We start from the raw sequence: 205,291 nt of genomic DNA, 5'->3' as shown, positions 1-205,291 counted from the left end.
AACATGGACGGGACTGGAAGAGATTATGCTGAGTGAAATAAGTCAAGCAGAGAGAGTCAAGTATCATATGGTTTCACTTATTTGTGGAGCATAACAAATAATATGGAGAACAAGGGTAGATGGAGAGGAGAAGGGAGTTGAGGGAAATTGGAAGGGGAGGTGAACCATGAGAGACTATGGACTCTGAAAAACAACCTGAGGGTTTTGAAGGGGCGGGGGGGGGGAGGTTGGGGGAACCAGGTGGTGGGTATTAGGAAGGGCATGGATTGCATGGAGCACTGGGTGTGGTGAAAAAACAATGAATACTGTTACGCTGAAAAGAAATAAAAAATTAAAAAAAAAAAGGCTGGTACAAAAATGTTCATAACAGCTTTTAACAAAATACAGAAAACAACCCGAATGGCCATCGACAGGTACAGAACAAATCACACAATACAATAATACAATAGAATGCTATTGAGCACTAGAAAAGGTTGAACTACTGATACACATCACAACATGGGATGAACATAAAAGACAAAATTATACCAACCAAAGGAAGCACATATAAAAGGGTACATTCTGTATGGTTTCATATATATTAAGTCCAGGAGCAGGAAAAGCCAACTATAGTGATAAAAATCTGACCAACGCTTGCCCTTGGGAGTTGGAGAGTGACAGGAACAAGACATTCCTAAGAGAACCTGGGGCTTTCGGAAATGTTTCATATCTTGTCTTGGATGGTGATTATATGAGTGTTTAGAGGTGTCAAAACTTGCTTGTAATATCTGTGCTTTTATTGTGTAAAATTGTACCTTGATACATATTATAGATTTATCTTTAAAAAAGAAAATACAGGGCGCCTGGGTGGTTCAGTCCTTAAGCATCTGCCTTTGGCTCAGGTCATGATCCCAGCATCCTAAGATCGAGCCCCATATCGGGCTCCCTGCTCAGTGGGGACCCTGCTTCTCCCTCTCTCCAGCTCCCCTGTGCTTGTGTTTCTTGTCTCGCTATCTTTATCATTAATAAACAAAATCTTAAAAAGATAAAAGAAAGTACAATGACCATTAAAAGTATGGAGTAATTTGCTCAGTGTTCTGTACCCTCTTCCCCACTCCCTCCACCTTCTTGCTAGACAGTAAGCTTCAGGAGGGTAGAAGCTGTACCTGGTTTGATCTCTACTGTATCCCCAGCACCAAGTATAGCATCTGGGACCTTTTGAATGCTCAAGTCACATTTGTTAATATCGTAAGTTTTTAAGAGCCTCTGTGCATTGTGCTGTGGCTTTCTCATATCTCCCTTTGCAGACATGATTTGTTCTTGGCAGACGCTGGTGGCCCCAGAAGCTCAAGCACAGGTGCATTGTCTAGGAAGGGAGCTTGCAGGTGGGAACCCAGCAGGGCCCCGGGTGTCCTTGGGCACTGACAGGGTCCCAACTGTGAGCACCATCTGTTCCTGTGAAGGGTGTCTGACAGCATCCACAGTCCTGGACCTGGAAGGTGAGCGCCTCTGAGACCGAATGTCAGGCTCCCATTCCCATCCTCCTGCCTACAGGGAGCCCATTGAAAGTCTCTTTAACCCTGTGATTAGAAAGCACCAACATGTGTACCGCTTTGTAACTGACCAAGTATTTTCCCTCATATGGTCTTATTTTATCTTTCCTCTGGCCCTTTAAGATGGGTATTTGCTAACCCTATTTTACAGAGATGTTAAGTGACTTCCCCAAGGTCACATGGCTGGCATAGTGGTGGAACTGGGACTCACACCAAGTTTCTAACTATTTACTACTATATTAAATGCCCTAGTGCTGTGTCATTTAAGGACCTTCAGAAGCAGTTTCTGAAATCTGAAATGGAACAATGAGTAACATTAATCCTCTGCCTTGAATGCAGTTTGTTCTGTATGCCTCTGAAAGATTAACCTGCCTAGACCACCATTATAACAGTATCACTCCCCTACACACATTTTCCATGCTCCTTATCACCTACCAAGTAAAATTCACTCTCCTTAGCTGCTGTTCTTTGCTCTTTTGCCCCTGAGGCCTCGTCTTCCTTGAAACACCTTCCACTCTGCCTGGTTGTGTCACTATCTCCATCTCTGAAACTTCGTTCCTCAACGTGTCCTCCATATGGAATACTGGTTTCTTCTATTTTCCCTTGGGGAACTTTTTCTCACCCTTCAAGTTCGCACTGAAATGCCACCACCACTCTTCATCTGAATTCTTGGAGCACATGGTTTGTACCCTTTACGTGGCAGTAACTATCAGGTATCATGGGTACCTCTCATTGTCTTCCTTATAAGCCTAGGAGATCCTTATAAGATCCTAGGAGGCTAGACGCATGAGCTCCTAGAAAGCTAGATATATGCCTTACCCATTTCTGTAACCCCTGTATTGACCAGTGTAATTACACACTGTGGATATTTAATCAGTGCTTTGTAGAATGAATAAACTACCACCTCTCTAAACATTGTCTATGCATTTACTATCCTTTGACATTTAGTTTTAAAAATTATTTGCAGGGGTTCCTGGGTGGCTCAGTGGGTTGAGCCTCTGCCTTCCGCTCAGGTCATGATCCCAGGGTCCTGGGATCGAGCCCCGCGTTGGGCTCTCTGCTCGGCAGGCAGCCTGCTTCCTCCTCTCTCTCTGCCTGCCTCTCTGCCTGCTTGTGATCTGGGTCTGTCAAATAAATAAATAAAAATCTTAAGAAAAATAAAAATTATTTGCATTATAACTTTATTTTATGTGTTTGGTTAACATAGTCTCCATCCTCCGTATACTCTGCATCTGGTTTGACACAGACCCAATGAATACCTAAATTCTTTGTGAGTGGGGCAGATGCTTGGAGAGACTATGGAGACCACACTTTTGCCCTGGCTGTGTAACCTTGGACAAACCACTTTAACCCTCAGGACCTTATTTTGCCTCCCATTTATTCAATGGGGGCAGTAATATCTGTTTTGCTTCTTTAATTCACAAGGTTGTTGGGAGGACAAATGAAATAACAGATGTAGAAGTGCTTTGTCGACTATAAATCACCCAGACCTGTCATTTAGTTGCACCTGCTGCTTGACTAGGGCATACCTTTTATAGCCGTCAGCATCCCTCCCACCCAATTGCTTCTCTCTTTGGGTAAGAACTTGACAGTCTGGAGTATGTCCAGAGGGCCACAGGATGAGGAGAAAATAGCCTTATTTCCTGAATGGCAGGTGGAATTGATGCAGTGTTGTGATGGGTTTGGGGTGGGCCATTTGAAAGGCTGCTGTTAAGGAAAACACATTTGTCCACGCAGCCTCGGAGAGCCAGCCTAGTCCCAGCGCGCAGAACTTAGTTTTCAGAAATGTCCCAGTCAGAGCGTTTGGACCAGCTGGACCGTGACTTGAGCTGCCGGAGGGCCTCAGGGCAGCAGAGGCGAGGCCCACCACCATCTACAAGCGTCACAGCTCCGCTTCCAGGTGGAAGTTACTTTCTCCACTTTGCCCACCAACAGGATAAGGAGCACGAGGTCCCGAGTGACGCCCACAATCCCAGCAGCCCCCTTCACGTGTCTTCGGGGCCTGCCCATTGGCTTCCACTTGCGGGGAAGGTGGGCCTTGGGCCATCTCGCTTCCTGATTGGTTGGCTGCGCGGATTGGCATGGGCCCGCTGGCTGCGCACGTCCCGAAGCCCGACATGGCGGAGGCGGGAAAAGAGCCCGCGGACCTCGGGTTCCCAGGAGTAGGCGCGGCTCAGTGGCCTCTGCAGCGCTATGGCCGCTTCATGCCATCGGGTACCGGAGAGACGCCTGGGCTTGGTCAGGACGTTGGGGCAGCGTCTTCCCCCACATGGAAGGTGAGGCCTGTGGGCAGGAAAGGCCGCGCGTGCTCAATTCCTGGGGAGAGAGGGAAGACCGGGGCCAGCAGCCACACTGGGCCTAGTCTGCCGCCCAGGCGGGAGGAGGGGACACCGCGGGACTGACACGACTGGCTAGCGAGGAGCTAACAGGAAACGTCTGTATGTAATCTCATAATTGGAGCCAGTACAATCTCAAGATAATTACGCAAGGCAGTAGTCCTATGTTCAACAGATTAACGAGCGGCAGTTGTGTGTGAGACTTGATTCAGGGGCCGGGGATATGTCAGTGAACAAGATAGTAATGGTCCCTACCCTCATTTATGTTTTCAGCCTAGTGGGGGACACAGTATTACCCAAATAACTTCCTAATTATTTAATCCAGTTCCATACCCTTATGTGGAAGGAAGGGTTGAGTAGTCCATGACCAAGTTATGCCAGGGGTGGTCAAGCACTCCCACAGAAGAAGAACTAAATTTGAATCCTTGCTTTGCCGCTGAGTTTCTCTGACCTTGGTTGAGTTGTCGATCCTCTCTGTACCTTATTTAACTTACCTCAAAATGGAGATAATAATAGTATCCCCTTCATAGCATCGTTGTGAGCCGTGAATAAGTTAATATATGTAAATTACTTCAAACAGTCCTGGTAAAATTATAGAAGCGTTTGCTGTTACTATTTTTTGTTGTAGTGGTGGTATGTTTTAATGCCAGGAGTTGCTAGTCATTCAGTTCCTTTTGGTCAGCTTTCACTGTTGGTTGTGGACCCTGAAGTTTTGGATTATGCCTGTGCGTGCGTATGTTAGTGTGATTTGGGTAGAAGAGTAAAAGAACAAATGTTTCAGTTAGCATTTGCAGCATATGCAAAGGCCTTACACCTGGAAAACCTCAGCACGTGTAATGTATAGAGGAAAAGAATAAGGCTGGTACTTAGAGAACAAAGAGAGTGAGAGCATAAGGTGGCGAGACAGGTGCCTTGTGAACATTATCCTAAAGCTAGTTGGAAGCCACTGAAGGTTTTAAGTAGAAGAATTTTCATATTGGAAAGATCACTTTGGCTGAAGTCTGAAGACGGAGTTGAAGGGAAATATGAGAAGATTCAGGAAGATCCCTTAGAATGCTGTTGCTGCAGGCAAGTGATGATAATGACTTCGACTAGAGTGGGGCTGCTTTGGAGAGGATGGCAGTAGGGATAGGGAAATGGGACATATTAAAATTATATTTTGGAGGCCAAATGACAGCATGTGGAGGTTGATAGGATATAGGTGGTGGGAGTAAAGGACTTCTGAGCTTCTAGCAGGAGCAACTGGGTAGATGGTTGAGGAATGGAAAGTACTGGAGGAGGAACAGTCAAAGAAAGATCCAAGGCTTCAGTTTTGGGTGTACTGAGTTTAAATGTGTTTGAAGCATTCAAGTAGAGATGTTGAGGTAGTTGGGTATACTGGTGTAGAAGAAAGATGTGGGCTGGAGATGAATGTGTCATCAGCATGAAGGTGGAATTTATAGTTATGAGGTTACATGAGATTTCAGGACCAACTCCCAAGATGGCCCAACATTTGTAGGTTAGGTAGAGGGGACAGAGTCCCTAAAGAAGATTGACAGGGGACAGGGAGTTGGGGAGGCACCCAGGAGAAAGTATCAAAGCTACAGGAAGTTATTTTAAGAGGGAGAGAACAATGAACTTTGTTGAATGATGCTGCAGAGTGGAGAAAAAATGATGGCTAAGGGGTGTCCGTTGGATTTGGCAACATGAAGATCCTTACATGTTTACCAAGGGAAGTTTCAGTGGAGTGAAATGGTGGAAGCCAGATGAGATGGGCTGTTGGGTGACTGGTAGGTGAGTGAGCGGAGCCACCATGCCTAGACAATTCTTCTGAGAGGCTTGGCTGTGGATGAGAGTAGAGATGGGGCATAATGAACTGTTCACCAAATCCTCAAATATAAGATGTAGGGCACCACTTAAAGCTTGAAATCAATATATCTAGAACCATAAAAAAGGCATTCAGTGCCTCCTTGTATTCTTATAGAATGGTATATCCAGAGAAATTATATAGGCTGCAAACACAAAAAAGGATGAATAAAGTTAAATTGAAGGATGACTGATCTATTAATTGTGTTTTATTAAAAAAAAACAGGGAAGTTTGAAGAATATGTAAATTCTGAGACTGCCCAACACTTTCCTTCATACCTTCTCTTAACACCCCTTCAAACCGTTTCTCCTAAGGCTCCTGCATTGGGTGCATTGGCTCAGATGCCTATGGATAACTCTCAGATTCTTATCCTGCAACCAGAGGCCATGGACATTTGGCTATTGTAAGGAGTTCATTGTTATTACAGTTATTTTCCCCTTCTTTTTGCAAAGCTTTTCATAATTGCTTATGAGGAATGACACTTTTCAACAGTTTTCAAATGTTTGGCATAAAGCCACAGCTACAGTGACAAGAGATGAAGTTGGCTTTTGCAGTGCTTTTGAAAACGGAACATTTGTACCTTCCTTTGAATCTGTGCTGAAGCATCCTACCTGCTGTGATCAGTTTCAGCCTAGGTCTGTCATTTTTCTTTTTGGAAAAACGAAAGAGAAAACAAGATTTGTTCTATTTTATGTGCACTGTGACTATTGTGCAATAGTAATAATAAAAGATGAGCCATCTAAAGAACTGTACTAAGTCCCATGTGAATTTCTGATTTTAAAAATATGTGGTACCTGCAGTAAAAAAAATATGTGTTAGGTAAAGCATAAAAATATATTATTGTGGAGGATTGAGTCATTCTGGTCGTTTTTTTCCTAGGGAACTTTCAAGTTGAACCTTGGTTTAAACTACTTTGAGTTTTTTATTTTTTATTTTTTTCTGAAGGTATAGCAAGAACTGATCTGGTATTTTTCTGTATAGTTATTTAATTACAGAGACTTTGTCACAATGGCCGCATGCTAGGGGCCACAAAAATGTTGACTCAAGAGAAAATATGGATAGTACAACAAGTCTTCTAAGACTTGAAATCCTGGTTGAGGGGGAGGTCAAATCTGAGACAAATATGTACAGAACATCTAATATATGTATATCTGTTTGATTTATTTGTCTGAATTGAATTATTATGAAAAGTAACTCTGGAGATAACAGTTTGGAAGCAAATAAGCTTTTTATAATACTGTAAAAAAAAGTGTGAAAAAAAATCGATGTTTAGAACTATGCTACTCAGGCTTCATTGTGCACAGAAATCACATGGGGATTCTTTTTTAATGCAAATTCTGACTCAGTAGGTCTAGTATGAGGAATAAAATTCTGTAGTTCCAGCAAGTTCTCAGGTGATGCTGATGCTGCTGGTTCTAGGACCACACTTGGAGAGGCAAGGGTTTAGACCTCACATGAAATGGGCAGCCATACAGTAAAATTAATAAAATGAATTCATGGAGTTATGAAGTAAGGCAATGAGATTCATAATGAATATGCAAATGTCTTGTTAATAGGGTTAATATTTAAGCCATCTGTCATTTAAGTGGAATGAGCAAATGAAATACAAACTTGAACTTGGTTTTAATTCCTTACATCTGTTCGCCCAAGCCTTTCTGAAAAGATTATCATAATAACAGATTGGTCCATTTTGTGTATTTTATATCTGAATATAATTTAGCTTACTAATTTGAGAATAATTTTGAAAGGTGATGTTAAATTGTAGGTTGCTTTTAAGTTAAAGTTTTACCATGTTTTTCAGATTCCAGGATTTCTTAGACATGCCCTAATTGGTTGAACCTGACAATTTCTTATTTTTTCCTTTCAAAGGGAAAAAAAATCAACCTTTAATTTTTATAGGAGGAACTTAAAATAATTGCCCTACTTAGAAATTAAGAAATAGAATATGAAGGAGGTGAACTTCTAAATGCAGATTCAACATAAGATACACTTCAGGTCCTCTCTACAGTGTCCTTTTCTTCATTGTATTCTTAGTGCCTGCATATTAATACTTAATATGTAGCATATGATTGCTTGTTCCTCAGTGAATGTTTGAGTGTGAAATAACTTTTCTAAACTTTCCTTATGGTAATGTGATAATTATGGCATGATAGTTACTATTTATTAAGGTGTTTACTTTGATTTATTTCTGACGGAAGTCCTACGGAGCAAATATCACACCATTTTATAGATAGGTAAACTAACACTCAGGTTCGGTGGCTTGCCAAGGAACACTGGGATAAGTTAAGAATAAAGAATTTATTCAGAGCCTGGTTTAACTGCCTCTAAATGTTGTGCTTTTAACCACTATGCTGTTTGCCTCTGAAGTGTCAACATTTCATATACAGAATAGCATTTCAGTTATGTAGATGAGGGATTTTGAGATTAACACACAGAGTGCAAATGATAAAAATGACAGGTTGTTTGTTTTGTTTTTAAGGAAAATTTAAGATTCAGTAAAACCCCAAGAAAATGATTTTTAAAATAGTGAAATAGTAGTTCTTCTTTACATGTCTGGTAATTTTTAATTGGTGACTGATGTGAATTTTGCCCTGTTGGATGCAGGATATTTTTGTATTCCTATAAATATTCTTGAATTTTCTGGGATAAGTTATCTGGAAACAGTCTGATCCTTTCAAGTCTTGCTTTTAAGCTTTGTCAGGTGGGACCAGAGCAGCATTTGACCTAGGGCTAATTTTTTTCTCACTCCCGAGGCAAAACTCTTCAGGGTGCTCTACCCAATGCTCTGTAAATTATGAGGGTTTTCACCCTAGCTGATGAGAACAGGCACTATTCCCTGCCCTATGTGAGGTCTTGGGATTGTTCCCTTAAATCTTTCCAAGTGGTTCTTTGCCCTGCCTCACATATGTATATGTGGAAGAGTTGAGGAATCTCTGCAGGCTCGAGAGTTTTCTCTCTGGTAAACTGTAGTCACACTGTCCTCCCTGGACTCACATCTCTAGCCCCTCAGCTCAGGGAAGCCTCACCCTGTTCTGCCTGGGCTCCTCCTCTCAGTGCTTTGGCCTGGAGACTTTCTCCAAGAAGCAATCTAGGGCAGTCGTAAGACTCACCTCCTTTGTTTTCCATTATAGCTCAGGAATCATGGTTTTCATTACCTGATATCCAGTGTCTTGAAAACTGTTGTTTCCTCTAATTTGTTCTGTTTTTTAGTTGTTTGAGGCAGGAGGGTATATTTGGTCCCTATTACTTTGTTGGCCAGAAATGCAAGTCCATAGTGGGTCATTTGATTGAGTTCCACTTTGTCATTTTCCATGTCAGTTCATCAGTTCAACAAAATGTTATTAAATTGTCTACTGGCTACTTAGCATATAGTTAGGCACTGGAGAGGCTTTGGAACTGTCCTTGTGCTTCATCACAAGGACCCTGTAAGAACATGTAGAGGGCCTGATCATAGAGCAGTGTTTCTCAAGGTGTAATGGGCTGACTGCTTTCAACAGTCTCTTGGGGTGCTTGTTGAAAATGCAGTTTCATGGTTCCTGCACCGGACCTAATGAATTAGAATCTCTGGGGGTGATACTCTAGTTATATTTACGTACTGTAGGCCATCCTCATGCCCCAATTCTGAAGGAAAGATGGGGAAGAGGGAATAATTGACAAAGTAATACTGATATTCTTACAATTTGTATTTTCATCAGCCTCTTCCAATTTAATTGTCACTACTCTTTAGATATATCTTACTACCATTTTATAGAAGCTGAGGCCTGCCTAGGCTAACTGGCTTGCCAAAGGTTTACATAGGAAGTAGAACTAATTCTAAAACTCGAGTTTTCCTCAAGCCAGTCCTCACTGTGCTGTATACGTCCTACAGTGGTATTTTCTCTTTTGTAGATGTAGGAGTCTCCTTGAGAGTTATTTTTCACGCAGCTTATTTTTTCTGAAGAGTTAGCAAGTTATATTTTGTATTAATTACAATTGATATTGACTCTGAGTAACAAAATATAAAATAACAGTGGATTATATAAGGTGAAAGTTTATTATTCTCCATACAAAAGTGCAGGGCTGGTATGACACTCCACAGTGTCAGGAATTGAGGAGCTTTCCGTTTTATTCCTCTGCCACGCTTGGCCATGGTCTAATAGTCCAAGATAGAAGTGATATCTAGACAGCTTGGTGGAGGAAGGGATCAAGAAGTAACAAAAGGATATATACCTGCTGTCTCTTACGGAAGACTTCCCATAAGCTGCCACATGATACTACCTCTTACAGCACAGTGGCCAGAACTTAGAGCTGTGGCCCCATCTTAACTGCATAGACAGCTGGCATATGTAGTCTGTATTCCTCAAGATCATGTGTCCAGCTAAAACCTAGCGGTTGGAGAACAGCTAGAAGTCTGCCACATACTTTTTATCTTCTGACTCTGGAGACTGCCAAGAAATGAAGGCTTATTCCTGGGGTCCCTGGCTAGAACTCAAGGGCATTTTCTTTTTCTTTCTTTCTTTCTTTCTTTTTTTTTTTTTTTAAGATTTCATTTATTTATTTGAGAGAGAGTGAGTGAGAGAGAGAACATAAGTAGGGGGAGGGGCATGGGGAGAGGGAGGAGCAGACTCCCTTCTGAGCAGGGAGCCTGATGCAGGGGTCAATCCCAGGGCCATGGGATCATGACCTGAGCTGAAAGCAGACACTTAACCATCTGAGCCACCCAGGCACCCTCAAGGGCATTTTCTAATAATAATACCAATAACCAAAATATCGTGTTATTTAGTGCATTATTACAATATGGCCATAGATGTATACATTACTTTTGGGGTTTTTGCTTTTTTTTTTTTTTTTTGGTCTGAGTATTATGCACTTGTAATTGCGTTTGTTATTGTTACTGTTAACATTTAGCCTTTCTATGAAACAACAGAAACAAAATACTGAATTTTACAGTTTGGTAATGGATATAGAGCAGAATCACTTTCATTAGCATATATCTTCTACTAGTTTGTTGAAATAATTTATGAGTCACTTTAGTTACCAAGAGGGAAGCAGCTGATAGCCTACTTAACAGTCTTCCATGTTTTTCATAATTTGTGATGCATAAATCCCTTAGGGCCAATATTTATAGACCTGTGATACTTTCTGAGGGGTCTTAAAAGCAAGGAGGGGAGCCCTTAATTGAGTACATAATTTGTCACATCTGAAGAGTAACACTATTTTAACCTTTCATTTAAGATAGAAATACATTTGAAATACTTTTCTGTATTTTCATATATTTAACTTTTTTCTGTTTAACTTTATTTTTTATTTTATTTTTTTAGAGAGGGAGATGGGAGGGTGGGACAGAGGGAGACGGGAGGATGGGACAGAGGGAGATGGGGAGAAAGAGAATCTTAAGCAGGTTCTATCCCCAGCAAAGAGCCCAATATGGGGCTCTGTACAGCAGCCCATGAGATCATAACCTGAGCTGAAATCAAGAATCAGTCACTTAACTGACTGAGCCACACAGTCACCCCCTTTTCTTTTCTTTTTTTAACTTTAGATTAGTGTTATAGTACAGTCTTGCCCAAATATATGCATGTAAAAAATGAGAAGACCGATTTAATCAGTGTATAAGCTGTGCCTGAAAAGCCAACTTGTAATATAGGCAAGTTCTGTATTTCAGTGTGTCCTATCATATTGATGTTGAAATACCACAATAGAGGTCAGGTTGATGTAAATCTTTTTCACCCCATTTTATTGTGATATAATTGACATACAACATTAAGTTTTAGATGTATGACATAATGATTTCAAATATGTATATTTGTGAAATGATTACCATAGTAAGTTTAGTTAATATCCATAACCTTACATAGTCACAAATTTTTTTCCTTGTGATGAGAGCTTTTTTTAAAAAACATTTTATGTATTTATTTGAGAGCGAGAGCGAGAGAGAGAGAGAGAGAGAGAGAGAGCGCATGAGCAGGGGGAGGGGCAGAGGGAGAGGGATTAGCAGACCATCCTCTGAAAATGGAGCTTTTCATAGAGGCAAGGGGAGGTTGGATCCCAGGACCCTGAGATCATGACCTGAGTGGACTGAACCACCCAGGTGCTCTAGTGATAAAAACTTTAAAGATCTATCCCCAGCAATTTTCAAATATACAGTACAGTATCGTTAGCTATGGTCATTATATTGTATATTAACATCCCCAGAACTTATAAGTGGAAGCTTGTACCTTTTGATCAAGTTCAGGTATTCTGCCCGCCCACCTCTGTTCTCCACCAATCTGTTCTCTGTTTCTATGACTTTGGGTTTTTTTTAGGTTTCACATGTAGGTAAGATCATCCAGTATTTGTCTTTCTGTGTCTGGCTTATTTCACTTAGTATAATGCCCTCAAGGTCCATCCACATTGTCACAAATGGCAGGATTTCCTTCTTTTTATGGATGAATAAACTCTATCATGTGTATATATGTCTCAAATTATCTTTAGTCTTTCATTTCCCAGTCTTGGCTATTATAAACAGTGTGGCAGTGAACAAGGAGGTTCATGTATCTCTTCAAGATAGCGATTTCATTTCCTTCAGATCTATCCCTAGAAGTGAATTTGCTGGATCATGTGGTATTTCTTTAATTTTTGTTTTTCGAGGAACACCTATGATGTTTTTCTTTGTGGTTGTACCAATTTATATTCTCACCAACAGCATGCAAGTGTTCCCTTTTCTTCATATCCTTGCCAGCATGTGTTACCTCTTGTCTTTTTGATAACAGCCATTCTAACACATGTGAGGTAATAGCTCGTGATTTTTCATTTATATTTCCTTGAGGATTAGTGATACTGAGTACCATAATATGTACCTTTTAAACATCTTTGGGAAAATGTCTTTTCAGGTCCTTTGCCCATTAAAAAATTGTAGTATTTGCTTTTTTTGCTATTGAGTTATATGAGTTGCTTATGTATTTTGGATGTTAATCCCTTGTTAGATATGTGGTTTGCAAATATTTTCTCCCATTCTGTGGTTGTCCTTTCATTTATTTAATCCTTTCTTTTGCTGTGCAGGAACTTGTTAGTTTGATATAGTCCACTTATTTATTTTTGCCTTTGTTGCTTGTACTTTAAGTGTCATATCCAAAAAAATCATTACCTAGACTAGTACCAAAGAGCTTTTCCCCTGTGTTTTCCTCTAGAAGTTTTGTAGTTTCAGATCCTGCATCTTTCTTCAATCCCCTTTGAGTTAATTCTTGTGAGTAATGTAAGATGGGGGACTAGTTTCATTTTTTTGCATGTGAATATCCAGTTTTCCCAACACTGTTTATTGAAGAGACTGTCTCTTTTCCTTTGAGTATTCTTGACTCCCTTGTCAATTAGTTGACTGTAGATGCATGGGTTTATTTCTGGGTTCTCTATTCCGTTCCATTGGTCTGTGTGTCTGTTTTTATGCCAATACCATACATACTTTTTTTTATGACCTAAATCTTATGCCACATTTAGGTTAGGAACTAGAATAAAGAGAAGATACAAATATGATAAATGTTTTCTCTGACACCTTGAAATTAATATCTTTTTCTGTGATGACTTGGTCATTAGAGATAACATTTTTCTTTGAGCTTTCCATATTGTGCCAATGTGAACATTCCAGTAAAATGCTAAATCATCACTCATTAAAAATATTTCCCAAGAACCAGAAGTAAGTGATTTTTTTCTCAAATGCCTAGATTATATTAGGCATTATGACATTTGGAATTTCTGGAGTTAGGGCACTGCGTGTGGTGTCCTTGTCCTTTGCAGTAAGCTGAATACCTTTACTTAGTCAAGCTTAGACCTAGTCAACAAAGAAAATGGAAGCCTCTTGTAAAACTTTTTGTTTTAAAGAAATTAAAACCTAATCAAAGATACATAATGCAGTAAGTCCACATGTATGTGTCACCAGCTTCAACAGTCATCAGCTCATGACCAGTCTGGTTTCATCTGTATCCTATCCATGTCCATTGTGTTATTTTGAAGGAAATCTCTGATATCATATCATTTTATCAATTATTTCAGTTATCTCTAAAAGGTAGGGACTTTAAAAGAAATCATAATACCACTTTTGCCCTAAAAAGTTCCTTAAATTACCAAATCTTCAGTGTTCACTTCTGAAGTGTCATGATTCTCTTTCAGTCATTCTCTTTCATCCATTATGATTGGTATATCTCTTAATCTGTACGTTTTCTTTGATCTGTTTCCCTGACCCACCTTTCTCCCTTCCTTGCAATTTGTTGAAACAAACAAACAAACAAACAGGTTCTACAGAGTTTCTGACAGTGTGGATTTTGCTGACTGCTTCTTTGTGGTGCAGTTGATCTGATCCTTAGGCCTCCCTAATTCTTGTCAATTGCTAGTTGAAGCTAGAAGTGGGATCATGTTCAGGTTGGGTTTTTTAAATTTTGTTTTTATGGCAAGGGTACTTAAAGGGGGTTGGTTTTCTTCCTGTTGGAAGTATGTAGTACCTGTTTATTTCTCTTCGTGATGTTGCAGCTAGAGCCTAGAGCTCTAGAGCCATTAATTAGGAGTTGCAAAAGGTGATATCCTAATTTTGTCATTTTTTCTTCATTTATTATTTGGAACATAAAAGTATTTCATATTCTTTATGGAAGTAAAGAAAAAGTTCTTCATGTCGGCTACTGTTTACATGGTGATTGGTTTGTATAGGAGAGATATGATATATGTTTAATTATTTTCCTTCATTTACCACTGAAAAAGTTTTTTTTTAGAATCCTCTGGTGCTGGAGAGTGACTTTTATTTTTAAGATTGGTAGCTTTTAAGGTCTTCTTCTATCCTTTCAATTCAGAATTTTTATCGGGTTGTATCTAGTGTGTTGTTTCCCTACCCCCGCCATCAGTGCCTGGAACTTGAATCCCTTGTATCTCATGCCTTTCTGCAATCATGGGATAGTTCCTGTTTGTTGAATCATTGCGTTTCCTCAGTCTCTTTCTACCCCTCCACTTTAGCTGTTATCATTAACACTTGTTCTGCAATTGATTCTTTGTTCCACATTACCTTATCTTACACACATGAGTTCTTCCTCTTTGTAATTTTGCTCTGTGTTTCTAAATATTTCTTCTACTTGCTTTTTCAGACCATTAATTTGGTTTCAACAATGTCCATCCAATTCTTCAGTTAAGTTATTGAGTTTTTTCCTTAGTTTTTATAAGGCATAATTTAGCTCTAAGACTCTGTTTAAATGTTCTTAATTATATATATTATTATAATTATGTATGTATGTGTATATATATGTATGTATGTATGTGTAATATATATATGTGTGTGTGTGTGTGTGTGTGTATGTGTTGTAGTTGAGGCTGTTGTCCATCTCCTTTGACAGTTTTGTTCCACTAGGAGCCACCTATTCTGGGTTTTCTGTTTGTTCTTCATTACTTTAGCCTACTAGGTATATTGTTATTTTCCTTTGTCTAACTTACACTTCTTTTCACCCTTGTGGCTCAAGTTCAACAGTGAATATATATCTTAAGTGGTAAATGTTGGGAGGTATATGAGTCTTAGCTTCTGGGCCTTCCTAAAGGGGTAGGAAGGACTCAGCTCAGTAAGTTGTCCATCTCCATTGTGAATTCTTAGAGGCTGGGAGACCCGTAGGAATTTCAGAATACACAGGCTGGTATTGCTCTTTTTCTTGGTTGGCCGGGGTGGAAGGGTTGTCTACCAGTTTCTGCTGGTAAGGTTCTTTCCCAAGAACTGGGACATTCCTATCTTTGTCCTAGGGTTCTTTGGTCAGAGGAGGGCCTCCTTTCTCTTGGGGGTGGAGAAAGTATGCCACCTCTTTTTATCTGAATTCTAAGACCTGAAGCCCTCCTTCTGGCCCATTTGGATGCTGATTTTTAGTAACTGCTCAAGGAGAGGTAGTTGGTATTTGGTTTGGATTTGGGAAGGGAAGACTGCAAGGATGCAAACTACCATTTTTCCTAACCTCCTTGGAAATCTCTAATTAGACATTTTCAGAGTGTATGAATATACTATAAAAATCTTTTAGGTGAAGGATTGCAACAAATACCTGAAAAATAGAAAGTATTGAATTCCCAGATAGCTGGTTAACCCTCTAATGCCTTCAAGTCTTTGCTCAAGCCTCACCTTCTCAGTATGGCTACCCTGACCACCCTATTTATATTGTAATTTTCATGCCCTATCTTTATACTACTGTTCCCCTTACCCGCTTTATTGTTTCCCTACCTTCTGTACTTTCCTATATATATACTAGATAATTTACTAATTGTGTTTACTTATTACTTATTTACTTATTATTATGTTAAATGATGTGCCTAGAGCATTTGACACCCAGAATGGATAACTTTTTAGCACTCTACTGCCTAAATGACGACATTATTTTCATAAAATTTCCACGAATGAAATCGTTCATTTATTATATAGATAGTAAACTCTTTTGTAGAGCTTCATTATTATAATCATGGCAGTAAAATAAATAAGAAGAGGGAAATACACTCTACAGTACAAGACAGGAAAAAAGCACAACTCTTTAGCTAATTGTTTTTACATCTTGTTAACTTCTGAACTTTGATTCTTTGCTTAGAGGCTGATATTTTATGTAATTAATCACCCACAAACTAACAAGTGATTAAAAAACCTGAATCTCTCAATGGTATAATTTAGGCAACTAATGATAAAATTACTGTTTTATTCCCTTTTTTGTTATTTAGTTTGAAACATTAAATAATTTTAAAATAATGTTAAGGATACTGTTCAAGTTTAGCAAAATATTTTGAGTGTGAACTAAAATTTGCACTTAAACAAAAATGTTCCATCTTGTGCTTGCACTCTTGTTTCATTTAAATTTAAGTTTTAAATTTAAATCTAATTTAAATCTAAAATTAAATTTAAATCTAAAATTAAATTTAAAATTAAATTTAATTTAGGGCGCCTGGGAGGCTCAGTTGGTTAAGTAACTGCCTTCAGCTCAGGTCATGATCCCAGAGTCCCAGAATCAAGTCTCAAATCGGGATCCCAGCTCCAAGGGGAGTCTGCTTCGCCCTCTGACCTCCCCCTCTCATGCTTTCTCTGTCTCTCTCTCAAATAAATAAATAAAATCTTTAAAAAAATAAATAAATAAAATTTTAAACGCGAATATAAATACCAACAGGTCCCAGCATTGGACAAATGACAGCATTGGAGTAACTCCAGTGTGTTTGCGTTTATAATCCCTATGCTATCATTGTTTATTTTGAATCTAGTTTAAATGCAGAAGAATTTAGTACTTCAGGGTTGAAGTGAACTTCATCCTAAGAAAGGGTTGGAGACAAGAATTTTGCATTAAGCAAACTTGAAGTATGTCAAATCCTTGTGAGCTATTCTTTGTATGTGGTTAAGTGTGCATATATGTGGGCCAACATTATAATTGGGAATTTCCCAAATGAATGTGTGAAAAGCAAAGTTTATTAAAGAATAAATACTAAAAATCCGATAATTTGAAGCTTACATATGTTTTATTCAAACTTAGCAGTAACTGTAGTGGTTGTTTAGAACTTTTTCAGGGAGGGATAGTTCATCAGTGACATTGGTTAGAATTGTGGGCACATGGTGGTGGTAAAAATCAGGTTGCTTGTTAGTCTGTTTGACTATTGTATATAAATTCTTGACACAGCATTCCCTTATTGCCTGAACCAGGGTTCACTGCTTTCAACATCCCACCATTAGAATGCCACTAATTATATTTGTTTACTGTAGTCTTTACTGTACCCTTGCCCTGCATCCCATCCCCCATTAGCTCCATGAGGCGTGAGGGCAGCTAATAATTTTGTTCAGTTGTTTCCCATCTAAAAAAATGCTTGGAGTCCAGTAGGTGCTTAATAAATATTTGTTGAATGAATGAAGCTCAAGGTCAGGGACATTCCTTTCTATGTTTTTTTTTCTCCTTTCCCAAATATTTATAAAATAAATCACTATATAGTGGATTTATTAATGTTAGCTGACTGAAATGCTTGATATGTGGTGTCTTTAATCTCTACAGAAGAATTTAAAATTTTGATTATTGCTACTGTAACAAATTGCTACAAACTTAGTGGCTTAAAACAACTCAAATTTACTAGCTTATAGTTCTGCAGTCAGAAGCCTGAAATACATCTTAATAAGGCTAAAATCAAGGTGTCAGTAGGGATTCTTTCCTTCTGGAGGCTCTAGGGGAGTATGTTTCTGCCTGTTCCAGCCTCTAGAGGCTGCTTGATTTCCTAGCCTTGTACTAATACCATCCATCTTCAAAGCAGTCAGATTTCCTACTCTGATTCTTCTGCTTCCCTCTTTCCCTTGTAAGAACCTTGTGATTATACTGGGCTTACCTGAATAATCCAGGCTACTCTCCCATCTCAAGGTCCTTAACCTGAATTACTCTGCAAAGTTCCCTTTGCCATGTAAGATATATCCACGTGTTCCAGGGATTAGGACATGGAAATCTTTGAGGGACCATTATTCTGCCTGCCTCAGTATCTTGCCAATACTAAATGTTCCTATCCATGAACAAAATATCTTTCTCCATATATTTATGTGTTTGTAAATTTCTGCCAATTTTCAGTGTGCACATCTTTCACTTTTTTGTAATATCCCTAAATATTTCATATTTTTGATGCTGTTATAAATGTTGATATTTTTAAAATTTCAAACTCTAATTGTTTTTTTCTAGTTTGTATAAATTTAGTTTTATTCTAAGAAAATCAATTAGATTTTCTACATAAATGATCATGTTGTCTGAATTAAGACTGTTTTAATTTATTCTTTCTCTTATTTCTTTTTCTTGCCTGATTACAACAGTTAGAACCTCCAGGATAATGTTGATAGGAGTGGTAAGAGCTAACATTATTGTCTTATTCTTTATCTTAGAGAGAAAGCTTTCCATCTTTCCTGCTAACTGTAGGTTTTTCATAGATGCCCTTCATCAGCTCAAGGAAGTTCCTTCTATTCCTGGTTTGCTGAGTTTGTAAATGAGGAATGGATGTTGGTTTGTATCAAATGCTTTTTCTATATATTTCTCACTATTGAGGTGATTATGTGGTTTTTCTTTTTAGTTTATTAAGATGGTGAATTATATTCAGTTCAAAATACTTCTAATTTCTCTTTTAATTTCTATTTACCCATAGGTTATTTAGAAGTGTGTTACTTAGTTTCAAAATACTTGGGGAGGTTTTTTTTTTTTTTTCCCAGAGATCTGTCTGTTACTGATTTCTTTTTCTTTTCTTTTTTTTTTTTTTAAGATTTTATTTATTTATTTGACAGACAGAGATCACAAGTAGGCAGAGAGGCAGGCAGAGAGAGAGGAGGAAGCAGGCTCCCTGCGGAGCAGAGAGCCTGATGTGGGGCTAGATCCCAGGACTCTGGGATCACGACCCGAGGTGAAGGCAGAGGCTTTAACCCACTGAGCCACCCAGGCGCCCCCTGTTACTGATTTCTAATTTAATTTTAGTTTTGAGAGAACATACTTAACATTTACTAAGACTTGTTTTATGGTCCAGAATTTTGTCTGTCTTGGTAAATGCTCTGTACATACTAGAGGAGAATGTGTGTTTTGCTGGTATTGGGTGAAGTGTTATATAAATGTCTGTGAGATTATGTTGGTTGATACTGTTCTTCAAATCTACTATTATTTACTGATTTTCCATGTACTTGTTCTATCAATTATTGAGAGAGGGGTATTGACAGCTCTGACTATAATTGTGGATTTGTATATTTCCTCCTGTTCTATCAGTTATTGCTTCATGTATTTTTAAGCTCTGTCATTGGGGACATAAATGTTTAGGATAATTATGTCTCTTGATTAACCTACCCCTTTATCACTATGAAATGACCATCTTTATATCTTTTGATATTTTTGCCTAATGTTAATATACATACTCCAACATTCTTTGACTAGTATCCTCATAGTATATGTTTTTCCCACTCTTTTGTTTTTAACCTGTTTATATTTTTATATTTAAAATGCATTTCTTGGGGTGCCTGGGTGGCTCAGTGGGTTAAAGCCTCTGCCTTCGGCTCAGGTCATGATCCCAGGGTCCTGGAATGGAGCCCCGCATCGGGCTCTCTGCTCAGCAGGGAGCCTGCTTCCCTTCCTCTCTCTCCCTGCCTGCCTCTCTGCCTACTTGTGATCTCTGTCTATCAAATAAATAAATAAAATCTTTAAAAAAAAAAAAAGAATTTTAAAATACCATTTGGGTTTTTTTTTTTTTTTAACCAACTGAGCCACCAGGCGTCCCTCTGGTTTTTTTTTTTTTTTTAAGGTTGGAATTTAAAGTGAATTAAAGAAATCTCAGTAGGAACTCCTTAAGTTTAAATATAGCTTTAAAGCTGTATTCCCCGCATATGAAACTATGAAAACATTATTTCTCAAAAGAATGTAGTAACCTTATAAAGATAGACTTCAGTTAGGTATGTATTCATTGTTTTGAGCTTTGAGCATTGAGATAAATCCATAATTTCATTTTAATATTTATACAAGGATGTTTATCTTTCAGTATATTAAAGCCACCTATATATACAGGGTAGTCACTTAAGACCCAAATCCCAGTCTTCTATATCTATGACTCATGTCCTCTTTGATATTTTGATTTCATTGCCTCAACTCCCCTCTATCTAGTGAGAAAAATATAATGAGAATACATGCAAGATCTTACATTTAGGTTTGGATTAAGAATGTGAAGGAATGATTTACCAACATAAGTGAAAAAGTTTCAAGAGGTTTTAATGATACCAGATCATTCTTCAAATGGGACTACCCCCTCAAAAGGTTAATGTCATTGTAGGCTGTATGACGTAATGGGAGATAGACCACACCCAGCACATTACAGTCAGTTTGGGGCACCATATTTTAAGAGTGACATTGACAAATTAAACTCATCCAAAGGAAAGCACCGGGTTTTGAGATGTTGTAAAAATGGATTTATATGACTGAAGAAACTAGTACTCTGAAGTCTCACAGCAACCCTGTAAGGCATTATCCCCATTTTAAGAAAGGAAACAGGCTCAAAGATAACTAATGACTTATTAAAATGTTACTGAAAAGTGGTTAGCTCAGGGCCCACATCTCTTCATTTTTAAACTAGTATCCTTTTCATTTCAAAATACTTGATTTAGTAATATTTTTTAAAAGCTGGCTGTTAGCCCCTATAGAGGAGAAACGTGAAACTGTAAGTGAATGATTACAGATTAAATGGAAGGAAAGGGAACATTCTGAGTAGGAAGATCAGTGTGAAAAGATATACATTTACCAGTATTACAGAAATGTATTGTCTTACCCACATTTCTCTCACTCTCTTCTTTTCCAAGGTTTTTGACTCCAGTGAAGAATCTGGGTATCTTGTTCTCACCATCGTTATATCAGGTCATTTCTTCATTTCCCAAGGACAGACACTGCTGGTAGGTTTTATGCATACAGTTTTATATGCAAATATATTTCTTTATCTTTGTAGCTTTACATTAATTTTCGTACCCTCAAGCTTCTTCAGGGCCGCAGAAATTCATCATGTTCAACAAATTAAGCATTTATCAATGTTCTGTAGCAGGGGGAAATACAAAAATATGCTGAATATTGCCTGGCCAAAAGGAGTTTATGGTTCTGTTTTGGGAGCCAAAGTGGATCAAAGGGTTGAGATTAACCAGTATTATAAAGGATTCTTAACTGGGGAAATTGGGTTGAGACAGGCTAAATTTGTGGAGAAATGTGTGGAGTGTTTTTCAGAAAGGGTAAAGAACATAAGCAGAGGGATAGATCTGAGGAAGTAGCTAGAAGAAAACTTGAAGCGTGCTATTAACTTCCATAGCCCTCTATAAAACTAATTTTATAAAGGTCCATTTGTCCTTTAATCTGAGCATATACACACACGTATTGTAGGAAATTTTTGAAGTAAAGAAGTAAATAAAGGAGAAAATAACAGTCATTTTGCTTGAAAGTTTAGGTTTGAATTGGTATTTAGAAACAAAATGAAAAAACAATGCAACTTCCAGTCAAAGAATTGTAAAAGAAAGAAATGGAAGGGAAGAGTATTATATCCTTTGCCTGTGAATGATATCTGTATAGACATAATAAATTCATACAAATATTTACTGAATATCAACATAGGCATAATTTATTCACGTAACAGATATTTATTGAACAACTATTATGTGCTAGGCGTCCTAGATGCTAGGGATATAACAGTAAACAGCAGAGACATAAATCTATCATTGTGGAATGTCATTCTTGTGGGGAACAACATCATGAACAAATAGGTCAAATATATTTAAAAGATACGAATTTTTGGTGAATCCCTTACACATTCTGTTAGGATGGCAGCATCCTGTAGTTGTACATTGCGATGATTCATCTCTCCACGGAGTGACTTGCAAGGTCCTCTTGTGGTTTTTAAAACTGCAGCAATGATTGTATCATTTTTGCTTTATTTGCCCAGTTAGGGCTTGTATTAGTTGCAGAGGATAAGATGTCTTCTTCAGCTTCAAATGAAGAATATTCCAGATGGTGGACTGGGGATGCCTAGCCCACAGCTAGTTCTCCTCTGTCAGTATTGTGAGTCTTTGCTGAATGATGACATTAAGGCAATTTGGCTTCCTTACACAGGGGGCCACCTTGTGCTTTGTCTGCTTCATCTGTTTGTACCAGTGGTAAATGTTGTTACAAACTGATAGAGGTTTCTTCGTATCATACATGAAATGATTTTTACAATGCAGTTACAAAACTAAGTTTATCAAATTCCACAGACCCACTACTGAGAAATACAATGGTAACTCTACAATTTGTTGCCTGTTGCATATACATATATACCTTATATATTGGATAATACATTAAAAAAAATTCTAAGTAGGGTCCATACCCAGTATGGGGTTTAAACTCATGACCCTGAGATCAAGAGTCCTGTGTTGTACTGACTGAACCAGCAAGGCGCCCCTACTGGATAATACTTTTAAAAAAATCTTTATTAAATGCTTTTTAAAACTCAGTTTTATTGAGGTATAATTTACATAAACTCAGTAATTTTTAGTGTTCAATTTGATGTGTTTTTGTTTTTGAGAGAGGGAGTGCCCACATGCACTCAAGCGGGGAGGGGAGGGGCAGAGAGAGAGAGAGAGAGAGAGAGAGAATTTTAAGCAGGCTCCACAACCAGCACGGAGTCTGCTCAATTTCACAATCCTGAGGTCATGACCTGAGCTAGAATTAAGAGTTGGATGCTTAACCAACTGAGCTAGCTACCCAGGCACCCCTGATGTGTTTTGATAAATGAATATAGTTGTGTTACCATTGCTAAAATCATGATGTAGAACATTCCAATTAACCCTGATAGTTTCCTTGTACCACTATGTAGTCAGTCTCCTCTGTCTACTCTTGGAGATCTGCTTTTTCTTGCCATTGTTTTCCTTTTCTAAAATTTCATGTAAATGAAAACCTAGGATATGTAGTCTTTTTTTTTTTTTTTTTTTTTTTTTTTTTTAAAGATTTTATTTATTTATTTGACAGACAGAGATCACAAGTAGGCAGAGAGGCAGGCAGAGAGAGAGGAGGAAGCAGGCTCCCCGCTGAGCAGAGAGCCCGATGCGGGACTCGATCCCAGGACCCTGGAATCACGACCCGAGCCGAAGGCAGAGGCTTTAACCCACTGAGCCACCCAGGCGCCCCATATGTAGTCTTTTGTATCTGGCTTTTCCACTTAGCAAAATGCTTTTGAATTCATCCATATTGTTTGTTCCTTTTCATTACTGAATAGTATTCACTTATCTGTGTAAACCACATTAGCTTATCCATTCACCTTTTAATAGACATTTGGGTTTTTCCTTTTTTTGTTGTTGTTACAATGAGTGATGCTGGAATAACCATTTGTATAAAGCCTTTGTATGAATGTATGTTTTCATTTTTCTTTGATAAATTCCCAAGAGAGGAACTGTCACTGAGTCACACGGTACATCTGTGTTATAAGAAACTGCACAGCTGGTTTTCAAAGTGGCATTCCCACACTGGGTGTGAGGGATCCAGTTGTTCCATGTCCTTACCAACACTTGGTATTGTCCTTCTTAAGTTTAACTGTCCTAATGGGTGTCTAGTGACATCTCATGGTAGTTTTAACTTGCATTCCCATAGTGATTAGTGACATTGAACAATTTTCTGTGTGTTGACAGGTATACCTTAGAGGTATTGCAGGTTAAAACCTTCAATATGTTATTAAGCTATATAATAAAATGAATATCACAGTGTGGTGAATCAAATGCATGTTTTGGTTCCCAGTGTATGTATAAGTTAAGTTTACCCTACATTGTAGTCTATCAAGTGTGCAGTAGTGTTATGTTTTAAAAAACAGTGCACATACCTTAATTAAGCAGTACTCTATGGTTAAAAAAATGCTTACTACCATCTGAGTCTTCAGTGAGTCATAATCTTTTTGCTGTTTGGGGGCGTGGTCCTTGCCTTGACGATGCTGCCTGCTGACACATCCGGGTGGTAATTGCTGAAGCTTGGGGTGGCTGTGGCAATTTCTTAAAATAAGATAGCAGTGAGGGGCACCTAGGTGGTTCAGTCGGTTAAGTGGCTGCCTTCAGCTCAGGTCATGATCCCAGGATCCTGGGTTCGAGTCCCGCATCAGGCTCCCTGCTCAGTGGACAGCCTCCTTCTCCCTTTCCCCTTGCCTGCCGCTCTGCCTACTTGTGCTCTTTCTCTCTGTCAAATAAATAAAATCTTAAAAAAAAAAAAGACAGCAGTGAACTTCACTGCATTGATGGACTCTTCCTTTTACCAACAACTTCTCTGCAGCATGTGATGCTGCCAAGATTGCCACAATTCAGTCCCATCTTCAGGCTCCACTTCTAATTCTAGTTTTCTTGCTATTTCTACCACAGCTACAGTTACTTCCTCCACTCAAGTCTGGAACCCCTCAAAGTCCTCCATGTTGACTGGAATCCACTTCTTCCAAACTCCTGTTAATGCTGATGTTTTGATCTCTTCCCCTGAATCAGAAACATCTGAATGATACCTAGGGTGGTTAATTCTTTCCAGAAGGTTTTTAATTTACTTTTCCCAGATCCATCAGAAGAATCTCTAGCTAAGGGAGCTCTGGCCTTATGCAGTGTATTTCTTAAACAAAACTTGAAACTCAGAATGACTTCTTGATCCATGGGCTACAGAATGGCCATTGTGTTTGCAGGCATGAAAACAACGTTCATCTCGTTATACGTCTCCATCAGAGCTCTTGAGTGACCAGGTGCATTGTCAGTGAGCAGTAATATTTTGAAAGGAATCTCTCAGAGCAGTAGGTCTCAATAATGAGCTTAAAATATTTAGCAAACCATGTTGTAAAAAGATGTGCTGTCATCCAGACTTTGTTGTTCCATTTATAGAACCAGGCAAAGTAGCTTTACCAGAATTCTGAAGGGCCCTAGGATTTTTGGAATGGTAAATGAGCATTGACTGCAGCTTCAACTCATCAGGTGCATTAGCCTCTAACAGGAGAGCCAGCCTATCCTTGGAAGCTTTGAGACCAGGTGTGCACTTCTCCTCTCTACGTGTGGAAGTCTAACATGGCATCTTCTAATATAAGGCTGTTTTATCTACCCTGAAAATCTGTTGTTCAGTGTAGCCACCTTCATTATGATCTGCTTCATTATTGTCTGTTATAACTTGCTGCTTCACCTTGCACTTTCATGTTATGGAGACGGCTTCTTCCCTTACCCCTCCTGAGCCACCCTGTGCTGGCTTCAGACTTCTCTTCAGCAGCTTCCTCACCTCTCACAGCCTTCACAGAATTGGAGAGAGTTAGGGCCTTGCTCTAGATTAGGCTTTGGCTTAAGGGAATGTCATGGTTGGTTTGATCTTCTATCCAGAGTGCTAAAACTTTCTCCATATCAGTAAGAAGACTGGTTTGCTTTTGAATCATTCATGTGTTCACTGGAGTAGGAATAGCACTGTTAATTTCTTTCAAGAACTTTTCCTTTGCGTTCACGACCTGGCTGACTTGTTTGGTGCAAGAGGCCTAGCTTTCAGCCTATCCCATCTTTCAGTGTGCCTTCCTCACTAAGCTTGTAATCAGTTCTAGCTTTTGATTCAGAGTTAGAGACATGTGATTCTTTCACGTTGAACACTTGCAGGCCATTTCTTTCTTTCTTTCTTTCTTTCTTTCTTTCTTTCTTTCTTTTTTTTAAAAGATTTTATTTATTTGTCAGAGAGAGAGAGAGAGAGAAACAGAGTGAGCACCTGCAACACACACAAGCATGGGGAGCAGCAGGCAGAGGGAGAAGCATGCTCCCCGCTGAGCAAGGAGCCCGATGTGGAACTCAGTTCTAGGACCCTGGGATCATGACCTAAGCCGAAGGCAGATGCTTAACCGACTGAGCCACCCAGGTGTCCCTAGAGGCCATTTCACTGTGGGGTTATTACTTGGCCTAATTTTGATATTGTTATGTGTCAGGGAATACGGAGACGCAAGGAGAGAGGGAGAGAGCTGGGGGAACTGCTGGTTAGCGGAGTAGTCAGACCACACAACATTTATTAGTTTGCTGTCTTAGATGGGTGTGGCTCATGACTCCCCGGAACAATTAGAGTAGTAATATCAAAGATGACTGATCACAGATCACCCTAACAAATACAGTAATAATGAAATAATTTGAAATATTGTGAGAATTACCAAAACATGACACAAAGACATGAAGTGAGCAAATGCTGTTGGAAAAATGGCACCAATAGATTTGCTTTGTACAGGATTGTCACTAAACTTCTATTTGTAAAAACAACAGTATATGAGAAGCACAGAAGCTAAGTATTGCACAAAACAAAGTGTGATAAAATGACATATTCTTGTGTTTTCCTGTATTTGCTCTTCATATGTCTTATTAGTGTAGTGCCTGTTTATGTCTTTTAATCATTTTTAATTGGAGTTGTCTTTTTATATTTGAATTTTAAGAGATCTTCTGATTACAACTCTTTTATCAGTACTATGTTCTATAAATTTATCTCTCAGTCTGTGGCTTACCTTTTTGCTTCTTATCAGTCTTTTAAAGAGCAGAAGCCTAAAATTTTGACGAAGTACCTTCTTTTTCTTTATGACTCATGCTTTTATATGCTGTTTTAGAAATTATTGTCAACTCCCAGATTGAAAAAATATTTTTTCTGTTTTCTTCTGGAAATTTTGAAGTTTTAGCTCTTATATGTAGGCCTATGGTCCATTTATGAATTTTTAGTATTATTTAATAACACTAATATTTATTATTTTGCATAGAGCCCCTTCTTCCCTTTGATTAAGGCAATGTGTTATTGAGAAAAATGACTATATTATGAAATATCCTGGATCTTAAGGAATCTACTTCTGGAACCACTGAGTTATTTTTTAATGTATGGTAAGAGTTAAGGGTCAGGGTTAGTTTTTGTCAGGTAGAATGATCCAGCACCATTTGTTGAAAACTCTAGCCTTTTCTCATTGACTTACCTTGGTACCTTTGTGAAAATCAATTTGGTATGTATGTGTGGGTGTATTTCTGGACTCTCTCTTCTGTTCTATTGACCTATACGTCTATCCTTAATCCAGGAAGAGACCATCATGATTACTTCAGCTGTATTGTAATTTTTGAAGCAGGTAATATAATTACTCCGAATTTGTTTTCTCAACGATGTTCTGGCTGTTTTAGGTTATTTGCATTTCTGTAGAGACGTTAAAAATCAGCTTTCCTACCCAAAAAAACCCTGCTGGGGTTTTGACTATGATTTCTTCGAATCTGTAAATCATTTAGGTAAAAATTGACGTCTTAATGTTGAGTCTTCTGACCCGTGAACATGTTATAATTATTTATATTCATCATTCCATTTGCTTATATACTTTTCCTCAGCAGTGTTTTGCAGTTTCCACAATAGATCTTGCACATATTTAACTTAATTTATTCACAAATACTTCATAATTCTTATGTTATTGTAATAAGAATTTTATAAATCTCAATGTCTAATAGTTTGTTGCTAGTGTGTAGAAACACAACTGACCTTTTTTCACATTGACTTTATAGCCTGTGATGTTGATGTACTCATTAGTTCTATAGTTTTTGTAGATGTTTTTATAGAATTTTCCATATAGATGATCTGTTGTCTGTGAATACAGTTTTACATTTTTTTCAATCTATCTACTCTCCCCTGCCTCCCTTCCTTCTTTTCCCCCAGATGACACTGGCTAGGACATCCTTTACAATGTTGAATAGAAATGGTGAAAGTTGATATCGTTGCCTGATCCTGATCTTAGGGAAAAGCAGTCTCTTCACCAATAAGTATAATGTGAGCACTGAGGTTTTTGTAGATACCCTTTTGTAGATCCCCAAGACTGGGGATGTTCCCTTCTATTCTAGTTTGCTGAGAATTTTAATCATGAACAGGAGTTGAATTTTGTTGAATGCTTTTTCTCCATCTACTGAGATGAATTTCCTTTTTTATTTCCAGTTATGTTGATGTAATACATTTTTTAAGATATTCAGTTCTTATTGAATCTACCTTTATTGCAGGAGTATTTGATTTTTAAAATGATGTACATGTGATTAAAAATGATTAAAAATAAGAATGTGTATTAAAAAATGTACCCCCTAAATTAAAGAACAATTTTTTTCAGTTCATACAATTTATTCACAGTATTTTCTAGGTTCCACAAGAACCAGCATACAGAAGAGCAAACACATTTGGAATCATAACACATTTTAATTACAATTTTATGTTGGTATTACATTTACACACCCTCCCCTCTCATGTTAATCTGGGTTGTGATATATTTTTAGAATTTTTCCCATAAAAGGTAGGGAAAGGACAGCTATGGAAAGTTTTAGCCACTTCCGTTTTTGTAAGAGAATCCAATTGTTGGCATGGATTAAAATGTGCTATATTTGTACTATCAAATCTTTGTGGAAGCTGCACAAACCCCTAAAAAAGTCATTTATTTCAGAGAAACTGATGGCTAGGGCCTAGTAACAGTTCCCTCTGTGATATGTTTTTGTAGAAATCCAAACAGGTCAATTAGGCTTTGGGCTTTTTGCTTGGACCTCGCAGCTATTTCAACATAATTCCTCTTAAACTTCGTATTTCTCTGATTGTTTTCTCCTGTTGAGGCCCATGGGAACTTAATGTTTCAGACTATATTTAGCTTGGGGTCCAGTAATACCATGGGTTTCCATTTTGCTTGTTCAGTTAGCACGCGCACTCACGTGATGACGTCACTGCCAGAGGGTTCCACACGTACCCACCACTGGGCCATTCTCTTGCTATTTCTTGTGGAAGGTTAGTATGGCAAGAAGGCAGGAGACCTTTGCTCCATCCTCAGTCTACCTTGGACTTGAGTGCAGCTGGTTTCTCTTTTCTGGACTTGGCATTTTAAGCAGAGTCTCCCTTGTCTATTTTGGGCTTTTATTTTATTTTTATTTTTAATTTTTACGTATTTTTTTTCTTTTGGGCTTTTAAAATTTGTTTTTAATTGTGGTAAAATACACATACCATAAAACTTACCATTTTAACTCTTTTTAAGTATATAGTCTACTGATATTAAGTACATTCATCTTATTGTGCAGCCAACACTACTATCCATCTCCAAGGTCTTTTCACTTGCAGAACTGAAACTCTATACCCATTATACCCATTAAACAGTAGATCCCCACTTCCAGCCCCAGCACCTGGCAACAACCATTCTACTTTCTGTCTCTGAACGTAACTACTGTAGGCACTGCATTCAAGCGGAATCATACAGTATTTGTCTTTCTGTGACTGGTTAATTTCACTCAAGGTTTATCCATTGAAACAGGTATCAGAATTTCCTTCCTTTTTAAACAGAGTTTAAAGAGTTAAAATGGTAAGTTTTATGGTATGTGTATTTTACCACAATTAAAAACAAATTTTAAAAGCCCAGTAATAGTCCATTGTATGTATTTACCACATTTTGTTTATTCATTTATCTGTCACTAGACAAGGGTTGTTTTCAATTTTTGTTCCCTGTGAGTAATAGTGCTTATGAACGTGACCCTGCTTTCAGTTTTCAGAGGTATATACCCAGAAGTGGGATTATTGGGTCCTATAATTCTATCTCAATTTTTTGAGGAACTGCTGTACTTTTCCTCACAGTGGATGCACTATTTTATACTCCCACTACTAACACTGCACAAGGGTTCCAGTTTCTCCACTAATGCTTGTTAGTTTGTTGTTGTTTCTTTAGTTAAGGTATCACGGACATAACATTATGTTAGTTTTAGGTATATAACATAATCATTTGATATTTGTATACATCACTAAATGATCACTACAACCATCTACTTAATATGGCACCTTATATATATGTTGCAAAAAAACTTTTTCTTGTGATGAGAAACAAAATTTACTCTTAGCAACTACCAGATATGCAATACAGTATTATTAACTGTAGTTACCATGGTATACATCTCTGTGACTTATTTTTTAAAATATTTAATTAATTTATTTATTTGACAGAGAGAGAGAGCGGGAGTGCTATCACAAGTAGGCCGAGAGGTAGGCAGAGAGAGGGGGAAGCAGGCTCCCTGATGAGCAGAGAGCCTGATGCCAGCCTTGATCCCAGGACCCTGAGATCATGATCTGAGTCAAAGGCAGAGTCTTAACCCACTGGAGCTACCCAGGTGCCCCTCCAGGACTTATTTATTTTACTAGAATTTTGTACGTTTTACGGTCTTCACATCTCCTCCTCCCTCACCCTGGCCACTCCCAACGGTATCTACTTCTGGCAACCACCAGTCTGTTCTCTGTGTCAAATGAACTTGTTTTTTTGGTTTTGGTTTTTAGATTCCACATATAAGTGAGGTCACATGGTATTTGTCTTTGTCAGATTTATTTCACTTAGCATAATGTCCTCTAGGTACATGCATGTTATTGCAAATGATGAGATTCTTTTTTATGGTTGAATAATAGCCCATTGTGTGTGTGTGTGTGTGAGAGAGAGAGAGAGAGAGAGAGAGAGAGAAAGAAAGGAGAGAGAGAGAGAGACATCTTCTTCATCCATTCATCTGCTGAATAGACACTTAGGGTGTTTCCATATGTTGGCTATTGTAAATAATGATGCAGTAAATATGAGTGCATGTATCTTTTCATTTTCCTCAGATCAAATAGCTAGAAGTAGAATTGCTGGATCACGTGGTAGGTCTAGTTTTAATTTTTTGAGGATCCTCCACAGTGTTTTCCATAGAGACTGTCAGTTTACATTCCCACCAGTAGTGCACAAAGGTTCTCTTTTCTTCTTATGATTGCCAACACTGATAATTTCTTGTCTTTTTGTTAATTGCCATTTTAACAGGTATAAGGTGATATTTCACTGTGATTTTCATTTGCATGGTATATGATTCTTTTAATGTGTTGTTGAATTTGGTTTGCTAATATTTTGTTGAAGATTTTTGCATATGTTTTTTTAATCATAGATGTGTTATTGGCTGATAATTTTCTTTTCTTGCGGTATCCTTGTCTGATTTTGGTATCAGGGTAATGCTGGCCTCATAAAATGAGTTTAGAAGCATTCTCTCCTCTTCTGTTTTTTGGTTTTATTTTTTGTTTTTTGGAAGAACTTGAGAAGGATTGGTAGTAATTATTCTTTGAATGTTTGGTAGAATTCACCAGAGAAGGTGACTGCTCCTGGACTTTCCTCTTTGGGGAGGTTTTGTTTATTGATTCAGTCTCTTTCCTAGTAGTTGATCTGTTCAGATTTTCTCTTTCTTCATGATTCAGTCTTAGTAGGTTGCATGTTTCTAAAAATTTATCCGTTTCTTCTAGGTTGTCAAATTTGGTGGCATATAATTGTTCATAGCAGGCTCGTGATTTTGTATTTCTCTGGTTTCAGTCATAAAGTCTCCTCTATTATTTCTGATTTTATTTATTTGAGTCCTCTCTTTTTTTCTTGGTGAATCTAGCTAAATGTTTGTCAGTTTTGTACAACTTTTCAAAGAACCAGCTCTTAGTTTCATTGATCTTTTCTGTTATTTTACCTTCTGTTTCTTTTTTTTTTTTCATAGTAGCCATCACAATGGTTTTGAGGTTGTATCTCAGTGTGGGTTGATTTGCATTTACTAATTATTAGGGATGTTGAACATCTTTTCATGTGCTTTTTGACAATTTATCTTCTTAGAGAAATATCTATTCAAGTCTTTGCATATTTTCTGATTAGGTTTTCTTGTTGTTGAGTTGTAGGATTGAGAGCTTGTTGTTGTTGTTACTGAAGTATAACATCTCTCCAAACATGTTAACACACACACACACACACACACACACACACACACACACACACAGCAGCTGATGAATTCAGCTTCTTTTTTATTAGGTCTCATGTGATTTCCTTTTTCTCTCTTGTTTCTTTCAGCATGAGTAGGTATAGGCTGATATAGACTGAGCACTGTCAGCCCTTCTTAGAGTGGGGACATGGAAGAATGGCTTCTGTGAGGGACAGCATTCTGCACCTTGCTGTACCCTCACCCAGTCACCATTAAGTGTAAGATTGCTCCTGCCTCTGCTCAGCCCTACTTGCCTCCTCCCCTCCTGGTGCTGGAGTTCCTGATCAGAGTGCATTTATCCTTCACTGAGACATTGTCTGCTTTCTCTTTCTCAAACCCATTTTAAAATGTAGAGATCATAACTCCTTTTGAGATACTGTCTCTAAAGTTAAAAAACATTCTATATGTAATTCTATATGTAATTGTAAATGTATAAAAATCCACCTTTTATCAGCATCTCCCTTCTCAAGCTAGAAGTTGCAGAAACCAAAATGTTAAAGATATCCAAATGGGGGAAATTATTTCCTAAGACTTTAGCCTCTCCTTTTTATTTCACTTCGTTCTGATCCAGCATGAGGGTCTTCACCTAAATAAAACTATTTCTGAAACATAGGAGCTAAATGGTCTTGAGACCCTTTTAATTCTGTCTTCTTGGGAAACATCCTGGAAATGATGGAGTTCGTTTTGTTTTGTTTTCCTTTTAACTTTTCATGCCCAGCCCAAATACTCTTCAAAAAGAAATTGTCTTACTATTTACCAGTGGAAATACATTCCTATTTAAGTGAACTCTGGAAACTGCAAACACTAACTTTAACCCTGTTAGTTTAAAAAATATTTGTTCAAATCACAGTCTCAGCTAAAGAATCTTCTGAGAGGAAAGTCTTAGGACAGAGTTTTAAAATCAAGCTATTCACCCAGTTAAATTCTTTATATTAGAACCAGTCTTTTTCTTTGGCCACCTTTTCAAGAAGAATCAAGGAAGACAGAATTCTTCATAAGTATATTATCACCCCCTTCCCACATTAAAAACCTTCAGATCAATTCTATCACTTTTTTGGTCTTGTATCTCCCCTCCAGAGAATTGGGTTAGCAAGAGTTAAAGCATTTCCCTGCTCTATTTTTATACTTTCCCATATCTAAGTAAACTTCAGCGCCTATGCAGTACTGGCTTGAAAAGTTGCTGACTACCCATCTAAGAGGCATGTGAAGGCCATCCTCCACCATGCCTCCCCCATCTCCCTGTGCTGCCTTTAGGAACCTAAGACCATCCCCACCTTCATTAGTGAGACATCCATGACTTACGCACTGGACTCTCTTGCCTTTCTTCTCTTAAATTATCCATTGGACTCAACTTGTCAGTAGGTAAGAGAACAGTCTGTGAACTCCATTCTTATGACTACTCCAGAAAAAAACAACTCACACAGCAGCTGCAGTGTCATCTCCTCCCAGACTTCCTCAGGCAGCATTCCCTCACTTGCCTTCCCAACACTCCTTCCAGTTCCAAACTCGTTTAACAAGGGTAGTGGTGAGTCTGTGCCAATCTCACTTCTTATGCCAACGGATGCATTTCAGGTGGGTGGAAGGAGAACGCATACTCATACACAGTGGAGTTACAGTTCTTGCTTAATTAGCAACGGGAATAGAATCTTATTAGAAGTGAGGTGACCACACATGACTGCAGTGGATACAGTGAGTCTCAGTAGCACCTCCCTTTCTCTCTTGTCTGATGACACTGGTTTTTTCCAGGCTCTAAAAAAAAGTCACTTTTTGCTAAGCCACAGCCTTTTATATGTGAGACTTAACCTTGCCATTCCAGAAAAATGTATCAGTTTCTAATTAAGGGAATGTTAACAAGCATTGGATTCACCTCTCCATCTTTTCTAAGATTGAAAGCTGTCAGTGCTCAGGTGTTTCTGCAGGCTTTTCAGCATTCTAGAACAGTGTCTTTCACATTTTCTGTTGGGAGACTGGGTTTTGTTGTTGGTAGTAATGGCATTATCTTTCTAGAGTAAGAATATTGAATCTTTGAATGCATGTTGAAATCTTTTTTTCTTGATTTGTCATTGGCTTTTTTGAAAGTAATTTTAATTGGTGTATAACTTACAATAAAATGTACTCATTGAATTCATGGAGTTTTGATAAATATATACAACTGTATAAAGCACCATCACAATCATGATATCGAACTTTTACCCCTCCAAATTCCCCCATGCCCACCCATCCCCAGGCAACCACTCTTCCTCTCTGCTTTCTGTCACTGCAGATTAGTTTTGCCTTTGCTAACCACTGATATAAATGGAATTCTGTAGTATGTACTCTTTCTTGTCTGGTTTCTTTTACACAGCTTAATGTTTTCGAGACTTGTCCCTGTTGTTCTGTGTGTCATGTTCTCTTTTATTGCTGATTAGAATTTCATTTTATGAATGTGTCTCAATTTGCTTATCCATTCATCTGTTGATGGATATTTGGATTATTTCCACTCTGGGTCCATTATAACTGAAGCTGCTATGAACATTTGTATACAGGTGTTTATGTGAACGTAATGTAAACACTTGTTTATGTTTTAATATCTCTTGGGTAATACCTAGGAGTAGAATTGCTGGGTTGCATGGTAAATGAATATTTAGGTTTATAAGAAACTATTAATTACACTGTTTTTCAAAGTAGTCATATGATTTTGCTTTCCTACCAGCTCTGTTTGATAGTCCATGTTGCTCTACATTCTTGCTAACATTGGTATTGTGCCTTTTTTATAATTTTAGGTATTTTAGTGTCTGTGTAATGGTATGTCATTGTAGTTCATTTCTCATTCCTAAATTACTAATAAAGCACAAATGCTTATTGTCCAGGTTAAGAAACAACATTTTGGGGCACCTGGATGGCTCAGTCAGAAGAGCACATGACTCTTGATCTTGTGGTTGTGAGTTTGAGTCCCATGTTGGATGTAGAGATTGAATAAATAAATAAGTAGATAGATAGGGGCACCTGGGTGGCTCAGTCATTAAGTGTCTGCCTTCAGCTCAGGTTATGATCTGGGGTCCTGGGATTGGGTCTCACATCAGGCTCCCTGCTTGGCAAGGAGTCTGCTTCTCCCTCTGCCTCTCCCTCCTGCCTGCTCATTCTCTCTCTCTATGTCAAATAAATAAATAAAATCTTTAAAAATATAAATAAAATATATTTAAATTTATATATAGAGTTATATATTTAAATTTATGTAAAATCTATTTATCCTATTATATACAATATAATAAATATAAAATATATATAAAATAAAAAATAAATCTTTTTTTAAAAAGGAAAACATTTTTGATGTATAATTGACATATATACTATATTAGTTTCAGGTGTAGAATAAAATGATTCAGTATTTGTATGTATTGTACAATATATAATCCCCAAATTAGTCTGGTTGACATTCATTACTATGCATAATTACAAAGATTTTTTTCTCTTGTGATAAGGACTTAAGATCTACTCTTTAAGCAACTTTCAAATATGCAGTACTGTATTATTAACTATAGTTCCCATGCTGTACCTTTCATCCCTGAGATTAATTTATTTTATAACTGAAAATTTGTGCCTAGGAAATAGAACATTTTGAAGCCCCCAAAACCTCTCATGTTCCCCTCCAGTCACTATTATGTATCACTACCCTCCTGAAAGTTAACCACCATTCTGACTCCTAACAGTATAGATTAATTTTGCTTGTTTTTACACTTTATATAAAATGAATAAATACAAGACTCTTCTGTGCCTGGCTTCTTTCACTCATAATTATATTTATGAGGCTTGACCATGTTGTGTGCAATTACAGATTATCCATTCTTATTTTGTGAATATATGACAATTTACTTAATTTACTGTATTGTTTGATATTTGGGTATTTGGGTAATTTCCAAATTTTAGCTATTACAAATAGTGCTGCTGTGAACATTCTAGTACATATTTTTGGGTGAACACTTGTATATATTTTGTTGGGCATATAGATAGGAGTGGAATATGTGAGTTATAAGACAGCACTTCTCAAACATTAGTGTACCTATGCTACATTATATGTACCATATATGTACCAATGTACCTATAACCTTGGCTCTTAGTAAATTGCTGATTGTGAATCAGCAGATTTTGGATGTGGTCCGAGATTTTATGTTTCTAACAAACTCCTAGGTTTGCTGTTGCAACTAATGATGCTGTTGTTACTGATCCCTGGACATACTCTGAGAGACATGTCTATGTTCAGCTTTGGTAGATACTGCCAAAGAGTTTTCCAGAGTGATTATGCCCAATTTATACTCTCGTTAATAATGTATGAGAGTGCTCCACATGCTTGACAATGCTTGGCATCTTCTCTTTATTTTGGCAATTTTGGTAGGTACGTAGTAATGTCTTATTGTGGTTTTAATTTCTATTTTTCTACTTAGTAATGAAATTATATATTTTTCCTTATATTTATTGGTGGTCTGGATATCCTCTTTTGTGAATTGTATGTTGAAATCTCATTTTTTTACTGGATTTTCATTGATGTTGTTTTTCCTTATGCTATTACAGTTCTTATTCTATTACATCTGTTTGTCTCCTTATCCTTAATTTTTTTTTCTTTGAACTCCCTACTTATTTCTACCTTACTCTTAGCCAAACTTTAGTCTGCTACACAATATCTGATCTGTCATCTCGGTTTCAAAGAACATGTTTTGGTTTTTTTTTTTAATTTTATTGAATTTCATACAAAGAAATTTTAATTAAAATTTACTTCTGTTTCCAGGGTTTTTTCAAAACTGTATGCCCTTTTCTGTATCTTGAGTGTTGTTTTTTTCCTTTTCCTTTTTTGCTGCAGAATGGTTTCATAGGCCCCGTACGTGTTTTTTTCCTCCTCCTCCCTCTATCCATTCCCCTCTTCCCATTCTTTTTTTTTTTTTTTTTTAAAGATTTTACTTATTTATTTCACAGACAGAGATTACAAGTAGGCAGAGAAGCTGGCAGAGAGAGAGGGGGAAGCAGGCTCCCCGCTGAGCAGAGAGCCCGATGCGGCGCTCGATCCCAGGACCCTGGGATCATGACCTGAGCCGAAGGCAGAGGCTTTAACCCACTGAGCCACCCAGGTGCCCCCCCCTTTTCCCATTCTTTTTCTCTTCTTCTTCCTCTTCCTCCTCCTCTTCCTCTTTCTCCTCCTTTTTTCTATTTTATTCATCCTTATGCTGGGAGAAGTCTCATCTAGGGCCTGTGGATGGATTCATTTGCAATAACCTTACTGTCCTTGGATACTAATAGGTTTTCCTTTCAAATATTACAGAAGTGACTTGGTTGATAGAAATTTACATTTCTGTTCATATACCTGGAAGCCTGAGAGGAGTGGCTTGGAAGCCTGTCCTAGCAGGAGTGATGTCTGTAATTTCTTCTATGAGGAGTGAGACTCATTCAGAGGTATGAGGCTAGCTTTTGGTAGCCACAAGGCCAGTTATATACTATAGTTATTCATCCACCTTTCTAGTACCTCTGTCCACTGTTTCTGGGTGAAATTGCTAGATTTCCTAGACCATCATTTAGTACATTTCAGTGCATATCCTGCGGTACAGCTGTTTCCAGTGCTCTTGATTGGTAGTGGTAAAACGTATTTCACATGAAAGATTTATTTTTTTCCTATGGTGCGCCCTTCCCCTAGCTCTTGCCCTTCTTTTTTTTTTTTTTTAAATTAACATATAATGTATTATTTGTTTCAGGGGTACAGGTCTATGAATCATCAGTCTTATAACAGCACTCACCATCACAATACCCTCCCCAATGTCCATCACCCAGCCACCCTATCCCTTCCACCCCAGTCCCCTCCTGCAACCCTCAGTTTGTTTCTTGAGATTAAAAGTCTCTTATGGTTTGTCTCTCTCCCCAGTCCCATCTTGTTTCATTTTTCCCTCCCTTCCCCCCCCCCCACAACCCCCTCCTCAGATTCCTCATATCAGAGAGATCATATGATAATGATTGACTTATTTTGCTTAGCATAACACCTTCTAGTTCCATCCCCTTAGTTGCAGATTTGCCCTTCTTATTAATGGCTATTTTTGCCAGTATCTCCTCTGCGTTCTCTCCAGCTCACAGCACTCCTCTCTCAGGAAGATAAGTCACTAGTTGGCTCTTGACATCCTTCTTCCATCCCAGATTTATCTTTCCATGTCTTTCAGAAAGTCTTCAACAGTTTTGTCATAGGAATGGCATCCATTCCTAGTTTCTAGGATTGGTGTAGTTGTGTCTTATTTTAGATTTGTTTTGGAATTTTAATTGTGATGGCATGAAGATGTTGAGTGTAATGTCTCACCTATAAGTATAAAAACCTTTTAGATAATTTTTAATTTTTTTTCCCACTAAAATACCTTGTTCCACCAAAATGTACATTTTTTCACCATAGAGTAACAAACATAGAGTTAAAGCCTTGCTACTTTCTGTCGGGTTTGGTTGTTCATGTATCTCAGATGAGGTTATGTTAGCAATTAATTGGGTGATAGTCTATCAGTAGACTGGAATATCCAAGTATAAATCAAGAACATTTCTGTACCCGAAAATACTTCACTGACTTTAGTGGATCAGACAAATGAGGCCCTCTAAATGGGTGATTGTTGACCTAGTGCTGTGCAACTTTGTTATGCTAAGTGTTTTGTGATGAGTGAGTGTATATATCTAGCTTTACGATAAGGTAATGACTCTGATAGAGAATGTAAGGGCTTATCTAGCCTGCTTTGCTTTCAGGACTATAATTATACTTTTGTTCTGTTGGACTTCAGTGGGATCGTTGTATGTATTTCTTGTCCTTTCTTAGGGGCCAATTCTTGACAATAATTTGTAAGAAAACTTCTATTTTGTGTTTAGTCTGAAAAAATCTTAGGCATATGAAGCCAGTAATACTGATCATTTCCTTTCTTCCTTTATCTTTTTTTTTTTTCTTTAAAGTGAGTCATAGGGGCGCCTGGGTGGCTCAGTGGGTTAAAGCCTCTGTCTTCAGCTCAGGTCATGGTCTCGGGGTCCTGGGATCGAGCCCCACATCGGGCTCTCTGCTCAGCAGGGAGCCTACTTCCTCCTCTCTCTCTCTGCCTGCCTCTCTGACTACTTGTGATCTGTCAAATAAATAAATAAAAATCTTTTTAAAAAATAAAATAAAATAAAGTGAGTCATAACTTTGGAATGATGCTTTTGAAAAGAGATAGTAGCTACTCACAAAGAGTAACTTGACACTGGAAACCCAAATGCGTCCCCCCCCACTTCATTTCTAAACATCTCGTAGTCACATATATTTGCCAGATTTTATAGATTGTGTCTTTATTCTTAAAGCTCCCATTTAATTTATCAGACTTGTAGTTTGGAAGAGGAAGTGCCTCTTTGGGGCTGAATTCTGATTCTTATTTCGTATAGTGAAAGTTATCTCACCAGTTATCTGTGATATGTTTTATCATCAATGTCATGACTCAAAAAAAACCATTGTGAATACCCTCGTCTTAAAATGTTTTTAAAGAGCAAATAGGGGCACCTGGGTGGCAGAGTGGGTTGAAGCCTCTGCCTTTGGCTTGGGTCATGGTCTCAGGGTCCTGGGATTGAGCCCCACATCGGGCTCTCTGCTTGGCGGGGAGCCTGCTTCCCCTGTTCTCTCTGCCTGCCTCTCTGCCTACTTGTGCTCTCTCTCTTTCTGTCAAATAGATAAAGTCTTAAAAAAAAAAAAAGTAAACAGGAGAAAACCTCTAAAAAAAAATAGCAAATATAAAAAAAAGTTTTCCTCTCTTCCTATTTTTGACTGCAACAAATTAATTCTTGGTTTAATTTACATTCCTCTTGGGAACCTGGGTGGCTCAGTGGGTTAAAGCCTCTGCTTTCGGCTCAGGTCATGATCTCAGGGTCCTGGGATCGAGTCCCGCATCAGGCCCTCTGCTCAGCAGGGAGCCTGCTTCCTCCTCTCTCTCTTGGCCTGCCTCTCTGCCTACTTGTGATCTCTGTCTGTCAAATAAATAAATAAAATCTTAAAAAAAATAAATTAAAAAAAATTTACATTCCTCTTTACTGTCTTATCAAATGATGTGGCATGAGTTCAGTCACATGGCACTCAACCGGCTTCTAGATTCCTTCTCTGGTTACAAGGTTACAGAATTTAGAGTCTTTCTGAAAACACATTGTTGGTGTAAGACTTTTTCCCCCTGCAGTATTCAAGCCTGCATGGATTTTGATTGGATCAGCTTTACTTGGGTTGTTTTAAAATAGTAAATCTTTTATTATTATTAGAGAAAGACCATTTTTTTTGTATCACTAATCATTAGCAAAGAGGAAATGAGCAATTTTGCTTTGATTGTTACTTCTTAAACTCTTCTTTTTAAACCTTTAATTTAATTCTTGTGAATATTTAGTTCTTCAATGGAGCTTACTGAGGAGACAAAATTTATATATTTGTAACAAAGAAAGTGCAATTCCAAGTGATGTGGTTTAGATTATAAGCACCAGCACCATTATTTCTTTTAAACTTGTTATTTGGAAATAATTTCAGACTTAACTTACAAGGAATACCTTGTACCACATACCTTTCACTCACCTTCTGCAATGATCAAAACTGGGAATTCTGGTCTGACACAATACCATCGACTTATCTGCACACTTTATTCTTATTTTACCAGTTGTTCACTGTCTTTTTGCTGGCCCAGAATCTAATCTAGGATTCCACACTGCGTTTAGTTGTCTCCTTGAGCTTCTTCAGTCTGGGACACCTCCTCAGTCTTTGTTTTTCATGTGTGTCTTTGATGCATTAAGAGTATTGGCCAGTTATTTTGTAGAATGTCCTAGAAGAGAAAGATGTTCGGCCTTTCTCAGTTCATCGTCTCAGGAGGTACGCTCTGCTGCTGTGTCTCATTACTGGTGATGATTATCTTGATCACTTACCTAAGGTGATATCTGCCAGCTTTCTCCATTGCAAAGTTACAGTTTTTCTTTTTATAATTGGTATTTTTGGGGAGATATTCTGACGTATACAAGTTTCTGTTTCTCATTATACTCTTGTACACTAATTTTAGCATCCATCGATGACTCTTGCCAGCAACAATTATTGCTCTAGTGTTTGCCAAATGGTGATTTTCTATTTCAGTGATTCTTTGCACATTTATTAATTGGAAGGGTTGTCTCTTTCCCCATGTTTATTTATTTATTCAATTATTTGATTACATAGGTATAGACTCATGGATATTTACTTTATTTTGTAGATCACAATCCACAACTATTATTTATTTTGGTACTAACACCATTTTTATGTTAGAATATCATGGTTCTTTTTTTTTTTTTTTTAAAGATTTTATTTATTTATTTGACAGACAGAGATCACAAGTAGGCAGAGAGGCAGGCAGAGAGAGGAGGAAGCAGGCTCCATGCTGAGCAGAGAGCCCGATGTGGGGCTCGATCCCAGGACCCTGGGATCATGACCTGAGCTGAAGGCAGAGGCTTTAACCCACTGAGCCTCCCGGGCACCCCTGAATATCATGATTCTTAAACTTTCTGGTGTGCCATGAAATTTGATATTGGGCAAAATATTCAGCTATTTTTACCTTCAGTGTGCTCAGTGTAAAATGGAAAGAATATCTGCTCTGCTATATATAAAATAGATTTGCAAACTCTAAAATGTGATACAAATGGTAACATTGTCGTTAGTTTGTTTTAAATGCCTGTGGCTGTTCAGAGAACAAAAGCTGTTTTCAAGGGAAGACTTGAGAGTTAATTGTTTTAGACTGTTCACTTATTTCAGTAGGGAGGACCAGGAATGAATGTGGAGAGAAATGGCTGATGAGATTAGAGGCAAAAGAAAGACAAAAGTAAATCATATAAATACAGAGCAGTACACCTTCTCACATTCTGCTGTGTACAATAAATACTTTCTGAATCCCCTAGAATATTATGCAATAGTAAATGTATTTGACTGTTAGTTCTGAAAACTACCTTGTTTCATGTAGCAAAAATATGTTGCCAAATTAAATGTGGCTTACAAAAACAACATTAACTTAATTTTTTCTGTTGTTTGGTTTGGCAACATCTCTGGTGTATTTTATTAAAGGTGTGTGAAACACACAAAACCATAAGGTGTTGTGGATGTTACTGCTCTTGGCATTCTTTCCAGTTTGCTTTGTGAGTCTTTTTTGGTACCTATGATAATACCGTGCGCAGAAGTCCTTGATATGACTTCCTCTTACTACGTTTCTGAATCAATACGTATATATCCTGCCCAGGAGCTATACCTTCATGCTGTTCGCTGTGTATATTTGGAAGATACATTGAATGTTCAATTTATGACTTAAGATTTGTCTTTTTCCCTTTTTTTTTTTTTGTCTTTGGGGATGAAGGTTTTATTTCTTCATGTCATCACAATCAGGCAAAAAATAGTAGACTAAACTGCTAAGTAGGTCGACCTGCCTGAGCATGGTGAGGTGGCGAATTCTAATGAGATTTCCTGACTTCAGCAGTTACTAGTGCTGGGAACAGCGAGTGGAAATAGCAATACTTGAACTGCGAATAGTCAAAGAAGAATAAATGAGTTTCCACTTTGTTCAACATTTGTAACTGAGGAAACAGAAGACTTCACACCACAGCCCATTTTTTCTGTTTCATGTTAAAGAATATGGCCAAATAAAGGCATGAAATCAGAATGAAATAAAGAAGAGATCAGAGTAAGTGATTGTATTAATGGATGTGGGCTATTTCATTTGGCATCTTCTGTGTTCTCTTATACAGTAAAAGATTAGAAATAGACTTGCCTCATTGTTGTATATGTTTATAAAAGCTCACATGAGGCTTTGAAGCTATCAAAGGTTGATGTTTTGTGCCATTTATTTCAGAGATGGATGTTTTATAAAATTCAGAGACCTCAAAATCAACAGTAAATGCAATAAACCTCAAACTTTGGGTTTAGCTTAGCTTTTGATTTCAGCTTGGAATTTCACCCTTCTTTGTTGGCACAATGACACTCAGCTGAACTTTCCCCCCTGTCACTGCTGCTGTGGCTTGGTCTACCAAGTAATTAAAATTTTCCAACTGACAAAGGGAGAACATTGGGCACTCCCAAGGAACACCTGCCAAGGTATTAGTACTTGTAAGTCAGTATGATTCCTTTTATTTAGTTGAAGTGAAGCCCATTTTGAAGGGGGAAAGTATTATGGAAGAATGTTTAATTGCTGTAAGGCTGTGTGGAGAATTTTTAAAGAAAAATTAAGTATTCACCAGAACTCATTTTGACCATGTGCTATCTAATGCAGCCTTTTGTGCTTAAATCTTTCAGGTTGGTACAGAAAGAACAAAAGGCTAATGCAAAAAATTTTTAATGGAAGTATAATTAACATACAGTGTTATATTAGTTGTAGGTATAGATTCCACAATTCTTTTCGATTATTACTTATTTATTTAATCTCCACATCCAATGTGGAACCAAAACCCATGACCCCGAGATCAGGGGTTGTGCACTCCTCCAACGGAGCCAGCCAGACACCCATATATTACGGTATGCTCACCACAATAAATGTAGCCACCGCCTGTCATCATACAACGTCGTTACAATACCTTTGACTATTCCTTGTGTTGTAGTTTTCATCTTTATGATTATTTATTTATAACTGGAAGTTGATAACCTCTTAATCCCCTTTATCTATTTCTCCCATCCTTCCACCACTGACATATTTTTTATAGCTGAGTAATAATATTCCATCATATATATATTACCATATCTTTCTCCATTTGTCTGTCAATGGCCTAACATGTGATCTATCCTGGAGAACCTGCCATATGTACTTGTAAAGAATGTGTTTTCTGCTGTTTTTGGGTGGACAGTTCTGTATATATTTGTTAGGTACATCGGGTCTCGTGTTGTTCAAAGCCACCATTTGCTTATCGATATTCTCTCTGGATGACCTATCCATTGATGTAAGGGAGGTGTTAAAATCCCTTACTATTATTGTATTACTGTCCAGTTTCTCCCTTTTGTCTGCTAATGTTTGCTTTAGATATATAGGTGCTTTTGTGTTGGGTGCAAAGATATTTACAGTTGTCATGTCCTCTTGTTGGGTTGATCATTATTATTATGTAGTGCTCTTCTTTGTCTCTTGCTACAGTCTTTGTGTTAAAGTCTACTTTGTCTGTCCTTCTATTTGCATGGTATGTTTTTCCATCCCTTTACTTTCAGTCTATAAGCATCTTTAGGTCTGAAGTGAACCTCTTACAGGCAGCATATAGATGAGTCCTATTTCTTTATTCATTCAGTCACCCTGTGTATTTTGAGTGTTTGAGTGTTTAGGCCATTTACATTTAAAGTTATTATTAATATGTATGTACTTGTTGCCATTTTGGTAATTGTTTTCTGGTTGTTTTTTTAGTTTTTCTTTGTTCTTTTATTTCTCTCTTCCTTTCTTCCCTTGTGCTTTGTTGGCTTTCTTTAGTGTCATGCTTGGATTCCGTTCTTTTTATTTTTTGTGCATCTATTTTAGGTTTTTGTTTTGTGGTTACCATTGGGTTCATATATAACATCTTATATGTATAGCAGTTTATATTCAGTTGATTGTCACTTAAGTCCAAACTCATTCTAGAAGCACCAAATTTTTACTCTCCCCTCCACATTTGATATATATGATGTCATACTTTGTGTCTTTTTATTTTGTATATCCTTGACTAATTTTTGTAGATTTAATGGATTTTACTATATGTTTAACCACCATACTACTGGATTTTTAATTAATTTAATTTTTAATTAAATTAATTTAAAAATTTTTTAATTTAAATTTAAATTTTTAATTTTAAAAATTAAATTTAATTTTAAATTTTTAATTTTAAAAATTAAATTTAATTTTTAATTAATAATTAATCTACTTCCTTTACTATTTGCTTTTATCTGTGAAATTCTGTCTTTTTATAATTTTCTTCTACTTAGGGCATTTTCTTTCCCATTTAAAAAGTCTCTTTGGGGTGCCTGTGTGGCTCAGTCAGTTAAGCGGCTGCATTTGGCTCAGGTCATGATCCTGAGGACCTGGGATTGAACCCCACGTCAGGCCCCCTGCTCAGCAGAGAGCCTGCTTCTCCCTCTCCCTCTGCCTGCTGCTTTGCCTACTCATGCTCTCTCTCTATTGTTCTCTCAAATAAATAAATAAAATCTTAAAAAAAAAAAAAGTCTCTTTAACATTTCTTGTAGAGTATTGGCTTAATGGTGATGAATTCCTTTAACTTTTTTTTGGGAAACTGTCTCTCCTTCAGTCTGAATAATTGCCAGGTAGAATATTCTTGGCTATAGGTGTTTTCCTTTCAACATTTTGAATATATCATGTCACTCTGCAGAGTTTCTGCTGAAAAATCAGCTGATAGCCTTTTGGGGTTTCCCTTGTATGTAACTGTTTTCTTTTGCTCCTTTTAAAATTCTCTCTTTATTCATGCCATTTTAATTACATGTCTTGGTATGGACCTCCTTGAGTTAATTTTGCTGGGAGCCATCTGTGCTTCCTGGACTTTGATATCTATTTCCTTCCCCAGATTAAGGAAGTTTTCAGCTATTCTTCAGATAAGACTTCTGTCCCTTTCCCTCTCTCTTCCCCATCAGGGATTCCTAGAATGTGAATGTTATTATACTTGATGTTGCTCAGTTCCCTTAACCTATTCTCTATTCTCATTTTTTATTTTTCCTTTTTACTACAACATACTAATTTTTATTTAATCAGATTAAAAACAAAATATTCTTAACAGTCATATTCTCTTCATCTTTATCACCATTACCTCAGTTTAGGCCATCATTATTGCTCTACTTTTTATCTTTTTTTTTTTTAAAGATTTTGTTCATTTATTTGACAGAGAGACACAGTGAGAGAGGGAACACAAGTCAGGGGAAGAGGGAGAAGGAGAAGCACACTCCCTAGTGAGCAGGGAGCCTCATGCAGGGCTCGATCCCAGGACCCAGAAATCACAACCTGAGCCGAAGGCAGACGCTTAATGACTGATCCACCCAGGTGCCCCTGCTCCCCCTCCCCCTCCCCCTCCCCCTCCCCCTCCCCCTCCCCCCCCCTCCTCCTCCCCCTCCTCCTCCCCCTCCTCCTCCCCCTCCTCCTCCCCCTCCTCCTCCTCCTCCTCCTCCTTCTTCTTCTTCTTCTTCTTCTTCTTCTTCTTCTTCTTCTTCTTCTTCTTTTCAAGATTTTATTTATTCATGAGAGAGAGCAAGAGAGAGAAACATGAGCACGGGGGAGAGGCAGAGGGAAAAGCAGACTCCCTGATGAGCAGGAAGCCAGAATCTAGGCCTGATCCCAGGACCCTAAGATCATGACCTGAGCCGAAGACAGCCATTTAACCAACTGAGCCACCCAGGCAACACTGCATTTCTTTTTTTTTAATTAAAAATTTATTCTGAAATAATTATAGATTTTGGGTCCTCCTTCTCTCCTATCAGGGTTACTTCAGTAACCTCCCACTGATCAGTTTAATTTTTGTCTCTTATTTAGTGTCTCTTATTTAGTACTGATGCGTGAACAGTTATTTTAAAATACAAGTCTAATCAGATCATTCTCTTGCTTATGGTTGCTTCAGTGGCTCACATTGCCTTAGGATAAAGCATAAGGTGCAAGTACCTTAATGATCTGGCCTGTGCCTGGCTCTACTGCCTTATCACCTACACTTCCCTAAACAACTTGTGATTCCCTGAAAACTCAACAGTTTGCCTTCTCATCTTGGCTTTTTTTTTTTTTTTTTAAAGTAAGCTCCATGTCCAGTATGGAGCCCAATGCAGGGCTTGAACTCATGATGCTGAGATGAAGACCTAAACAGACTGAGCCACCTAGGCATTCCTCCACTTTTGCTTTTAATATTTCTCTAGCTAGCATGCTCTTGTCTCATCTTGCTAATTATCTCCTATTCATGCTTCAGGACAATTTAAACTTTTTATTATAGATATTGTCAAACATACGCTAGAGAAAATAATGTAATGAATGCTATGCATCTATCACCCAAATGCAGATTATTAACAGCAGATCTTTCAACTTGGTTTTTTTCCCCAGCTCAGTCTTTATTGTTGTTTTCTATGACCTCTTTAGGCAAAGCGAGCTGCTTCTTCCTTCTCTTGTCCTTAGCACCATGGCCATTCTTCTCTTAGAATGATTATAAGTTGATGTAATTACTCATTTACTTGTCTCTACTTCTAGATTGTAAGTCCTTTAAGAGAAGGAACCAAGTTCTTTTTACCTGGTGTTTTCTGTGCCTAATGTAGAGATTGACACATGATAGGTATTTAGTAAATATGAAAAGTAATAATCAACCTCATATCTTCCCTTCCATTTGGCTATTACCCCATTCTCCCATTTCCCACAAATAAGTACATTAAAAAAAAAAAGCTCTGCCCCCCCCCGCCAAGAGGCCAGATACAAAAGAGTATCGTATATTAAAGGAAAGATAAAAGTGGGCTGTGGTGATAGAAGCCAGAATAGTGGTGGTCTTTGGCAGCAGGTGATATGTGGACATTGCTAACCAGGAGAGATCATATATGAGGGAGTCTTCTTGGTCCTGGGTATGTTCTCTTCTGATCTGGATGATGCTTAGATATAATAATGTATAAAATAAAATCAATCTAAACTTACTTGTGCATTTTGTTGAATGTAAATCCTACACCAATTTAAAAAAAAGAAAAAAGAAAAACTTGCTTTCTTCCATTATTTTTTTCTTGCTGCTACCACCATTTTCTTGATTACTCTGATTGGAAAACTGGGAGTTTCTCTAGACTCCCTCCTTCTTCTTCTGAATAGTAACTCTTGACTCCTTCCCTCCTGTTCAGCCTCAGCACCTCTGTTCATAGAATGCAGACCAGGCTGTAGATGGGCCCAGTCTGGTCAGGTTCCCCCTCCAAGCCTTTTGGGTTGAGGGATGGAGTCATTGGACTTAACTACCCATTTAACCAGAGTTGTAGTTTGGGGAGGCAGTGATTCACTCACCAACACAGATTACATGAGAATTTAAGGCATGTTCATGAAGCCATTTGCAGTACCTAGGTATGATATTTGAGTATGATATTTGGAGTAAAAAAGAGATGCCAAAACACTGCTTTTACTAAGAATATTTCTTATGGCACATCCATGAGAGTATAACATTTAGTCTAGTTGAATAAATGTTAAGTAATGATTGAAAGAAACAACTTTTTATTACATGTAGTTTATAGGAGATTTTAAGGAAAGATGCATTTTATGCAAGTATTGCTTATCATTTTTCTTTCTTACTGGAAGGGTAGTAAAAGTAAAAATCTGGACGCTCCTGGGTGGCTCAGTCATTAAGCATCTGCCTTCGGGTTCAGGTCATGATCCCTAAGTCCTGGGATTGAGCCCTGCATTGGGCTCCCTGCTCAGCGGAGAGCCTGCTTCTCCCTCTCCCGCTCCCCCTGCTTGTGTTCCTTCTCTCACTGTATCTCTCTCTCTGTCAAATAAATAAATAAATAAAATCTTAAAAAAAAAAAGTAAAAATCTGTAAGAGGGTTCAGAATAAATGATGAGAGTTTTTATTCTGTGGGGTTTTTTTTGCCAGTTTTATTCTTGAGGAAGGACAGAATTGATTCACTTTTTTTTTTTTTTTAAGATTTTATTTATTTATTTGACAGAGATCACAAGTAGGCAGAGAGGCAGGCAGAGAGAGAGAGGAGGAAGCAGGCTCCCCACTGAGCAGAGAGCCCAATGCAGGGCTCGATCCCAGGACCCTGGGATCATGCCCTGAGCTGAAGGCAGAGGCTTTTAACCCACTGAGCCACTCAGGCGCCCCCAGAATTGATTCACTTTTAAAGCATGCTGATTTTATGTTTTATTTTTCAGAATAAATGTTTTATCAGATAATCAGCAGGTGCAAGGAATGCAGTGCAATGATCATTGCAGTAAATACTTAAATATATATACAGCTCAGGAATAGAAGTCATTTTCTTGTGAAATGAATTTTATTAAGATCATATTCTTTATGTTCAGGATTTAAGAGAGTTCTGTTGTGAAAGGTACAATTCCAAAAATGGTCTTAGTAAGGAGGGAAAGTAATTTTGGTTTCTATAGAATATGACACTTGTGTAATTTATGTTCTCCATATCTATTAAATAACAAATCTTAGAAAAGATAATGAAAATAAAATATCAAGCTGAAGACTACAATTTCCATGGTAACATTATCTATCACACTAACTGAGAAAGATTAGATTGCATTTAAGGACATTTTGGTACTAAACATTTGTCAGGGTATAAAAGATTAAGTTTTGTGTTTTTATTTTAAAGATTTTATTTATTTGAGTTAGTGAATGAGAGAGTGAGAGGGTGTGAGTGTGGGTGGGGGGAGGGCAGAGAGAGAGTGAGAGGGAGTAGCAGGCTCTCCACTGAGCAGGAAGCCTGATGCAGCTTCCATCCCGGGACCCTGGGATCATGACCTGAGTCAAAGGCAGATGCTTAACCCACTGAGTCACCCAGGCGCCCTTTGTGTTGATTTTCAAAATGAAATTCTAGCCCATTCTTTAGATTACCTCCCCACCGAAAGCTACTCGTAGGCTATTATTTGCAAAAAGGATGATCTCTTCAAGGTATGTAGTGATACTAAAGTTAAATAATTTTGTTTGGGCAATTTATAAGAAATCATAAAGGAAGATGTATAAAAGAAATAAGAAATAAAGGTACTTTTTTATATAATATTTCAAACAGAATTAAAAAATCACCATTGCTTCTACCACTCAGCTTTAGCCAGTCTTTTATATCTTTGTATCAATTCTTACTGAGTTGATTGCATTGATTAAAGAACTGCAAATTAAAACCCCAAGGAGATACCACTACATATTGTTAGAATGGCCAAGACTTAACAACAAGAACTACAATGCTTTTTGCAAGGATGCAGAGTAAATGGAGCTCTCACACTTTGCTGTTGGAAATGCAAAATGATACAATCACATAGAGAAAGAGTTTGGCAGTTTCTTTTATAAATACAAGCTTATCATATGATCCAGTAATAAAGATGAAATGAAAACCTATTTTCACATAAAAATTGGTTCACAAATGCTTATAGCAACTTTATTCATTATCACTCCAAACTGGAAACAGCCCATTGTCTTTCAGTTAGTGAATGTATAAACAGAACTATGGTGTATCAGTGTAATATGCCTCAGCAATACAAATTTCTGACTACTGGCACACAGCAACGTGGATGAATCTTAAATGCATTTTCCAAGCAAAAGAAGTTTATTCAGAAGAGTATATGTCTTATCATTCCATTTACCTGATATTCTGGAAAAGACAGAAAAAAAATCCGTGATTGCCAAGGGCTGGGTATAGGAATTGGGGTTGACTACAGACAGAAGACTGTTTTTTGGGTTGATGAAAATATTATTTATCTGGATCATGGTGGGTACACAACTGTGGTTATTAAATCCATAGAACTGTATACCCAGAAGGGTGGATTTTACTGTGTGTAAATTATATCTCAATAAACCTGACTAAAAAATTTCCCCATTTTTTTTTAAGGCTATAGCTAAAATGTTTACAGAAAAAAAATGCCATGACACCTGGAATTTGCTTCAAAATTATCTTGCAGTTGAGGTATAGATGAACTAAGATTGACTATGAATGAATGGTTGTTGGATTGGGAGGGGGGTACATGGATGTCATTTTACTGTTATCTATTTTCATATATGCTTGAAATGCCCTATTATAATAAAAATTTTCTTATGTTGCTATCTGGTGGTTATGAAATAGGATTTCATGTTTTTAAATTTTGTTTTTCCTGATTTTAATGAACTTTTGCATCATTTCCTATTGGTAACTCAGGTTTCCTTATGCATGAATTGGATTTTTTCCCCCATGGCTGTTTTCCTATTAGTTTGTGATCTTTATATATTCTGGATGCTAGTCCTTTGCCATGGACTAGTACCTAAGTTGCAGATATTTTTTCCCAGTCTGTCATTGGCTTTTTCTGGTGAGTTTGTTGTGACTTTTATAGTACATAGGTTTCTAATTTTTATGTAGATGGGTTTATCAATCTATTTTTTTGTGTTTTGTGCCTTATTTATATCTTGTTTAATAAATTCTTCTATAGAGGGGCCTGAGTGGCTCAGTCAGAGTGTCCGACTCTTGGCTTCAGTCCAGGTGGTGATTCCAGGGTCATGAGGTCAAGCCCACATCAGGCTCCATGCCCAGTGAAGAGCCTGCTTGGGATTCTCTCTCTCCCTCTCTACCTTTCCCCCCATTCACATGCCCTCGCATGCTCTCACTCTCTCTCAAAGAAATAAATCTTAAAAAAAATTCTTCCATAGAAATATTTTCATATTTCTTTGTTTTTTGCATTTATGTCTGCAGTCCTCCTAGAATTTATCTTTGTGTTTAGTGTGATCAGTATTATTTTTTTCCCATGTGGATACCCAATTATTCTAACACTGTCCTTTTTCTACTGATTTGGAGCAGAACCTGCAGTTAGTTTGTCACTGGGCCGTCTGCCCATCCTGGGCCTTGGTCCTGTTTGGCAAAAAGAATCCTAGCCCTTCCTTCCTGCCCACAACCAGCATTTGTTTCCTCTCCTCTTGAGTTTCTTCAGATACGTGAGATTTATGCTCTTGGGCTTTGCCTCCCCTCCAGGTTTAGATATGAATCATCTTTAATTTTTTCCTCAGGAATATACTTGGGGGAGGAGAACAGGGAGGAACAGTCAACTGATTTTACAAGTTTGGCTGAGTTTTCTAATTTTTTTTATTAAAGCATTTTTTTGTTATTTATTAAAACATTGGTTACATACATATTATATGCTGCATGGGAAATCTTGAGTTTTGTTTTAACGGATTAGAGAATATAGACTCTAATGGATTCCATTTTAATTTGGATTACAAAACCCTGGACTTGGGTTGCCTACATTTCTACAACAATAAAATTACTTCCTGTTCTCTAACCAAACCACATTACATTCTGTTCCTTGCTCATATCATTTTCCTCTACTCCTCTGTTTGTATTTGCTCTCCTCACTTCCTAGAATGACTTTTTCTTTTTGTGCCTGGAATACTTCTACATGTTTATCTTCCTCACTAACCTGTGACTCTCACTATGTTCTCTTTATCTTTTAAACCCTTGTACCTTGCATCGCTTCTCCAGTGTAGTAGGAGCCCTATAAATGTTCATGAGCTTATTCATCATGTTTGTGGTATTCTTCATGTGTCAAAGTGTGTAAATTTCTCTATAATTTGGTTGGATATTTGGTCAGGGTAAGTTGTAAGTTTATCAATTAAATATATGTGTTGTTATTGGTCATGTGTACTCATCCTGTTTGTCTCAAATTTGCTAGATCCACAAAGATGCTTATGAAAATAGTTTTTTGTTCCATTGCTGCATATTAAATTTTCTGACCATCTGTTTGCAAGCAAATTAGACGCCTTTTATTCGTAGCACTTTTTTAAAAACCACATCCTTTGCACTAAATAGGACCTGTTCTTATCCAACATTCAGCTCCAGTCCTTCTTAACCTGGTTATTGTTCATAGAAAAGCTGCTTGTTTGTTGTTTGGTAACATTGTACTTTTTGTTTGTTGTTTCAAGTCTTTATTTCAATTCTAGTTAGTTAACATACAGGGTAATACTGATTTCAGGAGTAGAATTTAGTGATTCATCACTTACATCTAGTGCTCATCACAAGTGCCCTCCTAATACCCATTATCCATTTTAATTTGAAACGGCTTTCTTTCTTTTTTTTTTTTTTTTAATTCCTATGGATGGAACATTTGAGGAGAGTATGGCTGAGAAAAGTGATTTGGAGCACATCCTTTCTGAATTGACAGAGAATTAACATTCTATTACTTTCTTTTTTCTTTTTGTAAACGCATGTTTTCATATTGATTTGGTCATCTTATGCAGAAAACTTATAGTAGGCTCCATAGATTAAAGGTAAGGAAAGTTTTGGTATTTCTTAGAAGCTAAAAGCTTTGCTTTTTGCATTTGGTCTTTTGTCACACATATTTTCTAATAATGGAAGATAGTGGGAGCTGAGAAATAGGACTCTGAATTGTGACCCTTCTCTTTTTAAAAGAGCTTTGCCAGGTTGTCTTGGTTGTACTTTTAATGTCACTTAATATTGTTTGAGTTGTACTGAAATAGCAAGAGGTGGCATTATACCTAGGCTCAGCTGGTTCACTGCACTGTTATAATTACTACTACTTGTGAAATCTAAAAATTAAAAGTTTAAAAAGATGCCTGTGGTGCTGATACAACATGGCTGAAGTGCCACTAGAAATGAATGCAAGCAGAAGTGCTGTATTTAGTATCTCAGGAATTAGATCAGAAATTGGTAACTGTGAACAATGTATATATGCTTGGTTTGATAAAGATTACAGTTTAATTCAGCTATACGTATTTCTTTATCAAAACTAAATTCAACCAATGTAGAATCATTGTTACAATTGTAAATTTAGGGGGGATAAATGTAAACTAATGAAAGGGTTTTATAAATCCTATCTTACATGCCTGAGAAGCCAATGACCACATCAAACTTAGAGTGCCCCTGAAAGATCAAAAGAAATATAGGTCTGAAAGAAGGTGGTTACAACAATTTGTGTACTAATTCCATTACTCTGTGACCTTAGAAAGGATTTTCTAAATCACCAAGGAAAAGATCAAAAGATACTAACTACATAAAACTGGAAAACTTTGCTATGTCCAATAAAATCCATAACCAAACTAGAAAAATGTTAAAAGTGGAGTGAGGAAGGCCATCTTAAAGATGTGAAAACCCAGAATCTATAAAAGTTGATAAAGTGGGGCACCTGGGTGGCTCAGTGGGTTAAAGCCTCTGCCTTAGGCTCAGGTCATGATCATAGAGTGCTGGGATCGAGCCCTACATAGGGCTCTCTGCTCAGCAGGGGGCCTGCTTCCTCCTCTCTCTCTGCCTGCCTCTCTGTCTACTTGTGATCTTTGTCTGTCAAATAAATAAATAAAATCTTAAAAAAAACAACAACAAAGTTGATAAAGTTTGCTAATAAAAAAGAAATCAATACTTCTACATGGAGAAAATACCATAAAGTTAAAAAAAAAAGATGAAATTTCATTTCAAGACAAAGTGTTCATTTCTTGGGTATATGAAGAATATCTATAATTAATAAAGCTGTAACTCAATTAAAAATAGGCAGAGAACATAAAGAGAAATATCCACAGAGTATCTATATCTGCCGAAATAGAAAAAGCTTATGTATATAACTTGGACAAAAATGATCATATATATATCTGCTTGTATGTGCATCGAGTATATCAAGAGGCTTTATAAGAACTTGGTTTCAGTGTTTGCGGCAGGGAGGGAAACTGGATGGCTGAAGGACAGAGATGGGAAGAGGAATTACTCCTTACTTTTAAATCTTTGTCTTTTTTTCTATTTTTTATCTATATTTTTCTATTACGTATTAAATAGATACCATATATGGATAAACACATATGTGTAATTTTTTTGTTAAAAGCCTAAAAAGAATATTTAAAGCACAAAATGACAATATTTTTATTGTAACAAAGAGCTCACACATGTTAACAAAAACAAGACTGTTATCAAATTAAGTAAGCAAACATACATTAGCAAACAGTTCACAAAAAAGGAAAACAGAATGAATAAATAAACATGTAGAAATATGTTCAATCTCAGTAGTAATCAGAATGGAACTTAGTTATAACCTCTTAGTAAGTCATTCCCAAGCACCTAAAATTAAGGTAAGCACCATTTCTGTGTGTTTCTGGCACTTGGCCTCATGGTTCTTATCCATGAAATTACTAGGTGATGGATGTGTTGATGATGTTTTCTGTCTCTACTTCTGCAAGCTCTTTGAGGTTAGAGATTGTGTTTTTTGTCATTTTCCCTTGAGTATGCCAGTGTCTAGCACAGAGGACTGTTTCTTGAATGAATTAAGGAACAGAGTAAATAGCTAGTAATCAGAGATAAAGATACTAAAACAATGTTTAGGTTTCTTTAATAAGGAGAAATTAAATTTAATATACAGTGTGTTATTAAGAAGATGAAACTATTATGCTCCTCATACTCCTGGTGACATAGCACATTGTTTTTCTAAAATATTTTCATCATTTGCCAATATTATCAAGACACCCCCCCCCGCACAATTGTTAACCTTTAATCCAGTTCCATTTTCAGAATCTGTACTAGGCTAATAATCTAATATATTTTTAAAATATGCATCCAAAGATGTTCATCATGGTGTTATTCATAATAGGGATACAATGGAAGTATCCATAATAGCCAACACTGAATAGCAATTTTAAAAATTGTTGAATCCATATGGTAGGCAGCAAAAATTATCCTTACAAAAATATAACAGCATGAAAAATGCGTGTGACATAATAATGTTAAGTGAAGAAGGCAGAATTCAGAGTATATCTTAATAATGCCAAATATGAAGATTAGAAGGAGATACTTTAAAATGAGAAAACCTTTGTTGTAATTAGAATAATTTTAAGTACTGTGGCTAAAACTCCCTTTCTTGAAAATGTTGGATGGGAACTACAAATATTTGCCTCTGACATTCTATATCCTTTAGATACATTAATATATTCAAACAACTTATTGTATTATATTCTATTATTTTTGGTATAATAAGTCTGGGAGTTACGAGATTTGGTATAAGTCAGTGAATCTGGGAGATTTCTTTTGCAACAGATCTATAGTATGATTATGTGATTTTTGAATTTAAAAATGTTTATATATCTTAGCAAATATAATAAGATCTGTATTCCTTTTTCTTTAAAGATTCTACTTGTTTTAGAAAGAGAGTGCCCGTGCATGGGTGGGGTAGGGGCAAAGAGAGAGGGAGATAAAGAATCTCAAGGAGAATCTCAAAAAGAGAGTCTGTGCTGAGCACTGAGCTGGTCTTAGGCCTCCATCCGGAGATCAAGACTGGAGCAGAAACCAAGAGTCAGATGGCCTAACTGAGCCACCCAGGTGCCCCTAAGATCTGTATTTTTACCCAGTTGGCTATAGTTATTAATATAGTCATAGTGATGTTGTTTACGAATTCTGAGGGTATTTTGCCATGACTTACATGGGCTGTTACTGACTCAGTTCTTTCCCTTCTAAAGTTAAAGTCATTATAAACCAGTATAATGGTATTTGGAGTGGGGCCTTGTGGATGTAATTAGATTTAGATTAGCTCCTGAGGATGGGCAGCTCATGATGGGATTAGTACCCTTACAAGAAAAAGAGAGCATATACTCTTATCTTCTCTCCCGATGAGAAAAGGCTGAGAAAAGGCGGTGTGAGCACACAGCAAGAAGGTGGCTATCTACAGTCCAGGAAGCAGTTTCTCACCAGACACTGAACCTGCCAGTATCTTGATCTCAAGCTTCCTAGTCTCCAGAGCTAGGAGAAATAAATGTCTTGTTTAAGCCACTTGGTCTGTGGTATTTTGTTGTAGCAAACTGAATTGACATGGGCTAACCCTTTGTGAATATGGTAACTGTTGAAGGCATGTAATAGCTACCTTTTAATTTTGCTTACAATCTATTTTATTCACAAGGAACTGAATATAAAGACCAATTTCTGTAGTTTTTAGATAGACTTCTATTTACAAAGTAGATATGCAGATGTTTACATACAACACCCTTCCCATTTACTCCTTTGCAGACCATATAAAAGATTTGGTTTTTTATCCTTAGAGAAATAGGATGCTATTGAAGGATTCTAAATAGGGGAGTGACAGGACCAGTGGTGTTTTTAGATAAAAATGACATCTCTCACAGTGGGGCAGAGAAGGGGGTGGGCAAAAGGTTACAGGAAGCCTACTTTAGGAAGCTATTTAGTAAATCAGGAAAGAAGAGGGCAGCTTAAACTAGAATGGACAGGAATGGATTGATAGAAGAGATACTTGAAAGTGAAGAAAATCAATGACTAGTGGTGATTTGGAAATGGCAGTAGGGGAGAGAGACATGTGAAAGAAAACTTCCCTGTTTCTAGCTTATGCAGCTCAACTGAAGGTATCCTCACTCACTGTGGTTAGGGAACTCAGAGAAGAGGGTGTGTGTGTGTCTGTGTCTGTGTGTTTGTGAGAGAGAGAGAGAGAGAGAGAGAGTGAGATGGCTGTGGCCCTGGTTTTGGACAGTTTGAATTTGAGGTGTCTTTGAGATACTCCAGCAGAAACGATGGTTCCACATATCCTTGTTTACAGTTTAACAGTTAACCTCCTTGTTCTTTGAAGGTGGGATAGAGGCCTGCACTAGTGATAAGATTCAGGAGTCATAGGTATTTAAACAGTAATTGAGACTGTGAATGTGGTGAAGATTGCCTGGGGAGAGGGTAGCAAAATGAACAAGAGAAGAGAACGTCTAGGAGAATAAATTAGCAAAGGAGGCAGGGAAGGAGCTGTTGGCTAGGAAGAAAACGGTAGGAGTGTTGGGGTCATAGCAGCCAGGGCAGACATGTTTCATGAAGGAAAAAGTGGTCGGCTGTGTTGGATACTGATAAGACATTGAGCAAAAGGAAGATAAAATTAATGTGTTAATTAGTATATTGTTAAATGAGAAGATGTGGGGTTTTGAAAATGGTATGGCAGTTGGACAGGGAAATTTGGATATATAATTGAAGTGCTAAAAAGTGAGTTATGTTTGCGTTATGTTGTATGTTAATTAAATTCTTTGGATTGGAAATAACAGCAACCCAACTCAATTTCCTTTAAACAAAATAAATAACTTATTGCCACAGAGAATTAAAATGTCCAGAAAAAGTGCCTCGTTAGCATAGTAGGTAGCGCGTCAGTCTCATAAAATGTCCAGATAGGAGTGGCCTCTGGCACAAGTGAATCAGGTACTCAAACAATATCATTAGCTATGTCTTTATCATCTCTCTCAGCTCTGCTTTCCTCTGAGGAAGGATCTTTCCTGGTGGTCCCCTAGGCTTTTCTTATCCTTACAGTCCTAATGGAAAGAGTGTTCTTCCTTCCCAGTTTTAGCAAAAATCTCAGGACTTACTTGGTTTTTACCAGTTTGTATCACATGCTTGTGCATAAACGAATCACTTTGGTCAAAGCAATTAGAAATGCTGCCAAGCCAGGCCTGAGTCACCTGCTCAGCCCTGGATCTAGGCCAGGTAAAGAAGTAGTCTAATCTGAATCACATGGGCTGTGAATAAGGGAGGAGTGATTTCCCAAAGGAAAATCAAGATATGTTCCCAGAATAAGGACAAATGTATGCTAGGCAGGCAGAAACAGCAGACGTCTATTTCAACTGTGAAAGAAGCCTTGGCCCAATATATTTGAACACCTGCTTTTGTCACATACTTTGTAGGTAATCTTTTGGCTTAAAGGATGATTGAGTCTATATGTTATTGTAACTTGTAGAAGGAGCCCCTGGGCCTGATTTTTATGGCTAGAGGAAGGTTGGAATTATTCTTGCTGCATGTGCTACTCTTGGTTTGGGGAGCTTGAATAACTAATCTTGAAAACACACTGGGACCAACAAACACATGAAAAGATGCTCAACATCACTAATTACTAGAGAAATGCAGATCAAACCACAGTGAGCTATCACCTCATCAGATGGCTACTATAAAACACCACCACCACAAACAGAAAATAATAGATTTTACTGAGGATGTGGAGAAATTGGAACCCATGTGCCTTATTGGTGCATTGATTTATAAAATGGTGTTAACTGCTATGGAAAACAATATGATTCCTCAAAAAATTAAATGTAGAACAATCGTATGATCCAGCAATCCCACTTCTGGGTATATATCCAAAGCAATTAAAAGCAGGATCTCAAAGAGATATTTATACATCATGTTCATAGCACCATTATTCCCAATAGGCAGAAGGTGGAAGAACTCATGTATCACTGATGGATGGATAAATAAAATATGGTATACACATACAATAGAATATTATCCATCCCTATAAAGGAAGAAATTCTGATGTAAATGACAGCATGGATGAACCTTGAGGATATTATGCTAAACAAGATAAGCCAGTCAGAAAAAGATAAATACTGCATGATTCCAGGTACAAGGTACGTAGAATAGTCAAAATGATAAGAGACAGAAAGGAGAATGGTGGTTGCCAGGGGCTGGGTGGGGATGCGGGGAATGAGGAATTGTTGTTTAATGGGTGCAGAGTTTCAGTTTTAGAAGATGTTAAAGTTCTGGGAGATCTGTTGCACAACAATGTGAATGTATTCAAACCACTGAACTGTACATTTAAAAATGGTTAAGATGGTAAATTTATGTTACGTATTTTTATTATAATTTCAAAAATTTTTTAAAGACACATTGACTAATGAACAAATTATAAATGTTCCTTAAGGAGTAACTTGTATTACATTTTGTAATAAAGACTGATGTACCTGGCCAAAGGCAAAGGGATTTTAGGGGTTGAATTTACCAAAACTGTCCCTAGCAGCACCATTACCACCACTCCTGCTTCATTCTGCCTGGATATGCCTCTGAAATCTGTTACTGGCAATGGCATTAATAGATTTGTATGATCCATTAATGTTCTTTCCCCCAGTCTTCTTTCAAATAATCCACCTCTGTTTTGTGTTATCAGTACCTAACTCTTAAAAGAGTACTTTTAGGGGCACCTGGGTGGCTCAGTCGATTAAGCATCTGCCTCTGGCTCAGGTCATGATCCCAGGGTCCTGGAATCAAGTCCCCCATCAGGCTCCCTGCTCATCAGGGAGGCTGCTTCTCCCTCTGCCTCTCCTCCCTGCTTGTGCATGCTTGCTCGCGCGCTCTCTCTCTCTCTCTCATGAATAAATGAAATCGTTTAAAAAAAAAGAGTACTTTTAATCTAGTTTCTAGAAATCTGTAATTCATCATTATATTTGTTTATGAGAAACAAACCTACACTCTTTTATGCCAGTGGACATTTTTTCATTCATTCACTCAACAAACATGTACTCCATTGAATATCATTTTTTTAAATTAAAGTTGGCATACAATATTATGTTAATATCAGATATACAACATAGTGCTTCAACAGTTATATACATTATGAAATGCTCACCACAGTAAGTGCAGTTACCATCTGTCACCATACAAAGTGATTACAATGTTATTGACTCTGTTTCCTGTGTTGTACTTATCATCCCTGTGACTTATTTATTTTATAACTGGAAGTTTGTACCTCTTAATCCTCTTCACCAATTTTGTTTATACCCCAAAAACTCCTCTCCAGTGGCAGCCAATTTGTTCTCTGTACCTATAGTGTTGTTTCTGTGTTTTGTTGATTTAGAGTCCCCATATAAGCAAAATCATATAGTATGCATCTTTCTGTATTGACTAATTTCACTTGACATAATACCCTCTAGGTCTGTCCATGTTGTGACAAATGGCAAGATCTCATTCTTTTTTATGGCTGAGTAATATTCCATCGTGTGTGTACCACATCTTTCTCTATTCATCTATTGATGGATACTTAGGTTGCTTCCCCATCTTGGCTATTGTAACTAATACTGCACTAAACATTGAATATATCTTTTTGAATTAGTATTTTTGTATTCTTTAGGTAAACAACCAGTAGAAAAATTACTGGATCATATGGCAGGTCTATGTTTAATTTTTTAAGAAACCTCCATACTGTTACCCACAGTTGCTACATCAATTTACAATCCCACCAACCATGTACAAGGGTTCCTTTTTCTCCATATTCTTACCAACACTTGTTATTTCTTGTATTTTTTGTTCTAGCCATTCTGACAGATGTGAGGTGATATCTCGTGGTTTTGATTTGCATTCCTAATAGTGAATGATGTTGAACATCTATTTGTGTGTCCGTTGGCCATCTTCTTTAGAAAAATGTCTACTCAGTTCCTCTGCCCATTTTTAAATTGGATTATTTGGTTTTTTTGGTGTTGAGTTATGTAAGTTCTTTATATATTTTGGATATTAATCCCTTATTGGATATACCATTTGCAAGTATTTTCATTCAGTATGTTGCCATTTCATTTTTTTTTTAATGACAAAAGCATTTTAGTTTGATGTAGTCCCAGTTATTTATTTTTGCTTGTATTTCCCTTGCTTGCAGAGATACATTCAGAAAAATATTTCTAAGACTGTTGTCCAGAAGATTACTACCTATGTTTTCTTTTAGGAGTTTTGTGGATTCTGGTCTCACTTTTAGGTCTTTAATCCATTTTGAATTTATTTTTGTATATGGCATAAGAAGGTAGTCCAGCTTCATTCTTGTTCATGTTGCTGGGCAGTTTTTCCAGCACCATTTATTGAAGAGACTGTCCTTTCCCATTGCATATTCTTGCCTCCTTTGATCATAGATTAATTGACTATAAAAACGTGAGTTTATTTTTGGGCTCTTCCATTCCATTGATCTCTGTGTCTGTTTTTGTGCCTGTTTCATACTGTTTAGATTACTACAGCTTTGTAGTATATCTTGAAATCTGAGATTGTATTACCTCCAGCTTTTGTTCTTCTTTCTGAAGATTGCTTTGCCTCTTGAAGGTCTTTTGTCGTTACATACAAATTTTATGGTTATTTGCTCTAGTTCTGTGAAAAATGCTGTGATGTTTTGATAAGGATTGCATTGAATGTATAGATTGCTCTAGGTACCATAGACATTTTAACAATATTTTTTTTCCAGTCCATGAACATGGGTTATCATTCTATTTGTTTGTATCATCTTTAATTTTTTTCATTGGTATTCTGTAGTTTTCAGCATATAGGTCTTTCACCTCCTAGATTAAGTTTATTCCTAGGTATTTTATTGGCTTTGGTACAATTATAGAGGGGATTGTTTTCTTAATTTCTCTTTCTGCTATTTCATTTTTAGTGTATAGAAGTGCAACTGATTTCTTTGAACTAATTTTATATACTGCAATTTTACCGAATTCATGTATTACTTCCAGTAGTTTTTTGGTAGAGTCTTTAGGGTTTTCTACGTACAGTATCATATTATCTCTAAATAGTAGCAGTTTACTTCTTTCTTACCAATTTGTATGACTTTTTTTTTTCTTGTCTGATTGATGTGGCTAGGACTTCCAGTACTATGTTGAATGAAAGTGGCAAGAGTGGGCCTCCTTGCCTTATTTCTGATCTTAAAGGAAAAACTTTCAGCTTTTCATCATTGAATGTTATATTAGCCATGGGTTTGTCATATACAGCCTTTGTCATGTTGAGGTGTGTTCCCACATTACTGAGAGTTTTTGTCATGAATGGTTGTTGAATTTTGTGAAATGATTTTTCTGCATCTATTGAGATGATTGTGATATTTTTTATTTTGATGTGGTGTGTCATCTTGACTGATTTGCAAATGTTGAACCATCCTTGCATCCCCAGAATAATTCCCACTTGATTGTGGTGAATAATCCTTTTAGGTAGTTTGCTAATATTTTGTTAAGGATTTTTGCATCTCTTTTCATGAAGGATGTTGCCCAGTAGTGTTTTGGGTTTTTTGGGTTTTGTTTTGCTTCTGTAGTTTGGATGGTGTATCTTTTTTCCATCCTTTCACTTGGAGTTTATGTCTTTATTTATTTATTTTAAAATTTTTTGGCTCCATGCCCAACATGAGACTTGAACTCACAACCCTGAGATCAAGATATGCATTCTTGGGACGTGTAGGTGGCTCATTCAGTTAAATGCCTTCAGCTCAGGTCATGATCTTGGGGTCCTCAGATCGAGCCCCACATTGGGCTCCTTGCTCAGCAGGGAGCCCGCTTCTCCCTCTCCTTGCCTCCCTCTCCCCTTGCTTGTGTGCGTGTTCTCTCTCTCTGTCTCTCTGTCAAATAAATAAATAAAAATCTTTAAAAATTTTTTTTTAAAAGTTGCATTCTCTGCGAACTGAGCCAGCCTGGAGCCCCTCATATATGTCTTTAGGTCTGAAGTGAGTCTCTTAGGTGCAGCATATAGATGTCTTGTCTTGTTTTGTTTTGTTTTATTTAAGCCATTTAGTTACCCTTTTGATTAGAGTATTTAGACCATTTACATTTAAAGTAATTACTGCTAGCGGGGTGCCTCGGTGGCTCAGTCAGGTAAGGGGCTGTCTTCAGCTCAGGTCATGATCTCAGGGTCCTGGGATCTAGCCCTGGGCTCTCCGTTCAGTCAACAGGGAGTCTGCTTCTTCCTCTTCCTCTGATCTTTCTTGCTTTCTCTCTCTCAAATAAAAAAAATCTTAGAAGAAAAAAGTACTTACTGCTAAGTATGTACTTATTGCCATTTTATTGTTTTCTGGTTGTTTTTGTAGTTCTTCTCTGTTCCTTTCTTCTGTTGCTCTCTTGCCTTGTAATTGTGGCTTTCTGTAGTGTTCTGCTTAGCTTATTATTCTTTTGTGTATCTATTAGGTTTTGGGTTTGTGGTTACCATGAGTTTGAGGTATAGGATCCTAAGTATATAGCAGTTTATATTAAGTTGACAGTCATTTAAGTTTGAACATATTCTGAAAGAACTTCTTTACTCTCTCCTTCACATTTTATATGTGTTGTCATATTTTCATCTTTTAATTCATAATTTTCTTACTTCTAATTATGACCTTTTCTTTTCCATTTAAATGAAGTCCCTTTAGCATTTCTGGTAAGGCCAATTTAATAGTAACGAATTCCTCTTACTCTGTGTGGGAAACTCTTTATCTCTCCTTCCATTCTGAATGATAACCTTACCAAGTAGACTATTCTTGGTTGTAAGGTTTTTTCCTTTCAGCTCTTTAAATACTATGCTAAGCAATATAAGTCAGTCAGAGAAAGACAATTATCATATCAACTCACTGAAATGTAGAATTTAAGAAACAAGGTAAAGGATCATAGGAGAAGAGAGGAAAAAATGAAATAAGATGAAACCAGGGAGGGAGATAAACCATAAGATAATCTTAGGAAACAAACTGAGGGTTGCTGGAGGGGAGAGGGCTGGGAGGATAGGGTAACTTGGTGGTGGACATTGGGGAGGGTATGGCCATTGGGAGGATGGGGAGGGTAGCACTGGGTGTTATATAAGACTGATGAGTCACAGATCTGTACTCCTGAAACAAATAATACATTGTATGGTAATTTTCAAAAATTAAAAAAAAATAAATATGCCAGCTACCTTCTGGCCTGGTGTATTTCTGTTGAAAAATCAACTGATAACCTTATAGTGTTTCCCTTTTACTTAATTTTTTGTTTCTTGCTTAAAATTCTCTGTCTTTAAACTTTAACACTCTGATTTTTATGTGTCATGGTCGGGACCTCCTTGAGTTCATCTTGCTTGGAACTCTCTGTGTGTCCTGAATGTAGATCTGATTTCTTCCTTTGGTTAAGGACATTTTCAGCTGTCATTTCTTCAAATAAGTTTTTTGCCCCCTTTTCTCTCTTTCTTCTCCTTCTGGGACCCCTATAATGCAAATGTTTATTCACTTGATGTTATACAAGAGATCCCTTAGCCTATCCTCATTTTTAAAAATTATCTTTTTTTTTTTTTTTTTTCTGTTTAGCTTAGATTCTTTCTGTTGCCGTTCTGGATTGCTGATCCATTCTTCGGTATCCTTTAATCTGTTGATTCCCTCTAGTATATTTTTCATTTCTGTTTTTGTGTTCTATAACTGATTGGTTCTTTTAAATATTTTCTCTTTGTTGAAGTTCTCACCAAGTTCTTCCACTCTTCTCTCCAGTGTTATGAGCATCTTTATGATCATTAAACTCTTAATCAGGCATATTATCTCTCTTTCATTTAGTTATTTTTCTGTGGTTTTGTCTCGTTCTTTCACATGGGGAATATTCCTCTGTCTCCCCATTTTGTTCTGCTTTCTGTGTTTGTTTCTTTCTGAAGGAGGTAAAACAGCTATTTCTTCTAAACTTGATGGAACAGTCTTGTGTATAGTCAACCCCCATGTAGACTGTGCATGCCTGGTAACTTTGGCTGGTTGGCTAGGACTGTGTCTGGTGTGGGCTGGGGTTCTAGGGCTCTCCATATTGGGCCACCCTGGTGAGATGGCCAGAAGTGAAGTGGGTGTGGCCTGGGGTGGTCTTAGGGTTCTTTGAGCAGAGGTCACCCTGGCAGCACAGCTGAAGCTGAAGTAGATAAGCTAGAGTGTCCTGGGGTTCTCCACATAAGAGGGTTTCCTGAAAAGATAGCTAGAGACAGGGCAGGATGGTTCAGGGGATCCCGGGGTGTTCCACACAAGGAGTATCCTCACAGGACAGCTGTAGGTGAAGTGGGTACAAGTTGAGGTGTCCTGGGGTTCTCAGTGCAGGGGGTGCCCTGGTGGGGAAGCTGGCCAGGGGTCCCAGAGCTCTCCACAGAGGGGCTTCCCTGGTGGAGTAGCCAAAACCAATGCAGGCACAGGCTGAATGTTCCTAAGAACACCCTTCCAGGGTGGATGGAGTAAAACTAGGTGTGAGCCAGGAGGTCACAGAGTGCTGTGCTCCAAGGATGCCCTAGCAAGCTGTCTGGAGCTGGCATGGTGTGGACTGGTGTGTTTTGGAGTTTGTGCCTATGTCGCCTTGGCACATCAGCTGGAAATGTAGTGAGTGCTGACCAGGGGTGTCCTGGTGTGTGCTACACTGGGGCCACCTTTGTGGAACAGCTGGGGCTGGTGTGGGCTAGGAGCCTGGGTCTCACTGAGGTATTAGGCCTGGACCTTGCTCTTGTCCATGCTCTCAGGGTGGAGGAGGGAGCATAAACCATGGTGCTCACCAGCCCCTCTGACTCGGAGAGTGTTCCAGGAGCTCTTCTGCTGTTTGGCAGAGTTCTAGGGCTGGATCTTTTGTATCTATTTGTTCTTTTAAACTGTGGCTCTTTTTCTATGCCCCAGGGCAAACATCCGCTTATGGCTCCTCAATACTATCCTTCCAATGGTAGTTTTTAGCAATGGAGGAGGTGGGGGTGATGTAGGTTCCCCTTTGTTACCACGTCTCCATCTCTCTTGCTGTTTTCCTTGTGATCTACCTCAGAAGCTGTTCAGTCAGCTCTCAGTTCCTTAGGAGGAATTGCTCTATAAATAGGTATAGATTTGGTGTGTCTGTGGAGGAGGTGAGTTTAGGGTTTTCCCATGTTCTCATCCTTGACCAAAACCTCTAGTTGAATTCTTTTGTATGTGGCTGTCCAGTTTTCCCAACAGCATTTATTGAAGAGACTGTCTTTTCCCCATTTTTATTCTTCCCTACTTTTTATTAGATTCATTGACCATATAAGCATGAGTTTATTTTGGGGCTCTCTGTTCTGTTCCATTGATCTATATATCTGTTTTTGTGCCAGTACCACACTGTTTTGATTTATTGTAGCTTTGTAGTATATCTTGAAATCTGAGATTGTGATACCACCAGCCGTGTTCTTCATTCTCAAGATTTCTTTGGCCATTCAGTCTTCTGTGGTTTCATACAAATATAAGTATTATTTTTTATAGTTTTGTGAAAATGCTATTAGTTTTTTATAGCGATTGCATTGAATCTGTAGATTGCTTTGGATATTATGGACATTTTAACATTATTCTTCGAATGCATGAGCATGGGATATCTTTCCATTTGTTTGTCACCTTTTATTACTCAGCCATAAAAAAGGATGAAATGCTGCCTTTGCAACAACACATATTGACCTAGAGCTTATTATGCTAAGTGAAATAAGTCAGAAAGAGAAAGACAGATACCATGATTTCACTTATATGTGGAATTTAAAAATGTAGAATAAATGAATAAACAAACAAAAAGTAGAATTAGACCTATAAATAAAGAATGCAAACTGATTGTTGCCAGAGGGGAGGTGGTGGGGGTTGGGTAAAATGGGTGAAGGGGAGTTCCAGATACAGGCTACTAGTTATGGAATAAATAAGACACAGGAATAAAAGTCACAGTATAAGGAATGTTGTGAATGATATTGTAATAGTGTTGTATGGTGACAGATAGTAGCTATACTTGTAGTGAGGAAAGCATAACTAGAGATGTTGAATCACTATGTTGAACACCTAAAATTAATGTAACATTTTATGTTGACTATATTCAGATTTTTTAAAATAGAGAAAACATAATATTATGAATGAAAAGAGGGATATTACTGTAGAGCCTACAGACATTAAAGAGATAAAAGGATATTTTATTTTATTTTTAGATTTTATTTATTTATTTGACAGAGAGAGATCACAAGTAGACAGAGAGGCAGGCAGAGAACGGGGCGGGAAGCAGGCTCCCCGCCGAGCAGGGAGCCCAATGTGGGGCTCGATCCCAGGACCCTGAAATCATGACCTGAGCCAAAGGCAGAGGCTTAACCCACTGAGCCACCCAGGCGCCCCGAGGATATTTTTAAATATCTTTATTTCATGCCATTTGATTGTTTGGATAAAATGCACAAATTCCTTGAAAAAATACAACTTACCAAAGCTAACAGAAGAAGGGATAGAAAATCTACATAATGCATTGTCTATTAAGGAAATGGATTCCATTATTTAAAATGTTCCCACAAAGAAAACCTCAAGTTATAGAACTTATCTGGTGAATTCTTGCAGATGTTTAAGGAAGAAGAACAACCAATCTTGAATAAACTTCTCCAGACAACAGAGAAAGAGGGTTATAGTCCCTACCTCTTCTTACAAGAAAGGAGTTACAGAATAATTTGCAAGAAAAGAAATTACAGGCTGGTCTCTCTTAATGATCATATTTATGGATAGAAAAGTCCTTAACACAATATTAGCAAATTATATGCATAAAAAAGGCAGTATGTTACAATAAATTAGATTTATTTCAAGTATGCAAAGGTAGCTTAATATTTAAGAATCAGCATATTTCACCACATTGACAGAACATTGAAAAATTATATGACTGTTTTGATACATACAGACTTTTTAGCTTAGCAAAAGAGAACCTTTTCAAAGAATCTACCTCTCTCTCCAGCCTCTTCTCTTGCACTGCCATATATGCACAAATTTCTTCCACCATATATGGAATAGTTTGCACTTCCTGGATCATGTCCTGTTATTTCTTGCTTCTCTGCCTTCACATGTGTTGTACCACCTGGTTCTTTCCCCAATAACTTAAACTTGTTCCTTAGAAGTCTGTCTAGGATTCTGGGAAGGTTTTGGCAGCACAGTCTCCCCACCCCTCATATACAGTAAAAGACATTTGGGTAACTTCCCCCACTACAGTCAATGTGTAAACTCTATTTATTACTCTCAAAATAATGCCCCTTCCCTATAAATATCCCCCCATGTCTAACCCTAGACAGCTCCAGCTATCTGCTTTCTGTTAGTATAGATTACATTTGCATTTTCCAGATTTTCATATAATTGGAATCATACAGTATGAAGTCTTACATGTTTAGTTTTTTCACTCAGTATGCTTTTGAGATTCACCCATGTTATTGCTTGCACCTGTAGCTCATTCTCTCTTGTTTCTGAGTTGTATTCCAGTGCATGAAAATTCCACAAATTGCTCATCCAATTACATGTTCATGGACGTGGAAGTTGTTTGTAATTTGAGGTTATTGTGATTAAAGCTGTTATGAACATTAGTGTACAGGTTTTTGTAGAGATGTATTTTCATTTCCCTTGGGTAAATTCCTGAGAGTGAAATCTCCAGGTAGTATGCTAAGTGGTATAAGCACTTGATAACTTGATAAGACACTGCCAAACTGTTGCCAGCGGAGTTGTACTATTTACATTGACCAGCATGAGTATTCCAGTTGCTCCATATCCTTGGGAACACTCGGTATTTGCCAGCCTTTTTAACTTTAGCCAACCTAATGGGTATGTACTGGTATCTTGTGGTTTTAATTTACATTTCTCTGATAATGATGTCGAGTATCTTTTAATGTATTTGTTGGTCATTACTATATCTTCCTTTGCGAAGTGTCTGTTCAAATCTATGTGTTCAAATCTTTTGCCTATTGAGTTGTCTGTAAGAGGTTGATATATATATATATATATATATATGTATACATATATTGATTTATATGTGAAAGCTGCTATATATGTTTATATATAAATATGTATATAATGTATATATATTCTGGATTTAAGTCTTTTGTCAGATGCGTGTGTTGTGAATATCTTCTCCCAGTATGGGTCTTCCTTTTTCACCTTCTTAACATTGTCTTTCAAAGAGCTAAAGATTTAAAATTTTCAAAAGTCTGATTTATGAACTATTGATTTGTCTATGATTTATACTTTTTGTGTCTGTTCTAAAAAATCTTTGCTTACCCCAAGTTTGCAAAAGATTCTCTACTGTGTTTTATTTTGGAAGTTTTATAGTTTCAGCTAGTATATTTAGGCTTCTGTTTTCTTTTTTTTTAAAGATTTTATTTATTTGACAGATATCACAAGTAGGCAGAGAGAGAGAAGGAAGCAGGCTCCCTGCTGAGCAGAGAGCCCGATGCGGGGCTTGATCCCAGGACCCCGAGATCATGACCTGAGTTGAAAGCAGAGGCTTAACCCACTGAACCACCCAGGTGCCCCTTCTGATTTATTTTCAATTAATTATTGTGTGTAGAATGAGGGTAAGGGTCAAGGTTTATTTTCCTTCCCAAATAGATAATTTTGTTGTCCCAGTATGTTCTTCATTGTGTTATTGTGGCACTTTTATTGAAACTGGTGATACAAATCTTCAAACTTTGTCTGTTTTCAAGCTTATTTTAGCTAAGCTAGGTCCTTTGCATTTCTATATGAATTGTAGAATCAGCTTGCTAGTTTCTAAAAATTTCCGCAAAATTTAAATTGGGATTTCATTATATCTATAGATCAACTTGATGACAATTGAATCTTAACAATATCATAATGCAATCTGTGTACATGTATGTCCTGCCATTTATTTAGGGTTCAGTTCATTGTTACCCTTTTACCCAGGTATCACAGTACTTATACTATCTGCTTCCCATTGTCTAAAAATAGCTATTGCTAATAAGTTTGTCCAGTTTTCTAGTTGTTTATGACAGGAGTATAATTCTTGGTCCTCTTATACCTTCTTGGCCAGAAATGGCATCCTAGCTTTTGAATCTCCTCAAATCACCCCATAAAAATAGATCAAATAGGACTCCAAAGCCAAAGACCCATGGTTAATAGCTACAACAAATCTAGGTGACTAGATGTTTCTGTGACCCTCCAGATATGAGTTGGGGAGGCTAAATCACTTAGAGCTGAAGGTCTGTGTGATACCATCATCTGTGCAGGAGGAAACAGGGAGGCAGCCTAGCTTATGATACCTTGAGAACTAAGAGTATGTCAGGATTCAGGAGTCAACTTGAAAAGGTTCTCACTAGCCAAAGAGAAATAGTTTGGAAATCAAGAACTACAGTTAATTTCAATAGAAAATATATTTAAATTTGTAAGTTTCAAATAATACTTTAAAAAACCCTCTCATTGTTATTATTGGATTAAATGAAGGAACCACCTCATTTTGAAAGCTGGCAAATAAAAGAAGCAAGTATTTATCCTTCCTTTTCTGTTTTTAATCTAGAGTAACAAAGTAGTTGATGAGGCAAATTTCTCCATGGGTTCCAGCTCATAAATGAATAAAGAATGAATGAAAAACTAACACATCACTTTGCAACTACTGATGAAATTAATGGGTCTGGGCAGTGATGGTCAATGGCTGCTAACTTCACTTTGGAAAAGATACTCATATAGAATCACATACTCCCATTTAGGAAGTAGTCTCACAAAATGTGACAACATGAATCTGATCAAGCATATTAATCTATCATTCTACCAATTATGAGAGTACATAAGAAAAGACACCATGGGGGTATGATAACAAAATTTAGTGAGGATTACTCTAGAATAGGGATTGGCAAACTGGCCCATGGGACAGATTTGGCCCATTGCTTGTTTTTCCATGGCTTACGAAGTATGAGCAGGTTTTACATTTTTAAATGGTTGAAAAAATCATGAAATGTGAAAATTACATAAAATTCAAATTTCAGGGACATCTGTGTGCCTCAGTCAGTTAATAAACCTTTGCTTTCAGCTCTGGTCATGATCCCAGGAGTCCCCCAACAGGCTCCTTGCTCAGCAGGGAGGCTGCTGCTGCTTCTGCCTGCTGCTCCCTGTTTGTGCTCTTTTTCTCTGTCTCTAACAAATAAATAAATTAAAATCTTTTTAAAAAATAAAAAATAAGTAAACAAATTTAAGTGTCCACAATTGAAGTTTTGTTGGAACACAGCTATGTTCTTTATGTGTTGTCTGCGGCTGCTTTCATGCTACAGTGGCAGACTAGAATAGTTGTAACAGAGACTATAAAATCTGCAAAACCTAAAATATTTACTCAGTGGCCCTTCACAGAAAAAAATATGCTGATCCCTGACCTAGAAGACTAATGACCTAGTTTCCTCAACAAAAAAAAATGTAAGGGAAAAGAAGAGATGAAAGGAACAACCAATAGTTTGAAAGTGACTTAAACATACCAGTTACCACAGTAAACATGAATCTTACTGGAATCCCTGTTCAAAAAAATGGGGAGCACCTGGCTGGCTCAGTTGGCAGAGCATGCAACTCTTGATCTCGGAATTGTGAGTTTCAGCCCCATGTTGGGTATAGAGATTACCTAAAAATAAAATCTTTAAAAAAATGAAACAATGTAAAAAACAGAGAAATGTGAACATTGACAAAGATATTTGATATTAAAGAATTTTCATTTTAAAAGGCATGATAATGGTTTTGTGGTTATGTTTTCAGAAGAGTCCTTAGCTTTTAGAGATACATTCTGAAATATTTACAATGTCCAGAGTTGTCTCAGTAATCTGAGGAGTGGGGGTTATTGGGTGTGGGTACAAAAAATAGTAAGATTGGCCATGGTATGAAAATTTTAACTGGAATATGGGTACATATGATTCATCATACTATTTTACTGTTTCTTCCTCTTTTGTGAATGTCTGAAAATCTACATTATAGACTTAAATCAGTTATTTAAAAATAAAAGTATTTATTTTTAAAATTATTTATTTTTATTATGTTTAGTTAGCCAACATATAGTATATCATAACTTTTAATGCAGTGTTCAGTTTTTTAAAAATTGATTCAAGGGCCATGTCCTCTGAGCCTTGTAATCTAATGCCTCTTTTCTGTGCTTGTGCAGAAACATGGAATTTACTACATTGGTTGTTACTGCTAAATGATTGTTTGATTTCCCCTCAACTATGCGTCCCTGAGGGCTAAGGCCATGTATTATTTGACTTTGGTCCCTAATACTAATAATCATAGGACCTGGCACATAACCTGGTACATGATAGCTCTTTCGTAAATATGTTTGGAACAAATTGTGACTCTCATAGCATATCTGATTTGTAGACATTAAGGATTTCAAACTATAGTAATCCCTATTTTATTGACATTATTCATTAATTTTTACCATATGCCTTCCAAACAGCCTGTGTTTCAGCATGAAAGGAAACTGTTTATATCTCTTATAAATCAGGAAAAATATAACTCTAAAGTAAATTATAGAATGGGCATGTTCATTTGAGTTATTTGTTTATCTTCATGTGGTTTATCTTCATGCTAAATGTGGAGTAGTTCCTTCCAAATAAGACAGTTATTTCTTCTGCAGGCACAATATTGTGTATTTCTGAAGGTAGGGGAAATATCCACAAAATCTAAGATAAAAATACTAATCATAATGGAATATGAATCGGTGCAGCCACTTAGGAAAACAGTATGAGTTTCCTCAAACAGTTGAGGATAGAGGGATTTCCAGGAGTAGGATGTGTAGGGCAGAGTAGGAGGATCCTAAGCTTACCTCATCCCATGGCTGTACTTATGTAACACCCATATCCTGTAAATAACCCAGAAAGCAACCCAGAGATTGGCAGAATAGACTCTCCACAACTAAATGTAGAGAAAGAGGCCACATTGAAAAGGGTAGGAAGGGTGGAGGAGATGCAGTTGGGAACAAAACTGACCTGTGAGACTGTCTGTAGGAGGAAGGAATGCCGCTGGCACAGAGAGAGGAAAGGAGGACCCCAGATCAGGCACCCTAGGCACAAGGACTTTAACTGGGAAGATGAATTCCCATAACATTTGGCTTTGAAATCCAGAGGGGCTTAACTTTGTGAGTTCTGACTATAGGTGGGGCTTAACACCTGGAACTTTAAAAATCAGCGGGATTGGCTCTTGGAGAGCCCGAGGGCAGAAAGAAACTGAATCCCCACCATTAAAGAGAAAGCACGACAAACCGCTCTGCTGAGATACAGCATAGAAGCAGCAGTTTGAAAAACACCTGGGGTGTAGGGAAGAGAGATTTATTTACTAATCTCAGAACTGTGCTGGAGGGACAGGGATCTTTAGGAGACTTCTCTAAGAACAAAAGAGCTGGTGGTGCTATTTCTCTCCTGTGTCCCTTAGTCTAGATACATGGATGTATGTGGGAACCAGTGCAGCATGAATGTTGTCCATGTAGTTTGCTAAAAGCATGCCCTGCCCCCTTGCTCTTTTGCAGGCCTGCCTCCTCCATCCCGTGCTTGGCAAAAGTCCATCCAGTGTGGTACCACAAACAGGGCAGTGTGCAAGCAGCCCTGACAGGGGCTAACACCACTCCAAAGTGACTCCTGCCCTGGGGAGAGAGGGACATAACCACACGCACCTGTTTAACTCTGGCTCAAGCAATGTGCTGGGGGCAGACATGCAGTCTGACTACAGGCTCTGCCCACAATGAAAGCTTCTCAGGGGACAACATAGGGAGAGCACCCTGCAGTCTGGAGTAACCGCGGCTCTGAAAAATGTCTGACCTAACTCAAGCCTAAGGCATCTCCAGACAGGCCCACTAACAACACAGAGACCAAACCTGCCCACACAGGCAAAGAGGGCCATTGCAGATGACTGGACTGAAGTCAAAAGCAGCAGCTCAGCCATTACAGTAGGGCACATGCAGCACACATAGGAGAAACCCCTGAAGTGCCAGGTTCTGGTAAACAAGAAACATGGCACTGCAGGACACTATAGGATCTCTGCTTCCTGAGGCCACTACTTTTTTCTTTAAATTTTTTTTTTTTATTTTTAAGTAATATCCACACCCAGCATGGGGCTCAAACTCATAACCCCAAGATTAAGGGATGCACACTACATGACTGAGACAGCCAGGTCCCCAGGGCCACTACTTTCAAGAGCAGAAAACATAGCTGACTTTCCTAACACATAGAAATAGAAATATGCAAAATGAGGAGACAGAGGAATATGTCCCAAATGAAAGAATAGGACAAAATCACAGCAAGAGAGCAAAACAAAATGGAGATAAGTAATATGCCTGATAGAGAATTTAATGGCCATACTCACTGGACTTGAGAAAAGAGTGGTGGACCTCAGTGAGATCCACAACAAAGATAGAAAACACAAAAAAGAACCAGTCAGAGATGAAGAACTCAATAACTGAAATTAAAACTACACAAGTGGAAGGCGCCTGGGTGGCTCAGTTGGTTGAGCGACTGCCTTCGGCTCAGGTCATGATCCTGGACTTCCAGGATCAAGTCCCGCATCGGGCTCCCAGCTCTTTGGGGAGTCTGCTTCTCCCTCTGATCTTCTCCTCTCTCATGCTCTCTCTCACTCATTCTCTCTCAAATAAATAAATAAAATAAAATAAAAAAGCTACACAAGTGGAAATAAATAAGGGAAACAGAATGGGTCAGGAACATGGAGGACAGAGTAATGGAAAGCAGTCAAGTTGAACAAGAGAAAGAAAATATAATAAATTGTTATTTTTATATAATATACATTTATATATATATTAAAAATATAATAAATAAAATAATAATTTAAAAATAAGACATTGGGTGCCTGGGTGGCTCAGTGGGTTAAGCTGCTGCCTTTGGCTCAGGTCATGATCTCAGGGTCCTGGGATCGAGCCCCGCATTGGGCTCTCTGCTCAGCAGGGAGCCTGCTTCCCCTCTCTCTCTGCCTATTTGTGATCTCTGCCTGTCAAATAAATAAAATCTTTAAAAAAAGAGAGATTAAGAGAACTCAGTGACACCATCAAGCCTAAGAACATTTACATTATAGGGATCCCATAAGGAGAAGAGAGAGAAAATGGGGCAGAAAATTTATTTGAAGAAATAGTAGCTGAAAACATCTCAAATCTGGGGAAGGAAACAGAACTCCAGATCCAGGAGACATAGAAAGCCCCCAACAAAATCAATGGAGGGAGGTCTGCACTAAGACATACGATAATTAAAATGGCAACAAGTAGTAATAGAGAATTTTATTTACTTTTTTTAAAGAGGTATTATTTTTTTTTTAAGATTATTTATTTATTTATTTATTTGACAGAGATCACAAGTAGGCAGAGAGGCAGGCGGGGTGGGGGGGGAAGCAGGCTCCCTGCTGAGCAGAGAGCTTGATGCGGGACTTGATCCCAGGACCGTGGGATCATGACCTGAGCTGAAGGCAGAGGCTTTAACCCACTGAGCCACCCAGGCGCCCAGTGATAGAGAATTTTAAAAGCAGCAAGAGAAAAGAAGATAGTTACATACAGGGGCTAACTCCATAAAGCTACCAGCTGATTTTTCAGCAGCAAATTTGCAGGCCAGAAGGGAGTGGCATGATCGATTCAAAGTGCTGAAAGAAAAAAACAAAAACAAACATGCAACCAAGAATCTCTATCCAGCAATGCTATCATTTAGAATAGGAGATATCAGGAGTTTCCCAGATAAATAAAAGTTAGAGGACTTCATCACCACTAAACCAGCCTTACAAGATATGGTAAAGGGATTCTTTGAGTGGAAAGGAAAGACCATAAGCAGGAGTAAGAAAAGTAGGATGCACAAAAGCAGTAAAATTAAGTATGTCAATAAAAATTAGGGAATTCACAAAATAAAAAGAAATAAAGTGTGACACCATATACTTAAAATGTTGGGATTGAGGGAGAGGAATGAAAATTTAGTGCTTTTAGAATGGGTTCAAACGTAACTATCAATTTAATATAGACTGCTATATGCATAAGATGTTATGTCTAAATCTAATGGTAACCAAAAATCAAAAACCGGTAATAGGCAAAAAATACAGAGAAAGGAATATAAATATATCACTAAAGAAAAGCAGTGACCTGTGAGAGAAGAGAGCAAAAGAAGAAAGGAACAGAGAAAAATTACAAAAACAACTATAAAACAAGTAATAGAATGGCAATAAATATATACCTATCAATAATTACTTAGAATGTAAATGAATTCAGTGCTCCAATCAAAAGATATAGGGTAATGGAACAAATGTAAAAGCATGACCCATCTATATGCTGTCTGTAAAAGACTTATTTCAGGGTGCCTGGGTGGCTCAGTGGGTTAAGCCTCTGCCTTCGGCTCAGGTCATGATCTCAGGGTCCTGGGATCGAGTCCCACATCGGGCTCTCTGCTCAGCAGGGAGCCCGCTTCCTCCTCTCTCTCTGCCTGCCTCTCTGCCTACTTGTTATCTCTCTCTCTCTCTCAAATAAATAAATAAAATCTTAAAAAAAAAAAAGACTTATTTCAGCCTTAAAGATAACTCCAGATTGAAAGTGAAAGTGGGATTTATTCCTAGAATGCAAGGGAAATATCAACAAGAGAAAGGAGAAAAACCATATGATCATTTCAAAAGACAAGGAAAAGGCATTTGACAAAGTACAACATCCATTACGACAAAAGTTCTCAACAAAGTAGTTTTAGAGGGAACATACCTCAACATATAGTAAAGGCCATTTATGAAAAACCCACAGCTAACATCATACTCAGTGGTGAAAAACTGAGAGCTGTTCCTCCAAAGTCAGGAACAAGACAGGGATGTCCACTCTATTTTTATTCAACATAGTACTGGAAGTCCTGGCCACAACAGTCAGACAAGAAGAAGGAATAAAAAGCACCCACAGTGGTAAGGATGAAGTAAAACTATCACTATTTACAGATGACATGACACTATAGATAACCCTAAGGGCTCCACCAAAAAACTACTAGAACTGATGAGTGAACTCAGTAAGGTTGCAGGATACAAAAATCAATATACAAAAATTCATTGCATTTCTGTACACTAATAATGTATCAGCAGAAAGCAGAAAGAAAAAAAACTAAGAAAACAACTCCATTTACAATCGCACCAAAAATAAAAAACTACCTAGGAATAAAATTAACCAACGAGGTGAGAGACCTGTACTCTGAAAACTATAGAACATCGATGAAAGGTATTGAAGATGACACAGACAAATGGGAAGATAATTCATGCTCATGTGTTGGGAGAAAAAAAAATATTGTTAGAATGTCTATACTACCCCAAACAATATACACATTTAATGTAATCCCTATCAAGATACCAACAGCATTTTTCACAGAACTAGAACAAATGATCCTAATTTGTATGGAACCACAAAAGGCCCCAGATGGCCAAAGCAGTCTTAAAAAAGAACAAAGCTGGAGGTATCACAATTTCAGATTTCAAGATACACTACAAAAGCTATAGTAATCAAAACAGTGTGATACTGGCACAGAAATAGACATATAGATCAATGGAATAGAATAGAGAGCCCAGAAATAAACTCATGCTTTTATGGTCAGTTAATCTAGGACAAAGGCAAGAATATGCGTTGGGAAAAAGACTGTCTCTCTAACAAATGGTGTTAGGAAAACTGGAGAGCTATGTGCAAAAGAATGAAACTGAACTAATACATGCAATAAACTTGAAATGGATTAAAGGCCTGAATGTGAGACCTGAAACCATAAAAATCCTAAAAGATAACAAAGGCAGTAATTTCTCGGACATTGGCCATAACAGTGTTTTTCTGCATATGTCTCCTTTGGCCATAGAAACAAGAACAAAATTAAACTGTTGGGACTACATCAAAATAAAAAGCTTCTGCATAGTGAAGGAAACAACAAAATTAAAAGACAACCTACAGAATGGGAGAAGACATTTGCAATGATAACACGATAAGGGGTTAGTATGCAAAATATTTAGGGCACTTATACAACTCAACACCAAAAAACCCAAATAATCCAATTAAAAATGGGTAGAAGACATGAACAAACATTTCTCCAAAGAAGACATACAGATGGCCAAAGGGCACATGAAAAGATGCCCAACATCATTCATCATGAGGGAAAGGCAAGTGAAAACCACAATGAGGTATCACCTTACACTTGACAGAATGGCTAAAGTGAAAAACACAAGAAACAACAAGCGTTGGTGAGGATGTGGAGAAAAAGGAGCCCTTGTGCACTGTTGGTGGGAATGCAAACTAGTGCAGCCATTGTGGAAAACAGTGTGGAAATTTACCAAAATTAAAAATAGAATTAATATAAAACCCCCTAAGTCCTCTACTGGGTATTTACTCAAAGAAACGAAAACAGTAAGTTGAAAAGATAAATGCACTTTATGCTTAATGCAACATGATTTACAATACTCAAATTATGAAAGCCCAAATGCCCGTTGAATAATGAGTGGATAAAGAAGATGGGTGTGTATATACAATGGAGTATTATTCAGCCATAAAAAAGAATGAGTGTGATCTTGCCATTTGCAACATGCAGGGTATAATGCTAAGTGAAATAAGTAAGTCAGAGAAAGACAAATACCATATGCGTTCACTCATATGTGGAAACTAAGAAACAAAACAAAGAAAAGACGAAAATACTCTTAAGTATGGAGCAGAAACTGAAGGTCACCAGAGCGAGGTGGGTGGAAGATGGGTGAAACAGGTTAAGGGGATTAAGAGTACACTTTATCTTGATGAGCACTGAGTAATGTCTAGAAATGTTGAATCATATTGCATACCTGAAACTAATGTAACACTGTTGTGTTAATTATATTTGAATTTAAAAATAATTTTTAAAATGTAATCCTTGGGGTACCTGGGTTGCTCAGTCAGTTAAGCATCTGCCTTCAGCTCAGGTTATGATCTCAGGGTCCTGTTATCAAGCCCCACATCAGGCTCCTTGCTCAGCTGGGAGCCTACCTCTCCCTCTCCCTCTGTCTGCCCCTCTGCCTACTTGAGCTCTCTCTCTGTGTCAAATTAATAAATAAACTCTTTTAAAAAAAAAAGTCTTTTAAAAAAATGTAATCCTCAAACCAACTCTTTAAAAAAAAAAAAAAGATTGTTAATTACTTATATGAAAGAGAGAGAGCAAGAGCACAAGCAGGGGGAATGGCTGAGGGAGAGAGAAGCAGACAATCCACCGAGCGGGGAGCCCAAATGAGGGGGTGGTTTGCCCCGGGGCTTGACTCGAGGTTCAATCCCAGGACCCTGAGATCATGACCTGAGCTGAAGTCATATGCTTAACCGAGTCACCCAGGCACCCCAAACCAGCTATGTTTTTTATCTTTTTGTTCCCTTCTATTAGCTTAATAAATAACAGTTGATTATGATTATTAAAAATTTAATTTTTAAAAATCCCAGTTCTTTTGCTTGCTTTCTTTTCTGTGCACATTGTTATCTTCATATTCTGTAGCAACCCTTTTATCATGGATATTTTTTTCTTGTTTTCAGTGTAATTTGAACCTCATGAACCCTGAGCTCCAGGGAAAGTGAGTCAAAAACACAACGCTGGGGCGCCTGGGTGGCTCAGTGGGTTAAAGCCTCTGCGTTCGGCTCGAGTCATGATCCCGGGGTCCTGGGATCGAGCCCCACATCGGGCTCTCTGCTCAGCGGGAAGCCTGTTTCCTCCTCTCTCTTTGCCTGCCTCTCTGCCTACTTGTGATTTCTCTGTCTGTCAAATAAATAAATAAAATCTTTAAAAAAAACAAAAACAAAAACAAAACACAACGCTGGGGCGCCTGGGTGGCTCAGTGGGTTAAGCCTCTGTCTTCAGCTCAGGTCATGATCCCAGGGTCCTGGGATAGAGCCCCGCATTGGGCTCTCTGCTCAGCAGGCTCCCCCTCTCTCTCTGCCTGACTCTTTGCCTACTTGTGATCTCTCTCCCTGTCAAATAAATAAATAAATAAAATCTTTAAAACACACACACACACAACGCTGAAACTTAAGATAGGATCTAGTTACTAAATAAATTACTGGCACCTGAATACCTCACGTTCATCAAGAAGCCCTTTGAATGGTCTGGGCTTGGGGACTGGGTAGGTTGTCCCCAAGTGATATCCCCAAGTGATAAGTCACTGAGTTATTTTTGTAACCATATTCTCCTCTGCTGTTTTCCTCTGAATCAGGGTGTTTGTAGCAGGTGTGAGCATTTTTTAATTGTTATTTCCATAAAAGCAAAATGCTGTGTTTTCTTCACTTATCATATCCGGCATGGTTTGAAAGCTAATTTGCCTAGCTAAATGCCAACAACCCCTGTGATGGCCTCCTAGCTTGCCTGCTTGCACCTGAGAGGTGTCTGAAGCACTAAAGAAACTAGTTCAGTGATCAAATCAACAGCAAGGGAAATGGCTTGGTTTGGAGAAGGGCATTAGACATTTTTTCCCCACCACTCTTAGATACCAAATTGTCTACCTCTAATATCTGCATCCATTCATTTAGGTCCTTTTCCCCCTTCTTTTGATGGCTTTCTTTCTGGTAACTTAATTATTTATAATAACAAAGGACAAGGAGAATGTGAATAACTAAAATCTAGAAAGGAACTTTGTAATTTATAATACTTGAAAACCAAAGCTTGTGGCTGTGTGTGTATGTGTGTGTGTGGCATTTGTGCCACTGCACCTCAGGGAGACTGGAGCTGGACAGCAGGAGGGGATGGGCCACAGGGTGATCAGAGGACATGGCGGGGGTGGGGGTGGTCAGAAATTGGCACTCTATTTCAGTTAGCCAGCATATAGTACATCATTAGTTTGAGGTAGTGTTCAGCAATTCATTAGTTGCTTATAACATCCAGCACTTACCACAACATGTGCCCTCCTAAATACCCATCACCCAGTTACCCCCTTCCCTTATCCCCCTCCCTTCTGTAACCCTCAGTTTGTTTCCCAGAGTCCAGAGTGTCTCATGATTTTTCTCCCTCTCTGATTTCTTTCCATGCAGTTTTCCCTCCCTTCCCCTGTGGTCCTCTGCACTACTCCTTATGTTCCACATATGAGTGAAACCATATAATTGTCTTTCTCTGCTTGACTCATTTCACTTAGCATAATCACCTCCAGTTCCATCCATGTTGATGCAAATGGTGGGTATTCATCCTTTCTGATGGCTGAGTAATATTCCGTGTATATATGAACCACATCTTTATCCATTCATCTGTTGAAAGGCATCTTGGCTCCTTCCACAGTTTGGCTGTTATAGACATTGCTGCTATGAACATTGGGGTGCCTTTGCCCCTTCTTTTCACGTCTATATCTTTGCGGTGAATACTTAATAGTGCTGGGTCTAGGGTAGCTCTGTTTTTGATGTCTTGAGGAACCTCCATACTGTTTTCCAGAGTGGCTGTACCAGCTTGCATTCCCACCAACAGTGTGAGAGGGGTCCCCTTTCTCCCCATCCTTGCAAATACTTATTGTTTCCTGTCTTGTTAATTTTGGCCATTCTTACTGGTATAAAGTGGTATATCAGTGTGGTTTTGATTTGGTTTTCCCTAATGGCTAGTGATGTTGAACATTTTTTCATGTGTCTGTTAGCCATTCATATGTCTTCTTTGGAGAAGTGTCTGTTCATATCATCTGCCCATTTCTTGACTGGATTATTTGGTTTTTGGGTGTTGAGTTGGATAAGTTCTTTATAGATCTTGGATCTATATCTTGTCCCATTCTGTGGATTGCCTCTTGGTTTTGTTGACTATTTTCTTTGCTGTGCAAAAGCTTTTTATCTTGATGAAGTCCCAAAAGTTCCTTTTTGCTGTTGTTGCCCTTGTCTTTAGAGACGTGTCATGAAAGAAGTTGCTGTGGCACTCCGTTTTTTATTCAACAGACATGCAAAATACAAAGATGGATACACCACAGTTCTTGCTCTCATGGAGTTCGCAGTGAAGTGGGATCTAGGAGGAAACTGAGTTAGAATGACAGACGTGTACACAGACGTGATAGCGTGTAGCACCTGTACACGTGATAGCGTGTAGCACCTCCCACCTGCTGAATTCTGGGCATCTTATAGGTCTTATTTTCACTCCATCCCTGTGCATCACCTAAGACCCTCAACTGTTCACTACTTGAAAGCCTCACTCCCCTTAGCTTCCACATGCCTCTCTCTGAGACATAACTTTTTGGCTCCTGTCCTTTTAGTTGATGGTAAATTTGGTATTTTCCAGAGTATTCCACTCTCTTTCTCTTCCTACCTTGTACTGTTAATTCCCAGCCATTTTCCATCCCATCACTTTGAAGAGATATGGCAGACTCTCAGCAGCAGCAGTGACTTTGACCAGGTGAGGGAACAGTGTCCTGAGCATGAGGGGGAGAGCCCTTGGGTGACTCTAATGCATTATTCCTGCCCTTGGGTGGCTTCTGTGTCTTTTTTTAACCCATAGCACAGTGCTCATCCGTAGTAGGAGCCCAGGGATGGTGAGTGAGTCTACAGTAGCGGCTGGTACAGTTGCTGTAGGTGGACAGAACAGGGCTGCTTGTCTCTCTGAGAAAGTCAGGGGAGGCTGCTGAGAGGAGCCATCAGCTGAGCTAAACTGAATTTGCCAGATGGATAAGCCTTAGAGGAGATTCAAAGAGGTGGATTTTCAGAGACCGGGCGATGAATTATTAAAATCTCGGAATATATTAATGGCAAGTGGTTAGGTACAGAGATTTCTTTACTAAATCCCAAAGTATTAGGATGAAAAAGCTCTTTTTGAATCTTCAACAAGATTGGAATAAGTCAAATAAAAGTAAGATGTTCTGTATCATTGGACAGGTAATAAATGTATGGGCCTCATTGTTCCCAAGAAGTACTGCCTTGAAATATTCTGTTAATTTTAATAAAGAGCTTCATTCTTGCATTCACTGACAACTTATTGAAGCAGCTGCTAGGGTCAAATGCTGTAATAGGTGGTATATGTACAGTAGTGAGCAAAACGATCAGAGCCCCTGCCTGCACGGGGCTTCTAGTCGAGGGGAAAACAGACGTAAAGCAAACAAGCCCTGCAGATGCACGACTGTAAAGGATGCGGGTGGGGAGGTCTAATAGGCTGACCTAAATGAGATTAGGGATGAAATGAACAGTGATTAGAGGTTAATTAGGCAGAGAGAAGAGATATACAGAGTTCAAAGGTAAAATGGTTTGGACAAATTGATGAAGAAGAGCCCTATCATGTCTCAAATAAGATGCTGTCAGGTTTGCCTGGGGAGTTCAGTTGGTGAAGCATCTGCCTTTGGCTGGGGTCGTGATCCGAGGGGCCTGGGATGGAGCCTGCCTCGAGCTCCTTCACTGGGCTCCCTGCTCAGCAGGGAGCCTACTTCTCCCTCTGCTGCTCCCCCTGCTTGTGCTCTCTTGCTTTCTGTCAAATAAATAAATAAAATCTTAAAAAAAAAAAAAAAAGATGTTGCCAAGAAGGAGACCACACCTTTCTCCAGGTGGCCACTGCCCAGAGTCCTAAGTGGAATGGCTGCTGGGGCAGAGCCAGTAGCATTTGCTAAACATTGTGCTAGTTGCTGGGGGAGTAATAAGACACATTGGAGAACCTGCCTTGCCTGCCCAGGGGTTCTTCCTCCCTCTGTGAAATGTAGTCAGTTAGGAGGTAAGTACAAGATCCTGTGAGAGCATAGATTCTGAGAGGTCAGCCAACTTTGTCTTGTGGGGGATGTTTGGGATAAACCTGGGTTTTCAAAAATCAGTGAAAAAGGAAGCCATTTCAGGAATGGGCTGCACAACAAAATGCAGGTGTGAGGAGCATGGTACATTTGCAGAACTGCAGGGAGTTTCACATGGCTCTAATACAGCGTTTATATGAGAGTCGAAGGAAATAATCAGGCATAAAAGGCAGAGAAGCCAAATGTTAGATATTTATATGCATCAAGGAATTTGAACTCTATCCTGCAGGTGTTTCTTGCAGGGGGTGAGGGAGAGATGAGATGGTGGCAACGAAAGGGAGTGACTTCATCCAATTTTTGTTTTATAAAGGCTGCTCTGGCGGTAGCACAGATGGATGGAGAAATTAGGCCTGGAGGAAGGGGCACTAGTTCTAAGGATAGTGCAGGGATTCTGGGGACAACTGGCGGGGGTCTGATGGAGCAATGGCCGTGAACATGGGGAGAATGGTCAGGTGGAGAAGCTCTTTGGGGATGGTATCTCTGAGACTAGAAGATTTCATGGTGTTGAGGGAGGAGTGAAGAAAGGAGGAGGTGAGCGTGATGCCCGGTGATAGGCTGGGTGTCAGGCAGGTATGTGTGACACCATTCACCGAGGCAGCACCACGTAGGAGTGACAGTGTTTGTGGAGGGAGGACAGCTCTCTGGATGCAGCTGGGCATGCTTACACTGAGAGAGATCTGTGGAGCTGTCCAGTGGAGATGTCCTAGAGAGCTCTAACTGGACCAGAGACAGGAAGATGTGAGATCTGACCAGGGCCAAGAGCCATTCATTTCTTTTCTTTTTTAATCAGCTGTTTATTCTAGAGTAGTTTTTGATCTGCGGGAAGGTTATAAAGATAGTACAGCGTTCCCATGGACTTACCATCTCTTTAGGTCGCACTTCCATCTCTTCCTTGAGCTTTTGCTGTGGTGGAATGTGGGTATCTTGTTTTCACAGAGATTCCCATATATATGCGGGATAGGCTTATGTGGTTCAGAACTCAAAGCAACATAAGACAAAAAATCTTCCTCTAACCCCTGCCCCCATCTGCACTGTTCCTCCCACTCCCTACAGATAGCTATTTTTATTAGTCTCATGTTCCAGTTTCTTTTTAATATAAATGCAAGCAAATAATAAGAATATACATTGCATGTATCCTCCCTTTCTTATACAGAAGGTGGCATATTACAGGCATTGCTGTGTAGCTTGCTTTTTGCTGAACAGTATACTATGGAGATCAATACAGAACTGCCCTGAGAAGGTAGCAACAGGCTGGCCATGCATGGCTACTGGGCACTCAAAATGTGGCTGGGGGATGAAAGCCAGAAGTTTAAATTTAGTTTAAAGTTAGATTTTAAAATGGCTGCAGTGTAACTTATGTTCCCATTAAATGTTATTTTGGTGGAATGACATTCCACTTTAACCATCAAAAATAGTTTCCAAATTGAGATGCAGTATATGCATACAATACCATGGGGATCACAGACTTAGTTTACATTCTCTGTTTTGATACTACCTTAATGTTTTACAGTGTTAAATTTGAAATAACAGTTACATGTAGAAATAACGTTTCTGACATAGAAGTTAAACAAAATACTTAAATTTTACCAACTTTTATTTTTAAAATGTGGCTATTAGTAAATTAAAAATTACATGTGGCTCAAATTATATTTCTACTAAACAGCACTGATATAGAGCATTTATTATTTCTTACAGTTGGATACTGCTGTAAAGAGTACCATATTAAAAAAAAAAAAAAAAAGTGGGACGCCTGGGTGGCTCAGTTGGTTAAGCAGCTCCCTTCGGCTCAGGTCATGATCTCAGAGTCCTGGGATCGAGTCCCACATTGGGCTCCTTGCTCGGCGGGGAGCCTGCTTCTCCCTCTGCCTCTGCCTGCCACTCTGTCTGTGCTCCCTCGCACTCTCTCTCTAACAAATAAATAAATTAAAAAAAAAAAAGTACCATATTTTATTTAACCAGTCCACTGTTGATGTATACTTGACTTGTTTCTAGTCTTTTACTGTTAAAAATGCAGAAATCCATAGCCTTGTCCTTGCATCACTTCACACACGCGCAGGTGGATCTGTGAAATGAATTCCCAGGATGGCAGTTGCCGGGTTAAAGAGTATTAAATTTGTAATGTTGATCCTGACAAATTACCCTCCATAGGAATTGCACCAGTTTGGGGACACCTGGGTGGCTCAATTGGTTAAGCATCTGACTCTACTCAGGTCTTGATCTCGGGATTGTGGGTTCAAGCCCTGCATTGGGTGTGAGTTCATGCCCAGCAGGGAGCCTACTTAAAAAAAGAATTGTACCAGTTGTGCTTCTGCCAGTAATGTGTGTGAAGTGCCAGGGTCCTTGCATACTGACATTTTATGCTACACACGTTTGGGAGATCTAATAGTGAATGCATTTCTTTTTTGCTAATTCTGAGAGTTTTAAGAAGAGATCACAGATGGTTTGCCTAACTTCTCTTTTCATTTAAAAAAAAAACCTAGTATTAATGACGAAACTCTACAATCAACATTTTAGAAGTGACTCTTTTTCTTTTTTAAATGAAAATGCGGAGGAATTAACATCCAGTTTTCCCAGACTCTAAATTTCTCTGGAAGTTGTGGTTTCTCTGTATCCAGACTTAGGAAGAGAGAGGCCAGGAGGGTTTGTATTTATAAGGGACGACATTTTCTTCTGTTTTCTAATTGTTGGGTTTTTTTCCAATTCCTCCAATTCCTCCTCAGATCCCTTCAGCAGCCTCCCCTGGCTGCGGTGTGTGAACAGTATAAGGGAGACAAGGGAGATGGGCAGGGGGCAGGCAGGATTCACGTACAGCCTTACCATCTCTTTGGTTTGGTTTGGTTCCCAGGATCAGTTTTACTGAGTGCTGAACACATTCTCACTTCACGGGCTTCCTAAAACAGGAAATCCTCTGATAACATAATTGGGGCTTATGAGTGCACACAGTGGTTAAACAGCCAATTCTGTTTACTTGATTATTAATAAGCTGCAGACAGTTCATCTTTCTACCATTAGGCTCTAACTGCTGTCTCTCTTTTGAGGCTAGTGTGCCCTCTGCTGCCCTCTCTGCCTTTTTTGGTTTTTTTTCAGACTGAAATGAAGAACGAGACATTCAGCATCCAAAAACAAGTTGCTTCAATTTTTCCATTCTTAGGAATCTGAAAATAAGATTCTCATGAAGAGAACTCTGGCTGTGTGGTTAGAGATCTGTCAGACAAGCTAATAAATTAGTATATTGGAACCCTTAGCTTTCAGAAACATAAGCTCGTATTTTGGCAGATCAGAAATGTATTTTACAACAGCTATGACTGGACATTTGCTTTAGTATTTCATTGATTTTCAATATGAAAAGGTGAAGCAGTGAAAGCTGAGACTCTCACTGTGGGTCAGGTGGGCAGAGCACTGGGCTCAGGGACTTACTGGAAGGGTCATCCTTGGCAGCGGTTGAAATTGAGCCATTTCCATATTGTGCTTACTTTCAGAATGAATGTACAACTTTCTAATAGGAGGCAGCTGCTCCAGAGCTGTTCTTCATGTCCCTTTTTGCTTCTATAGCTAATTGTGCTTAATTGTTTTGTTTCAGGAAGGGTTTTCACTCATTGGTAGCAAGAACTGGTTGAAGATTGTGAGACGCATGGATTGTCTGTTATTTGGAACAACAATAAAGGCAAGAGGCCCCGTGGCCAACTGTTTTAAGCGAACAATCATACCCTTCTCATCTTCTAAGTGTGCACAGGGGAGTGAGTGGGAGCTTCTCTTTGCAGGTGAAATGGAACCGGGAAGATCACGTATGTTGAAAGACTTGCCCTCTGAGCAAAATGTGAACCCCGGGTTGCAGAAAGGCAGCAGCCCGTCAGTGAGAGGATGTTGCTGAGGACCCAGGGCTTTGACTGATCTGTCAGCACCCATCTGACGCAGTGGCGGCCCAGCCGTGCCCTATTCCCCAGGCACACGCTCGGGGGACGCGGGACACGTCATTGTTTGTCTCACTATTTTTGAGTGCTTTATTGAGAATGTCTTTTCATTTTCCCTCTTTAATAGTAAAAAAAATCCCTTTTATTTGCTTTCTGACTGCATTAAACATCAAGAATGATTCTCATCAAAGACACATACAGACTAATCACCTGGATTATTTTCTTTCAGAAATAACTATAAAAAACCAATCTGTTAACATTCACCAAGTAGGTAATATTGGAATTTAGGTGAAAGATCCTGATTTTTCATGGGCTCATAGACTGAGAGTTAGAAGAGCACCTAATAGAGCATCTAAGGGAAATGGCTTAGCCTGGGATCCACAGACCCTCCAAAGGGTCTCTCAAGAATTCAGGAGACCATGGGTTTTCACTGACCTCTAATTGGAATTTATCATTTCCTTCAATTATGAATGTAGGTGTCAGACACGGTCGTATTAGATCTTTGTATCAATAGAAATCAGCTAATTTCACCACATCATGGTTGTTTCTGAGAGCTTCAGCGTCAGCCATGCTCAGCACTGCCGCAGAATTATGGTGGTAATTAGGCCCGCTGTTAGACCTTTTATTGCCTATGTTAATGAGCATATATACTGTTAGTTCACAAATTAGTGTTTTAATATTGTGGTAGACTACTTCAGGATAATTGGTTTCCTTTACAATCTAATGTATTTTATGTGATTGCAAACGTTTTGAAAAGTGGTCCGCTGGCTTCACCAGACTGCCAAAGGGATCCACGCACATACTTGGAAACCCTATTGCACATTTTCAGGAGTTCCTGTTTTCATTTTATGTGCGAGGGAATGGAATTCAACTTCCACTACTAGTTTAGGTTATAAGTAGCTGTCAGAGAGCCGGGCCACCCACTGGCCTTCTGACTCCTGGCCCTGGCCCGTGTCACGCCAGAACAACACGAGTTTGAACTTACAGGTCTGCAGGTACACAGAATTTTTTTTTTCAATAAATACTGTACAACACTGTAAATGTATTTGCTCTTCCTAATGATTTTCTTAACATTCTCTTTTCTCTGGTTTACTTCATTTTAAGAATACAGTATATAGGGGTGCCTGGATGGCTCAGTGGGTTAAAGCCTCTGCCTTCGGCTCAGGTCATGATCCCAGGGTCCTGGGATAGAGCCCCACCATCAGGCTCTCTGCTCAGTAAGGAGCCTGTTTCCTCCTCTCTCTGCCTGTTTGTGATCTGTCTGTCAAATAAATAAATAAGATCTTTAAAAAAAAAAAAAGAATACAGTATATAATAGATGTAACATTGATCAACTGTTGATCAACTGTTCGTGTTACCGATAAGGCTTCCTGTCAACAGTAGGCTACTAGCAGCTAAGTTTTGGGGGAGTCATAAGTCATACTTGGGCTTTCAACTGCGCAGGGGTCAGCACCCCTCACTTCTCACTCTACAGTCAACTATATATGTCTTTTACACCAAGTTTTTAAGTTTTTTCCTGATATATATTACTGTTAAAAATTTGAACTATAAAGAACATCAAAGCCAAGCAACTTGACCATTCCAAAATAATTATTACTAACATTTTGAAGTTCTTACATGATACATTCTTTCAGTTAGGATAGCATTCAAATGCATGTGACAGAAAATCCAGGCATAATGGCCCCCCAAATTAAGGGTTTATTTTTTTTTTTTCTACTAGATGACAAATCCAGAAACAGGCAGTTGCTAGCATCGGCTCAGCAATTTCACAGTACTAAGGTCAACGTCTTTGCAATTCCCCTGGCCTCTCCCTCGTATTTACAAAAAGGCTGCTGTAGCTCGACCGAATTTCTATTCAAGGAAAACCAGCTTCTTCTGTCCCTTTCATAAGAAAAGCAAAAGCTTTCCTGTACGGCTTCTTTCCACTTTCCACAAAAGAATAGGTCTTCTTATGTCTCATGGACCAGAATGTAATGTGGCCAGTCTCAATTTGCTGACATTAGCAAAATGAGCGTTTGGCTTTCTCAGCCTCTCATATATATCTGCTCATGGCAGTGAACAGTGTCTACCGCACAGATCATTTATACCTTTGGGTTTGTATTACATGGATCGCTTTGTTCCTGCTGTCTTGTCATGGAACATGACATCAGGAACATGATCCTGAGTCACGACCTTCTTAGTCTTTGAAAACGTGATTCTTCAGGGCTACACAGCATTTTATTGTTTGCATTCAACATGATTCAGCTAATTCCCAAGTTTTCACTATTATAAAAATGTTTTGATTTTCATAAGGATTTATTTACAGGGCTCTTGAGATAGGAGTCCTAGAAGTATGTGTATTTATTTTGTCAATGTGTCCTCTCTATAAGTCACCCCATTTTTATAGCACTAGTGAATTTAAGAATGCTCATTTATCCAAATTCTTTCCAATAGGGGGATATAATTTAAATTTTAAAGCTAGCTTCCAGTCTGATTGGCAGAAAGGAACATCTTCCTTTAATTTGCATTTCTTCAGTAACTAATGAGAATGAACCTTTTTTGCGTATTTGTTAGCCATCTGTATTTCTTCTGTGAATCACCTCCCTACTGGTTTTATTTTCCTCTTCAAAGTGTTTAGACAATATGTATAGAGATTAGTTATATACACATATACATACAGATTACATGCTATGTAGAAATATTTATTTATGTAATTTGTGTAATTTATATATATATGTATATGTCATATAGATGTAGATTTTAGAAATATTTAAGGTTAAGATCCTTTTGCCCACTGTTACTGTGAATGCTGTTCTTTATCCCAAAGATATTTCTAGCTGCTTATTATTAGACTTTTTCTGAATTAGTTGAAATTTGGCTTCCTGACCAAACTTTCATTAACTCTGATTTGTTAATTTTTTAATTTCTAGGAAAGTGATTTTATAATCTACAATGACAATTTTATTTTTTCCAGTAGTTTATACTTATTACTTTTCTCACCTTACTGAATTACCTAGACCTTTCAGAACACAAATTCTATGGTTATACCATCATCCTTGACCTCTTGTTGACTTGAATGGACAGTTGTGTTTAGACGTTAAGAACATTTCTAGCTGTTGATCAGATATTCTTTACCATGTAAGGGAGATAGTCTTTCAGTTAAATTTTATTTACTAATACTTTTATCAGGATTACATATTAAATTGATTTATCAAAATATTTTTGATACCTTATCAAGATCATGTCTTTTTTTTTTTCTCCCTTTTTGTGATCTGTTGACTTGGTATAATAATATTGAACCAACAGATTCTTTTTTTGGCCTTACCTGGAAAAGGGTATCTTTGGTGTTTCTTGCCTTGGATAACTTTTAATTAACCAAGTGTTAGGTAACAAACACCATTAAGTTGACAAATGGAAGAAGTGTTTTGAAAATAAAGTTTTCATTCTGTTAACAGCAATTAAATATAGCTTAAATCCTGTGGGTAAATAAAAGATTATATTTCTTTTCTCTCTGGATGAAATAAGCAGATTGTTTAAGTTCTGCTTATTTGCAAATTGGGCTTCTTTTTTTCAGTAATTCTGATAAAAATGCTCCAGGTTAATCGGCTAACAGTCAACATTTAGTTACCTATCTGCAGGGAGTTTGGTTTAAAGGAGTAAACAAATCACTCTCCTCTTTACCCCCCAGGAACTCACTGAATCCTGTTTTCATGATTTTGTCTGGCCTAGGCTTGGAGTATTGCCTCTTGGTTGCAAAGTAAAGAATCAAAGAACGTGTTGAAGCCCCTTCACTCATTCAGTCCTTTTTTTTGTACTTCCCTCTCCTTCCTTTTCTATGGCAGAGGAATTCTCTACCAGTGGTGGGGAAAACTGCTTTGGTTGGGGGTCCTAGTGGTGATGGGAAACTTTATACAGACAGGTCTGGGCAAGGAATCTAAAACCGGCAGGAAAACCCAGCAGGCTGGTGAGGCCTTGTGTCTCCTTGGCTCTCCTCCCACGTGGCGCTAACCAGACCCACGTCTTACATGTGTTCTGCTACCGTATGACATCAGCCAGAGAGCCTGTATGAGAATCGCCAAACGCAGATGCTCTTCATACCTGTGAGTCAGAATTTACTGAGCACGATGCCTCCCAGAAGGTAGAGCCTGATTTTCTTGTGAGTACATGATCAGTGTCAAGAGACAAGCCCTTAGCCTTTACTTTTGTTTCCTCAAGGTGTCTATGTGAAGGGAGTTTTCTGCTTATTGTAATAACTTGAAATTAAGTGTTCTGAAGTACAGGAGAACAACCCAAAATGTAAAACCATCACTTAAAACATAGTCATTTTGAGCTAATCTCCTTAGATGATAGACTGTATATTTAGGCCAGCTCATGGCTGTTGGCATATACTTAAAAACTTTTCATTTCACCACAAGGAGCCCTTTCTCACTTTCAGTTATGGCATAAGAATAAATCTTATCAAGATTTTCAACCCGGGAGTCCTTTTTGTTAACCCGGTGGCAGCTTTTCCTTTGTGGCACCCCATGGCATTGAGGACATGGGATGGCAGTGTAGCTCATTGTCACATTTTTTCCTGATGCACCTCAGTTTTATCTCGGGTCTGCATGCACTGAGGTGATATTTCTGGCTTCAGATGATAAGCTCAAATTCTGAGAATTTTACAGAAGCAGACTTGGAGCAAGGCTTCAGTTAGGCTGTCACCCATACAGCTTACCCCGTCATTCTTGGAACTACATTCTGAAGAAACCCTAACTGTCCAGACTCCTCTTTATGCACACTCACATACGGATAGCTCTAAATCTACATGATTGGTATGAGATTGTTGCCCTGCTGATGCACTTAATAATTGTCTGTTTCTGTACACACCCTTTTGTCCAGCCCCGAGGTACAATTTTTAATGTGATTGCTTGTCAAAGATTCGATAATTACAGAGTCGGCATGGGAATAGCTAATATAGAGGTCTTCGTATAGAGTTTAAACTAGGGTAAGCTGGAAACGGCTTATTAACTGTAAACAGGAAAGCAGCTCAGTTTCACAAAAAAGACTCCTAGAATTACCAAAAATGGAACGTATAGGTCTCTTATCAGTTCTTTCTCCTTCCTCAGGGAAAATCAGCTTTCAGTTTCTCTTGACAATTTGGGGATTATTCATCCAAGAGAAAAATAGCTAAGGAAATGAATACGCAATCCAGAAAAGAAAAATACAGGGGACCAATAAGTAGAAGTATTCGACCTTATTTGTAATCAAAGAAATGAAATTCTACAATAAAAAGTCTATGTTAACCTAGTAGAGTAAAAAAAGTTTAAAAGAATAAGAATCTCCAGTGTGGAGGGCACAGTGGGCGTAAACTGATAGTATCTTGTCCGTAGCAGTTAGGCATTAGGTACCAAAATACCAAGACCTTTTGACCAGGTGAATTTGTAGGAGAATGCCTACCACAGCTCTGTGGTTTATAATAGGACAAAAGGCTGTAAATAACTTAAATGTTTGTCATTAGGGGGCCAGTTAAATAAAGGACTACTCTTCAGTCATTAAGAACAATGAACTTTTTTTTTTTTTTTTTTTAGATTTTATTTATTTGAGAACACAAGCAGGCAGAGAGGCAGGCGGGGGTGGGGGGGGAGGCTCCCTGCTGAGCAGAGAGCCCGATGTGGGGCTCGATCCCAGGACCCTGGGATCATGACCTGAGCTGAAGGCAGAGGCTTAACCCACTGAGCCACCCAGGTGCCCCTAAACTTCTAGTTTTATATTCTTAGATTACTATACAGTAGTATAGTCCAACATATCCGTGTAATACATAACCCACGATGGATAAGTGCGTGTATATGTTCTAAGATAAGTATATACTAGAGTATTCCCTTTTCGTATTTTTTCATTGTTGTAAGGGTAGTGATAATGGGTTATTTTACACTTAGGACAAAGATTAAATGAATTACAAAATGAAGAGAACCCAACAGTGGCAGTCAAGTGGAAGCAGTGTCCATTCTTCTAAACACGATGCCTCCTCATCACTTAGACATGCCCAGAGTTTTCTGTAATGTAAACATGTGGCTTTGCCTAACAGCTTTATCTAAAAAATTTAAATAGTACCAATTGGGAATAGGCAAACCAAGGGACTTTCGCCTGTGGGAACTCAAAGGATTTTGTTAGCTGTGGTTGGAAACATTCTCCCATTAGAGTGATTCATGTTTTTAATAAATAGAAAGTACTGTCACTGTGCTAAGTTAGCATCTGGATAACTTTAAAGAAGGACCTGAACAAAGGCACACCATACATACACCCCTGTCTGGTACATATTAGCCCCTCTAAGCTAGGCAGAATACTAGACTAGCAAAACAGGAAGCTACTTCTAAAATAATGGGTTTATTTTTGTTGTTACTATGACAATACAGTTCTGTTTTTAAACTTACAATCAAATAAGTTTGATGTAGTTGTCAAACTTTTACAACATTAACTGCATCTCTCCCACATTAGCTGATCTACCAAGGAATGGAACCCATACAGCCAATGAGAGGCAACACGGGATTTGTGTGTAGTCTGGCTTCGTTCTGGATCTAGAGCCCTGCAGATTACGACTGTGCGATTCACTCACTCTTCGCATCTGCCTGTCTCCTGTTCCCTGTCTTGTTGGTCAGCTTCACTGGTTTAATGTGCCATCTCCCCGGTTTGCTCTTTTATATACTTAGGTTTAGAAAAATTTTGTTGAGCCAGCACTGATTTTCCACCTAAGGAATTAGAAGCTATGAAATCTTTATTCCAAAGTAAGACAAAACACTGATCTTTTACTGCAGTCATTTGTGACTTTCCTGGTCTTCATGATATGGGCATTTCCATTCCTGCTGATGTCAGTTCCCTGAAGGAGATGAATTTAGTAGGAGTGGTTCCCCAAAGGGGGAAGAAAGGAAATTAACTGACTTTTCTCTACCCACAAGAACAATCTAGAATAATTGCTCCTTTGTCCACACCTGTCCCCTGCAAGCAAAGGGAAGCACTCCCTAGAAGACAGCACAGTAAGGAAGTATATGATGAGGGTTACTAAGGCTAACTTTGGATTTGTTCCACAGAACAAGAGCCGCATGTTCCGGGTGCAGTTTAGTGGAGGGTCCAAGGAGCAGGCGCTGGAACACTGCTGCAGCTGTGTGCAGAAGCTGGCCCAGTACGTGCCGGTGCAGGTGCCCGACCCAGTCGGCCAGGAGCTCCTGCCGAGTCCTGGCCCGCTGACGGCGGGTGAAAGCCGAGGGAAGGACTGTGTGCGGCGTGTCCCCCTGCAGCAGGGGGTAAGTAGGCGAATGTGTTGGCTTTGGGAGAAACCTGATGAGGTATTCCTTTGAGGGGTGGGGGCAAAATCACAGTGGAATTTGTTGAGTCTATCTGGTTTGTAGGTTAAAAGGTACCTAATGTTAAGTGACTTACTTAAATTGAAGGTTGATCGTTACTGTAGCTACCTAGCACCCTAGAAATTAGAGCAGCCAGGAGTCCTGGCTGTGTTCTGGGTGTCACTATAGACCATGATCCTCAACGTATGGTCCCTGGACTCTTCCCTGAGACCCTTTGCAGGGGTCCATAAAGTCATCCTTGTTTTTATAATAATATGACATTATTTGCCCTTTTCATTGTTGTATTTGCGTTACACCTGACAAAAGAATTGTGAGCAAAGCTACTGTCACCTTAGCACAGATCAAGGCAGTGACATCAGACCCTGCAGGGAGTCAGCACAGTCCTCCGCAGTCACTGGCTACGAGAACTCATGCACCCACCTTGCACTCGGAAGCCAGGTGGGGAGGCGCCTGAGCCGCCCCGCTGCGCCCTGAACCAGCCCCACTTCCGGAGCGCCCCTGGAGCGCTGTTAGCTTCGGAAACGGCGGACAGACTGCCACAGCCCATGTTCACCACCCAGGTGAACCTGGTATTCGGTGGGCATTTTCTCAAATGAAGTGAGCCTGTCATTACTGGAAAACGACTAATAGTATTTATTGACAATGATGAAATAAGCTTCCCAAGCGAAGACTGGAATCTTGGAAAAACTTGTATCTGCTGCTGGACTGTCACAGTTCCCGACCCAGCCGACTTCTCTGATAGTGCTACTTATGAACATGGGTGTGTTTCCTTTTTTTAGCTATAATTATATGACAAAAAGTTTCAACATTTTGGAAGATCTGTATAGTCCAGTGAACCAGTATTTTCCAAGTGACCAATCCACGATGCTACAAAATTATGCATGGATAGAGATCTGGTCAAAGTGTACAAAATAGTCCCGTGGTTTTAATAACAGAAAGTGTAACAAGTTCATTGCTATGATTTCAGACTCTGTTACAACTAACTTTTAAGAACCTATCTTTTGTTGAGTTTTAATGTTCTATCAAAGAATATCCATCATTATCTGAAAAGGGTGTTTTCCACCTACATAGCTGTATGAAGCCAGAGTTGCCTCATGTACCTCATCCAAAGCAACAGATTGAATGTAGAAGGAGATAGGAGAGTCCAGCTGTCTTCCATTAAGCAAGACATTCCAGAGATTTGCAAAATCATGACATTTTTGTTTTAGGAAATAGTGTTTTTTTTTTTCATAATATTTCTAAGAACATATAATGGGTTCATTTTTTTAAATGACTCAGTATTTTTAATTATTGTTTCCATTTTTAACAGATCAGAAATATATAACCAAAACAGAGGCTGTCTGAGGGCCTCAATAATTTATCTGTGTGTAAAGGGGTCTTGGGATCATAAGTTGGAGGATCACTGTTTTAGAATTTCTCCTGGAAGGACATTTTCTAGCATTTCGTTGGCCTGATCCCAAATGTTGTTCGCATAAGCATCTACCTGTGCTCTTGAGATGAAATTCCAGTTTCAAGCTGAGTTTTTAATTTTCTACTTTGAGAGATTATTTTCTAAACCTGGCTTTCTTCCCTTCATCCTGTAAGAGCCCTTAAACCACCACCAAGTTTCTGGTTCAGAATTTATGTAGGGTGAACATAAATTTACATTATTTTTCATAAGGTCTTTTTCTTTGAACAAGTGCTGACTTCCTCTTGAATGTGCTTAGTTTGCCAAGTATAATTTTGTATTAGAATTCTTTCCCTTCATTTGTTTCTGTCTGACCTTCTTTGAGAAGATGTCTTCATGCTAAAACTCCATTTCTTAGAAACCCTGGATCTAGTTTCAGGCATTTTGCCACATCAGCTCCCGCTATATTAAGAATCCCTTCCCTACAAATGGGATGGAGTGGTTTATTACTTAGTACTTTATTGCTCATGATCCTTTGCCCCCTAAATAGATTATCTTCTTTTGTAGGTTTCATTGATCCATTATGAGATTCAGATTATGGTACCCAGTGCATGGGATGGGACAGGAAGCAAATAGGCTCCTAGAATTTGGGAGGTAGTCTGGAATGCCTTATAAAGGGCAACGAAGATACATCAGGCTAGAACCTAACCAGGCTACACAATTATCTGAATAGAAGAAGATACACTGAGGCTGTAGCGTGGAGTAGCAAACACAGGCTGAGGGTTGTGAACTACAGAAGCAGATGGGAGGCTCTACCTCTCTGATTTTGAAGGCTGGTCCCAAATATCTAGGTAGAAGTATCCGCAAAGTGGCTAGAAATTTTTCATGTCTTTTCTTGATTCTGTCTTCAGTGACTTTTCCAAACTGTAGTTTGGTGTTATATGTGATGTTGTGCAAAGACCACAGGCTGCAGCATCAGAATGGATCTGGGTTTGAATCCTGACCCTATTAGTGGCTGTTTGATCTCATGGGAGTCCCTGAACCTCATCTGTAACACGGCACGATGGAAATGTTCTATGTTTATGTATGTATATGTGTATATATACACACACACACAGATGTAGCACAACACCTGGCAAACATCTAAACAATGTTACTCATGACCGTCACTGTCAGTACTGTTACCCACCCAGATTGTTCCCTTGCAGATGGACAAGTTCAGGTGCTAGTTAGTTAGCCAGGATCACAACTCCAAAGGGGCCATAATAAGATGGACTGTCTGAAGCTACAGAGCAGAAGACAAGCTAAAACCACTGGGTTAATTTGCCACAGCGCAGACATCGTGAAGCACTGCCTGGAACATTCTAGTCTTCCTAATGGCAAAACATTCCCAGGTTTGCCCATAGCTGCTGCTGTGCAAATGTGGTACCATGTTCCCTTTCTCAGAATCCATCTTAAAGAGTTGCAAGCTGTGGCCAAGTTCAAGTCATCATGCTGCTCTCTTGTATTCAGGTGTGTCATCTCCCTAATAACGACATACACACATGTATATGTATGTATACGTGTGTGTATACATATATATATGCACATACACATACATATATATTGGGGGGGTCTGAAATAGTTATCTTCTTTGCAGGTAGAGATAATTCCACGTCTTTCTACTTCAAGCTCTTGAGTCCATTTCCCAGAGAATTTTGTTTTTACTTTACCTCAGCCTTGTAATTTTGCTAACTGTGGCGTAACTAAGTGTTTCTCAACCTGAGAGTTTCTAAGCCAACCCAGTCCACCCCGAAGAGAGGGGCACAGGAAAGAGAATGGTAGTTGCTTGGTGAACTCTCCTTTGTCAGTACAAGTCTGGAAGAAGCAAACAGCAAGTTACTGTGTGCACAGAACCTTCTAAGTCTACACACTTGAGTGGAGGACAGTCTAAACCTGAGCCGCCTTACTAGCCTCAGGTGCTACCCTCACACTTGGCTACTGTTCAGTGTTTATGCGACACCACATTTGGTTGATGTCTGACCCAGTTGTCTGAGGAACATGATGTGAGCTGAGCTGGTACATATCCTAGGAAAGCATCACATACCGGAGCCAGGCATGCCACGCCAGGCATGAGAGTCATGAGAGTCTGACCTTTATTTTCACACGTGAGGAAACTGAACAGAGAAAGGGGCTTTACCTATGGACTTCTGATTCATTTGAGTCCCTTAACCTTTTTGTCATTTTTAGTATTCTTGACTAGTTTTCTCTTTTTTCCTTACTTCCTGTCACCCTACTTCTGTTTTTGATGCTTCCAGATGTACTTTTTTCTGAATACCTACTTACCAGTGATGGTCAGCTACCACATAGGAGACAAAATCTGGCACCCCCTGACTTCTGGCAGCCAGAACATACTGCTGACAGAGGCACCACCAGCTCACACCTCAGGTGGGCACGCCTGTGTGCAACAGCCACAGGTGGTCTGAGCCTAGGTGGACCTGCAGGTGTGTGACTAGGAAGGAGGGGGCAGGGCGTTAGAAACAGTGCTTTTAGGTAGAAGCAGCCTTCCAAGCCTTTCGGGCCTCGGGCCGCTTCCTACCCTGTGTGGATTTTATTTGCCTGGAACACATCCCCTGTGTTCTACCCAAACAGTCCCCTCACATTGTAGATTCTTGTGAAATGCACGGGTTCTGGAACATCTCCTAATTCCTGCCTAGCATAGAGCCTCCCTATAGCTCACCCCCCACCAAGAGCCTGAAGTCTTATACCTGCTTCCACTTCAACACCGCTTGGGTTGCATTATAATCACTGTTTCACTTGTTAGGTTCTCACTGGGCTGTAGGTTCTTGAGGGCTGGACCTCTGCCCTGTTCTCTGTGGCCCTTTCCCTTTCTCACCCTGGTGTCTAGTAGGCACAGACAGACATTGTTGAATGAAGATACCTTGTTATTTTACTCAGAAGAACACATTCTCTTAGAATATCTAAAAAGATTTTAAGTCTTATTAAAAACATATGGTTTTCTTGAAATTACACGGTGTCCCCTCCCCGCACGCGCTGCTCCCCTTGCCCCTGCCCGGTTTGCTCTTCTGCTATGATGATGTATTACTTGAGTCATAATTCTCAGAAAGGAACAAATCATTACCAGAAGCTGGGCAGGTCGCCTGCCCTGCGGGACGAGCTTGTGGGCACGAGCTAGGCCTCCAAAGCCTGGAGCGCACGGTGGTGCTGGACAGCGGGAAGTCCTAACAGCCTAGTAGTAGATACGGAGGAACACATACCAGGCACAGCGCGGGGAGCCTCAGACTGAAACTGTCTGTACTCCGTACTCCCTCGCCCAGCTTAAACCAGGCAGACTCCATGGGTGATGACTTTACGTCCTTTACTGACACTTTCTTTTTACACAAGCAGACGTGCTGCCACTCCTGTGATGGTCGGTGGCATTTGTGATTACATCCAGCTCGTCCCCTAACTGCAGCCGTGTCCTTGCAGCCACCCCAGAGGCCAGAGAAGGTGCAGCTATGTGGATCGGCCAGCACAAGCGCTTCCGGAGAAAGGACCTCAGTGAGTCGGTTAGCTCAGGTAGAGTCTATTTTCCTGTTGTTTTCCTTGGTCATGAAAACAGTGATCCTGAGGAATCTGCTTCCCCATGGTCACCCCTTGTGGAAGAGTAAGCTAAGATGCTAGTGTGGAAGCTGGTGATGACCGGGGCACTTGGGCCGATGGAAGAGCTGCCTCCGGGGAAAGGCAGGCAGGGCGGGCCGTGCCTGTGGCCGTAGCGGTTCAGTGTGGGAGATAACGGATTTAATTACCACTTCCCCAAAAGGAAGAGTAGAGGGAAGTACTTCCACTTAATTTTGGACATGAAATTTGAGAACTAGTCTAAGATAAATATCAATATGAATTTGGAATCAGATCAATGATAGTTTCTGTAGGGACAAACTTCCGGTGCTACGATCTCAGCTAAGGATGTGTGGAAACCCAGGAGGATTCAACCTTGTTCGCACAGACTAGCTTTCAGACATTCCTCCCTCCCCTTGCAGTTTGCTATTACCAAAGAATCCCACAAATCTGTTCATTCAAATTCGGGGTCACTTGATGCCTACTCTGCTGGAAGCTCCTGGAGACCTGTCTCCTCGCTGTGTTTCCCTGCTGTGCTGGACAGCACGCGGTCAGGCTAACAGCTTCTGCCTTCTATACCATTCTGCATGGAAATCATCCCAGTATGCAAGGATAATTTTTTTTTTAATTTATTTTAGAGCACGTACAAGGTAGGGGATGGGGAGAGGGGGAGAGAGAATCTCAAGCAGACTCCACCACGCTAAGTGCAGAGCCCAGTGTCAGGCTGGATCCCAGGACCCTGATATCATGACCTGATCCAAAACCAAGAGTCGAACATTTCAACTGACTAAGCCACCCAGGCACCCCTGTCTTTCTTTTTAAATGTATTTACTGAACTGTGCTAACGGTGGTATGAAACAGAAAACACTGGTGTTTTCTCCGTCTGGCTTATCACTACTAACTCAGTCATAGAACTAACCTGGACAGTCATAGAACTAAAAAACTTAAGAGGAAAGAAGACTAAGAATTCATGTCTATTCCTTTTAATAACTCAAACAACCACGACAAAACCAAAACCAAAACCAAACCAAACACAAACCTAAATGCCTCTGTCCAGCAGCAGATCAGGCTACATAGTGCCCCAGTATATAGCCTCCTATTTGCATTGTGGCTAGAGGGTAACTGAATGAGCGGCTGAGGACAGGAGAGCCACACAAAAAACCATGGAAACAGGGCACGGTGTGATATCCTTCTTCAGGAAATGTCAGTTGCTATAAAAGGTGTATCTTAGCCCAATTTATTTACATAGTAACTATACATATGTAAGTATTTGCATATTTACATAGTATGGAAGCAGGTACAAACAAGAGAGAGCACCAGGCCGGGCGCTCAGACAGGTTATTCGTTTGCTCTAAACTTCTAGACAAGTCATTCCATGAAGGTAAGTGGGTAAAACTTTTAGAAACCGATGTAGCCATACAGATCAAATTTCATGTTCTGTCTTATTACCTGTAATTCCATTTCAGCTACACAAACATGCATATAAGGATGCCCTTCACAGTGTTGATCACAGATACAAGATCGGAAACAACATAAATGTTGACTAATAGGACACTAAGTGGTTTTAAGTGTGGCATAACCGTAAGTGGGATAAAAATGCAGCCGATAAAAGTGATACATATCCCTATTGCCATGGACTAGTATTAGCAGTACAGTAAGTCTTTAAGAAGTCTTCAAAGCAGCATGGTTGATTTTCTTGTCGTGAATACAAACAAAAGTTGGAAGGAGATACACTAACCTGTTAACAGTGGCTCTCACTGGAGAGCAGGGCTCCGTGTTACTTTCACGTTCTCTCTTGAAGCAGAGTCTGAGAAGCTGGTTTGAATTTAGAAAAGTAAATGTCTATTACAGATCGTGTCTAGGGAAACATCAGTTGTATACACATACACCAAACCGTGCCATCCATAGAAAGGGTATAAAACCACTCACCTAGGAGGAGTGTTAGGAGTCAAAGCAGCAAGCGCAGAGGGAACACCACAGAGCTGGAGCCCGCAGTCTCACTTGATGCTGTGGGCTCCAGTGTCACTGCATCGTCCAGACCGCCAGGTCCAGTAGACTTTAATTTGAACTCTCATATCTAAATAGTGGCAACTTACTCACCTGGTTTTAAAACACTGCAAGTTACCAAAGACATACAGATGGCAGTCCATCAAGTGAAAAACTTGCTCGACACTGTATGACCTCATCTGTGACATTTTGGAAAAGGCAAAGCTACAAGGTATGGAGAAGAGATGAGTGGTTTGCCAGGGGTTAAATGTTTGACAACTAGAGTGGAGGTGGTATGAAGACATTTTCTGGGCTGGGGAGTGGTATAGAAAGGTCTTGTCTCTTGTGGTGACAGTTACAGGCTCCTCTCCCTGTCCAACTTCATGAGTAAGACTGGAAAGAGACATGAGAGTTAATTATGTCCTTTGGATGGTCAGTTTGTGACTTTAATTACATTCAAAACCCACTTCCCACACGGTGAACTGCTCACACCCATTCATCTATGAGGTTTGGGAAAGAGGAACAAAGCTCGTGCATTTCATTCATTGACAACTTTATCGGTCCACAAAATGTCAGCACAGTATTCTTCATTAAAACAGGATCTTAACTTTATAAATCATTTCATTAATACATTTGAAATACTCAGGGATACAAGTTGATCTCACTTCCTATGTATATTTAGAAACGTCATATAAAGGAACCCTATAAAGCTAGTAAACACTAATTTTTGGTGTATGTTTCCCTAATACTTCCTTAAAGCAAAGTTTTTCTGTGTTCTATTCAGGCTGTTGCTTTTGGCTATACTCTCTAATAAACTACTCTTCTGAAATCCCCACAGTCTCTCCTGGTGTCAGGGGAGCGGCTCCCGGTCTGCGAACAATCTGCGTGGGACGCGGAAGAGTTAGGCCCCTTTCTACGCTTGTGCCTCATGGATCAGAATTTTCCCGCGTTTGTGGAAGAGGTGGAAAAGGAACTCAAAAAGCTGACAGGGTTGAGAAATTAACACTCCAACAAAGGAAGCGGAAAGCACTGAAAAAGTGCTTTCTCCTTAGATACAAGAATAAAGAGTATTATTCCGAACACCTTTTATCAATGTTTTATTTTTAAAAACAGGTGAATCCACTTTTTTATACATCATTGCACTTCAACACAAAACACAAGTACATGCATCTATGGTTACACACCGCATGAGAACCCTGCCGGGCGAGAAAATCTACACTCAACCGTTAAAGCAATGTGAAAAATACAGTGTCAACCCCGGAGGAGAACAAGTTGCATAGAATACCATGCGAGAACATTTCAAGGTCATTGAAAACAAAAGGTAAATTATAAAAGTTTGCCTTAATTGAATGTACAATAAGGTTCAACACATCAGTGCAAAAGGATTTAAGAATTTACATGGTTTAACAAAAAAGAATCACTTAAAAAGCAATCATACATATATACTGCAATTCAATATATCCATTCAGTGGAGCGTTCCAGCTTCTTACCAAAGTCGCAGGTTAAGCCCTTAGAACTACAGATTTCAGTTTATATTACTCATCTTTATGTACCAGAACTGCACAATTTCCTCATCTGACAACATACAATAAGGAATGAATATCAGCAGCTAAAAAATGAAACAAGCATTTATTTTATTTTGGATTTCTCCCACCCCCAAAAATATAAATATATATATATATATATTTATATACTGTATATATCTGTAGGTTTTGCTGTACTTTACAAAAATGTTTTCACTAGATGGCAGCAGTGCAATTTAGAGCTTTGCCAATTTAACAGCTGCATTAAGTAAAAAATGGCGCATGCACGATCCGATCCTGAGGACCTTTTCACTTCTACTTAAATATTTTAACAAAGGGGGGAAAAAAGCAACATTCACAGCACATCAAGCCCAAAATAGTTTACACCTTCTACACTGAAGCATTGTTTAAAATGAACCTGACTAGGTCACCCTTACAGGAAAGGCTAAATAAGGCATGCTTTAGACAGTCGTTGTGGTGTTGCTCACTTGAAAGGGGAGAGAACCAAAGAGGTCCAAGCAGAAAATTTAGCAGGTCATGTTGCCACCAGTTTCAGGAACCTAAAGATCTGTAAAGAGACAGTATGTGGAAATTAAAAGGGAATATGCACCATCACTGAAGACTACACCAAGTGCCACACCAAACAAAGCTTTGGTTCAGACAGCATGCTCAGGGATGTGGTGTGAAATTCTGATCTCCATGTGCCTACGAGGAAGGCACTCCGGCCTAGCTGTGCCGGCCACCTTCCTGCCTGGCCCTCACAAGCAAAGTGGAATTAACTGGCCTCTGGGAATAATCCACATAAGGTGCCAATTTTTACCTCTATTTAAAGATATGGTTAAATAGTGGTGCAGTCTCTTTAAAACACCACACGTACTCTGAAATGGCACTTATAGAGAAATGTGGAACAACACAGCTGAAAATGTTCCTTTCCAGTGGCTGCACTGGATGGAGGACAGAGAAAGAACTTGTTCCATCAGTATTGGCTGCTCAGAAATGAACTACTAGGATCCCACAACGTGATGCCAACTACGGAAGAATCTGTAGCAAGGTCAACAGAGGCATATTCATTGGAATATAATTTTTAAAATTTCTGAAGAAGGCCATACTTACATTATAAGCAGTATTTAATTTGTGTTTCTCTGGCGCAAGTTTTTATCTTTGTGATTGTTGGTAGAGTTGGTTTTCCTTTGGAGGAAAAATTGCATTATAAAAGTTAACTCAAGTAGCAACTCTTGAAATTATAACACATGGAAATACAGGGATTCTTTCACTTACTACCATCCCTGGTGTAAGAAGAAATTTTACTGCACACTAATGCATAAAAACACTCTCTCCATAAAGTGCCTACAGATCTTCGAGTAATCCTTTTGACTCCCAAGATACAATTTTCAGGTACCTTTCCCTCTGATTTATGGACTATACTTACTATAAAAATAAAAACTGTAGTTTCTTCTTTACTGAACACCACAGTCTCTTCTCAAATGATAAAAGATGATCACATATGTGCACTGCTGTGCCCCTTGGCACTTAACCAACTTGGGCAGTTTGCCTGTTACTCCTTAGTCCACGGATTCAGAGCCCGCAGTACCGTCTCCCTCGGACACATGCAACTGGTAAGGGAGCCAGGCAGCTTACCTTTGCTACAGTTCCGCTTGAGATGAACAAGACTGGAAGTCTCTGATAAATACTGGTGATTGCCCCCTGCATTATCAGTTTGAGCATGTAGGATGCGCAAAACTATATTCCTGCATGCATTCCACTTTATATTGTTAGAAAAAAACAAAATTATACTGCCTGTCCCAGGAATCAAATGGTCGGTCAGCCCCAACGGTGCGGCTAGCGAGGTCTACGACACTCACTTCCACTCACTGGTTCCCCACAACCTTTGCTACTCCATTGGATTACACTGCAAATACAAAATAAACTACTGAATCAATGTCCAGTAAAATACTTACATTGGTCCAGCTGGTTCATCATCTGTAAGGTGTTCAGATTTTTAATAATCCATTGAGAAACAGAAGAAAGGAGAAAATCGTGAGACTCTACATGAGAATTAACAGAACAGCAAATGGCAAGTGGCAAACATGGCTATTCATAGCATTTATTCAAGGCCATTCCATCTGGAGGTGCAAAAACACTCATGGAGTTATTACTTCTAGATTCAAGTTTTTAATGGCAGGTATGTTGTTTCAATGGTTTTAGTTAACACTTTGAATGCTTGTCATGAAAAACTGCAACTGTAGCGGACAGATAGGCTGCATTATTATAATACTCATCTTGTCCCCAAGTTCCAGTGGTTCACTCTTAAATAGATGAGAAGACAAACCAACATTTCAGTTGTAAAATCCTGCTGTTTGTTTTCTTGGGGTGAATGCGTGCACAGTTTTGGCTCAATCCTGCAAGGTAGATGGATGTGTATGTTCTATACATTTAGCCACACATCCTCACTTCCCCAAAGGACACTGCTCTTGCTCTTCTGTAATCGTTAGGAGAGTCTTTCATCTGGAGAAAAGATTGAGAAGAGGAAGCCACAATAGTTCAACCTAATACTGGGTCAGCCCGGCCGGGCTATGCCCGCAACAAGTGTATGGGTACCAGATGTTCCGTGACACACCAGGGAGAGCTGAATAGTGGTGACATCCCTCTAGAAAAGACTTCAGACAGAAAGACAGGCTCAACTCTTGAGCCCTGGCCAAAACCAGAACCGAAATCCAGATGAGCCATGAGTTTTTTTTTTTTTTTTTTAACCAAAAAGCTTAGATTCTCTGAGTTTAGAAGCCTTCTTAAATTGGTATTTCATGATTGTGATTTGTTAGTTTTTCTTTCCTGTTTGTGGACTGAGGGCAAACTTGGTTCCCTTTAGGCAGGGATGTACATACATGGACTGTTTGTTTTAAAGAGGCCCACAAACGGCAGGGAACAGTAAGTGCTCTTAGTTTCTTTCTGTTTTACATAAGTCGGGTAGACTAAATGATTCAGAGCAGTTTGGTTTCACTGAAGGCTTCCAGAAAAACTCTCAGCAGGATTCCACAAGGGGACTTGGTGCACATGAAGCAGTTATGGAGGTCACAGTCTCCGTGTAGGCATCTGCAGGAGCACACGTCAGGAGTAATGTCTGTCACAGGGAGACATTGCTCCACCTGTTCCTTCGAGGCAACGGAGAGGCAAAGCCACTGCCAGCACACACAGTGACTGGAGCAAAAAAAGATTAAAAAACAAAAACAAAAACGAAAACAAACTAACCACAAACCAATGACTTGTCAGCCAGAACAACAGGCTAGCGACACACCAGTGTCCACAGGGCTCTACTACAAACAACAGTACACTCTCGACCAGGTACAGAGAACAAACTAAGACTCAAGGACACCCAAGACAGCTGTGTGCCGTGTACGCAGTGGAGATATACAGGACAAACCAAGACTGAGAAGCCCAGCCTACATCCACTGGCACCACAACACCCTACGCTCTCAGCATCCAGGCCAAGCCAGCTCAGCTACATGCCAGGAACTAAGCACTTCAGGGACTTAAAGGAAAAGACCCAGGAGCAAACTTAGAATAGTTTCAGTGCTCTGGCTGTGCACCGGAAAACAGAAAATTCTAGAGCAAGATAACTGACAAGAATAACACCAATCTACACCCAGCATGAAAAGAAAAAGCAGGGGAGGGAGAATCGCGATAGCCAAGCTAATCTCCTCAAAGCATGACACTGTCCGCACTGACCCAGGCACTTTACACGCAAGCTTTTCTTTCTTTTGGTGGCAGAGGGGTAGGCCCTGCTGCCTGCCCAGTGATGTCATCTTCCAGCCCAACAAGCTGGTACCGTGCAAAGGGCTGCATGTAGGGGTTTTAGCAACAGCGGCTCTGGTGCAGCTGCCATGCCTGCAGGTGGGAGCAGGTGCTGCTCACACTAGTGTCTGGACCTCGCATCCTCTCTCCCCCCAATGCACATTTACAAGGAACCCAGAAAACAGTCTCATGTCTCCTACTGTCCTGGACTGAGTCACTATCTGCAGCACCACTCTCCCTTCACGGGTCAGACAAAACAAAACAAAACAAAACAAAACAAAACAACCTGACCCTAACAGGGAAATCAGGAGAGAGGAAAGAACAGAACTACAGAAGAAAAGGTACGAAAATCAAAAAGTAAATGAGGATTAAACAGCAAACTGAAATCCAAATTAGTTGTGAAAGTGAATGAAGTAAACTTGAAGAAAAGTGTTAACATTATGAACTGTGCATCGTATAGACTGAAGCGGAGATTAAACAAACTCCAAAAGCATGCATATCGCTCACTTACCACCATGTTTTAAGGGTTTGATGCAATTGAGGGGGGAAAAAAAAGAAGTCATAGTAACCGACAAATATCAACATACCCCCAAACCCTCAGGCCAAAAGATAGCGGCTTAAACTGGCTCTCCTCTTCGCCTGGGATTACTCACAGCCACTGGCTAGATGGGAGGAAGAGGACTGGGGAGAAAGGGAACAAGTTGCTTCTGGAATCCATCTGAGGAGAGAGAAGTTCCTGATGGAACTGCCATCTTCCCAACTAGTTGTGCTATGGCGCTCACTCCGCCAGATCCCATCGCCTCACCGTCTGGAAGATGCTCTGCGATGCCCAGTACACAACGCATTACCTGATAGGGCACCACCTCGAAAAAGATGGCTTTTCAGTCAAAGTGACCAAGAGTTGACTATCTGGTCAAAGCTCCTTTTTCACTGCCTTCCTCTCACTGAGGGTGGGGTTTTCTAGTTTCTAAACCTGCTTAAATCTTGCCTCATCTCCATAGAGCAGCATTAAACCAGAGAGAATAACGGTCACATCCAGTTGCCTTTCATATTTGGTCCTACTGTATTCGGTCCACAAGGTAACTTGTTACTGACTCAGATGACCCCTAGTTAGGAGACGATTTTAAAAAGTCAAATTTCTTTTCCAGCATTCCCAGCCAGCTGAAAAGCTTCACACGTTCCCAACTAACAGATTTTTCAAACATAAGAAAAGCTCTTGTTTGTAAAGTGTCTAAAAGAGTTTGAATGTATCAGAGCCACTAAAAATGGTCCCCCTAAACCCCCAACTATCTTCTCCACCAGTAACTTGAGGAGGAGTCCCTTTGAATTGCTAAAAAAAATTGTCCCCGAATGTGAAAACAGAAAACTCTCTGATGCCGCCACTTCTTTTCTTAAATCAGCTCTTCTTGTTTTCATTCGAGGTCACTAAATGTCCAGTAGAACTAAAGACCCCAACAATGAGGCAGGATCGCACCGCATCTCCCCAGGTGACTGGAGAGGACAGACTTGAAGCATACTCGCGCGCACACTAATCCCTCCCTGGGTTCCGTCAGCAGAGAACCGACACGGAAGGTGTGCTCCAAGCATATGAGCTGTAGGATGGATAGAAGGCTAGGAGGATGCCGGCTCGACCTAGTCTTTTTAGGTAATTACCATTTAACATTTTCAGAGAATGTAGTCAAGAAGTGAGTAACGTGAAAAAACAAAGACTCTGATTTGACCCCATGATTCATCTGTTACTGAAAACACTGAAGATAAAAGGCGATATGCAGATAATCTACCTGTAAGACAACCTATTGGGCATCGATCCTCAAACACACCACATCAGGGGCTCAAAGGGACTTATCGTGCATTTCGCTTGTAAAATGCCCTGAGTAGAGGTGCCTGGGTGGTTCAGTCAGGTAAGTACCTGCCTTTGGCTCAGGTCATGAACCCAGGGTCCTGGGATCAAGTCCCCGCATTGGGCTCCCTGCCAGTGGGGAGTTTTGCTTCTCTCTCTGCCTGCCACTCCCCCTGCTTGTACACACTCTCTGACAAATAGATAAAATCTTTAAAAATAAAGTATCCTGGGTAGACTCTAGTAGACTAAGAGACAGAGATCTTTTGTTTTTTTTCTGCTGAAAGCCACTAAACCTTAACTCTAAGCATTTCCTATGTGAGAAATCTGAAACAGTATTTACTTTTCTGGGGAAATGTACTCAGACTAAACTAAGTTAGAATGTGTGCATGTGTACAGTTTTAAATTGTTTAAATTATTCACTTAGTGCTTTTCTGGTAAGGGGCTGAGTGTCCAAGGGCTCAGACTGCCCAAATAGGAATATTGTGAGTTTTACATGAAATTGTCTCATACAAAAGAAGTTCAGTGACTCAGAAATCATACATCTACTCTGATAGTAAAGTACCTATTTTGGCAGAGAAAGCATGTGAGGCGTATTTAAAAAAAATCCATTTTCACTATGGCATAAATAAGTCAACAGCTCCACAGACGGTTATCTGACACAAACTCATCACCTCTGCAACTCCAGTTTGTATCAGATAGGCGGTCCCTCTTCCTTCATTCCACACAGGAGTGCATGCATCTGTCTACGCGTAGGCTTGGGGAGGGCTGTGTGGGGAGAAAGCATATGAGGGGGCGGCCCGTACATGGACTGCACAGGAGTTGAGGGGAAACTAGCTAGAAAAAAGCCACAGCATAAGGAAAACTCACTGAAGAACAATTGACTTTTTTTTTTCTTTAATGATTAATTCCAGGGGGACAAGAAATGAAGGGGCATAGGAGCAGGGAGGAGTTGGACAGGAGGCAGCAGACAAGGGAGAAAACTCTGGGGCGTAAATGCTGGAGCAAGGCAGGGATGTGGAGAATGGAGCCTGGACCATGCTGGCTGTCGGGAAGGGAGCGGAGAGGAGGCAAACACTGCGATAATCCCAGTGCCCCAGGTCTGTCACCCCAATTCAACAAGAGAAAAGTAAATGCTGCTTGCATTATAGTTCCTCTAAGAGACCAGAGCAAGATTTTACTTTGCACTTACCCATGACTTTTGTGTAGGATTCATCCACTGTCTATAATAATTTCACTTAAAAGAGGGACGCTCCCTTTGGAAGCCACTCAGATCTGCTGACCACTCACGGCTCCTCCACCCAACCGGCCACCACTTGCGTTCAAGAGCTGTGCAGCTCTAGGTGGTGGTGGTGGTGGTAGTGGTGGTTGTTTTTACAATAGCTGTTCCCCATGTAGGTGTCTGTGCTTGTCAAAACCAATACTAACCATTTCTCAAATCTAACCCAAATGTCTTCCACACAGGCCGGGGGGGAGGGGAGCAACCTGGTAATAAACCAAGTGGCTTCCTAAGAGGAAGACTCAGATGGGGACATGCTGAGCCAGTGTCATTCTGCCAAGAGAGTGGCAGCCAGCCTTGTCTTAAAATAAAACATCAGGATATGAAGCCCATCTTTGCCTTCGCCTACCTCTTTGCTTCTCTACCTTTCTGAACAGAAGGCTGAGCAAGGTGCTATTCTGCAAAGCAAAGAGCATTCTGAGGGGATGAAAAGCCTTTGCAGAACCGAGGTGTAAGTGCTCCTAGGGAGCCAATGCTGGAAATACAGACAAGGTCCCTTGACTCTCGGGCCTAAATGTAAGTACTCTGCCTTGGGAATCCTAATTTGTAGCAGGAAAGAGAAAAAACTATAGGAACGATAGTACGCATGTGTGAAAATCCCAAGAAGGCAGTTCATGTCATAGAACAACAGTTCTGTGGATGTAGGAGAAGGAATGTAAAAATCCTGGGGGCGCGCTAACCCTGCAGGGAACTGGCTCATTTATTCCCACAGGCCCAGAGGCTTCCCGCAGCTCCTGCATCCAGCTCGCTGAGGAAGGAATGTGCCCTGGGAGGGGGGCCAGCCCAGCCTCCCACAGGCATAGTTAGGTTCAACAATGAACCTTTCCTCACTGTAATACTCTCTTCTGCTTAGGGCAGGCAGAGAGATTTTGGAGGTGCTGAGAAGAAAGGAAAAGAAGACCTCGCCAACGTGGCCTTCCAGAGAAGCCAAAGCCCCCAGGCCTACCTTCAGGGCTGCACACCTTCTGAGGGAGCAGGAGCCACAGGGACACAGACGACTCTGAGGGGTGGGCACAGAACTGCGGTGCACGAGCACAGGCCCAGGACTGTCGCAGCAGAGCTGGCATCCTCACCATCACCCGAGGCCGGCCTCCACTGAACTTAGGCCCACACCCTTCTTGTCTAGTCAGTGACAGCAAGTGGTGGTAATCACTGGCTGGCCAATGACTTTGACAGTGATGTTACAGGGCAGAAGGGTGGGAGCTAGTCAGGAAGCCAAAAGTACTACCGATACACATCTCCAGCAGCAGTTGCCCCCTGACTATAATCGTGGGGTTAGAAATGGAATATCCACAACAGAAGCAAAACAAAAGGAAAAAACCCCAGAGATCCCCTAAGACTTTCCTCACTGTAAGCATGTCCAAAAATCTAAGTTCCTTGTTCTTTCCAATGCTTACTAATTCACTGTTATCCTGATGCCACTATCTAGTCCCACCTCTGGCCTAAGCCAGCCTAAGGGTGTCACCTCAGGGCCTGCGCTCCAGGTGTGACTGCTTAGTAGCTCGGTCTTAAAACCAGGGGTGATAGATACATCAGACTCCACCCTTCTTGTCTGTGAGACAGCAGAAAAGTCAAACGCTTGGTGGCTGCCTCACCAAGAACCTTGAAACCTGCCAAAGGGACCAAGCAAGGGAGCCAAAGGCTGATCTTGTTCCCAAAATCTGTCAGACTGGGCTGGGACGGCTCCTGCAGGGCTACACCGGGCAACCACGGGACAACCAATGAGACACCTTAAATATGCCTGAAAGGCCAGGTGGCCTGTGATCTTGGGTGGCTTTTAGGCTTGACCTGGATTCTCCTCAAGCTCAATCTGCCTGATGATCTGTATTGGAGGAGGACAGAGCTGAACAAAGAGACTGACAGCTGCCTGTTCCCCACATGGGGCCTGTAGGGCAGATGGGACTGGGGCTTGGAGAACAGCCAAATGCAGGGATGGAGCTAATAATAGCTCGAAGGTGGCTAATCTTAAGAGCAGGGTGTGAGGAACTAGTATGAGAATTCTCCTTCTCTCCTTTTGGGACTGAACCCCAACATTCTTACAGTCCTTTTTGGGTGCTTGGAAACCATCCCAAGGATCCAACCCCAACATTACAGCTATTTTGTAGGGATGCTCTTACCGTCAGGAACTTCATCTGGCCTCTTCCTCTTCTCATACACAACAATGATCACCACAAGGATGATGATTTCAGCCAGAATTCCCAAAAAAGGCCAGAGTGGGGCCAGGTGGCTCCGTACCCTGAGGATGGTGACAACGGAGGCGGAACCGATGGAGTTGGTAGCATTACATTCATACTCGCCAGGGTCTTCTGTGATCTGGAGACCCACGATGCTCAGCTCAGTGTAATTCTCCTTGTTGATAATGAAGAAGCGGCCGGAGGTATTGACAATGTCCTGCTCAGGGGCAGAGAAAGTAAGAACACACAGAGGTCAGTGTAGGTGAATTCATGTCCAAGACAAGGCAGTAAAGTTCTCCTTTCTTAGGACTAATGGCTAAGATGAGGGAGCACTGTCTAGGACCCTCTTTGTCCAGGTAACTCATGAGCAGCTCATTACTTGCTTCCTTTCAATATCAGTAACAGATCAGCAAGCTTCTGGCACAGCCAGGTTAAGGCCTCCCCTGCCCAATGGTCCGCTAGACTTCTCCAACTTCTCTGAAGTGAATGGAAGAAGTCCTACCCTGTAAACTCAGAAAAGACCAACTCAATCTAGAAAATGCTACTTCAAATACAGATAAGAAATCATAACACAGGAAAAAGATGAAGAAAGAGGGGTGTGCCTTCCACGGTCAGGCAAATAAGCTAACTTCAGGCCTGTCTGAGGACTTCAGAATCTGCACATCTACTTCACACTTGGTGAGTTCTGAAGTCTCCTTAAACTTCCTCTAGAAACCATGCTAAGAACTTGCTCTAGTCAGAATGGAGAAATTCATTAACTTCCCTTTAAGAATTAGACGGTTAATTTATTCAATCAACAACTATTTAATAATGTATGTTACATGTCTCACAACCTACCAAGGGGAAGGCACAAGCAAACACAAGCGAACAAGGAGGCTGGCCTTTAGAGGGAACCAGACCTCCAAAAGGATGGTTACAGGAACATGGCAAGAAGCCCCAACACATGGCACGTCGGGTAAATCTTTGGAGAAGAGCCAGCTTTTGCACTAGATGGTGGGGAGGAGAGGTGATGGAGCAGACAGGAGTGCTCTGCGTCCATGTGGGAAGGCAGAGGCGAGAGTCCACAAGCAGGGGTCTAGGTGGAGCTGGACAGACTTACAGCACTGAGGTGACGGCAGGGCAAAAATGGACTTGCGTCAGCAGGCGGCAGCAACTAAAGCGTAACCAGAAATAGTAGAGAAGGGGAAGATAGCCCCGGACTAAGGTCTATCTACAGCACAGAGTGGCGCATGCAACTGAGGTTAAAGGTTAAAGTGGCAAACACAGCCTTCAGAATAAGTTATCCATGAAGCGTCACCTTGAGGACTTGGAAAGCTGCCAACTTCTCTAACCCCTATTCTCCTGGTTCACTCAGTCCATGTTTTCCACTTAGGATCAGAAGTGATGTCTTCTTTGATCCACAAGCCTTCAACACTGGTTTGTTTTTTTTTAATATCATGATATGCAAGAAACTTTAACCTTTTCAGTCAATGCATAAGAAGATACTGAGTGGGACTTGTCCTACTGCTACAGAATTGATGACTAGGGAGAAGCATCAAAAGTACCCCATACCCGTGGATGGAAGTACAGCACAGGGAACAGAGTCGATAATACTGTAGTAACGCTGTATAGTAACAGACGGGACTACACTTGATCACAGTAAGCACTGCACTCTGAGCAGAACTGTCCAGTCACTGTGCTATCCACCGGAAATGAATACGATGTTATATGTCAACTATACTTCGGTAACATTTCTAAATATATACATATTTTTTTGAAGGACAGCTTTTCAAACACCATTAATCTAACTTGTACTGAGGAAGTGTTCATATACATTTATAACTAACAGTGATTGATATTTAGGTTTCAGTATTAAGACTGTGTTATATGTTCAAATCTTCCACAGTGTTGTTGATTTTCCCTCCATCTCATCTGTCAAAGACAAAAAATAATATATGTAAGTCTGCCACCATATAACTGTGCGTCTGGCTATATTTCCTTATTTTTCCAGTTTTTGCTTCATTCATTTTGAAACTACTATGTAGCATAATAGACCATGACAGCGTTGTCTTTATTGTGGATTATACCTCTTACCATGATAAAAAGGAACTCTTTTGGTTTCATGTTTTCTATTTGAACCTTTCTATAATGTTAATATTTCCATTGTTCTATTTATATACCTTCACCATATATATCTTTATTCATTTTTGTTTCAACACTTCTGAACTATTTTGTTATATGCAGATCATCTTTAAGCAACATATTGTTATAGTTTCTTAGATCTCTGCCTTTCAGTGAGGATATTTAAAACTTTGTATTTAATACTGCTGTAATTTTTATGTTTATTGTCATAGATTATGGCTTACTTAAAAAAAAGTACCCCAGAATTCTTAAAAAAAATAAAGTTCATACAAATCGGGCAGACAGTCCTTCCAGGGCTTATTAAAAGGGAGCCCCACAAACTCTCTTATGCCCAAGTCATTACCAGAATACCGCTCACCAGTCTACCAAAGAGAAGACAGGTTGAGACTTGGCATTGCACGCAGCCTTCCACCCTGCAGCTGAGTGGAACAGGCACCAAGAAAATCACTCAAAGATTGTGGGCGGCAAGAAGAAAATATCTTTTTCCAGTGGTTATCCATTTAGGTAGGAGACTGGCTGGTAAGCTATATACCTCTCAACCTTGGATAAAGGCTATTTGGAGATAAGAAGGCAGAAGAGCCTATACTCCCACCATTTGAAGAGCCATGAAGTTCAAGTTTCCTCTACCTAAGAGGTTTGCCTTCTGGGTGAGCAGACCCCAGCATCTGTGGCTGGAGCTAAATAGGAAACAGAAAGGTTCAGTAAGAGGAGATCTCTCATATCTGAGAACTGGTCCTGTAAAGAACTTACACAGATTCTTACAAGATCCAGGATCTGGATACCTGCCACACAGAGGCCCCAGAAGCAGCAAAAACCAACAGTAGACTCTTGACTATAGCAAAAGTCAGATGAGCGGTATCTGTCCCCCTTCCTGCCTCATACTAAAGAAAGAAAAACCCAGAAGATAGAGTGAGGACAATCCCCTACTCCCCTCAGGCTAGGGAGAGGGGACAGGAGGTAAAACTGGGAATTTGGGATTGGACTGGACTCAACTCTTTAACAAAAGAGGTCCAAGAAAGCTATGGGGTCTTCCTAGAAAAGGGATCTGTGAAATTAATGTCTAGAAAAAAACTGAAAGCATTTTATCTTCACCCTCAACCAAGTTTAGGCTGTTCAGCAAACTGATTTTCAAAGGCATCAACCTAGAAATTTTTTTCTTTTCCCTATCCTTCTTTCATTAAAGTTTTGTTTCCCAATTGATTCATAGCTTGAAAGCAAGAGGAAATACTACTTGATTTTAAAGGTTTTTCACAATATAACAGATAATTAAGAGTTCATGAGCATGAGAATAGGAGATCAAAATATCCACTGATGGGGAGCCTGGGTGGCTCAGTAGGTTAAGCTACTGTCTTCACGGCTCAGGTCATGATCCAGGGTCCTGGGCTCGAGCCCTGCATGGGGCTCCCTGCCCAGTGGGGAGCCTGCTTCTTCTCCCTCTGCTGCTCCCCCTGCTTGTGCTCTCTGGCTCTGTCAAATAAACAAAATCTTTTTTTTTTTTTTAAGACTTTATTTGACAAAAAAGAGAGACAGCGAGAGAGAAAACACAAGGACCCCAAGAACATAACCTGAGCCGAAGGCAGACGCTTAACAACTAAGCCACCCAGGTACCAGGAAAGGAAGGGAAAGGGCAAAGGGAAAGGGCCATTGAAGAATCAAGGGCTCTTCTACCCAGAGACCAGAAGAGAGAAATGGGCATTTGTTTGCCATCACAACTAAGTATTTTATTGACTTTTCAGGGCCTGCTCCAAAAATACTCAACCTCTCCCTTCCTCATCATCCCCCTTATTAATGGGTTTCTGAAATCTAGTCATTGTTGTTAATGTTAGAGTCCTTTTCACCACTTGACATATCATTATTGAGAGGTCATGGAGTGGGAAGAACCATGGACTTGAAATAAAAAACCGGACTTGACCCTTCCTTGGTTCTGTCACTAATCCACTTTGGTTAATATGTAATCTTTCTGAAGAAGCAGACTAGATTATCTCCTTGGTCCCTTCTGATTCTGACTATTGACAATCAGAGAGGATGCCTGAGAAGTACAGTGCTGGGCATGCAAGGCCTGGGGACAGGAGGAATGGATGACACCCTCTCTGACAGAAAGAGAGACTGGCCAAACATCATGAATCAGAGAGTAAGAGTCTAAAACTTGGACTCCCTCTGCACTACCAAGAATCATCCCACAGACTGGAAAAGATGTTTTCTTTGACCTTTTTGGGAGCAGATACTGTCAGATTTCCAATGTCCAATGCTGCCCTGTACCTCACCATGTTGCTTCAATCCCTAATCAATACTCCCTGTGTTCTGGAATATACTAGTAATTGCCCTGGCCGCCATGTCTTCTTCCAAAACCAGAAAGGTATACTGAGACTACTTCAAGAGCAGTGTTTTCTTTTGGACAAATGGACTAGAAAAATAAAAAAAGTTTAAGATTGGGGTTATCCTGAGTGCCTGGGTGGCTCAGTTGTTAAGTGTTTGCCTTTGGCCCAGGTCACGATCCCAGGGTCCTGGAATCGAGCCCCATGTCAGAGTCCCTGCTCTCTGCTCAGTGGGAAGCCTGCTTCTCCCTCTCCCACTCACCTTGCCTGTGTTCCCTCTCGCTGTCTCCTTGTCAAATAAACAAAATTAACAAAATCTTTAAAAAAAAAAAAAGATTGGGGTTAGCTATTTCAACTTCCCATCTTGAAGGCAAACCAGTCAAATCCCTTCGCAGACAGCCACCTTTAACTAATCATGTAGGGATTCCATGCTGGACAGAGACTGTCAGTGACCTCCACATTCAAAATGTAACCGTCTGTGACTAGAACGGGTGACCTAAGCCATGCCAGTATAGCAGGTTACAGCAACTAGTCCAGATGTCTGGACCTCCCAGGAGAAACTCTAGCACAGAAACCCAGGCAGAGACAATCAGGGCTGCCTCCTACTCACCATAGGCAAACCATTCTTCTTCTTGCGCCATATCCAGTCTGGATGCGGGTAGCCAACTGACTTGCAATACATCATGGCATCTTGCCCTTCATTCTTATTCTCACTCCGTTTATGGCCAGTGATGTCAGGAGCAGCTGTGAGAGAGTGTTGAACAGTTACCACAGGAGCCTACAGGATACAAAGGCCTTACCTATGAACTCGGAGCTCTGCTTCTAATACAGCCAGTCTCTAGGCTGTCCTCATAGTCATCTTTGATAACATGCATTTCAGGTCAGAACAAAGCAATGGAACCAATCCATCCCCTACCTCCCACCCACTGAAGCAATCACGCAGATACCAGGATTACTATACATGAAGTTCTGCTAACAATGCAGGTGGTTCTCTAACCCCCTAGAAGAGGGGACACAGGCTCAACTACCCTACATGAAAACATCCTTTAAAAAAATGCACAAAGGAACTATTATCATCTCCTCTTCTGGTTATGGTTTTGTTTTTGTTTTTGTTTTTGTTTTTTCTTAAAATGTCTGCACTAATAACAATTACAGATTGTATCAAATGTCATATACTCCTTTAAGGAAATGAGAGATCCCGAAGATCAAATACCTAAAATCAAGTTCTACTACAAGATACGTGAAAACAATGAATGCCCAGAGAAGCAATCTGATGAACATCAATGGGCAAGGTTCTCCCAGGAAAGAAGTAATCCAGCAAACTGGTCTTCACAAAGGGTAAGAAAGGAATAAACATGAAATTCAACCAGTGTCCCAAGAGACTTTACTAACAGTTTAAGAATCTGACCTGTACATCTGATTTGCAGTAATCTCAATAAATCCAAACTTGGAATTTCTAGATATATTAGACATTGCTAGTATTCTTTGCTTTAAGGGATCACTTATGAAGAAATAGACAGCATCTGTGGTTTAAAAATCAGGTAAGTTTCGTTGCGCCTGGGTGGCTCAGTGGGTTAAAGGCTCTGCCTTCAGCTCAGGTCATGATCCCAGGGTCCTGGGATTGAACCCCGCATCGGACTCTCTGCTCTGCGGGGAGCCTGCTTTCTCCTCTCTCTCTGCCTGCCTCTCTGCCTACTTGTGATCTCTGTCAAATAAATAAATAATATCTTTTTAAAAAATTAGATAAGTTTCAAGGATCCAAGAAATCAGAGATGGGGGCTAATTCTCTGAATTTAGTCGCCTTTGATCTTTTTTTTTTTTTTTAAAGATTTTATTTATTTGCCAGAGAGAGAGAGAGAGAGAGTACACACAAGCAGGCAGAGAGGCAGGTAGAGACAGCGAGAGAAGCAGGCTCCCTGCCGAGCAAGGAACCCAATGCGGGACTCGATCCCAGGACCCTGGGATCATGACCTGAGCCGAAGGCAGCGGCTTAACCAACTGAGCCACCCAGGCGTCCCTAGTCGCCTTTGATCTTAACTAAATTTTCCACCATACCTCCTCCTCATCAGTTACAGTAATGTGAAAGCAATAAAACTCAAAGTAGGCCAGATGTCACTTTGTTGGCCAAGATAGGAAAGAGAATCAATAAGCCTAGTCCAAATTCCAGTTTTGCTTGTTCTTTAATTATTCTGTGCTTCAGTTCTACACCTGCTATCAAATGGAGGTAATTCTAGCCCCCACCTACATCCAGTGTCCTTGGACAAGTAAGATTTAAAACATTCACCCTGAGACTATAAAAGCCTGCACCATTATATTATGTCATAGGCTCGTCCCATGTTCCCCCCCTAAATAGCTTGGTTTTTCTTGGCTTAAAAAAATGATCCAAAGTCCTGCTACTTCTCAAACTGTGCTTCCCAGCCCACTTCTAGAGGCACCTGGACAGAAATGGAATGAACAAGGCCCCAAGGTGTCTCTATAGCCACTGCCTGCCCAACTGAAGCCAGCTCAGTACTAGTCAGTGTGAGGTCTTTTCTAAAAAGGATGTTATAAAAGGAAACATCGTTAACCCCCCCAGGCAAACTTCCTCACTGCAGAAGGGAGTGGGCCAGCAGGGTCAAATCTTGTTCCAACCAGACCAGATTTCCCCCAAAGCCACTTGGTCACTGCTCAGACCTACTGTTCCACCTGCTCACCCCTCCTCAGAGCTTTCTTCAGTCAATAAATAGTAAAGACCATCTTAAGTACTCCAAGAAGCAAGCTCCACGGCAATACACTAACAAAAACACCATCGGGGAAGACACAACAAACAGAGGAGCTACCATGTTTCATGTGTTTGACTAACATTTGTTGAGCACCTACCATATGCCAAATCCATCAGAATGGTAGGGGGAAGGCCTTTCTGTTGAGGTGAATTTTAGCACAGTCATGAAGAAAATAAGGGAGTAGTGCACTTCTATATCCATGGGAAGAACACTCCAAATAAAAGACAAAAAAGCCTTAAGGCAGAGGTGCACTTGTTATGGACAAGGAACAGCATGGAGGAGTTCGGTTGGAGCTCAGTAAGCAAGGCAAATGGTAGAAGAGGACATCAGAGTGAATGGAGCCCAGATCAAAGAGGACTTTGCAAGCCACTGCAATGAGTTTGGCATTTACTCTGAGTCAGCTAGGAAGCCACTGGTAAATACCAAGCGGGGGTATGGAATGATCTGCCTGTTTAACAGGCTCCCTCTGGCTCCTATGTAGACAACTGTGTTGAGCAACATCTGTGGAAGCAAGACCATTTAGGAAGCTGTTAAGAGTAATCCAGGCAAGGGAGAAGGTGACTTGGATGAGGGTAGTAGCAGTAAAAGTTGAGGAAATTCTGATATATTTTATAGGCTGAGTTAATGTGTTTATCAATGGACTGGATGGATGTGGGATGTGAGAGAAAAGAGCCAGGGATGACTCCAAAGTTTCTGGCTTGAATAATTTTAAAAGGGAGCTGCCAGTTACTAAGATAAGGAAAACTATAGAAGAATCAGGCTGTGTTTTGTTGTTGTTGTTGTTGTTGTTGTTGTTTTGTTTTGTTTAGGGACAGAGCAATGGTGGTAGTAAAAACCAGGAGTTCAAAGTTTAGGACATATTAAGTTTAAGATACTTCTTTAATATCCAAGTGAAGTTGTCAAGTAGACAGCTGAAATGTCCAGTCTGAAGCTCAGGACAGTAGTCTAGGATGGAGATGGAAATTTTAGAAATCAGCGTATGTGTGGCATATTTTTCCATTTTCATTCTCCTTTGCCCCACAGAGAATACCCACTCTGGCCCAGTTCTCTAACTAATACCATCAGCTTTTACCTTGGGGACTCATCCCAATATTGCACATTAGAACCACCTAGAAGGCTAAAAGTTGAGTTGGCTTATGATGCCATGGCCTCTAAGAAGTTGCTATTCTGAAAGGAGGCAGACCAGAAGGCCAAGACCTGAGGAGAAGGATGGGGATGGTCTTCACTCCTACCGTGGTGTTTAGGGAAACACCACTTCCCCTTTTCACTGATCTATTTTGGTATTCTATAGAGGTGTCTATTTACCCATGTGAACATGGCCTTAAAGCCTACTATACACAAAGACTATCTAGGAACTTAGCCACCCTCATCACACTTTGTTGGCCATATTTACATAGTGTAAACCTATAGGAAAGAGTCTTCAATGGTTAGATCTATTACTGCTTTCTCCTCAGCTTAGCAAAGAATACCAAGTGATGCTCTGATTAGTCACCCCTGGGATGGTGGAAGTGTCACTCGTGTTGTGGGCAGAGAGAAAATTAACCCAAGCCACATCACTCTATCCCTAAGGGAAGGATTATAACAACTATTACCTTAGCCTTTGAGTCAAAGAAAAATCTTTTCACTTCTCTCTATCCTTTATGGTAGCAGCTCAATCAGACAGCCTGCATGCACCTCAGATGGCAGCCACATCTGTGGTGAACATCGCATGACGCATAAACTTACCAAATGACAGAGCTGTATACCTGAAACTAATGTAACACTATCAGTCAACCACACACAAATAGCGGGTAAAAAAAGAAAGAAAAGTGGGGGGAGGTGGAGAAAGAAAAGCTGAGCAGGACAGTGAACCCACAGCAAGAAAGATCACCAGACTCTCAGAGCACATGTAAGCACTGGGAAGAGAGCAAGGGGTGTTCCTTAGGGCTCAGAGTCCTCTCATGGTGGTTTTTAAATAGTCACTGAAGTCTTTGATATTCTTCCCTTTAAGAAGTGAAGCATAATTGCTCCCTCCCCAAGTGTGGCCTAGTGACAGTATTCCAATGAATGAATGAATGAATGAATGAAATAAAGCAGAAGTAAAGGTATGTGACTTGGGATAGTTCACAAATGACCATGTGGCTTTCTCCTTGCTCTCTTTTGGATCACACGTTCTGGGGAAGCTTAGCTGTCATACCTGGAGGACACTGAAACAGCCTATGGAAAAGGCCCACGTAGTGCGGAACTAAGGCCTTCTGTCAACAGCAGCCATGTGAGGCAGCCACCTAGGAAACAGATCCTCCAGCCCCCATCAAGCTTTCAGAAGACTGCATGCAGCCTGACAGACCCTGAGCCACCCCACTAACCAGCTCCCTAATTCCTGACCCACAGAACCTACGAGGTAATAAGGGGGGGTTTTTTGTTTTGCTTTTGTTTTAAGTCTCTAAGTTTGGTGGCAATTTAACCACCCAATGAAGAAGACATTACCCCATTTACATAGACTGGAAAACTCAAGTTTGGAAGTTATTGAACTTCTAAAAGTACATTGCCAGTAAATGGTAAAGCTAGAGACCAAATTCAGGACTGATTCCAGAGGTCATGCTTTTTTACTTTATCACATAGAAGAGAAAATAAACCAAACTCGAATGGAGTCCATAAAAAATAAAAATATACAATATGCATTACAACTGCATAGAAAACTGCCTAAAGGTTATCTTTGCTTGTAGAGGTACCAGAACACTCTAGACCTGAGGTGGATTGATTTAGCTGTCAGAGTTTACTCTGTATATACCATAACATAAATAAAAGGAGCTTTGGACTTTAAGTCAAAGAAATTTAGGCTCCACTGAAACTACTCACCAACTGAGTAACCTAAGGTGGGTCATTTAAAATCCTTTGAGTTGGGGCACCTGGGTGGCTCAGTGGGTTAAAGCCTCTGCCTCCGGCTCAGGTCATAATCCCAGAGTCCTGGGATCAAGCCCCGCATCTGGCTCTCTGCTCGCTGGGGAGCCTGCTTCCCCCTCTCTCTCTGCCTGCCTCTCTGCCTACTTGTGATCTCTGTCTGTCAAATAAATAAATAAAATATTTTTTAATAAATAAATAAATAAATAAAATCCTTTGAGTTTCACTACTCACTTTTGTAAAACGGGAGTAATACTCACATAATTCACAGCGGTCTTATGAGGATTAACTTACATCTCTGTACCAATCTAGCACATGATTGGAGCTCAGGGTCAAAAACATTTAAATTTAGTTATTAATCAGGGAAAGGAAAGGCTAGACTTAGACTCTGGCATTACAAGTTCTAAGAAATCATAGAGGTGCTGATTAACGTGTTCTCTCCCTACTGATATAAACAGGACTTCTGTTTGTAACTCTAATAAGGTTTAATCAGGTCAGATACTCACAAATTTTGATTAATGGCCTATTTACATTGATTAAGGTGTCTCACCTTCTATGGGCTTGCCATTTAATAAGGAACTACTTAGGGGCACCTAGGTGGCTCAGTGGGTTAAAGCCTCTGCCTTCAGCTCAGGTCATGATCCCAGGGTTCTGGGGTCGAGCCCCGCATCAGGCTCTCTGCTCAGCAGGAGCCTGCTTCCCCCTCTCTCTCTGCCTGCCTCTCTGCCTACTTGTGATCTCTCTCTGTCAAAGAATTAAATAAAATCTTTAAAAAAAAAAAAAATAAGGAACTACTTAACCAGGGTCAGCTGAAGGTGGGTCTGAGGCATCTGACAGAGCCAAATACTCCTTACTTCCCCCTACCCTCTCAGGGAGGCAGAGAGTAACAGAGAGACCTTTAAAAGAGATCATAGATCTACTCAGGAATTAACTTGCTCTCTGGCCTTGTTAGCCACATACTCTAATATTAGACATCAGTTAATGGATATCCTTCCAGTATCCTGATGAATGGCAACACAGGGGTTCCAAAAGAGTCTTAGTTACCCAAAAACATCTGACCCAATTTCATTATCTGGGCTCACGGCTGAGGACGAACACGTTTCTCAGCACCCTCTGTTGCCTGTCCAGCCTACACTTAAGAGCAAAGCATCCAGCTTCTCTGTCACACTGGTGGCTGCAGGAAGTGTCCACTTGGGCAATGGAGGCATGTTCAGCTGAAGCTGACATTAAATAAAGTTAAACACAACAGAGCTAAGAATGGGGTCATGGTGTGGGGTTTCATGCTTCTCAAGGCAAATTCATAACCTCACAACTCGTTTTTCATCTTTGCTGCAGGCAAACTTATAGGCTTGGCTGAAGGCGGAGAGAGAGAGAGTTAAGATTTACTTTAAGCCAAGGGCTAGCCCAAGAAGCAATATGAGACTGGTCACAATGGAAACAAAGGGGATGTTGGCTTTGTGGCTCAGTAAGCCTTCTCCACACACGGTAGATGCATCATTCATCTGAAGACTAGAGCAGTTTGGGACTTGTGCTGCCTTCTGCAGATGAGGCTCTTCCCTTTCCTGTGTGTGAGAACACTGAGTGGGTGGCATCTGAAGTCTCCTCGGAGACAGTGATTCTAGCCTGAGCCACTCTAATCACCCAGCGTGCTCTTCGTAAGCCTGATGTCCAGCCACAGTGCCCACACATTCAATCAAGTTTGAGAACCACTGCTCTCATATCTTTCCTGGCACCAGTGTTTGAGATCAGGGCAGTAGAAGGAGGAACTGTCCCTTAAGACAGGGAGATGAGTGAGTGGAGGTATGTGGAGCACTGAGGGGACACTCCCAAAGCTGAGAAGCTGACATAGCCAACTACCATGAAGAAAAGAAGCTTAGGAAAAAAAAATAATAAATTTAAAAAAAAAAAAAGAAAGAAAGAAAAGAAGCTTAGAGATCCTTTTCTTCAATAGCCCAACCTCACCTTTGGATTCTCCCTCTTCCATATAAGGGAACCACAGCCTACTGGAGCCTTACAGGAACTCTTAAAACCATCTATCTCATCCTGCTTCATCACACACTTGTGGAAGCTGAGGCCCGAGGAAAGAGAGCGAACGACAGTGAATGGTTAGGGCCATGCAAGTTTAATGGCAAGGCAGGATTAGAACCCATTTCTTCTGACTCTCAGTCTAAGATCTTCTGACTGTTATATGCTGAACACAGCAACATGGCTTAGGGCCTAGAAGCACAGGTTCTGGCACGAGAGTGCCTGGATGAGAACCCTTGTTCCATGGGTTACCTGTCACACTGGGCCAGTCATCTAATTCCCTGGATCCTCCATGTTCTCCCCTGGAAAGTGGAAATAATAATGGCATTTCCACCCAAGAGCTGTGAAGACTATAAGGGAGGACCGAACAGTAATGCACCTAGCACAGAGCCTGGCACAGAGTTAGTGTGCAATGTTAGCCATTCTTATTAAGGAAGGTCAGGGTAGCACCCTGAAGAGAGGAAAAGAAAGAACAGGTATGGTTATTTGGGCTGAGGTTGATGCTCACAATGTTCTAGCAACTTCAAGGTATTATTTTGCTTTCAAAGACTTCTCAAGTATGGGCAATTCTGAATCAGAACCAGCTTTGACATAAGTTCTGACCTAAAGGATGTCAGAACCTCTAAGCATCGTCGCCTATCAAAGTAGCTACCAAATAAATAATCACGAAAATGCTCTGTATGCTCAAAGTGCCAGAGAAATGAAGAGATGTGTATTATTACTCTTAATGATACTGTCATCACCGTACAGTCCATCTCAGCCAGTCTGAACTTTAATGTATCGATTGTAAGGCCATATTATAGAGTAGGAAACAAGGATGCAGGGTAAGGTTATAACATTTAGAAATCCTAACATTTAGCCATAACATTAAGATACAAAGAAAGCTGAGAAATATGGAGGGAAAAACAAGATCGGTCTCATGTCTGGTAGCCCCCACAAGACAAAGTCACTTGAAATGCCCAGTGAGCAGGGAGAGATAATGGTGAGCTTAATAAAATGAGTTAGACCCTCAATGCAGACCTTCCTGGGTCTGGGATGTACCTTTCACAAGAGGCGATAGCATATTTGTTGCAGAGGATTTGGTGACCACCAGAATCCTTTTCTAAAAACAGAATAAAATTCAAATTCCTTATTTCTTGGACTAATCAAAATAACTGAGTGATGAGGATAGGGTTTGGAAGTCAGGAGAGGGATTTTCTTTTTTTGTAAATTACAGACATTTTTAATGTGCTTTGTTATGAGCACATTTTGTTTTCTAATTTCAGAAAAGGAAGAAAGGGAAAGAGGAAGAGAGTAAGCGTTAGAAAGGTTGAAGAATCACAGAAATAGAAAATTCAGTACCTATCCATTCCCGAATGCTCTATAGCAAGCTATGGAGTCTCTAGAAGACATAACCTCAAGTCAAAATGCTGGGAAGAGAGATGCCTCCCCAGAGTTATCTAAGTGGATCCCAAGACAGGCTGGGCTTTGGGGCCAAGATCCCACTAAGATCTAGTCATGGCTATTTCCTCTCCCCTGGCCAGCCCTGCTCCATCTTTCACCCCCAGCATCTGCTCAGGTCACCTGGCAGATACCTAAGAAATGTAATCCTTACACAGTAATAGTATCTTCCTGTTTACACTGTGCCACATTCTTGGCCTTTAAAAAAAAGTACAAGAAAAAACCCTACTTCAGATGCAAGGCCTTCCCTACTACATGCGGACATTGCCATCCTCAAAACTCCTTCCTTGACAGGGGCTCTACAGGCTAGAGTAGAAAAACACTGCCACCTCAGGCCTGCTCCTGGCCATGTGCCCCTCCGACTCCCTTAGCCTTCTTTTCCCTTGCACACCGTAAGCAGTGCAAGACGTGATGATCTGCTCTTCCAGTGCCCAGTTCTGGTCCAGTCTAAGCCCTTCACTCCCCGCAGTGCTAAGTCCCAGCAACACCTCAATGAGGAGGAGCCGAAGGCATGCAGTACAAGCCAAATGGGGGAGAAAAGGGCTGCAGACTGTGGAATCGGTGCTAAGGCGATCTATCTGTGTGGTGTAAGTGAGACGGCCCTGAAATGCCAATTTATACTTAAACCACAAAGGAAGATTCTCAGAGACTCCTTTCAGCAGAGGTCACTTAATGTTTCTTGAATCTCGCTCAAGTACTCAGCATATTTTTCAAATCTTCATAGCTATACAAAGATAACTGTCTTTTACCTTACCATATGGACTCTGAGAAAACAAAACCAGAATTTATATGAAAATGTTTCAGGAATCAGTGCCCCTCTCTCTCTCTCTCTCTTTCAGTGCAAGGCAGTTTGCAACCCCAGCCACCTAGCTTAGAATATGATCCTGGGCTTATGGCAAATCTTTTAAAGTTAAACTAAAAAAAAGTCAAATGTTCAGTCTTTATCGGACTAAACTAATTATCCCCTAAAAGACATTAAATGTTCAGCTGTTTTCTATCCAGGTGTTAGGGAAGAGAGAGACTGGAATTCCCTGTGAATTTTCTTGACAGACTAACCTATCAGTCCAAGTTAATCACAGAATATGCTTTAGAATTCTATGAAAGAGAATTCTCTTAAGGTTTACTCCTTTAAAAGCAGAATTCACCACCTGCCTAATTTCCTCACAGAGCTCCTGGGCAGTAAAATGCAGCAGTGCACAACACACACAGTCACAGCAACAAACTACCGTGGAAGTTTTAACCTCCTCTGAAAATGCTTCTGCCTGCAGCCTCCTATTCTCTGCTCCTCCAGACCACTACCTCCTATCTGCTAAAGGGAATGTAAGGAAAAGATGTCTTAGGGGGTCACAAAAGCACAGCTCATGAGCAGCCAACCACCGGGAAACCTCCATCTCCACTCCTGAAAGCGCTGCTAGAAATCAGGAGAGCCAAGTCAGCAGGATCACAGTGAAGCCAGGACTTCCAGTTGCTTGGAATTACATTTCAGGCTTGGGGAGGACAGCTAACTACACACACCACTCTCCCTCCCTCACCCATCCTGTTACATCCTGCGCCAAAGGCTCAGCCTGGAAGGCTACAGGGCCTCCAGTCTCTCCTGGGAGAGTAAAACATCTCTCCAGGTAGTCCTGCTCACCCAGGCAAGGAAAGACACTTGGCTGGCTTAGAGAAAAGGCCTTCTCATGCCTCCCTCCCCATGTTGAACAAATGTGTTATCCTTCAAAAACAGAGATAAGGGGGGAGGTAGGAAAAGAAAAAATGAAAGAAGATGGGATCGGGAGGGAGACAAACCATAAAAGACTCAATCTCAAAAAACAGACTGAGGGTTGCTGGGGGGAGGGGGGACGGGAGAGGGTGGTGGGGATATGGACACTGGGGAGGGTATGGGCTACAATGAGTGCTGTGAAACATGTAAACCTGGCGATTCACAGACCTGTACCCCTGGGGATAAAAATACATTATATGTTTATTAAAATAAATTAATTAATTAAAAAAAAAAAAAACAGAGATAAACCCAGACCTCTCCAAGAAAAGCCCTGAAGGAATCAAATCCCAGGTTCTCTGCCCTGTGTGGACTGTAACCATGCCACTGTGACTCAACCCCTTCAGGCATTTTGAATTCAATCTGGCAGCTAAAAGAGACACTGGCTGTCCTTATGCCCACTTGTAAGTCAGGGCTGTGTCAGCAAGACACGACTTTCATTTAATAACAACATATAACTGAAACTTAGAATCTGTCTCAGCCTTTCTTTAATAATCTGAACTTCCAGTCTTCTAATTGTTTTAAGAAAGATCTGAATATTGGCTATTATGGGATCTTCCATTTCCTAAATTTGTCCTTTCAGCCACTAAAGATCACCTATGGATTTAAAGAACAAGCCTGTCTTTTCCTAAGCAAAATGAAGAAGACTGGAAAAACAAACAAACAAACAAACAAATAACCCCTCATCTCTTTAGTCTAACCTCAAACAGTAGCCCCACCTTCCCCCTGGACATTTCATAAAATGGAAAAACAGGGGACTGAGAGTCAAGACCTGGGTTCTAACCCTAGCTCTGCCACAAACCACTCTGTGACCCAGAGCTCATGGCTGCACTTTTCTGGGTCTCAGCTGCTTCTTTGAAATAACACAGGAAAGCTGGTTTCACGATGTTAGGGTAGTTCCAATCTTATAAAACTCACTTGTCCCTTCTCTTAGAGTTCCTTTCCTTTCTTGAACTTTCAGCTACATGCTCAAGACACAGCTGCATGTTGAAGATGCCATGCACCCAGATCCTATTAAAATTCCAATGAATTACCCACAAATAGTTTATGTGCACCATGCACATCGTATTTTTCCAAATCCTGTTGGCCTGTTGGAGAGACCTATGTAATAATATTTGTAAGGCACTTTGTTCTAAGGGATTTACATAGGTTGAACCATAATGAAGCTGTCAACATTCATTTTTACCACACAGAAACAGCAATTTCCTATGCTTCAAACTACCATATCAGCTTATTTATTCCTCCTTACAATTTTACAATTGAATAATTTTACAATTTATTCCTCCTTACAATTTTTACAAATGACACAGGAGCACAAAGAAGTTAATAACTTGCCACAGTCATATACATAGCTAAGAGATGATAGGGCTTGGAGTTAAACCTGGGCGCCTAAGCTCTGAGCCTGTGGTCCTACCATAATGTCATACTGCCTCCCATAATGGGAACAAGAACAGCTTGAAGACTGGAAGTCCAGACCAAGGTAGTGTGTCAGAAAGAGAGCGAGAGGCTCACACTGCAGCCTCTGTTGGGTTGTACCTTTCACTTCAATGGTGGCATTTGCTTTAGGAGCACTGACAAAGTGATATACACAGTGGTATTCGCCTGAATCCTCAGCTCTCGGCTTATTGATCCTGCAGAGATGAGAAAAAAAAAAAAAAATCAAGTGAGGAAGCTAGGAACAAATATACAACAAAATACACAACAAAAGAATCAAAAGGGCAACCAGGGACCCTGCTCTCCAAACTGTGTCCCTGAATGCAACTCACCTCCTCCTAACTAAAAGCAAAACCTCCCTCCATGTATTACAAAACATTAATGCTTCACTCCTTACTGGGTGCCTGGAATACAAATATAGAATGATACATGCTCTCTAACCTTAAACAAGCAATCAAAATAAGAGGGCTGTACAAAACAGACTCTATATAGATATAAAGTCTGATAGATATATATCAGAGGATATATATATATATATATATATATATATATATATACACACACACACACACACACATATATATATATATCTCCTCAGATATAGAGAATGGAGCTGTCAATAAAAACTTCTTGCTCACCTGGTGGTTCTAGTCAAATAAGTAAGAGCAGGGAAAAAAGCAAATCTTCTGTGCTTCCCTAAAGACCCTGTTGTGGGCTTATTCTTCCCACACTGTATTTCAGTAGCATGCCTTTCAATAAGTCTACTCACTAACAGGACCCAAGGGACATTAGGGAGAAAAAAAATCTCTGACATCAGAGAATCAGCCACAAAGATGCGACTAAACTTTTAAGACTTTTAAGTACAGGGATGCCTCGATGGCTCAGTCGGTTGGTTGTCTGCCTTTGGCTCAGGTCATGATCCCAGGATCCTGGGATCCAGCCGGGCATCGGGCTCCTTGCTCAGTGGGGAGCCTGCTTCTCCCTCTGCCTGCAGCTCCCCGCACTTGTGTACATGCTCACTCTCTCTGACAAATAATAAAATCTTAAAAAAAAAAAAAAAAGAAAGAAAGAAAGAAAGAAAAGAAAAGAAAAGACTTTTAAGCACAGCTAGAACTCTAAGGACCTGCACAAATCTGCTTCCTACCCTCATCTCAGCCACTTTCTAGCCCTCCTGGGCTCTTTCCAGTTTTTCAACGTGCCCCACTTGTTCCTTCCTCAAAACCTTGACACGAGATATTCCTTTAGAGAATGCTCTTCCCATTACCCTTACCCTAACCTAAGTCTTTCTGCATCAGTCTTGGCTCACATCACTTCCTCCTACCCTCAATCTAAGTGACATCCCTCTCCCCGACATGCTCATTATACACTCTAATTCTTCATAAGCATTCATCATATGTGATTATATACTTATTATATATGTATCATAAATATATATCACATGTTTATATAATATATATTTATAAAATATAATATAAATATACATACTTATATAATATATAAATATGTAATATATATTATATATTTATGTGATTGCTTGATGAATGTCCAGTTTCCCAAAAGACCAAGTTCTATGTGGACAGGCCCTGTTTATTTGGTGTATATGCTGCATATGATCTGACCTGGAATACAGCAGAGGGAAGGAATAAAGGAGTAAATGACTGAATGAATATAAACGGAGAGTAAACAGCTATGCAGAGATCCTGATGAAGTACATCAGAGTGACAAGAAGGACTGTAGAAAGTGTGTATGGCTAGAACAGCACTCCTCTGAATTCCACAGGGTGATCCTAAACAAGCTTTCTTGCCCCTGACAACCAGCTTCACACCAGCTCAGTACACTATAGCCTAGACACACACCCCAAAACATATGCAGACAGGCTAGTGTGTAATTACCAAAGAGAGAGAAATCCACATCAGAGGACAGCCATCATATAGCTTCTCTTTTGGCTCAGTGGTTAAAACATGACACTTGTGATGGTCAAATCTCCACCGCACTAGTTAATGTCTGAGAAAAACCCCTAACCTTGACCACTGACTAGCCTAATATATGTATCCATCTTACCGTTCATCCCAAAAAAGAAACGGGGTTAACAGAATATGGATGAGGAGAGACACAGCCTCTCCCTAGGACTGTCTCAGCATACCCATGGCAGCATAATATTCTAAGAGGAACAGCCAAGAGTCTTCTAAATTTGATACAAGTAGCTCTTCTTAAATCAATATGCTCCCAATAGGGAAAACAGACAAGTCAGCTGCTTTTAACAAATGTTCCAGAGTTTCAAGGAGGAAAAGCAGCTGTATCCTTAGGGCTCAGACTAACTCTAAAAGTTCCTTGAAAAGACTTAGAAAGATGACTCCCAAGCTTGAGCCCATGCCTAGGGCTCAAAATCGCCTCCCTAACATTCCCTTCAACTAGCTATTGGGAAGCAACTGAAGCAAATGGAAAACATCCCCTCGAGCTGAGCAGGTGCAGGGTCTGAGACCGGCTCCATAGCTGACTTGATAGGTGGTCCAAGGGACTCACAGCTGTTACTTCACAAAATGTGGGAGAACACAGATTCCCTGAAAAACTCTGACAACGCAGAACACCCTGGAGAGCTGCAAATAAGCTGACCAGAAAAAAGGAAGAAAGAAGAAGGAAGAAGAGGAGGCGGAGGCTGTATTTTATAAAGTCAAGCTCAAATTTATAAAGTGACAGTTCAAAGCCCTATAGGTGACATAGTACAAGACCTAGGAGAAACATAACTGGATGTCTGGTACCTTCAAAGAATTAATTGTAAAAATACAAACTTGTAAAACTAACAAACTGATCAAGAATATATGCCTTTCATTCCACCCAATAGTTCTATGTGATTAACCTTTTCTAAACTATGAGAATATAGCTGAGGCTGTATTTCCAACTTAATATCAGAAGAAACTACAGTAGAGACAGATTAACTTGCCACTAAAAATGGTATGTTAAAACAGGGGGGAAGAAAAGACCTAGGTTCTAGAAAGTCAGAAGAGCTGAAACCTAGCCTTGCTTCTGAAATTTACTAGCTGTAATATTTGGCCTTGAAAACAGTGAAGAGTCATTACTCTTTGAGTTTCAGTTTCTTTACTTGAAAAAAGGAGGAGGATCCTTAATGTGAGTCAGTCAAATAAGGGGTATGAAAAGATCTCAATCTTGCAAAATACTACAGAATGTCTTTGCTACTCCTGGGCACACAGGTTCTCCTGGTTTCACTCCACTGCACTCTTTCTTTGCACTGCATCAAGCTGACAAACAGGATTAGCTGATCCTTTTCCAGATTAATTTTCAACCACAAACTATTCTGAAAGGTGAGGTGCCATGTGCTCTAGCTATTCCAAAAAAGCACCAAATCTTTGGGTGCCAGGGTAGCTTCAGCCAGCAAATATATCCCTTTCATCAAATGATGTTTCCTGGTTACTGGAACTACCTTATTCCAGATCATTAAAGAGCCCTGTATCCACTGGTCTTGATCAGGTTCTGGTCCTATTTAACCATTCCTAAAAGGTAACTCACTAGGAAATCTACTCAGTGGAAAAATCTCTTAGGGTGCTCTTGCTTTAAGAGTCCTAAAGTAGATTTCAATCTGATTCCTCAAACCACAGGATTAAGAGATCTGCATTCTAATTGTGACTTTCCTACTGACTAGCACCATTCCTCTGAGCAAAGCATTCCCTATGCTCTCTGTTTCTCTATTATCACAGTGAGGGGAACATCTATGACTCTCAAACCTAGCTATTCATCAGAATCCTCTGGAAATCTTTAATAGATCCCTGGGCCTCACCCCAGATATACTGGGTTAGACTCTCAAAGAAGGGCCATATATATCTTACATGTCTCCCACATAACATAATTGTGGATTATGCATGTCCATAGTAAGTTCAGCAGTGTTCCCTCCCATCTTCTGAGGAGCTGCTGGTCCCTCTCACCTGTATTCCATGTTGCTGGCATTCTTGCGAGTGGCAGTCAGTTCAACCCCATTCTTTGTCCAGTAGCTGTATGTAAGGGTGTGAGAGTTGGAGGTGAGGTTACACTGCAGGGTGACGGGGAGAACAGGGCTGTCTCGAAGAATGACCTCTTCACTGGTGACAATCCTTGGCTCTGTAATAAGAGTGCACAGTGATAGGGTGCCATAGCCTTCCATTCTCTGTAGCCCTGGCCTGAGAATCAGATGGGGTAGGATGGGGAGACTAGAAGAAGAGGGAGGGCAGACAGGACCACATGAGGAGTTTCACTTTACCACTTTGGAGGAAGTCAAGAAAGGAAAAACAATGATTATAAGCAAATGACCACTAGCGCAGACAACAGCCTGAAGACCAGTTGGCCTAGACGTGAAAAGAATGGGAGTATTATGGGTACTTGTACTGGGAACAATCCACTTACACTTTTGAACACCACCGTTTTATGATTTAAGAACCACCAACCAATTCAGCTTCAATTAGAAAACCAGGCTCCACCTTGCAGTTCTGAAGACAAAAGCAGTATCATTTATGTAACTAATAAACTCCCTATGGAGTTACTAGGCCTTGGAACAGTAACAGCTATAATTAGATAATACATGTATGGCTTTTCCCACATTAAATTCTTATAAACCTATGGCAAACCAGCCATGGTCATTAATTATGCAGAAAAAGACAGTGTCAATCCTAACAGCAAATTTCCTGCCAGAAGTCTGTTGCATTTTTCCAAATTTTGCCAAGGAAAAATTCTTAAGGAACCATCATATTTCTTCTCTCCAGCCCATATTTATTCCCAAAATAAAACTTTTTCAGAATTACTAAGTAAAACACATTCCACTGTGCAGATAATATAACTAGAATGCAATATGTGTTGGTATCATGGCTTCCTAGCATTTTAGAGCTAAAAGGCCCTTAGAGTTCACTGAATCCCCACTCTTTAAGAGCCAGAAATGGAAAATGACTTGTGCAAGGCCATAATTATTATTAGTGGCAATGCTGGGCCTAGAACACACATCTGACTGAATTCTCTAGCTCTGTTCCCTCCCCCACTTCCAAACCCCACCCCACCCCAAATACACTTTCTGCCCTACGGCAAGTTATATACTTCATCTCCTGCTTCTCTCCTGGGCTGATAACCTGGGGTCATTATTCTAAAACCTACTTGACTCAAATATTAGAACACATTCAGCAGAAACACACTATCATTCCTGGAAGGTTCATCCTTAAAGCCCTTTGAATTCCACCATCATATTAAAGTTAAAGATGTTTGTCGTCTTTTTGTTATTGTTACTTCTCTCTAACCTTTTCCCAAGCTTAGCTGTTATTCTACTTTTGGTCGGACATTTTCAGGTCAAGTCTAAACTTTTCCCAACCACAATTCGAGGTATTTCCTTACTCTTTTTCCAATTGTTTTTCAGAAATCTTAACTAACTTCCCATTTCCCTGTACCTGGCAACTCTGTAGCAGCAATCTGACACCATACAATATAGTTCTGACTCTTAACTCTTGAGGACAGAGGTCTCTCCCTCCACTGGAGCTAAGCTTTGTTCCCGTACAAGGAGGCGGACAGAATGGAGAAGTCATGGGACACTTGAAAAATAGAATGCCCAAGGACCTCCTAATCAATGCAACATTTCTGACTATAGAGCTCATATCAAAGGAGACTGACAAATAAAGCAAATCCTCAAGTCCGTTAAATTAAATGGGTTCTCACTATTTTCCAATTCTGGCAAAGGGATAGTGGTTATCTTCCATTCAGCACTGGTCCTTACTGGTAACATCAAACAGGGTCTCTATGTACAGATAATGGAGGCATAGCAGCCACTAAGACAGAAGCAGATGCATGTAAACACGTTAGCGCAGTGGTGTCCCAAGGTTTCCAAAACACACTGGACAGAAGCCAAATCCCTGGGCCTTAAGTCGAGTGGAACGGCTGCGAACCCTGCAATGGAAGGCGCACACACACCATCAGCAGAAAGCACCACAATTCCAAGAAAAATCAAAACCAAGCAAAAACGAAAGAGAGAACCAGTACTCCACAGAAATTAAAAATATAAAGGCAACATTAAAACCCAAACATACTTTTAGGTTTTTACTAAATTTTTATTATCCAATTTTCTTTTCTGACCCATACGGGATTCTCCTTCTGGTTCTTCTCAGATTGCACTGAGAAAGGGTAAACTCGGAGGATGAGGCCAAGAGCTTTCAGATGTTTCAACACAAGGAGGCCAAAGTAAGTGCTACTCTTACCTGTGATGATGCAAATGCCCACTGCAGCTCAGGGAGATCAAGAAGGTGATGAGAGCAACCTGCAGACTTTCTGCCAAGAATTCTTGGAAGGCAAAGGAAAGCACTTTTCCCATTATGTGTTAAAGATCCAGGAGAGAGTCAGCTGGGAGCAAGTGGATAATTTAAATAGGTTTACACAGGATTCTGCATCACAGGAGGGCTGTGGAGTAGGGTAGCCTCCCTCTGATAACTGCTGCATATGGAAACCAGTACCAAACCAAGCTCCTTGGCCAGGGTGCCACATCTGCATTCAGCACCAGGATGAAGGTGGAGCTTTTTTTCCTGTGGCTTAGCATTGCACATGAAAGTCCAGGAGAGAAGTACATTTAGGAGAAGCCCAAAAACATTTACCTGCCACTGACTCCTATTTAGAAGCAGTGGGTGGGAGACCCTTACCCTCACCATCACTCATGTATAAAAGAACATGCTATGGCCAGGGAGATTCCCTAAAAACTGGGCATATTTCTCTGCCTGCCTTACCTTACTCAAGGAGCTTTGGGGAAAGTACGGTCAAGAAGTCATCGTTAGGAGCGCCTGGGTGGCTCGGTCGATTAATGTCTGCCTTCAGCTCAGGTCATGATCTCAGGGTTCTGGGATCGAGCCCCACCTTGGGCTCCCTGCTGAGCAGGGAGTCTGCTTCTCCCTCTCTCTCCAACCCGCCTCCCCACTTGTGGCCCCCACACCCCCACCCCCGTCTGTCTCAAATTTTTTAAAATGTCATCCTTAGAAGACTTCAACCTCCTCCTGGAGGCAAATGTCCTTGGGATGTTAATACCACAAAACAATCCAATTAGAGTGAATTCAGGGTGTTTTTTAGAGGTAGCAGCAGCAGCTCGGCTCTCTAAAAGTTAATGAGGGTTAACTAATTGATGGGGAAGTCTGGGATGAGACTGAACTGGCCAGGGTTTGGTTTAACCACATGAGACACTTCTAAGTTAGGAAGTTTATTTCCAAGTAACTGGGGAAATGTTATATATTCTCAAGGATTGGTAGGTAAGTACCCCCAAAGACTCATCTTCTTCTGGCCCCAAGGCATGACCGTTGAACTCTGAGTTTATTTGAGTCAAGCTCCTGGAAGTACAAGTACCATATGCCCAGCCCAGTCCATGCCTACAAACTTCTGTAGATCTTTGTGGCCATTTGGGTAATTCTGCTTTTATAAGGAAAGGAGCAGGGGGGCAGGAGAAGGAAGCGTGCAAGGGAAAAACTGTTAAATAAAAGGAAAATTGCTGGGTTAATATTCCCCATTTTCACATAGACAGGTTTTCTTTTCCCCTTTCCAGAAGCAGGTTCTCTGATTGAACAGTGCCAGCTGCAGCAGCCTCTCCTCTCTCTCCCCTAAGGCCTCTCTCCTCTTCATAAGCATCTTCTAAGATACTATAAAGAACAAACAACTAACCTGCTATCTTCCATAAAGTATATAGATTCAGGGCCCATGTCCTATTATTTCCTGTGTTATTACTAAATTCCTCATAAATGTGTTTTTACTATTTTTACTTACTCCTTCTAAACCAATCAGTTCCTTAAGCCAGTACTGGCTGTAAGTCTGAGTTCTTGAAGAGAAGGCGAAAACCCAAAGGATCTTTCCATTAAGTAAAGTATGCTCCCTCAATTATAATCAGGTCAGATGTGGGGCTAGAACTAACTCTTCCCAGCCAGGAGCACTAGCTCACTGGAGACTTCTCCCTCCCTCTTCTTCCCACTGTACAAGTAGTAAGACAAGACACTTTTCAGAAAGAGAGGTGGCCACAAGAGCTCCTGTGTCTAATGTCTTACCTGTACCTGCTACAACAGAAGAAGAGAAGAACTCTGAGCCAGCCACTTAGCTCCCCCTCATCACTTAGTTGGAATTTAGTTTCTTCTTTTTTCAAAACACAAGAAAAGGCCAGTGTGAATGGCTTACAAACTAGTTCTGGGGTTGCCAATCTCTGGGATAAGGAGCACCATGCCAACAGTCAGTCATCAGAGTCAAACTATCTGTGAACAGGAAGCAGATGCAAATCTGACTTTGGAACAGCAAGATGGGGTTTAAAAAAAATACTTTGCAGTTTAGTGTCACCTGGTGCCTACCAGCAAGACATATGGAAAAAATATCAGGCTGCTGCTTTTAAGAGAGCAGGAGACTGGATGGGCAGGACCAGTAAGGAGTGTACTGCTGTAGTGGAGGGCTGTTATCAGAGAAGCACGTGCCACTGTTTTAGAAAAGAAAAAGAGCTGGAACTATGGAAATATCCAAGCTTACATGCCACCCAACAACCAAAACACACCACCACACCGCACCCATGGCGACATTCCCATCACAGAACAGGATGACACCAAGTCACAGTGAGGGAAGAAACTGGGCAGACACAAACTTAAAACCATAGAGGTGAAGGCAGCTACTCAGAGAGCTTCAAACAGATGAACAGAAAAAATAAAAAGTAGTTAGATTGGGGAGAGAAACAAAAATAAAAAGGCACCAGAGAACAAATCAGCAAAAGGATAGCAGGAAACCTACTACAAAATTAAAGGGGAGGGAAAGAAACAATTCAACACTACCCTGGTTTAACTGCCTGGTTTTGTGAGTTTAAGTGGTTTTTGAGCCCCCCAGTTCTCCCTCCCCACCTCTTCCCATTGCAGATGATTTGGACAGGCACGGATTTCCCCAAGTTCTTTGTTCCTGAGGAGAAAGACACAGAGAAGGGATGGGGGATGAGGGAGGTAGAGAGGATGGCAAAGGGGAAAAAAAAAAAAAATGTTGCCACAGATGTTTTCATACACTACAACCAGAAGGGTCATGGGTTTGAAAAAACGAAGACAAGGGGTGGGGTTAGCGATCATACTGGGGAAGAGGGAAAGGAAGCAGAAGGGAAGGGTCATCGGGCCACCTCTAATGACTACAGTACTACTACTGTAGGGTGCTGGACTCACTCTGAAGGACGCTTATGGTGGCCTGGGCTCGAATCCATGTTATGGAGGGGTTTTGCCTCAAGTCATTCCTCTTGGGGTCGTTGCTGGCCCTGCACTCGTAAGTCCCAGAGTCCTCCAAGGTGAGCCGGGTTATTCTCAGCACACTCACGCCGTTTGACCCGTAGGCGGTGTTTACGGTGACACGGCGCTTCCGAGCACCGTCCCACAGCTGTCTGAAAGACTCTGCCCGGTTGACTTCTGCGTACCACCACTGGATCTCTGGCGTGGGGCTCCCGACCACGTCACAGTACAGCTCAAAGGCGTCCCCAGTGAGCTTAGTTTCTGACATGGGCGACTTGACAAACCCAGCTAGAGGGAGGGGGAGCAGGAATGCAGTGACAGGCCAATCAGAAAAAAAAAAGAATCAACAGGTGTTAATAGTAATTTAAAGAAAAGAAAAGAAAAAAGCAAATGAGTTGCAAAGAACAAAAAGGATTCATTTTTAAACTATAAAGAGACAGTAAATAGCATTTCATACAAGCTTTTAGAAGAAGAACCACCCTGGGAAGCTTATGAAGCAAAGGCAGGCTAATTACAAGCTGGGGCGGCCCAGGTGCTAGCCAGGCAGAAGCAAGCCCACTGGAAAGCGTTTTAGCAATGGGCCCAGTTGGTAGGAATGAGAAAGCCTCAGGTCTCAGGGAAGAGTCTTTTTCCTTAGAGCACAAACCATTACCTTTCCAAATTCAGGCAAGTGATGAAAGATAACCGCAAGCAGCAGTAGTTCAATATGCCAAGTCAGGATCTCTCTTTTAGATGGGGGAACACTTTGTTAGAGATGGAAAGTCTTCAGTGGGCCTCAACAAGAAATACCAACTGACCTAATGACACCTTCTCTTGGGAATCAAAGTCCAAATTTCAACTGAAAAGGTAGCCTATTTCTCTCTTGTGCAGGATTCCATGCTGAGTTCAGGACGGCCTTCCCCCCACATCCTATTCTTCCCTGGGTCTCTGGCAAACAAACGGCCCAGCTAGCTGTGACTAGGTAACCTCTACCTGAATGCAGACCTTCAGGCCCAGGAAAACAAGACAGTCTGTACTTCAGAGTGCGAATTACTAAGGGTGTCAGCTCAGCAGTGGAACCAACAGTAACAGCAATCCAACTCATTGCCAATAGAGGGACTACGTCTTCCACAATTCCGTAAGTTCATACAACTGGAGAACTCTCCTGAAAAGTCAGTCTTAAAAATAACCATGGTACTTGACAGGCTCTGTCTACATAGTTTACTTGCCTAGCTCCCAGAGGCCAGCTCATAAAGAATAAGAAATATGTAATGATGAATTAAATTCTATGGTGAAGGCTAGGCCTCAACAACATTGCCAGGCATTATTCAGGAATTAAAGTTTTTGTAACCTTTAGCATACACTCCCATAAGACGAGGTGGCAATGGCAGAAAGAGAGTAGAAAATCCAGACTTAATTGAAGAACTTGGGAGTAGGGTCCATAATAAACTAAATCACAGTGCAAGCATACTCTCTCTCACCCATTTATTCCACCTAAGGTTCATCAGCATCTCTACCAATTCAGGCAGTATCCCAAGGTACAAGGCAAGAGGGGCTGGTCAGTTTCCCTGGGGACCTAGCTGGCCCCTCTGTAGTGAGCAGAGTAGGGCCAGGATCTATCAACATCAGATTTAAAATATTCCAAAGGAAAGGTATAAATTAAATGGAACAGTTTTCCTATAGTCCAGAAGCCAAGGATGTAAAGGAACTGGCTGAAAATGGAGGTTACTAAGTGGAAAACTTTCTGTTTATACCCATAGAAGTACTTGCCTTTGGAAATAAACTCCATCCCATGGACCTAAGAACTCTAAGAGAGGTACTATACTTACTTAAGTAGAGGCCAAGACCTCCAAATTCATACTAATCTTTCAATTAATAAAACACTGAGTATCTGGGGAGGATAGGAATACTATAATTAACAGCCTTAGATTAAAGTTTTGCCTGAAAATGCTATTCTAAACTACTTCTTCAGATCGGGTCAGTTCCTTGTAAGGAACTATCTATCAGAGACCCCAAGAAGCCAACAAGATGTCACTCTTAGATGCAGGGGAAGTTCCAGAATTTCAGAAAGGAGACACCAATCCCCAGCAATGAAAAGGCGATCTCAATTCCAAGTAAAGTGGTACTCAAGGAACCATGTCTTAATTTCACAAACTGCCACCCGCCCACTCATTAAAGTCAAAGCCAACTAACATAGAAGGACAGGTAAAGGAAGCTGGTCGTTCATTTTACCACTGGTTTAATCATCATGGAAAACTGGTTATCAATAAATCCCTAGGAAGCAGTAAAGAGTAGTACTCTGTTTTAATCACACTCTCAATCATTAAGTGTAAATTACAAGTGCTCTTATTTTCACATTTTCTGTGAGCTGGGGGAGTTTATGTCTTCTCAAACACTGTGATTATGCACAGACTGTCCTTGACTTATGATGGGGTTACATCCTGATAAAGCCATTGTAAGTTAAAATTTTCTAAAGTCGAAAATGCATTTAATACACCTAACCTACAGAACATCACAGCTTAGTCTAACCTACCTTAACTGTGCTCAGAACACTTACACAGGCCTACAGTTGGGCAAATCACGTAACAAAACATCTACACTTTGTAAGTGTTGAATATCTCATAATTTATTGAATGCTGCATGGAGAATGAAAAACAGAATGGCTGTATGAGTCCAGAATGGTTTTAAGTGTATCAATTGTTTACCCTCGTGACAGCATGGCTAACTGGGAGCTGCAGCTCGCTGCTGCTGTCCGCCACCATGAGGGAGTCAGGGACTGCAGACTGCTAGCCTGGGAAAAGATCAAAATTCAATACCTATTGAATAGGTATCACTTTTGCACCATCAAAAAGTTGAGAAGTTTTAAGTTGAACCACAGTAAGTCAGAGACCATCTACTTGATCATGCTCTAGAAATCTGTTGGTGGGTTTGTACTTTTCCCCCTTCTGAAACGCAGGGTGACATTTAAGCCTCTTTATCAATCTATTGATCTTGCTAATATAAAAGGAATGCCTGCAAGTATGTCCAGAACCCCCAAAACCCATCCAATTCCAGTATAATCTCTAATCCCAACACTACACAATTCAAAGGTAGCTGAGAAAAAGCCTGAACACAATTCCCACTGCACAGAACCAAGCAAGTCACTCAACCTGACACTGCCACCCCTGGGCAAGACTCACTACTAAGGAGGAAGGAATGCTGATCTGATTTAGTTTAATTTTCTACCTGCATATAGGAAAATGGGACTAAGTAAAAAAAAAAAAAAATTCTGAATTAGTAAATTATATGATGTATATTTAAACAAACTTATATGAAAACAAGATTTAAAATCCCTTAAAACACTAACAACAGACATCTATCCATGTGCTCTTTGAAAGCTGTTATTATTTATTATTAGCCATGTGCACCAACAGGTAACATTTTCTAAGTACAAATTATGTGTTAGACAATGTGATAAGCACTTTATATTACTTCATTTAATCCTCACAACAGTCCTATAAGATAGGTGCCACCATAACACCCTTAAAGATGGAAACTAAGGCCCTAAAAAGTTAAGTACTTTGCCCACAGTCACAAGCTAACAGTGAAAGACTCTGGCCTGAAATCCAGGTGTGTCCAAAGCCAAAGCATGGTCTCCTAATACTTTCCACAAGTGTGGCCAATATCCCTTACTAAAATAGAAAAAGGTTTTTGTAGTTATTTAAAAGTTAAAGATATTTTTTGTCACCACTTAAATTAATAATTACATTTTACATAATTTACATAATTACAATAATAATTGCTGACTACAAAAAGCAAGGACCTGTCCATTGGAATGTGCAGCACAGTATGATCACTAACTGCTTAAAATTATAATTCTAGTAAAGAATGGAGACAGAGAAGCACAGGATCAGAGTTCCCCAAGCAAGCGTGGGGCAGGGGGAGTGGGGTGCAGAGGGGAAAAGTGAGAAAACAAAAGAAAAGATGGTTCAGAAGCAAGACTGCCCCCTAGTTCTGATGACTTCATCACCTGCTCTTGAGAAGGCTGGCTTCATAAGAGGGAAGAGTTTAAAGACATTAGATGCATTTCTCTGATACTGTGGTCAGTGGGAAAATTAATAAAGGGCAGTACCTAAAGTTTTTATAAGACCTAAAAGTTTACAAAGTGCTTCCACATGCATCATATTGCCCTTTCATTCACATAGTTTCACAAAGTCTACGGGCAGGCGCAGGGAGTTGTTCATGACTGCGTAGGTAGCTAACTAATCCTGAGCAGAGATGGGACCAGAACGCAGGTCTTCAGCACTTAGTCTACTGTTCTTTCCATTAAGCTGTACTGCCTCTAACGAAACCAAGCACAGGATTCCTTGACAGCTGAACATGCATCAAAAATCCATGAAAACAGATCTATTTCCCCTCCTGGCAGCAGGGAAAAGAAAAAAACAAAAACCTCTCTACACAGTATCGTGAAATCACAATTAGCAAAGGAAAGTTATTAGCAACCATCTACCTCATTATCCATCCCAAATTAGCTCCAATTCAGGAGAAGAGAAGAACCAGCTTGCAGCAGCAGCAGCAGGAGGAGGCAGACAGCTCAGAGCCTGACTCACTCTGCCCTGCCTTTCACCACCGAGGGCTTTCAATCTAGTATGTGCGCTCAACATTAAAGGACACAACCGCCTGAAGTTAGGAGGGCAGCAGAAGCATCTGTTTGATCTCCAGGTCAAAGCCCATCCAGTATTTTGGAAAAAGCCAAAATTTCTGAAAAACCTCTTCCCCACCATCATCTCTTCCCACTGTAACATATAATGGGGCTCAGATCTCAAACAAGTTTGAGGAAGGACTAACAAAGCGCATTCAGTTCAACACTGATAAAGGAAGCTGAGAGGTGGTCACAGGTTTGGGGGAAGGGAGAGACTAGACACTGGGGTTGGAGGAGGACAGCAAGCACAGTATAAAAAAATAAAGACAGTAAAACCAGGAAAGCAGTAATGTAAAATTGCATAACTGGGGATGGGGGATGGGAAGCAAAGATGACAGCTGGGGCTAGCAGCCGGAGAAAAGGAGGAGCTCTCTGGCAGAAAAACTGGATGTGTAGATATGTAGCAGCGGGTGAGAAGAAAAAGGGAACACAGAAGAGCAAGTTGAGCCCAATCCCAAGAAAACTGCTTTTACATATGCCCTAAGGAAGCAAAAAAGCTAACTTAGTCCCACGTAGGACCCGAGATCACCACTGATTTTTACAGCTAAAATTCTCACTTACCTCCAGGGCAATCTCTGAACAGGTAATAAGACTAACTTCTCTCCCTCTCTCTCTCTCTCTCAGCTGACTACTGCCAAGGCCAGGCTTTTAAATCTAACCTGCTTTTGTCACCTCTTATTTTTTTTAAACAGCTGTTCCCTTCAAGCCCCTGTTTACTACTAATTCCCTGTGGGTGGCTCATGCTGCTGTCTCCTTCATGCCACATAATAAAGAGAAAATAAAATGACAGCCAAGAAGAAAAGAGCATTTCTCTCCCCCCATCTTACCCTCAAACACACTCTCATATGATATACATCAAAAAGAAGAAAGACTGAGCAAGACAAGCTGACCTCTAACTGTGGTTATAGGCATAGTATTTCAAATATGTTTAAACAACTATGAACTGCTATAAGGCTGTATATACAGGTTGTATGTACACATCTTGCCTACCTTTTTTTTTTTTTTTAGAAGATTTTTATTTATTTATTTGACAGAGAGTGAGCACGAGCGGGGGAGAGGCAGAGGGAAAGAGAAAAGGAGAAGCAGATTCTCTGCTGAGCAGGGAGCCCAACTCAGGATTCAATCCCAGACCCCTGGATCATGACCTGAGCTGAAGGCAGAAGCTTAACTGATGGAGCCAACCAGTCGCCCCACATCTTGCCTATCCTTACTGTTAACTTAAGAATTATTATCGCTATTCCTTAACAACAAAGCTAGGTCATAAATCCATATGCACTTATTCTGTGTGTAACCATCAAGGGTAAGGCAGGCCCGAGGCCCTGGGAGTGGATGAAAATGGGATAACCTCATTTTCTGCAGCAGGAAGTATCTGGGTCTGATCTCACGGATTAGTCTGATCTGTAGGTAGAAATGGCAGCAATTACAAACCCATTCCTTTCACAGCTACCTCAATCAGGCAGACATGACAAAGGTTTAGGACTGCCCCCATCACTAGTTTCTATGCCAGGGCCCACCCTTTATTTAGAAAGGGTACCATCCAAATGGCTAAAGATATCTGTTCAGCATTTTAGCCCGCCTTCTGTTTTGGAGAAACAGGACAATCCAGTCTGAAGGAGACTATGTAGTTTAGTGATTAAAAGCAGCAAACTCTACAATCAGATTGTCTGGAGGTGCAATCACTAACTATATGACCTCAGGCAAGTGACCTAACCTCTCTGAGCTTCTCCTAATCTGCAGAAAGAGGCTAATAGCAGTAGCAACCTCATAGTGTTATTGCAAGAATTAAATGAAATAACACAGCTTAAAACAGTGCCTGGCACATAGTAAGCACTCAATAATGTTACCTATTATTATATGTCTCCATAGAAATAATGCTGAACAGGCCACATGCAGTAGCCTTCAGCACTGCCCCACAACAGGCTGGGAAGCAGAAATGTTACATCCAAAATGAGTTCTAAATTAGAATCCAACTTCAAGAAATAACAAAAAATTAACCTTTAAAATAAATTTAGAACCAGAATGGAAGTAGACTGCAGAACACAATGAAAAAGAAGGGAAACTAGAAAGGGGAGAATTATAGTAGCAGTGGGGACTCAAGGAATTTGAAATGTTACTAGAGTTATAAACCATCGAATCAGATAATTGTGAACACTGTGGAAAGCCCAAGAGTAATGAGAATACAAAGAGGCAGTATAAGATTCTCCTTTAAAAAAAAAAAAAAAAAAAAGAATAACCCCACAGATTACAACTCAAGCTATTTAGCAATGAAATATGGGAAGATACTGAACACTGGCCTGGCCAAACTATAAATTCACAAAATGTAAGATAAAATGGTAGTTACAGGATTTTGGACCATGTCAGATTAAGCTTAATCTCATCTAACAGTGTCAGATTTTGAGTCAGTACCTCCACACCTTAAATTCTCTTAACACTGAGCAGTTTCTTCAAACAGGAAAGATGCTATCTTCTTTATGAGATAGTTGTAAGTCACGTGGTTTATGTGGAAAAGCTCTGTAAACTGTAAAGCTCTATGCGAATGTTATTTTAGGACAGAGAAGGGATGCATCAGATGTGACTAATCTTCAACAAGGATTTTCATTCAGTCCTGTTGTCAATTACCATTGACAGGCTAAACAATCATGATCTATATAGATCCATGGGTCTAAAAGTCAGTGACAAAAAAAGAAAGAAAGAAAGTAGGTTAGAAGTATGATAAAAAGAAACCATGGGCTTCTCTCATCCCAGAAAATAAAAACAAAATTTTGCTTATAATACAGGGGTGTCCCAGGCCTCCAAGTTAGACATCTGTGTCTCAATTGTATTGCTACTGAATGAGTGGACAAATAAGGATCTTTCTAGTAAGCTGAGAGCTGCACAGCTTACAGGGAAATGAGGCACGGTTTACATCTAGGTTGAATTCTTCAACTTCTTCAACCTCAATCTCCTCATCTGAACACTGGGGATAATAATCCCTAACTCCTTCAAAAGGTCATGGTGAAATTCATATAAACAATGGTATAGAAAAATTACTTTGCAACCTATATGGCTATAATATAATAATATAGGTGGTCATTTTGTGCACGCATTCTAGTCTGTAACAAAGGATGACTTAAACCAGCTCTGGGTGTTCTAAGACTCACCCATGGGGGGAGGGGTTGTCTACTGCACTTTTTCTTCATTTTTCAATTTTCAAAAGGAATAAAAGCACTGAAAACCACTGATTCAAAGAATTTAACTATGTTTCGAATAGAAAGTGACCTTAAATAAGGTAGAGTTGCCAGCAATTAATAATAAAATTTAGAATTCTGGTCCCCTCTTACATTTTTTCATGTATATGTAACATGCTCCAGGGGGGCTCAGTAACACCAGCCTAGGACCCTGAATGTCATCAAAAGGGTTCTAACAGATTGAAAGCTCTGCTTACATGTTATTTATTAGAAAATCCTGGCCACTGAAGTCTTTTACAGACATCAAATAAATAGCTTCATTATTAAAGACACTCCTTGAGGCTAACAACATTTCCTCCTCACTCCAAGAATGAAGAGGCATTTTAATTTAATCTTGAACAAAGAAAGTGAGGCTGAATATAACTGATCAGGTCTCATTTTGACTGTGATATCAAAATGACTATAACCTTAGTGTTTAAAAACTAAGGATGTGTCCAAGGAGAAAAAACGAAATAGCCACAAACAGCTATCAAGCTAGTTTTTAAGGAAGCTTGAGGAAATCTACATAACTCCACAAATAGTACTCAAGCTGCTAGTACACAAAGGAAAAGAGCTAATTTTACTAGCCATTAAAAACCAAGGACATCTCATCCAAAGGAGATAGACAAACGCATACAAATCAGCTATATCTCAAACGGTGTTCTTAATAAAAGATCTGGTTTCAAACAGTAAAACCCTTATACATTTAATGCTCATAAAAACTCTGCTATTCTGGGGCGCCTGGGTGGCTCAGTGGGTTAAAGCCTCTGCCTTCAGCTCAGGTCATGATCCCAGGATCCTGGGATGGAGCCCAGAATCGGGCTCTCTGCTCAGCAGGGAGCCTGCTTCCTCCTCTCTCTCTGCCTGCCTACTTGTGATCTCTTGTGATCTCTGTCAAATAAATAAATGAAATCTTAAAAAAAAAATTCTGCTATTCCAATAGACGGTCAAAAATAGCTATGGGCCAGTCTAGAACTACATCCAAATGGAACTGTGAGGCCAAAACCAATTTTTTTGTGTGTGTTGGGGGTGGGGGGTGGGAAACAGTTACAGAGCATGCCTCAGTTGACCCTCCAGTTAGGATTTATTAAAAGCAAAATAGGGGTACCTGGGTGCTCAGTTGTTAAGCATCTGCCTTTGGCTCAGATCATGATCCCAGAGTCATGGGATCACGCCCTGCATTCTCTCTTCTCCCTTCTCCACTCCCTCTGCTTGTGTTCCCTCTCTCACTGTGTCTCTTTCTGTCAAATACATAAATAAAATCTTTAAAAACAATGACAACAACAAAAGGCAAAATTAATCAATATGCTAGATCAATATGAATATGATTCAAATGAATATGCAAAATCAATATGCTAGAAAAGCTGAATACTCCAATTAAAGAAACCAATCTCACAGCCATGGGTAATTACTAATGAAAAGCTGACCTTCACTAATTACTTTTTCTGTGAAATTCACTTGCCTATAGATTCAATATAACTTTTTAAAAACAAGCAGTAGGAAGGTGAGACAGAATCTCAAGGAGACTCCCCATCAAGTACACAGCCCAACATAGGGCTGGATCTCAGGGCCCTAAGATCATGACCTGAGCTGAAACCAAGAGTCAGACACTCAATGACTGAGCCATGTGAACCTAGGCACCCCTAGATTCAGTATAACTTTGATAACAAACTCACTTTCTGTCCCTGACAATAATCAAATCAGGATTTAAACATTAAACATGACATATCTCAGCTCATTCTTTAGAAGATGATACAATTCATCTCTCTCTCTCTTTTTGGTGGTGGGCAGCAAAGCAAAGTTTATTGAGCTATAGTACAAAGCTCCCAAAAGGGGAGGGGACCCAAGAGGGTTGACCTCATCTCATTCCTTCATCATCATATATCCCCCATAAGAATGACCATTAACATAAGCAGTGCAAGCTGACAGTCTGAATATAATCTAGAAGAGATTTTAACTGAAAGAGGTAGGAAACCCGCCTCCTTTTAAACAGCCATTCCCAGAAACCAGAGTCAAATAGTTTGCACATAGGGATATTCAATCTTTGAATCACATCCCAGAATGTTAGGTAATATAGTCCCAGTCTTCTCTTCTGAGGAATTATTTCCAAAGCATAAATAGCTTATAGTGGAAACCACACTAGAAACTTTGTTATTATATGTCAAAAGCAAAACTTTTCTTAGATGGCAGAATCCTAGAGCAGCTATTCTTAAATCTTATTATGCATCAGAATCATCTGTTAAAACATAGACTGCTAGGCCCCATCCCAAGATTCTGATTCAACAGGTCTGAAGCAGAGCCTGGGAATGTGCATTTCTAACAAGTTCTCAGGTGATACTGATATTGTTGGATCACAGACAACGCTTTGACAATGTCAGTGTGAAACTGATCAATTTTTTAGCTTTTTCAAATAGAAGGGAAATATGGGCGTAAGAGCCACACAGATGTTTCTGAAACCAAGTAATACTCTCCTACAAGTTGAGTCTGATTCATAATCAAAAGAGCAAATGTGGCAAAAACGGTTGCTAAAAAATTGTATCACTCACTAGGGTTTATGCTCCCTTCAAGCAGCACATATACTATGACTTCGTAATAATGGCTTTTATCTTGTCTTTGTTCTAGTTCTCAATCTATACGCTGTAAGCATGCTTCTAATTCAATTGACCATTTTTTGAGGGCCTATTTACTAAAAACTGTACACAGGGATAATTAAAATAAACTTTGTTCCTAAAGAGAGCTCAACCTTGAGGACGACACAGAAAAATAATCAAAATACAATACAAGTGACAATGGCTATTTCCACAACAGATGTATACAAAAGACAACAGGAACATATAAGAAATAGCTAATTGTGCTGTGGCTGATAGATGCATAAAAAACTTATGCATGAAATCTAAGTTTAGCCTTGTCAGTTGTGGGGAGAGAGGAGACGGTCTTGCTCTAGGCAAGAGTAAACAGTTATGAGCACAGGGTTGAGAAGTGGCAGAATGGTTCTAGATACAGCTGAAAAAAAATCCACATTTTTTTATTGCTTTTATATACCAAACACCTGCTAAGTACTCATGTTACTCAGAAAAAGGAGACACTCTATAAACTCAAGACCTCACAATTTAAGGAGAATGACAAGCATCCTGCAGGCTAAGCAGCCTGGGCTTTCTATAGAACAAGCAGTGTGACCGATCTGACTGGTGGCAGTACGAAGGACAGATCAGAAGAAAGGAGCTAAAAAACTCCTCTGATAGTCCAAATTAAAAATGAGTCTGAACTAAGTAACAGTAGATGTAGAAATGATGAAAAGGTGATGGATTTGAGAAATGTTTAAGGGAATTAATCAACTTAAATTGTTGACCACAGGTGAAGAGGGATACTGTAAATGGAATAAAGGAAGATGAACTGAGAGTTGGCTTTGAAGGCACATACAGGATAAGCTATGCTGGTAATATGTTCAGATGTAGTTAAAAATATGGATCTGTTATTCAGGAGAGAGGTGGAGGCTGGAAATATGCACATGGGAATTATCAGCTTAGATGGAAGTTGAAGCCAAGGGAGGAGATGAGATCACTCAGGGAGGATGAAAAAGGAACTGAGAATGGAACTTTCTACATAATTACACTTCTTTCCAAATGATTCACCACTGAATGCAATGCACTTTTGGTAGGATAAAATACACCAAAACAGGAATTAATTCCCTTCCTTTATCTGGACAACACTTCTAATAAGGTCAGGTAAATAATTTATTATTCTGCTTTAGAAGATTTAAAAGAAGGGTCTTCTCATGTGCTTGCTGTTAATGACTGAGATACAAGGCCCAGAATCCATACTAGAAGCTCCCAAAGCAGCATCAGACTTTGAGTACAGTGCCTAATACTATTCATCTTTACAAAAAATCCTTAACCTTTCATAAAAACAGCACCCATTTGGTTCCAAAGATTATTTTGGGAAACATTTTTTTCTTGGGAAGAAGCTTATACTTAATCCCAACCAAATTTTCTCAATTTTTGAAAAGGAAACGTATGGAATCTCAGCCTAATGCCCAAGACTAAACCAACTCTCACCCTGCAATTCCGCAGCAAAGTACTGGAAACAAATAAAACCAATATGCCACAGAACAAGTAAATGCGGGGGTGGGGGGAGGGGTAGAAAATCAACAGGAACGTAGCTCCTGTTTCCATGACGTACTGCAAAGTTTATGTTCTTTTTCTTACCTTACGGATCTCTTCAATCTTTCTATAAAGATTAACCAGATATGAATTTGGAAAATAAGGATAGTTACACATAAGCAAATGACTAAGAGAGTCTCCACTTTGACAACTGCATGGAATGGGGAATTTCCTTCCCCCATCTAGGCTTCAACAGTCTCTCAATTTAAAAACTGAGGATGTTCAATAAAACTATGAGCCTTATTCTGAATTTTTAAAATGAGTTATGAAAGGAGTTAAATTTGACTCCACCTATTAACCATATTGACAATGTACTGGAATTGCAAGCTTCCCCACTACTTAAGTCATAATGATGGCAAAATTGTTTATATGGTGGGATTAAACAACAGGATCTAAGGAATATTTGGTATTACATACTTAATGGAAATCTGTATTTCTCTCCAAATTCTCAACAATTTACACAGTTACCGTTCATTCCTGGAATTTCAGTTGCATCTCCAAAAGAGGCAATATGTTATTATGTTTAAATGGTGAAGGGGTAGCCACAGGGCAAATGATTCTTAAAGCAACACACAATTTCACCTCCATTAAATGGGAATTTAACATACATTCAATCTGCTGTTAGAAGAATGAAGAGCCTACCTGTGGAACTTACTAAGCCTATTCAGAAAGAGACTATTAAGAATACTTTCTTAAAATTAAATACACTCCAGACAATGAAATATTATTCAGTGTTAAAAAGAAATGAGCAATCAAGCCATAAAAAGACACAGAGGAAACTTAAATGTATATTACTAAATAAAAAAGCCAATCTGAAAAGCTTACATATTATGTGATTCCAACTATATGACATTCTAGCAAAGGCTAAGCTATGGAGATAGTAAAAAGTAGCTGCCAGGGGCTAAGGGGAAGGGAAAGGAAGAATGAACAGGTGGAACACAGGATTTTTAGGGCTGTGAAACTATTCTCTATGACTCTATAATGGTGGATACAGGTCATTACATGTGCCCAGACTCTTGGAATGTACAACACTGAGAAGGAACGCTAATGTAAACTACAGACTTTGGGTGATAATGTGGTATCACTGTGAGTTCACTAATTGTAACAAATGTACCACTCTGATAGAAATGGTGTTCTAGAGAAGACTATATGTGTGGGTGGGGACAGGGGATATATAGTTAATTCTCAGTACTTTTTCTTAGCTTTGCTATGAACCCAAACTGCCCTAAAAAAAAGTCCATTAAAAATAATTAAATATACCAACTGAAAAATACTTAACAATCATGTACTAAGATTTACTTGCCCTTTGCATTTAGTACTTGACTGCAGATAAATTTTTTTTAAAGATTTGAGAGAGAGAGAGAGAGCGAGCACATGCGAACACACACACACAAATGCTCAAATAGGGGGAGGGGCAGACAGACTCTGCAAGCAGACTCCCCACTGAGTGTGGAGCCTGATGCGGGGATCAATCCCACAACCCATGATGAGATCATGACCTGAGTCGAAACCAAGAGTTGGATGTTCAACTTACTGAGCCACCAACATGCCCGACTGCAGATATTTTTTTAAATGACACATTAATGCAAAACTCCTTCAGCAATGAGAATTTAGGTTAACCCAGACAAGCAAAGTGATATCCACCCATCTTGTGTTTATGATGCAGGAACAGAAAACACAGAGCTCTTTTCTAGCCTACAAATCATCTTAAACCTTGAGATCACCCACACTTCCCACGAGACTCTTTTTACCAATGCCCTCATAACTCCACTAAACATAAGTCTCTCAGCTGAAGGAAAAACACATTATCCAACATAGGAAGAAATTTCATATACCTTCATCATATTAAGTACCCAAAGGCAGATACTACACTTATGGGTAACACAACCACATAATTTATTATGTAAATCAGGACACTTTCGGGGTGCCCAGTGGCTCAGTCAGTAGAGCATCTGACTCTTGATCTCAGCTCAGGTCTTGATCTCAGGGTCGTGAGTTCAAGCCCTGTGTTGGACTCAATGCTGGGTGTGGAGTCTACTCAAAAAAAAAAAAAAAAAAAAAAAGGAAAGAAAGAAAAGAAAAAATCATCAAGTAAACCAGAACACTTTTAAGAGTGAAAGGGATGCTGTGAATAATTACGAGAGGACAATAGGCACCACGAATGGGGAACCTAGAAGTTGCACAGTGTAAAATCAAGCACTTAGAATGGAGCTATCCCAGAATAAAACTCCAGGTCAATTCACTTTCAATCCTATATACAGTATATTTGTGATTTACAAACTTTTCCCAAGAACCTTGAGCAATAATTTTCCAAACACTGTTAAAACACCATCTCAGATTCAAATAGCACCTCCAAATTTCTAGGGTTTTTTTTTTTCCTCCTCTATCAAAACTGGTAAGTCCTCAAACCTATTCTCCTATATTCAATATTATTTGGTATCTATACCACCCCTGGCTAAGATAAATTTCCCACTAATCAGAATCTCTTGCCTTACTATAAAGTGTGCATCCATATTCAAGCCCTACTGCCTTGGTTTCAAATGACAGTATACAAAGATCAGTGAACCCTAATATTTGCAAAAGGTAATTCCCTACTTGGTAGTCTGAAAGTATTATCATATCTAGCAAAATTATCAACTCTGGTACAAAACAGGCCAAGATTATGTAGGCTAGCATTAACTCTCTAAAATGTATTATCAGGTACTTTCTGATGGTGTTTCAGAAATGAATACCAAACTTCATGGTAATAAAGTGCTAGACATACCAATTTAAATTGTAATTTTTAAGGGAAGTATAATAATGTACAGAAATTTTTCCATTTAATAATATATATATATTTAATCTGAAACCTCAGTTTCCTTGTGTGTACAATCATAAGACTGGAATAGAGGATTTCTATGGCCTTTTGTGATATAACAGCTAATATTCCATAAATTTACATATAATAAACTGAAATGCAGTATTCTATGAATCCATGAAGATGCATAAGGCAGTACTGTGCTTGTGATATACAGTATATTTTAATAGACTGTGATTTTTTAAAAGATTTTATTTGACAGGGAGAGAGGCAGCAAAAAAGGGAACTCAAGCAGGGGGAGGGGCAGACTCTCTGCTGAGCAGGGAGCCTGATGAGGGGCTCGATCCCAGGACCCTGGGATCATGACCTGAGCCGAAGGCAGAGGCTTAACCAACTGAGCCACCCAGGCACCCCTAGATTGTGACTTGTTTGGAAACCAGAGCAGGCCTCTAATTTTGTATTCCCATAATGCCTTGCTGCACATATAACAGTCAATAATATCTGTTAAAAGAATGTTGAGAAATACAATTCTCATTAACTGAGGATTAATGATCAAATCCCGTCATTAATTTCAACCTATTAACAACTTAAAATGTGCTAGTAATTAGTCTGATAATGAACAGCATAATAAAAGAAACCGTATCTCTTAGATGAGTGGTTTTTCAGAATATCAGTGTGATCTTTCTGAATATCGACAGAATCATAAATTCTAGAAAACTAGACTATGGTATATTTGAATTTACCATAGATGCCCTAGAAGCTACTTTTATTTAAAAAAAATCAAATCCCTAATGTCAGTCTGTTTTCTTGCCAGTGTATTCATTAATACTAACAAGCAAGGGAATAAAAATTGAATTTAAATAGATTTTTGATTTGAAAAAATAAAAAACAGATTTTTATTTGAGATTTTACTTTACAATGGGAATGCAACTTTCCCATTCTTTTCCAAATTAGGTAATGAGGCTGCCCTTCATCCATTCCGAAAGAGAAGGAAATTCAGATTTCCCTGTAAACCTCCCAGAATCAAACACAAACAGACTAGAAGTTTCTTCTTTGAAAAGATAACATTTAAGAAAATCCTTTCTGGGGGAAGGGGCATTTTCTAACTATTTTCTAACTATTCTTTAAAAAAATAAAAATAAAAAAAACCCGAGAAAATTACTAACAGATAACTGAATGTCTCTGAAAACAAATTCATTATAACAGCACCTAACCTTTACTGGTCATTTATATGTGTCAAGCATGGTGCAAAGTATATTATATAATCTAACTCACTTCATTAAAATACAGTCTACTGCTTAAAGTCCTTGTTGCCATTCTACAGATATGCAGAAGCAGGATGCATACCTTGGCAGTTAAGATTCCAGAGTTCAAAACACTACACTATTTTGCTTTATTTTTCTACATATATTTTTCTATATACATTACATAATCCAAAAACATTTTATCTTAGAATGACTACCACACAGTGTATTCTACTTCTCCCTCGTCAATGTTCCCTGTTCAGGCCTTTATCAATTTACAACCAGCTCCAATTATCTAAGTTAACTATATGGAAATTCTATATGGGTCTATAAATTTAAAAAGCATTTGGCATTACTAACTGTAGCCTATTGTTTTAAGTTGGTGTTCCTAACTAGCAAACTGGAACTTAGTAGATTTCTAGTTCTTACTGGCAGATCCCCAAGGTGGTTGCTAAAACCACACATCCTGAAGATCTCCCTCCCACAGAAGGATGAAAACTAACAGCACTTTCAATCCTTTACCAGGCAGGGACTTAACAGCATACCTCTGCACTCTTATTCCTGTGCATATTCTCGGATTTCAAAACTCAAGGCAAGTGACAAGCAGGTCTTTCTCATGAAGAGTCTGACAAATCTTGCAATAAAAATTATTTTACCAAGTGATAGGATGATTATCTTTGCCCTATTTTATAGATTCTACCTTAAAGAGATCATGTCTTCTTCTGGTCTTATGTCAACTATGGACAAATCTATTAGTAATCACTGATTTGCAAAGTATCCACAGGACCGCTCCCAGGCAGCTATCAAGACTGAGCAAGAAGATCGTGAACCAAAGGTAAGATACCTTGTGCAAAAAAAAAAATTTTTTTTTGTTTCAGTAGTAGGTCCACAAAACAGGTCACCCATATTGATCAATTTTAAAATTGTGCTCCTCCAACCCTAAGGAGTTTTTGAAATAATTAGGAGATTCCCTCCCCTCCTAAACAGCTCTACTTTTATCTCATTAACAAACTTAGATTCTACTTAATTTTTAAATAAAAAGAAAAAATTTTTCCGCTGCTAAGAGTTGAAAACTTAAATCTAATTCTTGCCCCAGACTGACACTTAACATATACCATGGTCCAAAAAGGTTCTCTTCAGTTGCAGCGCCCTTACTAGAATCCAAATATTCTGAATCCTGTTCACTAACATTCTATCCACTAAAATCTGCTCTCTATTTGATTGCTCAGGAAATCCCAAAATCCAGTCAACAATCCAAATCTGTTTTTTTTCTCCTTTCACAATTACTTATTTGTACTCTGATCATCTTGTTTCAGGTCTTCAGTACCTCCTAAGTCCATGATTACATAGTACCCCCACCTCCACAATGAGGTGGAAGATCAGGTTATTTACTTACCTAGTCTCCCAAACACCAGCAAAATATTGCTGCTTCTCTTGAAAAGGGACAGCAAAATTGAATCCAGAATGCTTCCACTAAAAATTAGCAGAGTTGTCCCAGGAATTATCCACATGGCTACAATATTAAATGTGTGAACATTCAAGATTTCTGACAAAAAATATGTCTCAGGATAAAAATAGAGTAATATATCATTCCTTTTCATTTAACAAAGCTTTTTTCCCTGTTTGGAATGAGAAAGGCTCTCTCAGCGGACCAAGTTCAATAAAAAGAATTCAGTCATCATCAAAATAATTCCCTTCAGTGACACTGAGTAACAACAGATGTATTCTAGAGACTCCACATATACTTAAATAAATGAGAATATCTGTTACTCCAACTGCCATATTCAAAAAAGGAAAGCTATAAATACCAAGATAAATTATATCATAATTAATACTACTAGAGCTTTACAGTCTATAAATTGTCTACATAAAACAAGCTTTGAAAGGGTACACAACAGACTACTAACAGTGCTTGTTTCTGGGGAGTGGGAATCATGGCATAAAAGGAGGAACTTTAACATTTTACCTTCTACACCCAGGTATTATTTCAAACTACCATGTAAGAAAGTACTTTCATAATTTTTTTAATCCAGTAACTTCCCCTTTTTTCAAAAACAAATAATTCCATGTCAAAATGGTTAACAAACTATCCCAGGCAGGAAGATTTATCCTCCCTGTCTGCTAATATTCCCTCCTATAGTAAGTTATATCTATCCTTTGAAAATTCAACCGGATGAAAACTTCATTTTATGTACATATGGCTGACAAGTTTATGTATCCAGTTACTTCAGGCTCACCTGGTACTACTGGGCCTGTCAAAGTTTTTCCAATGGTATATTTTGAGAATTTAAGAGTTGATACAATTCTTGAGCTGTTTCAGTGACAAAAGCGATGTGGGAAGCAAAGGTAGAAGAAAAATTACCAATTTCCTTACTACCTATAGCCCACTGACAAGTCCTTGAAACAGGCAGAGTGACATCCCTCTAGAGACTCAACTGCCTCACTGTTAATACTTTGCTAAAGGCAGGCAAAAGGCAATCCTAGCCCGACCACCCACCCCCACCCCCACCACCAGGATCCTGTAAGTCTACTTCAATGTATAAAAATTCCTTTGGAAACGTCCTTTATCTCTAAACCCCCCAAGATAGGTTTTGGCAATCAACCCCCAAGCATGTGGCCCACCAATACACATCTGAAGGGTCTCATGACTAAGTTTTTACTGGTCGGTAAGAAATTACCTTTTCCCAAAAATAGCTAGCTGTCTCAAGGTCCTGGAAACCTTGCTTCCAAAATTCCTTACAGACTTATGCTATCTCTAACCACCCCCCACCACACAACTTGAAAGTGTATAATGGGCTATTCCTCATGACCTCGGTGAAGCTCTTTCTTCCCATGGGTCCTATCCCCGTGCTTTAATAAAATCACCTTTTTGCACCAAAGACGTCTCAAGAATTCTTTCTTGCCTGTCAGCTTCGAACCCTAACATCGTCTTTCCTACATCAGAAATGACAGTGTTTCATAACGGTAAGGTGACACTTTAAGACACTACTAAAAACACATTCCACTCAAATTCTTTCCCATTCTGACTTTAAAGCTACTAAAATACACATACCTGTTACTGAGATACAAATGCTAGCCATCTCATACTTCTAATGGTAATTTCTTGGCAATTTTTAATTTCTCAGCAATTTAAACTATAGTTTAATGTTGTTCCTAAAGTAAAAACTATTATTCTGTATACTCTAGTGTTATTTTTTTTCTTTAATACACATCAAAATTTACCCTTTCATCCTACAGCTGTAAAATCTGATTACCCCTAGCACCACCCCCACCCCATAATTGAATTTTAATGTCTACCTGCCACTGGGTAGCAAATTATATGCTCCATAGGCAGACATTTCAGAATGTTTCATGTGCACTCCACAGTAAGTGGTAGCTTTGCAGGGAAGCACTAAAATTTACCAGTCCACAGCCAAGTACCTTATAGTTCATAATCAATATTCATTACTAGCCACCTGCCTAGAATTCTTTCTGCCTTGATGTCCTCAGTTCTATAAGGAATAAATTTTCTTTGTGACTAGACCTCAAAGACTATCTGCGCTGTTTCTGAAAAATATGGACATTATGACCTTAAAACATTTTAAGAACATGTTAGAAAAAGCTCCATCTTACAAGAATCATTAAACAGCTATTAGGAAAAGCAAAAATACCCAGAAGTCACAATATGCAAATACTCCAGCTCAAGAACATGAGTCAACTAAACTTTGCATATGACAGGCAAAATAGAATTTGCTACCCCTCTGCCTCAAAAAGATCCAAGTAAAACAGGACAAAGAATTTAGAAGTATCAAATGTTTATCTAGAAACAATGGAAGATACCAGAAAGGACAGGCCAAGTAGGTACAGAAAAGACCAAAATTAAGACAGAAAAAATAGGGGGGAAAAAGGACTCAAAAAAACTAAATATATGCCATATATACATGGTACTTAATTATATATACACAATTAAACCATAAAGCTCTTAAAAAGGACTCAAAATCATACTGTGGAGGAAAACAGACGAACAACAGAATTCTGAGGACAGGAATAAAGCACATGCTTTCTTGTATTGCCTTAATCATTTAGGTCCCTGTCTTAATGCCTAAAGTTAAAAAGAAAAGAGTTTTCTGCTGCTAACGTATGAAGACAAGATGTAGAGCAAGACATAGATGCCTTTAAAGCATTTTACAAGAACCAAGAAAACGTGGAACTTTTAAAACCTTCACTGAACAACTGGGAGAAAAGCACACACGTGAGTTTCCTAGTAACAATCATGTTGCTAAATTTCTAGCTCAAGCAACAACTCTAAAAATATGTCACTACTATGGCATAATCTAATTTTGAAGGTGCAATAAAGTACTGTAGTAGTAGCAATATTACCCACTCTACCGTTACTTCAAAAATAAATAGCATTGCAGGGCACCTGGGTGGCAAAGTCAGTTAAGTATCCAACTCTTGGTTTTCACATAGTCATGATTTCAGAGTTGTAGAATCAGGACCAAAGTCAGGGTCTGTGCTCAGTGAAGTGTCTGCTTGGGTTTCTTTCTCCCTCTCCTTCTGCTCCTCCCCACCCCATGCACTCTTGCAAATAAATAAATAAATAAGTAAAGAGATAGATAGACAGCATTGCTAAAAACATCCTCGCTATGCTAAAGTTGAAAAAACAACCTGAAAGACTAAGGAGGTTGATCATTTGGAGTTAGCATGTTTAGTGTTTGCAACACACTCCAAAGACCTTAAATGGTTGATGGATTGCGCGTTAACCAAAAAAATTCATTTTAATTACCTCCCTGCTTCTATTAAAAATAGAAGGGGACTAATATCTCCCATATTGGATTTCAAATTTCATAATCATTTCACAATAGAAACACACAGCTACCTTTCAGATTAAAAAGTAAACCAAAATAACTGAAAGAATAATAGTGAAAGAAACTGTTATTAAACACACACGTGTGTCTGGTACCACGCTAGGTGATTTACATTTGCAATCCCATTCTAACACTACTCTATGAGGTGTGTATTCACCTAATTCACAGATAAGGAAACAGGGATTAAGAGAATTGCCAAGGGGCACATGGGAAGTCATGATCCCAAGGGACTAGGATCAAGTCCCACACTAGGCTCCCTGCTCAGTGGAGAGTCTGCTTCTCCCTTTTTTCTCCTTCTGCCTCTCTCCCTGCTCCTGCTTGCGCGCACGCTCTCGCTCTCTCGCGCGCTCTCTCTCTCAAATAAATACATCTTAAAAAAGAGAGAAAGAGAATTGCCAAAAATCAGGACTCCAAATGTCTTAGGTTTCAAAATTCATAATATAGTCTCTTTCGGTAAAGAGCATGCAAAACAGGCCTCTAGTGAGCCAGGTCCAGGGATTCTCAACATCCCACAAAACAGGAAACATCTTAAACAACAAAGAATTGTCCCTCTTCCTACACAACTTTCAAATGGCATTCAATATGAAAAACTTGTTCTGGGCCTAGAACCTAACTCTTTTTTAAATATAATACATAAAGCATTCTTACATGGTTTTAATCATCACTCAATTTTCCAGGAATGTAATTACCATGTAGAGTGAGAACAGACTGGACTTTGTTTCATTTGGAACTTTACCAAAAGTTGCTCACCTTCTCAGAAAATGACATTGTCAACGGCAGTGCCACCTGTGGTATTTGAGTCACCTTTATAGCAAGACTATGTCAGTCTGCCTTTGTAACTGTCACATTCTTGATTTTTCTATATATGGATATAAACAGCAGGCTACCTCATTGCCTTCCTGTGCAGCCATACCTGAACATTTGGACCAAACTATTTTATTATTAGTTATGTTCTCCTTTATATTACATTTAGGGCATTACATTTTTTTTTCTTAATGTGTAGGGAGGGTAAAACATCTAGGAACCTCATCCAGGATACTAAAGGAGAGTTACAAAAATGTGTTAAGAAAAAGGACACAATGGGACGCCTGGGTGGCTCAGTTGGTTAAGCGGCTGCCTTCGGCTCAGGTCATGATCCCAGCGTACTGGGATCAAGTCCCACATCGGGCTCCTTGCTCGGCAGGGAGCCTGCTTCTCCCTCTGCCTCTGCCTACCACTCTGCCTGTGCTCGCTCACTCTCTCTAACAAATAAATAAATAAATAAAATTTAAAAAAAATTTTAAGAAAAAGGACACAAAATACACTTGACTTTACTTTTTGTCATCTATCTAGGGCAAGGAGGGAATGGGGATAGGGAGGTAACAGGATGTCCCTACAACCAGATTTAACTTGAAATGACAGCAGGACTGAGAAGCATATTTCAAAGATTACAGAAATTCAGTATCAGCCTCCCCCAGGAGAGGGAGGATAATTCAGTGAAACACATCATCATCATCATCATCATCATGCACCTGGGTGGCTCAGTAAGTTAAGTGTACAACTCTTAATTTCAGCTCAGATCATGATCTCCATTCTGGGTGTGGAGCCCCGCTTAAGATTCTCTCTCTCCCTCTCCCTCTGCCCCACCCTCAACTCTAAAAAGAATAAAATAAAATAAATAAAATAAAATGCACATTCTAAGATACACTCATCATTTGTCAGAAAAAACAACCTTGAAATAATCTTGCCCTTCTCATTAGCATTTCATTTTCCTCTTCAATTTCCTATGAATCACCAGAGCTGCAGTTAACCTATAAGTGTAAATACTTTATAAAGTACAAGACCCTATAACTCAAAGCTATGCATACATGCCACTTAACAATAGTTTATAAAGCACTTTCCCACACATTATCATTTAATTTAATGAGAACCCCATGGATTAAGTACTAACCTAATTTTAACAATGGAAAGCATAGCAACTAAAATGGAAGTAGGAATTCAAGACTACTCCCAAATCCAGTGCTTTTTCTATTCAACTACACTGCCCCACAAAATAACATCTTTAACACAGTTTTTATTTACATTTTACATTCACAGTGGGAATAGAGTATCAGTTTATCCTGTAATATGGTCTCCAACTGAGTTTAGACATCAAATTTAAACTACACTAATTTTCTAGTTTCATAAAAACCATGAATTATTTTGAACACCTCTTAAAACTGCCTTAAATATATTTCAAATAAATATGTGTAAGTATAAGTATGATCACACTTTATGCTACTTAATATCATTCACCCTGGAACCTACTTTTTTAAAAATTTCTTTATTTGAGAGAGAGAGAGAGCGCGCGCGCCCTATCACAAGCAGGAGGGGCAGAGGAAGGAGGAGAACAGAATCTCAAGCGACTCTCTGCTGAGCATGAAGCCCAGTGGGGGCTAGATCCCAGGACCCCAAGATCATGACCTGAGCTGAAAACCAAGAGTCAGATGCTTAACTGACTGTGCCACCCAGGTGTCCCCACCCTGAAACCTGCACATTGTTCAATTCTTGTTATTCTTATAGCTATCTCACCCTGGCCCACACCACAAAGACAGAAGGTAAAATCTCTTACACTGAATTACTAATACATAGTGACACAACTCTGGTCAAAGACCTTGTAACTAAAGCTCATGGAACCATGATTTTTCTTAGTATTAAAACTTAACTGTAAAGAAATCACATTCCTCAACTACAGAGCTAACATCTACTTTCTGACTCTCTAAATCAGGTGGTTATAATTCAGCAAGTGAGGGTGTGTGGCCAGTCACATCTTCATTCATACATTTCTCTTCTTCCATGCTAAGAATGCAAATTTATTCCAAGCCCCAGAGTAAAAATCTGAAAAATAACGATCCTTGAACGAAGGGCCACAGAATCATCTTTATCATAAACGCTCAGGCAATAGTGACCTACATTTTAAAATATTTCAGGAAAGCAGAAGAGAGGGGAGTTGATAAAATAACCACCTAAGAGCTTGTGCACACATCCTTCCTGAAAATAGCTTCAATTTTTAAAGAATAAATAAAAAAACTATTCTGCCAAATATAACAGAATTGAAGAAAACATATATAGAAACATGATGTAACCAAAATAAAAAACTACCCTAAACTATATTTTCTCACACAAAATTTGCAATATGACAATATGCAAATTTTAATATGACAATTTTGGTCATATTAAATCTACTTTAAAAAGATTTCTTTTAACACACAAAACTCACCAAATTACAAGATGCTTTGTCACTTAAGTTCTAAATGGAAAACCAAAATAGAAAAATAGAAAAAAAAAAGACATTAATGTTGCCAGATTTAGCAAAAAAAAAAAAAATTTGTTGTTGTTTATCTGAAATGCAAATATAACTGAGCATCCTACATTTTATCTGGCAACCCTATACTCTGAACTGATTAAAGTGAGCTCCTACCTCTCCCAAAGTATTACAGCATCAGCTCCCACTCAAAGAACAAGCTAGGCTTCTATCACAGAAGAATTTTAACCAATGAAGTCTTAACGAGTTAGTCGGGCAGTTGATAAGGCTTTCTTAGAGCTGACATTTACCATATAAAAAACAACGCCTGTTTCCTAAGAGCCAAAGGTTAAACTTTTCCTAGGTTCCATGCAATATGAACTCTTAAAGAGTTTAATATTTCTAAGTGTAAAACCCAAATTTGAAAAGATGCGTAACGTAGGTTTTTTGTAACTAAACTAAAAAAAGTTGTTCATAAAGACTATAATAAGCAGAATCCTATTTTCAGCATTACAAGCAGATACTAAAAGCTACTTTAATGGATTCCAAAGTTCATTTGCCATTTTTCTTGAATTCATAATCATAGAACTTTGGTGTTGGAAACTAATTTCTGACCCTTCAGAAACTTCTGGAAGTCCCATTTCACTTCATATTCATTTCCATAAAAGTTTTTTTTTTTCTATTACTGAGCTCTTAAACAAGTACTAGATGTAACAGAGAGCCTCCCTTTTGTTTTATGAGGCCCCTCTCTCCTCTCAACCTCTTGTCCTACTTATAAACAGCTCTGACAATGAGAGAGTGCAAATAACTATTCCTCTGCTAGTTTCATTAACATCATCTTCTTAATACTAAATCTATACTTTTCCTCCTCGTGCTCTAGGCCACTGCTCTATGATACAGCCCATCCATCTTTGGAGACTGCCTAATTCCCTTACTTCATTTACAGTGCTAGCTTGAAGGTATTAATAGATAATCATATCCCCCTAGTGCTCCCTTTTCCTAAATTTAGCTCCTTCAGGCTTTTCTCCTAAGGCTTACGCTACCATCAATGTAGAATTATCTGCATGTTATCTTAAATGTGGTTGAAAAGTGTTCATAATTATTTGGAGTTTTATCCTAGTAAGAAAACAGTAACACTGTTAGCAGTACCAGATCCCTGAAGTTATCTGAAACCTCGTTATAGTTGCTCTTTTCTAGGTAGCAGTTTCCTGGTTTGCATTAAGGCCATTTATTTCATCTTCCTTGGTGAATGATTTGATATTCAGCATTAACTAATATAATTTCAATGCTGGAGCTGCTATGTTATTTTTCCAGTTGTTCCACAATGTCCAGAACTCCACACAGTGTCTAAAAATGAGTAAACCTGCTACTCTAGGATCTTAAACATGAAAGCCTAATGATGCTTCAGTGATGCTTCTGTTTTCTTTTTCCCTCCTTCCCTGTGGCCAGTACTCAAGTCATTCTCTACTCACCAGCAAAGTGCCTCAGACAATGGCATCAGAGGAAGCATTCAGTTCTGAATAAACAGGCAGTGCTCCCAGTCCTGTACTCAAACAATAATTCAAAGGCAGATTCTATAATAAGCAACAGAAGTTCTCATTTAAAAGGACAACTAAAGGGGCACCTGAGTGGCTCAGGTCTGAGACCCATGTCCTGCGTTGGGTCCTGGCTTCAGCAGGGAGCCTGCTTGAGATTCTATTCTCTCTCCCCATCTGTCTCTCCACCCTGCCCCACCATGCACTCAATCTCTCTCTAATAAATCTCAAAAAAAAAAAAAAAAAGTAAATAAAAGGACAATTAAACATACTAGAAAACTTGTGCTTTGATTATAATATTCAAAATACTATAGCTTCACCTATGTCCCAAGTTCAGATAGGAAAAAAAAGTCAATATTATAGGCAAATGCCTGATGAAAATCCTTATATTATTCTAGACTACCATAGCATATAAAAAAATAAAACAAAACAACCCAAAACTACGCCATACGAGAAAATGCTGTTGAGTCTCACTATCCATTAATGAATTATGAAATCAAGGTAGGTCACAATAGTTTTCTTCATATGCATTAGAATGCACATATTATACAAAATGTTACATACTTACGCATATACTTTGTCACAAAATCTGTACTTCTGGATCACAATGTGAAAGCCTTTTTCTAAACAGCTTTTATATTTTTAGAATCATTGCAACATAATTGTGAACGAAATTATTACCATTTTATTAATATGAGCTAATCCCTACTAAATGCATTTCAGTATCTAGAAAATTTTAGTTTGTAATGTTTACTTTTCAGGTTATTTTTAAATTAATAAGCAGCAAGGATGTATTTATAACTCTTGAAACTAGACGATGAGTATATGGGAGTTTATTACATTATTGAGTCTACTTTTTATATGTTTGAAATTCTAAGAAAAATGTAAAAAAAGAAAACAAGGAAATGGATCTACTTAACAAATAAATACAAAGACGTATAAGGAATAAACTTATAAACTGAGACTTGAACACACCATTTCTAAGGACAATAAACACAGGAACTTCCTCAGATTTAATTCTGGTAATACTTAGATTGCCTTGTTCAACTATAATGGAAAGGTTTAGAGATCTAAAAAAATACATAAGAGACAGGAGAAACAAAGCCATAAACAGAAAACCTCCTCAACAGATAATACAATTATTTAAGTGTGCCTCATTGTCTCTTCATTGCCTCTACAATAGTCAACTACTTTTCAACCAATAGAAAGAACACAAAATATCTACCTACCTGGCAGTGCTTTTCATTTCTTAAAATGTTTAATTCACACTGGCAATTTTCCCAGTGAGTTTAATATAAGAGCTCTGTAACACACCATTCTGCCTTCCTTGAAACAAAAACTACAAATGTTGTCTGAAGTAGGCTTACAGGCAGTTGGATTACAAAACAGTGCATGCCTCAAAAATCAGTTTTTCTTATTTCCAAAAAGTAAGTTTCTAAACACTTATTAAAACATAAAGCATTCTCTCCCTAGGCCCTTTATGCATTAGAACTACCTTAAACTATAAGGTCAATTGTGTAATTTTAGAAATGGAAGGGAATTTAGACATCAGTCGAAGTGGTTTTTCAAATACTGTATCGGGAAGAAAAGAAGAATCAGTGGCATAACAATTTATATACCCAAGCACACTTACTTTTTTACTGTATCATACTGCATATGGAACATTTTATTTTGCCTTGTTAGTATTCTATCAGAAAAGGACTTGACATTTTGTCTTGTACAGTATTTTACATTTAATCACTTTTAGAATGTAAGTATACACCTGGATAGAATTAAAACTATTGGTACAATCTGTAACTTAATGTTTTCTGATAATATAAACTTACATAATATATAGAACCCTGACACTTTCAGAATAATTTCACATCAGGTCATTTATAGTTCACTGTCTAGTCAATTTGAAGCAATTCTTGGGTGTAATGCTATAAACTAAGATAAAACAAAGGGAAACAAAACCTATCAAAACTGATATATTTCTGGAAAATACCCTAAAATACACCACAAACTTATAGTAATTAGGATTATCTGGAAAGCAAGCCAGTCTTAAAACATTCCATAACTGTTTTCAGAAATGCAAAAGAATACCATTCACTACTTTTTAGTACAAGGAACTTAACACAAGAAGTTTCCATCAAAGCTGACCACAATCTGTTTTAATGAAGAGATAGGACCACGTTTTTTAAACCTGAAACAACAAAAACAAGAAACAGAAAACCCACAGGTGGGTGAGGAACCCTGAACACATCTCCCACTAACTTACTATATGCAAATAAATTTTGATACTTATGAAATTCTTTAAACCCCATTTCTACACAGACCAATTAAAAGTTCTGAGCAATCAGGTCAAAATAACCTCATTAATCAGGTTTGATTAATAAATGTGTATCTTTGTATTTACATAAAAACAAACAAAAAGGCCTACTCTCAATTTTAGGTAACATAGTAAACTGGAATGAGGTACAAATCTTTACTCCCTCTCCTAAACTGAATAAATTTTTGAAAAACAGATAACATTCTATATAGAGATAATATTTTTACATAAGATCACTGCAATATTTCACTTTAAACTCAGTGAGAAGTCTATATTTTATATATGTACACACACACAACCCTATAAAATCTAACAGTTCATAAATCAGCTAATTTTTACTGGAGAGGTTTCCTACTTTCCCAAAGCTAATCCTTACTAACTAAAATTAGGAATTCTGAAAAAAAAATCTACAAAAACCTCACAAACAAGTTTAAAAATGGATTATCTAAGGTGCTGAAAATTAAACTCCATGTCATCATTGGCATTTAAAAAAAATTCATATAAAATGATAATGTTTTGTTTAAAGACACACAATGAAAGGCAAGTCAATTGTTCACAGAAGGTGATTTAATACCATTTTTTTTTAAACATTGATATGTGAATTTACTTTAGAGGTCCCAGCTCTATTTTCTGACAGATTCTATTCTTCCAGATGCTCCTCAAATGAAGATTTATTCCTCAGTCTTACATCCTACTTTTCTCCTTGTACTACTGAAGCCTTTCTCGTCTTTCCCTTTCTCTTATAACTTCATTCTCTACCTCTGATCCTGTCCAGATTGTGCTCTCACTGTAAACAAAAAAGGAACAGATGCAGAAAATTCTTCACAGAATTAACTTCTTCCAAAACTTATCTGCATAATTTTACTCAAACTTTTATTGAACATCTCCTGCAAAATAGCCAACATTGTTTTCCTACACTTCGTTTGTGTAGATGCTAGCTACTTGTTACCTTCCCAAACTGTCTTGTAAACAAAAACTTTTACATAGATTCAGCAAAGTATGGATTTTACAAAAATGTAAAGATTTTACATTCATCTTATTTTGAAAAAGTACCTCAAACTAAGTAAATGAAAACATGTCCAAATCGGTGGAACACATATCTGGTCATATCTGCTCATCTCTGCAAACCCAGTTAAAAAATCACTTTTATTTAAAAAAATAATAAAGAATATACAGTAACATTTTGCCTTTTACTTATGTCTAAAGATATCCTCTAGAGAAAATATTTCACGTCAAAACTGTATTGAGAGGGGCGCCTGGGTGGCTCAGGAGGTTAAGCCTCTGCCTTCGGCTCAGGTCATGATCTCAAGGTCCTGGGATTGAGCCCTGCATCGGGCTCTCTGTTCAGCAGGGATCCTGCTTCCCCCTCTCTCTTTGCCTGCCTCTCTGCCTACTTGTGATCTCTCTGTCTCTGTCAAATAAATAAATAAAATCTTTAAAAAATAAATAAATAAAAATTAAAAAAATGTTTAAAAACTGTATTGAGAAAAAGAAAGGGATTCTTTCAAGACAAAATAGTCTAATTTCTCATAAGGATTTGTATAACTCACTCAAAGTCAGGCCTGCATTGATCTTCACTCTTAATTTCTGGCAAATGTTTGGACTGTGGAGCACTTTTATATCTAAGGGCTTTTATTTCCTTTCGTTGTTTTAAACCTCGGTGTATTAATAGGTCAGCTTTATTAAGTCTGACAACACAAAAACCCCATCTGCATCTCTCATTTGAAACCAGTAACCTTGAAAAACAGAGACTAAGAGCCCAGGAAGGATCCTGACTTAGTACCATGACCTTTCCACCTGATACCCAGGACCAATTTTTCATGCCTAGGTGCTCCATCCTATCAGTAGTGACACTTGTCAGTTCCCTGAGAGACTAGAGGCTTATAATCTCTTTAGGAAATGCTTTATTCCAAGGCAAACTATTTCTTCTGGTCATTTAAAATCTTACTCGGATTAATTACATTAAGATCTCTTGCTTGACATCTAGCATGTCATTTGCACCACAGATGCTGTAGGTAACATCTGTCTTCTGTCACTCATTTCAGTTCACCCAAAGAGATGAACAATCAACAGCAAGTACATGCCTAAAAACATACTCAGGGAGAGAAAATTGCCAAACCACTAAAGCAAACAGCACTCGACAGAAAAGAAAAAGATTTGTGAATCATCTATTGCTAATACTGGCATTGTTACAAATGACAATGTTCACAACTATCTAGTATCACCTAGCAAAATGGTCCCTTAAAATTTCACTCATTAATAATAAAATTCATTAGACTCCTTATTTTCTCCCACTGAGCCCTGTTAATTACCCAATTTTATATTTTCAGTATGAAGGTATTGCATTTTTACTCTCCACTCCACATTCATTCATTAGTTAACATCTCCAACACTCCCACTGTGTGCCAGGCACTACACTCTGCTTCCCTTTTTCACAACAATGGGATTCTATGAAAAGATGATACCTAAACCATATGAAAGATATTTAGTTCACTGAAAGAAAAAGCCCATGAAATCTCCCGGACAATGAAAATATGAACTTCCTCATCTGAATTTGCAACTGCAGACACAGTGCAGCTGGTCATTTAAAGTTACATAAGCAAAAGCACAAATCTCTGTTCAGGGCCTTCAAAATGGCCTACTTAATTTTATTCAAGATAGTGAGCAGCATTAACAATTAAGTGCTCAACATATACATGATAAAAACAAGTAATTAATAATGTTACTTTTTAAGGGATAACAACAGTAACAGCAAACACTGTAGTGAGCAAACATTTAGTACATATAGTTACTGTTATGCTACATAATGTAGCATATGGCACATATAGTAACATATAGTAACATATGTTACATATAGTAACAAGTGTTACATATAGTAAAAATTCACTCCCTACTGAAACTCACTATATATGCCAGGCAGAAATCTAAGTGCTTTATACCATTATCTCATTTAATCTTCCCATCATCCCTAAGAGACTGGCGTTATTATAAACTTCCTTTTACAGATGACTAAACCGAGGCTTGGCAGTATTAAGCACTTCATATAAGATAACTTAGCTAGAAGAGCTGCGACTCAAACCCAGGTCTATCAGGATCCAGAGGCTGCTCTTGATCACCATATAGTATCGCTTGGTTTACACTCATTCAATTTTAAAGTCTAAAGTTTTTGAACGTCGTATCAGAAAGGTTACTTTTTAAAACAAGTTTCTTCCTCTAAAATGAGTTACATCTTTCTTGATATATACAAAAACCAACACCTTAACTAAGGATTTTACTTTGAACTGTGGTCCTACAAGGCTAAAATTTGGATGAGAAAGTCCATCTGAATGAAAGCCTTGAGTCTCTTGGGTCACAGCTGAGAAGCAAGAGGCTTTGAGGGTCATCAGTCCAAACTCCTCATTTTAGGAAAATGAAAGAGACCTTTTGAAAAACATATATAGGGGCGCCTGGGTGGCTCAGTGGTTTAAAGCCTCTGCCTTCGGCTCAGGTCATGATCTCAGGATCCTGGGATCGAGCCCCGCATCGGGGTCCCTGCTTGGCAGGGAGCCTGCTTCCTCCTCTCTCCCTCTCTGCCTGCCTCTCTGCCTACTTGTGATCTCTGTCAAATAAATAAATAAAATCTTAAAAAAAAAAAAAAAAAGTGAAAAACATATATAATCAGTCTAAACTACCACATACCTAATCCAGAAACACTTAGGTTTGGGGTTTTTTTTTCCTAAGTCACCATTTTAAGTAAATAAATCTAACATTTTGACATCATACAAATAATGGTATCCATTTCTGATGCACTATAAGAAAATACAAACTCCATGACAAGAGGTCAGACTCTTGTAGGGCTATTATCAATTGAAAGCATTAATCGTATCATAAAACATGTAATAGAAAGCTATAAAATGGCAGTCTTACCTATATGGACTCAAACACACAAAAAAACAGCCATTTCTTCCTTAAATAAAATTTACATTCATTTGGGTCAACTACAGGGCTCAGCTGTGCTTCACCAGTCAGGTCAGATGACTGAATTCAAGCTTATTTCAAGGAAAAGCTGCACTATGCCGTATTTAGAACACATATCACTGAGAATAGCCAGTCGAGTCTTTGGTAGGCCTATCCAAAAACATTGCTTTAGTTGCTAAGAAACTACAATTTCCCCGTATTATAAATCATTGAAAGAAGCTAAGCCACAGCACAGAGATTAAACATGTTAAGATCAAAAATCTCTCACCTATCATGCCAAAGGAAACCATGCTATTTCCACAAATCAAACAGCTGAAATTAGTATTAGGCTCCTTTAAATCATATTGTTAATACAGACTAAAAACTGATGAGACAAATCAGACTAACTCTACCCTGCCTTCCACAGTGGCCTCATGCTTTGGAGGAAACTGAAAAATACCCAACCGACTTCACATATTCAATGCTAGAGACAGAAATATATTTCCTTCCTGACCCCTGCAGTGATAATTCAAGGCCATGAAGCATACATAAGAATTGATTAGTGCAATCTGGTATAGCAAACACCTATATTTAACTGATGGTGATTTTCAATCCTTTACTGATATATTTTCACTGTAATCCTCAGCATTTTAAGCCCAGACTCTCCATAGAATGCTTAACTTCAATGACTCTATCACTGATTTTTTTTTAATGAAAGCATTAAATTCCAGCTATTCCAACAAGAGTAATTTTAAATTGTTCTAGTATAACGAGACACTGATAAATCAGCAATAATAATTTCTAGTTCACTCTCTAGTAAGGACTTCTGTTAAATTCTTTCCTACAAAAATATGTTTAAACCTCTTAAAGGCTGTTCCCACAAAAGCAGAAACTAGTTCTCAGTATTTTTCACCTCTGAAAGATCAATTCAGCAGCTGAGTTGTAACACGGCATCACCAGTCAGAATCTTTTTTGTCTTGATCCCCCATGATCTTCTCGATTTCTCCATCTTCTCTTAAAAAGCTTCCGTTCAAAACCTAATTGTTTCCACTACAGACTGTACACATCTCAGGAACCACTTTCATGGTCCTCAGAAATAATGTCTGTTCTGCTTTGAAACTTTTAGATCTTTAAACCCCACTCTCTCCATCTCCCTGTCTTCAGATTCAGTCCCACCCCTGCAGTTCCAGTTATGTGTCTCTGCCTTCCCAAAGACCTAAACAATATCATACAACACTCGCCACAACTCAGCTCCTCCCGACCCTAACATATTCTCCACACTGCAAACCAACATTACACCCCCGGCTTCCTGTATTTTACTCCCTTTCCTTATTTTGTCTTTCCCCCACCCCCATCTCTGTACCCAGGCACTCTTATTGCTCTAATAAATATTCCCCCTGCCTCAGTTTCAACCCTTTCTCCCCATCCTCTGCTCGTTTTTCCTCTCCTTATTTAGAAACTCCTTTTTGCTCTCCCAACCACTACCCTAGAATGCCCAACACTCCACCCTCCTTAGCAAACCCAGCCCTCTTCCCCCATCTCGTTGAGAGCCACAGCTGTTTCTCTTTCCAGATCCCTTACTGCAGTCAACCCACTACCTTAGCTTTCCACCTACCTTCCCTCCACCTCCATATCCAAGGTTCCGTGAGTCTTTACCCCTCCTTGGGGCTCTAGTACTCTGCTCAGTATTCTTCAGGACTCCCCTCCCCCCAGTGTCTCCCTTATTTATTTATTCATTTTTTTTAAGGGATGTCAGCGGTCTCACGGGGCCCCCGTAGAATCCTAGATGACCCCAGTGCCCGGGACCCCCGTCCTCTTGGGGAGCCTGACACCACTCCCGTCGCCTTAAACATAAATACCTGTATTCTACCGCCTTCTTTAAATGCTGCGCCCCCTCCTCATCCGCCCCCGCTACTCCAGCTCCTCACGTCGGCTTCCCGGTGTCCCCTCCCCGGCTCGCAGCGACGAGCCCCACGGTGTGGAGCCTCTAAGTCCGCAACACCACAGGCTCCTAACGGACGCCCCCACCTCTCGGACCGGCGCCTCGGTTCTCACACCCGCGCCTCTTCGAACTCCCGACCCGCATCTCCCCTCGGGTGCGCAGCCCTTCATACTCTCGGCCGGCCCTCTTCCCCTTGCTCCGGCACCTCCTCGGGCCCGGGACGGCCTCCTCCGGTCGCCGGCGTCCCTCGGCCCCCGCCCGGCCCGCCCCCGGCACCCCGCTTACCGTTCTGAGCGGCGCCTGGCCCTGGGAGGAGGGAGCCAGAGACCAGCAACAGCGAGAGGGCCAAGGCGCTGGGAAGCGACGAGCCCGACATCCTCCCTGCGGAAGACCGAACAGCGAATGGGCCGGGGCCGGAGCCGGGGCCGGGGCCGGGGAAGGGAGGGGAGGGAGGGAGGGGGCGGGCGAGTGCGCGAGGGAGTGAGCGAGGGAGGCAGCAACAGCTAAGCTCCGTCCTTCTCCGTCCTCCTCCTACCGCCGCAGCGCCCAAGCCTCGCGAGATCTTCGCTCCGGGGCCGTGGGCGGTTAAGGAGAGACGGCGGCAAGGCTCGCGAGAAGAGGCGGCCTCGACTGATGCTCCCGCCCCTCAGACCGGTGTCCCGCCCCTGCGGAGGCTGATTGGCCTAGAGCTAGATGGGTCACGTGCCAAGGGCGCTTCTGGCCACGTGACGGGGCGGGGCGGGGCTCCTCCACTCCTTTGGCCCTGGTGGAACCGTAGGCTGTGCTTTCTGCTTACCCTCTGTGAAACGGGAGCGCCCATATACAAGAGGAAGCGCTGGGGACACAATGTGTTTCCTTCTCTCATCCTGCTTTTCATTTGGTGGAGCTCTAGGCCGCTCTGATTGTTTCCAAAGTCCTGTTCGGTCTTCCTTCTGGACTTTGACCTCAGACCCCTACAGGCATCTGGCTCCAACCTTCTACTTTCACCTGTTTTAATCCTCCAGGCATAGTGACGTCCTCCACGAGTTCGATATTACCCTGTGCTTCCTGCATTTGCTCCCGCCCCTTGAGATGTCCTCCTTTTCCGCGCGCTTCTCCTCCTCCTCCCCCATTTTGACCTTATTTTAATTTCACAGAATCTCACGGCCTGAAGTTCAGCTAGCCTAATTGCGCATCCATAGACACTAAATGCTACAAGAAAGTCACCATGTACTAACTTACATGAAGAATCTTCAGAAGCATTTTTATGCAGTGAACATTTATTGAGTACCTGCTGGGTACCAAGTTTTCACATCTGCTGTGAAACCCAGATGTAAAGATTGTCCCCATTTTCGTGAAGTTCACAACCTAATCTGTCAGAGGAACAAGGAAGAGGACGAATGACGGCATAGCAAAACGACCCATAGGAAAGGAGTCAGAGAAGAGTTCTGCCGTGTGGTCGCTACTGTTTGTATGAAATTGAGAAATGCACTTTTTAAGGGTATTTTTTTGAACTGCTATCAGCACCGTCGATCCTTGGCCAACAAAGGAGTTTCCGTAGCTTAGCTCATCTCTGAGTCAGACCAGACATCCTGGGGAGTGTCTGTGGAGTGAAATTGTGAGAAGACAAGTAAACAGTCCTAGTGATCTGACTCAATTCAAAGATAGAGCTTGGGGAACCAGAAGGAAGGAACATTCACCAAGACCTTCACAGGCTCAAGTCAAAGTAGTCTCAAGTTTTCAGCATGAACTGGACAGCTGGTGGTTCCAGACTGAGCTTTCAAGCAAACACTGGGACTACAGCTGAGGCATGTTGCAGATGGAACAGAAACCAATATCCTCCGAGACTTTAGGTGTGTGTGTGACCAAGGGGTTGGCAGGTGTCCTAGGATAAATAGGCCATTCTGCAGACAGCTGTGTATGCAGGGCTGCAGGGCTGCCTGTGGTGAGACGGATTTTCAGCTAGTGGAAATTTGGTGAGATGCAACTATAACCCTAATCAACATCCCCATTTAATTAGGGAGCCTCATAACAAGGGATCCTTGCAAAATGATTGTGCTCATTTTGTGGGTAGAGAAACTGAGGCGAAGAAAGGCGTGACTTGCCCAGGGCCTGAGTGTTACTGGTAATCATTAGTACCACACAGTCTGGTTTGACTCCTTCTGGGCTCATGGCAGGAGTGCATTTCCTTGCCCCCCCTCAAAGTTGGGAGTGGCATGTGACTTGCTTTGACTGGTGAAATAGAAGATGACACATACCATTTTCAAGCAAAAGCATTTCATTACTGTTGCAGACATTAGAGGATGCTCTTCTCCTTGGGAGAAGATCCGCAATGAAGATGTGAAAGCATGTGTCAAAATGAAACATGTCAGCCTGGGTCCCTCAGTTAGCCCAAAAAGCCCAAGCCTCCTGCCAACCAGTGTAAAGCAGATAATGTCTGTTGAGTTAAACACTGAGATTCAGAGGCATTTTCTCCTAGCTATTCTGCTTAGGGGGAAAATGAAATTTAAGTCCATCCCATGACCCCCACGACCCCTATTAGCTGTGTGACATTGGGCAAGTGACCAGATCTCTCCCTATGTATCTGTCAAATGGGGCTAATGATAGTACCTACCTCATAAGATTATAGGAGGAGTAAATGATCCATTTATGTACAATGTTCACATCAGTTTCTGGTGCATATGAATACTCAAATGTTGATTATAACGATAATAAATCTTATTGCTGCTGCTGCTGCTGCTGCTACAATTCTAACTCCAGCCCTATGTTCTTCCCACTATGTCATGCTACTTACAACAAATCATTTGGGGACAAAAGTTTACTTAAGATTTTATTTATTTATATGAGAGGGGGAGAGAGAGAGAGTGCACACACAAGTGAGCAAGCACAAGAAGGGGGAGGGGCAGAGGGAGAGGGAGAAGCAGACTCCCTTGCTAAGCAGGGAGATGACAAGAGGCTCCACTCTAGAACCCTGGGATCATGACGAACTGAAGGCAGACACCTAACCAACTGAGCCACACAGGTGCCCCTGGGAAAAATAAAATTTAAGTATGGTGTTACCATCAACTTTCAAAACCTGCAGTTATGAGGACTCCTTTTACCCTGGAGAAAATATAAAACTCTACATGATAATAGCTGTAATTTTAGACCTCTTTTGTTGAAAAAAATACATGATAACTAAAACCTTTCAACAGCTGAGTAACCTCTTTAAAGGAATTTAGGAGTTTGTGTTTTGTTGTTGTTGTTGTTCTTCTTCCTCCTCCTCTTTTTAGATTTACAGACGCTTAGAATCTCTCTACAAGTGTAGGTATGTGGAAGGATGGCGGAGCTCCTTGCAATATCTCACAAGAGCCCTAGAGGTCCTCAGTGCTCAGGCTGAAACACACTTCTTGGCCTCCAGGGACTGCTTGGAGGTCAGCTTTCCACTATTGACAGCGCCTCCTGGTGGCAAGATCTATAATAAACCATTCCCAGTTGAAAGGTTTTTCGTGGTTTTATTTGATATGGTTCATCGGCCATAAGAAGGATGTCAATAAAATGTAACAGTGATATTACAGTTGACTTGGACCTTCCTAGTGGTCCCCCCCCACGCACCTCCTTCAAAGATCTCTGCTCATTTGAAGTTCTTTCTATTCAGATTTATTACCCTGACCACCCTGATGGCTGTCATCTTCTGACCTCCCACATAATCTTTCCCTGCCCCTTCCACTAGCACCATGCTTGAACACCATGGGTGAGTTCAACATCCACCTTGATGATCTGTTCAATACCCGGGCTTCTCATTCCTTTGATCTTTTCACCTCCAACAACCCTCTTCACTTAGCTACCCTTCCACATTCACACCCTCAACACTTTAATCACCCCAAAAAGGGCCCCATATTTGAAATATGAAAGTATAATACCTCACTATCTCCACTTACCATCTCCCATCCTTTCAATTCTGTGTGCTAGGACCCTATTTGCTAAGTCTTCAACCTCACTGAGACCTCTAATGCATTAATCCCACCAATTCCTTGTCCATTCTTCATTTCCCTCCTGGTCTAGCTTGGAGTCCATGATTCATCATTATAATCACTTCCTTACCCACCTCAACCTCTAACATACTTTGCTGGAAAAACCACAAACTGGCTAACCACTACAGTCTGAGATGAGGTTTCATGTCTGCACCTGAGCAGCAGAATGTTGTCAGAGAAAAATCACACCAACAGGCTGAATGACTTCATTTTAAATTCTTGGTCTCAAACCTCAAACGGGTCCTCGTTACCACCGAGCAGTCCTACTCTTCCTTATGTGGTACAGATGAATTTACAATCAACTGGTCACATGCAGGAAATGCACATTTCTTTCATTTCTCTAAATCAAATTTAATCCATTGTGAACACCTTTCTCTTTTTAAAAATATTTTATTTATTTATGTATTTAAGAGAGCTAGAGAAAGAGAGTGGGGGAGAAGCAGAAGAAGGAGGACAAGAGACCTCATGCTTGTCCTCCCATCTCCCCTGACATGGGGCTCTATTCCAGAACTTGAGATCATGACCTGAGCTGAAATCAAGAGTCAGCCACTTAACCTACAGAGCCACCCAGGTGTTCCGATTCTGAGCACCTTTCTGCTGAGATGACGACAAGAAACTCCATTTTACTCATTATGAGCTTCCATCCCTACTTCCAGGGGTAAATATGAACTCCCTGGGGTTTAATGCAGTCCAGGACATTACTAGGTCTTGTTTTGTCTTTTTCCTTCGTTTGGTTCAGTCTGGTCATTGCTGGTAGGTGCACTGCCCAGACCCTCATGGCCCCTTGAAGATGAATGGTTCAGCACTTCCCACCCCTTACCTCGCTAGCCTCACCCCACACCAAGCTCCCTTTTCAGTTCTTTGTGATTGCTCTGCTCCTTCCCACCTTGGGGCCATTTTGCACATTCCATGACCTTTGCCCAGCATGCATATCACCCAACCTCTTCACCTCATCTGCTTCTCATCCTTCAGACATCAACTTCACATCACCCCTCCTTAATGTGAAAATTAAAACCATATGAGATACTACTTTACATGCACACATTTGATCATTTAAAAGACCAACAATAGGGCCACCTGGGTGGCTCAGTAGGTTGAGCATCTGTCCAACACTTAGTTTGGCTCAGGTCATAATCTTGGGGTTCTGGGATTGAGTTCAGCCCAGAGTCTGCTTGAGATTTCCTCCCTCTCCCTTTTCCCCCACCCCTCCATTTGCATACTCTCCTTCTCTCTCTCTCAAATAAGTAAATTTTTAAAAATCTTAAAAACACCTGACAATATTAAATGTTGGTGGGTATGTGGAGCAAGGAGGACTCCCATACACTGCTGGTATGCATACAAAAATGGCAGAACCATACTTCAATTTCTTTAAATGGCAGAACTACTTTGGGAAACTATTTGACAGTTTCTTATAAAGTTACATATACATCTAATCTGTGACCAATAATTCTATTCTTGTATTACCAGTGACCAAGAGCAATGAAAATATATGTCCATGAAACAATTTGCATAAGAATGTTCCCAGCAGCTTTATCCATAATACACATAATGGGAAACAACCCAAATATTCATCAAGAGGCGAACAGATGAGCAAACTATGGTATCGTCATACAGTGGATTCTATTCAGCAATAAAAAAAAAAATGAACTACTGATACATGCAATAACATGAAAGAATCTCTGAAGCATAATACTGAGCAAAAGAAGTGAGACCATGAGGCTCCTGAGTGGCTCAGTGGGTTAAAGCCTCTGCCTTTGGCTCGGGTCATGATCCCAGGGTCCTGGAATCGAGCCCCGCATCGGGCTCTCTGCTCAGTGGGAAGCCTGTTTCTCCCTCCTCTCTCTCTGCCTCCCTCTCTGTCTACTTGTGATCTCTATCTGCCAAATAAATAAATAAAGTCTTAAAAAAGAGAGAGAGAGTTAGCCAGCAAAGATAGGGCAGGTATAGGCATAAGAGGTCTGTTCCAAGGGGGTAGAACTTCAAATTGTGAAGTGTTTGAAATGGGAGAGAGCTTGTCAAGGGCTACAGAGAAGACCAGTGTGCCTGGAACTCAGGGAACAAGGGGGAAGGTATGTAAAAGGAGGCTGAAGTTGAAAGAGAGGGATTGGGGTCAGATCAGCAATGCCTCAAGGACCATATGAAGGATTTGAGATTTTGGTCATCTATGAGTAAAGCTGTAGGTTGGTTCCTTTAACATAAGCCTAGTCCAGAACCTCTTTATTTGGAAGTAAAGTGAACCTCTCAATAGGGACTATATATTGAAGCAGAGTGAATAGTGAAGCTGTGCTCTCTCTCTCTCTCTCTCTTTTTTCAAGATCGTATTTATTTATTTATTTTATTTATTTGTTAGAGAGAAAGAGCACACACAGAGGGGAGAGGCAGGGGGAGAAGGGAGAAGCAGACTCCCCACTGAGCTGGGAGCCTGATGGGAGGCTCAATCCCAGGACCTGGAGATCATGACCTGAGCCTAAGGTAGACACTCAACCATCTGAGCCACCCAGGTGCCCCGAAGCTGTGCTCTGTATATGCCTAACCAGGTGCTACTCTCTATCACAATTTCCTTCTATTAACAACATCTTGCTTAGCTGTCCCCTCCAGGCTCAACCGTGCTGCAGGGAATTAAGGGAAGGGCGATTCTTTCCTTGGGTTAGAACATAAACAGGCGGGGCACCTGGGTGGCTCAGTGGTTTAAAGCCTCTGCCTTCAGCTCAGGTCATGATCTCAGGGTCCTGGGATCGAGCCCTGCATCGGGCTCTCTGCTCGGTGGGGAGCCTGCCTCTCCCTCTCTCTCTGCCTGCCTCTCTGCCTACTTGTGACTTCTGTCATATAAATAAATAAAACCTTAAAAAAAAAAAAACATAAACAGGCAAGAGCCCTCCCCTAAGCCCTCGTATCCTGTCCCTAAGGGGAAAGTGAATGAAGCATAGAGACCAGAGATCAGTGTGGTGGTCCAGTCCTCTCTTGGCATAAGCAGTCTAGTGATTCTAGAGGCTGAATGACCAGCCCTCAATTTTTCTTCCTCCAGGCACCTACAATGTATCTGTACCATCGAAAACTGTTGTCTAGTCTTGCATGATGGGTTAATGTCATATATCTCCACATCCAATCTCCCCATCTAGAATATGAACTCATTATAACTACCTCTATCTAGGGGTGCCTGGGTGGTTCCGTTGGTTAAGGGGCTGTCTTCAGCTCAGGTCATGATCCCGGAGTCCTGGGATTGAGCCCCATGTCAGGCTCCCTGCTCAGCAGGACTGCTTCTCCCTCTCCCTCTGCCAGCTGCTCCCCTCCCCTCTCTCACTACCAAATAAATAAAATCTTAGAAAAAAAAATAACTACCTCTATCTTGTATTTCACAGCTTTTCACAGATTACAAAACATTTTCACATTCATTATCCCATTAGTTCACTTGGTTATCAAAACCCTATTGCATAAATAAGATAAGTGGGACTCAAAAAGGAGAGTAACTTGCTCAAGGCCCCCAGCTGGTGAGTAATAAAGCCAAATAGAATTTGAACCCAAGTCCTTTGGACTACAAATGGGTGTTGAGGGTCGCCGAGTCACTAGCTGGAGGAAGACAATTTCAATCTCCTAAAATGACCCTCTCCCAACAGCACAGGTCTTTTCTGATGATGAAGCAAAGTCTTTGGGCAAGATCTGCTGGGGTCACTATAAGATCAGCTCATCTCCTAGTTCAGGAGTTTGTGGCGCTCACCATTTCTTCCGGAAGTACTTTGGGTACCGTATCTACCCTGATGACCAGTGGAAGGATGGGGCAGGGCAACTCAACAGCCAAGTTGGCTTCTCCCTGGAGTTAGAGATGGGGTTTTAGGGATTGATCCACAGCCCTCTTTGAATCCCTGTTCAAATCTGGAAACAACTGAAAGACAGACATAGGCATCAACTATGCGACTGGATAAGTCTGCCAAATTTAGGGGCACAATGTTAGCAACCATATTTGGCTAGCAGACTTATCCGTGTTCTCCAACATCACCTTTATAACGGGGATATTTTGATCTCCAAAGTGATGCTGGAGAACATGGATTAATCTGCTAGCCAAATACAGCTGCTAGCACTTTGCCCCTAAATTTGGCAGACTGTCCAGTCAGAGATGCCCGAAGTGCAAGAAGATCATCAATTCTCCCACTGTCACCGGAAAACTTAAGCTCCATGGAGATACAGACAAACGCCTGCTCTCTGTAAGTGGCCAGTCCCAAGCTTGCTGATGTCTTTCTCGCCTACCAGAAAACTCACTCCTGAGCCCATGGGGAAAAGCCAGTAATAGGAGGTAAGGAGTGTTAAAATAATGAAGTAGTTCTCTATCTTGACCACATATTAGAAGCATCTGGGGAGCCTGAAGCAGCACCAACGCCAATATATACGCACTCATCTTTAGGTCCCAGCCCCAGAGATTTGAACTTTATTGGCGCGGGGTGGGGTCCAGCATATGTGGCCAAGTAATGCCCTCTAATGTGTTGTAACACACTGCTTCTCAAACTTGGGTGAATATTAGGTCACTTGGGAACTGTAAAAAAGTCCCAGTGCCTAGACCACAACAATTAAACCAGACTCTCTGGAGGAGGGACCTAAGCATCTGTATATTTTTAAGACTTCCAAGGTGATTGCAATGTGCAGCAAAATTGAGAACAGGTGCTCAAATGCAATCTTCAAAAAAAACTGAGTATGTAGCAGAATGACAAAGAAGGCTATTAAAAAAAAAAGATTTCTGGCCCCCAATATATTCCTGTGGACCTGTAACTGGTATGTTAAATTAAGAATCTGCTGAATGAAGGGGGACAGGCCACCTGCATAGGACTAGGAAGTAGTTCCCTGAGCATCCGGGATCCCCCTTTGGGCAAGTGAAAACTCCAAGGGTCATTTTGATCAAAGGCACCATTTCAATACACTCACACAAAGAGAGTAAAGTTACAAGATTTATTACTTACAGATCCCATCAATGGGAGTGAGGAAGTATGCGATGAGCATGGGCAAAGGTGGTCCTCTGTCCCAGGTCAGGAGCATGCAGGAGAAAAGAGAGCAGGGTTGCAAATACCTTTATTTACCAGGTGGCTGGGGTGGAGGTCACTAACTTTTTGCATGCTCAACTCTGAGGGGTTATTGTAAAAGGTACCCCAGAATAGCAAAGCAGGAACTTGTGGTGGAAACCCTAACTTTGGTTCCTTATCTAAATGTCCAGACTTGTTGTGAGCAGGGTGTCATACTGTAAGATGAGACTGAAAAGAGCTGTTTTCTCATGACATTTACCCCTAGAAATTCTGATTCAGTAGGTCTGGGTGGGGCCTGAGACTTTGCATTTCTAACAAGCTCCCAGGTAATCCTGATACTCTTGGTTTGCAAACCACACTTTGAGACCTGTCCCTGCACAGGACATAGCAGTGCATTTCCTCCAGCAGTGGACTGAGCCATGAGGGAAGCCCAGTGTGATAACCTTTGTCCCTAAAGGTCCATGGAAAAATAGTTATCAGTCCAAGGGGCGCCTGGGTGGTTCTGTTGGTTAAGTGTCTGCCTTCAGTTCAACTCATGATCCCAAAGTCCTGGGATCGAGCCCCATGTTGGGCTCCCTGCTCAATGGAGAGTCTGCTTCTCCCTCTGCCTCTCTCCCCACTTCTGGCTTGTGTGCTCTCTCTCTCTCTCTCTCTCTCTCTCTCTCTCCTATAAATTTAAAAAAAAATCTTAAAAAAATTATTGGTCCCCCCAACAAAAAATCTGTCCAATTAGCCCATATGGTGTTTTAAAGAGGGATAATTCTGTGGCTAGTTCCAGAATGCTCAAGATGTTCTCCAGGTCACTGATCTTCCCACAGCTGGGAAACTCACTTGTGTTGTTTCCATGTTAATGACTACTTATAGCTGTAAGAGCAGTGTCTTCTTGGTATGGTCCCTTTTTCCTGAGAAATGCTCTGATTCACGTGAGCCTAATGGGACCATTCCATTCTTGCAAGACCCTTGACCCCTGTTTGATTCAAGGGGGGTGGCAAGGCTCCAGCCAGGCTATTCAGAAGCCCTAGGAAATTTTTGGATTACAATTTAAGAGAGCTGATCTCTCTCTGCTTAGTGGTATAAGTTTTGAGACATGAAAACCAAGGTGTCAATGGCCAGGAGTTCTGCCATTTGCAAGGAGCCAGTCTGCAGAGAGAGGATGAAAATGATTTAAAAAAAAAAAAAAAAAGGCAGCAAAGTTCCCTGTCTGCTATGTGATCCTCTAGGAAGGGCATTACATAGTGTTCTATTCTCTGGTGTCTGGCATTGTTAGTAACAGAAAGGAAGAGGGTCAATAAGTATCATAAACAGCTTCACTGAGGTACAATTAATAGACAATGAACTACATATATTTAAATGGTACAGTTTGATACGTTTTGACATATTTATACACCTGTGAAATCATCACCATTCATCACCCCCAGAAGTTTCATGAGCTCCTTTATAGTCCCTCCTCCCACCTCTCCCCCCCTAACCCCCTGGCAACCACTGATCTGCTCCCTGTCACTATAAGTTTGTATCTTCTAGAGTTTTATATAAATGGAGTCCTACAATATGTATTATTTTTGACAGCTTCTTTCTGATTCATTCATGCTGTGTGTGTCAATAGTTCATTCCATTTTATTGTGAGTAGTATTTCATCAGATGGATATATCACAACTGTTTATCCATTCACCTGTTGATGGATTTTTGGGTTGTTTCCAGGTAATGCCTGTCACAAATAAAGCTGTATGAACATTCTTGTATACGACTTGGTACGGACATATGCTTTCATTTCTCCTGGGTAAATAGCTAGGTGTGGAATGAGTGGATCATACAGTAGATGTATGATTAACTTTTAAGAAACCGCCACACTGTTTTCCAAAGTTGGTTATGCCACTACATGCCTGACAGTGTTTGAGACCTCTGGTTCTTCCACACTAACCCTTGGCAAGGTCAGTTCTTAAAATTTTAGTTACCCTAATAGGTATGTGGCACACCATTGTGATTTTAATTTGCATTTCCCTAATGATTAATGATGTTGTACACCATTTTATGAACTTATTGACAACCCATACGTCTTCTTAAGTGCAATGTCTCTTAACATCTTTTGCCCATTTTTGATTGGGTTGTTTGTCCTCCAAAGAGTTGTAAGGTTGTAAGGGTTGTAGGTTGTAAGGGTTTTTTCTATATTCTGAATATTAATATCAGATATGTTTTGCAAGTATTTTCTTTCATTCTATGCCCTGCTTTTTCCTTTTCATGGTAGTATCTTTTGAAGATCAAAAGTTTTGATTTTGACCAAATCCATTTATCAACTTTTTCTTTTTAATATTTATATTTGTGGGCCCTCGCTAAGAAATCATTGCCTACCCACAAAGATTTTTCTCCCATATTTTATTCCAGAAGCCTTAAGTTTGAGCTCTCATATTTATGTCTATGATTCATTCAGAGTTAATTTTTCCATATCGTATAAGGTAAAGATAAAAAAAATTTTAGTGTCATTTGTTGAAATTTTAGTGTCATTTGTTGTAACATTTGTTACAAATCAGTTGTCCATACACATGTGGACTATCTCTGGATAGTTTCATTGAGCTGTACATCCAGCCTTCTGACACCACAACACCTCAACTACTTCAAATTTATTCTAAGCCTTAAAATAAGATAGAAAGAAAATTAGATAAGGTCCTTTGGGAATAATAAACATGTGGGTAAATATAAGAGACTTTTCTTCATTTTTGAAGATTTAGAAGATTCTATGTATTTATTTGAGAGAGAGAGAGTTCATGCACAAGTGGGGGGAGGGGAAGAGGGGGAGGGATGGGAAAAGGGAAAGAATCCCAGTGAGACTCTACACAGAGCCCGGAGCCTGGAATGGTGAGGTGAGGAGCCTTGGTCTCAGGACTCTGAGATCAAGAGTTGGAGTGGAAATCAAGAGTTGGACACTTCAACCAACTGAGCCCACGCACCCCACATTTTTAAATATTTTAAAAGATAATTGACTATTTAAATCAAAAGTGATACCAATGTATTATGGGGTTTATTACGTAGAAGTAAAATGTATGACAACAATATATAAAGGGCATGAATGGAGAAAGGAGAGTATACCATGGTTCTTAGCCTTTGTTCATAAAGTGATATAATGTTGTTTGGAGGAAAACTACTGTCAGTTAAAGATTTAGTAGGGCAACTACTGAAAACTAAAAGAGATAGGGTTGGACAGACTCTGTCTTTGGCTCAGGTCATGTCCCAGTGTCCTGGGATCGAGTTCCACAACAGGCTCCCTGTTCAACAGGGAGTCTGCTTCTCCCTCTCTCTCTCCCAACTGATGGGTGCTCTTGCTCTCTCTTACTCCTCTTTCTCTCCAATAAATAAATAAAATCTTTAAAAAAAGAATTAATAAGCAATGGTGAAAATAAAATGGAATATTAAAACATATTCAATTAATTCAAAAGGAGTCAGGAAAGAGAGAAAATTAGCAAACAAAAAAATTGGGTCAAATAGAAAACTAGCAATAATATGATAGAATAAAATGCACCCAAACAAATCATTGTATTAAATGCAAATGGTTTAAGCATTCCAACAAAAAGGCAGAGATGATAAGATTGGATAAAATAAAAAACAAGACCTAACTGTGTGCTGTTCATAAGCAGGCCACTTCAAATATAAAGATACACAAAGATTTAAAGTGAAAGAATCAAAAAAGTATCCCATGCAAACATGAATTAGAGGAAAACAGAGATAGTTATATTAATATCAGACAAAGCAGATTTCAAAAGGAGACATGTTATCCGGGAATAGTGGGTTCATTGCATAATGATAATTCACCAAGTCACATACACCAAGAGTCAATATACCAAGAGCACATAACAATCTGAAATGGTATGAATATGAAAACAGAGCATCCTAACAGAAAAAACAAAATCTGATAAAACTGAAAGTTAAAGTATTTTATGTATGTGTGTGTGCGTGTGTGTGTGTGTGTGTGTGTGTGTATATGCCAGTCCACAAGTATAGTTAGAAATTTTAACACTTTTCTTTCAGTGATTAATAGAACAAGTGGACAGAAAAATCTATAAGGATGTAGAAGACTCATACAACACTATCCATCAACTGAACCAAATGGCATTCATAGAACACTACACCTAGTGATGGCAAAATGTGCATTCTTTCCAAGGGCACATGGAACATTCACTAAGATAACCTATGTTCTGGTGTATAAAACAAGTCTCAACAAAGAGAAGCATTGAAATCATCCAACGTATATCCTCTGACCACTAAGAAATATACTAGAAATCAGTGAGAGAAAGATAACTGGAAAATCCTCCGAATAATTTCAAGTTGAACATTACACTTCCAAATAACACAAGAAGAAATCATAATAGAAATTTTAAAATATTTTTCAGTAATCCATGACAATTTAAGGAGATTTAAAAATAAAAAAGTATTTGTTACATTTATACTCCCATATTTACCATTCCTAGAACTTCTTTATTTTTTTTTATAAATCCAAATTTCCATCTGGTTTCATTTTCTTTCTGCCTGAAAAGCTTCTTTAACATAGGTTATAGTGCTGGTTTTCTAGTGACGAATTTTCTAAGCTTTTGTCTGACAAAGTTTTTATTTCACTTTCTCTTTTGCAGGTATTTTTGTCAAACATAGGATTCCAAGTTGACAGATTTTATTTTTCCCAATTCTTCAAAGATGCCTCTGCATATGTTCAGGTTTGCAGATTGTCTGATAAGAGGTCTACTGTAGTGCTTGCCTTTTTTCCTTTGAACACATGTGTCTTTTTTTTTTTTTCTGGCTGCTATTAAATTTTTCTCTTTATCACTGGGGTTCCAACAATTTGATTATAATATGTCTTGATGGTGGTGACTGGGTGGTTTAGATGGCTGAGCGTCTGCCCTGGGCTCAGGTCATGATCTCCAGGTCCTGGCATTGAGCCCCATGTCTGGCTTCCAGCTCAGCAGGGAGTCTGTTTCTCCCTCTGCCTCTCCCCCTGCTGGTGCTCTCTGGGTCTCTGTCTCTCTCTCTCTCTTTCAAATGAATAAATAAAATCTTTCTTAAAAAAATAGTGTGTTTTGATGTATGTTGCTTTCTGTTTCATTTACTTGGTGTTCACTGAGCTTCTTGGATCTGTAGATTTACAGCTTTCATCAAATTGGAAAACTTTTAACCATTATTTCTTCTAATATGTTTCTGTTCTCTTCCTCTCTGCAACTCAAATTACACCCATTTTATTTTATTTTATTTTATTTTTCAAAATACACCTATTTTAGATCACTTAGAAGTGTCTCATAGGATCACAAGGCTCTGTTAATTCTTTTTAGTCTTTTTCTCCCTTTCTGTGTGCTTCACTTTGGATAGCTTTTGTTTGCTATGTCTTTGCTATTCACTGGTCTCTTTTTTACTGCAGGGTTTAATCTACTCTTAATCCAATCCTGTACAAATTTCACATCAGATCATTGTGTTTTTTATCTCTTAAAGTTCCATTTGGGCCTTTTTATATCTTTCTTCTGTCTCCTCATTATTTTTGTATTTTCCTTTCCATTTTGAATTCTAATATCTTTGTTGCTTCTGTGTTTGTTTTCTATTGATCAATTTTTCTCTTAGTTATATGTCATAGTTCCCTTGCTTATTTGCATATCTGGTGGTTTTTTATGCATGCTCTGTATGGTAAGATTTACCTTATTTTATGTTACATCTTTTTATTTTGTTTTGTTTTGTTGCATCTTTTTAAAAGATAGATAGATAGATTGATTGATTGATTTGACACAGAGAGAGAGAGCCAGAGAGGAAACACAAGCAGAGAGAGTGGGAGAGGGAGCCTGACACAGGGCTTGATCCTAGGACAATGGGATCTTTTAGACATTAGATCTCAGACGTTTAACAACTGAGTCACCCAGATTCCCCTTATGTAGCATATTGTTGTTTTTGTTTAAAGAGTGTTGGGGTCTGTTCTGGCACCCAGTTAAGTTATTATGGATTGGTTTGATCATTTTGAAGCTTGCTTTTTCATGTTGTTATGGCATCAAAGAAGCCACTTCTCTGGGTTTAGTTAGGCCCTGTGTTGAGGGGCTCCCTTCTGAGGATGCCTCATATATTACAAAGTCTCTTCACCCTGGCTGTTGGGGGAAAACAAGCCTGTCCTGGCTGTGCGTGAGCTCCAGGAATTTTTGATTTCCAATGGTTCCTTCCCCAGCCTCCTAGATTTTCACCCCAAACATGCAGATGAGCATTCAGCCAAAGATTAATCTCAAGGATCCTTCTGCAGATCTCCAGAGCTTTCTCTGTGTGTAAGTACTTCCCTTCCAGGGTGGTGTCCCACAAATTCTAGCCACCTCTGTCTCTCCAAATTCCAATCTCTGCCTCCTCAGCTTAGCTAGATTGATTCTGTTTTAGTTCCTCCTCCTTGCACAGGAGCCAGAGAACTGCCCCAGGACAGCAAGTTGGGTCACTTTTAGGACTCACATGTTTGTTTCACTTCTTTCAATTATTGCAGTTCTGCGCTGTGTGATCAACTTATATTTCCTTCTTTACAAGATTCCTGATATGAATCTGTGATACTTGAAGGAGACCAGGTCCAATGGCTTCTATTTTGCTTCCTGTTTGGACCATGATTTTCTTGTACATATTCTTCCCTAGAATTTCTAATTACCTTTCTCTTTTGTTGAGAAAACCATATGACCATATCACCAAGCCCTTCCAGCTTCTTTCCTACCATTTTTCATTTGGAATCTATTCTACCCTTCATCTGAAAGATACTCTTGTTGGATAATTCTGGTATGTTATTCTAATACAAAATGACTGGCTTGTAGATCTGTCACAACAGGGTCTTGGTGAGACCTCTTTCTCTTTGCAAGCACAACAGAAAGTATTGTAGTAAACACTGGTTGATTCCTCAATTCACATTGACTCATGATTAGCCTGGGTCAATAATGATGACCCCATGCACTTTGCTAGTGAATGACTCAGAAATTTAACCCTATCAGGCTGATGAGACGTGAGGATAAATTAGCAAAGGGGCTTCTGGGAAAGGTTTCTTGTTCCTTTTTTGGGGAAAAAAATACAGGAAACACATCCTTTTTCTTCCTCTGGACATGTCATATGTAGATTTTATTTCTGAAATTGTGGCAGCCATCTTGCTGTCAGCTTGAGGCTGAAGCCAACACTAAGAAATGGCAGAGTAGACATATGAAAAGAACCTAGCCTCCAGTTGATATCATAGAGTTAATTAATCAACTATTTTCTGTAATCACTGCATCTGGAATTTCTATTTCCTTACAGCCTAAGTCACTTGTTGTTTTGTAGAGCCAAAATGGTGTTTTATGTGGTAAACACTGTTGGCTACCTGCCCAATATTTTTTCTTTTCTTCTTTTTAAAAAAATTATTTATTTATTTATTTGACAGACAGAGATCACAAGTAGGCAGAGAGGCAGAGAGAGGGGGGAAGCAGGCTCCCTGCTGAGCAGAGAACCTGATGTGGGGCTTGATTCCAGGACCCTGGGATCATGACCTGAGCCGAAGGCAGAGGCCTAACCCACTGAGCCACCCAGGCACCCCTCTTCTTCTTTTTTTTTAATTACTATGAGAACCTTCCCTTTTTTTCCCCCTCCTTCAGGATAGGAATGGCAATATGCCCTAAAAATGGTTTTCTAAGCTAGCCTGAAACATGCTTCTCTCTTCAGGTTCTTTTTCAGCTAGGTGTGGGGGCCATATGATCCATTTAATACTAGCTAATGAAATATAGATAAAGATTTCTGAGTGGGTCCTCAGGAAAATCTTTTTAATGGGAATAGATTTAGTTTTCACATTTGCTGCTTCCTTCTTCTCCCTGGAAATGGAGATGAAATGTTTGGAGTTACTGCAGCCATCTTGTGACAGGGAGGATGAAAATCAAATGCTAGAGTGGGTAGAACAGAAAAAGAAGGTGCCTGGAGCCTTCATGACACCCCTGAGCTGTTAAACCAGCCATTAAATGCCTCCACAAAACTTTTTGTTACGTGAAAAAAAAATTTATTTAAGCTGTCATTAATTATATTTTTAGAGAATACATTGAGAATATAACATTTTCCTCTTCCATGGTTTTCCCCTACATTTTGTTTCATTATATCCTCAAGATTCTACCTTCTAAAAAGTATATAGGAGGTTAATGTTCTTAGTCTTTGCATATCTAAAAAGTCCTATTTTGTTTTCATACTTGACTGATAGTTTCATAGTATGGATGATTATATAATTCTAGCTTGAAAATGATTTTTCCTAGGGGCACCTGTGTGGCTCTGTCAATTAAGTGTCCAACTCTTGGTTTCAGCTCAGGTCATGATCTCAGGGTCATGAGATCAAGCCCCATGTTGGATGTAGAGATTACTTAGAAGTAAAATCTTTTAAAAAAAGAGAGGGGGTGAGTTAAGTTGGCAGGAGAGTAGGGGACCCTAAGTCCATCTGGTCCCTGCAATTCAGCTAGAGAGTTATCAAATCACTCTGAACACCTGCAAAATCAATCAGAGATCTGAGGAAAGAAATGTTGCAATTCTACACATAGAAAAGCAACCACTTTTTGGAAGGTAGGAGGTGTGGAGATGTGAATCAGGGCAATATATCAGAGGATACAGTAGAGGGGAAGGAGCTTACTTAAGGTTGATACTGTGAAACATTATAAGCAGTGGTGCAAAATCCTAGAAGAGAACACAGGCAGCAACCTCCTTGACCTCAGCTGCAGCAACTTCTTGCTAGACATGTCTTCAAAGGCAAGGGCAACAAAAGCAAAAATGAACTATTGGGACTTCATCAGAACAAAAAACTTTTGCACAGCAAAAGGAACAGTCAACAAAACTAAAAGGCAACTGACAGAATGGGAGAAGATATTTGCAAAAGTCTTATCAGATAAAGGGCTAGTATTGAAGTCTATAAAGAATTTATCAAACTCAACATCCAAAAAACAAAAAAATCTGGTCAAGAAATGGGCAGAAGACATGAACAGATGTTTCTCCAAAAAAGACGTACAAATGGCCAACAGACACATGAAAAAATGCTCAACAACACTCCACATCAGGGAAATACAAATCAAAACCACAATGAGATACCACCTCACACTGGTCAGAATGGGAAACAACTTGGGAAAACAACAGATGTTGGCAAGGAAGTGGAGAAAGGGGCACCCTCTTACACTGTTGGTGGGAATGCAAACTGCTGCAACCACTCTGGAAAACAGTATGGAGGTTCCTCAAAAAGTTAAAAATAGAGCTATCTTATGACCCAGCAATTGCACAACTAGGTATTTACCCAAAAGATACAAACATAGAGAGTCGAAGGGGCATATGCACACCAATGTTTATAATAACAATGTCCACTATAGCAAACTGTGGAAAGAGCCTAGATGTCCATCAGCAGATGAATGGGTAAAGATGTGATACACACACACACACACACACACACACACACACACACACACACACACAGAGGAATAGTACTCAGCCATCAAAAAGGACAAAGTCTTACCATCTGCAACAATATAGATGAAACTAGAGGGTATTATGCTAAGTGAAATAAGTCAGAGAAAGACAAACACCATATGATTTCACTCATATGTGGAATTTAAGAAACAAAACAGATGAACATTGGGGAAGGGAAGGAAAAAATAAAATAAGATGAAAACATAGAAGAAGACAAACAGTAAGAGACTTTTAACTATAGGAAACAAATGAGAGTTGCTGGAGGGGAGGTGGATAGGGGGGTGGGGTAACTGGGTGATGGGAATTCAGGAGGGCATGTGATGTAAACAGCATTGGGTATTATATATGCCACCGATGAATCACTGAACTTTACTTCTGAAACTAATAATACATTACAAGTTAATTAAACTAAATTTAAATAAAATTTTTTTTGAAAAGGAAAGAAGTCAGAGAAAGACAAATACCATATGGTTTCATTCATATGTGGAATTAAGAAACAGAACAAATGAACAAAGAAAAGAAGAGACAAACAAACAAACAAAAAAAACCAGATTCCTAAATACAGAGAACAAATGGTTGGTGCCAGAGAAGAGGTGAGTGAGGGAATGGGTAGAGTAGAAAAGGGGTATTAAGAGGCATAAACTTCCAGCTACAAAATAAATAACTTACAGAGATGAAAAGCACAGCATAGGGAATATAGTCAATAAGATGGTAATAACATTGTTCGGTGACAGATGATGACTACACTTATCGTAGTGAGCACTGAGTAATATGGAGAATTATTGAATCATTATAATGTGCACTTGAAACGGATATAACATGGATGCTAATTATACTTTCATAAAAGTTTTTTTTGAAAGTTTTAGAAACTGCACTTATTTTTAGTGTTCTGAAATCTATAAAGGTATATTCAGGAGCGAGTCTTTTCCATTTATTATGTTTAATACTTGCTGGGATCTGTTAACCAGAAAACTACTGCCTTTTCACTACTTTGGATAAATTCTGACCCTTCATGGTTTTTCCTCTACTTCTGAATGTTTGACTTTCTGGATCAATTCTCTTTTTCTTACCTTTTCCTCTCGTATTTCCCACACCTTTTGCTTTTTCTCAGTGCTCTAACATATTTTCTTTATCTGCCAATTCTTCTATTACATTCCTGACTTCAGCCATTATATTTAAAATTCTAAGAGCAATTTCTTATTCTGTGATTGTTCCTTTATCATAACAATCTGCATTTCATGGATATATTATCTTTTAAAAATCTCTCTGAATAGGTAGCTTTTAAAGGTTTTCTGTTCTCTGGATTCCTTATTTCTCTTAAGACAGATTTTTTTTTATCCTGATCTTTTTCTTCTATTTGTATGTGTGGTAATCTATATTCGCTTTTCTATATTTAAGAGAGAAAAACCATGTTGGTATTTCTGTGTAGCTGGTATGAGTTTCCTGTGTGGTGTATGAGTCTAGATCTGTTTCCCCATTCAGTGTCTTTCTGAAGGGAAAGGCTGATCAGAGGTTCCAAGATGAGCCTTGGAGCCAACTTTAAAACTGGAGGGAGGGAACGGAAGAGACACCTCAAAAAGAGAAGACCTTATTCTGAGATTGTTACCCATGTAGCAACCTTTGTTCTCCGTGGTTAACCCTATCTGGTGAGTTCTGCAGGAGGGTTGATAGCAGGGGGCGTGGTCCAAGTATGGCCTCTTGGGAAGCTGTTTATAGAAAGACTTCTATTTAACCTCTACCTTTCCTTGTATCCCTTCTGTCCTCCCCTGCCAACTCTTGGGCTCTGCTGAGCGTACCAGCTCCCTCCTCAGCTCCAGACCTTTCTTAACTTGCTCCGTACAGTGGACTCATTCTCTGTCCCATCTATCAATAGCTTCCCTCTATTTACTGTTTTCCAGAAATCTTAGAAAGGCTCCTGCTTGGTGATGGCCCACTCTCGCTCTCTTTGCTGTATTAGGTTATTTTACTTTTACTATCATTTTAATGGCGTTTTAGGAGGGAGAGAAGACAAATATGTGTGTTTAATCCACCGTCTTTGCTAGAATTTTATTTTGATTTTCCATTTGTCTTCCTAAATGAAATTGTTCTGATAGTTCTTCTTTTCTCTATGGGACCTTTCTTTGGTTTTGGGTTCAGGCCTGCAGTAACTAAAAAGTGGTTGGCTCACATTCCAGGTGTTTCCACACTTTGGGATAGTTTAAATTCATCCAAACATTGGTCCAAGGATTTTTACCTCACTGTGACCTGGGACTATGTTTTTAAGTACAAATTCCATTTATCCTTGTATCAATACAAGAAAAATATGAAATAATATACATAAGTTATCAATATAAGTTGTTAACTCAGAAGGAGAGGGGGAGAAATAGGGAGACTTAATTTTTATTTTATGCGTGTCTTTATTTTTGGATTTTTTTTTACAACCACTATACATAACTTTTTTTTTTAAAGATTTTATTTATTTATTTGACAGAGAGAGAGATCACAAGTAGGCAGAGAGGCAGGCAAAGAGAGAGGGAGAAGCAGGGCCCCTGCGAGTAAGGCAGGCAGAGAGAGAGGGAAGCAGGCTCCCTGCCCAGTAAGGGAATCTGCTTCTCCCTCTCCCCATGTCCCTCCCCCTGCTTGTGTTTTCTTTCTTTCTCCCTCTCATTTAAATAAATAAAATCTTTTAAGAAAATAATTTTTTTTAAAGATTTTATTTATTTTTTTGACAGACAGAGATCACAGGTAGGCAGAGAGGCAGGCAGAGAGAGGGGAAGGGAAACAGGCTCCCTGCCGAGCAGAGAGCCTGATGCAGGGCTCGATCCCAGGACCCTGGGATCACGATCTGAGCTGAAGGCAGAAGCTTTAACCCACTGAGCCACCCAGGTGCCCCCCCCCCCCAAAATAATCTTATTCATGAGAAATTATATCTACTAATTTTTATTACCCTTATGATAATTACCTTTTCTATCCTTTTTTTTTTTTTTTTTTTTAAGAGAGAGAGAACACAAGGAAACTTGAGCTGGGGAGGGGCAGAGGAAGAGGGGGAGAGAGAATCCAAAGCAGGCTCCATGCTCAGTGCAGAGCCCTACATGGGGCTTGATCTCACAATCCAAGATCATAGCCTGAGATGAAACCAAGAGTCCTACGCTTAAGGGACTGAGCCACCCAGGCACCTCCATAGGCTTCCTTTATAATCATCCAGAAGAAAGTTTTCTCATCCATCTTTTCCAGATGTCCCATGAGGGAGAGAGGGTGGAGCTTCCTCAAGCAGAGCTTGGATCGGGGCTGCACGTGGTAGGGAGGCTTTGGGGCCTCCGTCAGGCCAGGCCAATCTGATGGTTTTCAGAGGGTCCCGGGGTTGCAGCAGGAGGAGGCCTTGGCATCCCCAGCCATGATCCCTTTTCTTTATTGTGACTGACTCAAAACCTTTGGCTCTCTTTTCCAACTAGTCTTCTAGATGGCTCTCAGGGAGCTTGGGGACATCTGGTGGCCACTCCCCAGCCTGCCTCTCCTTCTCCACCTGGATACTCAGCTCCTGCAGGTCTGTCTCTGACATATGGGAAAATCTGTAGTTGGAGCCAAAGGCACACTGGCCTGTCAGTAGAGACTTCCTACAGCACCCACTTGTCCTGTTCATCTAGCAAGATGGCCGCTGCCTCTTGGAACACGTCGTACCAGACCCTGTTGGCCTGGAGGTGCCACAGCCCCTTCAGGAGCTTCTTGAGGTTGTGGGGGTTGTCCTGGAAGGAGAGGCTGCAGTTGTCACGGGGAGTGATGCCTCCCCAGGACCGCCTGCACCTGGCTCTGCAGGGCCCAAGGGCTCTAAGCTCCTTCTCCTTCTGTGCCCTCCAACCTTCTTTGTCTTTCATTTTAACCCCTTTCTTACTCTTCTGTGTGGTTTTTCCATTAAAACATTTCTATTGTGGTAAAATATACATAATGTAAAATTTGCTATTTTAACCATTTTTAAGTTTGCAATTCAGTGGCATTTAAGAACATTCGCAATGTTGTGCAACCATCACCACCATCTATTTCTGGAATTCTTCATCATCCTGAACATAAACTGTGTACTGTTAACCTTAAAAATAAAACTGCCAGTTCGTTTTTACCAGCAAAAATGGGTTTATTCAGGAATAGCAGAGAATTGCAATCTGGGACAAGCAAGCGACAGCAAAAACCATAGGCAAGTCCGGAGAACAGAGGAGAGGAACACTCTTTTATAGAGGAAAGTGGGAAGTTGGGAAAGGTGTCATAAACAAAAAGTCCACTAAAATAAACTACGGTTGGGAACCATCGTGGCTTCTCATTGGCTGGGCTGTTGCTGAGGGGAGGAGGGTAGTCTTTTTCCCTCCTGCCATGATAGTAAAGTAGTATGGAGACACAACGTCCATCTCCTCCTTAGATTTGCAATTGATGATGAATGGTAGAGCGTAAGAGCTCCCACTGTCAGCCTCCCGATTCTATTTTAGAGAAGTTTCCCGTTATTAATTTTCACAGTGCCCGTTGAACATTAACTTTTCATTCTTTCCTACCCCCAAGCCCTTGGTAACCTCTAAAATACTTTCTGCCTCTATGAATTTGCCTATTCTGGGAACCGCATGTAAGTGGGAGCATACAATATTTGTCCTTTTGTGTCTGGCTTATTTTATTTAGCATAATGTTTTCAAGGTTCACACACATTGTATCAGAACTTCATTCTTTTCTAAAGCTGAATAATACTCCATTGTGTGTATATACCACATTTTGTTTATCCGTTTCTCTGTCGATGGGCATTTGGGTTATTTCTATCTTTTGGCTCTTGTCAATACTGTTAATATGAGGATTAGTGTACAAGTATTGATTTCAGTCCTTGCTTTCAATTTTTGGGGGTATGTACCCAGAAGTAGAATTCCTGAACCCTTTGGTAATTTTATGCTTGGTTTTTTGAGAAACTGACAGACCCTTTCTACACCAGGCGTACCATTTTGCATTCCTATCAGGAATGCACAGTTCCAATTTCTCCACACCCTCACCAACACTAGTTATTTTCTAGATGTCTTTGTTTGTTTGTTTTTAACTGTAGCCATCCTAATGGGTGTGAGGTAGTATCTCATTGTATTTTGATCTGCATTTCCCTAATGGCTAGTGATTTTGAATATCTTCTCCTGGGCTTATTGGTCATTTATTTATCTTCTTTGCAGAGAGTTCTATTCAAGTCTTTTGCCCATTTTTGAAGTGGGTTTTTGGTTTTGGGTTCAGTTATAAGAGTTTTTCCATTGTTTATTGATCTGATTTATTATTCTGTCTCTCCTGAATTCCTAAGAAGCTTACAGTAGATCTTCTCTATTTGTGCTGTCTCATGTGGTAGCCATTAGCCACAGGTGACTATTGAAATTTAAACTTTAGCTGATTAAAATTAAATACAATTTAAAATTCAATTCTTCGGGGGCATTTTGACTTGTCAATAGTCACCTGTGGCTAGTGGCTACCATATTGGACAGCAGAGAATGGACATTTTTATCATCATGAAAAGTTTTATTAGACAACATTGTGCTAGATCTACCTTCCACGTCTCTTATTTTTTCTCTAATATTCTGCATCTCTATTTTTATGGTCTTCTATGGTCTTTGAGAGATGTCCTTGACTTCATCATTCATACATTGAATTGGTCTTCAGTTATGCCTAATTACATTAATGACCCCCTAATACTTAATTTTAAATCTTATTTGACAATTAGCTTTATAAATGTCAATATTTCTTGTGTTCTTCTACTGCTACCTTTTCATGGGAGCATATTCTTAGAGATGAAGTTTGCTTTTGATTAACTACAAGGACACTAATTCACTTAAAAATTTGTTTTAGGTTCTCTGTCTCCTGAATTAGCTTTGTTTCCTCCAGGGTCAAATGTCCTATTTGTTCATCTTGGTTCCTCTCTTCTGTGCTATTGACTTTCCTAATGTTTAATGATTCTTAATTGTCTATGTATATTTTCTGAACGCAAGATGAGGTTGACATATAGCTCATATTTATTATCTTAACAACTGAAGGTCATTTCCACAGCTGGGATCACTCCTTAACTGCAGGATTAATGGAAGGCTCTGGGTTGGGAACAGTCAGATAAGCTACCACAGTTGTTAAAACAAAGGGAGGGCTTTATTCTAGAGGCGAGCATTTCATTTGAACCATGGGTGGGCTGCATTCCCTTTTCTTTTCTTCTTTTCCTCCATTTATATTGTGAACATCAGGATTATCTTGGGCCTAATTTGATTCTCTGGTCTCAAGAACTGACTAGGAGTTCCCCTCAGGCAGGTTCTCCAATTTGATTAGAGAGTGGAAATCATGGCTCTATCCTGGGGCCAAACACTGCAGCCAGCTGCTCTCTATAGAGAGGGGGGGCTCCGTTGTTTCAGGGCAGACCTTTAATTAGTTACTTCACGGTCCACTTGTGCTCCTTGCCCTTGCTGACTATTTGAAGCTCTTTGAGAAAATTCATCTCTAGCCTATGTTTCAGATTTCTGCTTTCATTCATTTAGGATGTGAATTTCTCTGCTGTGCTGTCTCCGTCAATTGGAGGCCATCACCCATGTTCACTAACTGATCTTTGCCTTTGTGGATCTCTGGCGTACTAGATCATGTTAGTCCTCAGTTTATAGTAATCAGCACTGCTCCATCATCATTAACATCATTGTTGTTATTACTATTACTTATTTCTATTACTTATTAATAAGTAATAGTTATTATTATTACTTACTACATCATGCACCAGCTCGACTCCTTCGTTATAGGATGAATGTATTTTTGCATCACGTATGTTTGCATTTTTAACGGATATGAATGGTACTAAAAGATTTGTCTTTTTTTCGGTGTTGTGTTTCAAATATGTATCTCTAATAGTCTATAAATATCCAGCTAATGCTTTAGGATGCAGCTGCTGTTCCTTTCTAGTCCTGCACTACATTTATTTATTTATTCTCTTGTGTCGGAAACCTCGGTTACCTCCAACTCTCCGCCCCCACAAACACTTGACAGAGATTTCTATCTGCCCGTGAATTTCAACATTTGCTATTTCTCTGCTTGCTCATGTTTGCCCACGACGTAGTATTTCATTGCTGCTTGAATGTGTATTTCTCGAGGATCTCTTCCTATTTACACATGAACACCTTGGATCTCCCCTTCTGCAAATAGTGGGTTTTGCAGAATCCCACCTTTGGGGTTTTCTATTGGCCTACTGAAAGGCTGTTGGCCTTTCAATTGGCCTATTCTATTAGCCAGGGTATACGAGATGCAGCTGCTCTACCAACCAACCAAAAACTCTTACTGGCTTAAAAGAAGACATGTCTATTTCTTGGGACACATGGTGAATCGTGTATTGGCTCCAGAGCTTCCATCCTGAAATGACACCCATTATTTCCACTCATATTTCATTGCCATAGTTAGTTCCATGGCCATAGTTAACGTTCAGAGGGTATAGTAAAGTACAATCCTACTATGTGTCCAGAAGGAGGAGAATGGAAAATATTTAATGAACATCACTAATGACAACCATTATCTGTCCTTCTGGTCAAAAACCATTCAATTTTGTTTTTTTCCACTCATAAAAACTACACTCCCGGGACGCCTGGGTGGCTCAGTTGGTTAAGCAGCTGCCTTCAGCTCAGGTCATGATCTCAGCGTCCTGGGATCGAGTCCCACATCGGGCTCCTTGCTCGGCGGGGAGCCTGCTCCTCCCTCTGCCTCTGCCTACCACTCTGTCTGCCTGTGCTCGCTCGCTCTCTCTCTCTCTAACAAATAAATAAATTAAAAAAAAAAAAAACTACACTCCATCCCTACATAAGGTAGTTATCTAAACATGTGAAGGGAAGGAAAATTTTTTTCTTTCTACCCTTTGAGGGACCCCATAACAAAAGACAGATTCACAAGAGAAAAATAAACAAAAGGTTATTAATATGTATATTTCCTATATACATGGGAGAAACTTAGGGAAGAGTGATGCAAAGAGATGGGTTAGAATGCAGGTTTAAACAGCATCTTCAACAAAGCACAATGCATTTTTAGAGAAATGACAGGATAAAGAAAAAAAAAAACCCACACATTTTTAGGCTTCCAAGGGTGGCAAATATGGGAAGGTAAATATATGGGAAACTAATAGTTAGTAAATATATGGACAACTTGGGGCACCTGGGTGGCTCAGTGGGTTGAAGCCTCTGCCTTCAGCTTGGGTCATGATCCCAGGGTCCTGGGATAGAGCCCCACATCGGGCTCCCTGCTCGGCGGGGTGCCTGCTTCCTCCTCTCTCTCTCTGCCTGCTGCTCTGCCTACTTATGATTTCTGTCTGTCAAATAAATAAATAAAATCTTAAAAAAATATATATATATACACACACACACATATATATGTGTGTGTGTGTATATATATATATGGGCAACTAGTGGTTAGTTTAATAGTAAAGTTTGCATATAGATTCTTATAGTGACTCCAAGCTGATAGGGTCTAAAGTTACCTTTGGTGATTAACTTTCACTTTCTCTGGTAAAGAGGGAGGGAGGGACACCTTTGAGAATTTATGTCCTGCTTTTAGGCAAATAGGAGAAGGATAGGTAGATTTTCTTGTATTTGCTTTTTCTCAATTGCCTTCAGCTCAAAATAATCCTTATGCTAAAGTGGCATATTTTGGGGTGACATATTCTGGTTTCTTTCACATTCCATCCTGTCACCCACACTCTCTGTCCCAGGAAAGTTTAGTTCCTTGCTTCTGCCCTGATTGCCTGCTCTGGAAGTAGCTGCCTTGTCCTTTGCTCTCCATAACCCTTGGCTGTACCTTCTGGAAGATTCTTTGCTTTCCATCATCCTCTTTGGCCATAGACAACAGCGCATTTCCTGCCCATTGATGGCTGGGGGCTCTAGAGTCATTTTAAGGCTCACAGGGACATAAACTGTATGCTCACAATTTCTTTGGTCATGCGGATACTTTCTAAAACCTTAGTAGCCTTCTTATTTATTTCATTCTCCTAAGTTCTCAATGATAAAAATACAAACAACACAGTTGTTTGATAGGACTCATCTGCTATTTTCCAGGTGTATTTCTTGGATTTGCTAGATTTCTTGCTACCTCTTCCCCACCCTTTCTTTTTTGCATAATTGCAGGTAAGGTGTCGAGTTTATCCAGCTGTTGTGGAAGAGCTGCACATTTAGTCTCTTAGGGCCCTTTTGTCGAATTAAAAGGGATTACTGATACTTCACCTTTAGTTGAACCCTCACTCTGAGCCATCTTTAGCCATGCAAAGGTTTTCATCAATGGATGAAACAGACATAAATGTGACGTGATCCTTGTCAAAAGTCTGAGATTTTAAGGAGCATTGTCCTTCTAAGCCCTCCTCATTTTTCCTTTTACTTGTGAGGGTTGAGAAACAGCTGTCACTTCCAACTGTGCAAGACCTCCGTTCTCTGGTCCCTTTCAATCCCCTTCCATTCCTGCTTGGAAATATGCCACTGACTTAATGCTACCTTCAAATAAGAAATTTATTTCAAATAAGAAACTCATGCTCACTATTATCTTCCTTTCCCCTAGGGTTAAAAGTTTATTAGGTATAAGACATGCCTTCCAGGTTATTGCAGATGACAGTTTTATTCAATATTTTGCCACTTCATAACAGAAAATGCTATCCCTCCAACATCTGCTCAGAGTTTCCTTGCTCCCTGGTGACCAGCTCCTAAGCCATTGCCATATATTTTAGATTATACTGTTATGTTGGGACCCCTTTCTTGTATCAGTTAGGATAGATTAAATTAGGCTAGGTGACAGCCATCCAGGTGCCCCTATATAAGGATTTTTGTGGACATGTGTTTTTATTCATCTAGGAATGGAATTGTTTGGTAATAAAATAGATGTATGTTTAACTTTTTAAGAAACCACCAGGTTCCCACAGTGGCAGTTTAATTGTATGCTTCTACCAGCAATATATGAGAGTTCTAGTTCCTCTATATCTTCTATAACACTTCATATTATAAAGTGTTGTAGGGGTGCCTGGATGGCTCAGTGGGTTAAGCCTCTGCCTTCGGCTCAAGTCATGATCTCAGGGTCCTGGGATCAAGCCCCACAAAGGGCTCTCTGCTCAGCAGGGAGCCTGCTTCCCCCCCTCTCTCTGCCTGCCTCTCTACCTACTTGTGATCTCTCTCTCTGTTAAATAAAGAAATAAAAAATCTTTTAAAAAAATAAAAAATACAGTGTTGTAAATATTTTTCACTTTAGCCATTATATCAGGGATGTGTTTCCTTACTGTCCTTTTATTGGACTGGCACTTAATTGTTGTTTTAATTAGCATTTCTCCAATGACTAATGATCTCAAACACTTTTGTCATACAGCTAGTGGTCATTGGTATACCTTCCTTTGTGAAATGTCTGTTTTTTGCCCATTGAAAAAAACTGTGTTGTTTGTATTTTTATCATTGAGTCGCAAGAGTTCTTTATATGTTGTGGATACAAGCCCTTGATCAGATATATGTGTTGTGAATATTTATTCTCAATCTGTAGCTTGCCTATTTGTTTTCTCGATGGTGCTTTCTGATGAACAGAAGTTCTACATTTTGATAAGGTCCCCTTTATCTGTCTTTTCTTTTATGGTTTATACTTTCTGGAGCCTCGTAGGAAATCTTTGTTTTTTCAGTTGTCACAAAGATATTCTCCTACAGCTTTCAGTAGCTTTATTATTTTAGCCCTTATGTTCCAGTTTATGATCCATCTCAAATCTAGGTTTTTGCATACAGAATAATGTAGGGGTTGAGGTCTTTTAGTTCCCATATGGATACCCAGTTGTTCTAGCACCATTCTGGGGGACATTTTTCTTTCCTTGCTGAGTTACTTTGACCTTTTTATCAAAAGTCATTTGACTGTATATCTGTGGGTCTATTTCTGGACTCTGTGTCTGATTCCATCGATTTTTTTTTTAATTTATTTATTTGACAGATAGAGATCACAAGTAAGGAGAGAGGCAGGCCGAGAGAGAGGAAGGGAAGCAGGCTCCCTGCTGAGCAGAGAGCCCCATGTGGGGCTTGATCCCAGGACCCTGGGATCACGACCCGAGCCGAAGGCAGAGGCTTTAACTCACTGAGCCACCCAGGCGCCCCTGATTCCATCGATTTGACCATCTTTCCACCAACAGCACATCGTGTTGGCTATAGTTTGGGGGTTTTCTTTTTCTTTTTCTTTTTTTTTGGTCCGAAAATGTCATTGTTTTGCTTTCATATTTTGAAGGATATTTTTGTTGGAGATAGAATTGTATGTTTGCAGGTTTTCTTCAGCACCTTAAAGTTGTTCCATTTCCTTTTGGTTTTATAGTTTGGGTACAAAATCATCAAATCTTACTGTTGCTGCTTTGAAAGTAATGTGTTTTCATTCTCTGGTTGCTTTTAAGATTTGCTACTTAGCTTTGGTTTTCAGCTATTTGACTATTAAGTACTTAGATGGAGCTTCCTTTGTATTTACTTTGCTTGGGTTCCAACAAACATCTTGAATCTTCACATTAATATCTCTGATCAGTTTTGGAAAGTTTTTGGTCTTCCTCTTCCAATTCTACTTCTGTTTTATTCTCTCTCTCCTCTCCTCTGGGACTCCAGTTGCACATACATTTAAGCTTTTGATTGTGTCCTAACATGTCTCTTGTGCCCTGTCCATTCTTTTTTCTCTGTGGGCTTCAGTTTGGATCATTTATATTGATATTTGAGTTCACTAATGCTATTTGTTGCTCTTAATCCATCCATTGAATTTATAATTACAGATACTGCACTTTGTAGTTCCAGAAGGTCTGTTTGATATTTTTATAGGTTACAATTCTCTGTTGAAGTTTTCTCTTTAACAATTTTGTCATACTTCACATTTTTCTCTTTGACATATTTGTAATAGTTATTGAAGTGTATTGTCTGCAAAATAAGATACAATGTCTTGTCTGCTAACGACAAAATCTGGGGCATCTGTGGGTCTTCTTCTATTATTGATTTTTTTTCTCCTGAGAATGTGTGATCACATTTTCCTGCCTTTTCACATGCCTTATAATTATTTATTGTAAGCCAGAGATTGTATATACATGAACTGAGACTGAAGATGATGATATTTTCCCCAGATAGGTTTTACCCTTTCTTTATTGGGCAGATAAGATAAGGGGTCAATCATAACAATATGATTAGAAAATGAACTGCATTGGGGTGGGGTTGTAGTTTTGCTAGTCCCTACCTCCTTGGCCATGAGACACCCTGGGAAATTCATTTATGCCTTTCAGAGGCTTGAAATTAGCTCCTTAGTCTCTCAATCAACACAGCATCAAAATTTTGCAAATAACTAAGAGAGCTATATACATGACAAAACCCCCCCTTCCTCTAGCAGGACTTTTGTCTCCTAAGCACTGTGAGTCTGTGGGGAAATTTCACTGTTATTCTACACCCTCCTCATCTGCCCCCTGCTTCCTGTGCCACTCAAGCACTCAGCAAATGTTCTGTGGGAGAAAACTGAGGGCCATCATTGATTTCCCATCTCTCATCCTTTTTATTCCAGTGTCCTTCCTTTCAGCCCAAGGAAGGAGTGGCTGCCCAGGCTTTGAATCCTGTCCCTTTCTGCTTTCTTAGAGATCTTTACATAGAATATATCATACCCCTTCTCTCCCACGGAACTTGTCTTCTTCCTCTCTTGGTACCTTCCCATAAGCACGTAAGCTCAGGTCTCTCATATCTTGAAGAAAGCATTGCAACCTTTTTTCATCCTTGTGTTCTTGAACTACTGGTCCTTCCATTCACCCGGATGGAACAACTTATTCAACAAACTATAGTTGAACACCTACAATGTGCCAGGCAGAATTCTAGGTGGAATACATCCTGAACAAAAACAAAGCCCTGACTCTTATGGAAATTATATTCTATGGAGCGATACAGAAAATAAACACATAAGCAAGTAATATAGTCAGAAGTTTAATAAATTCTAAGGGGGGCGGGGAATGAAGCGGAATGAAGGAATTGGAGATGACTCGGGATGGACACTAGGTGAGTATCACTTTATATAGGGTAGTCAGGGAATCCTTCTATGGTAAGGCAACATCTGAACAGAGACCTGAAAAAAGTAAGGGAATGAGCTGTATGGACACCTCGAAGAAGAGTGTCCTGGTCAAGGGGAATAGCACATGCAGAGGTCCTGAAGCAAATGTGCCTGGTGTACTCAAAGAACAAGGGAGGGAGCATGAAGAGGAAGCAAGGAGAAGAGTGGCTGATGAGATCATAGAAATAGCAAGGGGCCAGGTCATACAGGGCTTTGTAAACCAATTTAAGGACTTGTTTTTACCTTGGAGAAATCTGGAAAGTTTGAAAGTTTGGAAAGAAAACTGAAAGTTTGCTTATATTTAAAAGGATCACTCTAGCTGTTGTATAGACAATAAACTATAGACTGAAAAGGAAGCAAAGAGACAGATTAGGATGCTATTGAAATAGAGGAATGTGGGCGCCTGGGTGGCTCAGTGGGTTAAGCCTCTGCCTTCAGCCCGGGTCATGATCTCAGGGTCCCAGGATTGAGTCCCACATCGGGCTCTCTGCTCTGCAGGGAGCCTGCTTCCTCCTCTCTCTCTCTCTCTCTCTCTCTCTGCCTGCCTCTCTGCCTACTTGTGATCTCTATCAAATAAATAAATAAATAAAAAAGAAAGAAATAGAGGAATGTGACGAAGATGGCTTGGACCCATGGAGGTGGGATGAGGTCATCTGGTTCTGAATATATTTTGAAAGTAGTTATAGTAGGATTGCCAATGTGGGGTTTGCAAGAAAGAGGAAAATCAAGGATGACTGCCAGGTTTTTGGCCCTAGCTATTGAAGAATAGAGTTGTCATTACCTGAGATGAAAAGGCTGTAGGAGAAAAGGGTCTTTTTTTTTCTTGGTTTTATTTTATTTCCATAACGGGGGGTGGAAGTTATAAGTTTGATTGGAGACAAGTGGAGATGCTGAGTAGGCAGTCAGATATACAGAATTCAGGGACACATTCCAAGCTGGAGATTTAAATCTGAGAGTTGTCAGCACACAGATAATATTTAAAGCCATTGGAGGATGAGATGACCAAGGGAGTGGGCACTGAGCCAGAAGAAAAGAGTTCTGAGTACTCAGTCCTGTTGTTCCCCAATATGAAGGGGTTGGCCAGAAGAGAAGGACCAGCGCAGGAGACTAGAAGGAGCAACCAGTGAAGGGAGAAGAAAAGAAAAAGAGGGGAACGTTCTAGAAGTTGACAGTGTTTCAAGAAAGAAACAGAATGTATCAGGGGAGAGTGAAAGGATTGATGATGCAAGAGAAAGAAAGTGACTGTGATGTCCTCAAGGAGAGGAGAGTATGCAAGAGGGGGGTGGCCTCCATAGGAGCACCCCATCTCACCCACAGCATCAGGGGCAGGCAGAGCACATGGACCACTTGCTCTTTCTCCCCTTACAGCTCTGTTCTTCTCGAGGGTGGCTTTCCCCTTCCGCCACCACCACCTGACCCCTTTCTGGTCTCAGACCCACGAGGGGCTCCACCAGGATAATCAGATCAGAGTCTTCCCAACCCCTGGAATGTCTTAGACAAGTGCCAGACCCGGGCAGGACTCTGATGCTATTCACTTATCAAATTCTTCCCATTCTTCGAGGTCATCTAGAAGCCCATCTCCTCTGGGCACCCTTCCTAAACCTCCACAGCCCCAGCCCACAGTGTTTCCTCCTCCCCTGCCCTCCCACTTCCTCCTCCAACCCTGAGACTGGCATTGAAGAGCATCACCCTCAGAGAGCCGGGTTGGAGTGAGGGCGGAGGCCCTCTCCAGCTGCATTCTGACACATCA

The 205,291-nt window shown here is 39.8% G+C and overlaps 2 protein-coding genes across 3 annotated transcripts; one reads left to right on the top strand and one right to left on the bottom strand.

The window, feature by feature from the left end:
* Positions 1–3,649: 3,649 nt before the first annotated feature.
* Positions 3,650–102,614, top strand: REC114 (REC114 meiotic recombination protein; the record flags this gene model as incomplete). The annotated part of the gene is made up of 7 exons (XM_080809665.1): positions 3,650–3,808; positions 20,992–21,081; positions 86,995–87,078; positions 94,369–94,581; positions 98,326–98,455; positions 99,465–99,586; positions 102,450–102,614. 7 exons carry the CDS (start codon positions 3,650–3,652, stop codon positions 102,612–102,614), a joined length of 963 nt encoding a protein of 320 aa, XP_080665791.1.
* Positions 102,615–102,692: 78 nt separating this feature from the next.
* NPTN (neuroplastin) lies at positions 102,693–172,633 on the bottom strand. 2 transcript variants are annotated; one of them, XM_080807575.1, is made up of 9 exons: positions 172,362–172,598; positions 138,117–138,464; positions 132,888–133,059; positions 129,052–129,146; positions 117,260–117,393; positions 112,157–112,430; positions 105,093–105,114; positions 104,248–104,322; positions 102,693–103,702 (listed from the first exon to the last, which is right to left on the bottom strand). In XM_080807575.1, the coding sequence occupies exons 1-8, from the start codon at positions 172,450–172,452 to the stop codon at positions 104,262–104,264; spliced, it is 1,197 nt and encodes a 398-aa protein (XP_080663701.1). In that variant the 5' UTR covers positions 172,453–172,598; the 3' UTR covers positions 102,693–103,702; positions 104,248–104,261. The 2 variants fall into 2 exon arrangements, with proteins under 2 accessions (XP_080663701.1, XP_080663700.1); XM_080807574.1 differs by lacking the exon at positions 138,117–138,464 and having other exon boundaries at positions 172,362–172,633.
* Between the last annotated feature and the right edge of the window lie 32,658 nt (positions 172,634–205,291).

This window comes from Martes martes, assembly GCF_963455335.1.
Source record: "Martes martes genome assembly, chromosome: 7".
Taxonomy (NCBI): domain Eukaryota; kingdom Metazoa; phylum Chordata; class Mammalia; order Carnivora; family Mustelidae; genus Martes; species Martes martes.
Note: the sequence above shows the minus strand (reverse complement) of the source record. Positions and strands in the feature narration are given on the sequence as shown.

Coding starts and splice junctions, on each gene's coding strand:
- NPTN (XM_080807575.1), bottom strand. CDS start 172,452: ATGTCGGGCTCGTCGCTTCCCAGCGCCTTGGCCCTCTCGCTGTTGCTG. Junction 138,465..172,361: donor GCCAGGCGCCGCTCAGAACG/GTAAGCGGGGTG, acceptor CCCTCCCTCTAG/CTGGGTTTGTCAAGTCGCCC. Junction 129,147..132,887: donor GCCAGCAACATGGAATACAG/GTGAGAGGGACC, acceptor TCATCTCTGCAG/GATCAATAAGCCGAGAGCTG.